This window comes from Akebia trifoliata, chromosome 5, assembly GCF_017979445.1.
Source record: "Akebia trifoliata isolate Shusen 1 chromosome 5, ASM1797944v1, whole genome shotgun sequence".
Taxonomy (NCBI): Eukaryota; Viridiplantae; Streptophyta; class Magnoliopsida; order Ranunculales; family Lardizabalaceae; genus Akebia; species Akebia trifoliata.
In genome coordinates, this window is record NC_141379.1 from 26,346,201 (window position 1) to 26,634,558 (window position 288,358).

The 288,358-nt window shown below is 34.9% G+C and overlaps 15 protein-coding genes across 31 annotated transcripts; 8 read left to right on the forward strand and 7 right to left on the reverse strand.

The window, feature by feature from the left end:
- Nucleotides 1-244: 244 nt before the first annotated feature.
- LOC147401831 (nucleic acid binding/RNA binding protein) lies at nucleotides 245-11,375 on the reverse strand. Its single transcript, XM_086443246.1, has 8 exons — nucleotides 11,140-11,375; nucleotides 9,034-9,102; nucleotides 8,121-8,240; nucleotides 4,918-5,000; nucleotides 4,736-4,811; nucleotides 2,370-2,555; nucleotides 1,737-1,865; nucleotides 245-659 (listed from the first exon to the last, which is right to left on the reverse strand). Exons 1-8 carry the CDS (start codon nucleotides 11,212-11,214, stop codon nucleotides 498-500), a joined length of 900 nt encoding a protein of 299 aa, XP_086299372.1. The 5' UTR covers nucleotides 11,215-11,375; the 3' UTR covers nucleotides 245-497.
- A 6,195-nt stretch (nucleotides 11,376-17,570) lies between these two features.
- LOC147401832 (basic helix-loop-helix (bHLH) DNA-binding superfamily protein) lies at nucleotides 17,571-26,450 on the forward strand. The gene is made up of 2 exons (XM_086443247.1): nucleotides 17,571-19,371; nucleotides 25,928-26,450. Exon 1 carries the CDS (start codon nucleotides 17,867-17,869, stop codon nucleotides 19,343-19,345), a length of 1,479 nt encoding a protein of 492 aa, XP_086299373.1. The 5' UTR covers nucleotides 17,571-17,866; the 3' UTR covers nucleotides 19,346-19,371; nucleotides 25,928-26,450.
- A 27,176-nt stretch (nucleotides 26,451-53,626) lies between these two features.
- On the forward strand, nucleotides 53,627-77,659 carry LOC147401833 (tetratricopeptide repeat (TPR)-containing protein). 2 transcript variants are annotated; one of them, XM_086443248.1, is made up of 18 exons: nucleotides 53,627-54,225; nucleotides 55,531-55,633; nucleotides 56,988-57,095; nucleotides 58,577-58,761; nucleotides 61,471-61,564; nucleotides 63,203-63,460; nucleotides 63,866-64,012; nucleotides 64,972-65,050; nucleotides 66,428-66,541; nucleotides 66,627-66,811; nucleotides 68,494-68,612; nucleotides 69,148-69,271; nucleotides 69,366-69,437; nucleotides 72,243-72,369; nucleotides 74,141-74,255; nucleotides 75,516-75,706; nucleotides 75,789-75,901; nucleotides 77,047-77,659. In XM_086443248.1, exons 1-18 carry the CDS (start codon nucleotides 53,903-53,905, stop codon nucleotides 77,311-77,313), a joined length of 2,724 nt encoding a protein of 907 aa, XP_086299374.1. In that variant the 5' UTR covers nucleotides 53,627-53,902; the 3' UTR covers nucleotides 77,314-77,659. The 2 variants fall into 2 exon arrangements, with proteins under 2 accessions (XP_086299374.1, XP_086299375.1); XM_086443249.1 differs by having other exon boundaries at nucleotides 66,642-66,811.
- A 1,491-nt stretch (nucleotides 77,660-79,150) lies between these two features.
- Nucleotides 79,151-91,942, reverse strand: LOC147401834 (DNA glycosylase superfamily protein). Of its 2 annotated transcripts, none has more exons than XM_086443251.1 (3): nucleotides 90,989-91,942; nucleotides 79,839-80,035; nucleotides 79,151-79,691 (listed from the first exon to the last, which is right to left on the reverse strand). In XM_086443251.1, the coding sequence occupies exons 1-3, from the start codon at nucleotides 91,772-91,774 to the stop codon at nucleotides 79,667-79,669; spliced, it is 1,008 nt and encodes a 335-aa protein (XP_086299377.1). In that variant the 5' UTR covers nucleotides 91,775-91,942; the 3' UTR covers nucleotides 79,151-79,666. The 2 variants fall into 2 exon arrangements, with proteins under 2 accessions (XP_086299377.1, XP_086299376.1); XM_086443250.1 differs by having other exon boundaries at nucleotides 79,151-79,726; nucleotides 90,989-91,938.
- A 4,270-nt stretch (nucleotides 91,943-96,212) lies between these two features.
- On the forward strand, nucleotides 96,213-96,704 carry LOC147401835 (uncharacterized). Its single transcript, XM_086444446.1, has one exon. The coding sequence runs from the start codon at nucleotides 96,213-96,215 to the stop codon at nucleotides 96,702-96,704; it is 492 nt and encodes a 163-aa protein (XP_086300572.1).
- A 5,354-nt stretch (nucleotides 96,705-102,058) lies between these two features.
- On the forward strand, nucleotides 102,059-116,734 carry LOC147401836 (P-loop containing nucleoside triphosphate hydrolases superfamily protein). The gene is made up of 9 exons (XM_086443252.1): nucleotides 102,059-102,408; nucleotides 104,539-104,601; nucleotides 106,139-106,216; nucleotides 106,486-106,706; nucleotides 109,311-109,383; nucleotides 109,549-109,833; nucleotides 111,729-111,872; nucleotides 114,533-114,583; nucleotides 116,356-116,734. The coding sequence occupies exons 1-9, from the start codon at nucleotides 102,166-102,168 to the stop codon at nucleotides 116,425-116,427; spliced, it is 1,230 nt and encodes a 409-aa protein (XP_086299378.1). The 5' UTR covers nucleotides 102,059-102,165; the 3' UTR covers nucleotides 116,428-116,734.
- A 2,596-nt stretch (nucleotides 116,735-119,330) lies between these two features.
- On the forward strand, nucleotides 119,331-126,928 carry LOC147401837 (uncharacterized). The gene is made up of 2 exons (XM_086443253.1): nucleotides 119,331-119,607; nucleotides 126,544-126,928. Exons 1-2 carry the CDS (start codon nucleotides 119,387-119,389, stop codon nucleotides 126,746-126,748), a joined length of 426 nt encoding a protein of 141 aa, XP_086299379.1. The 5' UTR covers nucleotides 119,331-119,386; the 3' UTR covers nucleotides 126,749-126,928.
- Nucleotides 126,929-134,008: 7,080 nt separating this feature from the next.
- Nucleotides 134,009-137,899, forward strand: LOC147401838 (fructokinase-2-like). The gene is made up of 4 exons (XM_086443255.1): nucleotides 134,009-134,279; nucleotides 136,069-136,479; nucleotides 136,573-136,707; nucleotides 137,531-137,899. Exons 1-4 carry the CDS (start codon nucleotides 134,106-134,108, stop codon nucleotides 137,777-137,779), a joined length of 969 nt encoding a protein of 322 aa, XP_086299381.1. The 5' UTR covers nucleotides 134,009-134,105; the 3' UTR covers nucleotides 137,780-137,899.
- Nucleotides 137,900-140,441: 2,542 nt separating this feature from the next.
- On the reverse strand, nucleotides 140,442-153,119 carry LOC147401839 (CLP protease regulatory subunit CLPX1, mitochondrial-like). Its single transcript, XM_086443254.1, has 15 exons — nucleotides 152,095-153,119; nucleotides 151,602-151,660; nucleotides 151,306-151,406; nucleotides 151,066-151,145; nucleotides 150,387-150,437; nucleotides 148,813-148,887; nucleotides 148,650-148,727; nucleotides 148,263-148,319; nucleotides 143,834-143,904; nucleotides 143,626-143,725; nucleotides 143,380-143,484; nucleotides 141,435-141,497; nucleotides 141,199-141,321; nucleotides 140,836-140,991; nucleotides 140,442-140,650 (listed from the first exon to the last, which is right to left on the reverse strand). The coding sequence occupies exons 1-15, from the start codon at nucleotides 152,887-152,889 to the stop codon at nucleotides 140,588-140,590; spliced, it is 1,977 nt and encodes a 658-aa protein (XP_086299380.1). The 5' UTR covers nucleotides 152,890-153,119; the 3' UTR covers nucleotides 140,442-140,587.
- A 9,481-nt stretch (nucleotides 153,120-162,600) lies between these two features.
- Nucleotides 162,601-180,614, forward strand: RUS6 (root UVB sensitive protein (Protein of unknown function, DUF647)). 3 transcript variants are annotated; one of them, XM_086443274.1, is made up of 14 exons: nucleotides 162,605-163,180; nucleotides 164,159-164,218; nucleotides 164,863-164,961; nucleotides 165,115-165,228; nucleotides 168,561-168,632; nucleotides 168,737-168,847; nucleotides 168,926-169,045; nucleotides 170,596-170,697; nucleotides 170,822-170,894; nucleotides 170,997-171,080; nucleotides 171,182-171,246; nucleotides 171,338-171,439; nucleotides 171,529-171,738; nucleotides 180,112-180,614. In XM_086443274.1, the coding sequence occupies exons 1-14, from the start codon at nucleotides 162,812-162,814 to the stop codon at nucleotides 180,163-180,165; spliced, it is 1,635 nt and encodes a 544-aa protein (XP_086299400.1). In that variant the 5' UTR covers nucleotides 162,605-162,811; the 3' UTR covers nucleotides 180,166-180,614. The 3 variants fall into 3 exon arrangements, with proteins under 3 accessions (XP_086299402.1, XP_086299400.1, XP_086299401.1); XM_086443275.1 differs by lacking the exon at nucleotides 164,159-164,218 and having other exon boundaries at nucleotides 162,607-163,180; XM_086443276.1 differs by lacking the exons at nucleotides 168,561-168,632; nucleotides 168,737-168,847; nucleotides 168,926-169,045 and having other exon boundaries at nucleotides 162,601-163,180.
- A 3,206-nt stretch (nucleotides 180,615-183,820) lies between these two features.
- On the reverse strand, nucleotides 183,821-189,310 carry LOC147401841 (G-type lectin S-receptor-like serine/threonine-protein kinase CES101). Of its 4 annotated transcripts, XM_086443269.1 has the most exons (10): nucleotides 188,884-189,024; nucleotides 188,137-188,752; nucleotides 187,331-187,444; nucleotides 187,172-187,243; nucleotides 187,013-187,084; nucleotides 186,742-186,914; nucleotides 185,713-185,923; nucleotides 184,625-184,859; nucleotides 184,352-184,505; nucleotides 183,821-184,247 (listed from the first exon to the last, which is right to left on the reverse strand). In XM_086443269.1, the coding sequence occupies exons 1-10, from the start codon at nucleotides 188,884-188,886 to the stop codon at nucleotides 183,972-183,974; spliced, it is 1,926 nt and encodes a 641-aa protein (XP_086299395.1). In that variant the 5' UTR covers nucleotides 188,887-189,024; the 3' UTR covers nucleotides 183,821-183,971. The 4 variants fall into 4 exon arrangements, with proteins under 4 accessions (XP_086299395.1, XP_086299393.1, XP_086299392.1 ...); XM_086443267.1 differs by having other exon boundaries at nucleotides 187,172-187,204; nucleotides 188,137-189,310; XM_086443266.1 differs by having other exon boundaries at nucleotides 188,137-189,309.
- A 25,185-nt stretch (nucleotides 189,311-214,495) lies between these two features.
- Nucleotides 214,496-221,800, reverse strand: LOC147401842 (putative cysteine-rich receptor-like protein kinase 12). Of its 3 annotated transcripts, none has more exons than XM_086443279.1 (6): nucleotides 218,234-221,800; nucleotides 217,795-218,103; nucleotides 217,503-217,605; nucleotides 217,311-217,397; nucleotides 215,156-215,393; nucleotides 214,496-215,053 (listed from the first exon to the last, which is right to left on the reverse strand). In XM_086443279.1, the coding sequence occupies exons 2-6, from the start codon at nucleotides 218,008-218,010 to the stop codon at nucleotides 214,792-214,794; spliced, it is 906 nt and encodes a 301-aa protein (XP_086299405.1). In that variant the 5' UTR covers nucleotides 218,011-218,103; nucleotides 218,234-221,800; the 3' UTR covers nucleotides 214,496-214,791. The 3 variants fall into 3 exon arrangements, with proteins under 3 accessions (XP_086299405.1, XP_086299406.1, XP_086299404.1); XM_086443280.1 differs by having other exon boundaries at nucleotides 217,503-217,648; XM_086443278.1 differs by lacking the exons at nucleotides 217,311-217,397; nucleotides 217,503-217,605 and adding an exon at nucleotides 215,809-216,019.
- A 16,415-nt stretch (nucleotides 221,801-238,215) lies between these two features.
- Nucleotides 238,216-266,025, reverse strand: LOC147401843 (G-type lectin S-receptor-like serine/threonine-protein kinase CES101). 8 transcript variants are annotated; one of them, XM_086443257.1, is made up of 12 exons: nucleotides 264,624-266,015; nucleotides 263,745-263,852; nucleotides 263,596-263,661; nucleotides 263,437-263,508; nucleotides 263,278-263,349; nucleotides 263,116-263,190; nucleotides 262,863-263,035; nucleotides 261,766-261,976; nucleotides 260,884-261,118; nucleotides 260,611-260,764; nucleotides 260,201-260,506; nucleotides 259,693-259,956 (listed from the first exon to the last, which is right to left on the reverse strand). In XM_086443257.1, the coding sequence occupies exons 1-11, from the start codon at nucleotides 265,966-265,968 to the stop codon at nucleotides 260,231-260,233; spliced, it is 2,787 nt and encodes a 928-aa protein (XP_086299383.1). In that variant the 5' UTR covers nucleotides 265,969-266,015; the 3' UTR covers nucleotides 259,693-259,956; nucleotides 260,201-260,230. The 8 variants fall into 8 exon arrangements, with proteins under 8 accessions (XP_086299384.1, XP_086299389.1, XP_086299383.1 ...); XM_086443258.1 differs by lacking the exons at nucleotides 259,693-259,956; nucleotides 260,201-260,506; nucleotides 260,611-260,764; nucleotides 260,884-261,118; nucleotides 261,766-261,976 and adding exons at nucleotides 238,216-238,723; nucleotides 238,828-238,981; nucleotides 239,101-239,335; nucleotides 239,824-240,034 and having other exon boundaries at nucleotides 264,624-266,025; XM_086443256.1 differs by lacking the exon at nucleotides 259,693-259,956 and having other exon boundaries at nucleotides 260,006-260,506.
- A 5,606-nt stretch (nucleotides 266,026-271,631) lies between these two features.
- Nucleotides 271,632-285,409, reverse strand: LOC147401844 (G-type lectin S-receptor-like serine/threonine-protein kinase CES101). Its single transcript, XM_086443273.1, has 8 exons — nucleotides 284,086-285,409; nucleotides 283,100-283,204; nucleotides 282,945-283,016; nucleotides 282,688-282,860; nucleotides 281,586-281,796; nucleotides 280,320-280,557; nucleotides 280,007-280,154; nucleotides 271,632-272,078 (listed from the first exon to the last, which is right to left on the reverse strand). Exons 1-8 carry the CDS (start codon nucleotides 285,314-285,316, stop codon nucleotides 271,959-271,961), a joined length of 2,298 nt encoding a protein of 765 aa, XP_086299399.1. The 5' UTR covers nucleotides 285,317-285,409; the 3' UTR covers nucleotides 271,632-271,958.
- On the forward strand, nucleotides 272,413-279,754 carry LOC147401845 (protein SUPPRESSOR OF K(+) TRANSPORT GROWTH DEFECT 1-like). Its single transcript, XM_086443301.1, has 7 exons — nucleotides 272,413-272,764; nucleotides 274,532-274,668; nucleotides 274,770-276,012; nucleotides 276,139-277,767; nucleotides 278,011-278,107; nucleotides 278,196-278,294; nucleotides 278,422-279,754. The coding sequence occupies exons 4-7, from the start codon at nucleotides 277,688-277,690 to the stop codon at nucleotides 278,587-278,589; spliced, it is 444 nt and encodes a 147-aa protein (XP_086299427.1). The 5' UTR covers nucleotides 272,413-272,764; nucleotides 274,532-274,668; nucleotides 274,770-276,012; nucleotides 276,139-277,687; the 3' UTR covers nucleotides 278,590-279,754.
- Nucleotides 285,410-288,358: the final 2,949 nt, after the last annotated feature.

Below are 288,358 nucleotides of genomic sequence, written 5' to 3' on the forward strand. Positions count from 1 at the left end.
AATTCATAACAATAGCAAGATAAAAATACAATGAAACTCTGAGCATACAAGAAGTAAAAAATATGGTAGGGCTTATAATCGTCGGGAGTGAACAAAATTTATTTATATTTTAAAATTTTCTAAATTTTTATAACAAATGGTGATCAAATAAGTAAAACAAAAAATGAAGCAGACAACACTTGGTACTACAAACAAATCAACAGTGTATAACAAAGACAAGCCAGAGAAGAATCAAAGCAAACACTGATGCATAAACAATTTCTCCTATTGTAAAAATATCAATTCTTCGGTGGTGGTGGTTTGAACTCCATCTTCAAAAATTACATAAGCCATTGCCATGCAAGACCATAACTATATGTTAAAACTAACCACTGGGCTTCCATCTAATCCAGTTTACTCTGCAAACAGAGTGAGATGATTGATGGATGATACACAGAGAGAGAGAGAGAGAGAGAGAGAGAGAGCAATGGTGAAAAAAAGAAGTCAACAAAAACAAACTATTCTTCTGATTCGCCGGCTCCTCCCTTGAGATGTAAGTGCTTCTCCCTCTTTTGGAAATCTGTCAGACCCTTTCCGCTACCAGTCACACCAACCTTACCCTTTGGATCATCTGGAGACTTGAAGATGCTCTCGCGCTTGCGTCCCGAAAAGAAACCAATCTACAAATGTAGTATAGGAAAGATCAAACATAAATTACAAGCTGGCAAATAAACTTGAAATGTTATAATTACCGTATTGCTTAATGCATGGTCAATCCTCAAACATTAGTCACACCAATGACGCAATAAGTTCCTCACTCTTTTCTTTTTTTTCTTATTCTTCCACTTTTTCTTTTTTTAATTGTTAAGTGCATCCCTCATTGTAAGATAATCTTGAGCTTGTATGATTCAGATCAATCGAAATATGTTAATCAATCCACTGGACAATCCTGATCTCAAGACTAAGACTTGAAACTATGGTGGAATACAAAGCAGTTATACAAACACAAATCCATGTGTATGTAAGGCCAAGAATAAAAATTACAGAACAGGCATATGGTATTATACCCTAAAGAGGATGACACACAGAGATCAGAAAAATGACTAACAGATTAATTCTGTAAACTTGGTAAACTATTATTTCATCAAGGGAAATGCTGAAGTAACATTGAAATTGACATCGTTTCAGACATTGCTGACGGGGATGTGTCTATAGAACCATAGATGTTTTTTCATCGAGATACGAGCGAGAAGCATCTATGGTTCTGTGCACACCAATGTCCCAAACGATGTCAATTTCAATGTTACTCCAGCAACTCTTTAATTAAAAAGGCCATAAGACAATCGACTTTACCAAAAATTCCAACATCTAGAACCCTAGCTTTTCCCATAATTTGAATACTTTGTGGTGGCCATCAAATCCTAGGGCTCATATTAGTCTGACAAGACTCAGCTGAAATGCAAGATCTACACAACACATTTTCTACACAAAGCAGAATCACTTGCACAATCAGTATGCATTGAAAACATTCCCTAAGATATTCACAGATAAGGATATGAAGAATACTAATTTCTATAGTAGAAACCATATATGATCTGCATACCTTTTAAGGGAAACTAGACATGCATATAGAAACAAATGAGACCATCTCTAAGTGTACACTATGTACATACATGTTCAATGTGTATGTGCATGCATGGATTGGTTATGGAGGTCAGCTAGTACTCATGCAAATATAGTTTGTGAACATTAATTACCTTCTTGGCTCGGCCTTTGGTTGTCTGGAATTGCTGCCAAGCATTTTGCCGCTTATTTTGTGTGACTTCAAGTTGCTCAAACCGGATCTTCGACTTGAAAGCATGTATCTTCTTACGCTTAGCAATTTTCTGTAAACATAATGGGTTGGCAAGCATACCAGCTTAGTTTGCTCAATTCACAAAATAAAGAAAATAAAATAAAATAAAACTAAGTCAATTATAGTGATAATACAGTGATACACAAATAGACCTACCAAAATCATATACTAAGCTAACTATTAAGTATTCCTAAGTTGATAAACACCAAAAAAAGAACAAAGGAATGAAAAGCCCCGTGCCCATCATTTTCAAAGAAGATGGAGACATCCAACTGAAGATCTTAGGAACCAATTGTATGTTCATTCTGATATATATTTAAAAGGGCCAGGTTCTGTTGACTCAAGAAATGAAGCAAGATCTTAAAACGGTGTAAACACAAAATCCAACGATTGAGATTTTGTGTTGTCTCAACACACATACCAACAATACTTATCTCGAGGATAATATGGTCAAGATCTTGTGTCATTTCAAGAGTCAACAGAACCTAACCCATATATATATATATAAAAGAGGTCACTTCATATTCATACTCACCACATCTTCAGGGTCATCAGCTTCTATGCGAAGTTTTTCAGGTAAACTTCGTGATTGGAAGTCCACGACAGCTGCTTGTGCAATCTTCCGTTTGATAGCCTGCTTTGTAGCTTCAGCTTCCTTCTCTGCTTCGAGCAAAGCATTGACAGCCTCTTCTTGGATCGGCCTTACGTTGCCAGGATCAACCTGAAAATGAGCAATTGTCAAGCTTATAATGTCCTTTGTGACATTTTAAAAAGAACGAAAACTCCAGTGTCTTTATCACTTCAACAAAGCAGACACCACAGCACTAAAAGGGAGAACATGTGCAGAAAGTGTAAGTCTCAATACAAACCTAATGGAACTGAAGTGAAACTCCGGAAAAAAATGGAGGAAAAACGGAAAAGGTCCCTCTAGGATTTCCAATCTCCAAAACTCACTAAACGACAGCATAAAAATTGCATTCATCCCTCATCATCAGGCTTATCCCAAAAATTTGGGGTCAGCCGAACATACCTGGTTCCACCATTCAATTTTACCTAAAGCCATGTCTTCTGGTAAGTGTATTCAAATCTGCTCTCGCTACCTCAATCAACACCTTTTTTTGGGTCTTCCCATCAAATCTTTTAGAACCTTCAACTTGCACATTCCTTCTAAATGAACTATTATCGATCTTTGTTACACATGACCAAACCATCTCAATCAACTTTCCTCTAGTTACCTACTGGAGTTATTCCTACATTTTCACAAATGTGTTCATTTTTAATTTAATATTTCTTCGTCTTTTCACTCATCCATCTCACCATCCTCCTAACTACCATGTCTTTTTTTCTTCTTGATAAGTATAAGATTTTATTAAATAAGAGATGAGGGGTCAGGCCTAAGCAAGAAGCAAAAAAAATGAAGACGTAGGAGAAGAAAAAACATAAGAAAAACTAAAAACAAGCCAATCCCCAACAGAACTACTCCTGACAAAGCTCATCCCCCACTTAAAAACAAAATCTTCAAAGAAAACCCTATCAAAGTCTCTGCTCTGTCTGCTTCACCAGAATAATAAGCCAAAATCTCCCACGTGACCTCGTGAAGAGTTTTTTCATCTCCCTGGAAAACCCTTTTGTTCCTCTTTTTCCAGATCCCCCAACATATTGCAAAGGGGAGGACGACACCCCACAAGAACCCTATTGGAGAACATGTTGACAGTCCAAGCAAGGAAAAAAGAGAAATTGATGAAGGAGAACACCCAATCCACATGAAAGAGATGCAGAAAATAAGACCAAATGCAAGAAGTAAAAGGATAATAAAGCAAAATGTTATTCCCACTTTCACCACGTCCTTGGCAAAAGAAGCAGTAAGTTGACACAGATTAACTACTATGGTTAATCTGAACATTTTGTTTTTTGATTGCCCTACATTCAGCTCCATAAAGCACACCTGGCCTTATTCTCATTGTGTAATGTTTTAATTTGGCATCATTTATACCAAAAAAAAATTGTAAGGAAACAAAACATAAACAACCCATCATTAATGGAATAAAATGTAAATAGTAATAAATTTAGTTGTGGAGTACCAAATAACAGATGTTAATTTTAACTCAAATTTAGAAAAGAGATTAAAACGAATGAATTAGAACAAAATTAAAACTGCCCTGTGCCATCCTCCTCAGAAGGGAGAGAAATCAAGCTTGTCAAATCAATGAGTATAACAGTGAGTTGAAGCCTTTGCATAATATGCCCTCTCTCACCCATGTGCTCTGAATTAGGTTGATTTTTCATTTTACCAAGAAATATTTTATGTACATATTGCGTCTCCAAGGTCTTCACTGCCACCAACCAAGCAATCTCCTGTCTCTTTTTCAATGGAAATTCCAATTTTTTCGTAATTCCAAGCCTTATAATATTTCTCTATTAAAACCATTTATGCCTAACAAATTGAAGTGTGGACAAATATCTCAAAAGATTGTGTTTGGCGTTGTAGTTCACCAGTTTCAAAATATTGAAAGGATCCATCTTCTTCTATTGTTATATCGTGATGTATCTATAAGAAATCATTTCGCCAAATAAGATCAGCATCCGTTTTTTTTTTTAATGGAAGAACTCTTCTTTTGACACTTTCTCTATTCCTTTATGTAGTTTCTCTTCCATAAAAATTGTAAAAATAATATCTTACAATTCATTATGATAAATCCTAAGATTTTATGACCCAATTCAAATTTGAACCATTCTTTCATGAATGTTGATTCAATTTTGAATCATTCCTCCTACATATTGCCACCACAAGCAAAATTCAATAATTCCATGGTATGATAATGAAATTTCCAATCAAATGGCATTAAGTTGACAAATGGCTTGAACTTCTACGATTCAAGAGTACAGGCAAAAATATCATACCTCTTCCTTGTTTCCCCATCCATCATATGCAACATAGTACCCATTTGGAGTAAGCGCCTCAATTGTGGCATCATACCTGAACATTCAACTAATCAAACACATACAAGGAAAAAAAGGTAAAACAATGGAAGCAAACATGATAAAGTAGCTAACAAATTGCATTTTCTTTATTTTATACATACCACTCCCCATCATCACTCCAAACAGCTTGAACTCTTGTGCCAACAGGAAACTTTTGAAATGATTCATCCATGTTGCTTGATGCCTAAACAAGAACCAGTAGTAAGTCCTAGCAAGAATGATTTAAAATAATGGTCAGATGAATGAAATAAAGACCTACATAAACGAAGTGCCTGGGCCCATCTAGCTCTTTTGATACGTCATGCTATTATTTGGTCACTTTATTTTTTTATAAGTTAAAATTTCATTAGAAAAGGGACAAGAAATCCCAAAATACAAAGCTTATCAAAAAGAGGGTAAAACAACAAAAACACGAAAGCTATCACTAATCTCCCAAGTTACAAACGAGATCCCATCGAACCACAAAATCTTCAAAGAAAATGCCCTTAAACTCTTGTGAAACCTTTCCCCAATGGAAAAGTAACCCCAACACATTAAACTTGAGCTCTTCAAAAGGTGACTCCTTTCCTTAAAAAATATCCTTATTCCTTTTCTTCCATAGACCCCAACAAACGGCAATAGACTCCACAAAATTCGCTTTGAACTACGAAAAGAAAACCCCCAAAACAGCCACAACAAGTCCAAAAGATCCTGAATCATGCGTGGTAAACAACCTTCCACATCAAAAAGGCTAAGGTAATGGGCCCACAATAGATTTGCTATTTCTCAATGCATGAAAATGTGGTCAACCGTTTCAAAGTTTCTCATACACAAAACACAACAATTTGGCATTTGAAAACCTCTTTTAATGAGTTGATCCATAGTAATTAACCTACGCAAAGATTGAAAATTTGAAGGGAAGCTTTGAACCCCAAATCGTGGAAGAGAGGAAAAGGGAAGTCAGATTTGGCATTTCAACAATATACATTAAGCGTACGGTAAAGCCCCCTTCTCTTGTACCATCCCATAACCTATGATCATTTTGCTCACAAAATGTAGTACCCGCATCAACTATCTCCAAGAGGTGCTCCACACTACTCAATTCTCAATCATTGAAGTCCCTCCTAAAAGCAAAGTCTCACGCTCTCTCCAAACCGTCTCCTACCAAAAATGAGTTGATAGTCATCCCCTTTTGCTTGACACCACAAAAACATATGGAAAATTTTCTTTCAAAGGCATGTCTCCACAACACCTATCTTCCCAAAATCGAACTCTATTACCCTTCCCCACCTCAAACCTCACCTTCTTGTGGAAAAGAAAATAAACAACATAAGATGCTCTTCCAAACCCTACACCCATATGCCCATTTAGCCTTTTATTTCCTATCCCAACTCCTTCAACCCAAATTTGTCAACCACTACCTCCCTTCACAAGCTACCTTCCTCTTCACCAAATCTCCATAACCACTTTGATAAAAGAGTAGAGTTCATTGCCGCAAAATTTCTAAGTCCCAAACCCCCTCTATCTTTTGGTAAACAAATCTTTCTCCAACTCACCATGTGGTACTTTCTTTTTTCCTCCTTATCATGCCAAAAGAAATCCCTACAAATCTTATTCATTTTGACTTTCACACTTTGGCCACTTTATCATTCTTAACAATCAATATTCTTGAAAATAACTACTGGTATGATGCGTGAAATGGGTTGTTTAGGTATTCGAGTCTTCAAAATAAAAGGAAATTGAAACTTACACAACGGCATTATTTCAACTTCTTTTTTTTTGTTTCTTTTTTTGAAAAATGAATGTCCTTTATTTCTATTATTCAAGCTCAAATTTCAAATTTTAATTCAAATCCCAAATATGATTTCAAATTCCATTTTGAACCACGCTATTTCACACTTAATATAATTATACACAAATCCCACCACCATTAGATAACACTGGCATGGTTTCCTGACACTAGAAAGAAATGCAGCACAGCAGAAACAAGCAATAGAAGTGGATGAAATATGGACATAAATGACTAGTGTATCCGAGCTAAAATATTTTTGAAAATTGTAACTACCCATTACTCAAGGTGATATGTTAGAGCGACCATATGACAATCAAGAGAAGGAATAAAAATGGGAGATGAAAACCAAACCTCAAAGGACCCAATAGCCAGCACAAGTACACTCAAAAAGTTCTATAAAGCAGGCCCCCTTTTGGCAAACAGCAGATGAAAACAAAAGCAAACTGTGACAAAATAGTGGTGCCTTTTTGTTTTTTTTTCGGGAAAAGTTTTTACGGTTTTCAAGGGGGTTTTCTTTGAGGATTTCATTGTAAGATGAGATAAAGTCTGTAAATTGGTTGGTTTGTAGCCGGTCTTGGCCGAGGCTCTTGAGTCCCTCCTTGTCTCTCTCGGTTGGTCATCTTGACTCCCATGTATTTTCTTTGTTGCTTCAATAAATTCTCTTTGCTTACAAAAAAAAATACAATTTTTGCAACATTGGTGTTATTTCATCGGACAATAAATTATGGTACCCTAGCATCCATTATTGAACAACGTATTAGCATGTACATTTTTTATCTTGGTGAATACTCTTTATCATACTTTCAAAAACTTTCACGTAACCCCAACTCAGCTTTAGTGAATATGATGCAGGATGGTGAGGGAAGAAGAGGAAAATAAGGGGTTTAGGAAAATTCGCTTAGGGATTGGGTTAAGATTTGGGCTAGGATAAGCTAAACCCAAAAGTAAAATATATATTTTTTTGCAATTACACGGGATAGAAGAAAAGGGTTAAAAGGTTGAGGTTTATAAGGTAATGATTAAAGGTTTAAAGAATGAAGAAAGGATTAAGAGTTGAGATTTTTAAGTTTCAAGAATCAAGAAAGGGGTTTCAAGAATCAAAATTCAAGAAGATAGAGGGTCTTGATGGTTTCTTGAAAGGATTAGAGCCCAAAAAATAACTAATTTTCGTAACTTTCTCTCTTAATTTTTCAACCCTAACAAACTTAAATATAAGACAAAGTAAGGTTACTAAACTGTCCCTAAATATTATACTAAGATCATGGGCCAATAAAACATGAGAATAAGCCCAAAAAACATAAAATTAAAGTCCTAAAAAAAAAAAATTAATAAATAATCTAAAATAATCATGAATGATAAAACAATCAATCTACATCCAAATAAGTGAAAACCTAAATAATTACAAATTTTCCATCGGAACTCTTCACGGTTGACTTGATTTGCGTTCCGCATTAGAACATATGAAGCAAATTCCTCAATCCTCACCCTCACACACAAAACAGGATGAAGAGAAGTTTAATAAAAAAGATTCACCTTTGTATACGGAGAGGAGGTCCCATCAGACTGGTGTTGACTAGACGAGACACCGACATTCAATCCAGAAACCTCACTTTGCTTTGCAGTCTCCAAAAGTTCCTCCGTCAACACAATCACCTGCATTTCCACATATTTAACCAAGAAAAGAAAAATCAAATTTGAATCAATACAATCACTTATTAAAAAAAAGGCCCAAACATTGATTTGAATTTCAAACTTAGAATCTCAGCATGAACATCTGAAATCAGGTGAGAGGCATGCCTACAGGCCATCACGACACATAGCACCTGCACAGGAACCAAGATACGAGTGATGGGCATCTCGACAAAGTCGTGCTTTTTATATTTAATTCTCCATAGATCTCCCATTTCCAGAGTGTATTTATGAGCAATCCTTTAATATGAACACCATTCTCACCTTTTCGAGATAAAAACAAAAAACAAAACATCCACGAGAATTCCTCAGCCATTACGCAGCCAAAACCATGCTGCCCTGGTAAAACATAATGATTCCTTGAAAAGAGAGGAAATAAAAGAAAGAGGAAAAAAAATATCCCATGTTCAAAAACGGGTTTTCAAACAATTTTCTTCCTTTTCTTTTCTTGCTGATAAGTAAAATCCTTTTCTTTTCTTTTACTTTATTTTCTCTTTTTTGTTTTGTTTTAGATAGGCAAGGTGAAGGCAGATTTTGAAACCAGGTCCGGTATTACATCTCATAGACTTGATCAACTTACCAAGCAACCTTCAGCTTTTCAAATAATTTTAGTATGTAATGTACTATGTAAGATCAACTCAGAATTCTAGAGATATCCAACCTATCAAGAAAATTCTAGAGATGTCCAATGGTAGAAATGAATGAAAAAATGAAAATTAAAGAGAAAATAAAGAAGACTAAATTTGGATATGGTCACCTCTTCAAGTTCTTTTTCCATGTCTGCATATTCAGAGTTTCCAGGGTCATCCACCAATAGCTTGCGAACCTGTTTCACAGGGAGTAGCAAGGAAAAAAAATTCAAACAGAGATACTAAAGATGTTTAAATGAAAAAACATTAGGAAATAAATGCATAACAATGAAAGCAATAAGTAACTACTGTACTATAATGAGTATGATTATGCATGTTGCCTATGCCCACATTGTAAATGCTCATCCTCCTTCACACCAGACCACACGGCCCCAAATTGCATCCATTTTAGATTGTCAAGGTCAAGGTTTCAGAAAATCCAATTGATTATCATTTATTCTCATGTACAGGAATCCCAGTGTCACCCTAATCTTTCAAACCGGCCTCCCTAGCAATGCCAAATACCTGATACGGCCTGTTAGCAAATCCTTAGTCCTTGGTACCATCAAGGCATGCTAACCTCCAGGATCATTCCACAATCCTTTTTGAGCTACCTGAACTAGATTATTGAACCTGAGAACTCAATAATACATCTAATGACATACAAAATCAATGTAACTGACACTTATTGAACTCATTATAATTAAATGTGTTACCTAATGGCAAGTGTAGATTTGTAAATTATTTTTATAGTTATAAATTTTATAATTAGAGGATAAAACCAAAATAAGGAGGAGATTGAGCAAACCTGCCCATTGTTAGCAATCTCCAATTTAATTCGCGATTTTTTTTAAAAGATAATATTATTCTTCCGGATTATTGAATTATTCTGGAATAAGTCGCGTAATTTAAGTATAAAAAAAAAAAAAAAGAATAAGAATGTTTTTGCCAAATTTTATAAAATTCAGTTGAAAAAGACGCTATTGTAAAGGGTAAACTTGTAAGTTGCAATGTGCAACACAAGTCCAACTTTGAAGCGACCACGCTTCAAAATTTTGGAGGAACCCACCCTTTTGGGTGACACGTGTCTCTTTTATCTTTTCAAAATCAATTGGACTATCATTGACCAAGTGGAAATGGAGGTTAAAGAGACATTTCAGAATCCAATAAATCCATTTGTGTTTGAAGCTCATACAACCCTAACAAGCATCTCAAAAAATTCCAATTGACATGATCATAAGCTTTCAACAACTCAACTTACAAACATCCCATACCCCTGCCCCCCAAAAAAATCAAATTCTCGAGTCCACGTATTCATTGCAATCAACAAACTATCTAGGATTTGGTGACCCTTTATAAAAAAACACCTTGATGAGGATCAATCACGGTGGGAATAACAAGTTTTTGGATTCTTGATGGATTCACAGGTAGACCCCCAACACAATCGGGTTAAACCATTAACTCACCAATGAAGAAACATGACTTCAATTATGCACCAATGCACCAACATAGCAAGCATATGAGACCCACAATGAGAAGGATGGCGTAGTGAAAGAAACTCTGCGAGGTGTCATCATTAAAAAGAGATTCCAAGACGAGACAAGAAACCAAGGTTTAAAACTAAGGTAGGGTTGGAGAATAATTCCAACCAAGAAGGAGAAAATTATTTTCTCGGATAAAAAAAATTTCCGCAAAAATGTGCAAAAAAAACCTGGAAATCTCATTTTCACAACGATTTCCCCCTCAATTATACAAATCCTATATAAAAAATAATATCAGGCTCTGTTTTTCAACAGAACTCAACACAACCTAATTATACTGCATTTCGGTTTCTCGGACGTCCTCAAACTAATCCTCTGCTCTGAATTTTGTTATTCATCTTCACAAAACATCCTTACTCAAGGGGAAAAAAAAGTCAAGAAATCTCAGTGTATGTTAGGGTTTTCGTTTTGTACCTTAAAAGAAATAAATTTAATAAAAAAAAAATAAAAGATATTTTGGGGGGGAGAGAATTAGAGAACGACGAATAACCTAAGGAATCTCAAACTTAAATCAGAAACAATGATAAACCCTAGCTTAGCTCATAACACACAAATTCAAAAAGCAAAAAATTAAGAGAAACACCAAATCTGAATAAAATTAAACACAAATAAGTATTTAAAAAAAAAAATATATATATATATATATATAAAAAAAAATATATATATATATATATATATAGGAATTAAGGATACCTGTTGGAGCTGCTCTTTATAAGTGGAGAGATTCGAAGCGAGTTCTTCGATGCCAAGCTCTTCGCCCCCTTGCATCTCTCACTCTTATCTTTTTTTCTTTTTTTTCTGGTTTGAGAGAATTCTTAGGTTTTCGAATAGATAACAGAAGAGGAAACAACAAAGGAGATACAGACTCAGATAGAAGAAAAGAAACCCTTTTTGATCTCGGACTCGGAGAGAGAGGAGAGAGAATTGTTTCTTGTGTTGGTTGGCTTGGAGTCCATAAGAATGATATTGGCAAAACTTGAATTGTCGGAAAAGCCGCTAATCTTCACTAAATTGACGATTAGCACCCTTCTGGACTCGGTCCCCGTTGAGTGAGTCACATTACCTCGACTCGCACCCTAGGAGAGAGTGATACGGTAGACTAACAAGAAGTCAACAGGCAAGTCGTATCAGTCATCCTCGAAAATACACCCAGTTGACCCGTTTGAGTCAAATCGTTTAACTTGATTTAAATTTATTTATTTATTTATTATTTTTATATTTTTGTTAAATAATTATATTTTTCTTATTATTAAATAAATGGGCAGATACTATGTCACAAATTCATATCTATATAGATATAGATAATTGTTTTGTTTGCATTTTATGATAGAAAAATGTCCCTTTCATGTGCATTATATTTTTTTATTTTTTCTCTTCGCTCCCTCTAATTTCATTATATTTCTTCTTTAATCTATTTTATTATTTTTCAGTTTTACTTTTTTAACCTAAAAATATGTTAATGATATCCCTCCAATTTTTTTTAGAGGGACAATGACTGAGATAGACTATTTATTGAGAATATGTACTAATAGTCCTCTAATAAATAAAATTTCATTTAATAAAATATTAATCTATTAAGAAATTTTGAAGATTTTTTTAAAGAAAATACCTGAAATACCCTTTTAACAATTTTACAAAATAGTTTGATCTAAAAATATACCGAGTCAAATAAAAAAACATGATCAATTTATTTGGTTATTAACATGTATGTGAAAAGAAAAAGAAAATTATTTATTAAAAATTATTCATCAGTTCAATATAATTTTATTTGACTTAACTTGCTAATTTTTAAGTCGAATCACTTCGACAAACATTCAATTTGAGTGTTAAAATTATGTTTAAATTATTTATATATTTCAATAAATCTAATATACGTAGACCAAATCAATTTAGTGATACTCATCTTCTTTATCATCATCATCATCATCATCCATGTAAGTTAAAGATTACTAGTGTTGAAAAGAGAAAACAAGGATTTATTCTTTTTCTTTTGTTGTTTAGATATTTTTTTCATTAGTCTATAAAAGATTATCAAAATCAAGGGGTTGTTATTAATTTTAAAACATAGAAATACCTCAAATATTCTCAAATAAACATGTTTTCCTAAATCACAAAGTCATTGAAAGAGTAATTACGGCATTTTTACTTCAAAAATACTTTTAAACCAATATGTGATAAAAACGAATACTAAAAAGTCTATTTTTTAAAAACATAGGCCTTTTTAGTCATTGTCCCATTTTTCACTCTTAACTCTCAAAGAGGATTTCCGTGCCATAGGTATAGGTGAAGTCTAGTTTTATACAAATAACATATATTTAAATTATTTTATAAGAACAAAATTTTTGTTGTCTCGGATCTTGAACTTCGAATGACTCAGTTTGACGAATTGCTCATATCAACTATCTTGATTGATTGGCTGGCTCCAAGTTCTGATTATTTTACGCACTCAATCAATAAAGATTAGAAAATATAATAAAAATAGAGATAAAGAACTTACTTAAGGCAAATCAGAGTATTGACCTCTTGATTATTACTGGAAAAAAAATTCTATAAATAATTTGACAGATATTCTATTGCCATGACAATTTTTGTTAATGCCACCCCAAATCTTATGTAAATCACCAAAGAATTAGCACACGTCTTGGGGTGGTGGTAGCAAAGGTTGGTGTGGTAATAGGAGCTCTCTAATTTGACTAAGTTCGAAATCAATTTAAGTACAAAGAATCCTAACACTTGTTACTCATAACTTCTTGTAAAATACTGAAAAAACTACCTACCTACACATAAAACTCCCCTATTTTCATGATTTACCCACCACTCTTAACATCATGAACGATTGGTACGTATCAATCTACCACTCTTGAAAATAATTTTGTCCCCAATGTTAAAATTTAAAACATTGTCGTAGAATCTTCAAATGTTTCATTGATCATAGTTAGCTCTTCAAAACATCACGTGCTATGTACCTAATTCGTAAATATCACAAAAATATATATTTTTAAATGAAGAAAAATAAAGTTCTGATTCAATGTAGATTGGACCTCTTAGACCTATGCTAGATAATCAATTTCCCAAATCCAACAATTATTTTAATAATACTTATCTCAATATTTTCATTAAGCTCAAAAGTAATTTAAATATAAATAGTTCTAATAAAAGTTACTCGTAACTTCTCTTAAAATATTGAAAAATTACCCACACACAAGACTCCCCCATTATCACGATTTACCCAAGCATCACTATTCATCTTCTCGTACATTTAATGCATTCTAATCTATGATACTCCCATCACATACGGTAGGTATGTATCAGATGACTCACCTAAGTCATCTCGATTCTGAACGAGTTTTCTAACCATGATAGGATAAACTCCAAAAAGTTGCAAGCATGCAAAACTTCGCGACTCAATGTTTTACAATATCTTTAGATTGGTCAAACTTAGTAATATTTCTAAAACGAAAATGTCAAAGAATACAAAATTATACATAAATTTCTTATCCACCAAAGGAAAATCAAACATCTGCAAAAAAATGGAAACAACTTGTAAGGGGAGGGGACAGCCAAACACTTCTCTTCTTTCATGTCTTTTTACTAAAGTTTATGATGCTTTTAATAAGAGAGTTTGTTTATCATTTTAGAATGTTTATGGTTACATACTTATACTTACATTTAAAAAAAGGGGAATCTTAAAATCTCACAGATTAGTTCAATTTTCTAGGGATACATTTTTCTTTGGGAATCCCAAGCTTTTCAACCGTCCGTTCTATGGAGAGTCTCACAATGTTTTTCTTTTTTAAATGAGAAAACAATTCAAGCACTATTGATACTTAAAAAGAAAAAAAAAATCTAGCAGTAGAGGAGAAAAGTTAGATATACCACTTCCTTGTCGACCCACCCATAGGTGCAGTAACATTGAAATTGACATCATTTCGGACATTGCTGACCTGGATGTGTCTATAGAACCATAGATGCTTTTCATGGAGATATGACTGAAAAGCATCTATGGTTCTGTGTACACCAATGTCCCAAACCATGTCTATTTCAATGTTATTCCAGCACGGCTCGTATTGTTTTTTATTCAACTACTCCTAAAGTGCACATGCGCATGCGTTGTGAAATAGGATACCTTAGTGATTCCATTATAAATTATATTTTGATTGAATTGAGGTTTTGCAGCTGCAGCGGATTTACATATAGCGTAATTTTACTATAAAAAAATACTTATGGGGTATATTTATATAATGGTGTCGTATTGTCATTAATCTATTATAATGACAATATTATATAGTTATTATAATACACCAAGTGAGGGTTTAAACCTCATTCCCACACTTTGAATCGTAGTGTAGATTTCTTTTTCTTTTTCTTTTTCCCCTTTTTTTTAAAGATTATCTAAGTTAAAAACCAACTACAACCTCATGACAGACTCCTCTCTTATCCTGACTTAGTATATTACAAAGATCATTAGGCAGGTTTCCGCTATCAATAGCTGTACTACCAATGGATAATGGATAAATACAAAGAAGCTAGCTCATCGGCTATCTTATTAGCCTCCCTATACACATGGATTACTCTAACCTCCTCCAAGAAGCCTATGAGTCTATTGATGCTTTAGATTTGCTGATCCACTTCGCATGGCCTGTAATTCGTGAAAAAAGACTAACTAATAGGAGATGGTAACAACAGGATCCCTTTCACAATAATGTGCATGAAGGATTGTTCCCACATCCTAAGTTCAAACCCCCTTTGAACACATACTTCTTATGCTAATCATTAACCATATTACTTGTCATAACCAAGCATTTACCTATAAAAAAATAAAATAAAAAGTTCCAAACTCTTATATAATAAATAACTAAAATTTAAAATTAAACACAACTTAACCATGTATGAGAATTTTTGTTTAGTCATGTTGACCAGTTTAGTACTATCTAAATACTTTACATTACATATGTTCAATGTTTTATAATAATAATTATAGAAAATGAGGAAAGAGGAAGTAAATAGGATCATTTTTTAAGAATAAGTCGTGATCCAGTATGGGGTGTCCATATCCTACACATAAGAAGGGTGTCTACATGGCACGCTTGGATTGGTGAAAAATTAAATTGGGCTGCGTGCACAGCTTGGGTAGGAACCTGAGGTGTTTTAAACAACAACTAACAAGTGTCACATAGACACCGTTCTATTTTATAAGAATGGGACACCGTATTGGATCTCGAGTCTTTAAGGATACTATATAGTGAAATAACCAAAACAATGGGTAAAATAGAGGGTATAGTGAATTTGGTATATTTTAGTCACGAATGTCATTTTCAACCATTTAATATACTTAAAATGTCCCAACAACATTTTCTCCACTTATAAACTTTATTGGGATTGTAATAGATGAAAATAATTTATTACGATTAAAAAAAACACGTTTAACATAGAAAATGCATGATGCACCTTTGCTCTCAAGCTACATCTATAAACTTAAATCTCACCTATTCCCAAATACAAATCCATATATGAAAGCATTGAAATTAAAATCATTCTTTTATTGCATTAGCTTGCACGTTTTCTTTAATTTTTAATAATTCTTTAGTCATCGACCTATTATCAACATCAATGACCCAAAAAGTTGATTAGGATTAGTGTCGGGCGGTATTCGGGGAGGGTGAGGATATGCGATAAAACTAAAAAAAAAAACCGGAGATGTGTTTTGATTGACGTAATTAGAGAGGTTGAGATGGAAAGGTAGATCAAAATTAGGATTTGACCTATTTGGCAAGCATCTCACAATAAAAATAGATAAAAATGAGAGAGATGAACTGCAAGAGTGGATAGGCGTTAAGAGAGTAGTAATAAAATTGGGGTGTACTGTGTAATAAGCAAAAGTTTACGAGGAAATAAATTAGGTGAATGTCCATTTTGACATTGTTCATGCATTGAATATGACGTAATTCCAAGTCTGGTACATTATTCTTTTTGATTCCCAAAACATATTTTTTTAGTGAATTCGTCGATAAAGTACCAACGATTTTGTTGATTATTAGGTGGTGAATTCACTAAAAAAAACATGTTTTGGGAATTAAAATGAACAGTATACCAAAATTGGAATTTTGTCATACACTGCTCACGTTTTGAGAAATTCCTCATATAAAATAGTCTCAAGGTAGTGAAAATGATTATAGTTATCCAATGTCTTTTTTACATTTATCACTAGGAGCATTAATGTTCTTGAAGTGAATCTCATGACCCTCTTATGCAGACATTGATGCCATGATCTCCACTCTTTACTTAGCATTTTCTTTAGAGAGTTTCTATTGACATCCCAACTTTTACTTATTAAACCCCAATTAAAAATAAAGAAAATAAACAAATGATTGTGAATAAGTAAAGGTTGGGATGCCTATTGAACCTCTCGAGTGTTTTTTTTTAGGTTAGATTTTATAGCTTGGGTTTAAGATTTTGCATGAGCCTAATCATAATTATAAACAATTATACTAAAATTGAGTGAACGAGTGTTATAATGTTATGTAATATCGAGATAATAATTTCAGGCAATTGGAGGTATAATAAATAATTTAAGAAATTCAGATGTAATAATTAAAAGCGGGGTGCCAATAGCAATTCTCTTTCTTTACCCACCAAGATCAAGAGACAACTAGCCACACTAAATGCACACATGTGAAACCCGGAGAATTACAGGTTCCATTTGCTTGGTTTTTAAAATCTAGTCTCTTGTCTCGTCTCTTCCCACTTTCTTTATTAGGACACCTAAGCTTCTATTGATCTCAACGGTTGTGAAAAAAGATGATCTCACTTATTGTAATTAAGGTCGATTTCAATAATTTAAATCGTAATATTCAATCCTTCCAATTGAAAGGGGTTACTAAATAGAATATCAAGTTATCACGAAAAAATTACTAAATTAGGATTTTTTTTTAAAGAAAGATATCCAGCATCGAGGTTCACTGAATAGTTTCCCCTATCCCTGGATGGCACAACTTTCTCCCTTCGTCAATCAACAAAACCCGGTTTATCCATTCGCCCAAGTCCGGTTTTCGTCAACAAAAACCAACCATTAAAAAAGTCAAATTATATCTGAAATATAATAAATATAAAGCGGAGGTAGGCAAAGAGGTGAGAACGTGAGACGGTGAGAGAGACTGATGGAGTAAAAACCTGTAGGCACGTGAGGGGAAAATATCCCAAAAATAAGGGTTTCGATACTAGTAGGAAAAACCCTAAATCTGCCAGGTTTGCTTGTAATAGCGAAAGATGGGAAAAAGAAAAACAGATCTTTAGGGGTTTGGTTAGCTCGATTGAAGATCGAAACAGCTGAATTGATCTTTAGGGTTTTTGGAATTTGCAGAAACCGTAGTTCTTACGTAATTTCACAGATCTGAAACAGAGTTTGAAATTAAAGAGAGATATGAGGGAGAAGATTTGGTCGAACGAAGAAGATAAGGTCATGGCTGAAGCTGTTTTGGGGGCCGAAGCTTGCGATTTCTTACTCTCAACCACATCGAGTAATGGTTCGAGAGAGGTGGTGACGCCTAGTGTTCAACAGGAGCTCTCGCAGCTCGTCGAAGGCTTGGATTGGAATTACGCCATTTTTTGGCAGATTTCGAGGTCGAAGTATGGCGAGGTTAACTTAATTTGGGGAGATGGTCACTGTAGAGAACCAAAGAAGGAAGTAAATGGAGAATTAGAAGGAAAATCGGGTTCTTTGCAGGAGATGAGGAAACGTGTTCTTCAGAAGCTTCACACGTTCTTCGGTGGATCGGATGAAGAAAACTACGCTGCTCGGTTGAATTCTATATCCGATTTAGATGTGTTTTATCTTACTTCAATGTATTATTCATTTTCACGTGATTCTTCTGCTGGTCCTGCTCGATCTTTTACTTCAAGACGACCAATTTGGGCTTCGGATTCAGAAATTTGTTTAGATCACTATGGTTCGAGGTCATTTCTAGCGAGATCGGTTGGGTTTCGGACTTTGGTTTGTGTTCCGATTGATTCGGGTGTGGTGGAGCTTGGCTCTGTTAGATTATTTCACGAAGATCCAAATGTATTGCAAATGATCAAAACTGTATTTAGCGGTTCGCGATCGGTTGTTCCAACAACTAGCGCGCCGAAGATCTTTGGGCATGATCTCAGTCTTGGTAACAAAAAACCTCAATCCATCACTTTGAATTTCGCTCCAAAGGTAGAAGAAGATATGGGTTTCCCTTCGGAAACAAATACGAGTCGAGGGTTTGGAACGCTTTCTAATGGGCATCGAAGAGAAGATAGCAATGAAGTGAAACTGTTTCAACAGTCGAATCAGATGTTTTTAGGGGGTTTGAATCCTCAATCTAGAGTTTCTAGTTCAGAACAGATTAAGGATGATTCATTACCTAGGTCTGATGAAAGGAAGCCTAGAAAGAGAGGGAGAAAACCTGCTAATGGGAGAGAAGAACCACTTAACCATGTTGAAGCAGAAAGACAAAGACGTGAGAAGCTTAATCAGCGGTTTTACGCGTTGAGAGCCGTTGTCCCGAACATCTCAAAGATGGACAAAGCTTCATTGTTGGGAGATGCCATTACACATATCACCGATCTCCAGATGAAGATCAAGGTCTTGGAAACGGAAAGAGATGTTTCAAATAGTAATCAAAAGCAGTTGCCTGTTCCGGAGATTGATGTTCAGACAAGGCAGGATGACTCAGTTGTGCAGGTTAGCTGCCCATTGGACTCTCATCCAGTCTCTAAAGTAATAAGAGCGTTTAGGGAAACTCAAGTTATCGCACACGAGTCTAAAGTTTCTACTACGGATAATGAGGCCATTCTCCACACGTTCTCAATCCAAACTCAAGTTGGTGAAAGCGAGCATTTGAAGGAGAGGCTGGTTGCAGCACTTTCAAGATAATCTGACTCAAATATCGTACTTTTAAGGTGAATTCCAATGGATCTGTTATTTTTACCCAATATTTTGATTGAACTCCTTGTACTTGATTAACTGACCATTGTTTCTATACTCTGAAACATTTGTTTTAAAGTTTGAGGATTGGATGTAGGCTAAATAATGCAACATATTGGATTGCTTTATATAATTAAATCATATGTTGTAAGTCCAACAAATAATCACCATGCAATTGGCGGGCCACATACTTGATAGTTATAGATTTACAAATCAAACCCTTCTTCAGTTATAACTACATGATTTGGTATTTTACTCAGACATGCTGTCAGTTGAATAGAGAGAACTCTAAAATTCGATTAATTACCAAGTCCTAATTAGTCTTTAAAAGTGATTACATAGTCTAATAAGTGAAAAAGACAAGAGATATAAAAAAATTAATAAAATAGAGTTATTCAACACTCTCTCTCAAGTTGGTGTGTGGATATTGACAACCCCCAATTTGGATAAGACACCTTCAAAGACGTTTTTACTAACACCTTTAGTAAGAATATCAACAAGTTGTTGAGATGTAAGAAAAATGGAGTACAAATCTGCCCATAAACAATTTTCTCTCTAATGAAATGTCGATCAACTTCGATATGCTTCGTTCTATCATGTTGAACTGGATTTGCTGCTATGTTTATAATTGATTTATTATCACAATATAGTGAAAATTGGGCTGTCACGGGAAAACACAAATCAACTAGTAAGGTCTTGAGCCATAACAACTCACATACTCCAAGTGCTATAGCTTTGTACTTTGACTCAACACTGGATCGAGAAATCACATCCTACTTCTTACTGTGCCGGGTTACTAAGTTGCCACCAACTTTAGTACAATACTTAGAAATGGACCGTCTATCAGTCATTGAACCAACATAATCTTTATCGGTCCATGCTTCAACACGAAGATGATCATGATTACTGAATAAAATACCTCGATCAGGATATCCTTTAAGATATTTAAGAATACGATAGACAATAGTAAGATGAGATGTGCGAGAAGAGTGCATAAACTGACTTACAACACTAATATCAATGGCAATGTCGGGACGAGTCATAGACAAGTAGATCAATTATTCCACAAGACGCTGATATTGACAAATATTCGGCAAACACTCCCCCTTAGAATCAGTCAACCTGTGATTCTGTGCAATAGGAGTATTGGCGGGACGAAAACCAAGCTGACCGGAGTCACTGAGTAAATTAAAGACATATTTACGCTAAGAGGTAAAGATACTAGAGTGGGACCGTGCAACTTCAATGCCCAAAAAATAGTGAAGATGCCCAAGGTCCTTAATCTCAAATTGATGTCCTAAGTAAGATTTTACTTCTGTAATGCTGTCACAATCATCTCCAATAAGGACAATATCATCCACATAAACAATCAGAGTGACAGTTTTGCCCTGGGAGTGACGTAGGAAAATGGTATGATCGGCAGAACTCTGATGGAAACTAAACTGATGCATTGCTTTAGTAAAGTGCTTAGACTATGCACAAGGAAACTGTTTCAGTCCATAGAGAGAACGACAAAGACAACAAACATGTCCAGAGGATGTAGATGCAAGAAAATCAGGAGGTTGGACCATATAGATTTCTTCTTGAAGATCACTATTAAGAAATGCATTCTTAACATCTAACTGAAAGAGGGGCCATCCTTTAAAAGTTGCAATAGAAAAGAGAACTCGAATGGTGGTCATTTTGGCAACAAGAGTAAATGTCTCTTGGTAATCATTTTCTTAAGTCTGAGCATAACCTTTATCCACTAGGCGGTCCTTATAATGAGCAATAGAACCATCAAGATTATGCTTAATGGTGAACACCTAGTGACATCTCACAACCTTTCTTTCAAGCATAAGAGGTATTAGTTCCCAAGTTTAAGTTTTTTTTAAGAGCATTCAATTCATCAATCATAATTGTTTGCCACTCGTGATGGAAATAAAAGAAAGAAAACTCCGATAGGAGGGTGAGAGAACGAAATCAGATACATAATTAAAAATGGGTTAAGTACAAGTGTGCTTACCTTTGCGAGCGGCGATAGGACGATCATCACAAAGCACAGTAGGAGGCGGAGCTGGAGGCGAAGAAGTGAGTTGGTCTGGCATAGAAATGATGGTAGTATTGTGTGCCGCCGAGAGTAAACCTGCAATTGAGGAGGTGATGAACTGACATGAGAGGTAGAAGGAGGAATATGTATGGGAAGAGGAAATAACAAGGGAAATGTGTCATCATCAGGTGACTTTAGAGGAAACTACTCATACTGAATATCCCCAATGTAGTATAGGGTATGCTCAAAGAAAAAGACATCTCGAGAAATGAAATGCCTTTGAGAGGGGGGATGATAACAACAGTATCCTTTTTGGGTAGAGGAATAACTTAAAAAAATATATTTTACGACTTTAGAATCAAGTTTAGTGTGAGTTTGGTTTAGAATTTGAACTAAGTAGACATACTCAAAACACACTTGGAGGAAGTGGAAACAAGGGATGATCCAGATAGAGCTGAAGGAAGGGAGTGGAAAACTGAAGAACCTGGGAAGGGGTTCGATTAATAAGGTAAACATCATTAAGAACTACATTGGCCCAATAGGATTGTGGCACATGCATGCCAATAGAGATGACACAAGTTAATTTCAGAATAGGATGATTTTTCCTTTCTGGTTGATCAGTTTGTTGAGGAGTCTTAACATTGGACATTTGATGCTCAATGCTAGACTCTAAGCTTCAATACTTTACTATAGGTGTATTTTGTACCATAATCAGAACGGAAAGTCTTGATGGTACGACCAAACTGGTATGAACCATAACAAGAAATTGCTTGAAGATCCCATATACTTCACTCTTATGTTTCATAAGATATACTTGAGTGATACGACTGTGGTCATCAATGAACATGACAAAATTGTGAAAACCTAAAGTGGATGTGATGGGTGAAGGACCCCACACATCATAATGTATTAGGTCAACAAGAACAGGTGTAGTAGTATTCGTACTAATAGGATAATGAGAATGAACATGTTTAGTTAATTGACAAGTTTCACAAGAAAAATCAAGCAAGTTTGCATTATTAAGTAAAGTAGGGAATATGTGTTTCAAATATTCAAAGGAAATATGGCCTAAACGTAAGTGCCAACGCATTACAAGTGCTTTATTAGACTGATTATTATTAGTAAGTTGAAAAACGAAATGAGTGCTAAGTAAAACAGGTGCGTCCAAGAGATACAAGCCATTCACTTCACGTCCAGTGCCAATCATCCTCTTCGACTCTAGATCTTGAAAGACACAATGTGAGGGATAAAATATTATATTGCAAATCAAATGTTTGGTAATGTTCCTAATAGAGATAAGATTAGTAGTAAGTTGAGGAACATACAGTGTATTAGTTAAGGATAAAGAAGGTAATAGAAAATGATCTTGACAAGCAATAGTAGATGAAAAACCATCAGTTGTGAATTTTGCGATGATTAGGACAAACACTATAGGTTTTGAACAAGGAGGACGTACCGGTCATGTTATTTGAGGCACCAGAATCAATGATCCATGGTGAGGAAGTGGTGGAAACACCGTGTGCAGATGCAAAAGGTACTTGAGTGAGAGAAAGTAGAGACCGGCTGAGATGAAATCTCCATCTGATTGAAGAATTGCTTGAACTTATCAAGCTCAACCTGGGATATAGATATCGAATCCGAGGATAAGGTAGTAGCTGAAGGAAGTGCCTGATCAATAGTCGACTGAGAGACTACATGAGCTAAGAATCGTTGAGATAGTTGACGTTGTTGATTAAGACGACCATGAAACACATAGCAACAGGCCTTCACGTGACCCAATTTTTCACAATGATCACACTTTTGTCGTTGACGTGTATGCAAAGATCTATTGGGAGGCTGTGGAGAAGGTATGCGAGCAAGCATAGCAGAGTAGTCTCTAGAAGAGTGGGGTAGGATAGCTGTACGACGACTCTCATCAGTTAAGACATAAGAATACGCAGTCTGTAGGGACGAAAGAGATCCATACCCAATAAATGAATTCTTGCATACTTAAACTCATCTCGGAGACTGGATAGAAACTAAAAGACTTGATTTTGTTCAGAATCAACGCGTATAATGCCTCATCAAGAGGTTTCTTCCAAGCATAGGACGAGGAATAGAAGGTCAACTTTTCCCATCAAGCACGTAGCTGTGATGTATAGGTAGTGACTGAAGAGTCACTTTATGAAAGGCGGGGAAATCCCATGCTTTAAAATAAAGATCCAGACATTGTTTTGACATTATGAGTAAATACTTTTTAAGAAATCCCATATTTGATTTGCGGTATTGGAGAATATAAAATTAGCCGCAATATGTGGTTGCATAGATGAAACTAGTTAAGAATGGACCATAAAGTCATTAGCAAACCATTGGGGGGTAAGTAGTGTCAGTCGGTGCAAGTTATTTGTCGGCCCCTGTGAGGTAACCAATCTTTCCTCTTCTACCAATAAACATTTCAATCGATTGTGCTCAAAGAAGATAATTAAGACCATCTAGTTTCAAGGTGGTAATTTGGATGTTTGGAAAGTCGATCGAATGAGAGGGAAGACCACCCAATCCATCACTATTACCAGTGATCGAGGAAGAAGACGTCTCGGAGACCATCAAAGAATCAATGTGCTTTGGTTTGAAGGGAGTTCAAATAAGAAACTGATCGCATCACCCTAAAGGTGGCAATACACGATCGTAAGAGGCGTGGAAGGTGATCAAACACTGTTGTAGGTGACCAAAGCAATCGTTAGCTCAATCGTCGGGCACCAAGGGACAGTTATGCTGCTTTCGTAAGCGTCAAACAGCAACTTGCTGTTTTTGTTACCTTCAAACGACCACACTGCTGTGAGCACAGCTCCCAAATAGCACACCTGCTGTGATAGCAGCACCCAAACAGCACTGCTGCTGTGATAGCAGCCCCCAAACAGCACTGTTGCTGTGATCACAACTCCCAAACAGTGATGTTGCTGTGATCACCACTCCCAAACAGCACTGCTGCTGTGATCACAGCCCCCAAACAGCATTGTTGCTTTGATTGCAACTCCCAAACAGCCTGTTGTTGCAACCTCCAAATTTTTTTCGCAAACAGCCAAGGAGCTGTTGTCACAAGTTTCTATGGATGGTCCAAGGGCCATCGTTTGGCCTAAAAAACCTCCTATTGGGGTGATGTTTTTATCTTAAGGCGAGAGGTGTGGAAGACAGATTTAAGAGAGGAGGGGGACGATGGGGTTTGTAGCAAGGAGCGGGGAAGGAGAGTGGGGGCGGGGGGAGGCTTTGATACCAAGTTGAATAGAGAGAACTTTAAAATTCGATTAATTACTAAGCCTTAATTAGGCTTTAGGTGATTACATAGTCTAATAAGTGGAAAAGACAAAAAAGGACAAAAGACATAAAAAATTAATAAAATAGAGTTATTCAACAGTGTCTTACTTCTTTTTTCATGTCAGGCTTACATAGTTCTCCATTTTTCTTGGCGTGATTCCAAGAAACCCTTTGTGTAATTCCAAGGTTCTGTCCTTCTATGCCTTCTCTTTCTCTTTTATTGACTTTCTTTTATTTTCTAATTTTTGATTTTCTTGAATTCAAGAATTCTGGAAACCTTTCTCTTAACCTACAGACCTCGACTCATTACCTTACTTTAATCTATAAATGTAAATCCCTAACCGTAGGTACATAATGTTGTGTTTACCCTAAACTTTTAAGGTAATCTAATCTCAAACCAAATTCCCTATCCCCCCCCTAATTTCATCTTATGCCCTCTCCTTCTTGCGTCAATAGATAATGCATACTTATATTTTTTATTAAATTACCCATCAATTTTTTATATATTAAATTGGACTTTGATCTGGACCCAATCCAAGTGTCATCAGACCAGATTTGCAACCCCCACCCCCCCACCCCACTCCCCACACAAAAAAAAAAAAAAAACCTCTATCCAATAAAAAACTGATAATGACCTGATTCAATAAGCATTGAATGGTTCTAGATCCGATTCAATTCTTATTGGATTGGTCGTAGACCAACCTGGATCATATCTCTACCCGGCCCATTGATACCTCAAGTGTCAAACTATAGATGCAGCATACATAGGTGACAAAGATGTTATTGATCCCAGCAGAAACATTTGTAATGGTGCCAATAACATCGGGTGATGTAGTTGTTCTACAATTTGTCATGTCCTTGTAATTATTGGATATTTAATTGAATTATTTTAAAATTATTTGTAGGTATATAATAGGGAGGAACAAGATTTGTTCAACCCTTGGAAGGGCCAAACAGCAACTCTATGGCTTCTTGCTACTAGAGTTTAGCCAGCTTTGAATAAATATACATATCACACTTACACAACTATTACTGTAAACAAATATTACATATAAAAAATTATGTGTTCTCTAAATCATCTGTGCTGTTTAATTTTTTCGCATAAATAGTACTGTTGTTGACTTTGATTGTGTTATTTTATTCAACTTCTTTGCAATATAAGTACTTTTCGACCCACTCAGTTCTGTGACCATCGTTTAATGCTATTGTAGGGGCGTTCCAGATGACGAGTGTTAGCTGCAATAAGTACAGGCCTCCTTCGTTCATCATACAACTATTCTGATTCTGGTAATGACACCTAATCTTAGTCATTCGAAATCCAAGAATCATGGTAATTGCTGTGGATATGGGTCTCTTGGTTATGGTGTAGGTCAGTGTTTATTCTACCTATAGATAAGATTATTGGTGACTGTTGATCCTTAGTAAGTATGAACACCAGTACATCCACTAGTACTTTACATGACCGAGACCCATTGCTGCAACAACCTTATGCATCAATATTTACGTCCCTCATCTTTCCCCTACCAAGGATCCATGTTGGTATGACTTCAGGTATCTTGTAGTTATGGTTTTGTTAATATTTTTTATTTTTGCTTAGTTGTTGTATCTTGCATTTTATTTACTAAGATTCTATAACTATTGATGTGTTGTAACATTATATGTATGTAACATGGACGCACATAAGTGTCTCAACATCTAAATGCTGTATTTAACTTGTTTTTTTAATTTTCCAAATGTTTTATTGTAGTACAATGAATAGTAAGTGTGATTTGTATTTGCCTTCTCATTTCTTGAACTATTATGCATGTTTTTATAGTGTTGTTAACTTTTGATTTCAAGGTGTATTTGATCAACATGGACATGGAAATAAAGCAATTTTTTTGAAGGGTAGGGAAATATTGTGAATGTTTTTGTTGACACACTAAGAAAATAAAACTATCATGAAACTTACTCGTAAGTCATCAAATTATAATAAACAATCATATAGAATGTAGAAATGAAAATCAATATTGTTTTAGCAACTGTACTTACAATTTCTTATCAATTTTTACAACCACATAGACCTTTGCTCTTTTTTAATTAAGATGAATAATAATACTTAAAATTATCAATTAATTAGAAGATAGGAGACCATACGTACATGCCAACATGATAGGATGTTAGAGCATTTCATAACTGCATGTGTTTGTTTTTTTATATTATTGATAAAGATAATTTTATTAAGAGCAGAAAAACGAGGGGGGTTGAGAGGATCAACCCAAAACAAAGAAAAGGAAACAAGAAAAGGAAAGGCAAACAACAACTAAAAACAAAAACAAAAGACTATCACGACAACGAACAAACCCTCTCCCATCTCACAACAAAATCTTCAAAGAAGACCTCCTTAAACTCCTTATAAAATTTACTCTAAGAGAACATGAGCTCCAAAATAGAAAGAACTAGTCCTTCCTTCGTGGTCTCTTTCCCCTAAAAAATGCCATGGTTGCGATGTTTCCAAATTCCCCAACAAACTGTGAAAGGAACCAAGAACCAAAGAATCCATTTAGAAGACGAGAAAGATCCTCCTCACGATAGTCAGGACTCCAAAATCAATTTAACTGATCTGGGAAAACAACCCGCGATACCAAACAAAGATAAGAAATACGACCAAATGTGATGAGCCACCCGATAGTGAATGAGTAAATGTTCCACCGTTTCTGCCTGAGAACTATACATACAACACTGATTCGACGAAATAAAGCTCCTTTCAATCAACTGATCCATAGTAGCGAGTCTCTCTAAAGCAGTCATCCAAAGAAAAGTCAAGATCATCGGAGGAACCTTACCGCCCCAGACAAAAGAGCTGGGAAAAAACGTTACTATACTAGGAACGATACCCTCATACAAAGACTTCATTGTAAATTTCCCATCCCTAGTACTTTCCCACTCTCTTTGATCTTCTGAGGAACTCACCATGCTACTGTTTTCCAACGGAGAAGTTGGCCTCCCAATGTTATTCACCTCTCAATCATTAAAGTTTTCTAAATCGAAAATCCCAATTAGTCACCCCATTATCAAAATTTCTGAAACACGAGATAGCTTGATTTTTTTTTCAACGACAAAGCGAAATGATCCGGAAAGAGGTCTTTAAGCGGATCATTCCCACCCCACCAATCCTCCCAAAATTTCACCTTACTCTTCCTCCCCACCTTATATTTCACTTTTTTCTTCGAATGCGAAGTCTTCTAAGGATACCTTTCCACACCCCACAACCCGACACCCTTTTAGTCAGATTATTCTCCCAACCATTCTCACTCACCCCAGATTTATCTACAATTACTTTCCTCCAAAGACTCTCTTCTTCCTCTCCAAACCTCCAAAGCCACTTCCCCAATAGAGTCGAATTCATGTAACCAAAATTACGAAAACCCTGACCCTCATTTCTCTTAGGCAAACATAACTTGCTTCAGCTCACCCAATGATGTTTTCTTATGCTCTCTTTACCATGCCACAAGAAGTTCCGGTAGAGTATCTAATTGCACTTCCACATTCTTAGGCAGGGAAAACAACGAAAGGTATAAATGGGGATGCTAGCCAAAACACTTTTGATGAGAGTAATCTTCCCCCCTTTGGATAAAAGCTTGGCTTTCCAAGTGCTCAATTTCTTTATCATATTTTCAAGAATCGACTCTCAAATTTCCTTACTAGTGTAACCCATCCCCAAAGGAAGTCCCGAGTACGTGGATGGCAAAGTTCTCATCTGGAAACCTAGCAAGGCAGTCGCCACCTCCACCCCCTCCTTATCTCCTACTCCAAATAACTTACTCTTGCGAAGGTTAACCGGAATCCCATTATTGGCCTCGAAACACCCTAGCAAACCACTTAAAAAGCTCAATTGTCTTGGCGAATGATCCAAAAAAATTAAGGTACCATCCGCAAAGTGGAGATGAGAAATCACAAGCCCCCTGCCCTGGTGGAAAAACCAGAAAGCTCCTTCTCCACCACCTCCTTGGACAACATCCTTCCCAGCGATTCTATAACTATCACAAAAAAAGGGCGACAATGGATCTCCTTGATGAAGACCCCTGAAACTTCTGAAGAAATCCTTTGGTGATCCATTAACCAAGATCAAAAACGTGGGAGTGGAGATACACTTCATGACCCATCGGACCCACTTTTCACCAAACCCCATTATCCACAACAGATATTTCACCAGATTCCAGTTCACATGATCATAGGCTTTCTCTAGATCCACTTTGCAGATTAACACCGAGACTTTAGCTTTTCTACGCAAGTTAATACATTCATTTGCTATGAGGACCCCATCCATAATTTGTCTCCTTATTACAAATGCTCCTTGAGCCGGACTAATGACATTACTAAGCACTGACTTAAGTCTAGAAGCCAAAACCTTTGAGATAATTTTATAAACTGAGCTCACCAAACTTATCGGTCTAAGATCCGTTATGTCTTCCGTGCTCGACACTTTAGGGATCAAAGCAATGAAAGTGCAATTAGAGCCCAAGTCTAAAAAACCTTCCTATAAAAGTCCTCCATGGTTGCCATCACATCTTCTCAAATCCAAAATGCGTAGGTCGACTCCTTGGCACCCTCGCTACCAGCGAAATATGACTATGATCTGACACAGGGTTCGGCCACTTATCCTGGCTGATTCTTCCAAAATGCTCCTCCCATCCCAACGAAACAAGAAAACGGTCCAATCTTATAAGAATGGGATTTTCCTGATTGTTTGACCACATAAACCTACCCCGACCAAGTGGAAGATCAATCAATTCATTATGATCAACAAATCTCCGAGAATCTGTGCATTTTTGGAGTAAGTCTTGAGCCCCCGTTCTTTTCGAAGCAAAATCGGGCAACGTTAAAATCCCTTCCTAGAATTCACGGTTTATCCCAACGACCTCTGATAGTATCTAATTCCTCCCAAAATTGACTTTGCTCGTTCTATATCATCGGGCCATACACCCCTGAAAAGATCCAAGTAAAGTCTTCTCCAATCCTCCCGCATAAAATTGAAACTGAGAACGCCCCTATGAGATCATCTTCCACCACTACTATCTTCCTATTCCATAATAGAATGATTCCACCCGACGCCCCCTCCCAAGAAGGAAGCTCACACCACCCTATGGATTAGATACCCCAAATCTCCTTAATCACCCTTTCACTTACCTTATCTAGTTTTGATTCTTGCAAAACCACTATATAAGGCTTCTGATGATTTAAGAATGCTTTAATTGTTACTCTTTTTGAGGTTGCATTCAAACCCCTCACGTTCCATAAGAATATTTTAAGTGACATTAAGACCAAGTAAGCGCCTTTCGACTTTCTTCCCTTTTGAGGCCGTGAGCGGAAAATTCCTCCACAGATCTCTTGAGTTGAACAATTTCCTTCTTTAATATTTTGTTTCTCTCCTTCACCATATTGTCACAGGGCAACAAAATTCGCGCAACCTTTAGCCTTGAAAATTCAAAATGAAAACGTTCCTTCGGCGACATCCTCGCAGCCCTCTGTCAAAGGAACACCCCCCCTGATAGAGGTCACTGCCCCACCACCTTCTGCATACAAATAGCCACTCCCTTACTAGTCCTTAGGGCCACATTGAACAGTAGCTGAGACACATTTCCTTCATTTCTGACGGACATGCCCACCTTCAGACCCACTTCCAGGATATTGGCCAAAACCTACTTTGTGAGCTTTTCCCAAGTATTCTGATAATCCGTGCAGTCCTTCCCTAGTTTTCCGATGAATTAGTCTCTAAATATTCCACAGAAGATCTCGCTTGGCTTTGCAGGGCCATTGACACATCCCTCTCCTTCTCGGACTCATGACAAAACACGTGGTCCCATCCTAGTTGATCTCCTCGCCTCATCGTTGGCTGATCAAACCTAACTTGATCCCTATTCCTCAACAACAGACTGCTTAACCTCACTGCCCCCCTGTTACCACCCATACCTGACGTTGAGATAGCTACTGTTGGAGCACACAAACCACCAGTATTCAACAACAAAGAGAAAAGGAAGCCACTCTTTGTCTTGAAACCCTGGTCCCAACTGCCAACTTGAGACTAGACCCTAAAATCCCCATTCGCGTTCCACTCCCCCATCATCGCCACCTTTTGAGAGTAAAGAGAGAGAGAGAGAGGAGCGATCGGCTCTCCGTCTAACATAGGCTCTCCACGTTAGCCTCTAATGAGATGACTGTTATCGCTGCATCCGAAGTCGAACCAGACACATCTTTCCTCTCCAGGCTCATTCCATCAAGTACAATCTTTTCGAACTCACTTATCATTTTCCCAGAGCTTCTCTGAACCACTCCCATTGGACTTTGAGACCTTTCTACTTTAGAATCCTTTCAACCCTCCGGCTCCGTATCGCTATACACAATACCTGTAGTTACCCCTGTAAACATTGCCTGTGGCTTTTTTGACCTCGATTGAGTCGATGACTGATCTTCTTCCCCTTTCGAACAATTACTGGCTCTCTTGCTAACCTCTTTGTAACAATTAAGAATACCCACGACCTTTTTATACTTCAGCCCAACTGCCTTATTCGGCCCACCTGACCCATCTCCAACAGACCCAGGATCCGTCTTGGATGTGCACTCCCTAAACAGACCTGGCTTTGAGTTACTTTGAATTGTGAACCGGCCCAGACTATCCTCGTTACCCAGCCCTATACCCCCAAAATTATGGGCCTCAATTCTGAGCCCATCGACATTGTCTTTGGCCCCTGAGCCCCTAAGCCCAGCATCAATTCTCTTGGGCTCACTATCCTCTGCTGACCCACTAGTTCTCAACCACCTCATATATAATAGATTGTTCGCTGCTCTAGTCAATAGCTCGACCGTTAGAGCCTGTTCTTTCTTCCAACGACATGGTTTCAAAACATTAATGCCCTTACCGCGTGTGCCAATACAATCTTGCCGTTTGAAATTAGAAAACAGTAGCTTGTTACGTACGCCATCTTCTACGGAGGGTGATAACTCCACAACCGAGCCACTAACATCAGGTATCGCCGGCTGTTCTGCCCTTTCCTCCTCTGACCACTCCTCTTCCACCTGCGTGCCTGTCTCGACTGAAGTATAGACCCTCTTCTCTATCTTACCCAACTTCTCAGAGAGATCCAGCTCAGAACCTCTCTGTTCCTTTCCCACTGGGCTTGGTGTCCACACTACTTCAGATCCCTTGCAGTCGCTGTACGCAATACCTTCTGTTTCCTCTTCAAAACCCTTCTCCGCTGATTCTAAACTCAATGGAATCTTCGATTGTCCTTCGCCTCCTTCGCCCACTTTATACTTGTTACTGGACCTCCTTAAAACCTCTTTATAATGTTTCAGAATGGCCCAGGCTGTACGCAATACCTTCTGTTTCCTCTTCAAAACCCTTCTCCGCTGATTCTAAACTCAATGGAATCGTCGATTGTCCTTCGCCCACTTTATACTTGTTACTGGACCTCCTTAAAACCTCTTTATAATGTTTCAGAATGGCCCAGGCTTTTTTACACTTCAGCCCAACCACCTGATTGGGTCCTGCCCAACGCATCCTCACTGCCCAGCCCAGTAGCTCCCAAATAATGGGTTTCAAGAGTCAGCCCGTCATGACTATCTTTGGCCCCTGAAACAAATGGCCCAACTCCTATAGTCTTGGGCTTGCTGGACTCCACTGCCCCACTCACTCGCAGCCACCTCATGTAGTCTAAGTTTTTTGCTGCTTTGGTTAACAGCTCAACTGTACAAAGCTGCTCTTTGTCCCATCAGCGTGTCTTCAAGCCATTAATGCATTTGCCACGTGTGCCAATACTAAATCGACATTTGAAATTCAAATTCAACAGCTTGCTGCATATGCAACCTGTTTCCGGCTTTGATATCTCCCCGACTGGGATTCTAAACCCAGGTACCTCCAACTGTTCGAGCCTCTCCTCCTACAACAGCTCCTCCTCCACCAAAGTGCCTCTCTCGACTGAGGTCATGGCCGCCCCTTTCTCTTGAATACCCAAGTTCTCTGAGGGAACCAGATCTACGCCTTGTGCACCTTCCACCCTTTCTCTTGAACTGCATGTGTTTGTTGCTCTAGGAAGCTCCCACATTTAAAAAAAAAAAAAAAAAAATATGAATAGTAATGATAAATAGAAAGTTAACCCTTTGAATTAATTTTACTAGCCACATTGAATATTACATGTAATTTATGTGCTATCTACGCATTAAATTTTCTTTCCTTTTCTTTTTTTCTTTTTGGTGCTAAGCTACATGTCCTATCTGATCTTACTTTTTATTTATTTTTTGATAGGTATCCTATCTTATCTTATAATGATTATATTTGCTAAGTTTCTGTATTTTTTAAATATTTCGGAATTAAGTCGTAGACCGGGCAAAAAATCCAACCATATACTTGGATCATGCATAACTACTATGGTCCCTTACGGTTAAATTAAAATTATTTGGTGTGGGTGGGTAGGGGGTGTTGTTCCCCCATTTTTGTTGAAATTTCCACTCCCAAATCCCTAGGGTGATTGAACCCCACAATTTGTGCAAAGGGAAGGTACAGATCAACTACATTGCCAAGTGGGTGAATCTGCCTTAAGAGCTTACTACAAATTCTCCTAGTATTTATTCTTATCTCCCTAATCATCTGTTAATTGTCATTAATTGTGGAATCTTTTTGAGATGGGTTTCCTTGTTATGAAGTAGTAAAAATGAGAAAAGTTGGACATCCAATACTGTTTGCTGCACTGATGCATGAATGGATTCCTCCTTTGCGTGTCATTGAGGCTTGTCTCTAGTGAAGTGAGAAATTCACTTAAAAGTGTTTCCATTTGTTCTTTGGGTTACTTGAGATGCTTGTCGTCTAAGTTCTCTTTGTAATCACTAATTTACTAGTAAATTATAACTTAGTTATTTTTTCCATGTATTATAATGTTGAACCTTATTATTTCTCGTGTACACATGATTCACCATCTATTTCTCGTGCATTTTCCTAGGGCTTAAATGGGATGGATTTTATCCGAAATCCGAGTGATCCGAATCTGAGTTTAGCAGGTTTCGTTCCTTCAAGTATATCCAAATTAAAATATGGATTGGATATGGGTTGATGTCCCTTGACCCAAGTTAGATATGGGTCAGATATGGATCCATCCCTATATATGTTAAGATTTAAATGATATATTATTTTGCGAGTTGTATTTTTTATATTTTTCAAGTTATCTTTCATCAATAAACAACGGTTAAGTGTAGTGGTCAATGTTTCTCTTCAAAGATAAGATGTCTTGAGTTCAAGTCATCATTTGACTACACTTTAGCAATTTTATTTGAAATAACCTTGAACGATTTGACATTATTTGACTTGACCAACCCGAATCAATTAATTCGGTTGATTCCGATCTGGATATGGATTTAATGAAAGCATCTGGTTTGGATATGAGAATTTTACTATTTCTTCTCTCCTGATTGAAATTTGGGATTTTGTGAGAGATTTTATTTTGGTTATCAATGAGTAGATGCTATGTTCTCTTGTGCATGTTTGCATTCATTAGCTCCTCTATATACTGATTTTATGTTTTAGATGTGATTCTGATTATGTCATTGGGAGGGCTGTTTAGTGGTGTGTTATGTTGTGGGCGGTGCCATTGGTCTTCCCTATCTGGGGATCTCTCAAGTGTCTATTTTTCAAAGTTCTTGGGTTATTCATGAACTGGAATCTGCATTCAACATCTTAAAAGCCATGAAGTAATCTTGCTCCCCATGATCAACTGTGGTAAGCATTTAGGAAAGCAGCTCAGAAACTTGTACCTTAGGAATAGTGGTTCAATACTGGCATTAAAAACTCAAATTTGTGTTATTCGTCATCTTCACATGTAGTTGGGCTCATTGATAAACCTACAAAGAGTTGCTTAATTGGTGATTTCCACTCATGGATTTGAGTATTTTTAATTGATGATCCTTGAGCCAAGTAAATATCGATATATCTAACACCTCCCTTAAGTTGGAGAATATATATCATGTAATCCTAGTTTTTTACACAGAAAAATAACCCTATCGCTTCAAGTATGAGTACTTCAAATTCCACTTTGCAATTCCCTTTAAAGTTCATTTGAGGTTCAAAAGCTCCTTCAAAAGTTCATTTTTTTTTACTTGGGCTGTTTCACATAACAGACTTCCGATCCTTGACTTCCTTATCATAAGAGGGTTTGTGACCCCTAATTGTTGTTTCCTATGTTATTTAAATGGAGGGTCGGCTGACCTTATGTTAATTCATTATGAATATTCTTATCTCATTTGGTCCCATTTCCTACAATTATTCAAAGTGTGTTGAGTCAATCCAAATTCGATTTTGTAAATGTTCTAGGGTTGGGATTGTACCTTGTTTTCGGGGAGAGAGAAAATCCTTTGGAATCTATTTCCATTTGCAACGACTTGGAGGTTTTGGTTGGAAAGGAACAAGAAGATATTCAAAGGGACTCACTCTTCTTCAAGAGATATAGTATTGAATGTTTTAGGGTTATTTTTTGTGTGTAAACTTTATCCTAATTTTAAAGGGGTATATTTTGAGGAGTTTGTTTTCGCTGGGACTCCTTGTGTGTTTGTTGATCTTTTGTTTCGGTTGGTCACCTCGACCGATCATTGTATTATTTTTCTTTTAATTAATGAATTTATACTTATAAAACAAGTTGATCTTTAGACTTGACATACGTTGTGACAATTTCGCCACTCAGAAGTTTCTCATGAATACAATTTTAGTCCACCTTGATATGCTTCGTCCGCTTGTAAAACACTGGATTGGAAACTATATGCATGGTTGTTTGGTTATCACATAAAAGACTCATAGGTGTCTCTACTGTGAAACCAATATTTCAATTATATAAATTCACAAGAAGTATGAGACATAGCTTTGCACATTCAACTTTTGCACTTGATCTGGTTACTACTATTTGCTTATTGCATTTTCATTATAAAAGGTTATCTTTTAGGAAGGTACAATAACTTATGGTAGACCTCCTGTCTGAGAGAGAATCAGCCCAATCTGCATCTGTATATCTCTCAATTCTAGTATGATCATTAAGCTTGTATAACAAATCACGTCCTAGAGATCTCTTTAGGTACCTCATAATACGTTGAACAGCTATCCAGTGTGACATCCTATCTGCTTCCATCAACTGACTCACAAGCCTAACATGTGAGATGTCTGGTTTGAACCCAAGTAACTTTGTTTCTTCTAATAAATTTAGCACATATTTTCTCTGAGAGAGATTAATATCACGATTTGAACGAGTCATTTCAATCATGGTTTTAAAACTCGTCTGAAATCGAGACGTGTCACTTGAGTTAACTCGGTATCAGAGCTGAACGAGACCAATTTACAAATCACTTTTTTGAACGAGATATAATACCTCATGTTCAATTGTTTGATTTTTTGAACAAGACGTCTCAAACGTAGTGGAAAACTCATCCGAGACGACTCGGTATCGAGCCTGAATGAGACGAGACGCGAAACCGTGTTTTAAAATCATAATTTCAATACCAAGAAAATACTTAAATTTTCCCAAGTCTTTGGTATGAAATTGTTATTAAAGATAAGACTTCAACTTCTATAGCCTATTAGCATCATTACCAGTCAAAATAATGTCATCAACATAGATTATCAGTAATATATACTCTTTTTCAGTTTTTTGATAGGAAATTGAATGTTTTGTTTAACACCGCATCATCTCAAATGCAAGAATCGAATCACTAAATTTATCGAACCATGCTCGTGGAGATTGTACCTAATCATAGAGTGCTTTTTGAAGTTTACACACTTTCACAGTCACCCCTTAAGCAACGAACCCAGGTGGTTGTTCCATATACACTTCCTCATGTAAATCATCATGTACGAAGGCGTTTTAACATCTAAATGATATAAAGGTTAGTCAAACATACTAACTAATACAATCAACTCTTGAACCAAAGTCATTTTCACAATAGGAGAGTCAACTTCATAAGTTTGTGTGTATCCCTTAACGATTAGTCAAGTTTTCAATCTATCAACTGTACCATTATGATGAAATTTAACAACGTAGACCTAGTTACAATCAATAACATGTTTCCTAGGAGGAAGAGAAATTAGAGATCAAGTATCATTATGATGTAGAGCATCCATCTCATCAACCATAATTGTCCTCGATCATGGGTGAGATAAGGCATCCTAGAGATTCTTAGGAAAGAAACAGAAGATACAATGGAGATAAAAGAAGACATTAAAAAAGACAACGAAGCATAAGAAACAAAATTAGAGATAAGATGTCTAGTAACACAAGAACAAGTACTTTTGTTTCACTTGAAAATGAAGTAACATCCATTACCTGAACGGAAGGAGATACTGGTACAGGAGGTGGTGATGGATCTTCAAACGACAAAGAAGTTGGTGTTGGCAGTGCAGTAGTGGTCCTCCTGTGATAAATTCGAAGTTTTGGAACATGACTAGGTTCAAAAATAGAAATATGATGGGAACATGCAAAGAAATACTCTCTTCTAATATAGCATTAACAGATGACCCAATAAAGAAGTTTGGTGTAGATTCGTAAAATGTAACATCAACATAAACAAAGGGTTTGCGTAATGCAGTACTATAACATTGATAATCCTTTTGGGTATGAGAGTACCCAAGAAACACACATGTTAAACTCTTGGGATCTAATTTGTTACGACTAGGGCCCAAATGATGAACAAAACAGACGCACCCAAAAACACGATGAGGAAGATGAAAAATAGGACGATCATGAAATAACATTTGATGTAGAGAAATATCATCAAGGATAGTTGTAAGCATATAGTTAATGAGATGACAAGTAGTAAGCACGGCCTCACTCTAATAATATATGAGAACTTTCATCTGAAACATAAGGCACGAGCAACCTCAAGAAGGTAGCGGTTTTTACGTTCATCTACCCCATTTTGTTGAGAGGTATGAATACTAGATGATTAATAAATGATACGGTGAGATTGCAAATTGGGTTTGAATTTCCATAAGAAATTGTTGAAATATATTAAACAACTTAGAATGATTCTTTATTAAAAATAATCAAACCATCTTTGAATAGTCATTCACAAAAATAATAAAGTATTTAAAACTTAAATAAGAAATAATGGGGAAGGATCCCATACTTCAGAATGCATTAAACGAAAATGACTAGACTATACGACTCACATTAAGTGGAAAAAATACTTGATGAAGATTGTTAAACTGATGCACTTCACAATTAAGTGTGAAGTCTTTATTTAAAGTAGGAACTAGACTCCCTAAAACATGAGGAGAAGGACGACCAAGTCGACAATGCCATTGAAAGGTACTGGAAGATGAATGAAGAGTTGTTGGGACTGGAGCATTGTCGAGAAGATATAGACTATCTACTTCACGCCCGCCACCAATCATCTTCTTCGTCTTTTGATCCTGAAATACATAGTGAGAAAGAAAAAATGTCATTGAATAATCCAATTTTTTTTGTAAGTTGACTCACAAAAAAAAAAAATTAAGTGAAAATTTAGGAATATAAAATATGGAGGACAAAGAGTAAGATTGGATTGTGAAGTTCCTAAGCCAACGACTTTTGAAAATGATCCATAAGTTAATTTAACTTTTTGACAAGAAGATGGAGAAAGAGATGATAACAGGTGAGGATTACCTATCATATGATCTAATGCATCATATTTAATGACCTAAGGGCTCGTAGATGATAATAAACAAATGGATACCTTACCTGTCTGGATTAAAGTAGCAGTGGTTGATGAGTTGGAGACTAGTTTGTCATACTCCTCTCAAGAAAAGACAATGGATTCCTTCTCAATACTTTGATCAGATGAAATAGTAGGTTGCACAACATCTTGAGCTGAAGATAATGATACTTGAAGGAAAACTAGTTTCCCATAAATATCCAAACAAAAGTTAATGGTGTGCCCATCCTTCCCATAACTAGTCTCCCGAATGCATGTGCCTCACTAATTTCCAAATCTCCTTCGTAGTTTCCAAAAGCATAAAGTTAACACTGATCTGCTGCTCTATACTATTTCACAACCAAATAACAATTTGGACATCTTCATGTTCACATACCTCAATGGCTTTTTCATAAAGAGAATTAGACTTCGCTTTAGTTATGTGAGACTTCTTACTCTTGGCCTTCAAAAATATCTCCATGAGCTTCTACCATTGTATTTAGTTACTTCTATTTAAGTGAACAGAAGTCATTTGAGTTCCAATCAAATCAGTGGATATACCAAAAATAGTTTTCTGATTCATGACGAAACAATCAATTGCCCAAGAATTAATAAAATTGCTCTACAAAGATAGTCTTCAGATATTTTCTTAAACGATTTTCTACTATTGAAAAATCTCCTCGACATGAATTCCTTATATCCAAGATCTTCGAAAAGTCAAAAAAACAGAGAGAAATCTATCCCAGTGAAGATGCAAAGTTCTAAAACTCCTCAAGTCAATATTGCAAGGCTCTAAAAGTCTTTTCAGATAAAATCACAGATCTCCAATACCTCTCAAGATGAAGTTATAGGTTATCTTGAAGGCTAGAAAAGTAATCTGAAATTTAACCACCACACTACACCACAACCAACCATTAATAACTGACAAAAAGCCCTTGTATTATGATCACATTAGGGATATTTTTCAACCACAAAGACAAAATCCTCCATTTGGAGGATTTTAACCACCACGAGGATAATAGGTACAAATTAGATCATAAAAATCTAGTTTTATACCAAGAGAGAGAAGAAGATAAAAAAAATGTGGAAAAAGAGGAGAATCAAAATTTGATAACTAGAAAATTTTTGATACCATGTAGAAAATCAGATTAGGGTTTAGAGAAGAAAAGAATGGAGAAAGTGGGGGGAGTCGAACTTGACTCTCATTATGAACCGTGGTATATATATAACTAGACAACAAATGAAATTACACACATGCCCTTATAACACATAAAATACCGATATATCTAACAAGTGAGAAAGCCTTTTTAGGTCTATTTTGATTTTTATTGACATATCAGTAGGTGAGCAACCTGCATACCCAACAGGTTTTCAAGCTATCATCTCATACAAAAATGGTTAATATGTGTCATCATCTTCCCAAGGATTTCTCCCTTAAGTTTCTCTTTAGTGACACCCTTGGATTCTAATGGTGTGTTTGGATTGATAGAAATGGAGAGAAGAAAAAAAAAGAAGAGTTAATGGGCTAATTTTCGTATATTTTTTCCTCTTCAAATCGGAGAGAAATGAAATGCTAATAAGAATACTAAAAATTACATTTCTACTATTTTTCTCTCCAAACTTAAGTATTTCTATTGTTAAATAAAACAAGATGGAAAGAAATTGGATTTATACTCTCTTTCCTTTTCTTTCGTTTTTTTCTTTTAATGAGTTTCTTTTCTCTTCATTTCTCTCAACCCAAACAAAGTGTAAATCAATTGCATGACACATTAAAAAAGAAGTAACTTGACTTGATCACCAATGTCTTTTCATCTTGTTCAAGATGTTCAGGTATTCCATAAGACACTAATTAGAACTATCTAAACACCTTCATCTTCAATCTCTATAACCAAAACCTCAAATTTTCTCCAAAATTCGTCATCTTCCTCCAAAGTAAAAAAAGATTCCATTCCCATCAAACATGGAACCACCCCAGGAGCAAGATAGAATTTTACTATAAAAATCATGTCTTATCTTCAAGATGCTGAAGATGAAGTTGAATAATTTAAACATATTGGAGTTTGCCCAAGCCTAGCGACACATACATCCTTAAGGGGTAGAAGAGGAAAGACAATAAATATATATGTTGTTAATTGAGATTGTTGAGATTAAATCCCAACCTTTTCTTATTTGAGGGATAAATAGAGTGTAGGCCCCATCGTGTTATATTATGTAGATCTATCATAAAAATTGAAGGTTGTAGATAACTGGATTTTTGGAAAAAAAAATTCATGAAGGTTGAAGACCTTGATTGCAAGTGAAAAAAATAAGTTTAATTTTCAACACCAAAAATAACATATCATTACTAAAAATAAAGTCACATTATCAAAATTAATATCAACCAACATAAATTAAGCATTGGAGAACACAAATTGAGTTTCGCCACTAAAAATATATTACAACCAACTAAAGGGATGGGAAAAGAAGAAAAAGAAGAAAAAGAAAATGTGTTCATAGCCTAATTCAAAAATTGGATCTCTCCAACAATGCCTCTGCCCTCCACACGCACGGAAAAAAAAAAACTCAATTCTTTTGAGCTTGATCGAAGGTGTACAAAATTGAGTATTGATAATTTGATGGACTTTTGGTGGACGGACTTGACGCACATTGACGTGGAAGCACATAACTTTATAAATAAATAAAAAAAAAGAGTAAAAGAGAGTTTCTCTCTCATTCCCATAGTGAAAAAAAGAAACTTTCACATCTAATCACCTTGTGACATTCAAAATAATGATCCAATGAAATGGGGTTGTAGAGGATAAAATTATATGAACTTTAAACAAAAAAAATAGTTATTTTTCATCGTTGAATTTTATTTTTAAATGTGGATGGTGGGTAGCCGTCCATTTTAAACACCATGGATCAACCTCGAAAAATAATTGTTTTTATATATTATTATTATGAATATTTTCATGAAATCTAGATGTCTATGTTGTTGGATTGTCAATGTGATAATCAATGTGGGCCCAACGATCTTTTTTAAGATTTGAAATCTAAAATATGTGGGCAGGGCAAGAGAGAGAAACTTTTTTTTACCCATAAGTTATGTGCTTCAACGTCAGTGTGCGACAAGTCTGTCCACCAAAAGTCCATATTATTAGTACTCTTAAAAATTATGATTGCCAAACGTCCAACTTTAAAATTCAAATTCAACTTTTAAAATATAACTATTTTTCTAAAATAAAAACTTCAAAGTTCTAAAAAATTTGTCCACTACATTTCTATGGCATCCAAAAACATGATTTGATGCCACAGTGTAATGTAGGTAGGAAACTATTCTTACTAAATTGAGAAATTGTTTTTTTTTCCCAAATCAAAAGCTTAACCCTTAATTATTTGAAAAATATTTTAAGACATCTTTTATATTTTATAAAATTTGTAGAAAAAAATGCATTATAAATAAAAAGTTTCACAAAATCTTTAAGTCAACCATTGACTTATTTTTTTTATGTTTTATTTGGGAAAAAAAAATATTAATCTGAATTAGGTGTGATGGGTCAATGGGAGAGAACTGACCTCAATTTCTTTTGTTCCCACAAGAGCTTCATTTTCTTGCTCCTAAGAGAATGAGTTCTTTTAATAAATCAATCCTGACGAATGGCAAAACAAAGACAAAATTCATATTTTAGTAGCTTTCAATGAACTAGCTGAAATGGGCATAAAATCTCCCTTGATTGACAAGTTAAGATTATGAGTTGAGTTTAGGAAGTAGCATATAGCATAATTTTAAAAATGGTGTGGAATGGGATCACTTGGGCAAATTATCTCGAAATTTTTTATGAACAAAATTTACTTTTTGAATTGTCCTTCGCATTGACTCTTCTAATATTTGGAAAATATTGCCTGAGTAAATAAAATCATTCTATTTAATTAGGTTTTTTTTGTAATTATTTATAAAAAAAATATTTTTAAATATTTATGTTTTAAATAGAAATATGATCTTGTTATCGGGTATATTCTAATCCACCATCTTTACAAAAAAAAAATTAGTTTTTTTAATATATATTGACATTGCCAAACATGGTCCAAAATATTATAATGTATCGAAATCTACCAAACGATACATACCAATATTGGTTGAGACTAACAAGAAACATTGTACGTTAAGTAATTTATCAATTGATACTGTGGACACATGATTTATTCAAGTTTGAATATATCATCCCCTTTGGGGGATTTTGGAGTCGCCACCATTCATATTTGAAATGGGTGTAATTGGTCACCAGGATTACATTTTTTTGAAAAATATGTCGATTTTGACATTTTAGTGACTCTCGTACGAATATGGTTCATTTGGTCCAACTTTTGATTTTAGGTAAGAGGGTTCATTTTATGGAGTAGGGAAGGTGTTAGGCACCCTACTCCATCCATCGTTGATGGTAACCTCGAACTCGATTCATTTTCGAAAATAAAAATAAAATAAAATAAAATAAAAAATATCCGATGTGTGTCCTTAAGTTTGAGGAACTTTGATATTGGTTCAAGCCATTAAGGGCACCCTTATTGAAAAATGGGTCCTTTAATGACTCAAACCATTGTGATGTATGTGCAAAAGTGTAGAAAAAGGGGTGTAAAAAGAAGAGGGAAGTGGAAGGAGAGAAGGGGGTGATCCTTGTCCAAACCCACCTTGAACTTGATTTGATCTTCTTTATCCTCTCAAAATATGAGTCTTTTTTCTTGATCTTGATTATGATAATGAGTTAGACTTTTGATGGTTGAGAGTTGAGTTAATAATGAGAGAGAGGGATTTTTTTTCTTATGAGATTTTGAGGTTTTTTTCTTAAATTTTCATTAGATAGGGAGAGTTGAGAATGAAAGGGTTTTTATAAAGTTTGAGAGTTATTTTTAGGGGTAAGATGGGGTGAAATGTTGGGAGAGTAGAGAATGATATGAGTTTTGAAGGTGGGGGTATGAAATTAGAAGTTGGGAGAAGGGTAATTATGTAATGGAGGTAAATAAGTTGTGCTTTGATCCAAATGGTTTGGATATTACCCAAACCATTTGGGTGGAGTATTTGGTGATGTGAGATGATGGGTGTTTAAGAGGGTGGTTGTAATTGAGTGGTGTTTGGTTTAAGAGAATGAAGGGTGTAAGAGGGTGTGGTTAGTAGGGTGATGAAGATGGTGACATGTGGCAAGATGTGTGGAGATTAGGGGTTTAAATTTAATTGATGGGAGAATGAGTGTTTGATTTGAGAAGAGGGGTATAGGTTCAGGTTGTAGAGATGTGTTTGTAGGTAATGATAAGGGTAGATTAGGTGAAGGTGATGGTTGGTTAGTAGGGAGTGATGATAGTAGGTTAGGGGGGTGTGGGTTGATGTGATTTTTTTAGAGAAAAAGTAATTGGGTACTTAATTTTTTAGAGAAGGAGATGGGAGTTGGTGGTTTGATGAGGAAGGTGAGATGAGGTGATGACATGTGTCATTTTTTTAATGAAAAAGTGATGATTGGTTTGATGTGGGTAGTGATTTGTGAGTTAGGGTTAATGGGTTGGATATGAATAAGGGCTTAGGGCTATTGGGCTTGAGTTTTAGGAATGGTTTTGGATTTTAGGAATATGTTGGAGTCATTTTGGATTAGGTTTTCAAGGGTGAGTATGTTTTAGGTGATGTGGGATTAAATTTAGGTTAAGGGTTAAGGTGAGAAACGCATTTTATGTGTGTTAAGGGTTCATGGGCTTTTAGATGGGCTTCAGATAATTTGATTCGGGAGCGAAGCGGTGAAGATTATGGAAAGTGGTGAGTATCCTAAGTCTCATTTTGCATTTATTTATCCTTTTAGGGATCATTGGATTGATCAAAACGCTACGTGTTGGCAAATCGGACTTTTTAGGCCCGTTGGTAAATTTATTGAAAAATTGAGTATTTTTGCTTTGGGAGCGGAGCGGTGGAGGTTGGAGAGGTGTAGGGTAGGTCAAGTCCTTTTGGTGGGCCCACTAGACTATTAGGAGGTCTTAGGGGCCTCAGTTCGATCAAAATGCCATATTTGAGTGATTCGGGCTTTTGAGACCCGTTGGTCAATTTTATTGAAAGATTGTTATTTTTGGACCCTTTTGAATGGGGGCCTGTTCAAATTAGGGTGTCTACAGTTACAATGTCGATTTTTTGCCTTCATCAAAACTAAGGGTGGCAATGGGTCGTTTCGTGTTAAGGTAAAGGTATTATGACATTTTACCTAACCTAAACCCGACCCATTTAATCATCGTGCGAAAAACTTAAACCCAAACCCGACACAATTGTCATATAGGTAACCTACCCGACCCATGTTACCTGTTTAGTAAAATTATGATCTTTAAGTAACAAAAAAAAATAAGTTTCTTTTCAACCACCAAAAAGAAAATACCATTATTAAAAATAAAATCATACAACCATAAATTAAGTATCACACAACATAAATTAAACATTTTTCGAAAAATAAATAAATAATTCAAAGTTCTTAGAATTTTGTCATTTCTAATCTTGTCGCATCGGATCATGTTTTTGGATGCCTCAAGGTAAGGCATCAAAAACTTTTCTTTCTCAAACTAAAATCTCAATCCTTTGTTATTTGTAAAATATCTTAAAACACCATCTATATTCTATCAAAGTAAAAAAAAATGTATTATGTAAAAGTCCTACGAAATTCTTTTAAAAAAAGAGTAGTTAAAAAAAGAAATTAAATAATTGTTAATATTTGAGATACCTCCTATATTTACATGATTTAAAATGACATGCCAATCATACAATAATTAAACAGGTTAAGCGGGTGATGTTCATAACCCTTGTTTAATAATCGTGTTAGGCGGGTCAACACTTTATGACCCAAACCTAATTAAGCTTGATCCCCAAAACCATAATTTTGTGTCATTTTTTAGTCGTGTTCACGGGTTGTGTTAAAATTGCCACTCCTAATCAAAACATTCCTTTGATGTGACATTTTAAACTTGGTTGCTAACATTGTAAAATTTTCATATGTTTATCCTCTAAATTATGCATAGAGTTTATTTGTTTTTGGAGATGAGTTGTGATATACATTTATATATTCATTTAATAGTTTTATAAAATGAACTCTCTATAATAAAACATCACAATTGTCTTCCTGATGTTTATCTCTCGTAAAGAGTGGTTGAGTTTAATCTTACTACAAATTTTGAGGATAACTCTTTGCTCTATTATTTTTAAATGATTGAGAATCATCAAGTGCTCTAGGGGTCAACGTTCATAAAGTTTCGAAGTAAAGATTACATTGGACAATTTATCCTCAAATATTGTCTGTATTCCTGAAATACGAAACAAAGGTTTTCAAAATAAGAAAGGATGTCTTCTCTAACTTGTATTTAAAAATTAAGACCTTTATACCTCAAATTGAAATATTAACATCAAATGCTATGGTTTCAACTCTCAAGACCACTTCAGTTCTTTCCAGATATCCATTTGTTGAGTTCATAAGACACTTGGACCATACACGTGGTGACAGTTGTCCTTTAAATTTGCCTATAAATACATGATTCATAAATTAAATGAAAATTCAAAAAATTTCACTCTTTTCAACCACTATTTGTATTCTTCTTCTTCCCACTTCCTTTACCTGTGATCATTGATTTGAGCTTCAAAGTGTATTTTGGCACACATGACACTAATGTCCTACCTTCTCTCTTTCTCATTTTCTTGTTTGCAACCAAAAAATTTGAAGCCTTTAGCTTTTCCTAAAGAAGTTTGATGAAGATGATGATCAAGCGATCATAACCATCAGGTCAAGTGAAGAGCATTCAATCCAACTTATTACTGATTTTGAAGAGTGAAAAAAAATACAACTTATATAAAGGAGTTGCATAAAATTTAGTAAATTTAAATTTTTTTGGAATGTTATAGCTGATTACATCTCTAATGTGAAGTAATATGAAAATTGAAGAATCTAAAAGAGTGAGAAGAAGGCCCAAAACAACATGGATTATGATAGTGAATGGATTATGTGTCAAGAAAAAATGAAAGTGATGAAGAAAGGGAAGAAAAAAAACACAAGATGTAATCATACAAATTTTACAAGGTTCCTCAAGATATAGATACGTTAATAGATCGCACCTATTCCATCTATGAAAAGAAAATTCGCAGTGATAGATTACACCCTTTCATCGAAAATATATCACTAGGAAAATCTAACTAGAATGTTACATAATATCAGTGAAATTATAAAAATACCCCAAAAAATAGCTCCACTGACCTCTCCTCTATGTTAAATGATGAACAATACTTTTCTTGCTGAGTATTATCAAGCTCCACAAACAATAACAATATGGAGATAATTTTAAGGGAGAATTATAAATAATAAAAAAAATCAAATTTAATAATTATTTATTAAAAAAGTACCCATTTTTGTGAATTTACAAAAAAAAAAAAAAAAAAAAGTCAAATCGGCACTTTAAGTGCCATTTTTTTTATTTTAATAAAAATATAAAAAGGGCAAAAGTGCTGGTTTTTTTAAATAAAAAAAGTTGTTGATTTCTATATTTTTTTAAATAAAAGATGCCCGTTTTCTTAATATATCCGTTATGCAGCCGTTGTGACTTCCAACTGTTGGGCTATATATATATTTATACACACTCACGCACACATGCACACACACACATATTGCCATATTCCTCTCACAATTCTCTCATGATTTTCATGCTCTCACGTTCGGCACTTTAAGTGTCGGAAAAATAAAAGAAAATAAAGTTGGGCACTTTAAATGCCAGAATTCATTAAAAAATAAAAAATAATAATAAAATGTGGCACTTGAAGTGCCGATTTTAGTTGCTATTTGTAAAGGTGTAACATTGTGGAGTGACATCTTTGACGTAGAAATGTGTAGGAACCATAGATACATTTCATCAAGATCACTCGTATCTCGGTAAAAAGTAACTATGGTTGCTACACACTTCCACGTCAGAAATATCCCCCATAATGTTACTTTGACATTATCCTTTGTAAAATAACAAAAGTTGGAATCACATTTGTAACTTAACCTTCAGTTGATCTAGGGCTGTCAACGGATGCTTATCAGTTCGGATATATCAATATTTGAATCCGAATCCGAATCCAAAATTTTTATCTGATATCCGAATTCGAATTTGAATTTGAATCCGATGAATGTTCTAAAACTCTATCCGAATTCAAATCCGATTATCCTATCGGATATCGGATAATATCCAATTATCTTATCAGATATCAGATAATATCCAATTAGAATTCAAATAATTTGTATTAAAAAAAAAACATAATTTTTTCCTTATCCAATTAATTTTTTATTATTTAAAACACCTATTATATATTATATTATATACTATACTATGTATATAATAAATAAATCAAATAAAATAATATATATTATATATTAGTTTGAATTAGATATTTATGGGATTCGAAATGTTAATATCCAAATCCATATCCGATAAAGACTCGAATATATAAAACTATCAGAATTCGAATCTGTTATCCAAAAATTTTGGATCCCATCTTGAGACTTCTGAGAAAATACACTCACTTAAGTGCAAGATTTCCAGCAATGTAGAGGCTATGCCCATTGTTTTGAAGAGAATGAATGACTGTTTTTCAAAGATGGAGAAACTTGACAAGTACAATGCAAGTATTCATTCTACTTTTAAAAAGAAAATAAGACATTGATCAAGTTTGTTTCTCCATTTCTTGTGCTTGTAATATTGTTGAGGATGCACGAGTTTATCCCATGATAACCACACATCCGTTTTTTGAAAGTAAATTGATAGATACACCATGCATTTTGTATCCCCATAACTGGATTTTGCGAGTCCTCCATGTAATCTACTAAATTCAAAAGCATTGCTTTCAGTTTGTAGTGGTGTAGCTTGTAACTAATGTTCCAAAACATCAATTTGATGCACTTGCATTATGAAGTGAAGAATGGTAATTGATTTCAGAGTTCTTATTGCTCTATTTGGATTTTCTTTATTTATTTTGCTCGCTTCGATATTCTGTTTAAGTGAAAACTCGTTCTTGAATTTGAGTTCTAGGTATGAGAGAAAACTACGATTGCTGGCTTTTGTAACAGGTAACAGATTCATTGTTCAATGATTGGCATTGGGATGTTTTAATGATCCTAATAGTTTAATTGTTTGAAGGGACACAATGAGTTTTTCTTTTGGCATAAATAGACACATTGGGCTGGACGTTATGTGTGCATCAAGTCTTGTGTTTTTCTTATGTTTTAAGTATCCATGATTTGAATCTTCCACTTTACACTGGTTAAGATTTTTCATTATTGGCCTTAGATTAATGCATCACCTAACATAATTGACTCTCTGAAGATTACTAGCTTTGATGTAGTTATGATTTTGCATTTTCTGCTATAACAGACGTTGCATTGGGCATGGAGATGTATGAAATCGAGAAGTGAAAGTGTGAAATTGAGATGTTAAATAAGACCCATTTTCTCTAAAATGGCAAATTCTGGTCATTGTTGCCCACATAAGTAAACATAAAGCGAGCAAGAATTCAAGTGTTCGAGCAATTGACCTTCTTCTTAGGCTTGTCAGTAACCCTTTTCATAGCTTCTTTCCTAAGGCTGTCATTAGGAAGTATATGACGCCGAACTATTAAGTCCATGGAGGGACCAACTTCTACAAGCTCCATCCTTGGGACAACAGAGCCCGATCTTTTCAGATGCAAGGTACAATGCATAAACAACACTGTATTTGGGGACACAACTATACAGACATACACACGGTCTACCCCAGCAAGATTTAAATTCTTTACAACCTGCATGAGTAAGATAATGTTGTTTTGCTCTCTTCCTGCATAAAAGAAATTGGAAAATTGTTAGAAGTACTTACCTCTCCCCTGAACAAATCCAGCAAAACCTCCTTTAAATGTTTCAGCTCTTCTACGCACTCAAAAGCCTCTCCAATGAAAGCAAAGAAAGGTTTTGACCCCACTCGTGGGGCTAATTTCTTGTCATATGAGAATGATTCCATGCTTTTAAAAATTTCCACCCCAACCTTGACAAGATCATAAACGTGGTGATCATAAGTCCAGCCCAACCAAACTGCAAAAACAAACCATTACACTACCTTTGAATGCCATCACACTAACATAATCAATTGAGTTAAACGGCAATTAGATATCTCTTCCAACGATATACTTTTATAGGTGATAACTACATCTATAAAAATGAAAAACAAGCGGAGAATCCAAGAATATAAGGCCACATTAACTTACTTTTGTTTGCATGTCTGCACAAAGAGGAGTGAAGAAATATGGCAGTAGTAGAAATCACTGTATTCAGTATTTTATTATTATTGATATTTTAGCACAGATTTAATAATCAGAGAGAACAAGAGATATAATATTTTAACAACATAACAGAAAGACGAAACACAAAAGAACTTGTTCCTCTTAGTATTTCGCTTATCACAAAAAGACTGCAATCAGTTTGAGAGAGAAGAACTCTAAGGAAGTTTCACCACCACTTTCAAAGGGCCTGATATTCTCATTCTTCCTCGTATATCTTATGGCATTACCCCTTTTCAGGTGAAAAATCTCAGTCAACACAGTGTTCAACAAGCTGCTTGTCTTGGTACCTTGAAGGATTAGTGTTTTCTTCCCATTCTCAACCTAAACAAAAATATTAAAATGACTTAGAATGGGCAGAATTAGCATGCTTATCAAGCTCTCGTCTAGATTTTGCTGTTTTTGGAGTTTTCACTTTCAACATGATTAGCTGCCACCATAAAGACAAGAGAAAGAGAGTACTAGCACCAAACAAGTTTTAATCTTTCCATAATTATTACTACCACATTATAAATTTCACAAAGATAAAAAAAAGAAAAAGATGTAGAAGCTCCACTGCCTTCATTGGGAACTAACTCGGGTCTTACAATCCTTAATGCATCACAAGGTTGTAACAAGAAAATCATGCATTTGTGATATCAGAGGTGATATGCAAAGTCAGGGGCTTTCACCACAACTACAATGTACAAAAGAAAAAATCCAAAAATAAATACAGAGACATCCACACACCCACGTGAGCACACACTCACACAAAGGAATTACCTTACATTGAAGCTATTTCGATTTCATATTTTCATATGAAATTGTAAATCAATAATTCATGGATAACTACAAAGACACCAAATACGAAGACAAAAATTAAAGTTAATGGAAAACAAAGTCTTTGATCAGGAAAATGTTGCAGAGAAGGTTTTATTGTGGTATCCCAACTCGACTTCGTCAACGGAAGAATGGATCACTGGGTGGATCATGGGAACATCAGGTACATCTGCATGTATTATTGACTCTACTGATATGTAGTATGGTAAGCTAAGGTATGTTAACTTTATTTCAATTATGAAATCGATGAACTTAGAAAATGTATTACACAGATTCTACATTATTACAAAATAAACATATAAATGTGCGTGTGTGGGTAGAATCAAAATATACAAGAATGATACATACAAATAGATAATGCAGCTATTGTCTCATTCACAATGATGTATTTGATTTAAAAGATAATATTTTGAGAGAAAACACGTCACAAAACATCAGATATAAATAGACATTTTATCTCTATTTCTATAACTCCAAATCCACACCACACTGTTTTAAATCAAGCACACAACAGTACAATAATGCCCCATAGAAGTAGGGCATAGAGAATCTACAAATACTACTATTTTTCACGCTTAGCAGACCAACTCAACTTATATATTTGAATCGGGTGTTCATGTCTTATTGAATGTAGCAAACCATCCAAGAGAACCCCGATTTTCTATTGGAATTCAATACACATTTCCTCAACTACCAATGAATAATACCAAGATAACTATTCACGACAACTACAATGTACAAAAGAAAAAATCCAAAAATATATAGAGGCATCCACACACCCATGTGAGCACACACTCACACAAAGGAATTACCTTACATTGAAGCTATTTCGAATTCTATTGTAATGCTTGTGATCCAAATGGTCTAACCCACTCTGCGTCCATGTCATCGATGCATGTAGATGAATACAAAGAGTCCACACAACTAATTCAATAAAATTTTCATTCTCTTTGAAGACACTTTTTTTTATTTTTCAGCTATATTAATTATTTTTAAGAAACAATTTTACCTTTATAGGTTAGAATAAATTATAGAACTGAAAATGAAAGATCAAGACTCAAAACCATAAAAAAGAAAAGACTCAAAAACCAATATGAATGTTATAGCAGAAAAGCTGAGCTTAATGAAACTAGATAACTTTGCAAATTCTGTTCTAAATGAATAATAAATAAATAAACTTTGAGGGGAACCCACTCTTATTTTGAATCCCCTAAAAACTCTCTAACCTACAAAACATGGTCTTAAGCACAAGCAGAGGCCTGAAAGTCTCTGAGAGTAGCAAATACAATTGAATCAGGAGCAATCTTGATAAGGGAAGAAGAATCAACTTAAAATTATGTCTTGTTCTCGAGATTTGAAGGTTGAAAAAGATAGAATTGTAAGGTTGAAAAAAACAGGTTTAAGATACTAACTTTTGTGAAAATATGAGGGATTGTTAACTTAGACGAAGATGAGGGCATTTAGGAAATTTAGCTTAGAGTCAAATAAGAAGACCAAGGTCAAGAGAGACATGCCATCAGTAAGTTTTGGAAACACGAGAAAAGCCAAAAACACCAACAAAAACCCTAGTTGTATCCATGGTTTTAAAACTTGTCCGAGACCGAGATGTATTGCCTGAGTTAACTTGGTATCAGAGCTAAACGAGACTAACTCACAAAGTCATTTTTTGACTGAGTAGGACTCACGTTTAGTTTTTTTGATTTGTCTCACGAGACATCTCAAACGTATCGGAAAACTCGTTCGAGACGACTCGGTATTGAGCTTGACGAGACGAGATGTGAACCAAATTTAAAACCATGGTTGTATCTGCGATTCAAGTTCAAGGTCTGAAAATACTTGTGAATTTCAAATTCCTCCAAATTCGTAAGTTTTGATCTAATTTCGTTAGCTTTCTTTTCCTTTTTTAATTAAGACATGTTTCGTATTTTTCATAGAAATCAACAACACATCAGAATTAGAGAACTAACAACAATACATGTTAATAATGTCTGTGTTGTTGTTCTTCTTCAATGTCAAACCGACATCTCAAACATCTCTCAATCCAAAAACCCTTCCTCAATAACTGTAGATTACCTCATAAACTCGTATGGGTTACCTCCGGAAACAGCTCTATTTGCATCTAAAAAGATCAATTTGTCATCCAAAGAAAAACCAGACATAGTCCTTACTTTCTTCCAAAACCATGGATTCAAATCAGTAATATCAGATGTTTTTGTAAGCTCTAATGGGGGCCCATTCATGACATTGGTTTGAATATTACCACCTTTTGGGGTCAAATGATACTTTTCTGATTTTTTTCGATTTAAAAAAAAAAAAAAAATAGAGGAGAGAGAGAGAGAGGATACCTCAGGTCGTCTCCTACTTGAGTTTGCCTCATTCATTCCATATCTCTAAGTTTCTGAAATAAGATTAAATTCATTTGTTTACTTGTGGTGTAAGTAGCAATAGCTAACCTCCCAATATTACCATCTTTAAAATTTTTAAAAATAATGAAGGACAAAATTGAAGTGTAAATTTTTTTTCTCTTCTCTTCTTTCCTCGTCTTTCAACTTTTGGACATAATCAATTAACCAAAATTTATCCTTTTCTCCCCTTTTTCCTTTCACTTCTCTTCTTTCCGTGCTTAACAATCAAAATAGAAGAAATGGAGAAAAAATTGCATATTTTCTCTTCTCCCAATCCAAATATAATATCTATAGTATGAAAAGAAATGGCGAAATAAATCAATTTCAGGTACCCACGGATACCCATTGGATAGAACCTAACAATTTTCAATCTTATCGGTTCGTTCCATTTTAGATCCGGTTCTAATCAGTTCCAATAAAAAGGGATCTGAAAACGAGTATTTGACTCTGATTCTGATTAAATGAGTTCGCAATTGACACTCTTTATATGAATTTTCTTAGCAAAAGTGGGTAAAAAATGGGATACGGACTACCGGTTATAAGGTTGGATAAGGATACATGTAATCCGACAAACACCCGACCCAATGCGGCCGAAGTATTTCAATCATTCCGACATAGGGTCAATTAAGTAATTTCCGAAGAAAAGTACTATATTAAACCTGCTTTGAACACCGAAGTATTTCAATAATTCCGTCATCTTCAGTCTCCCTAAAACCTGTACGTTGTTCTTGAGATTTGAACGTTGAAGAAGATGAAATCTTGAGGTTGAATTGGTTGAAGAAGGGCTGATGCGAAGAAGCCGAACAAAACAACGATTTTTTTATTATAATAAAATCGGCAAATCGCTGATTTGATCGGCAATTCAAGGCACTGAACAATTAATCGCAAATTAAATTGGGGGCCATTTTGTGACTGATTTATTTTGGTTTCTAGAATCTAGAGTGATCAAACCATACTTCTCAATGATGGAAGAAAACATGGAAACAACTAACAATATCGAAGAAGAGGTTTCGGCCTCTGCTGCAACCACCGAATTAGAAATAGATGATGTCGAAGAAGAACACCAAACCGAAGAAGAAGAAGAAGAAGAAGAGGACGAAGAAGAAGAAGAAGAGGAAATTGAAGATGAAGATGAAGATTACGAGTTGAGATTCGAAGGCGAGATGAATCCGTTGGACTTCATTGAAGACAATGCGTTAGGAGTCCAGCCGTATCAGCAATTCGAGCGGCTCGAGTATGAAGCTCTAGCTGAAAGGAAGCGCAAAGCTCTAAGCGATCGCCAAAGGTGCATTCTTTTTTTTAAAAATGGAAAATTAGGGTAGAATTTGCTTCATTTTTCTTTATTGATTTCATTGAGAATGAGGGATTTCAGAATTAGCATTCGTCTTTTGAACCAAGAATGAATTATTATTGGGATTGTATTTGTATGTTATCCCCCTCCCTTTCTTTTTTGAGAGCTTCTATTATCACACCAACTTTTACTTATAACACAACAATCTACATAAAGACCTCCCTTCAATTTCAAAAGGCTTGGTGTGTTAAATCAATATTCCCCGGGTCATCTTGATATGGTTCACAAACGACACGGATTCTCAATGTATATCTCAGACTCCACAACATCTCATTTGCATGGTTTTAAACCTCGTTCGAGACCGAGACGACTCGTCCTATACGTCTCGGTATCGTCCACCAACGAGATGGATAGACAAGTCAATGTATCGGACGAGATTTAAAACCCACATTCTTTTTTCTCATTGTTGAACAAGACGTATCAAATGTATCGGAAAACTCGTCTAGGACGGCTTTGTCTCATTCACAGATGAGACTGAGACGTCAAAACGAGTTTTAAAACCATGCTTATTTGACAAACAAGATGACTCATGCAATATTTTGAAAATGTCTGGCGAGTCAACAAAACTCAGTCAAGTCAACTGAGATATTGTATTTTTTATTAAAATAATTATTTCTTTATAATTTAAATATTTATTATCTAAACAAAAATATGATATTATGTCTAAAAATCTTCTGATCTACCTTATTTTAGAAGAAAAAATATAATTATTTACATATAAATATATATATTTATAAATATTTGTAATCCGAATTAGAATTAAATATTTTATCTCTTCCGAGACAATTTGGTCTTGTTCATGAAAGGGACGAGATGTCAAACGAGATTTGAAACCATGGAGTCAACTCTAGTTCCATTCATGTCATGACAAGATACTAAATATACTATTGTATCTGCTATTTATATATATTTTTAAATATGTGTTTGGTGAAACTCATAATTCAATGGTTAATGCTAATTCAATATCACACTATTGTTCATGAAGTTTTGGAATCCAACATGTGTAAGATGTGGGTATTTCACCCTTTTAGAAGAGTTCATGTAACACAAGACATAGCTGAGATGATGATCTTATTTTAATACATGGGAAATGACCCCCCCTCTTTGCTTTAAATAATATTTCTCTTTGATAAAAGTGCCACCATATGATTCAAGCAGTTTCATGAAATGAGCATCGTTTAGTGGTAGATATTGACATACTTGTGCAAAGATTCTAACAATATCAAACTGGATTGGTAGTGATGGCTCTGCAAAGAAGTCTCGGAAAGAGGATGCTTTTACTACAAGCTTTGATGAAATAATGGAAGGAATGAGTTTTGGTAAGAGGAGGAAGTCAAGGAAGGTAATACTTCTTTATTTGGGAGTTCTATGACATAGGAATGTGGTATATTTTGTTATATGCAACCACAAAATACTTCAATCTGTTGCACCTTTTTTTTTTATAAGTAAGCTGTTACTCCTTGATCCTGTTGCTTATCATAGAAAGAAGGGTATCTCAAATCTTTTAGGCATAAAATATTTTGGCTTGGATTGCTATAGCTTGGGAGGTGACAAATTGATTGCAAGGAGGATGCATTCTTTGGCTCATAAAAACCCTCTATGGTTTTTCTAATTCTCCTCACCAATTTACATAATACATGCCCTTCTTTTATTATCTTTCTCATTTTTTTTACCTAATAGCTTTATATTTGAAAACTATGTATTGTTTTTGCACATACCTTTTTATTTTATTTTTTATGCCTGAATACATAGAGCTCTTGTTTAAAATAAGTCGTAATATTCACAAACATTTACTGATTGAAAGAATAGTTTGTCATAATTTTGACTTCTCTGAAATTGGTGATTGGGCTTTTCTTCAACCTGGTCAAGTTGTCAAAAAGACTCCCTCCATTTACCTATTTATAGAGGAGTCATTGTAAAATCCCCTTCTATATCTATAGGTACATCCATATTAACCAATTTTATTTAACAAAAAAATGAACAAGATCTCTAGGTACAGGAATTTTAATGCAAGAAAGTTCATAAATGCAAAGAAGTCTAATATGTACCCTATGAATTTCTTCAAAATTAAGATAGTGGGAGCCTTCTTGCTTCCATTCATGGTAACTTTGTGGGTAGTGAATGTCCTTTCATTGTTCTTGGGGTTTATGATTGTACTAGAAGCAGGGAAATGTATAAATTTTGGGAGAAATTGGAATATGTGACGAGCTAGAGGTAATACAACTTTGCTTTGGGTGCTCTACTGGGCTAAGAATCCACTTTGTCATTTGCGTTTCTTTGAATAAATCAAAGGAGGTGCTCATATTCATGATCAGATCCTGGATTTATTGGATGACATGGGATAAAATTTCAAGATTCTTCTCTACTCCTCCAAACCCAAATAATGACATTATTCGAGTCAACTTTGACCTTAATGTAAATTATTTAACCCCTTCACCAATTTAAAATAACTTTGGGGCAATCATACCAACCTTAGTTTCTTCTTTATTGTACCTGTTGTTTTAAACATGTTAGTGAAATTTATGTTCAAGTATTTGGAAAAAATGCAAATTATTGATCTAGAATCTCTAGAAATATGTCTCTCAAATCTCTAGAAACATTTCATGTTTCCTATTTTATCTACAGTTTCAACGATCATGATTAGTGTTTTTTTATTTATTGATGAGTAACTATCACCCTTTGTTTTCTTTATGCAGCTTAAGAAAAGGGGTAGAAAAAAGGGATCAAAAAACAAACTTAGCCCTGGAGTCAGTAGGAAACTTGGGAAAGCTAATATGTTTTATGCTAAAGGCCAATATGAAGAGGTGAGATCTTGAATTATTATTGATTGAGCATGATTTCTAGTTGACGTAGGCTGAGCCAACATTTTATTTTTTGGATTGAATTTTGTTTGTTTAATGTATATAATATTTTTTTCTAGTATAAGTTTTTGATTTTTTGACTAAAGAAGATAGTGGGTTGAGGTGAGCTCATACTGACCATACTTAAATTTATGAAGCCCAATTTTGAGCCATTCTTTTATTATTATAGAAGATGATGTGAAATTCCTTAAGAAAACTTCATTTAATTCCCTTGAGATTTTCAAGATTGGAGAATATGTAGATATTATTTTTCGGATTGTGGTAGATACTATTTTTATCGTCGATCGGCTTGTTCTTTCAACTCCTCCCTTTTTTATTTTCCCTTGCTAGTGACCACCCTCTCTTGTTTATCAAGTTGGTCTTTTCTTTTAAAATTCCTTTCTTTCATGCCTCACATGAGCACAACTAATGAACAAGCCACCGTTGAGAAAACCTTTTGACTTGTGGTAAACATTAGTTGCTATTTACCTTCAATCCTACATAATGGGTTATTAGGGCAATTTTCTGTATGGCGAATGTTGTAGTAGATACATGTGAAATTTTTTGTATGCTATAATGTTAAAATATTATAATGACCAACCATGAACTTGTGGAAATAATCAAAATCCATGCTATGTGAAATGAAGAAATTAACATTACCCATTTGCAATGTGGGTCCAAGGCAGGTATGCTGTGTTTATTGGTATTCCTAAACGAAAGGAAACTAATCTATACTCTATATAAGTGGTCTCTTGCAGTTGATGAACAGTAGCTTTTGTTTTGCAATTTCTTTACCGCCAACTATCAGTCAGAATTTTCTTTTATTATCTTTATCATCCCCTTGATTTATATTTAAATTACAGAAGGATCCTTACAACACCCTGTCGGGCAGGTTTCGACAATGTGCCTTTGCACATTAGTTATCTCAGCTATCTTTATTAAAAGTGCTAAGGGGAAATTCGTTGTCCATGATTTTGCTAATTGAAAGAAAAGGTCAGGTTTTGACTTTTCTGGAGAATGGTGTTACAGTTTCATGTCCAACAGTAAGAAGTTCAAAGTTCATGAACGACAAGTTTCTTCCTAGGTCATTGTTTAGAGGACTTGGAAGAATCATTGATGTTTTGACTATTTGAATTTTATGATTTGAACTTGGTAATGGAAAGAATGAGTATAAACCAATGCCTTGTAGTGCTTTTTTTCAAGAAAATTATATTTCTATTGATGTTCTGCTCTTTCTCAAAGTTTCTTGTCATGAGTGCATTATTTTTTATCCTGGTCATGTAGCTATCCTAATCTTTCACAAATCAACTACTGCAATTTTATTTATTTATTTATTTAAATAATCTATTTGACTCTCTACTCTAGGTAGTTCTATGGCCTGTCACTATCCTAATGGCTATCATGTTTAACTATTGCTAATTGTTGTTGTTTACTTTGAGCAATAGGCCATACGTGTACTAAATGAGGTTGTTATGCTTGCACCAAATTTGTCCGAAACATATCATACACTTGGCCTTGTATATGAAGAAACTGGAGATAAGAAAAAGGCCATGAGTTTCTACATGCTCGCTGCTCATTTGGCACCCAAGGATCATTTTCCTCTCTGGAATCGACTTGCTGATCTGTCCAGGTGAGCTTTCTTAACATGGTTGATATTGAAAAGTTGTTATGATACCCTTGGTTTTATAAATATGATATATTATCTTTTTATTTTTTATTTTTATGGAACTCATTATTTGCTGGCATAGCCCTGTGGTTTATATTTCTGGTCTGTTGTACGTATTGCATTTTCTTTCCACAATCTGTCCCGTCTATATGTTCCAACAATTGGAAAGCACTTGCATTTTCTTTTCAAAATTTTGATTGAAACTAAATTCATTTCACTAAATGTTGAGTTAGGCCCTAGTTGGTATTCCCGGACAGTCTCGTTAATCATTGTAAACAGAAGGATTGGGGATTTTCTTTTTCACCAGTGTTTGGTAGGCTTTTAAAAGAGTGGACCCATCGGTAAAATGCCATAAAAACGGAAAAATGAAGAGATTTTGAGGGTAAACACTTCTCGTAAAACATTGTAGAAACATGGGATTGATATGAGGAAGTCCTCATTTCTCAACACTTGTTTTCTACACCTGGCATGCTCTCTCTCTCCATGTATTCTTCTCTTTCTTCTCAACCATTGAAAATCGGATGACCCTCTAACCCTAGAAAATGACAAAGCGGAAGCGAATAAAATCAATACATTGAAATATAAATCTAATACATTGAAGATGGATACATTTGTAAATCATTAGGTAGTTCCACCGCATATGGTAAGCCCCCTTAAGAAACCTCTCAATCCTCAAATGCACCAAAACTTAATCACCTTCAACAAACTCCTTATGTACCATGTTGGTTGTTGCTTCCTCAAGATGCCAACTCCCATCTTTTCTTGAATCCGCTTAGTGTGGTCAGCATAAGCTTCTGTATCCTCACTCTTGCATCTGGAGACAGTGAATGTTGTGGTTTGTGTTCATAAATTGCTTCAAAAGGAGTCTTCTTTGTGTTGTGGATGACTCAGTTCTTTTAAGAAAATTCAGTATGTGACAGACTGTTCCCTTGGTCTGCTAAGTGTGTTTTCTGGGATTATTCTAATACTTAGAAAGGGTATCGTTGTTATTATCCAACTTCTCATCTTTATTGTGTTGGTGCTGATGTTACTTTTTTAAGTCCACTCCCTTTTTTTCATATTGTTTATAGTCCTATGATTTAGATTTCCGTGATAGGGGAATTGCCGCCTGTTGAACCTCTCTATGTTACTCCTGTCATCATTCTGGATGTGCCTACTAGTGTTTCATTGCTTGTTTATGAGCGTACCAGTTCGGGTGTTGTACTTCCATATGACCATCTCATGCTACATCTGCCCCATCTCAGTCCACAACTTCTATTGGACCATCTCATATGCTCTACGTTTGTGCATTTTAATTTTATCACACGGTCTTCTATTGGTGTTATTGTGTTGATTGTCTATGTGGATGGCTTCATTATTACTAGGAGTGATTCCAATGGTATTTTAGATTTGAAGACTCATTTTTCTCAGCATTTTCACACTAAGGATTTGGGTCTTTTTCGTTACTTTCTTGGCATTGAGATTGCTTGGTCCAAGATTGGTATTAGCCTTTCTCAACGGAAGTATGTTCTTGATCTCTTATCTGAGACAGGCATACTGAGCTCCAAGTCTTTAGATACTACTATGGATCCTACTGTCAAGCTTGATGCTAAGCAGGTGGACGTTTATACTGATGCTGGTTGTTATCATCGATTGGTTGGAAAGCTAATCTACCTTACAATTACTTGTCCAAACATCACCTTTGCAGTTGGTGTAGTTAGTTAGTTTATGAATGGACCGTGATAGCTGCATTGGGGTGTTGTATTTTGCCTTTAACGGTTTATAGGGATCATCACCAGGCAAGGGATTATATTGTATCGTCTAACTAGAACTTTTGCAGTTACAAGTTTTTCTGATGCTGATTGGGCTGGTAGCCGTACAAATCTTCGATCTACTTTAGGATATTGTACCTTTTTTGGTGGCAATTTGGTGAGTTGGCATAGTAAGAAGCAGAATGTTGTTGCACGCTCCAATGCTGAGGCAGAGTACAGGGTTATGGCTCACACAACATCTGAGATGTTATGGGTTCAATCTTTACTTAAGGAGATCGGAGTTAAGGTTCCTTCTCCTATGTCTATGTATAGTATTAGTGATAATCAGGCGGCCAACTATATTGCTAGCAACCCAGTGTTTCATGAGCAGACAAAACATATTGAAGTAGATTGTCATTTTATCCGTGATATGGTGTTGACTAAGCAGATCATTACTTTATACATCAACTCAGAAAATCAGTGTCCTCACAAAGACGTTGCTTGGGAGTTTATTTTCCATAATATCTACCAAGCTGGGCGTGTTTGATTTGTTGCTCCAGCTTGAGGGGGAGCGTTAGATTCTAGATTTATTAGGTTTTTATCTTCTTTATGTGATTTGTTGTATAGGGTCCATAAGCCCATAGCTTATTGATGTTAGTGGGCCCACCTTAATGGTCCACACAAGAGGGAGGAGGTTGACCTACCAAGTTAAACTCTCTCTCTCCCTCCCTCATTTGCATTTGATTGATTGGACATGACACAATTTCCTGGTGAGCTGATCAGCTTAAACTATGGTTTTGAATCTTAGCGGCAAATTTTCCATTGTTGGGGTATGAAGATCTTTTCAAACATAAATAAACATGCATATCTCTATGTTTAAATTACATGTACTATATTGGTAAACGAAAATGTTGTGTTATCTCCAAGCTATGTTCTGATGCAGAGAGGAAGGAAGTATTCGCCAGGCTGCTTACTGTCTTTCTAAAGCAATAAGCGCGGACCCGGAAAATGTTGAAGTACGCAAGAAGACAGCAAAGGTGTACCATCTAGTTCTATCTTTAATTTCCTTCTGATCTTTTTTTGTTTCTTATCAGTCATTCCCTTTTCTGATCTTGCTATCTATTATCAGTCGTTGCCTTTTTCTGCTCTTGCCATGTATTCAAGTTGAGCTTTGTTGTTACTCACCACGTGGATTGGTGATGCAATTGTATTCTGCTTTTCTTTTGACCAGTACTACTTTGAAAGTTGCGTATTCTTTGCATTAAGTTATTTATGATGTTGATTTTATGTTTAATTTACATAGGAATATGCAATTTGGGAAAAGATTGAGATTGGTCTATTGGAATGCAATGCATCATCATCATCAAACATGTATCCCAAAAAAATAGTGACTCGTGTTGTTTTTGAATTTTAAGTGAACCCAAGGTTACGGTTTTGTTTCCCTCACCTTTTATTGAAGCAGGCTTAGAGAGGAGTGTGGTTCTTGCTGCCAAATTTGAGGAGTATAGGGACATTTTCATTACTTTGCCCATATATATATGTTCTCATATTTTGTGCGAATAATGTCGAAATTTAACACCATGGCTGTAGTAAATCGGAACTTATCTGGCATATCTTTATAGTCTCACATATTTTAAGAATAACGACGCATTACCTGGTTGCTGGTTACATATTTTACATCGTAACTCCTGTCTGGAAGCAAGAGCATCGCATGCAAACCTTGTAGTTTGCAGTTTAAAATGCCAAATCTTCTGATGCTATTCATCTGCATGGTTAGTGCTATTGCCAACATCTAAGAGGCTTGATTTTTTTACCTTGATCTTAAAAGAGTGGAAGTTGTTTAGACAGATGGTTTTGTTTCTCATTCATGTTGAATACCAGACATCTTCTTTTGCTCATTGGAATTTCTGATTCTTCAAGTTGAATTATCGGTCATGTCAACTCCTTGTCATCTAAATACTTTTGGACACCCTCTTGTTAATTTCACTAGATGTCCATGTATCTTAATGTCAGTAAATGGTGTTTTTTCTTTCTTTCTTCTCTTGAAAGAATGTTGTTTCTTGGAATAGCAAGACAGATCGCTAAGATGGTATGAGAAGTATTTATATAGTGGTGACCGGTCTGAATCACTTCCTTTTATATTTATATTATATTAGTGGGTAAGTTAGAAATGCCATCCACGTCCTTTTGGTTGTAATTGGATTCAGCAACCAAGTACGTGCTCAAGCTCACTAATGACTAGCAGACATATATTATAGCAACTTGATGATACAAGCTTGTGAATCAGCTGCCCCAAATTTATTTTTCTTATGGGTGATCCATACAAATGGCAGTGAGTAATGTGGATTTCCTCAAAATAAAACATTAATAACATCTTGACATTTTAGTATGCATTGTTAAGGCTATCACTGTGTACAAGTGCTAAACAGTAGATTGTAACTAAAAATATAATAGAAGTTTTGTGACATACTGGGCATTATTTTCCTTCTTTTGTTTTTTCTTTTTTCTGATTGTTTTAGTGGGCATTCTTTGAGAGAAATAATGTAACTTTTTATTTAATATTTCCATTTTCATAATTATCAAGTCAGTACTTCAACAATATGTTTCTAACTTACATCCAAAAACCTTCTCTATTTCACTTTTTGATTTTGTTATTTTTTCTTTGATCATTTCAGATGTACCTAGAGTGTAATCAGGTTGAGCGTTCGATCGGCATTCTGGAGAAATATATTAAAGATTACTCGACAGAAGCAGATTTGAGTGTGGTTGTTCTTCTAGTTGACATACATATGAAACATCATGCTTATATTAAAGCTCTTCAGCAGATTGAGCAAGCACGCTCTGTTCACTGTTCCGGAGAGCATTGGCCTTTTTCTCTAACTGTCATGGAAGGAATTTGTCAAGTTCGGCTTGGAAATATTGAAGAAGCTGAGGTTTGTTGCGACAGGCTTGTAACATGGTTAACTGTTAATCTTTGATGGGTTTGGACATACAATATATTGTTTCTTGTTCCTTGCAGTCATCTCGACCACCATTTATTAGTGGAATTTTTAGCTATATAAAAAAAGTATAATCTATAAAAATAAAAAAAAATACTTTCTTACTTATGATACATATTTTTTTCCCTTTTAAATATTTATGAACAAATTACTAATATATAGAACTAATTAGAGCACGTTTACTTTTATGAATATTTCAGTTGAAGTGTACCATTGTATGTGAGAGCTTCACCTCTGCTGGACACTAACCCCTTGCTTGCCTAGCAAAAAAATACTGGATTTTTTCCTTCTTTAGAAATTACTTTATTCCTCTAATGTTGATGTTCAAATGCTTTGTAGATTCTTTTTAGGGATTTGCAGATGGAGCTTGTTGGTGATCATGCTGAGTTAATTACAGAAGTTGCACACTCATTTATGAAACAAGGGCACTATGAAAAAGCTTTGAAGTATTATTTCATGCTAGAAGGGAATGGTGGACATGGAAATGTGAGAACAACTACAGAGCACTTGCGTTTTTCACATTTTTGTTTCTTTTAACATTTAGCTCTTTTCTTGCTGAGTTTATCTTGGTATTAAAGACTAGTTACACAGTTAATTAATTGCTCCCGCATTGGGTTGCTAATATAAATTGTATGTTGCAATTGTAATGATGAATACTCCGATGATTTTTTCTTAATTAGGCTTTGTTTGCTTGCAGGGGAAGTTCTTCCCGGAAACATATTTTCCCCAAAAAGTGTCAGATATTTGTTTAGGCATTTTGCAGAAATTGATTTTCCGTCTGAACCTGTTTTTTCCATGAGAACTTTATTTCTTTTTGCAATCAAATGTGGGCAGTCTATTTTCTCCACATTGCATTAATATTAACCAAATATTTATTGAATTGAGTCTAATTTTGTCAACTTATGACCCAGCAAAGGAAAATTTATCTTTGGTATTTGACAAATTTTACCGTGCATGACCAACACACTACAGCATATGAGAATTATTTCAAAACGTTTTTATCAAACTCTTCTACAGTTGCTTGCTCTGAATGGTTTGAAGTTTTTCTTTTATAAAAATATCTCTATGTATTCATGTTTCATCATAAATTTGAGCTACATTAGTATTAAAAATATGTAAGTGCAGCAGATTTAAGGACCTATCATACATTTACATGTTTTTGTTATTTCTCTTTTGGACTTTTTGGTTAAGTGAACAAAATATTTTGGGGGTAATCCCAATTTCTTCCCTTCAACACTAAGAATTACATTTAGATTAGTCAAGTAAGCCATATAACATAAATGATGTAATTAAATTTCATTTACCAAAATGACACTACTTTTAGCAACTTTTGCTTCTCAAATTCTTAGTCGTTTACTTGCATCAGTGTTGATTTGTTTTATGCCTGCTATTCTTTGGTTTCTATGCTCCTACCTACTGAAGACGTTGTATTCGAACTCATGCAGGCATTCTTACTTAAAAACATTGCTCAATGTTACTTATCCTTGAAGGACAGAGCACAAGCTATTACATTTTTTTATAAAGGTGTGATTGGCTTCTACTAAGCTTGAATTCTTTTATGACATTGGCCTTCAGAAAATAAAATTAGTCGTTTCCATTATGGTTCAAAATTTCGGTATGTTTCAGGGGGGAATATTCTGGTTTTGGTTATGATTAGAACAAAACATTATAGTTGATCAAAATTTAATTTTGTGCGTATGTTAATTTGCTTCACTTTGGTGATCTTCCGAAGTCCTTGTGGAATAAATTTATGAACATCTTTTGAGTTTTGCATCTTAGTGTGTATTGAACAATATATTTGATCATTTACCTTTTTACCTTTAGTTGCATGGCAGATATTAAATTTTGATTTGGTTGTCTATTTCAGTTGATCTGGAGTGGAATCAATGCAAACATTAATATAATTTATATAGAAATGATGGAAATATTGTGAAAATGACATGTTGCAAAAATTTTCACTGAAACTTATAACAAGGTGGCTTATTGTGGTGCGCCAGGATTCCACGATGATGTAGAAATTTTATAGATGAAGTCATTCTTAGGGTGTCAAGATCAGACCCTTTCCTCTTGAAGGATAATCAGAAAACAGTTGATGTTGGATGATGCATATCTGGGCTGTGAAACCACTTTGCAGCATTTAAGAGGGTAGGGATGGAGAGGAATTCAGATCTAGAAGCTAAACTTACAAAATAACGGAAGTTATAAATTGTCTGTAACAAGGACTTTTGAACAATACATAATATTCAAAGTGGGGGGTGTTCCCTCTATTTCCATGTGCATTATAAATTTTAGACATAAGTCCACTTGCTTGCTTAGCAAAAATAAACAGGTTCATAATATTCATTCATAGGTAAAATAAAGGGTTTGGATCCGTTGACTCCTTAGAATGTCTCATGAAAAAAACACATGATCCCAACCCTTTAAACACAAAATCCAATGGTTGAGATTTATGAGTATCTTGTTAACACAAATCTCAGAGATACTTATCCCGAGGAAAAATCTCAACCATTGGATTTTGCATTTGAAGGGTTGGGATCATGTGTTACACGAGTCATTCTTAGGAGTCGAGGGATCCTGACCCATAAATAAATTATGATTAGTTAGGTATCTAATTTATCTATCTATCATCTTAACTTTATGTATTTTGATAATAGTTTTCACATTCATTGAACCTTCGTTGTAGCTTAATGAACTCATGGTTTCTTACCTTGGATCATGTTTGTTGCTTTGAGCGATACTTGAATTTTTAATTTTTTTTTTCAGAAAATTTATGCACTTTTATTTCATCAGATTTTAAAAGTTAGCAATGTCATGATTTAATCTTATGCTTGGAAGTTTAGTTGTTTCTTTTAAAATAACACCTTAGAGAAATCATTGGTGAACTGACTCATATTTGTTCAGCTTTACATGCGATGGAGGACAATATTGATACCCGCCTAACTTTAGCTCGTCTTCTTCTCGAAGAAGGAAAAGAAAATGAATCCATTGAATTGCTTTCTCCTCCAAAACATTTAGGTAACTTAGGCTTTAAAATGGTAGTCCATTATTATTTATTTTTTGATCTTTAATAAATATACCATTGTATTTGTGATTTTATTAGAAATTTATTTTCCAGAGTCAACAACTAACAGACATTCCATACAATCAAAATCGTGGTGGGCTAGCGGAAGTGTTAAAATGCAGCTTGCTCAAATTTATCATGCTAAAGGTGAGCTTGAGGACTTTGTTGGCACAATCATTTCATCGGTTCGTGAAACGTTGTCCATTGAAAGTTTGAACCAAAAGGTAATTGTGGAACCATTTAATTAAAAATAATATCATGTTGAGTAGTTTTGTAGTATGGTTAAATTTTCATATTAATTCCTTGTGAACTGATAAGGGGGGTTCTCACAAATATCGCCTTATGAGATGGGAGAATGTGATTTGAAGGAAGAGGGGGTTTGGCATTTGAAAGATTAGGTTGATGAGTTGGGCTCTTTTAAAAAAAATGGTTATGGAGATTCTTGAATAGTACTTCAGAGCCCACCAACATGCCTTGTAATCATTGGTGCTTCTATCTTTTTTTGGGAGGTTATACATCGTATGGTAAAAAATTTGTAAATAATTCTTTGATAAGAATTTTCCTCTTCTCTTCTCCCAAGAATTAATTTTTTGTTTATCAACAAGCTTGCTTCGTGCTCCCCACAAGCTGTTGCATGTTTCTTTAAGTGATGGCCGTGATCTTCACTTTTGTTGTTAGGCACGTCTTTGTCATAAAAAATTCTCCCATTGTATTTAACCATTCTATAAACTCTTTGCTTTGCTGCCTTCCTTCAAAATTGATTATTTACCTTCATATTGGCCTCCATGGATTCTCCGCATGTTTACATGCAGCTCTAGTAGTTCTAGGATTAGTTGCCCCTTCATTTTCAACTCCTCCCAGAGAGCACCATCGTGAGAAGGGTTATAACCTTCATTTATACCATCTTTTGAGATGTTAATGCGCTCATCACAATCCTAAAGTTTGTTCTGTAACTTAAGCTACAACCTGCTTGGATCTTCAATTTTCTTACCATGGACATCATGCAAAGAATCAGTATGAGCACCCATACAAACCCCATGCCATTGTGTTCTTCCATCATCCATAGAATCATTGTAATAGTGAAAACTAGGCTGGAAAAAACCGGGCTCTGATTCCACTTCATGTAATCCAAGGATTTAAGATAAATGATAAGTTACAAATGAGGAAAATTTGGAATAAATGTAAACAATAAGAAAGCTTGATTCTAGTGATGGGTGAAGTTGCAGCCAATACTCTAACATCTGGTTCTACTGTTTATTTTCTATGTAAATATATAATATTAGATTGGGCCCACGTGGAGATGAGTTAAGGACTTCCTTTTTAGAGGATGTCCCTCTAACCATGGATGCCAATGTCACCCTAAGTCATTCCCTTCTGAGACTTCTGACCCTATCTAATTTGGTATTCAAGTTGACGGTGAAAATTGAGTCCATATTTATTCAACTTGGTGATCACTTTTTATATGGCTAGAATTGCCATTTTTTAGTATGATCACCTGCCCATAAAACTGATCTCTTGACACATCTCCATGTGGTCCCTATATTTATCACATGCACATATACCCCATTGTATACTCACCAATTAATTATACCTTACTCAACTATTTTGTTTGGGTATTTTCTCTTATGCTAAGCTACCCTCTTTATTATGTGATGGTGCCACCTCTACAAGGTGGTAAATATTGTGAGGGGTGATACGACATACCAAGGATCAAAACCCTGCTTACCTTTCCAGAAAAGGTTGCTGTTTTCTAATTTATTGGAATGAAGTCCACATTCAAATCTACAATCCTATGATACTTGTCTTATTCTAATATGTTTGATATGCTGGCACACATTTCTACTACTTTGTTTCTAAGTGAAAGGTTTATGCTTTTTAAATTAGTCACTTTCTACTCTTGAAATAGGTCAAAACAAGGAAAAAGCTTCCGACAAGCATTCTCAAAGGAAGAGCCAAAATGTTGGATGATCATCATGCTGATGATATATTTTGTGGTTTTAGACCAATAGCCACTCCATCAGATATGTGAGTATTGGTTTCACTTTACATTTGAATCTCACTTTACAGCTTCACCTCATTTAAGATGACAAATCCGTAATTTTTGTAGTTTCCTAGTAGGTCTGATTCTACTTAAAGCAAATGCCTCATCTGAGTTGGTGAGGGCTTGTATTGTTGAATGACAGGCCTTGGATTCAATACCTGTTTGCACTTTTGGGTTACTTATCTCAATTTTCTTACTTGGGTGCAAAAAAATTCTATCCAAAATAAAAATGCTACTAAGAAGTTTTTGTAAAGTAAAAAAATTCTAATCTATTACCGCTGTCTTGCCAGTTGGAAATTGTGCGTAAGAAAAACAATTTCCATATATCCTCGACATTAAATATGTACCTAGTAGGTTATTCAATAAGTCATGTACTTGCAAATAGAAAGTATGCTGATGTTTGTTGATGCATTGGAATGATATACTTCATTTGCAATTGTGAAGTTTATTTTGTTTGCCACTTGCTTCTCTTTTCATCCTGGAAGATATATTTTTTCAAATATATGCTATCCTGTGAAGGTTGAAAGCTACAAGAGCAAAGAAATTGCTTCAAAAGAAGGTAGCTTTGAAGGAGGAAAAAAAGGCTGCAGCACTGGCTGCTGGGCTGGATTGGCATAGTGATGATTCAGATGATGAGCCTCCGGTAAACTGATTATATTTTACTGATCACATTAAAGATTCAAAAGTTTTACCTTTCATATTTGAGATTTTGACGTGCTCCTGTGTATTTGTTTTAGCGGCAAGCACTAAGAGAGCTACCTTTGCCCAAACTCTTGAAGGACGATGAACATTATCGACTAATTTTAAATGTGAGTATGTCTTTTTCCACCTTGAATGGGATTTGTCTGTGTTTTTTAATAAGTAAAGTGCAGTCTTAATCTGCACTGCTCTGTTATGTTTAGTGGATGATAAGATTAAATTTCTAACTCCTATGAGTTCTGTAGCCAAGTCAAAGACTTTTAGAGAACATCTCATGACATAATCAAAATATTTTTTTGATGAATGAAGATATCTTATTAAAAAGGGAATGGTTGAGATGACCAGCCCAAGGGGATGACATAATCAAAATATTTTAAACATGCTCTTATTGGACATTTAAATGGAAATATGCTCTGTTATTTGGACACATGCAAATGATTTTCTTTGATTATATTAGAGATACAGAAATTTATTGGATTTGTAAAATTTTGTTGCAGATGTACAATAACACAAAATGAATAGAAAATCATGTTTCTTTTTTATTGTCGTTTCATTATGCAAGCTTACTCTTTTGTAAAAAGGTAACGTTGGTTGGTGCCGGACACCTATACAACATTGAGACATACAAACTTCATATATTATTTCCTTAATATATTAAAAGAGAGATTTTTTAGCAGCTGGGATATCTACATTCATTTTTTCGTCATGTTGATCATTTCGGGCAACTCAATTGCACAGTGAGTTATCCGTAACCCATCCCGATGGAAATCAGTCCATTCTGACATATTCAACTTCATAGACTTGAAATTGAATATTCTGGTCTCTGGATTGCCCAACTAAATAGATATGTCAGGTAAAATCATCAACGCTAATTAATGTCAGAATGTGCTGGCACCATCGATCAGATGGTACAGACCATGGTTTAATTTTATTTTTTGAGGCAATGATTTGCTCGAGGAAAAAATCGAAACATTCATTTGAATGGAATGAAAACTCGACATTTGTCAAAATAGTCTAGAAACATTCATAAAAATAAGCATTTTAGTGATAAATATTGTTAGAAAACAAAACATGTTTTAGCTTATAGTGACAAAAATTATCCTTTAAGAAAAGTCATGATTATTTCTGATCCTTTTAGTCGATGATTTAGTTCTGATACATTCGCAAAGCTTTGAAAAATACTTTTTTATATTATGTTGAACTCGAAACTTTGTTATTTATGCATAAATTTTTTTGTAAGTTTTTTATTAGAAAGGGACGAGGTGGCCTCAAGAGAAAATACAGACAACAAGATTGACTTCTCCCTTTAAAATTGTACATATTTATTTTGGATGATTTACCTAGGTTGACATAAATGCTCTTATCTTCAACATCAAGCCAAAACCCCTGATTTTTCAACCAGAAAATCTGACATTTCAAGCTTAACACCAAGTAGATAAACTGTTTTTAACTTTTTCAACCTCCTCTTCAATTCATTATCTTGTATAAATTAATGATTTTCTACCAAAAAAATTATTTTTCCCAAAAAATCCTTCCCAAAAGTCCATTGATCTTCTACTTCTCCAAAACCCTATCTTGTTCTTGCAATTTGAAGGTTGAATAAGATGGCTTATGGATAATTTATATTAGTCTGTCAGAGAAGATCTTGGTCAAAGGTGGCATGACATCATTTCAAAACACAGGGGGGTATCTCTAATATTGACAAAACAGTGGGGGTGGGACATGTCTAAATCTCCCTTTTATTTTCTAATTTTTTCCTCAATTTGGCCAACTTCTATTGGCTTTTTTCTGAATGTTTCCTTTGCACTTTTTCACACTGATGCGGATTTATAAATCTATCACTTTACTCCCAAAAATCCGTCATTTTTATCCCAATATCAAATATTGTTCTTAATGTTTTGAAGGTTGAAGGAGATAAAATCTCAAGGTTAGAGATGAGGTTAAAAATGTTTACCCTTGAGGTTGCATGTGACAAGTTTTGGGGAGAAAAATCAATGTTTTTAAGCTAGAGGTCGATGACGAGGACATTTAGGTCATTTTCATTAGTCTCTTCTAGTAGCATGCCATCAGTTTCAAAAACACATGGGGCATCACAAATGTTCATTGAAAGTGATTGTTTATAACTTTTCATCTCTTTGTGATTTCTGATTCGGTTTCATTAATTCCAGTTAGCCTAAAATGCTTCAGCCAAAACATTTTGAGACAAACTGGAACACTAAATCATTTTGAGACATTAAATCAAAACATTCATCGGAATTCTGATTTCATGTTTGTTTCATACCAGAATGTTCAATTAACAGTATCTATCGAACAATGCATCCCAAAGCAGTACGATATTTTAAACCATGGCAGGGACAATGGTTGGATTATCCAGCATAATTTCCATGTATCTCACAGACATGTATTTATATGTTAGCTGAAATGAAACTTTTTATAAAATCAAAGTGTTATTTGAGAAGAGCATCAACATGTGTATGACACAAGTACAATGACTGTACAGCATTGCAAGCACTTGGAAAATCGAGTGGCCTTGTTATATAGCTTTACATGTTGGCAACTTTCCTTCAATGGAATTTTCCTCTTTAGTTTGCTGTCTACTTGACATAATTCTAAGGATGTTTGTTGTCTTTATTATTTATTAATAAGCCTATTATTTCTTATTGTCGAAATTTAAAATGAAGTGTTCTTCTGGAGTTTGCTGTCTACTTTTTTTTAGGTCATAATTCTAAGAATGCACGTTTGTTTTTACTTTTTGTTATTTTTAATAAGCCAATTATTTCTTATGGTTGTGTGCTTGGAACTCAGTATATTTTGTTGGATCTCTTGACCTTCCCTTGAAGTTACAACTAGTAATTCATTTGCTTCATTTGTATCTAACCCTTTTTCGCACTTCATTGTATATTATATTATATTAGCTTTGCAAGGCATTGGCATCGTTGCGACGTTATTGGGAAGCACTAGAGATTATTAAACACACTTTGAGGTTAGCGTGCAACACATTATCCCTTGAGAAGAAAGAGGAACTTCAGTCACTTGAAGCTCGTAAGTCCTGATCTTGAAGGATTTTTAATTTTTGTTTTGTTTGTTTTTTCTGGAAATGAACATTTACTTTTTCAGAATCTCGTATTATAATGAAAACAAGGAAACAACCACCATTCTGAAAAAATAAAAAATGTCAGAAAACTGCACATTCCAAATCCAAACCCAGTATTGAGCCACTACTTGAAGCTTCCAATAATTAAGCCCCCTACATGTATTTGAGAGTAACAAATGGAAGAAGTGTCCATAATGTACACCTTACACCAACTTCGCAAAAGCTCCTTCACATTCCTGGGCATAAATTCCAAAAGAAGTAAGAACTCATGCTACACTTTTGCTTGAAGAAACTGCAGTGAAGAAAGTGGTGATCTGCTACTTTGAAAAAGGGAACCGATATTGTGAATTATCTTAAGGGTATGTTTGATTGCATGGAAAGTCACTTTCCATGGAATTTGAAATCCATGGAAAATTAGTTGTGGAAAATAGGTAGGGTTGGAAAATCAAATTCCATTGTTTGATTTCACTTGGATAAAATCATGGAAAATTATGAGAAAAAAGAAGAAGAGGAGAAGGAGGAAGAAGATGAAAGGAGGGGGAGAGGAAGAAGAAGATGACGAGGAAGAGGGAGGGGGGAGGATGTGGTGACGGTGGTGACGAAGGTGGTGACAGCGACAACGGCGACGGTGGCGGTGGCGACGATGACGGCGACGGTGGCGGCGGCGATGGAGATAAGCGAGGAAGATGGGGGGAGAACGTGGTGGTGGCGGAAGAGGTGAGGGATGAAGAAGAAGGAGAAGAAGAAAAAGAAGAAGAGAGAAAGAGAAGGTGGTCGGAGACGGAGCCGACGGCGACGGCGATGGTAACGACGGCGATGACGACGACGGCGAGGTTAGTGTAATGGTGGTCGTGGTGGTAGTGGTGGTAGTAGGGAAGAATTGATAATGGAAAATATGGGTGTATTTCATTTTCCCATCCATATGGGTGGGAAAGTGAAATTCATGATTTAGTGGACTTTTTGAATGGGGTGGAAAATGAATTTCCATTTCCATGTGCAATCAAACACTTGAAAAATGTCATTTTCCATGGAAATTGATTTTCCACCTTATTTTCCATGTGCAATCAGACATACCCTTAAGCTCTTTCACATTCCTGGGCATAAATTCCAAAAGAAGTAAGAACTCATGCTAGCTTAAAGAAAGTGCAGTGAAGAAAGTGGTGATCTGCTACTTTGAAAAAGGGTACAGATATTGGGAATTATCTTAAGTCTACTTAACAAATGATGCAAAGTTAAAATCTAATCAAAAGGTGCTGTCTGAAGAAAAAAACTTCAATTTAGATCAGACAGGGCTCTTCGTATCAAATTAGCCAAGAAAAGGAAGGCCCAAAATGATCTAACTACAAAAAGAAAACCTAAATTGGGAATGATCCTTTATGGTCTCATCTCAAAAGTCTTCTATTGTTCACATTTGACTTTGTTTGAAAACCATTGAAACAATCCATTGGCTTAGCTAGACATTCTTTTTTTCCAGTTGTTGAGTTCCTTCTAACGCTGTCAGAGACATTTGTAAGGAAATATAGAACAAGATTATTTTTGTGTTTTGTCGTATCTAAGAGTTGGAAGTTTCAGTTTGAAACCAATTTTGTGCATATTCATGAAAATTCTTCAGTCGTAGACAATTCTGAATGCAGGCTTCCAATTTTATTTAAGAGAAAAAAAATGAAGATGATTGCAAGCATATTAAATTGTTAAATCTTTGTTTTTATTATCCTACAGAGATGGCATACAAAACCACGGATCGAACATGTGGGTATGACTGTGCACGAGACACTGTTCAGCAACATCCTGACAGCTTTGCTGCCTGGAATTACTACTACAAAGCTATTTCACGGTACTTTACATAGTTCTTTTTTATATAATGTAAATAAAATGCCCATCTTGAAACAGATGATGTTTCTTCTTAATGCTTCTGGTTTTTATATAACATAAATAAAATCCTTTATACTCTTTTTGTGTATATACTTTATGCTTCATGTTTTCTCCCTTTATTTTCATCTGTATATTTCTATGCTTAATCAAATTTACGAGTATTATGTATGATGATTTTTTTTTTTTTTGTGATCTAGTGGTGCATGTTTTTGCCAAAATAGTAATGTAAGAACGAAAAATTCTTAATTACAGGAATCTTAAAATAAAGTTACTCATGGACATATAAGCTGCAAAATCTTAAAATTCTTTATTCTACAGACAATTAAGTACACCCCCTTCTATTTGATTCTTTCATGTTGGTTTAGACTCAAACAACCTAACTTCACTAATTCTAAATCAATTGAACTTGCATCCTTCATAAGTAGGCTTCCTAAATCTCTGTAAACATGTTCTCTATTTGAAGCTCAATTTACTAAAACACAACCATCACCAAACTTAGCATGCAATTATATACTTCTGACTAGTGTTGATTATTTTTCTTAAACACCCTTGAAATTATTACTTAATTTTTTATTCCATCATTATTAGGGTCATCAAGACTTCGGCATTAATATCCAAATCAGGACTTGTTCATTAATATCCAATAAGAGATCAAACGCAATCACCATTTCGCCATACTCTTCCTCATGTATGCGACTGAGCTAAGTTACATTTTTACATTTAAGACATGGAAAAAAATTGGGTGAAAAATAAGGGATGTCAAAGAATAAGGAGGTGAAACCTAAACTGCAAGAATATGTTGGATTTTGCGAACAAATTGATAAATGAAGAAATGTAAATCTAAGTTTGAGTTTTGATGAATCACACCATATAGTGAAGTAAGGTGTGCTTATGAAGTATTACCACAAACCATTGACTTCTTGATGTCAAATAAGAATAAACAATCTATTTGGCTTATCGGGAAGAAATATCTTCTTGTGTCATGGTGGAAGATTTTCCTGCAATGCAACATCTGACAACATGGACACTTGTGGGGTTAATTTATATTTAGAAATAGAAACACGATCTCCCCAAAAATTTTGTGCATTTTCCAATTCTTTCTTGTCAGTCCCTGCCCAACAGTGTCTTATGAACTATTGAATATGATGGCCATTTTTGCACAATGGTTAATAGTGATTTTAAGTATTTGGTTACTGAAAATTGTGTCGTTTTCATATTGTAGATTGGAGAATAAGTTATCAAAGCATTCTAAATTTTTGCGTAGAATGAGATCTGAACATACAAAATGTGTATCACCAATGATCATTTTTGGGCATCAACTTACCTTGATCAGCCAGCATCAAGCGGCTGCAAGAGAGTATTTGGAAGCTTATAAATTGCAACCTGACAGTCCTTTGATCAATCTTTGTGTCGGTATGAAAATTATTTCATGTGCATTGCTTCATTTTCTTGATTTAGAGAAATCATGACGATTATCTTGTAATTTTTCCTCCAGGGACTGCTTTAATCAACTTAGCCCTTGGATTTAGACTTCAAAACAAGCATCAATGTCTTGTGCAAGGCTTGGCATTCCTCCAAAACAATATGCGCCTTTGCGAAAACAGTCAGGTATGGTTCGTTAGTGACTCTTCAATATGACACATGTTTCCGTTGTTGCAACCTTAGTATTTTTGAGCCCATTGGCTTAATACCCAATCTACTGAAATTCAGTTGACCAAGTCACTTGAATTCTTTTTCTATCACTGTTGGATGGATCATCTCATCAGTATATACAATATTTGTATAAATTTTAGACATTTTGGTATGAGGTGAATGCTTGGCTGGCTAGTGCCTGGACGCATAAGGTGTAAGCCTTGCATGCACATAATTTTTTACATAAATAATGTAACGTATATAAATAGTAATAGTAATATTGAAAATTAGAAAATTTTGGGTAGCCACCACACGTCCTGAAATTTTGAGTTGCAACTTACAAATGCACAATTGAATTCCATGTTTTAATCACATTCTCATACTAAAGAATAAAATATTACTATTTTGTTTTTTAGCAAGAAAAATATTTCATATTTGTGGATTTACATAAAAAATATTCACCCTTCTCTCATTATAGTAGTAAAGATGTGATGGTTTAAGCAACTAATTGTTGACAACCATTTATTCCAAAAGACCGATCTAATGGGGAAAGCACAACTATGAATATAAAGAGGGTCACGGGTCGAAATGGGGCATGATACGTGAGCACGTGACACCCGGGAGTAGAGGTGGATAACACAACACTCAACACTCCCCCTCACCCATAAGGGTGGAAAATTCCCTCGAGGAGACTCAAACCCGTGACTTATACAAATCTAGTGCTTAGAAACCATGTTGACGACCATTTACCCCAAAAGACTGATCTGATGGGGAAGGCACAACTATGAATTTAAGAGGGTCACAGGTCAAACTGGGGTACGATACGTGAGCATGTGACACTTGGGAGCAGAGGCGGATAATATTACACTAATTAGTATGAACAAAGTGTAATAATCTAATTTCCAAGACTATAATGTTCTAAACAGGATAATAACGTTACCTCTTCACTTTTTAAAATTATAAATATACCTCTGTGCATTTCTGAATATTTTCTGATGTTCATTAAGATGCAAAGGCGGGAAAAAAAGGGTGGGGTGTGACTCCTCTTCATCCGATTATATAGAACATAAAAGTGCTTTCATGTAAAATCCGAAATAATAATTGAAATGTATGTTGTGCAGGAAGCGTTATATAACATTGCCCGTGCATATCAGCATGTTGGCCTTGTTACCTTGGCAGCTTCATATTACGAAAAGGTGCTTGCAATCCATGAGAAGGATTACCCCATCCCAAAGCTTCCTAAGGAGGATTCAAGTCTTCCCGATATTCATAAGCCAGGTCATTGTGATCTTCGCAGGGAGGCAGCTTACAATTTGCACTTAATCTACAAAAAGAGTGGTGCTTTAGATCTGGCTAGGCAGGTCCTCAAAGATCATTGCACTCCATGAGGATAGATACCTATTGGTTTTTTTAACAGTAAATGGTATCCTCCAAAGACATACACTTATTTTATTGCGGCAAATTTACGGACTTTAATAATGTCAATGGAAGGACAAAGTTCGAGTAACTTTGGGTAATCAAGCACAATAATGACATCGACAATGAAGGTTTAAAATCTCATTTCTAGGCAATGTTGCAGTCCTGAGAATCCGAGGTTTCATTAGAATCTTAGTTGATGCAACTTTTTCTTGTACATAAGGCTTAAGCCTTTATTTTTGACAATAGTACCTGTTACAATGTTGTGTGATTTATTAGTCGTTTTAAATGTCAAATGATGGTGTTATTATTATTATTTTTTTGTTTGTTGACAATCGCAATTGTAGCAGCTTCATGATATATAATGGTTTTCTATTTAAATATTAAATGCCAATTTGATTTAAAATTTTCAGTAGTTTGGACTGGATTCCATGTTTTTAACGTTGTTACTGATGATCCAAATGTGAATTGGATTTATTAGAGTGGAAGTGGTGAAAGAAAATCACTGCAAATGAAGGGAATTGAAGGGAAGAAATGGTGTTTGTTTGTATTAATGATAGAAATTTTCATAGATTAATGCTGGAGTGACGTCAGTAGGGGTGACACGGGGGACATCTTAATGTGGTGGCGCGTGCATGTCTGTGTATGCATTTTACTTGTGGCACGCGCACACCACCACGTCAAGATGTCCTCCTGTGTGTCCTCTGCTGAGGTGACTCCAGCACGACTCACTTTCAAAAGCTTAACCTGATCTTAACAATCATAATGGGCCTTGATAAGTTCTCAGCTATATGGGATTTGATTTAGATCAATTCGCTTACGTGTATAATTCAAGCATGCTACAACTAAAATGACAATGCTAAAATGCAAAATCCAACCTTCGAAAATTATCCTCGAGATGAGATTGTATGTTTTTTTTCAAGTCATATCTCTTGGGATATCACATGGATGAAGAGCATAAAATTTTATAAAATCTACAAAATTTAATTGCACTTTTTCACTCGTAATTAAATTTTAAAATTTGAATTTGAGAGCTCAATAACCATACATTTGAAAGTCCATATATGTCGTAGAAAGATTTTCTTTAAATATTTTTTTTGTTTTTTTTTCAAACCCAATCTAGAATGAAGTGTCATTTGTATGAATGGCAGTCCACATGGCACAAATGAGGACCTTAATCCATTTTCTTTTACGGGTAAGCTGGACTTGAACCCATGACATCGAAGATGTTTTGCAATGTGTTGAACCAACTGGGCTATGGGTCTAGTAATTCCTATTTATCCGTTTTTGAAAGACAAAAACTATAAGCAAAATTTTCAATCATACATATTGTACATTCACATTTCATTTCATCGAAATCTGAAAGTTACATTAAAAAACTCAACAAAAATCTCATGATTATTATGATCTCCCATTATTGCTGCTGCTTTTGGAAAAAGTTTTTAAGATGTTCAAGAGAGTTTTCTTTGGAAACTCTCTTGTAAGATGGGATAGGATTTGGACTTTGATCGTTTTGTAATCATCCCATGTGTAGTTTGCTGCTTCCTTTCCTTGTATTTTGGGACGGTCATATCGACCTCCATTTTGCCTTTTTTTTTTATAACAAAAACCTTTGCTATTAAAAAAACACATACAAGATACATGAAGAACAAATCCAGTAACTTGGTACATGAAGAACGAATCTGATAACTTGGTTAGTACCAACCCTTGCTAATGATTATATTTTAAAATTTTCCTACAGAGGAAACTAATTTGGATTAAGATCACATCTCAATCAGCTTAAAGAAAACATAGTACAGGATCTTAATAGGTACAAAATGCCCCAAATTTTAAAATAGATGGTACAATTACATAAGCTGAATTTTGTTCAAATATATCTATCATTCCTGCCAATTTTCTTCCTAACCTCCTTTTGCATCCTCTTCTTTTTCTTTCTTTTTTTGGCTTCATGACCATTACAATACCCCCAACACAAAAAAGTACACAAAGACATGTCTGGAAAGAAAATTGTTGTTTCAAGCCAGGAAACCTTCTCAGCATAAGACCACTTTTTCTTTGCTTTTTCTTAACCTCTGAAGCACAGTGTCTCTTTATTAATTACCTTCTTATGGAAATTCCCAAGTTTCTGCAATGGGACCATCACTCAGTACCAATTCAACATGGACATTGGTCCTGCATCTGATGTATGCAAAATACATGGTATTCAAACACATCAATAACTTAACCGTATGGTAGTCAGTATAAGTCCCCCTTCAAGTAAAACCTCATCGGCAATAATCTCTTTTTATGTGGAGATAATCCCAGTATTTATTTAACATGTGATCGTTAGGCCTCACCTGATCCCATTTCCCTGTACAGAATATTGCATATGCATCAGCAGCATACCTGGCCAAAGTTTAAACAGAAAAAGAAAAAGAAAATAATAACGAAGTCAATTAAAGAGATGGGTTTAGGAGAAAAAATATTAAACAGAAGAACAAGTGATGGCATCACTTACTTGCCGACACCGTGCAACTGAGTTACATGGGTCCACCCGTCCTCCAAATATTCTTGTGAGAAGCGCTGAATCATTTTTGCCCTTTTATGGTGAAGGCCTAGTATCTGTATCACCTTTTCTATCTCCTCTGTGGCAACCTCTGTTGCAGTCTTGGCATCAGGGCACAGTTCGAAAAGATTCGCTATAACTCTTCGAGCCTGAGATGCTTTTTCTCATTAGCATATTGGTTAAATTGACACAATGAAAATGAATATCTCACATACATCTCTTGCTACTATTAAAATGCGGTTAAAAACAATGATAAAAATGGCATCTTGAGCTTGATATGAGAATGGAAAAAAATTTACAGGGACATTCAACCATAATTGTGATGCGGACACTCCATCACACACGAAGGGCATGTAGAGATCTTAGTGTTGTAGTTGTTTTAGGGTGTTACTGGTGGAATTGTCAAAGCCAATAATAGTATTCTTAATGTTTTCTTTTCTTCTCAAGATAATAAAAGAAAGCATGTAGAGGTCTGAAGATAATGGTGTTGGCTGAAACTCTAATCCAACTGTAGACTTTAAGATTGAAACTTCCTACACAAATAATTGAAGAATTCAAACAAATGGATATTGTTACATGCCTGCTTAGAACGGATCACAAAAACAATAAAAAGATGAAAAGGATTGAGATTGATCTCGTTCGAGAGAGATTAGACCTCCTAAGCCACCAATTCAAGATGGTGAATTTCCAATCCAATTAAGGACTAAATATATTTTCTCTTGATAATCTCATTAAACATTAAAAAAAAATGTAAATACAAGATATAAAATAACTACCCTAACTACACACTTCTCTAAACTACCCACAATCCTACCCATTCAAGGAACTACCCCATAACCCACGTATCCCAACTTCTCCAACAACAAGGTTATGTTCCCATGCATCCAACCTATTTTATCTATTCTACCCCCATAAGGAATTGATTCCATACATCGTATATATTATAAGCTACCATACTCCCATCCCTATAGATAGCCACATAACATTCCACCCTTCTTGAAAGTGACTTTGTCCTCTAGGTCAGAATATCTTGGATCCCAAATGATGTTGGAATCAATTACATCCATTTTCCAAGTACTCGTCTTTTGAAATTAAAATTTTCATCCTTGCAACCAATTTCTTTGATCTTTGTGTGTTGGTACTTCTCGAAAATAATTGATTTGATAATGGATGCATAGATTTCAACTGGAAATATAATTTCAATTTGTTTTTTTCTCTTCATAATTTTCCTTCACATCAACATTGAACTTCTTCAAGCTACTAAATCTATGGAACATTTCTTCGTTTCTCTGGAGAAGCTTTTCAATTAGATGAAGACACTCCTTCAAACCATCACGCAGAAACTCAAAAAATTCCTTCAACTCCTCATCCATTGGCTTCCTGCACCCATCACACACACGAAGGGCCTTCTATGCTAGCCAACAACCATTATCTATAGACCTCTACGTGCTTCCTTTTATTATCACAAGAAGAAAAGAAAACACTAAGAATACTATTATTGGCTTTGCAATTCCACCAGTAACACCCTAAAACAACTACAAAATCAATGAGTTACATAGGCCAGCTGAAAATCTAATACAGCAGTAGAATTTAAGATTGAAACTTCCTACACAAATAATTGAAGAATTCAAACAAACAGAACTTCATACATTGAAATCTTTTGGGAACCAAAATGATGACTTGTTGGATAATCTACCAAGTTCCATGTCAATTCTACCTCTAATTCCACTTAATAGTTTTTACTTGGTCTAGAAATGATATTAAGTCTACTATTGGCAATGGGCAGTAAGAGTATGATTGGTCGGTAATATTCCTTGCAATAAAACTCTTGTATACACTTCATTTGAAATCTTTCCTTCAAATCAAATGAGAAAAAGACTTGAAGGCGGCACAATTATCAAATCTTTAAAACAGATTATTACTGTTTGCCTAAGGTTACAAAGGAAACTTCCGTGCAAATCCACAACATCTATTGCAAAGGAAACTAAAGTCCATGCTACTGCATTTATTTTATTAATTTTTAGTTAGTGCCTAGTGGTAGTTTTCTTATTTTTCAAAAATATTGTTCTTCACTCCCTCCATACACTATGACCTAAAACCAATGGAGACAGCCCAAAGAACCTTGCTTCTTCACCGATATTATGCAAATGACTATAAAAATAAAAAACCCACATCTATTGCAAGCACAAACTTGAAGCATAAAAGGGAGAAATGCGTCGAATTTTTCTCCAAACATTAATGAGCTAAAAGGTTGTTAATAGATTACGTTCTCTTCTTTACACAAAATAGAACAATTGGAAGTGCGTGAGTCAGAAAGCTTGCTGAAGAACCATCAAGAAAGAAAACTCCTACCTTTGCCTTCAAAAAATTTCATTAATCACTAATGAAGCAAAAAGGAAAATAAGATTCAGTATTCCAAGACTTCACAGATATTCTTTTTTCGCCACAAGAGAAACTCCTACCTATGCTTTTTTCCAATTCCAATTGCTGCCACAAGGAAATGCATGAACGTTAAGGCATGAAGCGAGGTGTTTCACTAGCTGAAGCCTTGAGGCGTACCCCTCAATATATAAGATGTGAGCCTCACGAGCATGCATTTTCAAATGGATAAACATTAAATTATATAAATGAATAAAATTTCTCCTATAAAAGAGAATATCATAGGACAATCTCAATAAGAAGAAAAAATCATGATTCACCTTTCAAAGTTCAATATCTAAATCCAAATTCCAAGCTCATCAAACTAAGACCGAACCACTCCAACCATCCGAGATCATCCATAGTTAAATTATTGATTATTTTCCTAAGCATCATCCATAGTTTATACTTCCAACTGTCCAAGTTTCTATCAAACAAAGATGGAACCATATCCATCATCTATATAATGAAGATGCCAGCTAGCTTTGTTGGTAAAGTATATTGGTGATGATACCATAGACCTGGTTTCATTTCCCGCCATCACCAAGTTACTGATCTCATTAAAAACAGGGTTACCAATAAAAATTCAATTTTAAATTACTCAAACAAAAAAGCAACACTTATATATCCACTCTAGCAAAGTGTGTGTTTGGTAACACTTATGAAGTCTAAATGGAAGTGGTCTACCATTAAAATTCAGACTAAGAACTTTGAATGTTGTTTGTTTAGGTTCAGACTCCAGAACAAGAAGGAAATTTCAGACAAATTTAATAAGCGATGGGAAGTCGTTGGATGAAACTTCTGAAATCTGATAAATAAATAAAAATTATTCCTAAAATACCCTCCTCGAAACCCTGATTTCGATCACTTATCCCTTTTTTATACAAACCCTAAGGGTATGTTTGGTAACACTTCTGAAGTCTGAAGTCTAGTTTCTATTTTCTGGAATTTGGAATCTGAAGTCTTGTTCTGAAAAAGTTGTTTGTATATCATTTTTAAAAGCTTTTGGCTACAAACAAAATTTTAAAACATAATGGTCATTTTGACAATATTACCTTTTTTGTCATTCTAATAAATTGCTAACCGAAAAACATAACACGCTATGCATAATGAAACCATCCACACATTTAATTTCGATTTCTAAGAAATCAAACACCTCAAAAATATTGTTTTTAAATTGAATTCATATTTGAAAAATTATATTGCAATAAGGTAATACTCAAACAATAACCAATCATGCATTTTCTAGTTCAATTGCAATCTGATCACGTAAAATGATCATATCAACTTGTGTTTGCGGTGAGAATATTTCATTATAACATGGTATATCTTCTGACGGTTTGGAGTCTACTAAAGGACAGCTCGCTTCGTCGACATTAACTTCATATTGTCAGAACAACTCATCATATAGAGAAACACGACCTAAGAAGTTGTGTATTGCCATGTATGCAATAACAATGTCCCGTTGGATGTGATAATGATATGAAGGTATTTTGTTCAAAATCAGGAATCTTTATTTCCATACACCAAAGGCCCTCTCATTGACATTACTTAGCTGAGCGTGTGCATGGTTAAATTTCTCTTTTCTACCCATTGCACGTGTTTCTCGATATGTTCTTAGCCAATACCATGTGTTACGATATGGATAAGTAAAACTTTAATGTTAGAAAATGACGTTCTTGGGGGGACAGCTTCAATTGGCCAAGTTGAGGATAAATAAACATGCATTGATAATGGAATCTAAGTTCATCATTCATACAAACTAAAGACAACTCAATAATTTTTTAAGACACTAGTGCACCTAATCAATCTATAAAACATCATGGATACCCATATAATCATTTTACTTTGCTTCCTAAAATGAAGATTCGTTTTCAAAATAAACTTTGGGGCTCCTCACATAGAAATAGTGTAAATATCACAAAAAGAAGGGGGCTTTAATCTGAATGAGTTCAGATGGGATATTATCGAAGAACAAAACAATCTCAGTGTAGAAGGGAGCAGAACACTCTTGATGCTTGGAACTATTGAGGGCTACGAAAGGTTGATCGACAATTGAGGATAAAATTATAAGGAATTAGAATGTGGAAGTCGTTCAAAGCCGAAAAGCTACATAGAAACCGAAAAAGATTGAGAATTATCGAGAAATAATGAACGATGTTTCTTGGGTTTCTATATAACAATAAAATGCACTCAATATTATCTTTTAAATGTTAGTTTTGCAGTTGAATTAAAACAAAAACACTACAAAAGAATTCCATTAGAACAAAGAGAAATACAAGTAAACATCATAGAGGATAGAAATCTGAAACACTAGCAACATAAATAGATTCTAGTTTTAAAAAAAGTACAAATTTAGCAAACAAAATCAAAAGGAAAAGTGGATTGAGATGTGAACTACCTAAGCAAAAGGAAAAGTGGAGAAACCTTGACAGCACAGTTGTAGAGGAAAAAGAGGTAGAAGAGAAAGGAAGGTAAAAAAGTTAAAAATAAGAGTTTTAGGATTTGTATAAAGAAGGGATAAGTGATAGAAATTAGTGTTTTGAGGAGGGTATTTTAGGAAAAAATAATAATTCAGAATTCAGAAGTTTCATCCAGCATCCCCCATCGCTGCTGAACCAAAAGTTTTGAATTTTGGTTTTTAAGAATAAAATCTAAAACGAAACAAATGACAATAAAGCTTCTGAAGTTTGAATTTTAAAGGTGGACGACCTCCATTCAGACTTAAGAAATGTTACCAAACCCACTAAAACCCTTATATTTTTAAGTTTTCTACCTCTCCTTCCACTACAACCCTACTATCAAGATCTACCCAACTATGTGCATCTGCTACTCTTATGTTGGTTTCTTTAATGGTGTATGTATTTTGGCTATTTTGGATGAAGCTCATATTTTCCTGAGTTTTTTATAAGGTTTATTGTGAGTTTTGGATGTAATTTCATTTGGATTTCTTCATTTTATGTTGTTGAATTCTGAAGTTTTCTTGTTTTTTTATTTTGATGGTCTGAGCTTCATGATTCAAATTATTTAACCATTTGACCAATAATTCACATTGGATCATCAACAAAACACACATAACAGAACCCAAATTAGTAGAAAATGAACTATTTTGTTTGTATAAGTACAATTGGGGGTTGGTGAGTGAACGCTGATTTTACATAATGGAAAATAAAATTATTTTCTTGTTGTTCTTATGACTCTAATGGTTGTTTTAAAGCATTGTTCATTTTTTGCTCCGAAAATTTAAATCAAAACCTACAAAAACAAGTAAATGCCTCAATAAAATTTTCCCCATTTTTTTTTTCTACTGATCAAATTAGTAACCTGGGTCAACCCAAAATCAAATTGAGTTGAAATGTCTGAGTTTTGTGTCAACTCCACATGTTTTAAAACCTTGCATTATAACTTATACATGGTTGTAGAACTTCATTAGAGTACTTGAAATACACCTTAATAAAGTTCTTTTACAGAGAACTTAGAAACAAAATAGGTTATAGTGTTAAAATCCAACTATACTATAGAGAAGTGGAAAACAACTAGTACAACTTGTGGGTACAGCTTGACTGTTGCACTTACAATGTCAAGACATGTGTACGCAATGGGTAGTCAGGTTTATGGTCAGCTAGGAAATTCTCAAGCCAATGGTAAGCTTCCCACCCATGTTGAAGGAAAGCTACTAATGAATTTTGTGGAAGAAATAGCTTGTGGTGCTTATCATGTAGTAGTTTTAACTTCAAGAACTGAAGTTTACACTTGGGGGGAAAGGAGCAAATGGACAGTTAGGTCATGGAGACTGATTCTATGTCCCAATTTTCTGTGAATAGAAGAGAAACAATGAATGATTTCAAGGTGTGATTTGGGGCTAGGAAATTTAAAATTTGGATTAACTTTAGAATTGTTAAAAAAGGATTTCTTTTTCTTTTTCTTTTTTTTCTTTTTGTAAGCATGGAAGGTCATGAATAACCCACTTTGAGGCATTAAATTTCTTTGTATGGTCAAGTTTTTCTTCAGCTTCTTTTTTTATTTCATGTAAAATAACACACATTGCTATATAGAAATTGTTTCACAAAGCAATATCTTTAAATCACACACACACACACTGCTATATGCACACATGTACATCTGTGAACATTATTCAAAATGTACCATTCTACATTTGATTGAATAGATAGAGAACCCTACATTATTCAAACTATATCATTGATCCATTAGGGCCCAGGGGGTTTTCCTATATTATTCACTGATCATCCTCCGAAAGATGAATTACATGTATTGGCTCCATCTGATTAATAGTCCCATTTTGTTGTTATTCATAGGTATGGCTTTCAAGAATAAGGGTAAAGAAAAGAGTGTTGATAGAGCAGACTTTTCTACAGACCACTCAAAAAGGAAGCACTTTCTTAAATTATGCTTGAGCGAGGTGAACAATGAAGGGTACAAAGGAGTATCCCTTATCACTGCTTCATGGAAAATACTAGAATCTGAATTCAACAAGGCATGGGAGGGTAAACTTTAGTCATAACGTGTTCAAAAATCAATATGATTACTTGAGAGCTGATTACAACATATGGTGAAAACTTGTTGGATTATCCGGCCATGAACTTAATGCGGATATCAATACTATAAATTGGCCTTCGCAGAAGTGGGATGATGTTTTAGAGGCAAATCTCTACCCTAAAGTACATATTTTTAACTTAATTAACTTGATTTAGTCTAATTATTTTTATATTATTGTTTGAAATAGAGAATCACCGAAGCTTAAGAAATTTAGGAACAAACCTCTTCTAGATGCTGAAATGATGATGGGTATTTTTGAAAGCACTCTTTCAAATGGCGATAAAGCATGGAACCCCTTCTCATTGATCCCGTACCCCACTGTGGATAGAAATGAGGATGGTCCTGAACCTGTGGACTACACAAATTTGGATGATGAAGACACTTACGGTGGCCCATTTTCAGGGGAAGGAGATACATTACTTCCAAAGTATAAGTATGGAAGGCACCCCTAATACCCCAAGAATGAATAGTGACATCGGTGCCATCCCACTTGAAGTAAACACATCACAAGGTCCGATAAAGAAGAGGCGTAGTAATTCGAATTGTGATGACACCATTGAGAAAAACTTAGAGAGGCTTATTAATGTCATTGAATAATAGATTAATGAAAAAAAGGCTAGCAAGGGACCTTGTTTCAAAGTTGTTCATGTTGATATATTGAACTTTGCACAACTACCAAAATTGAAACGCATATTTATGGACTTGAATAATGATGTGGAGATGGTTCAATTTTTGGAGTTTATTGTAAACAATTAGTTGAAGTCAAACATCTTTTTTTTTAATGAAAACCAATGATGTATTGGTTATTTTAATATTTTTGGATAGTTACTATGGATGATTTTTTTGGGTTGTTATCATGGATAATACTATGAAAATTTTGATTGTTTAATTGGAATTATTATCTTATTACATAATCAAAGAGGCATGTTTTAATTTACTAGAGGAATTGCATGTTTGAAATATCCCTTTTTATAGCTTTAATTAGTATAACTTTTATACTTTTTCATTGTGTTTCATCTAAAAGAAGAGTTGTTTAAGGGTGTTGTCGGTGCATTAGATGGCACACTAATTGATGCACACATTTCGCTTCATCAACAAGTCTCATTCAAAGGAAGGGGACAAGAAAAATGATTTCAAAACATCATGACGGTGTGTGATTTCGATATGAAGTTCATATATGTAATGGTTGGATAGGAAAGAATTGCACGTGACTCGAAGGTATTAAATGAGACACTGCGTAATCCGGCTAACAATTTTCCAATGCCTCCTGCAGGTATGCATTTTCAAATTATATTTTTAGAATTAATCTTACAATCAATAGCATAAATTTTACAGATTTTTTATATTTGTTGTAGATATGTATTATTTGTGCGACGTTGCATACACACACACTAGGGGTTTTATAACTCCATATCGCAACACACGGTATTAGCTAAGAAAATATCAAGGAACGCGTGCAATGGATATAAAGAAGAAATTTAATCACGCACACACTCGGTTAAGGAATGTCATTGAGAGGACCTTTGGTGTATGAAAAAAAGATTCTCAATTTTGAACGGAATGCCTTTATCACACCCAACAGGACATTATTATTACATGCATGGCAATACACAACTTACGTCGTATTTCTCTTCATGATGAATTGTTTCAACAATATGAAGTTGATGTCGACGAAGCGAGTAATTCGTTAATAGACTCCAAACTGCCACAAGATCCAACATGTTATAATGAAATATTCTCACCGCAAGCACAAGTTGATATGATCACTTTACGTGATCAGATTGCAATTCAACTAGAAAATGAATGATTGTTTATTGTTTGAGTATTACCTTGTTGGAATATAATTTCTCAAGTATGAATTCAATTTGAAAACAATATTTTTGGGGTGTTTAATTTGTTAGAAATCGAAATTAAATGTGTGGATGATTTTATCATGCATAATATGTTATGTTTTTCAGTTAACAATTTATTAGAATTACAAAAGGGTAATATTGTCAAAATGACCATTATGTTTTAAAATTTTATTTGTAACCAGAAGCTCTTAAAAATGATAAACAAACGACTTTTCCAAAATAAGATTTCAAATTCTGAATTTCAGAAAATAGACTTCAGTCTTCAGACTTCAGACTTCAGAAGTGTTGCCAAACATACCCTAAAAATGCTTAACACGGCCCAAACTGAAAGCAGAGGAGTAGCTCTGGCATAGAGAAAGAAATAGAAATAGGTATGAAAAAGAAAAATGAGTATAATAAGAAGATAACTTTATAATAGTATAATAGTGAACAACATTTATGCTATAATTGGATAACTTTATATTATAAGGGCAATTATGTAATGATATTATAAAAACAGTGACGAAAAGAGAAACAAAACTCAACCTCATAAGGCATGTACCTTAGTCCAAAGGAGTTAAAGGCATAAGCTTTTTCAATGCCTCTTTGAGTAAGGCATAAGCCTTTGAAAGAAAGGCCTTTCCTAAAAGCTCAAGGTTTTCCAGGAGAGATACTCCCTAATGCAAGCCTCAAAGCATAAGCTTTCGACTCATTTGAAAACATTCAGGTCATAATCATTTCTCTTTGCAACTTGGCTCACAATGAAAGAAGCAATAATGTTGTGCCATTGTCATGATTTTTTTCTTAATAAATAGAATGGTCTCTTGGGCTTGCAAACTATATTGCACAACCTTTTCATGACAAAGGCTTCCATTTTCTTCATAAATACCTCCCCAAGACAACATTGCCTTACAATTGTTTTTCTCAAGTATTATATATATAAGAAACTTGATCAAAATGAAATTGTGAACCAACACGACACACATAGATACTAACAAAATTAACACCCACTTTTTTTAGAATAGCCATTCGCAAGCAGCCTCACTATATAGTGATTTAGTCATCCATGCCCTTCAGATTTTATAAACCTACATACTAGAACAACCCTTTGCAACCAGCCTCACTATATAGTGATTTAGTTATCCATGCCCTTCAAATTTTATAAACCTACATACAATCAAATGCCTTTGGCCCCTATAAGAATTTTACAAATCCCATATTTGGTTTATTTTCAAGAGCTTTAATCTCTTCCTCCACGTGCTTCTGAAAAATTGAAGAATTATGACTTAGTCATCTCTATGAATGGAAATTATTCTGTACCTTTGACTATTAAATCCAATAGTGTTCTCACATGCACAAAATCTTTAAAATGGTTGGCAAACAAGCTACTTGTTCCAAATGTCTTAAAATAGGCCGTGTACTGTGTTCAATAGGTTCTTAATTTGTGCAAAATTCATAAACATGTGTTCAGCTTGAGTGGGATCTTCACAACCGAACAGTTGCACCAACCAAATAAATAAATAAATAAGTGTGAAGTGCATTAAAGGCTTTTTTACCTCCATTAGGCAAAGAGTATGCCCTGAGGTAGTACAAGACAGAAACCTCAAATTTTAAAATTAAAATTATTAAATTTTTGTATAAATGTATGACCTATAAAAACACATAAGAAAGAAACTAGAAGCTTTTTTTATATGAGTTGCCATGGAAATCATGCATTTTGAGTTACATATAATGCACAATCTAATCTACCACAAATTTTTTTCCCTATAACATGAATTTCTTACTTTTTTTAACATAGAACAACAAACCATGGAGGTCAAGGGATCTAACCAAGGAAAAAAGAAAAAAGGACATAATGTATCCTGCATTTCTCACTTCCATTCCCTCCAGTGGTTACTCACATCATGCATGAGAACAACAGTAATAAATGTAATTAAAAATAAAAAATAAAAAAATGAAGCAGTCATGGCTTTGTTTTCACACATTTATTCCTCTACACAACAAAAATAACTGACAAGCACACATCTTCACAACAACATCTTAAAAGCTTTATTTATAATCTAAACTAAATTAGGGAAACTTATGTTCACCTTTTAAGTTCAACAATTCATAGAATACTTCAGCAGCAATTTATAAAAAGAGATTGAAATCTTCTAGTCAAGCTAATTAAGACATTCTTACTAAAGACAAACAAAGAAATAAATCACCAATTAATAAGTCTAAAATTATAATTCATTGATAGAAATAGAATTACTGAATGGAATGGGTTGAAGATTTGAAGAAAAGATAACAAACCTGCCTTCCTGCGGTTCGATTAAGGAGCATACAGATCACCAAAACCCTCCAAGGGTCCTTGAAATGTTGTTCTTGAAGAAGCGTAAAATGCGAAGGCGGCGGTTTCCAAGTATTATCTGGTGATTTTCTTCTGTAAGCCTCGTCTAACTTCTGAGAAACATTAAGAGAATGTGAAGCCGACGCTCTCCTCTGAACCTTCTTGGGTTGTTTCTCACACTTGTTGTTTCTCTCCAACAAGTAATTCTCAATGGGTTCCACTCCTTCTTCGAGGGTTTTTTCTCTGAAGTAAGGAGAAACCACCACTGACTTCTTCTTGTTTGGTTTGTCTTCCTCATTTATCTCTACCTCTTCTGCTCTTGTGGTTTGGAAATAAGGGGAGATCACACGACTTTTATCAATTTTCTTCCTTTTTGAGGAATTGGGTATCGATTTTTTCTCAGATTTTTGGGGAAGATTCTCGTCTTCATCTGTAGAACAATTGAAGTTTTCTGCTCTTGATTTCTCTTGTTTCTGTGGTGTGGGTGTCTGGAAATAAGGCGATGATGAAGGTTCTTCGACTGGTTTTGGTTTATGGGTTCTCTTCTTTTTGTTGTTGTTGATGAAGGTCTTGATGGAAACATTAGGTGAAAGAGATTCAGAGGAAGAAGGGATGGGAAAGTAAGGAGAAACAACCACCACTTTTTTCTTCTTCTGAGACTTCTTATCTCCATTTCTCTTCCTCTTCTTATTCTTCTTCTTTGTCGTTGTTGAGGGATTGATCTCTTCTTCTCTTTCGGACTCCTCCATGTTTTTCAGCTAATCTGTTTACTTCGCTACTCGTTCGCCTTCTTCAATCTTCAGTCTCTCTCGCGCGCTCTTCGTATAAGAACGAAGCGAGACCGCATATGCGAACACGTCAGCAGAGTCACAAATTTGCTAGTATTTGCCACCCGTGAACCATTCAATTTGCACTCTATGCACCCACTCAAAGAGACAATTAAAAAATAAAAACAACGGTGAAAAGGATCAAATTGGCTCTTGACTGAGAAAAAAAAAAAAAAATTCTTCACACCCACTATTAAAAGGCTTTAACTTTTTTGCCAAAATTTTGTATTGCAACTCAATAAACTCTACTCAATCTACCTAAAATGACTTGATTGGGTCCATTGAATCTGATATTTTAAATAAAATATCAAATCTTTTTGAACTGATTTGGTAGGCTACCAAATCTCTATTGAGTGAAACTTTATTGGGTTTTTTTTTTTTCTTAATAACTTCCAGATTCCCTAACTAGCCCCCCAAATAGGTGCTAATTGCATTTTCTGTATATGTGAAATTCAGTGGTCTACAATCTTGGAGCGGTTAAGAAACTTGCCAAGTTAACCGTATTGCAGGATCAATAGCTACAGTTCTCAATGGAACTCAAGGTGGAAAGTAAGGTCTTCGAACTCAAAGATATCAGGATTCAGCGTAAGAGAGGGTTAGAGATTAAGGAGAAAGGAAGAAGAATGGAGTCATCACTTCTGTTGTTGGAGGAGGAAGCATTGTGGGTATCCGATCAACTCGACTTAGCGAGAACCTCATCGAAAAACTTCAAGGCGAAGTATTCGAAGGATGGTAGAATATTTCTAATCCAGGAAGAACTTAATTTTTATGGCAAATTCTTGAAACTTCAGCAGTTTTCGGAGAGATTTCGATCACGTGGAATAGTGTTTCCAGCAGGTTTAGGAGGACAAGGCTGGGGTGAGGTTAGTCTTGCTGTCAAAACACAATTTATTCCGGAAGAGAAGATGAAGGCATCGGCGGAAGAGGGGAGGGCTACTTAATCCGTGGAGGAAGGAAAGCAGTAACCCTTCGGTTTCTAAGGTAGAGCTACCTGGTTCGTTAGGAGAAGATATGAGTTCTAGCAGTGCGGATAAACAAGCTTACAATAACGGAACAGTTTTCGGAAAATGGAGATGGTCTTTTATTTGTAGTTCGAATTCTCTGAAGGCAGATTGGGACGAATTTTTACTAGCAGTGAAGCGAGGCCTCTCTCAATTGACGAAGATTAAGTTGTTAACGTGGAAACCAGATAGTCAGATTTTGATGCTGGGTAGCAAAACAGAGTTTATGAAGTTGAACTCGAGGAGAACAATTCTAGTAGGTGACGTGTCCGTCAGTTTTCGCCCATGGTTCGCGGATTGCAACTCACTAAAACCAGCTTGGAGCGAGAAAAGAACATGGGTAAGCATCAAAGGTCTACCCTTCCATTTATGGATAAACCTAGCTTTTCGAAGAATTGGAGCCCAGCTGGGTGGACTGTTAGAAGTGGACTCGAATACCCTTTGTTGTCATAATTTGGATAGCGCGAAGCTTAAGGTCGGCTGTTCCCAATGGAGGATGCCAAGGGGATTGTATCTTTACGTCGATGGTTTTCGGTACAAGTTAGGGGTGGAGGTGACAGGGGTAGAAGATCAAGGGCAGGAGTTTGTAGAGAAGATGGAGGTAGGAGAAGTTGATGGGGTTCAAAACTCAGCAAAGAAAGGTACCCAGTTGGTTGTTGAGCTGAATCAGCAACAGCAAGATGCTGAACAACGAGAGAAGAAGAGCCCTGGAAGTAGCATTTTAGATCGGGCAATATCAGACCCTGCTGGACGTAGCGTGCGTGACAAGCTGAAATTCAAAAATTGCCATCTTTTTCGACCACGTGTCAAGCGTATTAAGGTGTTGAAGCCACATCGAAGGAGTGGGAAGCATGCGCGTACGATGCATTTATTAAGCAAGGCAGCTAGGAACCTAGACTATACTAGGTGGCTGCGTACAAATGGATTGGTGGAGGTTAGTAAGCCCAATGAGAATGGGTTATGGCCCATATGTTTAGAAACCCAAGGTGGAGAGGCTAGGCCCACAGAAGCTAACGGGTGTAAAACAAGTTATGGGCTGGGCTACGTTGGCCTGTTGGAAGAAAGGCATGAATCGTCAATGACGACGACCCGAATGGAAGATAATTTAGGTTCGAAAGTCTCAGGCCCAGGCCTCGTCACAAGTCATGTTAGGAAACCCACGATCCAGAAAGGGTGGGTCAAGCTTCGATCTCGCCCATTAGCTTACAGATCTGGACCGCGAGCGGGGAAAGCCCATGGGGGCTCTACTAAATCCGTGTGGGTTCAGAAGTGGAACATTTGGGAGGAGAACATGAAGGATAGACAGAAACCATGCTCTATTCCCTCGGGTTCAGAAGACAGAAGCTCAATAAGGACGAGGGACCAGGAGATCTGGACGGGTTTCGATATCGATGGTACGCCGACAAAGGCAGGCGAGATAGTTGGGTCTGCTGGGTATGAGCTCAAGTGATGTAGGCAGAAGTCAAGTGACGAAGAAGAACTGGGAAGGAAGAAGCAATTGGAAAGATGGTTTGAGTCAGATTTTGCAGAGACTCCAGTAGATCAGTTTAGTGTTACCTTACGTCAAAGAGAAGCTGATGAAGAAGGATCATTATCTCAAGATCTGTCTAGGCAGGTTAGTAGGGAGACCGAGGAGGCAATAGTGGAGGGGCAACTCAGAGACTGTATGCAGCCTGGGGATGGGGATTCAAATTGCAACAAAACAGAGACTGAAGCATCATGTCCGACCTGTTACGGAAAGTTGAGCAAAAGGGTTATGAGTCAGACGATTGGTAGAGGTTTGGGATTGGAGGCTTACGAGAATGCGATGATATCAGAAAATTTAATAAAGGATATAGGAGGAGAGGAGCAATCAAGACACCATCTTATTGCGATAACTAGAATTTGGGATAGATTTCGAGCGGCTCTCTGGAGACACTCAGTTAGTTTGATAGTTGCAGAACCCCCAAGCAGTAAAGTTGAAGAGTATAGGACCTCCGGAACCTTCATGGTGAAAGTTTTTACTGATCCTTTCTCCATTCCTCAGGTATTTTTCCTGTCTGTTGGTGAGTATTCTCGTAAAATTGGTCTTAATTATTCTGTGTTAGCATCGTGGGTCCTTTCCTTGGATGGTCCTTTGGTAGGTCCTCGTGGTATTTTCTATAAGTGCAGGTCTCGACATTCTTCAGCTCTTACAGATTCCTATCAAGTCTTTAAGCGTCTCCGAGAGGAGGATGGTAGAAAGGAGAACAGAAAAGATGGACGTCAATTAGCTCCAGTATCATTACTCTTGACCCAAAAAAATATGGAGGTGGAAGTTGCTAATCGAACAGAGGTGTATAAGGATGGAAATTGGGCCGATAGAGACATGGGGGAACCGACAATAGAAATTTGTGAGGAAGGGACAATCAAGACCAAGTTGGAAACGGTGGAATGGTTGGTAAGTAATGCTCTGAAGTTGGCAGAAGAGTTTGGATTAGTTCCAGAAACAGAGGATAGAGAGTCCTCACTGATCTTGAGGGTGGCTGTTGGGAAGTTGCGAGAAAATTTCTGTTTGGAAGAAGAACTTAAACGCATTAACAATGCGTATGGAATTGAGGAGAAGATTGAGCAGGTAGACAATGAGAATACTCAAGAAATCCAAAGTTATAGGGACGGTGAGAATAATGAATTGGTGGTGGTCGCCCCCTTGGGGATGACAAGGAGCTTAAGTAGACCAAGAGAAGATAAGGATTTGGGTAGGTTGGAGAAGAGGTAGGTTGTTTTCGGTGCGTTGTGGGTCTTAGTTAGGTGTCCAATGTTGTTAAAGATCTTATCTTGGAATGTCAGAGGGTTGGGTGATAGAAGAAAAAGGGCGGTTGTGAAAGCGTTTATTCGTAGTAAAAATCCTCTCATTGTCACTCTGCAGGAATCGAAATTAGCGAGTTGTGATGATAAGACAATTAAGGAAATTTGGGGGAGAAACATTGATTGGATAGCCCTTCCGGCTTTAGGTTCAACGGGGGGGAATTCTTATGATGTGGAATAAGGACTGGATCCAAGTGATAGACAAATTAATAGGGGCCTTCTCGATTTCTATTCTGTGTAGGAAGAGGGACGAAGACTTTCAATGGGCGTTCTCCGGGATTTATGGACCAACCATCAATAGGGAGAGAGCGCAGTTGTGGGAGGAGTTGGAAGACGTAGCGGGATATTGGGATAATCCTTGGGTCTTGGGTGGGGATTTTAATGTCACTAGATTTACACAAGAAAAGAATATGGGTTCGAACATATCTACGGGGATGAGAAACTTTAATGATTTTATTAATAGACATTCCTTGATGGATTTCCCTCTCCTAGGTAGGTGATTTACGTGGTCTAACAACCAAAGTAATGCCAGGATGTCTAGATTAGACAGGTTTCTGGTGGACAGTGATTGGGAGGATAAGTTTCAAAATGTGATTCAGTCTGCCAGCCCCAGCCCAGTTTCGGACCATATTCCTATCTTTCTAGAAACAGGGCACCATAGACAGTACCCTATCCCCTTCAGATTTGAAAATATGTGGTTGGTTCAACCTAACTTCTTAGAGCTTGTCAGAAATTGGTGGAATGAGTGCCCAGCGATTGGCAACCCTGGCGATGTGTTCAAGAAGAAGCTTAAATTTCTAAAAGAGAAGTTGAAGATATGGAATAAAGAGATTCTGGGGAGAATTGACGTGAAAAAGAAGGAGATTTTGACAGATATTGAATTCTTGGATAAAAGAGAGGAAGAAAGAAATTTGAGCTTGAATGAAAGAAGCAAAAGGATGGAATTGAAATTGGAATTCCAGCAAGTGGCGATGATGGAGGAAATTAGTTGGAAACAGAAGTCGAGGGTCAAGTCAAGTGTTTGAAAGAAGGGGATAATAATACGAAATTTTTTCACAAAGTTGCCAATTTCCACAGAAGAAGCAATCAAATCGATAAACTTTACATTGAGGATATCATGGTGACAGAAGAAAAGGAAATTAGGGATGGGATAGTGAGCTTTACAAAGACTTATATAAGGAAAATGAACCATTAAGACCGCGACCGGATAATCTGGATTTCAAGTGTTTGAGTCAGGAGGAAAGGGTGTGGTTGGAAAGACAAATAAGGGAGGAAAAGGTTAAATCAGTTCTTTTCTCGATGAGTGGGGATAAGGCGCCAGGGCCAGATGGTTTTAACATGGAGTTCTTTAAGCATTGCTGGGAAATAGTCTCAAAAGACTTCATGGAAGTCATTAGAGAATTACAAGATAAGAAGTGCTTAGAGTACAGTCTTAATAGTACCTTTGTGGCATTGATTCCCAAGAAAGCTGGGGCGGATAAGTTAGGCAACTTCAGACCCATTAGTTTGGTTAGCTCGGTTTATAAGATCATATCCAAAGTGCTAGTGTCGCGGTTGAAAATAGTTCTCCCTAATCTTATCGGTGAGGAACAAGGGACTTTCATTAGGGGAAGACAAATTCTTAATGGTGTATTAATGGCCAACGAGTGTCTCGACTCGAGGATTAAGAACAAGAAAGAAGGGATGATAGGGAAAATTGATTTACAAAAAGCTTATGACCATGTGAGCTGGGACTTTTTAGAGTATATGATGGGGAGGATGGGCTTTGATAAGGTGTGGATAAGTTGGATCATGAAATGTGTCACAACAGTGTCCTATTCAATCATAGTCAATGGGATCCCAGCTAGTTTTTTTAGGGGTTCGAGAGGGTTGAGGCAAGGAGATCTATTATCTCCCTTTTTGTTTCTTCTAATAACTGAAGCTCTGGGTAGATTGTTTAGAAGAGCGGTTGAATTGGGAAAGCTTTCGGGTTTTAGGATGAATAACGGGCCCCTGATTTCGCATCTACAATTTGCGGATGATACTCTAGTTTTTTTGGACCATTCGAGGAACCAAGTGAAAGTGCTTAAAGTCTTATTAAGTTGCTTTGAGGCTATATCAGGTTTGCACATTAATCTGCAGAAGAGCAAACTTTTTGGGGTAGGAGAGGTGAACGATATTCATGTGATGGCCACAACTTTAGGGTGTGGGTATGATTCTCTGCCCACGTCCTATTTGGACTTATCGTTGGGAGCTCCCTACAAGAGTATCAAAATCTGGGATAGAGTGATAGAGAGAGTAGAGAAAAGGTTGAGCATGTGGAAGGCCAATTATTTGTCAAAAGGAGGGAAAGTTACGTTGATTAAGAGCACTTTAACAAGTATCCCGGTGTACTTCCTCTCGTTGTTTATACTACCGAGGTCAGTTGAGATGAGATTGGAGAAGCTATTTAGAAACTTCTTGTGGAATGACAAAAGTGGAAGGAGAAAGTATCATTTGGTCAGATGGAAGGTGATTTGTAGGCCTAAGAAGTTCGGGGGGTTAGGCATAAAGGGGTTAAGAATTACTAATAGAGCGCTTCTAGGAAAATGGCTTTGGAGGTTCGGCGAGGAGAGGGGTAGTACGTGGAGGAAGATTATTAAGGCTAAGTATGGGGAGAGGGGGCTAGGCTGGTATAGCAAAGAGTCAAAAGAGTCGTACGGGTGTAGTGTTTGGAAAGGGATTCTTAAAATGAGTGAAGATTTTGAGAAAGGAATTAGGTTCAAAGCAGGGATGGGGAACAAAATTAGATTTTGGGAAGATAGTTGGTGCAGCACATCGCCTCTGGCAACCCAATTCCCGTCTTTGTACTCCTGTTCTAAGAAGAAGAACTGCTCAATCCAGCAGTGTTTGGTTTGTAGCGAGTTCAATCCTACTTGGGATTTGGGGTTCAGGAGAAATTTTAATGATTGTGAGCTAAATGATGTGACATCTTTCCTTGATCTCCTGCATACTATCCATCTTAACGAGAGTGAACAAGATAAGTGGGAATGGATAAGGGCGAAAGATAAGAGATTCTCTGTCAGGTCTTTTCATAAGTGGCTTAATCCTCTAGCTGAGCGATCCCTCTCGAAGCCAATCATTTGGTCCAGGTCAGTCCCCTCTAAATCTCATTTTTTGTTTGGTTGACTTCTCTTGGTAGGATTCTTACATTGGATAATTTGATTGTTCGGGGTTGGATTACACCTAATTGTTGTCCCCTTTGTATGAGGGAAGGGGAATCAGTTGATCATATTTTAATTCATTGTGCCTTCACTTATAATATTTGATCAATTTTTCTTGATATTTTCCGTATTAATTGGGTCTTCCCTCATAAGTTCTCCTCGTTATTAGAAGGGTGGATCAGTAATCATTTCCACACCAGAAAAAGGTTCCTGTGGAATATGCTTCCAGCGGCTATTGCTTGGGGGGTTTGGAATGAGAGAAATAATAGGGTGTTCAACAGCAAGTCCAGAAGTTCTCAAGCAAGTTTTTTGGAGATCCTGGGTCTATTATATCTTTGGTCCAAACAGAATATAGATTTCCGATGGATTACTTATGATGATTTTATTTTTAGATGAAACTCTTTATGTTATCACTGATGTTGTATTTTTCTTTTCTTTGTTGTTATTTGTGAGGCTTTCTCGGTCTCCGTGTTTCTTGTATCCCCCTTCCTTTTCAATATATTATACTTTTTCAAAAAAAACTATTTTGATAAAAAATGAGAGTGAAAGAGAGAGCAAATGAGATTCCCATAGGAATGGTGGGTGCAAGGTGAATCCAACAATAGCATAAATAAATAAAAAAGGCTTGATTGGGGATAGTGGGTGTGTTGAGATTGAAATTTTAGAAAAGTACAAAGAGTAAGTGGGTACGTAAAGCCCAAGCGATTGGTGTAAGTATAATGCCCCTAGTAACTATGGATGGGGGTCTGCAAGCATGTGATAATGTCTGCTTTGAGTGTATACAACAAAACACGTCACATTGGGTGATGGCACACAATCCCATTTGTTCCATGAGCCTGATTTCCACTTGGAAGATGTGAGACTAAAGAGACATCTACATTAGCGCCCCAATCGTACTTCAACAAGTGATCCCTAGCAGAGTCACCAAAATGTAAATGAGACAAATGGTGGATAAGATCTTAGATAGTGATGGTGACTATCCAAGTCAAAGGGGAAAAGACCCAAAGAGCAAGATAGAATTCTATCCAAGTAAAAGAGGAGAAAGAGATCAAATTAAAGTTAGAAAAAGCCCCCCTCTTTCCTTGCTCTAATTTAATATATATAGTCAAAAGGAGGAAGAAATTACTTAAATACACTCTCCTCATTTTGCACCATCTAAAATAATTCAGACAAAATTGAGAAAGGGGCCATCTAGCATCTATCCTTTTGTCTTAGTGAACTAACATACTATATACATCACTCCAAGAATCTCTAAACAATCTAAATAAGAAAAAATTATTTAAATTACTCTCTGCACCTACCTATCATTCTTCATCATAATAATCAAACCTCATTTGATATTCTATTTTTTCCACTCTCATGCTTTTCCTGCTAAACCAAAATCAATTACAGATTAATCATCTTTCTTCTTTTCCTTCTTCTTGAGTCATCATTCTCTTTTTCTTCATTATATTTATAGAAGTTTCAACATGGATTTCAATGGTGATTTCTTATGATATTTTTGTAAGTTCACTTTCTTTAAATTAATATTTAAAATTAGAGAATATTTTAATGAATTTCCATACCTTGATACGATATCCAAACTTAATACAATATAAGATAAATAAATAAGTAAAGTGAAGTCTTCATTCAATAGGTAAGCACTAAATTGCCCAACTTTAATAGGTTTCTACAAAGTCAATTTAGGCAAATTCTATAGGATCCTATTGAGTCATATTGAAAAATTATAGTAACTTCTAATTGGACTGAAGGTTGAATACAAAATAGGTGGTGTGAAGAGTTTTTTCTCTTCAAAATAAAATAACTATTTGACTCTCTTTTTTTGTATTTAATTTGACAATGGGCCGGTTCCTATGAACATTAGAACCATAACAACTATATTTTTTTTGGTTTTGGATCTTGCCCGAGTCCGATTCTAAAATAAGTAGAACCAGAGCCATCAAGAGTCACTGGTACCCTTCGATTCCGTTCTCAAGAATCGAATGAAAAAAAAATTCAAAATCATTATAAAAATATCCCTTCTAAAAAATAACATATTATCTTCAAAGTATCAACTTAATAATAATTTGTTTCACTAAAAATACGATTTAATGATTTTTTTCTCAAATATTAAAATTCATCTTCTTTACATGTAATGAACTTAAGAATTGATGATCCATTGAAGGTCTAATATTTAATTTACATGAATAATTGAAAAACTTTATATAATATATGTTAATTTTAAAATATTGGAAAACCTTAAATCATATATAATGTAAAGATAAATGAAAAAATAAATCAGTTTTAGGTACCCATTGGATAGATCTTAATGATTCTGTTTCCTATCGGTTCAGTTCCATATTATACCTAGTTCTAATTGGTTCTCATAAAAAGAAAATCGGAATCAGGATTTTCGGTTTTGATTCTAATTTTGGTTATAGGTAAATGGGTACCCATTCACACCCCTAAAGTGGTGTAAGAAGACAAAATGTTGGGCGCAATTAGAACATCCCTTGTGAAAATTTTGTAAATAAATCAATAATGAATATACGAATGACATTTTTGGATTTCTGATTAGTATCCATCATCTTCAACCCTCGTAAAATTTGTACTTATTATTGACATTTGAATGTTGAAAAAAAAAAAAAATTTAGGGTTGAATGATAAGAATATTATCATATTTTCCGATTAATTGATAAATTATCAATTAATTTGTTGATTCATCAATTTAATAGATTGATGAATAACCAACAAAGAGCCATATGGTGTTGACCTTATATATATGCATATATCAAGAATTTCATGAAGATTTATCCACTATTAACCTTTCAAAAACTTAAAAAAACAAGAAATTGACATCGTTGAAATCCACAATCCATTTTTATTTTTTCTTATTTGGATCTGGATAGAATTGTTCAAATTATCTAAAATATATATATAATAATAAAATAGATACTTAAATTAAATAAAATAAAATAATAATAATAATTATTATTATAGGCAGATCTCTTGACTCCTAAGAATGACCACTGAAAAAACACATGATCGTAATCCTTTAAATGCGAAATCCAATGATTGAGATTTATCCTTGGAATAAGCATTTTTGAGATTTGTGTATTTAAGATCTTTATAAATGTCAACCATTGAATTTTGTGTTTAAAGGGTCGGATCACGTGTTTTTTTCATAGAGTTACGGATTGCAACCCAATTAATAAACGAACCTTTCCTCCAACGTTCACACCATCACCAACGGATAAACTACGGACACCCCACCAATTTCAGTACTTGGTTACTGTTTATCTTTCAGGAGGTAATAGGAGTGGCCATGACAGCAATGGCAGTGTCTCCCTCTTGTTCTTGTTCTTCTTCTTCAATTTACTTCACCAAATCCTCTTTTCTCTCTCATCATCATCATCATTCGAAGCCCTTCACCTCCAATTTCACTCTTCAAAATCAAAAGAGAGACACTTCTCACTATTTCACTCGTAATCCACGAATTTCAATCTTAAAAGCATCTTTAGATGATGGATTTGTGGTTGTGGAGGACGATCTTCATGCTCTCTTGGAGGTAAATTTCTTATCCCACATACATAAGCTTATATACACAATGGATTTCTTTGATTCTCACTGTTTCATGAGATATTTCTGTTTGTTTTTAGTGATTCTATAATGGGTTTGTTTCTATTATAAACAAAAATTTCTGTTTTTTTCTGTTTGTCCACAACCCTGACCTCTGTCACTTCCCCTAACATTAGTATTGAGAGAGTAGTGTTTGAAGCTAGAGCAAATTTATTATGAATTGTGGAGCTTGGAAAGAACACAATTGCTCGGCGGTGCTCTTTGATGAATATTGATATATAAAATGATCGGCTTCTTAGGAAGAATTTGGTGCGAAGCTGCTCATACTTAGGTTGTAGTCCACTTGTTGATTGATAATCTTGATTGCCTAGACCGGAAGCTCGAAAAGTGGCTCAGTTGCTCCCAACGGCGCCGAAGGCCCCCAAAGTATTATGTAACCAAACTATATCTCCCCCCCACTAGAAGTGAACAATCTCATGGGTTGGCTGATAGGTGTGAGTATTGTTCACAATCATAGAAAATGTCATTGGCCACAAACTGTGGTTCCATAGAGTGTAGAAGCCATCCAAGAAGAATTGAGATTGTTAGCTTCCCAATTCTATGATTTAGGAGACCCATTTGGAAGACTAGGAGTAGTCCCAGTAAAATATTCCCACTTCAATTGACTCCCAAGTCCCAATATAAAGAAAGACAGATTCAGTGAGGCCATGCCAAGAAGTCGTGACTGTTAAAACTTGATGTTAGTGATAGATTGGGCCACATGATCAAGAAAATAGAAGGGGAAAGAGATTTGGAGTCCATGATTTAATCTCAAGGAGAGAATAGATCAATAGAATAAGTACGAGACAATGTCGATCGTAAATAAGGATATCAATCACACAGAGATTTGTGAAACTCTGCAAACAAAAATATGGGAAGATCAACCCAAAAACATTGTTGAATTATAATTAACAATCCCAAGGGTTTCATGGTTTTCCATGAAACCCTTCTTCTATATAAATCATGGTAAATCAAGAAAAACCATGAATCCCTTCTTCTGTATAAATCATGGTAAATCAAGAACCCTTTTTCTGTATCCACGAATACACGACCAACAAATTATTGAAAATAGTGATAAATCATGGTAAATCAAGAGCTCTTAGAAAATGGCTTTCACCCCCTTCAAACAGGTTTTGTTGATGATGATGTCACTTGTTGACATCAGCAAAATGGTTCCCAACAGGTACGAGAAGACATGGTGATGAGGACATCACAGGCATACCCTTCAGAGTGTTCCAAAGGAGAAAAAGACACTTAGGGTAACATTCACGGTCCTGCATCACATGGCTTTTATACAAACTTGATTCTAGGCCTGTTTTGGGGCTTGAAAGTAGAAAGAAGTATATGAAATGAAGAGGAAGGAGAAGAAGAAGAAACAAAAGAAGAAAAGGTGCTCTTTTTAAGAAAATTGTGTTTACCTATCAGAAAAAAGAAGAAGAAGAACGGGCACGGGCAAGTGCGATGGAGTGGATTTGAGCATAGGAGCAGGGAAACATTGGTTCTTAGAAGCTTGGGTAGTGGGAACAACCACGTAACATCTATATTGTTTTGTAGAAAATTTTCGAATATTAATATACATTTTGATATATAACTTGAAATTTTAATTTATTTACTAATTGTGCTTGAATTAACTTAAATATTAGCCAACTAATTGGATAAAAACAGCAAAACAATTATCACTAAAAATAAAACTCATGGCTAAATGGTGTGAAGAAATTCTAGTGATAGGCATGAGGTAAAGGTTCTGTGTCTTGGGGTGCGAGCAGGATTCCAGAGCAGGAGCAGCACATGGAGTTTAACTTGTAAGCTTCCTGCAACAAAGCACTGTATTTGCAAGACTAGTTGTTCTGTTAGGGCTAATCCTATTGTTTATTCTGGTCTTTTGTATTATTGTGATGTGGTGGTGCTTCTTTTCTATGTTTTCTGTGCTCTTGGTTATTATTCCAGTAGGTCCCTCATGGGTTGGATTACCTATCTTTTATACTAGATCACGCCATACTTTACAAAGTTGAAGTATTAGACTATTTATCTTATGATTTAGATAAACTCAGCTACCCATATTCTCTTTTCTTTGTAGCAGATTCTACCTCAAGATTTGCGTGAGAAGCTTTGCAATGAGCCCAAAAGAGCTGAACTTCTGGAGGTGATCAATCGTTCTCAGACCCATCAAATATTTTATCCACCACTCTATATAACGAATTGGCTTTGAGAGGGAAAATCTCAAGTGGTGCATGTTGAAATAAATGAAAATCCTCTTAACTCACTTGTATTGATCAATTTCTTAATCCACGCATGCGTCCACTCCCCTCACGTATATCTAGAAGTCCACATGTTATGGCTTGAGTTTCCTAACTACACAAATTTCTTGCATTTTTGTTACACAATTTTTAGAAACTAATGCTGTTAATAATTTTTTATTTATTTGTAAACATTGATTATATTCAAGAGGTGAATAAAGCCAAATATTACAACAAAGAGGGGAGGTAAAAGAGAATCTCACTTGATTGTCAAAGAATAGGGATTACAGGGCATAGGAACAACTCTACACACAAGAAGTACAAGCAATTTCTTTCCATCGAACAGAATCATCGAAATGATTTTAATTCTCGGATAATGGAGGACCACTTATAAGGGAGGGGCTTGACTTTCAAGATGACTTCCTTGACGCCTTCCTCCTTATTGTTAGAGATTCTGTTGAGATTGCTTGATAGCTTTCTTACAAAATCTTATTCCAACTTATTTGATCATAACAGGCGATTCACTGAATAGAGGAACATGAATCGTTTAGATGACCCCAAACCCTTGGGAAAAGGCTTTGATGATGACCATGAATAGGCAATTTTATTGAACAAAAATAAAACTACACAACAAATAAAAGCCAGTCTAGTGAGAGAAATGCTTGAGAGAAGAGGGAAGGGGACAACTTACAAAGATCTCTGCAAGAAAAAACAATGCCTAACCCCAACAAACTTGCACCCCTGAAAAGATTATTGGTGGACTCACTTACTCCACCAGACCACAAAATCTTTAGAGCCGAGAGTACCTCCGAAATTTTCTATGATAGAGAATCCATACAAACAAGAGCCTTGAAATAGTGAAAATTGATGTGTTTAGGTACAAGCTAAAAAGATTTGAGTACAAAGTGAAGATAAGCATGTTTTAAGTTCTCGGTATGCATTTATCAAGCATACTATATCATATTGAATGTAAAAAAAAAAGTGATAAAGTCCAAATAATGATGATAAATAATGTCATGTCTGGAAAATATCAATTTACTAAATCCCCAAAAGTGGTACACATTGCACTATGCAGTTATTTATTTATTTTTGATTGATAAAGATAAATTTATTAAAAGAAAATGAGGGGGTCGAGGTGACCAACCAAAACAAAGGAAAACGACACAACAAAATAAGGAAAGAAAACAGCACAGTGCGAACAACAAGTTACTCTTGCGGCAACAAACAAACACTAACCGTATAACCCTATATGATTACATATGTATGATGTATTGGTATATAAAATCATGCTATCTACTTAAGCCATGTGGCAGTGCATCACAATTAAATTTGATGTTTTTTAAAAGCCAATACCCCCTCCTCCATGACCAAAGATTATTGGATTTACAAGGATTTTCTTATTTATTTTTCTTATCCTTTCTTAATTTATTGCTGTCTGAATAGGTTATATTGGATTTGGGTCGTCTGCCAGAAGCACGTTTTCTTGGTCAATCTGGAGGGCAATATTTGAGGAGTTCAGAGGTAAATTAATGATCTCAAGTTGCTAGTGCTACTTTCCTATTTCTTTCTCCTAGTTATATTAATATTAATTTTTTTTTTTGACAATTAACATATATTGCAATTTATTTTTGCCTGACATGGTAGTATTCGTTACCTTTTTCTTTTCCCTCAGCCAATAATCGTGCCTTTCTTAGCTCACCACTTATGGATCTGACATTTAACTGTTTTAAGATGAAACACCTTTGTTACGTCTATATTAATTAGCCATTCACAACATGTCTTTTGGCTAGGTATCAGTGAAAGAGTTGGAGGAAGCTCAAAATGCTGTTGGAGAATTTGGAGGGGACAATAGAGCAGGCATTCAGGGTACTTTGCACAGAATATCCGCAATAAGGAGTCGAAAAGGGTTGATTGTTGGTTTAACATGCAGAGTTGGCAGAGCAGTTAGTGGTCACATCGACATGGTTCATGATCTTCTTCAATTTGGAGAAAGTATCTTGTTTCTTGGGAGGTAGGGCCTACTATTTAAATCTTAGACACATTAGACAATTAACCACATTACTAATCAGAAAAAAAGAGAACTTTGTTTGTTTGTTTCCTTAACTCTATATCAATTGTAAGTATATATAGCTATATACTTAGTTGCAGGGAATTTCTACCTTACATGGTGCTGTTTTGGAAGCTTGCTCCTGTTATTGCCATCCATTTTGTATTATATTGTTTTTTGTTTTTTTTTTCTTGTTTTTCAGAATCCAAAACTATTTCGATTTCTAGTATTTAAGAATCATCTTCTTACTCAATCGCTCTCACTACCACTTGACGTGAGTAAGGTTTTACATATTATTTTATTTTATTTTTACATTTCTAGAGGTATTAAAGTACATGTGACAAGTTTCGAATGAAGAATAAAGAGTACTTCAGCAAGATGAAAGTAACAAACCCTTCTTATTTATTCCTCACTTACATCATTACATGGAAAAAATTGTCCTTCCCGGTGGCAGGGAATTTAACTATATAAGAAAAAGATGAACACATTCACACTTGGTGAGAAATGAAACAAATTGGATTTAAATGGTTTTTAGGTGTAAGTTAAAAAAAAGACCTAGTCTTTCAAGAATCGAAGTAAGTTATTGAGTTAGTAAAACCACATTCAAAGATCAAAATATTGCGGAGTTCTTTGAAAATTGCACAGATTGGTTGAGTGTAAATTTTTGAACTGAGTAATTGAGTTAGTAAAACCACATTCAAAGATCAAAATATTGAGGAATTCTTTGAAAATTGCACAGATTGGTTGAGTGGAAATTTATCCCTTTTCCGAAGCCATGAAGACTGATGGTGATCTCTCTCTCTCCTCTCTCTCTCTCTCTTGTTATGGTGGTTCCAATGTAGTGGCGAAGGCAATGGTGAACGGTGGTGCTCAATGGGGGTAGTTATGGCTGTTATGTGGTGGCACTCTCTCTCTCTCTCTCTCTCTCATGATGGTGGTTCCAATGTGGTGGCAAAGGTTATGTGGTGGAAGTGGAAGAAAATAAAGATATTCGGGAGGGGAATGGACAAAGGATGGAGTTTTAGACATCCCCCACACACCCACACACATACACACACACAGATAATAATAAAAAATAAGTAAAGAAGAAGAAAGTAAAAGAACTAGGCCCATTGCCCCTCCACGGTCCATCATCTAATTTTGGTTGGCTGCATTTGGCGTTGATTGTCTAAGATCCAATCACTTCCCACAAAGAAAAATAGGGCCAGCCTAACCCAAGTCGACCACTTCGAAGCACAATGTTTTATACTAGAACAATGAATCTCTTTCCAAAATGCATTTTTTCTATCTTAAGTTTTTTTTCTTTGCTTTTTTGTAATCCTAGTCCAAGAGTTAAGTTGTTTGAGAAGAATGGTGAAATAGAAATCATCAAATCTCAATTAGAGATCTTGGCAGGAATTTATATTAACCAATCAATCAAAAAGACTAAAAAGCCCTAACAATAAGAAATAAGAAAAATAAAGTCTATAACTAAACAGTTAAATCTAAAATAACTATATTATTTCCAATAGTTTGTAGGTGTTTAGTAAATAACTTAGATTCTTGAAATAAGAAATTGCATCAATTAGTAGGTATCAGAACAATAGTAAATTGAAATAAATTAAGCCATAAAGGTAAATGGATAAATATAAATAAACTATGGGTTTCAAGATTTTAAGTTAAATGGGACTTTTTTTTAACTACTAAAATTTGCAATTTATGAAAACTTGATATGGAACATGCATAGGATTTTGGTACAAATTTATTGGGGTTTAATTTATTCGGAAGGATTTTTCTAGAAGGTAAGAGTGTGAAGTTGATATATTCATTACAAAATTGCAAGGGCAGTGTGGAACTTTTCCTTTCTATCTTTTTGTTGTTACTTGGTTTTTTCTAGAGATACTGTGGACATCTTCTCTTCTTGGCCTTGTGATTCCTTTGGTTGTAAGGGGATTAATCTTTGGATGATCTTGCTTTTATGTGTGGGGAGTTTGAAAGAAATTGAAGCTTCCAGATATGTGCATAGCCATAGGAAGATTCCTGACTGGTTGGACATATATTCTTGAGTTGTGATAGGTGAAGTTGTCAGACCTCTTGAACTATAAAGAATGTTATTTTCTTTCCCATCAAAAGAAAAATATGATAGACTTCTTTGTAGTTGTAGGAATCTGAATTATGGTCGAGGGATGAGGCTTTATTTGTAATTGTCATTATCATCTAGGCCTTATCTCAACGATGCTACAAGGCTTTATTTATAAGAGCTTTTTTTTTAATTTTTTTAACTTTTCACTTGTAATCTTGGCAAAGTTTTAGTTTATTATTAAAAGAATAGTGATCAGACTTTTTGAGAATTAGTAAATTAATTTTGATAGATAATTAAATTCTATATGTACTATTTTTTAGAAACCTGAGACAGATGATCTTAAAAGGTAGAAAATCATTTTTTCCAGGTAGCATGTTACTAAGAAATTTGTCATTCGGCTTCCTATTACATATTTGAAATATTGAAGAAGCTCCAACAAAAATAAAAGTAACTTACAATATGAAACCTAATTTCGTGTTAATTTATTTCCTTTTTTATTTTACTAGGCCTGGTGTTGGTAAGACTACTGTCATGCGTGAGATTGCACGTGTCTTGGCAGATGAGCTTCACAAACGAGTGGTGTGTACAGTATTGCATAACTCCCATCTCTCTCTCTCTCTCTCTCTCTCTCTCTCTCTCTATCTCGTGGTGCATAAAGTGTTACATTCTCCAGTTAGTCTTTCTTCCAAATTTCTCACTTTTAGCAGTTTCTGCTTCATCAAAGAGTACTGATGAATGGGATAGGTAATTGTTGACACTAGCAATGAAATAGGAGGTGATGGTGATATTCCCCATGCGGCAATAGGAGGTGCTCGGAGAATGCAGGTTCCAGAACCATCGATGCAACATAAAGTCATGATTGAGGCAGTAGAGAATCACATGCCAGAGGTGATCATTGTAGATGAGATTGGCACAGAAGCAGAGGCCCTTGCTTGTCGTTCAATAGCCGAAAGAGGAGTGATGCTCATTGGCACGGCCCATGGAGAGCGGCTTGAGAATATAATCAAGAACCATACACTTTCAGATCTGGTTGGTTTGTTTTTTTCCCTTACTTTACATGAGACCCTTAAACAGTTATTGGAAAAGTTTATTTTCTTTCCATTATATACCAAGGCCTTTTCTCCTCTTTTTTTGTTTTTTTTGTTTTTTTCCTTTCATTTTTTGACACTCTCCCACATCTTAGTTATGTTATATGATTATCTTGTCATCTCTTCTGAATTTAAGATATTGGATATCAGATTCAATCAACCTGTTAAGATTGGCTTGAATTAATAAGGTAACTCATTTTGTTTTGTTAGGAACTGGTTGAGTTATCAAGATGATTACAATCGCTGTAAAATCTTCAAAGAAATCAAACTCCAGATTAATTTTTTTTTATCTCAAAAGACCTGATTGAGTATCACATTATTTTATGGGTCAACTTGGGTATCAGCTCTGTATAAGAACGATTAAACATTAGTTAGACTTCTGTCACAAGTTCTTGTTATCAGATGTCAGTTTTTTTTTCTTGTTTTGGAAATTATATATATTCTAATGTACTCCTCTTTACCAGAATAAGATATTCTGCATTTCATACCTTTGCAAACTATAATACGACATTGTTCAATGTCCTTGACTATATGAACAGACATCTTATGTTGGGTTCTGGCAAATTCCATAACCATTGTGTTCTTGTGTCCAACACAAACACATGCACCAGTGTCTTGTTTTCTTTTACTGCTAACCTTAACATGTCTGTATATGATAATATGGATTTTGATCCTCTCTTGATTAAATTAAAATTTTATTATAAATGTACATTTATCAGCTTTGCAATTGATTGGGTTGTTTTCTCATGCCATGGATGGTACTGTTTACAAGTGTTGGCTATGATTAAAAAGATCTCGGCAAGAGCTATTTAAAGGTCCATTTTACTGCAAATCAAATTATGGATCAACATTTGTGAGCTTTTAAAAAGATTGAAAGGAAAAAAAAAGGGGGCTAAAAAGATGCTAATTTGGTTTTTAAAAGGCGAGAGTAAAAAATATTAGGCATTGTACTACAAATTGTTTCTCTTTATTCTGCTTAGTGATAATAAAGACTAATATATCCTTCAGATGCATTACAATTGATGCAATTTTTAAAAATTCTAGATTTTTTGGAAGAATCGGTTGAGGTCAGGAACTCAGGATGTGGCCTACAAAATAGCAATCAGCAATTGTCTTCCCCCTATATATTAGTATAGACGGGGAAATCTCTGTTGAGTTTAGTCCCGCATCGGACACAAATAGCCTGGTCTCTCTCCTTATAAGCTCCTGGGCCTCTCCACTCATTGCCAATTGGTTTTGAGTTGGACCCCCAATTTATCATGGTCATTTCTCCACGTGCTTTGGCCAAGTCTGGCCCACACATGCGGGTGCATGTTGAGTTTAGTCCCACACCGGACACAAATTGCCTAGTCTCTCTCCTTATAAGCTCCTGGGCCTCTCCATTCATTGCCAATTGGTTTAGAGCTGGACCCCCAAATTTATCAATCCCTTCCTTGTTTTTGCCTTTTTTTTTTCTGGAAACTCTTGACCTTATTGTGTACTTTTGGTTCCTTCTTGAAAAAAGTTTTGCTTTGTGTTTTCGACATGTAAAACTTATAATTAAATGATATGTCAATGCTCAGGAACTCCTTGATTGGATCAGAACTTGACCAAATCCAATCATTTGGCTGAGTTTTAAGTACCGATACTAATACCCTATTTAATAAAGAATTGTTGATTATTCACTTGATCGACTTCTTCCAACTGAGATGAATATACTTATGAAAAATGGGATGAATTTTCATTGAAAGCTAAACTTGGAAATTCCAAGCTCTTGGTCCAAGTTCTAATTCATCTCAGAACAAAATGCTGCATAACATTTTTTTCATTCTGATTGATTTTTTGTGTAATATCCAGATTGGGGGAGTAGAAACTGTTACACTAGGAGATGATGAAGCTCGAGCTAGACGTTGTCAGAAAAGCATTCTTGAGAGGAAAGCTCCCCCAACATTCCCTTTTCTGATTGAAATGAGGGAAAGGAAGAACTGGGTTACACATCGGGTACGTCAGCTAGCTTTTGTCATTTTAAACTGTTGTGTGAATATCCACCGTGTACTTTCATTACAGGTACTAACTTAACTTAAAAAATAACCAAATCCTGTGGACCATGCCATATATGCGGCACACATCCATGCAATTTGAACCCACCCTTTGATGGTTTCATCAAAGAAATTTCTATGTTCGAAATTGATTCATTTGGATGAACTTAAGCTAACCGATATATGAACTTTTCAACACCATTCTGAGTACATTTGTCTAAAACACCAAGAAGAGGTCAGGATGGTCAGATCGCCCTATGAGGTTAATTTTTGTCCCAATGGTTCAACTTGGTGAGACCACAGATGTGGCTCCTGGTTCCCCTGCTTGTATGCTACTTATAAGGTGTAAAATGGGAGAGAATGACTTCTTCCCATTCCTCCCTAATTGACATGTGGGCTCCTTATTTTCTTTCTAGAATATCTGGGCTTCTCTAATTCAATGATTATTATCACCGTTGCATTCAGTTAGTTTAAATCTTTGCCGGTCTTTCCTTAATTGTCCAATTACTAAAGTCAATTGAATGGTACAGTACAAGCATTGTTACAAGGATATTCCATTTTCTACAAACGGGAAATGATATGCTCGAGTTCATTTTGGCACATGGGTGTAATGCTCAGAAAGGAATCTCAAATATCTATCTTGTACTCAGCACAGGAATTTGGTTAGGGTGGGATACGGTGATAGGGATTGGGTTTAGGAGAATCTATGGTGTGTCAGCTTCTTTTTATGATGCCTTTCTCAGTCCTAATGCTGTTGGATTGTGAGGAGGAAATTTCTTGAAATTCAGGGTTGAGAAGGAACTTGAATGATCAGGTTGGGTTGGGGGGGGACATCATTTCTAGCCTTTCCTACTGGCTTTAATGAGGTAGATACCATTACTGTAGAGGAGGATTAAGAGAGCTTGGTTTGATATCTTAAGGATTCACTTTCAATGAGTTCTATATATTTGGAATTCAAACAGTCTGCTCCCTAAACCTTTCAAGCAAGATATTTGTTTGGGATTCCAAAGTTCTCACAGACGTGGCTTTCTTTGTGTAGACAACAATGTCAGACAAAATTTTAATGGTTGAACCATTTGACTAATCGGTAAAAGATATTGGGAACTACCATGTTTATATGCAAATCTCTTTTATCAATACGTAAACAGTGGATGCATCTTCTTCTCTAAATCTACCAAAACTCTAAAGAAACTATAGGGAAGCCCTCCACTCTCTAGGAAAATGGTTCAACAAAGAAACACATGCATGCATTAGCACTGAGTACAGGGAGCTCACCCACCATATGTGCGAGCCATAAACCCTTGATGGGCCAACACACTCATTGTCAAGTGTCTTCCTCTTCCGTAGAAAACTGCATCACAGCTACCTTGTGAGGAAAGTGAACATAGATGCCAAGATGTAATACCCAACAACCTGCTATGCACATCAAGGGAGCCTAATCCTATTCCTACCATCAACAGTTTTCAGGGTCAAAATTTGATTTTTTTGCATTGTTGGCATACGAACTGTGCAATCCATCTAGTTATCATGAATCATCAAAGCTGTTCAACAGTGACTAACTGTCTTAATTGGTGGACACTCTGTGGGTTCAAGGTTAGTGAGCAGTTGTAATCATCAAAATTCGTATTAGATATTTGGATTCACATATCGGCCTTTAGCATCCAAATATTGAAATTTTGTAGTTAAAGGTAGGCTGGTGTAAGCCACTCAGACAGACACTCATACATGCACCTCCTCACATGATTCTTAGATATCCAAATAGTTAATCTGATGATATTACCTAGCAAAAAAAAAATCTGATGATATTATTTGTCCGCATCATCTCTTTCTTATACTAAATATTGGGTCAGCAACAAGAGTCCAAATTTTCAATTATCTTGAGCTATATCTACCACAGAAATCTGTTCATATAGCTAAATTAAAATTTTATCTATTAATGAATATATGTAGAAGAGTTGGTCTTGACTTACTCCCTTTATGCACTTCTACTTGTTGGACCTTCTTGGCAGTCATATATAGAGCAATCCAACCATACACCAGCTCGTCCATACTCTGGAGCTATCCTAACAAAAGAATCAGGTCTTGCTGACATTCCTAACCCCGTTTAGTTAAGAAGATCCTGATAGTTTAGTTCAACTTTTCATATGGTTTACAATGTTAGAATGGGCTAACTTTTGGAGATAATGATCACCCTGTTGATATTTATTTGGTGATGGTGATCACAATGGATTGTCCATCATGATCTCCGTGTAGCCTCACCTATGGGAGTAATAACAGCATACCACTATATAAATGATACTATAATTATTGGTTGAAAATGGAATAATAGTAAATTACAGATAGTCCCAAAAAAGGTGTTTGCTCATGTTAGAAATATGAATTTCCATCATGATCTCCATGTAGCCTCACCTATGGGAGTAATAACAGCATACCACTATATAAATGATACTATAATTATTGGTTGAAAACTGGAATAATAGTAAATTACAGATAGTCCCAATAAAGGTGTTTGCTCATGTTAGAAATATGAATTTCGAGAAAAAAGAAAATGGAGTATCTTTGTCATGGCTAATAGCTCGATTAAGCTAAGCCTTTTTTCCTTTTTCACTTTTTCTTTTGCAGACAGAAAGGAGCGTGGATATGTTGCTTCATGGTAAAAGGCCATTGGTTGAGGTAATTCTACTGATATTCAAGTCTCTTGATAATAGCTAGAAAACCAAGTGGGTTGAATCTAAGGACTTACCTGAGTTGTGACTCAGGTTGTGAGTCAAGATAGACTCATGTTGGGGTTATGTAAAAAAAGATGACAAGTTTACCGACTCCACGGGCAATTTCACTCATTTTTGCTATCAAAATTAAAAAATTAAAATAAAGTCCCAAAACCAGAAATAAAAGAATTATGTTTTTTTCTTAATTCAAAGGGTTTAATGTAGGACCTTGATTTTATTAGTTACACAAAGGTCACAGGTGCATTTTTGTGTTTGACCTTTTCATGTGAAAAACATGCCCTTCCTACTAGGATGTATTTTTAATTTTTATATTTCTCAGTTTTTTAATATAATTATATTGGAAGAATTTTTGTATTTGAATGATTAACTAGCATTAAAGTCAAAGTGCCTAGTCGAATCAAACCAACACAATGGCTACTCATCGCTGAGTTCAGGCACACCATCACAATGATTTGATTTTCTTTGATGATATTGTTGGAGATTTAACCCATCCATAACCATATTACCGTATATATTCTGATGTTCAAGAATTCATAAATAATTTCCTAATGTCCCATTTCCTTGAGAAAGGATTTTTCTTCTAGAAAAATGAATTTTTATCTTACAAAAAAATAAAAAATAGAACTCTCTTTTCACCCAAGCTGTGAATGAACGTGTGGGGACCATGATTTTATGGATAATGCTCTTATTTCTAGACCAAAAATTTAATGGCTCAGGTGCCAGACCTGTGCAGTGAGAGTATCACTTTTAAAGCATTTTTCAAGCACCTATTTCTCAGGGAAAATGACTGAACCTTGGAACACAGGTTCTTTTGAACCTGAAAGAAAAAACCATTATTTATGAAATACCAATTCATAGATAATTTTTGTATCACAAGTAATTAGTTTTGAAACTTCATTTTTCTGTATAAAGTTGGACTTTCCTAAAAATTTAGAATCACAACATTCAGACTTAAAAGACATATTTTGGGGCATTGATGATGTCTTGCCCAAGAGATAACTGAACAAAAAACACTTAAAAGTTGATACTCATTTGGAAACTATCACATGCACTCACACACACACACATGCACGCTTTCGGGTTAAGAAGATTTGAAAGCACGCTTCTCTCTATAAGAACAGTGCCTTCTGTAGTGTGAAGTGGGTTAGAAGGGATGTCGTAATTTGGGGGCACGCACGCTTTCACGTTAAGAAGATGTGATAGCTCGTTTTTCTCTATAAGAACGGTGCCTTCCAAGGTGTGAAGTGGGAGAGGAGATGTCATAATTTGGGGTTTTGACATATTGAATAAGTACACACACACAAATATAAAGAAATGAATAATGATTTTCTGACACCTTCCTCTGACATGCCCCCTGATGTGGCATGTGCTACAATCATAGATTCTTTTCCTCAGGATACACAACTGCACATATTTATGGGGATGTACAGTTGTGTATCCCGAGGAAAAAAATCTATGGTTCTAGCTCATGCCTCATCAGGGTCATCAGAAAATCATGACTAAAGAAAAAGCTTAAATTCAAAGAACATAACAAAAGAAAGTGAGAACTGATTGAGACAGTCTCTCATTATGGGTGGCGAGTTATGCTTCGTTTTCGATGACTATTGATATCGAAATTCATAAATGTGAATGGAAAGCATTTTTTTTTAATGAATCCACCTTTGGATATAAACCAAACCAGTATTGATAAGACTGAATATAATTTTGGTTTTGCAGATTAGGAAAAGAGACGAGCAATTCAAGGTCGTAATAGAAAGATGGAAGCCATATGATGGGGATGGAATTTAAATTTTCTTTGAAAGAATTTTCGCTGTCGTCAAGTTAAAGCAGGATCTACACACATGTATGTGTCCCGAAGCCTGTGCACCTGTAGCCAAGGGGATCTTTGGTTTGTATCCATTTCTCAGAATTTATTGACTCTATTTCAAATTAGGATGTAAAATTTACTCATTCTGAAAAAAAAAAAAATGTTTGAAAGTGGTCTCAAAGGAAATTTAATTATGCATTCTACCTCGGTTCACTGATATTTTTGTAAATAATTTGTTATACTTTGCCATTTAGTTTACAAAGTTTTCATTGATTATTGCCAACAAAATCCTTGCATTTTGGACTAAAAGATATATAAGCACATTTGTAGGGGTACATTCATGAAGAAACATAGTTGTGGAGGATACTACGTTCAAAGACTCTGTTTTTCCTCTTTTCGGATGGTAAATATTCTTCAGATATTAGTGTGAATCAAACCCATACAAAAATTGAAATTGAGATAGTGATGCAAGTTCTTCTCTTCTGAATCAGATTTATTCATAGCTGGAAGAGGTTGATAGTATATATATATATTTTTAAATGGACTATTTGTCCCATTGTTAGAAGTGTTCAAGAAATGTACTCATTGGATGATATTTTTAAGGCTAAATTGCTTAATAGACTCTTTGGAAGGGATGTATTTCTAAATGCATCCTGAGTTTTGGAGTGTCACCGTGACAACTTAGTAAACTCTTTCTTTCTTAATGTCCCTCACCTAGGGCTGCAACCTGGCCCAAGCCGATCTCAATTTGAACTGAGCTCGGGTTGAGGGATTGAGCAACCCAACTTATCTGAACCGATGCCTATATATTAATATACAAATATTTTTTTAGTAATTATGTTTTTTTTTTTTTTTTAACTTTTTTATTCCATCTTATTATTATGGCTTGTGGACAATTGGATGTTATTAGTGCGGGTTTTGATCAAGTATGATTCGTCTAAGTATTCTCTCAATGATGGATTTGGAGGTTGCATATTACGAGTGTGGGGTTTGATTAAGTATGATTTTATTTACTAGTGATTTATTTTTTATATTGTATTTTTTTTCTTTTTAAGGATATAAAATTTATCGATTAAAATGAAATTAGGGATATTCAACGAGCTAATCCATCCAACCTTCCCAAAATTACCTAATTCGGAGTAACCCGAGCTCAACCCAATTTTAGAAGATCAAACTTGCGTTGAGATCAAACTTGTGTTGAGCTCGAGTTAGTAAGCTCAAGCCTGATGGTCGGGTTGAGTTGAGCTTGGGTTGATGGTTTTACCACTTGGATTGAGCCTGGTTCAGCCTCTAACTTACTCAGGTTGTCGCCCTACCCTCATCCTAATAAAATGATGAACTCAAATGGTTGAGATAACCTATCCAAAGTGTCAATCTTGACAATTTGAATTTATCGATCTCATTGATTCACGATGAAATGCCAAGATCCATGATTGTATCTCAATGATTTATGTTCAAATGTTGAGTTTGTTGATTTACAATCTTTGATCTTGACCATTGTCAAGAGGTCGATCTTGACCATTTGAATCATCAATCTCACCAGTTAAAAAATGTTGAGGGTGCATTAACAAATGAAAAGATGGAACAATCATGGCAAAAACAATGAGGTGGAATGAGAAAGAAGCTACTCTCACAAGGGTGCATTAAATTTTTTTCTTATTTTTAAAATTTGATTGATGTAACTCGGTTTGATGTTTTTCATATTTCATATTAAATTAAATCTTGAATTTGCTATATAATGAACTAGAGTTTACTCGTGCCTGTAGGGGCATCCTCTTTGGGATTGAGAGGGTAAAAATGAAAAAAAAAATTTGAGATTAAAAAGGTAAAAAATTAAAAAATAATGAAATGAATTAAAGAGTAAAAAGAGGGAAATATGGTAAAGTTAGAGAGGGCCTACAAAAATTATAGTTGAATTAGATATTTATCTTAATTGGATGAAAGTTTTTTCTATATAAAAATGGGCCTACAATTGTGTATAATTATATAAATATACTATAGCTCGCTCATGCCTACAATTCAAACATACTCTTTGGGATTAAGAGGATAAAGCATAAAATAAAATTAGGAGGTATTATTAATTTTTTTAGATGAAGAGATAAAAGATGAAAAATAATTTAATGGGTTAAATGAGTAAAAAAATAAAATATAGCAAAATTAAAGGGAGAGGAAGAAAAAAGGCACTAATGTGGATCCTAGAAAATTTTATGAGTGACTAGACATCCCTCTAAACTTTACTGAATATTTGAGCTACCCCCACATTTGTTTTTAAATTGATAGCAAGCCCCCTTTTACCTTGTTGCCCCTTCATCCCTCATTTTTTTTTTTTTTTTCTATACTAACGAAAAATGATTAAAATGCCCTCATTTTTTTTTTCTAGACTAATGAAATTTCTTTTTAATTTTAGTATCTTTAATTATATTACCACTTGACTTAGCTCTCCTCTCATGGATTAATGAGAAATGACTTAAGTACCCCCTTTCTTCAATCTCTACCCAAATATTCTTGAGAAAAAACTCTTCAACTCAAAAAGGTTCTGCCTCTGAATGGAAGTTTGTCCCACCCACATATGTGAGCCCTATGGTTGTATTTCATTATATAGATTTTGTTGATCCGACAAACTCACTAAATCAAATTAAAAGGATTTAAAATGTTATTTTAAATAAAAATATATAATTTTTAATTTGTTTTAAATCGATTTAAAAGTATTTAACTCGTCCAAAAGAAGAAGATGAGAAGATAAACCGAATTAGAAAGAAAATATGATGAACAATGCTCATGTTATCCACGTGAGCATTAGACACGTGTACAGTGTTCCCAAGTGGATAATAAATGAATGGAAGAAATTCAAAGAAAGGAAGTATAACAATAATAATAATAATAATTTAGCTGAGCGTAAGGAGTACGGAACACCCACATATTTCTCTGTGTTTCTTTAGAATGGCGAGCCTGGCCATCTCTCACTCTTTCTTTAAAAACACCAACAGCAGCATCACCAACATCAAGACATCTAAAACCAAATTCTCAAAAGTCTCACGAATGGCGGCAATAAGAGCAGAAACAGGAGGAGGAACAATGGCGATTGAGAAATTGGGGGTAAAAATCGAACGCAACCCTCCTGAATCCAAGTTAACTGAGCTCGGTGTCAAGAAATGGCCCAAGTACGATCTTCTCTACTCTTTCACTTTATTCTAATTTTTCTGTGTGAACTTGTTTTCTTTTTTATTTCCTTTTTTTAATTATGATTTTTTTTTTTTGTGTTATTCGATTGAGATAGTAAGATTGTAAGAAAATATCAAAAGATCTTTGACAAAGATGTAGCTCTAGATAGAATTGGATCTAAATTCGAGTTCTTGTTTTCGATTTCCATATTGGGATTAGACCTAGATGATCCTGATTATGTTTAACTCTAGGTTCAATTCTCAGTTCTAGTTTGGAAGGCTATGATCCTTTTGTATGTTTAAATTTCTTTTTAAAAATGTTAATTTTTTAGGGTATAAGCAGACATGGGCTTAAGAAAAGTGTGGGAACCAGAAGATTGTGTGGTCCCAAAGCAAATGATTAGGATTTTAGGGGAAATATTTAATTTAGTTAATTCTCTTGGTTAGGTCATTACGTTTGGTAATTGGGTTTTAAATGAAGTCGTGTTCTGTTGTAAGAAAAGCTATCAAAGCATCAGAAAAATATTATTATTATTTGTGGGGGTGGGGGGTATTATAAATTTGCTGAAAATGATTGTGTCTTAGTTGAAATTATGTAAGTGTGGGTCTTCTTGATCGATTTGAATTCGATCATCTATATCAGCTTACAACTACTTTTCTCATTGAGGTTCTTGATTTGATCAAGAACCCTGTAATAATTCAGGTATGTTACTCTTCAAACCTCACAATGGTTGCATCATTCATTGAGGATAGGGTCAGACACAATAAGCATGCCAATGTTTTGTTTTTAGAAGCAGATAGAAGACTCAAATATGAAACCTTTTATATTTTTTTCTTTTGTGATGAAAAGGGAAAAAAAGAAGATTATAAAACCTCGATGTGAGAAGTATGTGGCCGATCCACGTGAGGGTGAGTCCAATCCAATCAACTCTTTCAACTCATCTGTGAGAGCTATTGTAATCCTTTTCTCCCAACTGATCTATGTTAGGTCAGTGGTGATTCAATTGGCCTAACTCACCAAATAGCTCAACCAAACCACGTAGGATAAATCTGGTCCAATCGGTGCAACCAAAGTATGTAAGGCAATTCCAATCCTAGTAAAGAAAACAATGAAGAACTCTTCAATGTCCCGATGAATCCAATCAACAAAAAAGATTCCATGTTTGAAAACTCTACCTCTTTTGGTGTTCTTTGTAGTTATAAACTCATAGTGAAAAACCAAAAAAGTTTTGAATGAATTTAGATCCCAAGTGACCCTAAAGATGCTGAATCGAGTGAGGGGAATTTAGAATCAAGCTAACCATGTGATTCCAACTGACTCAAACAACCCACAAATTCAAGCAAAGGTAGGGCCAAATCTGTTATCTGCTTGATCCCAAGTATTTGGACCCAAGTGAAGAACCAATTGAAGAAAATTCTAACCAATTGCAAGAAACAAGTGAGTATGCTCATATTACCAACCCTAAGGAAGATCAATATGATTTGAATGTTGAACCAATAGAAGATCATTATGAGTTTGATCATGTGTCAGTCAAATCAAATGGTATGTCAACAATGTGAGGTTAGGGGATGGTCAGAGTTACTAGTTTATTGTTTTGATTGTGGGGAAGAGATTCAACATCAATATTACATGGATAGATGAAATCCCATATCATAATGAGTTTGTATTTATGAGTATTGCCAAGACTTGAGGAACATGATGGAAGAAGCAATTAACTAACAAAATCGCCAAACTTGAGGAAAATTTGTTTCTTAACCTAGGGGAGTGATGTAATCGAAAATCACCGACATCCTTCACTCGTCAATCAAGCTATGGAAAATGGTTCATCAACTCAAGATCTTGAGAACCAAAGTAAGCCATTTGCTCTCAGAGTGTAGGGCAACCAAGTCAAAAGACCAATTCAAGGTGGACATAGGCTTAGGAAAAGTGAGTAGACAGTCATGGTTCAAGTGGAAACCTACATGGCAGCAACACACAAAGAGGGAGAAGGAGGGAGAAGGAGAGGGGGGAGGGGGTAGCAACCCATATAATAAAGAGGTTTAGGTTCAAAGAACAGCGTTTTAAAAAATCTACGCGTCGAAGCATGAGGCGTATGCCTCAAGGCGAGGCGTAGGCTTCATGCCTTGATGCTTAAGCCTCATCAAACATTAGTAAGGCTTACGCCTTAGAGGAGTAAGGCTTACGCCTCAATAGGTTAGGCAAAACCCAATAGTGTAAGTCAAAAAAAATCAAATTTTATTTTATTCTCTTGCTTTATTTTGCACAAATACCCCCCCCCCCCAATGTCTCTTATTTACATAACCCTATTAAATAGAAGTGTTTTTTGTCTTTTAAAGTTAGATTATCAAGAGATTTTTCAAAATTTCTCTTTGAAACTCTAAAATCTCCCAAGACTATTTCTTTGAGGCTCTAATACTCATCCAAATTCGAATCCACTGGTTCCTACAACTTTCTTATAGAGATTGTGATCAAATAAAACCAAGAAATCAATGATTTTCTAAGGTTTTGAGGTATTTGATTTTTCTATGTACATTCTTGAACTTTTTGCCTCTTTTTTTTTTTATAAAAAAAAAACTCAATACTTCTCTCTTGTTTTTCGTGTTTGATTCTATATTACATTGCTACTTCCTTACATTTTTAATGTTTAATTTTTATTTGATGTTTGAAGGTTGTTTACTTTTTTTTTTATTTTTTTTCTAAATTTATTATATTTTCAAGAACCCAAAATGCCTCAAATTACCTTAGGTACTTCAAAACTTTTGACTCAAAAGTGTTCTTCAAGGGGGGGGGGGCGTCCCGTGTTATGGAGAGGGTGTGAATCTCCTTAAGGCCTAGTCCAAGGCATGGGAATAAGAAGAATATATGGTTCCAAAGCAAGATGCTTGGTGTCACTCTAAAATTCAACTTTTGATCCGACTCATGACCCGGTTCAAGATCCTAATTTAGGTGTATGAAAGGAATTAAGAACCATTGGTTATTATCAACTAAAGTTTTAAAAAAATGAATAAAAAATAATTAAAAGCTAATTCTTATCAATAAAAGGATCATCCTCGAACCCAATCAAAACATCAAGTGTAGTATCACTTACTGGGTACTTATTACATTCAAACCAAAATATAATAAAATAAATAAAACCATGCTGAGTTTGAAATTTAACGAGGCTGAACGACTAAATAATAAATAATTAAAAACTAGGTCCTCTAATGATTCTACATTTCAATCATCCAACTCCGTCCTTAATGCTCGTTTATCTGAAATGTTTTTTCGACAGAGTCGGTAAGCTAAAGTTTGCAGGAAAGTTGACGTTACGCTAACATCTATGCATATATACATACAAATAAAAAAAAGTAAACAATCATGTTATTATGTCAAGTAATCAAGTCATTCCAAAATAATCAATGTATGCAACGATAACCAATTGTCTCACCAATTTAGTTACAACCATCATCACCGATTTTTCCAATAGCTTGATCAAACTCTTTATTTCAAAACACGGACTTTTAGGACTTTCACCGAAAGACCTATGTTCTGACTTACTCAGTTCATTCCAAATAAGTACATGATCATGCAATTTCACGTTCATCTTCTAAAAAATCAGATTAAAATATTTCATGTAGTTTCAACATAAACATTATTATGGCAAACATAAATTTGTAAAAAAAAATTATCAAACCTTTATATTCCACACCATCTGTCGATAGGCACATGTGAAACATATAATCATGCTATATACATAATTTTTATTTAGTATCTATATATAAATAGATGTGTCATGAGAACCTGCCTTAATTAATTTAGGAATCCGCTAATGAAATCCAGTTCATTTTCCATTTTTCTATTCTTTCTCGATTTTCTATGCAAAATAATTACATAAATAAAAATTATACAACTACTAATGGTGACCAAGCTATCCCGATAGAATCTTACTATTTCTCGCATTCCAAGGATTTTTTTTTTTTAAATAAAAAATAACAAAAAAAAAAAAAATTAAAAGAACACAACATTCAAGAAACAAGAAAAACTAACAAGACAACCTTGCATTGCAAGTTGATTTCAAAATATAAGACTTTTAGAGCTTTCTAATGATATAAGGATCGTTGCAAACGGACTAGTAACGAAGTTTTGATGAATTTTACAAGTCAGCACTGTTATGCTGTCTCGAAAAATGAAAACTAGCGAAATAGTCTGTATTGCAAGACTGTTTCACCAAAGAAATATATTTTATTATATTTTTCTGATATTTTCCTATAAAGAAGAATTCCTGGGCTTTCCGACGATATATGGATTGTTGAAAATGAATTAGTAATGAATCTTCAGCAATTTTTAGAAGTTAACCTTACAAATCTATCTTGATTGGCAAGAAATATAGATTCTTCAAAAATGATGGGATTTTCTTAATTCGATGTATACAAAACAAAATCTAATTATTTTGTCATATAAAATAAGGAATTGAAGATACTAAATATTGAAATAGAAATATTAAATTAATTAAAATAAAACTACGATTATAAATACAAAATAGGGGCATCCGAAAAATAATAATCGTAAGATTATAAATCAAAATTGAAACCAACTTGGAGGACAATAATGATTATCTTCATATACTGATCTTTAAATCATGCCAATTAATCGTTATTTGAAGTTGTTCTCAAGTCGGTTTCGATTTTGATTTAGAGTCCTAAAAAATAAATTCAGATGCCTCTATTCCGTATTTAGAATTATAGGTTTATTTTAATTAATTTAATATTTAGTTACTTCAATTCCTTATTTTATATGATAAAATAATTAGGTTTTGTTTTGTATACATCGAATTAGAAAAACCTCATCTTTTTTTAATAATCTATGTTTTTCGTTAGTCGAGGCAAATTTGTAGGGTTAACTTGTAAATTTTGCTGAGAACTCGTTACTTATCTATTTTCAACGATCCATTTATCGTTGGAAAGCCCAAGAAGTCCTCTTTACAATAAAATATCAAAAAATATATTTATGTGGAGAAAACTGTCTTGCAATTCACGATTATTTTGGTAATTTTTCATTTTTTGAAGCAGCATAACAGTGTTGACTTGTAAAATTCGCTGAAGTTTTGCTACTAGTCCGTTTGCAACGATCCTTCGATTGTTAAAAAATCCTAAAAGTCTTATATTTTGGAAACATTTTAAAAAAATAAATTAAATTTTTTATACAGTGAAGTCAGCTTGCAATGCAAGGCTGGCCTATTAGTTTTTCTTGTTTCTTGAATGTTGAATTCTTTTAATTTTTAATTAAATAAAAAAAATCCTTGCGATATGAGAGACTAAGATTCTATTAGGGTAGCTTGGCCACTAGTAGTAATTGTGTAATCTTTATTTATGTAATTATTTTGTGTAGAAAATCAAGAAAGCGCAGAAAACAGAGAAGGAATATGATTTCATCAACGGATTCAAACATTAATTAAGGAAGGTTCTAACAACACATCTATTTATATATACGTAGTAAGTATATAGTATGATTATATGTGCCTATCGACAAATGGTGTGGAATATAAAGATTTAGTAGTTTTTTGTTATAAATTTATGTTTGCCATGATAATATTGAAACTACGTGAAATGTTTAATCTAATATTTTAGAAGATGAATGTGAAATTGCATGATTATGTACTTATTTTGGAATGATGACTTGATCAAGTCAAGACATACGTCCTTGGGTGAAAGGCTCTCAAAGAAGGTTCTGTGTTTTGGAACAGAAAGTTTGACTAAGCTATTGGGAAAATTGGTGATGATGATTGTGGTCAAGCCGGTGGGAAAATTGGTCATCATTACATGGATTGATTATTTTGAAACAACTTGATTACTTGACATAATAGCATGGCCGTATACTTTTTTTATTTGTATTATATATTAATACATTTTACTTTAGCGTTGACTTTCCTAAAAACTTTAGCTTACCAAATTTGTTAAAATAACATTCCTGATAAATATGCATTGAAGACGGTGTTGGACGATGGAAATACAGATTCATTAGAATACCAAGTTTTTATTTATTTAGTTGTTTAGTTTCGTTATGTTTCAAATTCAGAATGGTTTTATTTTGTTATATTTTGGTTTGAATGTAATAAGTACGCAGTAGGTGTTACTACACTTAATGTTTTGATTGGGTTCTAAGATGATACTCCTCTTATTGATCAAAATTAGTTTCTAATTATTTTTTAGCATTTTTCTTAACCTTTAGTTGATGATAACTAATGATTCTTAATTCCTTTCATACCATTAAATTAGAATCTTGAACCGGACTGTGGGTCGAATTAAGGTTCGAATTTTTGGGTGTGACGGTTAAGGTTTTGGGATTTTAGGGGAAAATGTTTAATTTTGTGTAGTTCTCTAGGTTAGGTCATTGAATTGGGGGTTAGTTGTTTTTTTTTTGTAAGGATGGCCATCAAAGCATAAATAGGCCAAGGGGGAAGGATGTCCAAACTAGTGTACTGTAACCCTTTCTCGAGTCTTTACTCATTTTTAGTCAGCATATTCAAATCCCTTTAAGGCTGCGGTCACCTCACCAATAGCTGCGGTTGTCGATTTATCTACTAAACCATTTTCTTTTTCATTGTTTGCTTAAAATTCATTGTCATTATGTGTATTAGATAGTTGAAATTACCTATGATAGTTAAAAATTCCTGATTTTTGTTACTGTCGTTTAAAATAAGTGTCACAAACAGCAGCTGCATATCTTGAAAAACACTGTGACCGATTCTAAGTATGAATGATACTTATGGATGGATGGATGAACGTGATGTTATGTATATGTTTTTGCATGTAATGGCAGATTTATATGACACTTTGATATACATGATGTTATGTATATGTTTTTGCATGTAATGGCAGATTTATATGACACTTTGATATACCATGTTTTGTGTCTGTATCTGTGTAACAATTTCTGTAATGTGGATCATCAATTAGGTGGGGATGCCCTCAGAGCAAATTCCCATGGACATATAGCTCCAAGGAGACATGTTATTTGTTGAAGGGAAAAGTGAAAGTATACCCTGATGGATACGATGAGTTTGTTGAGTTTGGGGCTGGTGACTTGGTCGAGTTCCCTAAAGGAATGAGCTGCACTTGGGATGTCTCCGAAGCCGTGGACAAACACTACAACTTTGAGTAACCACCACCCTCCTCTCTCTTTCTGATAATGCATGCAAACTTAGTGTTGCTGTTAAAACTTGTGATGTGGGTCTCATCCGTTATATCGGTAGCCAATGTATGTCTTCTAGGAACTGCTCTGTATTATGTTATATATATACACACTATCAATGAAGAGATGAAGTTTTAGACTTTTTGTTAACCAATCCTGCCCTTCTATTCCATCTAGAATTGAAAAAGAGAGCTTATCTTGCTAGAGACTTTTTCTTATCACACACCAATTCATGAAATTACGTTGATATAGATTTCCATTTATTTTCACGATTAATGGGAAAAAAAAATGGTTATCCCCACCCATTTGATTTCTCGATTGATGTGTTATGAAAAACAAAGTTGGTGTTGCAATATAATCTCTAAAAAGTGGGGATCGTTCTCAGCATCCTTAATGAAATTCAACAGATACTAGGATTCTGATGCCAATAAAATAGGAAACGAGCCTTCTTTAATCATATCACAGAAAATACGGTCGATCAGTCAGGTTTGGTGTGGATGGAACAATCTAAACCTGACGTATGTAGCAGAAGCATATTTGAATCAATTGATTTGATAAAGAAGAAAATTTAATTGGAATTTAGAAAAGATAAAAGTTGGGGGAAGATAAATTGTATTCATAAAATTTGTCTCTTGCATAGGTTGTGTCCCCTTTATATAAACCCAATTACAGCACAAATCAGAAAATGATAAGGAATAACATTCCTAAAGTAACGATAGAATTGAAATCTTACTAGAATTATGAAATAGAAATCCTACTAGAATTAGAAAAAAAAAAAAAAAATTTACTAGAATTAAGAAATAAAGTAAATCCTATTAAAATTATGAAATTACTTAGCACTATGTAACTAAAACTGAAATATAAAAAATACATAGGACTGAAATAGAAATTGGGTTGAGTAGGGACTCAACCTGGTCGGTCGACCTAAACCAGGTTGATCAAATCAAATGGACTCGGTCAAGCTGAGTCAACTTGACCAGATTTGGGTGGGTAGATTCAGCCATGAAAATTCTCATCTCAAGAGCAATTTGTTCTACATCAAAATTGACTTACATTTTTATTTGAAGAAATCGTTGCAGATGGTTTGAACATGTGTAAAAAAGATAATAGCACCAAATGGGAATGTGGGATTGTGCAGTTAATGCAAATCTGAGGGTTTTAAGATGGTGAGTGGATGATTGACAATTATATAGATGGAGGTAATAAGAGCAGTAACAGAGGATACATGCTTGGCTGAAGAATATGGTTGATGATATAAATAAATTTTTGAACCTAACGATTTAAGATGAGGTGCAGATGTTTTATCCTTCACATAGATTGTCTACTGTTGGCAACAACAAAAAAATTGTATCTAAATGTGGACCAACCAAAGTATGGAAATAAGTAGACCCAACATGGGTGTAATAATGAGCTTGCCCACCCCGACAGCAACAGAGGAACTTGATAAAGATGTCTTTGTCAAAATTTTGGTAAAGACAATCCAAAATACAACTCCTTTGGGTGGTGAATTTACAAATTCTAAATCACTGGGTTGATGATGTCTAGATTTTGAATTGAATACAGTCCAATGGATGCGACTTTTGGTATGTAACTCTATCAAGCGGTAGTCCTAACATTCGAAAGTGCCAGCAAGCGGTAGTCCAATCGTTAGTGAAGTCGCATGGGTGTTAATTCCATAGATATGGGTTCAAAAGCTTCCCTTGTACAAGTTAAAAATCTTAACAGAGATTGTCCTAACCATGGTTTAAAATTTCATTTCATTTCGTAATGTTTTGTACGAGATGTCATGGATATTTAGCTTGCCGAGACGAAACAACTTTCAAATAAAAATATATCAAAGTTTCGATCATTTTCTTTTGTTTTTTCTTGATCTAAAGATCTACAAGAGAGATCTAGAAGAGAAAATCAGAGAGAAGTGTCTGGGTGGCTGATCGTCGGATTTGTGTTGGATCCACAAATCCTCTTGACTTCGCTCTTCTGCTTTTTTTTTTTCTTAAGGTCTCTTGTACGTTTTCATCTTCTCTAAGAAGGTAACATTTTATCTTCAAAGGAATCTTTCAAACAAAGCTTTTAATTTCTAACATGATGCCCTTGACCATGGTCTACTGTGAAAGACATTCTTTATTTTAAGGTTATTAATATTTTGAAAGTTTCGGGAATATTTTGTAATGTTTCGGTTTTTGAAAACATCAAAACACTGGCACGAAACCAAAATTTTAAACCATGGTCCTAACTATCATTGCGAGAAAGAAAAAGCTATCACTATCCTATCATTGTAATGTATGATGCTCTCATACATAGATTATAGCCTCTTAGTATATATCTATACATATATACTTTGATTTATGCTATAATAAATAAAATTAGTAAGGGTATAATAAGAATTTTAAATATTAGTTTCATACTCAATCTAAGTATGTGATAATTAAGATTGTTGGTTTTCTACCATTGTTTATTCTTTTGGGGACATTTCTCCATAAAGCTAAAGACCACATTCAATGAAGGTATCACTAAAAATAGAGTCTACAAACTTGGATTAGGTTTTCTCTTCCTTAATAACAATACTAATCTTTCTAGGTTGTTTGTCTTACAATGCCAATTTCTAAATCACTACTATTGATCCGAAATAGTTTTAAAATGAACGAAGATCACTGTAGATCATAGACGATGAAATTAACACGATCAATCAAAATTTATTGAAGAAATCACATGCACGGATCAATCATTTCTTGCTCATCAAAAAATTGATTTCTCAACTCCTTTTTAGTTGAGAGAGAGAGAGAGAGAGAGAGAGAGATTTGGTGGAATATTGGTGGAAGAGAAGTTGAGAGATTTTTTTTTTTTATGGTTAATGTGGAAGAGTAGTTGGGGAAGGGGGATCCCACCTGTGGAAATCTCTTTCCCACTTTATTGAGGATGGGTCAACCCAAGTTGGGGCACACTTTCCTTTTATTTATTTTAAAACAAGAATTTTGAGGTTTTCAAATCTGTGAAACAAACACAATCTATTTCCAGCTTGGTTACATATTCTTTCATGGTGTAGTAGACTCACTGACTTTCAATTTGTTGAATTTAAAGATAAGCTCTCTTCCTTGAACTAATCTTAAATTATTTTCATTTTCATATTTCAGTCATGAATCTCACACTGTCAATAAATATTGTAGAAAATTACCATGTTATTCTTTCTTTCATTTTCAATCTAGAAAGAAAAGAGCCTTATAATTATATTTTTTTAAATACTTTTGATGTGGGTACTTCTGTTTGTCGTTTAATAATATTGGAAAATGCCCAACACCATTGTTGGTGGGTTTTCTAAGGTGATGGGGTATTCAATTGTAAATGTATTTAATATAAATTTCATTATTATTATTATTATTATTATTATTATCATTTGACGTAGACTCGTGAGTGACATGTGCTAACACACGAGCATTTAAAAATAAGAATTTATATAAAATTAAATTTTGTACAATTATTTAAAAAAAAAAGTTTAGATACATAATTTATTTTATTTCACAGTTTATAATTTTATATATTGTGAAGGGCAACTTTCGAAGTTTCCACCATACCCTTATGTCATTAAAATATTAAAAATCAGTTATTTTTAATTCTAATAAATTAACGGACTACGTGTGTTTCTAACTTTATTTATTTGGACTTAAAAGACCCTAACAATTAGAAAGTCTAAATATGTTATAAGTATATTTTGAAAAATAAAAGGTTTGGTGTGAAGTGTGAGCCTCTCTCTTACTCCACCTTCTCTTATTATGATAGTAAGAGTATGGGTAGTAGTTATGCAATCACTCTTGAGTTAAAAATGAGTAATAATAATAATAATAATAATAAAGAGTATTATAAAAATGTTTTAAAGGTTAAAGGAAGGTGTGATAAAACATTTCTCTAATTCTTTTTAAGTAAGATATCTGCCATTAGAGGTGGAGCTAGTAAGGAGACATTGGGGGCAATTGCCCTCACTCAATTTTTTTGGGCATTTTAGATACCTTTAAATTTATGTTTAAATTCAAGATATCTTTGCTTTTTGAACTACTAACATGTCCTGTTTAACCTTGTTGTCCCCACCCCCTCATCTCCCTCCAATGTTTGCCCCCTCCCCCTCCAATTAACTATAAGTTTGCCCCCACTAAAGAAAATCCTGGCCCCACCTACAGCCATTACAAGCAATGTAATTGGGGCCCTCTATCTCGATAAATATTTGGTGAAGAAAAAGAACTTCAAACTCACTCAAAATCCTCTACATGACCCCTCTTAACATCACCACCGACACCTTCCTAGAAGTTGGTACCAACAGTTGCACCAAGAATCCTAATAAATAAATATAAAATAAAATAAATAATCTACTAAGAATCATCAAAATAAAAAATAAAAAATAAATCTAAGAATTAATGGTGGGTGAAGAAGGTGATTACATATTTTATTTTATGGAACATGATCCTCATAAACTCTCCCTAAGCATTTTTTTAACCATTATATTATTTTAAGATAATTTTTTACTTTTTATTTAGGGTGTTTTAGCAAAATGGCTCAGTATTTCTCTTAAGACTAAACCACATTTTAGGGTCGTATTCCCATTTTTGTATTTATTTATTACCAAATTGGGCATCCACTGTAACAACATTAAACTGAATTTACTTTTTTTTTTCTTTTAATTTATATAAATAAACTGATTTTTTTCAACAACAAAAAATCACTCTATTGAGCTGAATTTACCTTTACACCCTTATTTCAATTAGTATAGACCCCAAATATTGTTCTGATTTTTTCTTTTATTTATTTATTTTTTTTAGACATAATGTTTTATTTGAGATTGATTAAAATTAAAAAGATAAAATTGCAAATGTGACAGCAAACCAAATACCCATTTTGGTAAAACAAAATAAATAGAACCTCTTGTCAGAAGCCCTGCCCAAACCCTACTTAGCCCTGCTTTTCCCAACTAGATCATCCCAACTCCTAGGCCTTACCAGCTTTAAGCAGGATTTCAAAAACTTAGGTTAGAATAATACTTTTACAAAATATTGATTAAAGGGTATTTAATCAATTTTACAGCATACAAATTTCTCATATATTTAGCTAAACTTGTGAGGTGTGTCTAAGATTTGAAAAAAAAAAAAAAAAATAGTAGGTAGCATGTGCAAACACACATGTATGGATCAATTTTAGGATTTTTGCACAATTAAAATTACTTCAAAAAATTTAAATCGGTAATCATACATTTTTCATATTTTATCATTGAATAAATTGTAAAGGTCTTTTTTGTAATTTTAGAATATACTACCGAAGATTATTTTGAATATGACATAATAAAAAGATATGGGATCGACTAGTTGCAAACCACCCACTACTAATGGCTCACTATCACTTAATTTTATTTTTCTTTGCATTCCAATGCTCACATAAATTATTGTTGGTTCAATAATTTTTATAAAAAACATGTAGATAAATAGACTTTGAAATCTTTAGGAGATCATTGAGGATAAACTTGTCTTAAAACCTTGATTACTCAAATATTTTAGAAATTTTTTTCATAAAAAGCATCAATTACAATCATTTTTAGTGGAAAATCTCGTGCATACATGGGTTTTTTAATTGGCTAACTGAATTGAATGTATCTCAAGTATGACCAAAATGAATTATGTCTGACATTACTTGAGGTAAAACCAGTGCAATTTTAAGCCTGCACATTACAAAAGTAAGGTCAACATAAAGAATGACTTAATCATATGTACCAAACGGACAAGCAAAGCTATGCTTGGCCGTTTGGCTCATATAACAATAACAACAACAACAACAAAAATCTTGATTTTTATTATTTTATGTTAGTCCCTTTGATTGGTTTAAATGACTCTTAACTTTTTAATTTAAATTCTCTTGATGTAATTCTTGATGCATGGATTCAAACGAGCACTTGAACTTATTCGATAAAATTGATGTGTCTACAAGGCACTTGGTTGTATAACAAGTATACTTAACATTTTACTCAAGCAAAGATGGTCAAGTCATGATTCCAATAATGAGGTGCAATCAGTAAGTTAAAATAAATGTTATAAAAATATGATTATTTTTTAAGGTTGAAGTGTAATCAACTACTAATCTGTCCTAAAGATATTTATGTTATTTACAAAAACTAAAAACTAATTAACATGGTAATAGAGTCGTGGGATTGTAATTTTATTATTTTTGACAAAAATAATCTTGATAATAATAAGTTAAATGAAAAGATAACGGCATTTTTTGGACTTCCAAATTTTGGTATCAACAAATTAATTTAGTATTTAAAGCTAAATTATTTTCATATTTCTTACATATTAGTTATGTTGACTTACAAATTTACTTACTAGTTGATAATTTATTATTATCTCGATAATTACATTTACATTATTTTTACTATTATGTTACTATGAGGACACCTTAGCAACAATGGCTTCAAAATTGAATTTCGAAAGAGAAACTGAAACTGAATATTTTTGAATTATTCAAAGGGACGGTACCTTAGGCCCCGCCCTAGCGCTTTTAACAACCTTTGAGTAGACTGTAGGGCCACATGCAACTCCTGCTGACAAATATTTTATAAGAGTGGCTGAGTTAGTAATATTCGACTTCATATATGACCAGTTTAGTAATTTCCCCCCAATTTATTCACGCTCGCGTATCCGCACGTGTAGAGCTAATAAACTAAAACCCCACACCAGTTTCGTTAGGAAAGTAATTTCCAATCGTATTTAATGTACACATTTATATGCCACGTGGATAATATAAATAAAAAAGAAAAGGAAATTTCTAGTATCCAACCTACGATAGAGATGAGAAGAAATTTCCTAGCCAACCAATCCCTAAAAAATTCAACACTAATCTCTGGGAAAATATACTTTTCTTTCCATCTCAACCGTTCATTTGTCAGATCGTATAAAAGTCCAAGATATATATAAAATAAAATAAAGTTAAAAAAATAGACGTCACTTCAAGGATTTAACGGAGATTTAGGAACTTTTAAACAAAGTCAAAATATGAAAAGCTACTATTAGATACTCCTAAGGAGCACCAAAACTCGTGAACCTTCACAGTTAAACCTAAGTCAACAAATCCAACGGTTAGCATTGAAACTTATTATGAATCCAACATTTAATTTTGATACATCTTTATCTATCTTAAAGAGATGTAATTAATGAAGGAATTAAATTACCATCAGACTCCAACTCTATCTATAATTGTTTTCTCTTATAAAAATCCCTCTCTCTCTCTCTCTGTTTCTTGTATCTCATTCTCATAATCTCTCAAAGTTTTCTTAGAGAAGAAGAAAGAAAAAAAAATGGCGAAACAATTGATCGTGTCGTTTGGAGAGATGCTTATCGATTTCGTTCCTGATGTCTCTGGTGTTTCCCTGGCAGAATCGCCTGGTTTTATCAAAGCTCCTGGTGGTGCTCCTGCTAATGTTGCTTGCGCCATTACAAAGCTTGGTGGTTCTTCTGCTTTTATTGGCAAGGTTTCGTATTTTTTTTGCCCTTTTTTACTTATTTATTTATATATCTTTTGTTTTAAAAAAAAAAAAAATTTCAGATCGTTTGATCTTTAGTAAATCACACAGAGATGAATGATCTGATCCGTAGGATGGTTTTTAGTATCTGTCTTCTAACAATGGTGGTTTTGAGTTATGGATCTGATCTCCGTCGGCGCATGTTAGCAAAGAATTTGGATGTCACGGTTACAGAGTTTTCTTTGAAAACCAAAACAATGATCGATCCGAAATTTTTTCTAATTGATCGAATCACGGTCTAACTCTGGTTCAATTTGGTTGATCCAATTTATATTTATAGAAAAACTTACAGATTTATATATTTTTCTTAGATTTCCTTATTTATTTTCATAATTAAAAAAAAAAAAAAAAAAAAACTCACGAAGATCCAAACGGTTCATTAGGTGAACCGATTTTATTATTACAAAATAAGGTAGATCCGGTTGGACCATTGGTCCGGTTTTTGAAAAAATTGCTTTCTAAGACCATACAACGACATTTGACATTAGACACCTAACGGTTGAGATTGGAAGAAAAATGTAGATCTCCTAGGGATTGGTGCTGTCTTCTTAGATATCAGTTCCCACATGTTAGGTACATAGCTTTCATACCGTGCACGTGACCTTCGATTTTCTGTTTCTGGATTTACGAAAGAATCTCGTATATCTTATGGCTACGGTTCTCATACGCTGCAGTCTGCACGTGACATTGGAACTATTATTATTGATTCTCTGTTTCTGGAGGATTTACTAAAGAAACAATCAGTAGATCCTACGGCTACGGTATTTAGATCTGTTTGTGAGACATGAAAACTATGTAGATGGGTCCCACTGCTTCACATCATATGCGCGCATGTTAGCATGTAACACGGATTTATTTATGGAAAGTTTGAACACATGTTGGTCAAACATATTAAATCTATGGGTGTTGGTTAAGTTAGCCAACACCCGAGTATGATTATTTGTCAGACAACCTAAAAAGGAATCAAAGTGGGCAAAGAAACGTGACTCGGTCAACACCGGGCTTGTAGGATCCGAATTGATATTAAATTACCTTTTTACCCTAGGTAATATTTGGATTACCCTGTCAACCTCTTTGGTGTATGATGTTTACTGTTTTGGTAAAAATAAACAATTAGAAATTGGGTGTTTGGCCATTATCATAAATATTAAAGAAAACATGTCCGTTTCAATAATATTTGTAAAATACTTGGCCTTTTTCATAAAACTACCTAGAATGAACAGAAAACTTAGGTTGCTGTGGATCATGAGTACTTGGATTATGTTTTAAAAAAAATTAGATTTTCTTAATATAGTTAGTATCAATGAATAGAAATAGAAATTTAAATTTCCTTCTTTACCCATAGTTTGTAGAGTCAACTTGATTGATGTTCAAAAACTCATTTAAGTATATTAAATAATTTTTATATGTTTATTAGGTTTATTATAGATTGATTTGTATTGTCGGAGTCGATCTCAATTGACAATGGATTCAATTTTTCATGTTCTAAATCTATGCTTCACAAATGTTTTATTATTATTTATCAATGACTATATATTATGAACAAAAGTAATTTATAGACATCAAAATCAAAGCCTTTTAGGTATATTCTTTAAATAGGATGAAATTTCTTCATTCAATTCTCTATGCCTTTACCATATTCCCGAAATCACACTAAATTCATTGATCTCAACAATGTAATTATTTCATTAATAGTAAATCTGATAGAGCAGAATGTGTTTAACTCTGATGATTGTAGTTTGGAGACGATGAGTTTGGATACATGTTGGTTGATATACTGAAGAAGAATGGTGTTAATGCCGATGGGGTGTGCTTCGACCCACACGCAAGGACAGCATTAGCATTTGTGACATTGAAGAAGAATGGAGAAAGGGAGTTCATGTTTTATAGGAACCCTAGCGCTGACATGCTCTTGAAGGAGTCAGAACTAAACATGGAGCTGATCAAACAAGCCAAAATCTTCCATTATGGCTCCATAAGCTTGATTGCTGAACCGTGTCGCTCAGCTCACATGGCTGCCATGAAAGCTGCTAAGGCTGAAGGTATATTGCTCTCCTATGATCCCAACGTCCGTTTGCCATTGTGGCCATCCCTTGAGGCAGCTCGAGAAGGCATCAAGAGCATCTGGGAGGAAGCCGATTTTATTAAGGTCTGTTTAGATTCTTATTATTGTTGTGGTCGATGTCTTTCGGTTTTTAGGTTTTTTTTTTTTTTTAATTAAATGAACTTTGTAAAAATTCAGGTTAGCGATGATGAGGTAGCATTCCTTACACAAGGAGATTCTGCAGACGATGACGTTGTTATGTCCCTGTGGTACGAAGGTTTGAAGTTGTTGGTGGTGACTGATGGAGAGAAGGGTTGCAGATACTTCACCAAGGTTTTGATTTTTATGACTTTAAATCTACTCTATTCTAACTTCATTTATGACTATTTGTGGGGTTGCATGGAAATCTTATTTAGATGATTTAAAGGTATGATATTCATAGCACGGGAAAAAAAATATCCTACAAAAAGTCAGTCTATTCTGACATTTCTAGCCTCATTAAGTTGAAAATTTAGATTGTTTAGTTGAATCTTACTTCAGATCAACTTTTAATACTGGTTAGCAAGTCCATGGATTGAATTTTAATAACTTGAGTGCTAGATCCCTTGAGAGTTTCACTATGTTGAGAATGATTATAAGCCTAACTTATATAACTGGAGCTTTCTCAATTCGAATGTAACTCTCCCAAGACAAAAAATATCACATTTGCCCATAAAATCATAAAGAAAATATGACTATCAGAGTTGTGAGACCCAAGTTAGGTATTTGAACACCTTTACTTGTGATAAACCTTTAATATGGTTAGAAAAGTCATGGACTGAATCTTTTAGATAACTTGTGAGGTAGGTCTAGTGATATGTGAGAATTTTCATTATGTTGAGAATGATTATAGTCCTTACTTATATAATTGTAGGTTTCTCAATCCCAAAATATCATATTTACAATTAAATATCCCTATTAGAGTTTCATTATGACTCCTCCGATAGGGTTATTTGAGACATCTTACCAATGATTTTTTCAATGGTGATCATCATCATCATATGAGTGTGCAGTTGGATTATGAAAAATATATGAATTTGCTCATTGTCACTTTAGTATTCTTTTATTTATTTAATAAAAAATGCAAATTTATTAAATCAAAATCTATGTGTTACAGAACTTCAAGGGAAAGGTGCACGGGTACTCTGTGAAGACGGTGGATACAACAGGAGCTGGTGATGCCTTTGTTGGAGCACTCCTTGTCTCAATTGCCAAAGACAATTCCATCTTTGAAAACGAAGCAAAACTGAAGGAATCGCTCTCATTTGCAAATGCATGTGGGGCTATCTGCACAACCCAGAAAGGAGCAATTCCAGCCCTCCCAACCCCCTCTGCCGCTCTCGAACTCATCACTAAATCCAACTGAATTGTTTTAGTTTTCTTTGGTGTATGAGAGAGATGGTGTTATGAAGTTTCTCCTTAAACTTGTTTTTTCCTATAGCTTTGGGTTACGGAAACAGCAATAAAGTTGTTATTGTTTTCTTCATTGTTATCACCTGAAAGATGGAGAAAAAAAAAAGACTGTTCAAAGTTAAATCAAAATTTTGATTTATAATATCTTAGAATGTCTAAACTATTATTATTGCTATTATGAGAATAGCTTTGGTGGGTGTTAACTATTAAGCAATTTAATAGTTGGGTCATTATTAGATTCCCTCAAAATGTTACCATATTTATTTTATTGTTATTTAATGGAAAGACCTTTAGATGAATAAAGTATAGTAGTTATGATAACCAGCTAAGTATTCTTTCTTACCCACCACCGTAACCATAATAATTAGGTCAATTTTTGCCGAAAGTGTTAGACTAATCATTTGATCTGTTTTCCCTTACGAAACAACCCTACTAAAAGTATCGTAATGAAAAATGACCTAAATGTCTTCATTTTCAAGTTTAGCCAAAGAAATAAACCCTTTGATTCTTTCTACCAAAAAGACACATAGAACCTGTTTGGATATACATGTGAAAGTAATTCTTTTACTTTTGAAAGTTAAAAAACGTATAAATTCTGTTGAGATTCATTTTAGAAAATTACTTTTAAATAGTAAAAAGTCCTAATTTTTTAAAAAATCAAAATGAAGCTACTGTTTACTTTTTTTTTTATAAATTACTTCCTCCTATAACTAATTTCTTCCTAATTACTTTCTAATCAAATGGGCTCATAAACCATTAATTTTACCTTTATCATCAACCTTAAAAATTTTGGAGAAAGAAAAAAAAAAACAAGGGTTTTCCAAAAGGGTTATGACAAGGTTGAAAATGATGGGTTGAATACGACCATAGAGATTAAAGAAGTTGAAGATGATGGAGTATTTTAGTTCATTTTATTGGCCATAAGAGGAGCGATAGCGCCGAAAAAGAGCAACAGACAAGAGTGCTTTTTTAGCTTAATCTTCACCCATTATATTCATGATACTTTTTTAATAATATTTCTTTTGGCAAAAGTACCTCTCAAAAGAAAAGTAATGTTGGGCTAGAATCATATAAGTTTGTCAAAAAGCATTTTACAAAACAAATGAGGGTAAGTAACACTCCCATAATCATTATTGTCTTGCTCAATTTCATTCAACCACCCACACCAGCAATGAAGACTCCAACCATCCATCCTCTTATTCTTCTATTTCTCATCCTCGTAATTCACAGTGATTTTGATTTATAAAATTCGTTAGGAGTCAAACCTAACTGTTAAGATTATGAGTACCAGAGATTCACCTCAAAGTAGCACACAAGATAGAATACTCATAAGTCTCTTGCTTCTTCAAGACATGTCGACAAGGAGAAACAAGAGGTCTCATGACATTGAGAAACGAAGCAATGATTTGCTTGACATACTCTTGTATCGAATCAGCTTTCCAACATTCTTCCTTGCCACATACTACTACTCATTCTTAGGCTAGAACCACCTTTAATTAACAATTGATGTCCTCCCATGCCATGCCAATGCCCCTATTGTGCAAAGACCAAGCTCTCTGTTGGTGCTTTTCTAACATCACCAATGGATCACATCTTTCATGAGATACGTAACTGTCACAAGCAGTCTGTGCTCTTCGACTTATGACCGATTGCCTATAAATTCTCAATTTATCATAAGAAGTTCTCCAACTTCCTGGGATTTTGACACAGATTCAACTCTCACCTTGACTACCTCCCTTATTGCCATTATATCGACGACAGTGACCTTAACCAGCATTACATTGGTCTTGACCTCCCCCAATTGAGTTGACAACTCTAATGACTAACCACCTCTCAACGTATCAACTTCCATCTCTCTGATGATAAAAATGCAATATTGTAAACTAACCGTCAACTCCTTGATTTTCTCCTCTTATCAACAAGAACAAATTCCATCTTACCATGCAGTCCGCCATTGCATCTATCCTAGTTTCCAAGGTGGCATCCTTTCATAGGTCCGCCAGATGTGGTCCAAGTCAATCCACAACCAACAAGACGTAACAACTCGCCCCAAACTCTCAAGAAATTCATCCACATAAAAGATTTCTCATAGAATTAATACTCATTAAAAAAAAAAAACAAAAAAAAAACTGAATTAATTACAGTCCTTGATGAGTGATGATTACAAATGAGGACTTCTCCTAGGAAAGCAAAATGGATGGCTTGCATCAAATCACATGACATCAATCCAGTGATCGTTGAACTCACTTAAAATTCCCCTAAAACTAAATACCTCTGGAATCTTCCTGAAAACCCTCTTTAACAATTAAGGTGAAGCAGGATCAGGAACAACGGATCTCTTTATGATAAATAGATCTATTCTGCAAGTTCATTATTATGGATAGTTCCTACAAAGCTGCAAAGTACAGATGTATACACTCTTCTAGACCAAAAGAAGTACCCTATTATATACAGTACATGAGTATGTCCAATTATTATGGTACAACAAATGATCCCTTAGACTTGTACAAATTATACTAGCACACTCTTGAGCTTTCCAATCTCTCCTATATGTCTCTATGACCTAGTGAAAGCAAGAAATGAAAGTTAAGCAACACGTGAACAACATTAAACTATGAAGCTACAATTTTCTTTTTCTTTTTCCCACTAAACAAGAATCCTTGTTATATTTACAAGGGAATAAATTACACCAAATTGCAATGAGACACATTAAAAAAAAGAGATTTTACAGAAGTTAACAATACATGTGGTGATGGAGAAATTACATGCTCATGGCTCTAGATGAGACCTCCAACATATCCCCCTCAGCTACCTCGACATTCCCCTGCAAACATTAACAAGCAGATCATTAGATTCAGTGTCCAAAAACTGGACCGATTAGTTGAACCAAGTCGATAATAGGGTCAGTCAAATAGGATTCATGTAGAAGTATTCAAGTAATGGCCAAATTCTAAACCCAATAACAAGCACTTCACCCTTATTTGCTTTAATCATTTAAAAATTCCATACCACTGGATCCTTCTTGGTTTTAGAAAGGTAGTGCTCCAATGCGCCATCTCCACGAAGAATTTTTGCTCCACATCCAGGAGCATCGACAGAGCCAACGGACTCCTCATCAACCACAACTGCATCTACTCTGTCCTTTCCTGTCTTGACATCTGGAATCTGAGGTTAAATGCACATAAAAGGCTTCCATTAGGGAACGGCACCATAACACAAATACAAGAAAGCCAACATGGCATCTTACTGTGAAACCACATGGACCAAGGCCAAGTACTGAAATAGGGGATGCTGAGGCAACTTCAACAAGAAGGATTGTGATTGAAACAAATTGTTTATATGAAAGTCGAAAAAGCAAGTCATTATAAATACCTCATACATAGCCTCGGTAAGAATGCTTTCCAATATGGCCCTTAAACCTCGTGCACCAGTGTTCTTAGACATTGCTTTCTTCGCAATCTGCCTCAGTGCATTCTCTGAAAAATGTAATTTGACCTGAAATATGTACAACATTAATTACTCACACACTGAAGTTTAGAGCTTCACTCAACTGAACCCTGATGAATATCACCATGAATAGTATAGATCACAGAGGAACCAACACTTACATTATTCATACTTAACATTTTCTTGTACTGTCTACCAAGAGCATTTTTAGGCTCCGTCAGAACCTATTGAAGAAGATAATAACACAAAAATTCTGTTAGTTCCCTGTGAATATGAGAGGAGAAAAAAATGTTTGAAACTTTGGCAATTGGTAGTATGACTTTCAAGTTTGTTAGGTTTGATTTTCATGTTCCATGCTAGTATAAAAATCACCCCCCACCGATCATTATCAACCTTACCAAAATTTTCACAAATTAATATAGGTTGTCAAGAGATCAACCAAGATGGGGGCATTTGAGTCGTGTTTGAAGTCATCCATGGGGACCACAGATCATCTACGATCATAGGCTGATCCTTCTTGATCCAGTCTCCTAAAAAATTGTTCAGACTTGAAAAATATGATCATTCAATATAGTTTAACACAGGGACTCCATTTTTAAAAAATAAAAATAAAATAAGTAAATAAATAAATTTAATGTCAAACACACAACAACCTATTTCAAACAAATCTTAACGTAATCAAGTTTCTGTTTTTGACCTTTCTTATTGTTTATACAATCTTTGCATATAGTTGCAAATCTAATTGCACATTTTTTCTATGTTGCATGATTCACAACAAATTAAAGTGGCGTGTTACTTGGTGTAAAACATTAGTAAATGATTAGTGTTAGTTGATGAAAGGGAAACTAATATCATAAACCAGGGTTTTCAAAATAATTAGGACCAAGGCAAGATATGTATAGTGCAACTTTGATAAGGACATGCATAGGGCTGAGACACTATTTTAGATTTGATAAAGCTAAATAACCCAAAGAGACTATTTTTGTTATTTAGGTTCGATCATCCATATGACTTCCCCTTTATCTGTCAAAAAGAATAAGAAAAAGACTTCCACTTTGTGAACTTTAGGCTTGCATTGTCAGCCCCAAGCTTGAATGAAGAAGGTAGCATCCAGTTGATAGCTGGAGCAAAATTCCATCACATGGGTGTGATGTGAATTCGTTGATTTTTAGATTTTTTTGAAAAAAAATCCCTTCTTTTAATTTAAGTTTAATAATAAGGACCGAGCTGACCTGAAGCATTTATTGTAGTCGGGCTTCAGTTTAGAAATTTTTGTCGGCACAATTTATACTCCTATTCACAAAATTAGAGTTGGATGGTGAAGGTGGAGGTGTACTTCTGGAATGCTATGTGACTAACACATTCCAACTAAACTAAGTGAAAATTTTATGAAGTGCCAATAAAACCGGCAAAGCTGAATGTTGGGCATCCAATGACCAACATGTCCATAGATTGAATGTGGCAGAGATGAGGAAGTAAAACTGGATGAGTGGAAAAACCACAAAAGATAAAATTAGCAATCAAAGCATTCGAGATAATGTAAGAGTACACCCAATAGGTGATAAACTAAGGGAAAGTCAATTGAGATGGATTGGTCAAGAGCAACCAAGGCTGATTACAGGACCAATCAAGAAGGAATGTACAAATTGAAGGTTCTAAAAGAGCAAGAGGAAAAACAAAAAGAACATGGGCTTAGGATTGAGAGTGTGTAACAAACAGTGTGAACAGGTCAATATCTTGGGTTTGAAGGGGTCAATGTGGCTGACAATTCTGATAAATGTCTCAGACCAACATATGTCTGAGACTAACTTAAACAGAATGTAATCAATCTAATGGTCTTGTAGCCTACAGATAAAATCAGATGATGGGAACTCTCTAAACTATATTTGACTTTCCCTAGCATCCCTCCAATGCCTACACCACCACCCCCATCTTTCATCCCGAATGCTCAAACCATCACGACATGGACTCCAAAGCACTCACCAAAGGAAAGAAAGTAAAAGCCAAAAAATATAAAAACATGCAAAGTAGACAAGCATTGCCATGACAAATATGGTACAAAACCTTAAAAAACAACAATATAGCATGAAAAGGAACCGAAGTTACCTGAACAAGTTGATCTTCATTTAGAGCTGACAAGCTAACCAGGATTGGAAAGCGTCCAATAAATTCTGGTATAAGACCATATGCGATAAGATCACCACTTTCAACCTGCAGTTAACAAAATCAACTTTCAACAATTTTATGAACATTCCAGATAAAAGGAAGTTCTCCAACTGTTTTTCTAGCATGTTCTAAAAATAGATGATTAGGATTCCTGTTTTCTTAGCCATGACATGGCATGATTCTCACCGATTCCAATAAGGATGATGTAACAACAGCATTAGTTAGTCCACCACTTCTCATGTTAGCACGAACTGGTGCTCCAAAACCAATAGAAGAATCTTGCCGTCTAGTAAATGGTAATAAAAAGTTTTAGTTTCTCTCAAACTCTGTAGTTAAAAATAAAATATGTGATTCAGGATGAGTGCCAATAAAAAACATCATAAAATGCCAACACCTTTCTGATATAGTCTTTTCCAAATCGATGAATGCTCCACCGCATATAAAAAGGATGTCTTTTGTATCTATCTGTTCATTACAGAAAAAAAGTTTAAAGGATGAAATCACCGAAAGCAAGAGGTAAAAGAAAAAAATTTAACGGTCATTGCAAATCTCAACAAGATTCTAGTAGAACTATTAAAAACTTCTATGCGTTAACTCACAGTCCACTGCTTTACTTTTTTTAATGAAGTCCTCTTCATACTCAAAGAGAAACAAATTAAATCAAAAGTGAGAAAAGGCAGCAAGGTCAAAATGACCTACTGAGGACAAGTGGACACAAGAAAAACTAAGGGGTTCCAAGTGGATTTTGTGCCTTGCTCCCCCCACCCCCTACCTACAAAAAAAAAAAAAGATACCTTACTTTACTTATTTAATACTTTATCTCTCTTGGAGGAGGTGAGATGGAAGCAGAAAGCAAAGGTAAGATGGTTAAAAGAGGGAGACAATAATACATAGTACTTCCACAAAGTTGTGAATGATTGTAAAAAAGTCAATTTAAGAGCGGTAATTAATGGGGTGAGCTTCAACGGGGGGGGATAGGATTAGGGATGGCATAGTGGAATTTTACAAAAATCTTTACAAGGAAGATTTTGCTACTTCGATTGATCAACAAGAATGGTTGTAGAGACCATTTGAGTTGGAAGAAGTAAGAAAAGCGATGGAGGAGATGAATGGAGAAAATTTGCAAAGGCCGGATGGTTTTTGCAAGGCATTTTTAAAAAGTTTCTGGGACACAATTTGGGTCGATCTTCTAAAAGTGGTAACACTAGCAGATGAGGAATTATTTGGATTATGGGCAAAACAATATTTTTGTGGTTCTAATTCCAAAAAAGGAGAGGGTTTAAGGCTTAGCGGATTTCAGGCCTACAAGTTTGGTGAGCTCCACCTATAAAATTATCTCAAAGGTCTTGGCTTTAAGGTTGAAACAAGTGATCAATGGAGTGATAGGGTTGGAGCAAGAAGCATTTGTGAGAGGATGACAAATTCAAGATGGGATCTTGATGGAAAATGAATGCATAGACTCATATGGTTAAAAGAAGGTGTTCTGAGATATGTGATGCTTCGAATGGGATTTGGGACAAAATGGATCGGTTGGGTCCTTAAATGTATTACTTCAACTTCCTTTTCAGTCTTAGTAAAGGGGAGCCCAACGTTTGTGAAAGGAAGACAAATTCAAGATGGGATCTTGGTGGAAAATGAATGCATAAACTCATGGTAAAAAGGTGTTCCGAGGATAGTGTGCAAGATCTATCTCCACAAAGCCTATGATCATGTAAATTGGGTTTTCAAAGATATGTGATGCTTCGAATGGAATTTGGGACAAAATGAATCAGTTGAGTCTCGAAATGTATTACTTCAGTTTCCTTTTCAGTCTTAGTAAATGGGAGCCCAACAGGTCATTTTAGAAGCTCTAGGGGTTACGTCAAGGCATCGTCTCCTCTTTTGTTTGTACTCTTGACTGAAGTTTTGGGAAGATTAGTCAAGAGAGCAATGAACCTTGAGATCTAAAGGGCTTTAGTATGAAGGAAGGGGGACCCCAGGTTTCTCATCCCCGTTTTTCTTTTTCTTTTGTTTAGGGGGGGGGGGGGGGGGTTGGAGGGGGCTTCTATTGACCAATTGAGATTCTTGAGGGGCGTCCTTTGTTGTTTTGAAGTGATGTCGGGCCTCAGAGTCAATTATAGGAAAAGCAAGCTACTTATGGTGGGATCGAAGCCAGAAATTCTAAGTTGGGCTGCAATGTTTGGGTGTCAAGTGGAATCCCTCCCTTCTACATACTTAGGGCTTCCGCTTGGTGCAGGTTACAGAAGTGAGTCAATTTAGGATCTGGTGGTTGAAAATTTGGACAAAAGGCTGAGCTCTTGGAAAGCAAAATACTTGTACAAAGGTGGGAAGTTGACTTTCATTAGGAGTACGTTGGAGAGCATCCTAATGTACCACATGCCCTTGGGGCTTCCGCTTGGTGCAAGTTATAGAAGTGAGTCAAATTAGGATCTGGTGGTTGAAAATTTGGACAAAAAGCTGAGCTCTTGGAAAGCAAAGTACCTGTACAAAGGTGGGAAGTTGACTTTGATTAGGAGTACGTTGGAGAGCATCCCAATGTACCACATGTCCTTATTCTTTATTTCAAGGAGTGTTGAGACTAGACTTGAAAGGATGATTAGGGAGTTTTTGTGGAATGATAGAGAGGGGGTTAGAAAGTATCATCTTGTTAAGTGGAAGGTAGTGTGTGCCCCAAAGAAAAGTAGTGGGTTGGGAATCAAATGATTTAGGTTGTCTAATAACGCCTTGCCAGGTAAATGATTGTGGAGGTTTGGGACAGAAGATAACAACTTGTGGATAAAAGTTATTAAGGCGAAATTTGGCGAAAAAATCTTGAATCGGTTTGACCAACCTGGTTTAGATCACAAGGTTGGGTCCATGCTCAATCCAATTTTGAATTTAGTTATATTTGTTTAGTCTATTTCAGTTTTAAGCAATTTAGAAGTTGTTTGGTTAATTTCTATTTCAACTTTAGAAAGTTTCTATTTTATTTAGTTTTTAATTTGTTTAATCTTTAATTTGTTTTTAGATTTCTATTTTTTCTAAATCCATTTGTATACTTTTAAGTTATAATTAAAAGTGTCCAAATTGAGTTATAATTGGTTTAGAAAGTTGTTATTATGCAATAGATAGATTAAGAGAGTTACTTTTTAGTATTTTAGAAAATTTCTAAGTTTTTATGATGAAGTTATATATAATAAGGAGCTTCAAAAATGAAATTCATAACAATTCATTAATAAATTTCGAATTTGGCTATTTCTCTTGTTTCAATTTATTTTTCCGTCTTTCCATTCTTTTCCAAGCTTGAATCTATTGATTCAAACTGGTTTTGCGTGTTCCATTGACACAACCTCTCAATTCCTTTCGAATCTATTGATTCACACACTTCCTCTATGTCATGTACTAAAATAATAAAACTAGTCTTATTCATAAATATATTCTAAAAGAAGCAAAGCACAAGCGCTTTCCAAAAAGTAACTTTTCTACAATGTTTTTCTGACTTTACCAACTTTTCCTAATTTTTTTCGAAGTTTTTCTTTGCCAAATTATTCCCGAATCACAACTTTGTCACTATGCTAGTGTCATAGGAAACTTGATTTTTTGCAACCCACAAGATGTATATGAAAGTAGTAAAGTATTTACCTACCCTTTACATTTTTAATAAATTTTCTCACTTTTACCCTAACAGTAAAAAAAAACACATTTCTACTGTCTTGAATAGCTTTGTTAATAATTTAAAAAAGGCCCATCTTCAGTCAAGTCATTTTACTTAGTTTTGCAGCAAGTCAATCCTCAGGTTTTTCCAGCTAATCATGTGTGGAGTTCCAAAAATACGCTCCAATTTGGCTTTCTCTGTGAATGGCAAGCTACAAAATATCTTAATTTTGGATCATTTGATCAACTGAAGAATACATATATATAGATAAATTATAGTGCTATGTATAACTTGGGGGAATATTGAAACGCATGTGAATTCATTGTCGAGTGAATAGGGACGTATGGAATACCCTCAATATTTCTTGGCCCTTGCCCAGCCCAATAGTGTTATGGATGTTTTCAAAGCTGATTTATGAGTGCACTTTTCCAGAGGTTATTTAATTTATTGTCAGCATATCTTATTTAAGGATTTGTTTTCTTTTCTTCTTCTTCTTCTTTGTTTTTTTTTTTTTTTTTGTGTGTCAATCTAATTTAAGGATTTGTTTTCAGATGGGGAATGGCCGTTCTTGTCTTTTGGCACTTGCCTGTGAGCGTCTCCACAGCCTATAGATTGCTGTATTTTTTGGCAGGATTAATCCCTTTTAATACAAATGCCTTTACTTATCTGGAAAAAAGACGAAGAAAGGAACAAATGTACTGACTAGAAAAGTAAAATTAAAGGAATCTTCCTTCTAGCTTGGAGTAGAAAAAAAAAAAATAGTGCTGAAAACTTCATCTAGAACTGGGGCTAGAATGTAAGCAATACTATTATGACTTACAAATGACAAAACAGAACAACAAAATATAAACATTAAGAAATATTATAGGACTTATATATGCCTTTACTTATCTGGAAAAAAGACGAAGAAAGGAACAAATGTACTAACTAGAAAAGTCAAATGAAAGGAATCTTCCTGCTAGCTTGAAGTAGAAAATAAAAATAGTGCCGAAAACTTCATTTAGAACTGGGGCTAGAATGGAAGCAATGATATTATGACTTACAAATGACACAAAAGAACAAAATATTATCATTAAGAAATATAACGAACACTACCGAGGATCTAAAGATGCAATTATACGAAAATTCTTACAGAAGATGCATAAACTTTTATACAAAATTTAAGGGAAAAACTGTCAGATCAGTATACCTGAATGTTATCACCCCGAGGATGCTTTCGAGCCCCCTTCTCAGGAACATTCACTATCTGGAATAGAAGAAAATGTTCTACTTTTAGATAATCAAAAGAATAGATAGGGAAGGTTTTAGAACTGAATTCACTTTCAGTTTTAAAAGAGGGATGCATCTTTCACATGAATATGCCCAGTGAAGATACAGATTACACACACACGTACACACAATTCAACATAAATTCAAGATATTCACATTTGATCAAATCATGAGATGAAGAGATTTTTTTGCTTTGATTCGTGTAGAAAGGAATCACAAAATAAAGATCACTAAAAGGAATCAGTTTAGGGACTTTAATAAAAACAAAATTAAACCAACAAAGAGTAGTTACATATTATGTGCTTACAGTTCCTTCCAGCATTTTCAATAATGCCTGCTGAACACCCTCTCCAGATACATCTCTACTAATGTTTAAGCTCTCAGCCTGCAGAACGAATTCATAGGACAATGATACTTGGAGTCGAAACACAACTTACTATTCAAACAATCTGGAAAAAAAATGAAAAGACCTTCTTAGTTATCTTATCAACTTCATCAATGTAGACAATCCCTTGTTGAGCTGCTTGCACATTGAAATCAGCAACCTATATCCAAAGTTTAAGTATGAAATGGTGAACTAAGTACACTGATAGAAGAAAATGCAAACAATATTTTTATGTGTGGAAGTTTGACACACTCATTATTTAACAAGTTACACATGCATCTACATACATATATAGGGGTGTAACATAGTTTTGTACTTTTCGTTTAACAGGTCTGTAAGCCCCATATGGAAATAACTCAAGGGCTGATTTTTTGTGATACCGGATATCATCCTTACTAATATGAGTCAACGGCTGATTCAAGTTTAACAATGAAATGAATGTAATCCACTTTTGATGGGGTAAAAAGTTTCAGAATAGTTTTAGAAAGTAAGTGGGAAGGCTCAAAAGAATACCCTAAATGAAAGTCAATTCACCCCTTTTGTTGAAATGAAAGTCAATTCACCCCTTTTGTTGAGTAACACCTTCTCCGCATTGCAAGCCAAATCCTTCTAACACCAATCTCATATAGTTTTTGAAAAGTGATGAAAATCAAAATGCAAATGGTAGGTCTTAAAAGAGGACCCCAAATTAAAGTCAATTTATATGTTTTCTGCATTGCAAGCCTCTACTCAAATCCTTAAAATATTACTTTTGATCTATATGACACTCTTAAGGCAAGCCAAGATGTGACAGGAAGAAAACCCACCATTTAACTGAAGTAACCAGCCAGCCTCAGTCGACTTCACCAACCCCAAAAATCCCACTCTTTGTTGAGTTATTGCAAAGGCCCGAGATGATTTCAAAATGCCTAACATTTCATCCCACCTATTGAAGTTTTAGATGAGGAATCAAGCACACAAAAAAAGGTGTTGACCACAAATTAAAGGAGGGAAATACTTGGATGGTTGCTTTAATTAAAAACTTTACTTTCAACTACCTTGAGAGTGAGACAACTGAAAGAATCAACCACTACGATGAACAAAAAAGGAGGAAGAGAATCGCCTTAACGTACGCCTCTATAGATTCTTTGAAGAAGAAGAAGAAAAGAGCCCATTCACCAATATAGGACAAAACTTATCAATAAAACTTTAATGCACACTCTCATCCTAGTAGCCTTGAGTCCGCGCAATTATTAGCAGTAGAAACTCCAACCAAAGTCTAATGACCTTTCACGAAATCACCATGGGACAAAAAACAATGAACCTTCCAGTAAATTTATGGGAAGATACTCTTTGGAACTCTTCGCCCCTCCATTTATTGAAACTAGGGTGAGGAATGTGCTATTTAAAATTTGTCACTATAAGAATTGTCATGAAGTTCTTTATATACTCCCATGAAATCATCTTTGATTGTGTTCCAACGCCTTTCAAGAAAATAGGGAAATCCATCAGGTCCAGGAGCACTCAAATGGAAAATAAGTTCTATGTTCCCATTCCCTAGGTCTTATACATGACAACTCGCCTATGAGATAGCATAGAAGATGTTTATAATAAAAATTGTTCATAAGAAGAAAATTAATCACGTATGATACGTTTCCATGCTCTAATCATAAACCATACCGTGAGTAGCTTATACAATATAGACTCAACATCTTCTCCAACGTAACCTGCCTGCACAAGCAGTACAATAACATTTAGTCTTTTATCAATAAAACAACTGAAAAATCTCCAAGAAGTAAATCCATAGAGCGTTTGATTACAATGATGGGGTGGTTGCTAAAACAAATCAATAGAAGTAAATACATAATAATGCAATAAAGAAAAGATTGTTGTAATGATTTTACCCTGCATGCATAACTAACAAGACCTGACCAAGACAAAGTATATGCGGTGCAATTTAGTAAGATTGTACGGAGATGGGAGTACAAATTAAGATTGATGGCTTACTCAAGGCAATTATTCCAGGAAAATTAGTTCAATCATCCGTAAGACAGTAGAAGTTGGAGAAAATGTTTCCCTCAAAACTAGTCTTGTTCCTAGTTTAAAGACTTGCTTCTAGAGTGTTATGTGATTGATGAGTATCAATCAAATCAAAAGGAAATAAGGAATGTTCTAGTTAAGACAACAATAAGACTGTAATGCTTACCTTAGTAACTGGTTTGGAATCAAGAAACCATGTTTCTACAGAGAGTTTGGATGAATTGAAGGAGGGTACCAAAGTAACCCTAATAAGTAATCAAATAAAGGAAGGTTGATCGATAGGGTAGTATAAAATAAATAGATCAAGAGATGAACTCGCCTGTGTCAATGTTGTTGCATCAGCAATGACAAAGGGCACATTCACAAAGCGAGCTAATGTCTTTGCAAGTAATGTCTTTCCTGTCCTCGCAATCAATATTGTAATAAATAAGCCAGACTAACAAAATCCAAATTAGTTCTTTATTGCTCTAAAACCAGTAATATTTATAGATATAATTAAACATTTTCCTCCCATGCTACAATACTAAAGACTGGAATCACAAAGCAAACGAGCTCATACCCGAGCCAGTTGGACCCATTAGGAGTACATTGCTTTTCTCTAGCTCAACTGAATCATTCTCATCATTTTCAGCCTCAAGATTCCCTGATTCTGCTGCAGACCTAGAATTTGAATCAACCAATTCAGTTCTATCAAGCAGCACCACAGGAACAAGTACCTAAATTCTAAAAGAAACAAACAAATACCAACTGCTTACATATATATTTCAACTTGATTAACAAAATTGATCCCTATATCGACATGAAGCAAAAAAATAAAAATAACCATTCAAAATAAATTAATTAATAAAACCTAACCCTTTCTGCGAAGCGTGATATATCCTTTTGTAATGGTTATAAACAGCCACAGAGAGCACCTGCAACATCCAACAAAACCATCAAATATTATATCTATAACTAAATATAAGAAAAAATCTTTAATGCCCGCAAATCAGGAACCCATAAAGAATCATTTGAACTCGTCAAGAAACACATAAAATCTTTCATAAACCATAAATACCTATAACATTAACATCTTCCCCAAATCTAACCTATACTCTATTATCTAACCCCAATCAAATACCCTAAACATTTCCCAAATCTTAGTTGCAAAATGCCATAATTACAAAATTTTGCATTTATTCTTTCCACATATAACCATTTGAGATTGCAAAAATCCTTCCACTTAAAAAACCTTTTTAAAATTTTTCTTCTTCACCACCTAATTAGCCTTTCCACCACCCTTACTAAAGTATAATAACCTTATAATCAAACAAATCTAGATTAAACTGCATCAATTTTGGTTACAAACCTTTTTCGCTCTTTCCTGTCCAATAACAAATTTATCGAGCCCTTTACAAATCTCCTTTGGCGTTGGTAAATCCTTCCCCAAAGTCGACCCACCCCACTCATTCTTCTCTCTAAAAGATCCGCCACCACCACCACTACCGCCGCCACCTGACCCCCCAGGACCTGACGCCCGTATCACATTCACGCCAGGCGCGAATGGTGGGCCGGGCGGCGTATGCACCGCCAACCCATTCCCCGCCGGTGGTGTCGGAGGCCAATTCTCCGGTGGATCACCACCAAACGATCTCAATGTCTCCCAGAACGAATTCCTAAGCCGATTCTCATAATCCTCCTCACCTCCATTACCGCATTCGCTATCACTACTACCTGATTTCTTCTCCAACTGATCCTTCACTTTAAAGCGACCAATTTGGATGAAATTGCCTTGCAAACGAGCAAACTTGTGTGGGTAAAAACGTTTCTCGCTTGGGCGATAATAATACCCAATTTTGCAATTAGGGCAAATATTGACAACTCGACTGGAGAAGAGATACTCCATTTGATTGTTACAGTGAAGGCAATTATCCCTAATTTTAGTGATTTTACCATCAGAGCCTCCATCACATTTGTAGCGCTCTTGGAACCCTAGAAGGGATTCTCGAGGACGATAAGCTTCGATGTGGAGGTAACTGAACCGGGTAGAGATTGGTGATTTCTGAGAGAACCGGTAAGAGGACCGGGTTTCCGATGGTGAGGCGAACCGGGCGGTTCTTGTTGCTGTTTCGCTTAGCTTTCTCCATCTGAAGATTCCAGACATTTTTCTCTTCTTCTACTAACAAATTTCAACTTTATTACATGGAAATGAGAATCAGAATTTAATGGAAGGTTTTTTACTTATTCATAAGAGAAGAGAGAGAAGAAAGGATGGGGAAGAGAGAGGGGCCATTAGTTTAGAATAGAATAATAGATAAAGTTGAGAAGTTTTACAGAGTCTGCGAAAATCTCTCTCCATCTTTCAGCAATTTCAGGTCCTCCTCCACTCTTTGACCATTTGCTAGTGAGTGGTTGCTACTGGATAGGAAAAATTATTTAAAGGACCCTCGTGAAAGGATATTTTTTAAATGATCCCTAAATTTTCAGCGGTTGCTTAATAAGATATTTTCTAGACTTTTTCTTTTTAAATGGTCCCTAAACCTCATCAGCCACATTTCTCACAATTGAATGTTCTAATCGTTCGAACTCATTATTTTCATCTAAAAATTGAATTTTTGACATCTCAATCGAATTTTAGAGATTTCATTTTGTTAGAAAGGATTTAAGAAAGAAGAAATAATCATTTTCAAGAATTTTTAAAAATATTTTTCTTAATTTTTTGATAAAAATCAATCAAGAATGATTCTTTTAGGTTAAAATCATTTAAACAAGTCGTTATCTCAAGTTTTTGGTCGATTTTTCCATGTATTTTAGTCGACAAACTCGAAAATTGAAAATCAATAGATTTTACCAGTGTCGAATTCGACAAAAATTAAAAAGTAGTGAACTCGATAGAAAAAAAAGAAAATTTTTGAACTCGACACTAAATAAAAAAGTGTCAAGTTCGACAGTAAAATTTATGAACTTAATAGTACGAGGGACTATTTAGAAAGAAAAAGTTTACTAAATGTCATGTTAAGCTATCACGTAAAACTTATGACTATTTAAAAAGAAATCCTTCCGCGAGGGTCTTTTAAGTAATTCTCCCTACTTAATATACTATACTCCTTGTTGTGCCTCCGTTTGGTGGATCTATCCAACCCAAAACAATCTAATTTGTAGATCTCAAGATATATATACTTCCAATTAGATGGTGTCAACGGTACTCATTTAACCGGAACTGAACCAAAACCAATTAGACGGTGATAGTTTTCAAGTTAAGGTTTCACTTCGACTAATATATGGAAAGTTGATGGTTAGAAAGTCTACTATTTTAATGAGAGAAGACTGAGTGAAGTGATTCCACACCAAAATTTAGATTCCAAAAATACTACCACTTTAATATAATCAAGGTCTTTTCAATCAAAAATCAAGAAAATTGCAACCCCACCTCTTAAAATCATGTTGATTAGTTTTCAAAATTACAAAAATATTCATTGCACATGAATTACCATCAGACTTAGAAGAATGACGTAATTTTATTTAAGAATTAAAATTATAATAAATTTATAAAATTGCTTTCTCACCACTATTCGATATGCTAGATTTGAATTTGTCTTTAAGATTGATATTTATAAATTATATATTGTTAGTGAATTCAAAATTATCATGTACTTAATAATTTAATCGAATCAGTTAACCATCTTTCTTCAATAAAGACCACAAGGTACAAATGATACGTAAGTTGTTTGTGGTATGTGATAATGCATATTTGTTCTATGATAACATTTTATTGTTTTCAAAATAAGGCAAGTTGTAATCCTCTTGTATTTGAGTGTAAAGGATGTTTTATTCTGTCTCTATTCCAATTATTTAGGAAATTAAGAGACGATAAAAAGTCTAATGTAGTAAATATATGATGCTTTTACAATGTTAAAGCTATATACATAATATCATACAAAAATAATATTGTTTAAGACGTAAATGAACCTATGCTTCATTCTAAAAATAAATTAAAAAATGGGAAAGTCATCTTTGAATCATTCAATTTATTTTATTTTATTTTATTTTGATATATCATGAAGAAAAAATCCATCTAAAAAATAAATAATAAAAGTAAAAGTAATGGCTTACAAGAAAAATGAAAGAGATAGAGAGAAATCATGTATTGAAAGAAAGTTAATAGCTGTGTTTTTTTAGTAGTAATATGAGCTCAAAAATGCAACTATGTGATATGTAAATCTAAAAAATTCAACACAAAAAAATATAATTGAAAATCATAAGAAATTAAATATAAACAAGGTCATTTTATGGAATCGCAAAAAAATAAAATAATCATCTTTTATTGTAGATTAATGTTAAATTATCTAAATGCCTTCATCTTCAATCTTTAGCTATGAGTTGAAAATTGGACATATAAGTGATTTTCCATTATAATAAAGTTGAAATAACTCACAATAATACCTGGGGGGGTTGAATAGGTATTTTGATTAATCAAACTTAATTTTAAAAATTAATCAAATAATAGCAATAGTAGACAATCAGAATTCCACAAACAACATTCAATAGCAAAGTTTAGAGAGATGCAAATCACACAAGAAGCATAGATTTATAGTGGTTCAATGACCTCGGTCCCTACTCCACTCTCAGAAAACTCAAAATCTTGAACTGATGTTTTTTATTTAATGCATTTAGATTACAACTGTTTACGCAAAAAAGCAAGCACACTGCTCAAAAAACTTTGCTAGGGACTTTCACTTAAATCGTTTTAACAATTTTTCAACTAGAAATCTTTAATAGAGAATACCCAATAGAGCAACTTTCTCTAACTTAGAATATTACTAAGAAAATGATCAGAGAATAAGAAGAAGAAAAATAAAATAAAACTCAGAACAATATATCTCAGATCTATAAAAATTTTACTATTTTCTTTTTACTTGATGATAAAAACTCCAAAAGTTCTCTCATATTTATATATGTGAAGAAGAGATAGGGTTAGAAGAGAAACCCTAATTGATTAGAATAAGATATGGAGGGTTTAATAAATTTGACAGAACTAAAAGATCAAAAAAATATCAAAAGATATAGTCGTTTGAAACAGAATTTGAAAAAGTCGTAAAATAGTTTTTAAGTGCTCAGTTTACCGAACGTGAGTGGGTCGACCGAGCTACTAAACTCAAGAGCTATGAGACTTTGGGTTTCGGTTGATTGAGTGAACATAAAATGAGTTTGTCAAGTTTCGGGTTTCGTCGACTGATCATATTTGATCGCCCAAGAGAAGAAAAGAAGAGAAGGACTAAACCACGAGTTCGGTCGACCGACCAAGGACACTCACATACTAACCTGAATTTCTTCTATCTATTTTTGACGAGTATTGAACTTGATCTTGACTTTCATTCTTCTTGAACTTGAGTGTCTTACTTTACTTTTCTTGAAACTTCCTTCGTACTTGATTTTCAAAATGATTTAACTTTTCTTGAAACCTCCTTAGTGCTTGATCTTCAAAAGATTTAACTTTGACGAGCTATCTTCAAATTAAGTACATACGATCTTATACATTGATTGTTTACAGAAACTTACAAGAAAATCAATTTACATTAGAAACACTTGAAAGAGAACAAAACGTGTCTACAAAAGCAAAGGGGAAATTACTTAATGAACAAGGGAATGGAGATTTCTTTCCAAATACCCTTTCCTTTAACTTAGTAGTCCAATTAATAAACTATTTATTTCTTAATGCACTCCTACCTCCTTTCCAATTGGTGAGACCGACGATTCAAATTGTCAAGATTGACAATTCAAATCATTGAGATCAACCTTTGATCCAATCATAGAGATCAACTTTTTACAACCGTCAAGATCAACAAATATAAATCATCGACCTCGATATTCGAACATGAATCATTGAGATCAAGTAATCAAATGTGGTTAATATTGACCTTTTAAAACTGTCGAGATCAATGATTTTAAATTATCGTCGAGGTTTGCATATGAATTTTTGACACAAATGACTCAAATTATTTTTTCCTTTCAAATCACGTGTTTGATGGAATATGAATTTCACGGAAAAATGTTCATGGAAAATGGATTCCACCATTCGATTACAGCTAGGTAAATATCATCATCAAAAGAGTGAAATTTTGGCATAATTGATCAATTAACATGAGCATTGATTGAATTGACTCAATTTAATAGGCTTTTGAGGTGATTTGACCTAAAATATGATGGAACCTACTTGATGAATTGACTTATCAACTCAATTGAGTTAACTTAGATTGGATCGAGTTGAGATAGAAATTCGACCAACTTATTAAAAAATATATAGTATTTTTATAGAAAACAAAAAGGACATATCTTAAAATACAAAAAATTAATTTGTGAATATTGATAAATTTAATATACCTTTATTGACTAGTTTGAGTTGGCTTGTAGACGTTGAACTCATGAAGTTATTTTAGTCAAATTTGGGAGATGAAGGCGTTGGGAGATGATTTTTTTTTTTTTTTTAAGAGGGTGAGATAGGAATCAACTTACCCTTTTAAAAAAATTATATTTTCTAAGAAAACTTACTTTATAGGATTTTGAGAAGAAAGTCGGGGTGCTTTTACCATTTGAAGATGAAAACACTTTCCTTACCATAGCTTAGTAAGATTTTTAACTCTTAATAAGGCCCTGAGCTCCTATGGATTACCACATTAGCATTATAGCACCACAACACTCTAGATTTCATGGAAAAACTAGTATAAAAAAAATAAAAAACAAATTATTTTTTGGGGTGAGGGGCTTGATCCAAGGTTTTGAAAATGAATGACTATCATCTATGCAACTCCAAAATTTGAAATTAAAATTCAGTGGTGATATGTATAGGGGGCAGTTCATGGGACATATATAAAAACATATGTAAAAACAATGGTTTTTTAGAATATGGGTTAGAGATTTTGGATTGAGCTGATTTTTTGCGAGGATAGTCACTATGATGAGAAGATCATCCTCACAAAATCAGCTTAATCTGAAACTTCTAAATCCATCAAAAGTGATTTACAAATTATTGGTAAAAATTGATAAAAAAAATTGACAGTCCACATTCTAAATCACTTTTAATGGGGGTTAGAAGTTTCAGATTGGACTGATTTTTTTTTGGATGATCTTACCATCATAAAGATCATCCTCGCAAAAAATCAACTAAATCCGAAACTTCTAACCCATATTTTGAAAATTTATTAATGTTACATTGTTTTTACATATATATATATATATATATATATATATATAAGAATTTCAAAAAAAAAATTCCCTCTAAAATCATGTGGCATTAGATCAAGTTTTTGGATGGCACAAGGTGAGCTCAACAACCCTCAGTAAGAATTGAAATATTATGAAGTTAGTAAGGCTAGTTGGACTCCATTCCAATTGCTATTAAAATACAAGGACAAGTCAATTATTAAATCTAGCATAATAACAACTTACTAATCAATAAATCGTGTACCTTCGCCCTCTTTTGAGGTCATATTTATAGATTTTGGCTCTCAATCTTGCAAATCCAGAACCCCCATAAGTTAGGAAGGAATTAGTCAAAAATTTCATTTTCAAACCAGGCCTATCCTTGTCCTGCCATGTCTCTTTGTTTGGCTAATCAGCCTTTCCTATTTGGAACGTTATTCTTACCTTCAATTCGCTCACTCGATTAGGGGTATTCCCAGTGAAAGAAGTGTTGGCAAAAACTAAACAAAAAAATTAAAAATCGGTAGCTAAGAGATTCTAAAAGTATGTCTCATGCCAAGAATGGTAAACAAGCAAAATCAATCTTTACATCACCCCATCAATTGTAAAATGTTAAAAGACAAAAAAACTCACAAGCTCATAAAAATCCAATAAGAGAGGGCCATGGAGACAAATATGATTTTTTGAAAAGATGAAGTGATCTACAATAACAATAAAACTCCTTATTACGATAAATCTAAAAATTTGATTGCTTGTAGTTAGGGCGCCCATGAACTATTGAAAACTTAAGCTTTTTACATAATCTTTACAATGATTAGAACATCCCCACCTATGTCAACATATTCAAGTTGTTGATATGCTTCCAAAAGATTTTTTGACTTATTTCGACATGTTCATGTTAACTAAAAAGGAGGGAGGGTTGAAATATATTGGGGTGCTCAAATCATAAAAATAAGTTTGTGGGTGCCCTTACTAAGAATTAAGATGCATTTAACATGAGACATCTGATTACCAAGTACCCCTTACAGAAAAAGAGCAATAAATGATTTTTTTTTCGATAAGACCGATAAATGATTAAAAAGACGTACATTTATGCTTGGAGTGACATCCTCGTCATTTTTCACATTGTCCAACTTCACGTGCAATTCAAAATAGGAATGATCTCCAAAGAGGAAAAAAACCTGAAAAATACTCAACTTTTATACAAATTAAAAGGTGGCATGTGCAAACACACATGTATCAAAAGGGTTTATTTATAATTTTAATTACCATCTATCTTCTTAAAAATAAATAATTTTTGATCCATCAAATGAAAAATAAATCATCGAGAATTAATTGAACTTTCATCAATGATGAGAGCTTTGTTTACTTTATGATTGTGGACCCAATTTCATGATTGTGGTGGATGGTGGATAGGGGATGACAATAATCATGGATTAGTTTGGTTTTGTTAGGTTTGTAATTATACTCTGATATGGTTGTACCGTAGAAGTTGGTGTACTGTTGACCGGCCTTGAGCGATGTTGAGTTGCAAAGCGAGTGGGCCCGTTCTCATCCGGTCCACATCTGTCCTCAGCTGCAAAAACAGCTACTCTCTCAAAATTCGGTTTTTAAATGGTTATTAGCATTATCCACTCTGTCATGGGCGTGTGGGCCAGCATTCTAACTCTTTATTTATGTAACTCGTTTGTAACTCGATCTAGTTTGACTCGTACGAGCTGAGTGTCCTCAGACAGGTGGTTCACTTATGAAGGTTGGATTGCCGCCCTCATTAACTGCCACTTTCAACTTTCAAGCATGAGAGATTTTCTCTTCCAACTTTCTATTTTTAAAAGATTTTTTTTTTAATGCAAGACTCACAACTAATATACCACACTAATTAATTAAGGTGTAAGAAGAAAAAAAAAACTAATAATATAGGTTAATACCAATTGATTTTTGGTGAATATTTGAGATATTCAAAATATCCAAACAACATCCCCTAAATGGGTACTAGTTTAATTATAATCTAACAGACTTGAAACTGAAAACCCTAATTTTGGATCCTTCCCCCTTTTTTTTTATTGGGGTCGATTAGTCTAGTCTAAAAAATTCGAACTGATTAAGAATTGAAGCTAGTAAGAATCGCAAGTCTGAGTGTGGATATTTAGTTCGAATACATTTATTAATTTCAAAAAAATCCCAAATTAAATCAAAACATTTACTTTTGTAACATTCAAGATAAATACTCATTGGAAAATTTTATCGACACGTTAGGAATTTTTTTTGTGGACATTCCATGTCAAAGGGCACTCTTCTCACTCTCCAACGATTCCAATGATCAGCGGAGGAGCCAGGATTTTCTTGTAGTGGGGGCAAACAATGGTTAGTTGTATAGTTGAAAAACTTGAAGATGAATGGTTTTAAGGAGAAATTAGAAGGTTTTTAGTTAGAAATTAAAAAAAAGGGTATTTAGGCCATTTTCAATTAGTATATGAGAAAGTTCAGCAAGAGACAATGTCGTCAATAAAAAATTGAAGGGGGGGTGAAAAAATTGGAGGGAGGTGAGGGTGTGGGGACAAATGGGTTATGTAATTAGTTAAAAATATAGGGGTGTCTCAATGTTCTGAGAGGGCAATTGCCCTTACGACTCTTTACTAGCTCCGCCCCTGCCAATGACTTGGATAAGGAGAGAGAAGGGAGGAGGATCAGAGAAGAAGAAAAAGAAGAAAAACAAATGGAGAGCAATTAGAGGAAGGGGAGGAGGGGAAGAAATTCATAAAGAGAGAAAGATCGGAGGAGGAAGAATATCATAAGAAAGGAAACAAAAAAAAAAAAAGAAAATAGAGAGAGGAAGAGAGATCAAAGGAGAAGAATCAGAGTTTAAGAGGAGGTGGAGGAGGAGGAGAAGAAAAAGAAGAGGAAGAAGAACGAAAGGAGGGAGATCGGAGGAGGAAGAGTGCCCTTAAAATTTATTTATTTATTTTTAACTTTAGCCTGCTCTTAGAATTTCATGTCGTGTTAATATAACTTCCCATACCCATTTCCATTCTTTATATTATTTTTAAAATTTATTTACTATTTATTTCTAGTATTTACTTCTACACTAATTCTTAATTAGATATCTTTTATGATTTTGTGGCATTAGCAATAATTTTTAATGCAAATTATATTTAAAAAAAAAATGTAAGTACCCATTTGAGACTTAGAATCTATTGATATCCATAATTTTCATTGATTTCAACTTTGGTTCTATTGATTTGAGAATTGAAACTATACCTCCATGACTAATTAAAAATGGCCTCTACAATCTCTAGCAATTTTTTATTATTTTTCTCTTCAAAACTTAGTCTTCAAACTCTTCAACCTCTCAAGCCAATTTTTTTACTCAGTAGAATTCGTATTCAATATTGGTAACAAAATATTTGACTATAGTCTTTTGCGAGACAATAAAAGAAAAAACCTAAATGCCATCTTCCTTCAACCTCTTCCATAAGAAATTAATTTTTTTCCCTTCAAAAATCATTTGAATGCAAACTCTTTGATTTCTAAGGTAAATTTTTTAATTCATTCAACCAAGTATTTTACCCTTCATCTACACTTTCTTGTCAAAGACATTTGATTTTCTTTCCAACAATTCGTCTATACATCCTAAGAATCTTATCATGTTTTTGAAAATTAAAGGTTGAAAGAGATAAAATCGTGAGATCGATCCTAAGAGGTTGGAAACCTACATTTATTTTTGAAAAAAAAAAAAAGTTTTCTGACAAGAAGTTGAAAAAAAATGAATTTAACTCTTTTTATTTTTATTTTTTATTTTATCTTGTATAGAATCTCCTATCAAAGGTTGTCTCATCGATTTAAAAATATAGGGATCCAAAATATTAATCAAAATCCAAAGGCTCGAGGGGTATGAACAACTTATCCATTATAACTAATAATAAATGAGAATTTTGAAATTCAATACAAAATAAATTTCTATACAGTCAACATGTAGGGCTTAAAATGGGTTGGGTTCTAGTCGGATCTGAGTATATTCATATCTGGATCGACTAGTTAAAAAAATGTTTGAATCATTTTGCATTCACTAAATTTGGATCCAACCTGTCCGAATTACTTGATTCAGGTTGGTTGGGTTGGATAATTCCGATTCATTCACCATTTTTTTTTTTTTATTGCTATTTTTCTTTTTAATTACTATACTATACAATTTTACAATTACAATTCTTTTATTTTATAAGAATTCATGTTATATTAAGATAATAAAAAAATATTTTGAAAAACATAAAAATATAATTTTCAAAGAAATATATCGATTCAGATCTAGACAGATTTAAGGATGGATCTGTATCCAATGAGTATTTAACTCAGGTTAAGGGACATTAACCCACATCTTTATTTGGATCTACTGCAATGGTCCAAATACACAAAATCAAGTCCATTTTATGCTCCATCAACATCGACCCTTAAGGGGAACCGAGTTCGCTCGAATAAGAAAACGAGTCGAGACTGAGCCGAGTACAACGAGTCCAACCGTCCAAATTCCTTTTTTCTCTTTCTTATCGCCCACAAGCGCACGTGGAAGAGTAGACCTCAGTCTCCCTTGTCTAAATCCACGAAACCATCTCGACTCCACGTGGCTCTCTCTTTCTCTCTCAATTCTCGAAGCTTTTTAAAAAGAGAGAGAAGGAACGTTATTACTGCATCTCTCTCTTTTTTCTCTCTCTACCTCTTTAGCTCCGTTTACATTTCTTGGACACCTCTGCATCCATAAATACAATGTCGCGTCTTCTCCATCGACAAAACCAAAGCTCATTCTCTCCTCTATAAAAAACCCCCAACTTTTACCATCCAAACCTAGAAATCAAACTTGATTTGATTTCGATTCTTCTGGTTTTGTTCTTCTCATGGCGCCGATCCAATTCAAGCAGTCTGCCACCTCTGCTCAAACCCTAACCAGTTCTCAAGAAGCTCGGCTTCTCGTTCGAGAGACAATTCGTATCAGTGCGAACCTCGCCTCTGCTCCATCATCTCCTTCACCATCTCTGATTCCTTCTTCTTCCTTAATTACGACCGAAAGCCATGGTGGGCTAAGGTCCGAGGTGAAATTCGGGCTTGTCGATGACCAATTCGTTGATTCGAGCTTGAGAGTGATTTGTTGTGAGGAGATCGATGGTAGAAGATGGAAGTACGTGGCCGAGAATGACGGTTCCGGCCGATTCAAGAAGGGTTCGATCCGCGCCATTGGTTTGCAGTCTCCACAGACTCCGATGGATGTGAGTTTTTTCGTTTTTCTATAAAATTGATCCAATTTTTTTATTTTAGTTGTTATAATTAGGTTTTATCGGTTACAAATATCTGTTTCTTCCTGAAATTATAACTCAAAATGATAATTTACTTTGGTATTGACAACATTTTTTTACTATTAGGATGTGATACGAATTCATCATTTGCATGGTCAATTGGTTGTTGAAATTTTCATGGAAATTCTCTATAAACATTGTAGTCTGATATTGGCCAACTAACTCAACTAGATGAGTTCAAAGTCAAATAATTTTTTTTGTGGGTTGAATGTGTACCATAAGCAATGTTCTTAAAGGTGTTGGAGGCTGAGGATTTGAGCTTGTCTTGTGCATGAGTGCAAGACTCAAAAAAGCCTTTTTAGACTTCAAAGAAATGCCATTTTCCCACAATGACTTACAACTAATTCAAAGAGGTGCTGGAAAGGCTTATGCATTAGGAGCAGCGCATGCCTTGTCAGTACCTTTTAACTAAGGTGCACACTTCATGGTGACGTGTTGTATTTACATACTATTAATAATAGTCCTTATAATTATAAAATATTATTGACGATGCCACCTTGGTGAGGTGGTGAAATCTGTTTTCAAACTTTAACCTATTAATCTATTTTTTTTTATAAAGCTGTTACTGCTATAACATTTAATTTTTATTTATTATAAAGGTCCTTAATTATGTGTTTGCATATTTTCTTTCATTTTCTTTTGATAGGTAATTAATTTATTGCATATTTCCTTCAAGCTTTAATCTCGACAAACCCTAAACGATTTGCAACTCCTATAGTCTTGGGCTATTTCTTCATCTTTTTTTATTTTTTTATTTCTTCCATATTTATATTTTATCTCAATGCCGAATCTAATCTGCAGAGGTTCAACAACCTCGGTATGCTCCCCAGGTTTGTGAGATTGAGTCTCCCCACCTGCTACTTTACCTGATATGCCTATTTGTGGTGGCAGGGTGTGTCTGCAGTGATTAATCCCACTTCCAAAAAAGAACCCTCTATGGATCATCTTGAGGTATTATCAAGGGATGGGACTCTTGATTTCTCTCATACTTTTAGACATCCAAGCTCTGTTGTGGTTTGCTTTGGGTCTTAGACCCTAGCTCAGTTGGTTTGATACATTGCAAAACAACTTTGAGGTCGTGGGATCTACTCCAGCTTACCTATATAAAAAAATTGTGGACTGCTTTGCTAAAAGGGGTGTAAATAGAACTTTATTATATTATAGTAATATTCTCTCTGAATTTTTTTGTTTTTTGTTTTTTTGTGTGTGTGTGTGTGGGGGGGGGGGGGGGGGGCTCAATGCAATGTTTTGAGTTAACAAACAATAATTCACTGGTAGTAATAAAAAGGGAGGTCTACTAATTCGGAGTTAGTGACTTCATCAGGCTTACTTAGACAAAAGTATGTGCATCATTCATAATTCTTGCGAATGTCAGAAACTTTGATATCACTTCTAGTTGACATTTTTTTCTTGGATCCATTAGGGACTTCTTTTGATTGATTTTCTGTTGGATAATTTTATTCTAGTATTTGTTAAACACTACATTTGATAGAAATGAGAAGATATGGGACTTAGATGCCGCACAAATTTGAAAAAAGAAGGAAGATCCACATCTTTGTCCTCGAAGAGAACTTATGGATGAACTTATGGTGCAGGAAGTTATGTCATTCATAAGATCCTATGTGGTGCCCGAAGGTTTCCCAGATAGCGTTACTGATTCTTATGTGCCCTACATGTCATGGAGAGCTTTGAAGGTATTCTTTTATTTTAAACTAGCTAGAGTAAGAAAACTGGCTTCTAAAATAATAGGCAATCACCCAATTTTAAAGAAGTTTGACACTTCTAATTTGCAGTAGTGGCTTTGGTGCTCTCGGATGCTATATTAATGACCACCATTTTATCTGTAGCACTTCTTTGGTGGAGCAATGGGCGTTTTCACTACACAGACGTTGTTGAATTCAGTTGGAATTTCTAGAGATAGAGCTACTTCAGGGGCTGTCGCTATTAATTGGATTCTTAAGGTAAATGCAATCTCACTCATGTGCAATATTTGGGATCTGGTTTAATTTTTCTAATATTTCTAATGTGTGCTCAAACTCTGCTCTAGTTGGTTGCTGTCTATTAATCTATTTGGATTGTTTTTACAAAATGTCTTCTCTCTCTCTCTCTCTCTCCCCCCACCCCAAAAAAAAAAAAAAAACTATATATATATGCTTCTTTTTTGTTGTGCCAAGAGTTATAAAAAACTGGTCATCTGGGGCCCCAATCTGCATCCATTTTCCTCCATGTCCCCTATAATACCATTGAGTGAATCCCATTTCACTTTGAGAGGGCTGAAAATTGTACCATTGGAAAGTGTCTATTGTCATGGGCTTTGTTTTGGTAACGTATTTTAGGGTAGTAATAATTATTCTTTAGAAACCTAGCCAAAAAAGTAACCTCTGGATTATTCTTCTTACATCAACTTAATAGCTCTAATTCCAAAAACAATAAAAAATGGAGTGGAGAACAACTCTCGTGTGAAACCTATTAGTGTGGTGTGGAGTGCATATTAGATTATTGGCAAGACCACCCTATGCACTAGGTTGCTATTTGTTTTCCTTTCTATGTCCCCTAAGAACAATGAACTTTCCTTAAGGGTTGACTTATTTTAGATGGTATTTTGATTGCAAATGAAAGTATAGACTTTAGCATAAGATCAGGAATGCTGTGAGCATTTTGTAAGATTGACATGGAGCAGGCTTACAATCTTGTAAGCTGCACTTTTTTTTACATTATGTTGGGAGAATATGTTTTGGAGATAATTGGAGTAGCTTGATCATTAAGTGTATTTCCCGTGTATACTTTTTAAGGCTGGTCCATGGCTTTTCGCGGGTTATTTTACGAGATCTATAGGCTTACAATAGGATCTTTTCTTCAATTTCTTATCTAACATTGTGGTGGAAGCTTTGGGAAAGATGATTTTGAATGTTGTAGCTTCTAATTATATGTTCATGACATCCTGCTATTTTGAGTCTTTTTCAACATATGATGTGGCATGATTGTTGTGTTGTTTTGAAGAGAGGAACAATTTTTAATTTTTGAAGTGATGATGTTAGGGACATCCATGTTTTGGCAAAATGTTAGGCTGTGTAGTTGATTGTCTTCCCATTGAATAGCTCGATCTCCATTTGGGTGCTTAGACCAGATCTAAAGTTTTGTGGGACCCAATGATAGATTCCATGGGAAGTGGCTTGTTTCTAAAGAGGGGTATTGCTTTTAATTAAGAGTACTCTTTTGAGTCTTCCAATATTCAGTATGTCCTTACTGTTATTTCTTTTGTGAAAATATTGCTGAAATGTATTAGAAACTTCTAGTGGCATGATCTGGAATTGAATTTTAGGTATCATTTAGTGAATTCGAAGACTATTATTCTCCAAAAGATCAAGGGCTGGGGTAAAATATCGAAATGATGAATTGGGCACTACTTGGCAAGGGCTCTGAAGGTTTGGGTGGAAGTGAGTTCTTTGTGGATAGAGACCTGGGTTCAAATCCCGTCAGCACTGAGTTACTGAACTCATTAGAAACAAGTTTATTGATAAAAAAGAAAAAAATATATAGGAAAGTATGGCTGTAGAAGTTTAGGATGGGTAAGCGCTCTATCTAGATCATTGAATGGGGTGAGGGTTTGGAAAGGTATATGAAAGTTCAATCAAATTTTCTAATGGAATCAATTCTAGGGTGGGAAGGGGAGGCAAACTTTGTTTCTGGGAAGATAAATGGTGTGGAGCCTCCTCAAGGAGAACATTTCAGGGTTATATGCTCTACACACATGAAGGAGCAATCGGTTCCCAGACAACTGTCTTGAATGGTGATTACTTTGCATGGGAACTCAGTCCCAGAAGGACGTTAAATGACTAGGAAATTGAAATGTTATCTATACTTATTGATATCTATAGTTCCTACAACAGTCTACCTTCTTCAGCCAAGAGAATTTGGAGATGGAGTCTTGAAGGAGATGCAATGAGAATTGTCCCTTACTCCTTCTTTCTTGCTTTCTTCATTTGGGATCTAGGATTCCTGGGGATCTAGCGTCTTGTGCTTCTTTCGCACTTGGATGTTGCCTAGACAACTTTAGGGATTGATACCTAGAATGCTTTCTTGCTTTCTTCTTTGGAGAATGATGTTGGAGTTGGTATATTTCCTCCACCTTGAGTGTGCCAATTCTTTGGAGAATGCTTTTGCTATTTGCTGGGAAATATGGTAAGATGAATTGTAGGGTCTTTAACTTGAAGGAAGAAAATTTCCATAATATTTTCATCAATATTAGAGCCTTGCTGCCTGAGTGGTTAGTCAATTCAATGGATTGTAGGGATTTGCTATGTGAACTTACTCTTTAGATGGTTGTTACGTATTGGAACATTCTCTTAATTAGTTTTCTTTGTTTTTGGCCTTTGCTGGTCTCCTCGGCTTTCTATATTTTTTGTACTCTCTCTCACTCAAAATAAAGATCTATACTCATCAACTACAACAAAGCCTTATCCCAAAGATTTGGGGGAAGATCCATCAAAGAACCTAGTGGGCCTTGGAAAAATCCTGAACCTATTTATCAAAAAAATAAATCCTAAACCTTTGAAAAGTGCTCACATCTGCCCAGTAGGGATTGATACCTAGGAAATTGGGCCACTCTCACTACATTTAATCACCACTAAACTTCTAAAGGGCTAGTCTCGTCCGTTCTCTGATTAAACTTCCACTTGACAGTGGTAAGGGGGGTTACTTTACTAATACATTGAATTGAGCTCTTGTCCAATGATCCCTATGCTTTGGCAGGCTTTAGTTCATTTTAAAGATCTTTCTTTTCGTGCACGGTGGCAGGAATATAATTCCAACAGCTGGGGGTGAAACTCAAGAAAAAGGACCATGCCTAGGAGAAGCACCGTAGGCAGGATATTTTGATTTTTGATGGCTGAGAACTAGGGCCACTAGTTTACCAGGCATTGGTGAAGTTTTCTGTAAGGATTGGGGAGATGTCATTAAATCCTTTTCTGGCCCAATTGAGGTGGTAGACCTAAATAAAGCAAAAAAATTAGAGCTATGCTTGAGGGTATTTTTCCCTTTTTTTTTAAATGATAATTTTTATGGCCTTTTGATACGGGTGACTTTCTGTTTTGACTTATCAATCTCTGGTTACTGTAACATTAACCTATTTGAACTTGGGGAAGTAAAGGAGTCTTCTTAGCCACTGTAACTTCTTCTGGTACATGATTTCAAATGGTTGCTTCTGAATGGTGGTGCTTCAATGTCTTGTCTCACGGTGCAGAAAATTTGAAATTGAACTTGTAGTGCTGCTAAGATTATGTCATTTGTCTAGGATGGAGCAGGTCGCGTTGGAAAAATGATTTTTGCACGACAAGGACGGAAATTTGACTATGATCTGAAACAGGTAAAAGTGCACTGACAACATCGTTTTCAGCAATCAATTTTAACTGGACTTGTGTTGACTACTGATTGTACTCTTTTAGTCCTAAAGATTGGAATGTATTGCAGCTACGGTTTGCGGGTGATCTCTTAATGGAGTTAGGTGCTGGGGTAGAGTTAGCAACAGCTGCTGTGCCTCATCTTTTCCTACCATTGGCTTGTGCTGCAAATGTGGCAAAGGTTGTACACTGTTTCTCTACTGTACTTGTTTGATGAAGTAATTCTATCATATCTTATCTGTATCTTTGTCCCTTCTAGAATGTTGGTGCTGTGACATCCACATCAACTCGTACTCCAATTTATAAAGCCTTTGCCAAAGGAGAAAACATTGGGGATGTGACTGCAAAAGGAGAATGTGTTGGCAATATTGCAGATCTTGTATGCCATCTGAACGATTCTTTTCTTCGTTCCAAGTGTTTTTTTTTCCTTTTTTGAGTGATGATCATTGTGCCCTGAGCTCTCTCTCTCTCTCTCTCTCTCTCTTTCTCAATTTTAGACAATTCTAAGTGAAAACTTAGGATTTCTGTTAATAAGGATTAAATTAGTGAAAGCTAAAATTCTCAGCTTCAATCATAAATGTCTCTGCTTCAAATTTTTTGTGATAGGTACAATTGACCATCATCATCGTACCCTCCTAAATTTATCTGGTATTGGGACCGTCGATGTAGTGTAACAGAAACGTGACACTGTTGGAGATTTATTCATTGCGATATGTTTCATAAATATCGTATTTGTATGGTACGATGAACAACAGTAAGTTATGATTATGACAACTATCACCCATATTCTCTATTGGCTTCTGGAAGATTTGCAATTGTATGGAAATTGACAGATTCACCCATGTACAGTATGAGATTTTAAGTTTGCACATTAGAAAGCTCTATTTCGCAATCAATGTGGGCTTATAGACTATTAATAATATCCTCTCCAATGTTTGTGAAGACCATGGGTGTATGGTGTTGATGCTGTCCATTTTTCATACTTTGCTTGACAACATTACCTACAAGATAAAGAAGGGCCCTATGAGAGGCCACCTTGTCCTCTTAGCAATAACATTGCTTTAATTATCAAAAAGAAGATTGAAAAGGGAATTGAAAGATTCACGATCTATCCACTACCACTGAGAGAGATGCTTCAATGGAGAAGGCATGTGCAGTGATATTCAAGTGAAGAATCTGCCATTGAGAGCAGATGTGAATTGTTCTTCCAAAATTTTGGGGCGAATTGTTCTGAACCTGGGGTGTTTATACCCATTGACGTTATTTGAATTTTTTTTTTTGCTTTGATAAATGGTGTAAATAGCTTAGTCAGAAAGCGTAGTATTTAACACACCTTAGTTCTATTGTGGATTAACTTTGAGAAATCTTCAACATCACCATCATTGCCATATATTTCATTCTCAGTATCTCTCATGAGTTATTAGTAATTGATTTGATTTATAAAATTGGGAGTATGGGGTTTGATGTATGAGATAGGCGTTGATAAATTCTGATGGATACGGTATAGTTGTTCTTTTTTCTGGGCACATAGGATCAAATGTAAAACAGCACCTTCTTTGTAGAGTTTTAGGCAACAAGAGACTGAAGAATAGTATGACTGGTAGAGTTTGTAAAAGTGGTGGTGGTTAGGATATATTGTCTTGTTTCTTATGAGAGTTGAATTTGGAGAGAGAAGTTGGAGAACAATTGGCTTAAGAATATTTTCTTAATAGAATCATCTATTCGCGATGTGGTTTTCTTGAGTGCTATTCACAATTTGTGATATTATGCATGGTATTAACTTTTAGCTCTTTAAAATGGAAGGTATTTTGTTTTGTGTCAATAATATTACTGAATTGAGCAATCAAGTAGCTTACTTGCGTGACCTATTTTGTTTCTCTCTCTCTCTCTCTCTCTCTAAGCTGTAATGAAACTTTCTGTTTTGTGAAGTTGGGAACTGGGCTGAGTATCATGATCTCAAAAAGAAATCCATCCTTGGTCACCACTTTCACACTCCTCTCATGTGGATATGTTCTCAGCTCATACCAAGAGGTTTGTTCTTGCATAATTTGCTAAAGTACATTGTTTTGCTTCTTTCTTTTTTATTCTCCTCAACCCAACCTCCCCCAATGGTTGATTAAGATCGTACATGGTATCATGACATGCTTTTGATCAGGTAAAGTCCGTTGTGTTGTGCACTTTGAACCGGGCAAGATTCACAATGGCAGTGGAGTCCTTTCTCAAGACAGGTTAGATTATTATGTATATAGGTAACTTCAAAGTGTATATTTGACTATGGCAAATGTGTTTTCTCCATCTAATGGGTTTCTTATTCCATTTTCACATTATAGGAGATGTTCCATCATTGAAGGAGGGAAATATGAAGGAAAACATCTTCAGTTTGCCGTGGTCAAAGGGTAGGCCCATTGTTTTAGGTACGTATATAAATAATGATTGGTTTCGACTCTTTCTCAATGTTTATATTACTCTTCTGAATTCTGATAGACACCGTATTTTTTCACTTCTGTTTTGGCAGGACCAAGGTTTAAAGATGCATTCCAAGAGCCAAGTTCATTTCTCTCTATAAAGCCTCTATTTGATGTATGATTACAGACCTCTCTATACCCAAAATATATGTTATGGAAGTGTGTCTTCTTTCTTGTATTCACACTTCGTTTTTTTTTAATGGCAGAATGAGAGATACATAGTCACATACAATCCTTCAAAGGGTAACGTGTATGCTTTGCTCAAGGATCAGGCAAAGTCTGACGACATTCTAAAAGCAGCTTTCCATGTGAGAATTTTGGTTCTTTATGTTGGTTTCAATGACCAGGGAGACCTCTCCATCTTACATGGAGTGTCTTGAACTTTCTGGTGTTACAGGCGCACGTGCTTCTGCATTTCATCCGTTCATCAAATGAGAATCAGTCTTCTTCAAGGAAGCGAGAAAGATCTGACAGTTTGGATTTTGTTGGATCCTTATCAGCCCATTATCCCTTGCCTGCAACTACTGATCTTGAGGCACATATTGCAGAGTCTTGCGATATTGTCTCAAATTCGTATGGGCTCTTTAAGAGGAAAGCTGCAGAAAAGGTGAGCAGACAGCAACATCTCTTTTCATCTGGATCATGGATAACACGACTTCTTTTTTCTTCATAACTAGATTCACAACTTCACTTATAGAAGCAAAATGATTTCAACATCTTTGTTTATATTTTTTTTTTCATGACCTTTTCTTACTAAACTAGTCTCGAAATTTGTTACCAATTTGTACCTACATAAAGGTTTGCTGTTCATTGTGATTATTAGTTTAGGTTATTTGGTTTTTATTTGTGTCCTAGTGATCCATTATTTTTAAGCATGTAGTTTTTTTTAAAATACTTTACTAAACTACTATAGTAACTTTTATCAAAATCTAAATTGCAAAATAATGTAAAGAGCTTCAAGGCGTTCCTTTTGTTAATTTAAAAGGCTACAACAATGATGGCCCCATGCTTAAAGTTGAATCTTATAATTATGTTTCTAATTTTACTAACTCTTAGAATGGGGTTTAATTTTTTTGTTTTCTGGAAAGCTCTTGACAAGTCTTTTGTACCATGCCGATTGACTAATACTTTTGAGATGTTTAGAAGACTGAAGTTTTGCAAAATTAAATATCTAAAATATACTTGGAATTTTTTTTTTTTTTTGGTACGTTCGATAAGTAAAAGATTGTATCCACATAAAGGGTAGAAAGAATAAAACAAAAAACCATAATATTATGGAATGACACTATCATATTACAAATACTCCCATTTAAATAAAAAAATCCTCGAAAAAGAAACCCTTTAGCTCAAGGAATAATTTGTAGAAAATACCCCTTAAGATGACATTGACAATTCCTTACCTTAAAAAAGTTGTCCAGTTCTCTCCTTCCAAATGCCACAACAGATAGCAAAAACCGTTGAACTCCACAGGTTTTTCTTCCTACCAACAAAAATCTAGAATTGTCATTTAGAAATACATGAAAAATCCGAAAAATACAATAAATACATACATTTTATTATGGAATTATCAGAGTTAGTAGGGACACTTTGGACTTTTAAATGATAAGAGTTCAAATTAGAGAGAAGAAGATTAACTTGATTAATTAGCCCTAATTAGGCTATATAGGAATTACATAAGATAACTTAAATAAATGAAAAAGACTAAACTATCCCTACTGACTTATTTAACACTCCCCCTCAAGTTAGTGCGTGGATATCAACAATGCCCAACTTGGACAAGACATCTTTAAAGGAGGTTTTACTAACACCTTTAGTAAGAACATCAGCAAGTTGTTGAGAGGTAGGAACAAAGGGAGTACAAATCTGTCCAGAAACTATCTTTTCTCTAATGAAATGACGATCAACTTCTATGTGCTTCGTTCTATCATGCTGAACCGGATTTGCAGCTATGTTAATAGCTGATTTATTATCGCAATATAGTAAGAAGGGGGCTGGCACAGGAAGACATAAATCAGCTAGTAAGATTTTGAGCCACAACAACTCACATACTCCAAGTGCCATAGCTCTGTATTCTGACTCAGCACTTGACCGAGAAACCACATCCTGCTTCTTACTACGCCAAGTTACCAAGTTACCACCAACTTTAGTACAATACCCCGAAGTAGACCTTCTATCAGTCACTGAACCAGCATAATCTGCATCTGTCCATGCCTCAATGCGAAGATGACCATGATTGTTAAACAAGATACCTCGACCAGGATATCCCTTAAGGTATCTAAGAATACGATAAACCGCAGCAAGATGAGATGTTCGAGGCGAGTGCATAAACTGACTTACAACACTAACAGCATAGGCAATGTCAGGGCGAGTCATAGACAAGTAGATCAACTTTCCCACAAGACGCTGATATTGGCCAATATCTGACATACACTCCCCCTCAGAATCAGCCAACCTGTGATTCTGCTCAATAGGAGTATCAGCTGGACGAGATCCAAGCTGACCAGAGGCACTGAGTAAATCAAGAACATACTTACGCTGAGAAATAAATATACCAGACTGGGACCGGACAACCTCAATACCTAGAAAATAACGAAGATGTCCAAGGTCTTTAATCTCAAATTGACGTCCTAAGTAAGTTTTGACCTCGAGAATGCCATCGGCATCATCTCCAGTAATGACAATATCATCCACATACACAATCAAAGCAACAGTCTTGCCGTGGGAGTGACGCAAGAACAAGGTGTGATCAGCAGAACTCTGATGAAATCCAAACTGATGCATGGCCTTAGTGAAGCGCTCAGACCAGGCACGAGGAGACTGCTTCAGTCCATAAAGAGACCGGCGAAGACGACAAACATAGGTAGGCGAAGCAGAAGTAAGAAACCCAGGAGATTGAACCATATAGACTTCTTCCTGAAGATCACCATTGAGAAAAGCATTCTTGACATCTAACTGAAAGAGAGGCCATCCTCTGATAGCGGCAACAGAAAGGAGAACGCGAATGGTGGTCATCTTAGCAACTGGAGCAAAAGTTTCCTGATAATCAAGCCCAAAAGTCTGAGCATAACCCTTGGCTACCAGACGGGCCTTATAACGAGCAATGGAACCATCCGGATTATGCTTAAGCGTGAATACCCAGCGACATCCCACAGCTTTCCTGCCAGGCGGAAGAGGAACTAGTTCCCAAGTTTGAGTCTTTTCAAGAGCAGTCAACTCATCAATCATAGCTGCGCGCCACTCAGGATGGGCAATAGCATCTGCAACAGTAGTAAGAAGAGAAACAGCGGAAACAGAAGCAAGAAAACTCCGATAGGAGGGTGAAAGTGCTGAATCAGATATATAATTAGAAATAGGATAAGTACAAGTGCGCTTACCCTTACGAGTAGCAATAGGACGATCATCACAGGGAACAGACGGAGGCGGAGCTGGAGGCGAGGAGGCGAGCGGGTCGGACATAGGAGTGATGGTAGTATCACGTGGACGTCGAGAGTAAACCTGCAATGGAGGAAGGGAAGAACTGACCGGGAGTGGAGAAGGAGAAAGAGGCATGGGAAGGGGCAATAAAGAAGGAAAGGGATCATCAGGTGAATTTAAAGGAAACCACTCAGATTGAATGCCAACAGACCCACTATAATAAGGAGTATGCTCAAAAAAGGAAACATCTCGAGAAATAAAACGTCGTCGAGAAGGAGGATGGTAACAACGGTATCCTTTCTGGGTAGAGGAATAACCTAGAAAGATACATTTTACGGCCTTAGGGTCAAGTTTAGTTCGATTTCGATCAAGAATTTGAACAAAACAGACACACCCAAAAACACGCGGAGGAAGTGGAAACACGGGACGATCTGGAGAGAGCTTAGAGAGGGGTGCGACAAACTGAAGAACATGGATGGGGTCCGATTAATAAGGTAAACAGCAGTAAGGACTGCATCGGCCCAATAGGATTGGGGCACATTCATGCCAATCGAAATGGCACGGGCTAACTCTAAAATATGGCGATTTTTTCGTTCTGATCGACCATTCTGCTGAGGGGTCTGAACATTAGACATTTGATGCTCAATGCCAGACTCTAAACAAAGTTTCAAGACCTCACTATAAGTGTACTCAGTACCATGATCAGAACGGAAGGTCTTGATGGTACGACCAAATTGGGTATGAACCATAGCAAGAAATTGCTTGAAGATTCCATAAACCTCATTTTTGTGTTTCATAAGATAAACCCAAGTGGTACGACTGTAGTCATCGATGAACAAGACAAAATAACGAAAACCAAGAGTGGATATGACAGGTGAAGGACCCCACACATCAGAATGAATTAAGTCAAACATAGCAGGTGTAATAGGATGCATACTAATAGGATAAGAAGAACGCACATGTTTAGCTAATTGACAAGTTTCACAAGAAAAATCAAGCAAACTGTTATTAAATAAATTAGGGAACATGTGTTTCAAGTATCCAAAAGAAATATGTCATAAGCGTAAATGCCAACGCATTACAAGAGCCTTATTAGACTGACTACTACTACTACTACTAAGCTGAAGAGCAGAATAGGTGCTAGGTGAATCGGGAACGTCCAAGAGATACAATCCATTCACTTCATGTCCACAATGATCACACTTATGTCGCTGACGGGTAGGCAGAGACCCACTGGAGGGTTGTAGAGGTAAAGAAGGTAGGCGAGCAACCATAGCGGAGTGATCTCCTGAAGAAAGAGGTAGGACAGCTGTGCGACGACTCTCATCAGCCAAGACATACGAATACGCAGTCTGTAGGGACGGAAAATGATCCATTCCCAATAAATGAACTCTCGCATACTCAAACTCATCACGGAGACCAGCCAGAAACTGAAAAATCCGATTCTTATCCAAAATTGACGCATACAATGTCTCATCAAGAGGGTCCTTCCAAACATAGGACGAGGAATAGAAGGTCAACTCCTCCCACCGAGCACGCAACTGTGATATATAGGTGGTAACTGAAGAATCACCTTGCGAAAGACGAGAAATCTCACGTTCTAAGTTAAAGATCCGAACGTTATTTTGACGTTGCGAGTAAATGCTCTTAGCCGAATCCCATATCTGTTTTGCTGTAGAGGAGAACATAAAACCAGCTGCAATGTGTGGTTGCATAGATGTAACCAGCCACGATCGGACCATTGAGTCATTAGCAAACCAATGGGAGTAGGATGTATCGGTTGATGTAGGTTGTTTATCAGCTCCCGTGAGGTAGCCGATCTTTCCTTTGCCACCAATGAACATTTCAACCGATCGTGCCCAAAGAAGATAATTAGAACCATTTAATTTCACGGTGGTAATCTGAATGCCTGGAAAGTCGGTCGAGTGAGAAGGAAGACCACTTGAGTCATTATTATTACCAGTAACTGAGGAAGATGACGTCTCAGAGGCCATATTAAATATGTAAAAAAAAAAAAATCTCCGTATTTTTGGTTTGAAAGGAGTTCAAAGAGAACAAGGAAAAGCTCTTAACAACACTTTTGCTGTTAGTACAGGCTCCAAACAGCCTCTATGCTAATTGTAGCCCTCGAACCAGATCCAAACGATGAACCCGACTTTTGTTATGGTCGCAAACAGTCAAACTACGCTCTGTAGTGACTAAAGATCTCTAACTGCACCTCTGCAGTGATCGCATGCCTCAACTCAGCCTTCTGTTATGGTCGCAAGTCGTCAAACTGCCCTCTGCAGTTATCCGAAGTACCAAATAGTTCCTCTGCAGTTATCTGAAGTACCAAATAGCTCCTCTACAGTTATCCGAAGTACCAAATAGCTCCTCTGCAGTTATCCGAAGTACCAAATAGCTCCTCTGCAGTTATCTGAAGTACCAAATAGATTCCTACTATGATCGCAGACACCAGAACAGCAACTTGCTGTATCGCAGAAGCCAGAACAGCCTCTGCCGATGTTAAAAAACACAAAACCAGGTCACCTGCTGTGATCGCACAACTCATACAGCAACTACGATGATCGCACATTACCAAATCACTACCTTGAGTGTCTGTGAGAATAGGTTGATCGCAGGCTTCGGTTAGATGATACAGCCTGATCGCAGGCTTCGATTAGACAAAACAGCCTGATCGCATGATGCGATCAGGGTTTGGAATGAAAGAGAATTTTTTTTTTTTTTTAAAGATTCGATGGAGGCAGAGAACCTGGCTCTGATACCAAGTTCAAATTAGAGAGAAGAAGATTAACTTGATTAATTAGCCCTAATTAGGCTATATAGGAATTACATAAGATAACTTAAATAAATGAAAAAGACAAAACTATCCCTACTGACTTATTTAACAATAAGGAAACAAATGGTAACATAAATCACAACTATGGTTTATGAAGACATAGTTATGATGCATTTGGAAGGGACGAAGACTAATATCCCTATTTATAGGCAAACCAGATATCTTTTAAGCCAAACAACTAGGGTAACAAATTATTTTAATAACTGTTTGATCTCCCAAATTCGTACAATGTTCATCAAATATTAATGAAATGATTGTACTATTCCTTGAAAAGGAAAATCATAAATATTTTAGGAGATGCTAAAGTTTTTACACTGGTTATCAATCTTATGGGGTTGGAATTGGCAATTTAGTAATTTATATATAGTATAAATAAACACTACACCAGTTTGCTAAATATAATCACTGCATAATAAAACTAATGTAATGGCTGAAACTTTTGAAGCAATCAAAAAATAAAAAATTTAAATAAAGAATATGAATTGAACATATAAACTTAAAAGAGATGATGATTATTAAAAGGTTACTGATGTAGGACGATGAGGGGAGATAAGGAAAATATGGGTCTTATTGAATTCTGGTTGGGGATTATTGGGTTAAGGATTTGAGCTAGGATAGGCTAAACTCAAAAGTAAATATTTTTTTTTCGTAATTACGACAGGATAGGTGAAAAGGATTAAAGGTTAAGGTTTATAGGGTTAAAGGTTAAGGTTTATAAGTTTCAAGAATCAAGAATCAAGAATCAAGAAAGGGGTTTTAAGAATCAAGAAACTATAAGAAAATCAAGAAAAATAAAAGAATAAAAAAAAGAAAAATAAAGGTTAGAATAAAAAAAGAGAGAGAAATGGATAGAAAGGTAGAATCTTGAAATCACACCAAGAATGATGAACTTACTTCACTCCATGAAATAAACTTTCTTTATTCATCAAAATCTTCGTTATTATTAATAAAAAAAAAATCCTAATACAATCAATATAAAGAAAATAAATCAAGAATCTCAAGCTAAAATACCAAATAAATAAACCTAATTTTCGTAACTTTCTCTCTCCTAATTTTTTCAACTCTAATAAGTTTAAATAAAAGATAAATTAAACTTATTAAATTGCCCCTAAATATTATACTAAGATCATGGGTCAATAAAACATGAAAATAAGTCCCAAAAACATACAATTAAAGTCTTAAAACAGAAAACTAAATAAATAACTAATCTAAAATAATTTTGAATGATAAAACGATAAATCTAGACCCAAATAAATGAAAACTTAAATAATTACAAATTTTCCAGCAGAACCCTTGACCGTTGGTTTGATTTGCGTTTCGTATTGATTATCAACTTACCTTGCATGCTTTGAAAATGTGTCTGTATTTGTTTGTGCAAAAGACCTCAAGAATCATAAGTGATTAAATGCATTTATAGTTGAGAAGGCTAAACGTATGTTCTAAGTTCCATATACATATATTAATTAGAGTATCATTACTATAGTGTATCAATCTTTGTTGATAGGTAAGAGAATTAAAATTGTTATAAATTAGAAAACATACTCCAAGAATGTCATGAGCATGTCCATTAGAATCATTTAAGAAAATTGATATCTGATAACAAAAACCTAGAATGAACATGATTCTGCTATAAGTTTTTTGTTGGTAAAATTTCTATCAAAACCATGAAAATCTAAACGATAAGGTTATAAAGAAAACATTAATAGTTGATTTCTATTTTTTTAACCCAGAGAAATTGAGAAAGCTTAGAAAAAATAAAATGCAGTTTGAAGTTAAAAAATGATGATGGTTAAGATCTGCCATTTCTATACCGACACCATAAAAAACAAGTGAATAGTTGAAGCTTCTCTAAAATATTGTATGTAGTATGCAAAAGGTACATTGTTGTATTCAGTTGTTAAATTGTTGAAGGTTCAAAATAACAATTGTAATATTTTGATATCTTGTTTGTCGTATGACATTATCATGTGCATTATTGTAATGTTATAAGATATGAGATACTATAAATATAAAATACATAAATGAAAAAAATATACTAGAATGATCTGGATTGATGAACGTGTTGAACCTTTAGTTCCTTTTGACGATCCTATGTGGCTTAAGCTTTAGATCGTGGACTCTTCTCATCTTATTGTTTTTGAAAAAATAAATAACCTTGAGCTATGTATTGTGGGCTTTGAAATGAAAAAGACCATTTTCTAAGCAGTTACTCTTCTGTTTACTTTCTGTTAAATTGGAGGAACCTATGATGCTTTCATAGTGCTATGTACTATGGCTTGCAAAAATAAAAACATTTACTAGGGAGTTACTTTTATGTTTACTTTCTGTTAAATTTTAGAAATCTAAGATGCTATTCTAAAGACCCTAAGAATGTCTACCCTGTTGTTGAGTGTTGTGTTATCCGCCTCCGCTCTCGGGTGTCAAATGCCCACGTATCGTGCCCCATATTCATAGTTAAGCCTTCCCTATTAGATCGATCTTTTGGGGTAAATGGTTTGTCAACATACCAACATCATACCAGTACATGTAGGGTACATGCAGGTGGACGAGTTCCACAACCCAAGGGTCCTACTCAGGAAATTTGAAATCATCCTGAGATGATCATAACTGTATGACATGTGGATCCATTTCTAGACTTTTTTGTTTTAATTCCAGATCACGGAAACAAAGAGTTTTTGAAATAACAGCATTGTTACTCCCCTTACTTTTGAGTTCTTGTTTATGCAGGGGTGGGTGATGTCAGAATCACTGCTCAACCCTGGCCGAGCTCGGATGTATTAACTGCGGCACTAGGGAAGATATACTCGAGACTCTTGATCTTTATGCACAGTTGGCTTGAAAACGCCAGATGCACCGACGATTTCTTATACATGAACAATTTTCAGCGGGAGGCATGATTACACATAATACATTGAAAGGGTTTTACATCATACCAGCGGAACCACCATATTTTCTTATGTAGTTGATCTGTTCATTTTCACTGTCCTATGAGCACACCATACTCCTTGCAGTCCTTGCTCTGTTGTCAATCTGATTAATCCGGTTTAGCCTTACACAGTTTGTAGGAAACTAATTGTTTCCACAGAGATGTGAAGTGTAATAACGTAAACTTCCAAGTCTGTATGTTGTAGTCTAGGGTCACCAATTTTATCAACTTTACAGAATATTGCTTTTGTTATTTAATTTTATAATATATATTTTAGCATCAATACAAATTTTTTCTAGTGGAACTCCTTGAAAGCTTTCTTGATGCCAATGGCCTCTGTACGATTTTCTACACAGGAAACATTTTCAAAGTGATAAATTTGGGAGACCAACTCAAAACCAATTGGCAATGATTGGAGAGGCCTAGGAGCTTATAAGGAGAGAGACAAGGCAATTTGTGTCCAATGTTGGATTAAGCTCAACATGTCCTTGCACGTGTGGGCCGGATTGGACGAAGGCAAATGGAGATATGAATGGGGTGATGTGGAAGACAGAAAGACCTACCCTGATAAATTTGGGGTCCAACTCAAAACTAATTGGCAACGAGTGGAGAGGCATAGGAGCTTATAACGAGAGAGACAAGGCAATATGTGAAATGCGAGACTAAACTCAACCACCAGAAACATCCAAAAACGGTTGGTAGAACCAGCAAGGTAAGACTTGTTCTTTGATAGCATTTTATGGGATACACCATTCCACACTTATAAACCAAACTCTATCAATTAGTTGGTCACGATTTGGTTGTAAACACATTACAGTATAGACCTAAATTCGGTTTTTTGTTTTTTTTCCTAGACACCTAATTTTTGGGAGGTAACTTGACAATCCAGTTACATTTGAACTTTTTTCTAAAAAATGCCCCCTTACTACCGTAAGAAAAGTTTTGAACGATACAAACTATCCTTTTAACAAAACGTCTCTCTCCTACCTCACCTGGGATTTTTGTTTTTAGTTTTTTATCGTTTCTCTCTAACACAGATTTTAATCTGCATGTGAATGTTGGGACAGTAAAAGGTAAATGGGAAACGAGGCCCATTTCTTGTCGGTTTTTTTTTGTTTTTAAACTAAAAAAAAGGATCGAATTCAACATTATCTTTAAACAGAAATCATTTTAGAAATTTTACTCTTAGAAAAGCAGTGAACTCTTTGCTTGATGATGAAAGCAGCGAAATCACTGCTTTATATTTTAGAGAGTTACAAATTTGTGGCTTTGTTAGCAAACAAAATACAGAATTCTTCACTTTTTAAAATAAATAAATAAAGTGGTGATTTCGCTACTTTTTTTTTTTTGTTGTTGTTGAGAAAACAACGAATTTGTTGCTAGTTTGTTCCAAATCAGCGAACTCAGAGGTTTGTTTATTCGGAAAGTGGGGAATTTGTAAAAGAAATGTGACGATTTGCTTAAATTCTCTATTGCTTCTTTGAAATAGACAAGCAATTAGTTTGTCGATTCTCCATATAACAACGGCGCATTTGCTGCTTTCAAAATAAGAATAATTTCATTTCAAACTGGGCCTTTGAAGCATTTTCTTTTGGTCAGGGTTGGGGAAGGGGAAGGGGAAGTTGCTGAAATCCCTCTGTTTACTCGCAAGGAGCTTGTAAGAGAGAAAATGAAAATATCTCATGGCAACAATTATGAATCAAGTACAATCTCCATTTGAGATACTTGGGGAAAATGTTGCATATGTTACCATGGATGATCCTATTGTATAAGGGCTTACATTTTTTTAATGCAATGATGCATATCGCGACTTCAGAATCTGCACCCCCCATCTACGTCGGTTGTTTGGTTCTTCATTAGAAGATACTGAAGCAGATTCTTCCGGGCTCATTAAAAACACTTCTAGATATGTCAACTTTTGTGGAGTTCTTTGATGTCTTAGTACTCTGAAGATATTGTTTCTGCATGAGTTGTGCCAAGGAGACACGGGTGACACAATGACGTGGTGGCACGTACATTATCGTAGATACTTTCCATGAGATATGAGTAAAAAGCATCTACGGTTATGTGTGCACCACCATGTTATTTGTGTCACCATTTGTGTCATTCCAGCATTTTCGTTTCTGTATACTACTAGGTTTTTCAGGCCTAGATTATACTCTCCTTTGAATGATTGAGGAGACAATCTTCTACAAGGAATATCTCAATTCTACTTAAAAAAAAAAAAAAAACTTTTGATCCTTAAGGATCGTCATCTTGGCAGCCTATGAACAAGTATTCGTCAGTTCTAGATTCCAAGTTATCCACACCCAGTTTTCTTACATGACCCCATAACCAAAGTGGTGTTGTAAACTTGGTTTGTGACCCCATAACCAAAGTGGTGTTGTAAACTTGGTTTGTAGCTAAAAAACTAAAACAGGGTAACTCGAATGGACTTAGTTGGACTCATATTGACTACATACACATCCCCCACCATCAGATCAGCATTTCTGGTACATAACAAAGTTAAATATTTCCAATAGATAGTTTCCATGTAAACATTCATACAACTATTGTTAATGTAAATGTTCTTAATACTATAGTTGCTACTCATGTATGTATAGGATCCAATATTCAGGTAAATATCTTCATAATGTAGTTTTCTGATCTCCCAAAGCTCTTATAACACATTGCATATACGGGTAGTGGCACTTGGATACACACATCTCGAGTCTGTTGGTCTATTACCAATATAATATAGTTGTTATTAACATGAAATTTCGTCGTAATGGATATCTTCTCACTGATTTTTCTTCAGTGCAGGTAAGTAGAAGTATTATCGTTAACTAATATATTGGTATATATATGTAATTTGATCAAGGTAATGCAAACCACTACCATGCCTCCATCACAGAAATGGTTAGACCCGCTATTTGGAAGCTTGATCCTATTGATCTGTCCATCGTCTGTAACTTTTTCAAAGACTTGCCCATCCACCAATTGCAAGATAAAAATTGCGCTTTGCAATCTTTCTTTCCATTCTCTTTCAATGAATCTCTTTGAGCCTGGTTGAGGTTTGCTTGATCCACTGGTTCCACGTAGCCTTGTTCAATAACTTCCCAAATCTCCTAAAATTCAAACATGAGTTTCATCTCGATCCTCCAGTGCTCAAAGTTCTCCTCGTCAAACTTTGGAAGTTGTGGCTGAAACGAGCCATTGGCCATAGCCATTGCTCTAATATTAATTGTTGGATCCAGTAACTTGTGACACAATACAAGCAATTTGCAACAGAAGAGAAGAAAGAAAGAGAAAAGTCAAAATAGAAGTAGAGGAAGAAAACTAAATTTTATTATTAAGAAATATCCTCCAAAAATGCTTGATCAGATTCCCTATCTTCTTTTCTCTATATATAGACCAAAAACATATAATCAAACAAAATCACCAAAGACAAATTTGAATAAGACAAAACAACTAAAAAGGATTCTAATTCTAATAGGAAATAAAAACAATTCCTAATAAAAGACAATCTCCTAATTATAAACAAATTCCCATTAAAAAACGAATTAAATTCCTAATAAGACTTGGTTTATGGGTAATGAAAATCTAATACACACAGAACCATTAAATACGAGAAAAATTAAAATTTGATTACAATAACTGAATACCCATTATCATCATGGCATCAACATGTCCGCGCCTCAATCACAGCCATGGCTAGGTCATTTACAGAACAACTTTCTGGCTTGCCCCCGGTAGAAAATGTTGGTCGTTTTCGAAGAGGCGAATCATTAGCAAACATAAAAACAACATCTAACATAGTGGGTCTATCAGTTGCACTCTCTTGTACGCATAGAAGACCTACTTGAATATACCTCAACATTTTATCTTTGGGAAATGAAGTATCCAACATTGGATCCGTTAGCTCAATACATGCGCCTTTTTCGCACAAATCCCATGCCTGAAACAATCAAGCAAGTTCAGCTTTACTTATTAAATGAAGCAAACTCAACCATTGAAAATCGAATTTTCAATAACTACATGGATTTCATATTAGGAACTTACATATCCTATGAGATTGAGATCGTGTCCATTATTACTGAAGTGGGTATTATTCTTCTTTCCACTGACAATCTCTAGCAATAACACTCCAAAGCTAAAGACATCTGACTTCTCAGAGAAAATTCCCTTCATTATATATTCAGGAGACATATAACCACTGGATGCAACCATTAAATAAAACGATTAGTAATGGAAACCAGGAATGTACAAATACAAAAATATGCTTTTGGGGACATATATGTATTCATGTAGATGTATTAATTGTGGTTAGCTTACCGTGTCCCAGCAATCTTTTTTGTTTTTGCTTCAGATTCAGTCAATCCAAAAATCCTTGCTAAGCCGAAATCTGATATCCTTGGGTTCATCTCATTGTCTAGCAAAATGTTACTAGCTTTTAAATCTCTGTGAATCACCCTTAATCTAGAATAGGTGTGTAGATAAAGAAGGCCTTGAGCGATCCCTTCAATGATGTTTACACGTTTCTTCCAATCTAGTACTGTTCTCGTGGGACCTGCCATAAAGAAAAATTTATATATATATATATATATATATATATATATATATATATATATATATAGATACTAAGTTACTTTCCTTGTGTACGCTTTATAAATATCTAAGTTACCTTCCTTGTGTATGCTATAATCACTACAACAAATATGACTTTCTTTGTGCCTCAAAGTGAATTTTCAACTATGAAATAGACAAGATGGGGTTAGGGAAACACCAGGAAACATGAAAGAGGGAAAAAAAACAGCTTCAAAATATCAGTAGCAATGGGACAATGAATAAAGAGATGACAAATTGTCTCCCCACTCTTTCTACAAAGAAAAAAGAAAACCACCGAGGGAATAACCCGAGCCATAACCTGGTCCATTGTTAGGATTTTTTTATGAGATGCGATCCAACAAAGAAAGCGACCTTGGAAGGGATTTTTTTAGCCCCAAACAGAATTCCCGACACTACGTGAAAACTGGAAAATTCGTCAGAAAAAATTGACGGGCCAAGGCCCATAAATTTTAGAAACTGAATTTTGACAGTCTAGGACCGTCGCAATTCTTGATGTTCAGATTTGATGGCTTAGAGCTGTTGAATTTCTCCCATCCTTCATTAATTTGATAGTTTTAGCCCGTCGAAAAAAAAATAAATTTAACAATGAAAAATTCGACGCCAATTCGACTTCTTGGTCTGTCAAATTTTATGAAATTCGACGGCCCAAGGCTGTCAAATTTGGGCTTTTTTCAAATTGTGCAAGACATGCATTAATTTAATCGGCAATATAAAAAAGAATGACCATGATTTACAAATAAATTAGAAAGTAAAGCAAAATCAAATAAATAGATATCATTGAAAGTATCTCAAACCAAAGAGGATGGAGTCCAAGCTTTTGTTGGGCATGTATTCATAGATTAACATCTTTTCGTCTCCTTTAACGCAGCTACCCAAAAGCCTTACAAGATTCCTATGTTGGAGCTTGGCAATTAGTCCAACCTCATTTTTGAACTCCATTAACCCTTGTTTTGAACTTCCTGAAAGTCTCTTCACTGCTATTTCCTCTCCCTCGAGTAATCTTCCCTGAAATAATTAATAATCTCTATGTAAAGGTAAAGAAAAATACCTATTAGACATAAGAGAAAGCTACTACACATCAAAAAAAAAAAAAAAAGGCTCCTAATAATGTTTGATTCAAGAAAGTGTAGTTATTAACAATAGATTACAATTTAAGCAACAATGTTCGTTAATATTCTTCTTAACTCAAGCGAAGCATTGATAATGGTGGGAGCTTCAAAAGGTGGGTTTTTTTGAGGGAGACTTCCATGACGCAGAGGCAATGTCTGAGTGCGACTGATGATGATTCAATATCAGTTTTTTTATATTGATACTATGAGGGGCACATTTGGACAGGGTGATTGATCACATGAAAGTTTAACCCCCCAATTTCAATGGCTCAGGATACCAAAATCCATCATGATGGAGATTTCTAGCTATTGAATTTGATCATTTTCTGTGTGTATGTCATGTCTACCAAGAAAACTTTGTATTTTCAGTCATGGAAAGATATTTGACAACACTTTTTCCATCTATTCATTTTCTATCAGTGGCAATTTACCAAAGAAAAAAAAAGTTGTTTTAAGAGTCTTAAAGCTTACTTTGTCAACACCCAACTGCCAGCTGAGACGGTTGGTGTGTATCCCACCCAAGTGGGAGGTTGGGTTCAATCTCATGATGCAATTTTTTATTTTTATTGGAGTTGAAAGGACCTAATTTCTAAGAGTTAGGTGACATTGTAAGTCTAGTGGTAGATGGACGTTGAGAAATAATTTCATAGCCCCTAATCCAAGGGCAAGATCATATGTGCTCTTACCAACTTAACTATTGGAAACAAAGGTTACCTTGTAAACAGGTCCGAATCCACCCTCTCCAAGCTTATTTTTTGGTGAGAAGTTATCTGTGGCAGCCAATATGGTATCAAACTTGAATAGCACCAACTCATGATCCTTCTTTCCGTGTCTTTCTATAGTTTCTAATTCAAGTAATTCCGTCTTTTCAATTGTGTCTGTTTCGCCTGTTTGGTTACAATAATAAAAGAGAAAAAATGATTTGTAGCTCAATGGTCATTTACTCATAGATTGATTATGAGAGTTGTTGATTATGATGGTTTACCTCTTAGTTCGAGTTTTTTGCGCACCAAGTAGATTAAGGAGGTCAACAGGGACATTACTAAAGCAACGGCCTCTGCAATGATGAGAAAAAATAAATGATTTGTAGCTGAAATGTAGCTTTATAAAGTCATTTACTCATCGATTGATTATGAGAGTTTACCTTTTAGTTTGAGTTTTTTCCATGCTAAGTAGCCTGAGGAGGCCAAAAGGGATATTACTAAAGTAACGGCCTCTGGAATGATGAGAAAAAATAAATGATTTGTAGCTGAAATGTAGCTCTATAAAGTCATTTACTCATCGATTGATTATGAGAGTTTACCTTTTAGTTTGAGTTTTTTCCGTGCCAAGTAGCCTAAGAAGGCCAAAATGGATATTACTAAAGCAATTGCTACCGCAATGATGAGCCATATCCACCAGTTCTTTTTCTTTTTCTCTGCATTGAAGAACGAATGCAAATTATTTAAAATGGTTTGTAACATGCTCACTATTGTATGCCTTATTTACAGTCAATTCATTTTTTATTATTATCTAGTATATAACAAATAATAAAAGTTAAATAAATATTTCATGGAAATTGAAGTCTAGTATAATGTTTCATTTCTATATATTTATTGGAAGTGTGTCCAAATTTAACATTATGGGCACATTACAGGATGTTTTGAAGGAAAGATAATTTAATACTAGGCAAGACCAAATATGTTTGGATAAAACTTTGAAGCGGGCAGGCTGCTTCAAAATTTTGAACAAACTCTCTCCATCGGATTACACATGACATTTCCAAGGAGGTATTCCAAATAAAGGGCGTGAAATAAATTCAAAATGCCATGTGTCTTGTTACAAGGATGGTTCCTTCAAAATTTTGAAGCAGCCTTACTGATTCAAAGTCGGACTCATATGTTTGGGAGTTTAGGGAGGGATTGTGCCCCCATCAAAATTTATGTCTGCCCCCATAGTAATAATGTTCAGGTCCGGCAATTATTTCAAAAGGGGGTAAACTCAATTAATTGAGATAAATCTGGAAAAGTTTTAGAGAAAGAAAAAACCGGGAAGTAACATCCTATCCCTTCTCTGGTCATGGAAGCAAAGAGGCAACACAAGAACAATTGTTCCTGCATTGGGTCTCACCATGGCTTAGACCCATATTTGGATCATTGGTACTTGTAGGAACACCTGACATATCACCACTTCTTCGCTCGAACTCCTTGTCACCACTCTTGCAAACTGACGCCTTGTCACGGACACACCCCTTCATGGAATATGTTTTACACACAAACGAATGATCAACCATATATTTATTGACGCTGTTTATACACACAACCAAGGCATCTTCCATATATGTAGTGACGCTGTCCATCTCTATCTTGACGAGCAACCCGGTCCAATCCATCCACCAAATTAACTTGGAAGAAGAACCCAACATAGCAGAATAACTGAAGTACCTTTCTTCCTTATTCGAAACGAAGCTGAAATTGTATTGGTATACATAGGTAGTAAATGTCTGATTCTGAAAGGGTACATTTTCGAAATTAGTTCCGTTCCAGACACCACTCCTCCAATGAACCTCCCCTTGTCGTGTGATAACCAATTGGTTGGTACCATTTGGATCAATCTCTAGAGTGAAAGCCCCTGAAGCAGGGTTTTTATCGCCGATCCATGAAGTAAGTGACCAATTCTTCCCAGTTTTTAAATTCTGGCCAAGCTTCATTCCGGTAAGAAGAACGTCGGTTGGATAATCGAAGCTCTGCCACAGTATCCGATGTCCAGTTCCATTAGAATATATTTCATTCAACACAAAATTGCCAGAATTTAGTAGAATAGCAGTCACAGTGCTACCCTTTGATGCTTTCTGAGAACTTAAAACGATGGACTTACCATTAATTACATCGTATTCAATTTTCAAAATTCCATCAGCATCAATGGTGAGAACACCAGTGGAATCCGAGATTGGGTTGTCACGATTGGCGATCCACACGTATGTACCATCTCTGTTCCATATCCCTAAGTAAGTCCAAGTAGAAGGTTTGAAGTTAAAGAAGCCTAGTTTGAAGATGGACTCTGGAGAAACTAAGGTCTCAAAGTTGCTTAGTTGTTGGCCTTGTTTGATGAAGTTTGCTACCTCCACATGGGATGATGATTGTCCCTCACAAAAACAAAGGAAAAGCGAAAGGAGTTGGAGGAGAAGAAGTAGTGAAGCACCATAGGTATGGGTATGGGTATGGCTTCTCTTCATCATCACCATTGGAAAACAGAGTAAAGTTGTGAATATGATCATTATTGAGCACCTGTTTTCTTTCTCGGGAAAATTATCTAAAAAAGTCAAAGTCTTAATTAATTATAATTTTTTTTAAATATTTTCAAAAATATCTTAAATCACGAATGTCCAACGTTTTAGGAGTGATTATTTGCCTGTGAGTAAACATGCAATCACTAAACCGCTGCACAGTCCAGAAATTTAAGTTATTTTTTTATAATTTTTTTTAAAAATTGTTATGTTATATATATATAATTAAGTGAGACTTTGACCCTTTTTCGATAATTGTCCGTTATTTCTTTTATATGAAATTTCGTGGAAAAAGTCCTTCGACTCAAAAGAAACCTTCGAGTCAACAATTTGAAACTTTGAATTAATTTAAGAGATATTCAAGTGGCAGACCTAACATTTGCATTTTTATTACAAAAGCACCCTCCAACTTCTGGCAACTTCAAGTGAACCGTACTTTATGAAGTTTAATACCCACCAAACATTCATTTATCAAGTTTGTTACCCAACAAACCTTGAAGTGATATCCACATCATAAATGAGATTAAAAAATAAAAAATAAAAAATAAAAAAAATAAAATCTCCGCTAACCTCAAATCTCCATAGCTAGGTTAAAAAAATATGTTGTGAGTTAAGCTTCTACAACTCTTGCATAGACTCAAACCCTAAGGCCGTGTTTGTTATTCTAGTTAGATTTTCCAAGATATCGTGTAAGATACACTTTCCTCAAAAATCATGTTTGTTTAACAAATAAATTGTTAATAACATTGATTAGCATAACTCACACAAGATTAGCATGAGTTAAAAACTGGGAAAGAGAAATCCCACCAAAAAGATCAAGATTTCTCTTTCCTAGTTTTCATAAACTTCTATTTTAAAGATTAGAGAAAATCTCTCTAACCGATCTTGACTATTCTCTCGTCAAGGTAACAACTATCACGTTTCTCTTTGCTGCTATTTACTCCACCACCACAAGTCTTCTTCAACTCCTTCAGATCAGAATCTCATCTTACACATCTCTCTCTCTGTGATTTAAGTATGCAATAAATCAAAGTGGTAATTTAGAAATACTATTTTTGATTTTAGCGAATATATGAGATACACCATGCAAGGATGATTAGGGCTTCTAAGATCTATAACTTCTAGAAAATTTTGATTGGTCTAGAGTTTTTTATGGGGCTCAATAAACTAATAGATTAAACCAAAAGCACTGGAATAATCTGATCTAAAGTTTCATAAGTGAAGTTATAGGGTGCTACACAAGACTGTAATGACTGGCAACCAATATTTTGAACACTATAATGTCACCTAGAAAATTTCAATTGATCTAGCATAGTTTTAAGTTGGCGTAGTTTTCCTTGAGAATCTATACTCTTTGGAATCGTCCAATGTGGATATTTGTAAAAGAAACTACATAGCCTGGAAGTTGGTAATCACAACACATTATTGTAGCAATGGCAATCGGGATTTCTAAGATGTATCATTCCTTAAGAAAAAACTCCAATTGGTTTGAAATTTTTAGGTGGTACAATAGGCTTCATTGTAAACTTGACCAGTCTTATCATTTTTATGACTTCAAAGTTAAAACTTTTACGATTCTGTATGTTAATAGGCTCTCTGTAATTGAAAGAAAGTAAATATGAAAAACGCTTTTCTTACCTATTTAGTAAGATTCTAAGACTTACTAAGGAATGAATAATTTTAGAAAAGATTGACTATGATGTATTACTTTTCAAGTTTTTATATGTTTGCACATTTAATTGAATGATAATATATTTTTTTTAGAGGACACCATATTCTCTACTGAATCTAATTAGGGTGAGTCATTTTCAACAAATATTTACATTTCTTAATTCAAAATTTTCTTAGGAGTAGAAGATGGTAGTTGGTAGTTTTCTTACACTATCTTGTTGATCTGACTAGACAAACCAATATCATGATGATGTTTAAATTTTATGATTATTGCTAAATTGTTGCAAGTGGTTGATATAATTTTTTTTTATTAATTTAAAAATAGAAAAATAGATAAAGAATCTTCTAATAGACAAATCCCCACTAATAATCAATAAGCAAAGACTAATTGGACACCACTGATGGATCGATGTCTTATAAATCTCATGGTAAGTCAAGTGTATGATGGACAACTACTCGAAGGTCAAATTAGTAAAAGTGCTTGGAAGAAGATGGTAAAACATTTTAATGCAAAATTTGGCCTTATTATAATAGGAAAGTTTTGAAAAACTGTAACAAGACTTTAAAGAAGAATTACAATGTCATAACAAATTACTCAAAGTGGATTTGCGTGGGATGATGCAAAAGAAATGGTGATAGCAGATGATAGAGTTTGAGATGATTATATTAAGGTTCACGTTTTATTTACTCAAAATATATAGAACTTTCATAAAATTTTTTATGTTATGTAAGTAGTTGAACTCTATTATATGCAGACATACCCGGAGATGAGAACTTTGAGGACTAAGAGTATGGCTTACTACAATGAGTTGTGCATAATATTTGCTGATGGTGGTGCTACTAGAAAGTATAATAGAGCACCCCCAAGATATAGATATCAACAACAATGATGTAAGAGTAAATCACGGTGAGGATTTGATATGTGAGCAATATTCAAATCCAATTTATGATAATGAAGATGTGATTAATGATACACAAGATACTATAAATTTGGATGAAGATATTGATCCATCAAGTCAACGTAAAAAGCATCGATCGACAACACCATCAAGTTCATGTGCAACTAAAAAGTCACAAAGAGTACTGGAAAGGGTATGATAGATGTTATTAATGAGATGGCTATTTTTGTTACTTTACTAACGAAAAAGAAAGGCAAAAATCAAAATTCTTTAATAGAAAGACAAGTAATTGATACACTTGAAACTGTGATAGATATTGATCGAGTTACATTCCTAAAAGCTTTTAGAAGGTAAAAAAAGCTAAAAGTCTGTTCATTTGGGCTTCTGTGGGTAGTTTTTTGTGTGTGTGGCTTTTTTCACTTTTAAGCCCCAAAATTCAATGGACTATTGTTCATTGGGGCTTTTATTGCTCATGTAGATATAAAATGAAGTCCAAAACAACTCCTATGTGAAGTCCAAGATGTGCTTTGTGAAATGGCTTTTGCGCAAAGCTAAAGAACATAAAATGACTCAAATGAAGTTATAGAAATACTCTTCATCTTTGATGAATTTTCCAGCCAAATTTAACCTAAAAAGAGGGAAAAATCATTAACAGTAGCTCGACTCCACAGCCGCTGTTAAGAGAAAATCTTGACAATTTTAAGGCATCACGACATCAATGACTTTCTGAGGTATTCTATTTTGATTTATATTTTTTTTACTCAAACACAAACCTCTTTCAACCTTCCTCATCTCCCTTACTAACCAAGCCATCTCCCTCACCACCATCTTCACCTCCACTCACTAACGACCATCACCCTCACCTCCTTCACTTACCAACAACCATCCCCCTCATCATCGTACTCACCTTCACCTCATTCACTTACCAAGAATCATTGTTTTCACGTTCTTCACTCACCAACAACCATCGCCCTTACCTACACCTCTTTCACTCACCAACAATCATGGCCTCACCTCCTTTACTCCCGAATAGTCATTGCCCTCACTTGCTTCACTCACCAATGATATATTACAGACCTTGAAGATGATGGATTTTAGAAATATAAATATAATTTTGGTTTCGAATTAGAAACTTGTTCAAATACTTTTTATTTTATTTTTTAACTTACTAAATAACATTGTTTAAATTAGAGACTCGTTCGATTTTGTTACGAATTAGCTTGTACATAAAACTGTCTATAATTTTCATATTTTTCTTTACTTTGGCTTGTAATCAAACATTATCAAAAACCTCTTGATTTTCCACAAAATATCGACATATCTCCACAAGGTCATCATGCTCGAATCATCGAATGCATTGGCGAAATGGAATCCTTCACTTGATCCACCCATGCTATCCAATTTTACACCGAACCCGACTTTGAATATTGAGTCCAATGTCGATTTCATAACCAAATCCTAATATTGAAAAAAGAAAAATCATAAATTTTATGTTTCATCAGAAGTAAATTTGCGAGAAAGATAAATTACATGACATATTAAATTTAGACTTACTTGAAGATTGAATAATCGATTACGTAATTTTTAGATTTTGCTGCTCTTTTTGATATTTTTAACATCTATATACATATGATTAAAATAAATTAATTTAAGTTTTTCGTTCGGTTTATCTTTAGAATGGAAAAATTTATGCAATTTTTGAGAAACAATGGAATCACTATTTCATTAGATCTCTCGTTAGGTTATTACGGTGTTGTTAGATTAGTTGGATACTTAGATGGATAAAACAAGTTTAATGACTAGATTTTGTTAGATAGCGAGACAAAAAGTAACATAACCGAAAGAAACAGAGTTAAAAATCAATTCCGTAAGATGGACTTTCCATCTTCATAAGATTTGGGTTGATATATGTGTGGAATTGGTTAAGAAGGAAAAACATATAGTACTTCATTTAATGTATTAAGATATTCATATCTAATCAAGCAATTCCAGATAAATACTAGGCTTCGTTACATTAAGAAGCAACATAAGAATCACTGGGATAACCCTAAAGATATTTGGACTAGATGGATTAAACTAAAAATATGTAGTGATGTGCATTATGATGCTGTTAACAATAAGGTATTTGCAAGTGATAACTGGTGGGACTCTTGGTTGGAGGTAATTTTCAATTAGATTACCAAATAGGAATGTCACGTTTACTTATTCAAACTTATAAAACAAGTTTATTTATTTTGTAAAAAATTAAACTGATGCATAATGACGTTATAAGGGACTAGAAGATGTTGAAGAGTTGGACACACTATTTGGAAGGACCTACGTTATTGGAAAGTATATTGCAAACTCTTCTAAGCCCGATGTACATCCATTTACCAGGTTATCTAGAGCAATTGAGTATGAGTTTCAGGATGATGATGATAATGATGATGATCTTGATGATGATGATTATCCTAAGTTTGTTCAAGAAATGCAACTACCAGAGTCCCAATCATTAAGTTCCTAGTCGCCTATTAATATTTCTCCTGATGTTGATGTTGATGGTACCCCTTCATTTATTGCATCATCACGTAGGAGATCTGGAGATACACTAGATTTTCAACTCCATTACAAACGACAAAAAATGACAAATACAATTATGTTGAGACGACAAATTGAATGTTTGGTTGAATCAATTTTGTTGAAAATGAGTGCGAGTAGTGCACCACCTCCTTTAGCATTAGGGAGTGTATTTGTTGGATGCAACAATAGAAATCATCCCTAATAGTGATCATTATTGGTTTGCACTAAAATTATTCAGTATAAAGGAGTACAGACAAATTTAGTGCAAGTTACAAACAGATGAACGCCGTGTTGACTGGTTAGATGACGAGATGGATAATGCTTGAGTTACTCGTTCTAAATAGTATTTGTGTGTGTTTTATCTATGTTTGTTTATTACCATCTTTTATTAATGGTTATAACTATATGCTACCACTATGGTGGTATTGACAATGTCCATTTTTTTTTTTTTTGTACTTTGTATGGATTGGGTAATATTAGGTTATGTGGTGACTGTTAAATATGTTTATTTTGTTATCTATATTATTTGAATGTTATGACTTGGATTTATATAATTTTTAACTATTTACTTATACAGACTTATGGATTTCGATAATGATATTTTCACCCATGACTGTACGTCCACTCATGATAATATGTCCAGTACGATGAAGTTCATGACGTGAATACCATAGATGAAGATTTATTGTTAGATATTTTGGTAACATGTGCCATTGTTGCAATACAGCAATACGTTGACAGCTTTATCTATAGGAAATCACATAGGAATTCTGTTTATACTAGAATAGATTATCCGTATAACATCATTGATGAACAAGGTAACACATGCAATGATTTATTTAGGATGAAACGTCATGTTTTCCTAAATTTGTATGATATATTATAGAGAGGGGTCTAATAAAAGATGAAAAAAAAATCTTGATTAACAAATGAAAGGCATATGATACTAAGGGCCTATTTTAAGTATTCATTGGATACAATTAACAAATATTTTCATATCGTTCTTAGAGGCTTAATTGAAATTTCAAAGTCTTTGATCGTTCCTCTTAATCTCAACGAAGTCTTGATGCATATATGAATCAATGAAAGATATTTACTATATTGAAGGTATTTTCTCAATGATTTGCTTCATTTAGCATTAGTGCTAATAATGCCAAATATAATTATTTTATATTGAAAATATATAAATATAAGGATTGTATTAGGGCAATTGATGGGACATATATTAATGTACATATCCCGTTCATGCATTAGAATAGATTTCGAGGACACAAAGACATAACACAAAATGTTATGACCACTTGTGCTTTTGATATGACATTTACACATGTCATAGCTGGATGGGAAGGATCGACTAATGATTCTCGCGTATTCTTTGACACTATTATGAAGTCATCGATATAATTTTTACATCCTCCTCTAAGTTAATTTTAAAAAAAAAAATTAAGATAAAATACAATATTGAAAATGTCGTTCTTAATAGGTAATTTTTTTAAAGGCAAATATTATTTGGTCGATGTTGGATATTCATTGATGGAAGGCTATCTCGCACCTTATTAGGGTACAAATATCATTTACAAGATTTTAACTATATACATTATTCACTTAGGAACATCATTGACTGATGTTTTGAAGTTTTAAAGGTAAAATGGATAATTTTGAAGTAAATACCTCGTTACAAATTCCAAACGCAATGAAATATTACATTAACTTGCATGACACTCCATAACTTCATAAGAAAATATACAATTATAAATGAAGAATTCTTACGTTTCGAGGAAGAACAAATTGTGGAAGATGAAGGGATTCACTTGAATATGAAATAATGAAAAACCTGTAGATCGTCGATCCCGTGTTACCATAAAGATGACAAGGAGTGGAATAATCAAATACATTATATGTTGTTTATGATAGAACTTGAGAGCTTTGATCTATTTTGGATTTATTCTTAATAATAGGACATCGTAATATTTTAATTTTCATTATAGTTGAAAATTATATTTCTCTTTTTATATGACATTGTAACACTTTTTATTTGATAAAATGTGATGTGTTTATACTATTCATGATACAATATTTTTCTCCCCGTTGTTATTGTGGCTTATTAATGAAATAATTTACTAGTTATAAGAAGGAAAACAATCGTAGAGTGTTTTATGGATGTCCATCATGACAAGTAAATTAGTTAGATCTAATTTAATATAATTTAAACTTCCTTAAAAAAAATTCATAGATATATCGATTATTTATTTTCAGAAACACGATGGTGCATTTTTATGAGCAAATGAGTGTAACTCAGATAATGGGGTGGTTAAAAAACTTATGCTTGACTAGAAGAAAGAGAAGAATATTAGATATTCATTGATAGGTGTAAACACCGCATTTTTGCATCCGCCTAACTTGGTAATTTGTCACCCAGTTACTTTCTTCTGACCACGTGACATAGAATTTCACACGCTTAAGATCACTACATTTTCCACCCGACTTAGAGCACTTCACTTAGGTTCACTACACATTTGGATAACTTAGAGACCTCATCATGCTAGAAAAATATGAAATTGAAACTTAGAAATAATCACATTAGGACCGAAAGAAATTTCACGTCAAAATTCACCAAAATGAACAAAAATTGATAAAATGACAAAAATACCCCTCATAAATTTTTGATCTCTAAAAAGTCTCAAAAGTACTTCCATTGCACTTAGAATGAGATTTTGAGTTTAAAGGGACCAAAATCGATAAAATTGGAGAAATTTATAAAAAAATCGTTAAATGACCAAAATGCCCCTTGATGACTAACTTGAACATAGAGACCTTAATTTTTAGGAAAATCGAAATAAAATAACCAACTTGAAATTTTTTAAAGGGAAATGAAAATTAAAATTTAAATGATCAGCTTGAAAATCTTAAATCAATATTCGATCCAAAATTTAATCAACCCATCAACATTCAAATTAAAATCCAAATCAACCAATCAACATTTAAATTAAAATTCGATCAACCAATCAAATTGATATTAAAATTCAATCAACCAATCAAATTGAAATTAAAATCCAATCGATCAATCAAATTAAATTTAAAACTCAATCGACCAATCAATATTCAAATCAAAACATAATTAATCAATCGAATTGAATTGAAATCTTAATTTAATTAATTAATCAAGATCGAAAAGTGAAACACAATTAACCCATCAAATTAAAATCAAATCAAAATTAAAAAATTAATCAATCAATCAAAATAAAAAAATAAAAAATTAATCAATAATGATCCACCAATGTGCCATGGGTTACGAAGCATGGGATTATTGTCCCTTTCCTTATAAACTAAAATAGAGAGAGATATTCTCTCTTTGGTTTGGTTAAAGAATAAAAAAGAAAAAACAAAACAAAAGAAACAAACAAACAAGAAGAAAGAAGAAATAAATAAAGAAAAGAAGAGAAAGTTGCTAAAAAAAGAAAACCTTAAAAACACCTATAAAAAGCCTATCTCTTTCTCTAGGAAGAGGAGGTAGATATTCTTGAAACAACACAAAAGGAGGTTGACATTCTTGAAAAAGGAAGATAGGTCTGACATTTTTTTGGACAGTCAAGAGCGGTGTCTTCTCCTCAACTTCTCTCTCACTAACAAGAAGAAAATGAGATATATAAGAAACGTAAGAAGAAAGAAAAAGGAAGAAGAGGGAATTCACCCCTCTTTTCAGTTATTACAATAGCCCCAATCATCTTTTTCCTTATCCTTTTGACGTCCCATTACAACAGCCAACCATCTTCTTCCTCCCTTTTTATTAACCATTAGCGTATCAACTATTTTTTCTCCTTTTTAATCTGCAGCAACACCATCTCCACTGACACCATTAAAACTAGCCCCCTACCTTCACATTCTCTTCTTCTTTCTAGCTTTTCTTCAATCCCAAATGTCCTCTAGCAACCCCTATTACAACCTTCATCGCCCTCTCACGTTTTGCCCTACAACGTCCCACCTCACCTCCACTACAACACCTTCAGTCCCAAACGTCCTCTATAGCAGCCTTCATTACTGCACCTTCAACCCACTTTTATCATCTACAGAAATGCAACCCAAACTCACACTCTTATCTCACTCATATTTTCTTCAAGCCAACATAGCACTTATAAAATCCCAAGTTTTTGATTCGTATCTTGAGGAAAAATAAATAAAGAAATTTTGAGAAAATTCTAAAAGTGGGACTTAGGGATAAAATTTTAAGATGTTTCTGATCATTTTTAATAGAATTTGACCTCACCATTGGATTCAAAATGGTCGAAAAACATACTTTAGCCTATAAACACGTTCAAATGTGAGTTCAAATAGAAAAGTTACAAAATCCTCGATTATCGAGTCGGATAGGCTAAAATAATAACTTTTTGTTAGAGAAAGAATTGGTAAGATTCGATTATACCATTGAATTCGTAATAAAAAAATTATTGAACATGAACTATTTACTTGTCGATTTTGGAGTCTAAAAATTTGAATTATTGTAAAAAATGAAAATGATGTTAATTTTAGGGTCACGTCGGGCCAGAAATGTAAATTTTTGTTAGAAATAGAATTTGTAGAAATTGACCACACCATTAGATCTAGAACAAAAAATTAGACAAAATAGAGTATTCCTTTATCACTTTTGGAGTCCGGACGATCAAGTTATCGTCAAACGAAACAATAGATAAAATATCGATTTCGTCCCAAAAATTTATATAAATAGACTAAATTTTTTTTACTATTCATCTTCCAACTCGTCCAAAACTAGCCAACAAAAATTTCATTTTTCTTCAAAACTTCAACCTCAGATTCACTGCGAATGGTCCACCTTCGACGACTAACGTAGAGGGAAAAAAAGTCTGTAGCCTCGACATATACAAAACCAACCTAAGATCTTTTCGTTTCATCTTCTCTTTCATCTCGTATCATAAAAAATTAGCTGTTTATATATATGAAAATTTCAAAATTTTGACCTCAGATTTCATCAATTTCGATGTTAAACCGTCCTCTACCGTAGAAGGGAGAAATGACGACGACGTCGAGATCTTCGAAACCACTAAATCATATTAAAAAATCAACTGTTTCAAAGTTTGATCTGTCTCGATTTTTGCATCCTTCGTCTCAATTTTTGCGCACACGCTTCAATTTTTTCACATAGAGATTGTAAGGAACTCTCAATTTCTATTAGTAATTGTAGATTGTGAATGTATTTAGGTTTTAACAAAAATTTATTATAGATTTCAAAAATATAGAATTTTATTTCTTTATTTCAAATTCATGGTAGAACTTGCATATTTGATATGTTTAATTATATTTTACAACAAATTATATGTGTGTAGGATATTTTACCGGGTTATTTTCGTCAATTGGATCCTGTGTACCGTTCGGACCCTATTTTGATATAAGTTTTGTAAATTTTCAATTTAAATGATAAAAATGAATTTCATAGTTGTAAAAATGATTTAATATTCAATGAACTCATATTGAGTTGATGAATATCAGAAAGCGAATATTTTATTTTTGAAAGATTGAAAACTATGAAAATTAGAAAAAGGAAAAAATAGAATGAAACTGTAAAATGTCAGAATCACACCTGAGGGGTGATGTTTGCATTTTACATCCAAAAAGATGGGATGTCACACATCGTGCATGTACCAAACTAGCCCAATGATCAGCTGGGAAAGCGGAATGGTAACAGTACTACATATGGCAGGCTCCATTAGCTGACACGTGGCTGCGGGTAGGAAATACGACAAATGACTGATGTTTGCATTTTACATTGTAATGATGTGTGTAGGTTGGTGAAGGGATATCTAGGGATAATGATTGGTTGCATGTTTATTTAAATTTTGTTAGTGCAGAGGCTCCAAGTTATGTTATTTATTTTAGGTCGGGTAGCTACAGTTTCATGATAGGAAGTCGGATATTCATTTTTAACTTTGTATTGTTAATTTCTCATTTATTTTCAAATAAAAATTATATATATATATATATAATATATATATATATATATATATATATATATGCGTCATATTATTCAGAGTATTGTACTATCCTAGGATGTATGGTAGGGACAACCAAACTCATACGTGGTATGTGATGTATATGAGAATGGAGTCACAACTGAAATCCGGGTTCATTTCTCTTTATCTTTACCAGTGAACTTATTATGTAAAGGTGATCGTATACGAATGGTTTGTATATTTGGGAATCACATGCATGCCTGACAGGTATAGACGAAGATGATTAGTCAGTGATCACTAACAATCTATAGTAGTCGAACGTTCTGATACATCGAAAAGAGACCTATTGCTTACGATTATGTTAAACAACTAGTCTGAGTAGGATAAATGGTCAACCAAGTGTGGTAAGTGCAGCGATTGACTACAAAATTAGGAATTAAAAATTAGTATGGAATTGTAACATCATATCCAGACTGAGAGCGATCCAGTCGTGAATCCCAACTCTGTAATTCCACTACTCTACCATTTTGTATTATGCATTTGTTGCATTATTTTGATATATAAAATGAAATGCATGTTTAATGTTTCTATTTGGTCAATTAGATTTGTATAAAAAGAAAATGTTATAGTGAGTACTACTGATGGATGTAAAGTGAGTTTTAAAATGTTTAGTTGCTCATCCCTGGCTATATGTACCAGTTAATCGTAGTTTCTGCTATAAAACTTTGCATATGTTAAAATGATTCAATATATTTATTTGATCATGTTAGGAGAGGTTATTAGCAGAAATAGTTTGCTTCATTACTAGGTAACCATTGTTACTCACATTTTTTTTTTTTTCATTTTTTTAAGTTTTAAATTTGAAGCTTGGCGAGACTGTAAACACCTCATTTTTGCATTCGCCTGATTAATCAACTCGTCAACCCGATCGCAACGATTCCCAATGATGGATGTTTATTCCATTGCTTTATTTTATTACCAGATATGTTTTAAAAATCCGGATGAGATATCTCGAATTGACAAAACATTAGAAACCACGTTACGCTAGAAAATAAGATCCCAGAAACATAGAAATCATCATCTTGCAAACAAAAAGAAGCTTCACGATAAAAATCACTAAAAATTGATCAAATTACCAAAATACCCCTAACATCAAAACAATCCTAGAGCCTACATTACGCTTAGGAAAACCCATTCAAATATATAAAACAACAAATTGAAATCAAATAAATCATTTCGCCAATTTTCACAGAATTTGACAAAATTATGAAAATGCCCCTTATCAAGATCACGACCATTTCATACAAAAAACTTCATAAATAACAAAAACCAACACTCCCATTGAATTTCTTACGAAAAACTGATTCCAAAACATCCTGAAACATTGAAAAATGACTTAAAACGTAAAAAATCCTTTTCGAGGGTAAAATGGTAATTTCATAATTTTAATAATTAAAATTTTCGAAATTAATAAATAAATCATTAAATAATGTAAAATGAAACATTAATAAAATTAATTTTAAAATTTGAACAAAAAAATCGATCAATCAGGCTTTCAGGCAAAATTGTTGATGGTTCGCAAGATATTTCTTTAAGGACCCCTCCATTTGGGGGTCCAAAGAATTAAAGATATAATAGAGAGGGGTTCTCCAAAAATTTAAAGTCAATCAAGCAAGACTAAAGTCAAGATATTAAAGTCAATCAAATAAGACTAAAGTTAAGATATTAAAAACCAACCAAGAAAGACTAAAGTCAAAGTATTAAAGTCAATCTCATAAGACTAAGGTCAAAACCTTAAATCAAAACCCTAATCTAAACTAATCAAGTCAATCTCATAAGACTAAAGTCAAAACTCTAAATTAAAACCCTAAAAGCTAAGTCAATCTCATAAGACCAAAGTCAAAACCCTAATTAAAACCCTAAAAGAAACCCTAATCAAACTAATGCTTCTAAAAAACTTTATAAAAAGGAGTCTCCACACCTTATTTTCGTATCAAAGAAAAAACCCTAGAAAAAGTAGGTGAAGAAGCCTCCACAACCTCCCTAAAACCCTAATTTTGGAGTCCCAACTCCTTACTTAACACCCCTACTTCAATTTCAACATGAAAAACACCTAGAAACCTTTCAAAAATACCCCAAAAATTCATAATAAATTCGAAGCATCCAGATCCAAGATGGGGATACCTTGCCTCGGAGATCAGAAATCAGATCCGGAGACAGAACGAAGCAAGGAGTACGGTACAAGGAGCAGTTTCACCAGATCTGAGGGAATAGAACCTTTGCGTATCGAATGTAACATTTATGTTATTTTTTATCTAGGTTTTTTCATTAGCAATGTAGTCTTATTTGGGATAAGTAGAGACTGGCATTGGCCGGGTGGGGTTGGTGCCAACACCTTCCAACTCCGTAATGTGATCCCCGGATTCAATTTTTTTTTGGAGTAGATTAGTTTTTTATCCGTTTTAGAGTCAGTTTGGTTCCTAGACCATAATAACTAGGTGGCGACTCCCAAACTTCAAGGGTCAAAAGTGGATCCACACACCCCGCGGATCAAGGGCTCTTTCAGAGACAAGTGTAGAGCACGAGTGAGGACTAGCTGGTACGTCAGATAGACAACTAGAGTCTATTACCTGGTGAGTATTGGGGTTGTATCCCTAGTAGTGTTAGTTCGTTCAGGTAGTATTATAGATGTTAGGAATTTTGTTATAGTGAGGAATATTTGTATAATCCTGTATTTTATTTATCCTTTTGTACTATGATCTGTCGTACGCTATTAGGTATATATAAGCTTCCACTGGTACTATATTTTTTATGTATATATGAGGGATAATGTATGTCGTTTATCAGGTGTAAGTTGAACGTCTTGGAATGCTAACATAAATAGAGGTAACTATGTCGAAATGTCGAAGTGTTACCTTGTGCCTCGAGATCTGACATAGGATTTTGTATTAGCTTTGACGGGATGCCACAGATGGTGTCAGAGCATAGTATTAGATCTGTATGGGATATAGGTCTACTATGTTTTGGAGAATATGTTGATACCACTGATATTAAAGCGATAATCATAGAGTATTACTAGGAATTCGGTATCCGAGCTCATTAGTAGTTCCGTATTGGAATTACGAGTTCTCCTGTGTCTAGAAGTCTATAGAACTTAGTAAGCCTAGGATAGGATTCTTGATTTGTTCTGTTAGTAATGGAAATGGAGTCCATTACTAAATTCCAAACTACGGTAGTAATTCATAGTTACGTAAGAACGATTTTGGCCTTATTCTGATAAGTGTCTTGTTACGGATAAACACAAGCGAAAGGAGTGGACGAGACAGATGCCGAAACACAACAGAGACGAGACAGGTTCTGAATCAAACCACTGACCCGATATCACAACTAATGTTATTCATCGGACAGATGGCTGGGTCTTACGTTAAGTTCAGAAAGAAAATATGAATAACACAATCACCATTACCTCGAAACTAAATGGAAGGAAGGCAATTAATGTCTAATAATTATGAAACTAGCAAATTCATAGGAAAAATAACCATACGTGAGGTGTGATATTATAGACATACCAACTCAATGGAAGGAAAAATTTTATAAGAAACAACAACATATACTACTAAATCAGTCAAAAGAAAATGTTGTGGTATGTTATGAGTATGGCAAATCGGGACATAAAGAAAGGCAATGTTCGAGTCGACGTCAATCGAGTAAGGATGTGTGACTCTGAAAGATGCTAGACAAACCAATTCAAGAAATAATAATGCTATCAGATTTCAATAAAATTGATAACGTACTCTTGCCATCCCAAACAGACAAGACTAACGATCGAAAGCAAAAAATGATACAAGACTTGCCACAATTGCCAGTGCACCACTAAATCCAAGAAATGAAGAGCGTTGGATCTCTTCGTAATAGAAAAATATTATTCCACCTCCAAGACCACTACCATAGGTCATACTTTTAAGAATGAGAGAATTCCCTAGTCCAAAGAATAGGTAAATCCATGGATGTTGTTGTAGAATTTTCAAAGATTACGTCCATCGAGATTTGGGAGATTTTCAGATCCGGTTGTGTAGACACCCCATTTTTTTGCATTTGCCTGATTAATCAACTCCTCAATCCGATTACAACGGTTCCCAATGATGGATGTTTATTCCAATGCTTTATTTGTTACTAGAGATATTTCAGAAATTCAGATGGCTTATCTCGAACTGATAAAACAAATTTGAACTCAGATCTATTTTTTTTTACGGGGAGGTGTTTGCAAATATGCAAACTTCGTTATTTTACAAACGTTTTTAAAGTTACACACGATCTGGACCGTCAATCTTGCGTGTATCGAACGGCTCTCATCATTTTTCACGATGTGAGTAGCAATGTTTGTCGTCCGAACGCGACCCTATATATATCATGGACCTAAAGGGGAGATGCAAATCATTTTCTCTTATCTCTTCTATTGTTGTACGTAGGGTATTTATTACTTTGAATGAAAAAAGAAGGGAATTTTTCAATAAAAAACCTAGTGGGGCAAAGATTCATTGTTTATTTGCTTGGAATTCCTTCATAGTTCTGATTTTTGCTGAAAGATTAAGCATATTCTCCATTGCTTTGAAAGAGTCTCAATTGAAAACTAGGTGAGACATTTTATTTATTTATTTTTATTATCATTAGTTTTTTTATCACATGATTCCAATTTATTAAGCATTAATTCTGTGGTTACCGTTTAAATTAAAATCGATCCCTCATGGTGTTCGAATCATCATTGTGAAAGTGTGTCGTTAGTTTCACTTGTTTCATTGAGCAGACTGTACTAGGGCTTTAGGTTATGTTGGAATTTAGAGGTTGAATTAGAAAACCCTTTAATATTCAATTAGTATTAACCATATGGTAAATCAATCTATTAACCATAAGGTATTTTAATCCCATGTTTGCTTTATGCTTTATACTTTTTACTTTATTGCTTTTAATTTAGTTGATAGTTTTATTTTTGCGTTGAGTAATTTTAGTCCCACATTGACTAGGAGAAGAATTGATTTGCAATTCTTAAGTAGTTGTGTTTCTAATAGCTTTAAAGTGGATAGAAGTAGGAGGGGGCTCACGCGCGCACACGGGTCCAAGAGGAAAACCTATGGTTCTAATTGGAATTTGGATCCACCGGTTTGAAAACCTTAATGTGTGTGCGCACGTACGACGTGCGCGCAGGAGGGGGTACAAAATCTCGGATTTACACCTCACGTGGATGTGCGTAAATGCCCGTTTTTTACTTTAATTTTCAAGGTCCGTTTAAAAAAAAAAAATCCTAGACGTTTTTTAAATTTAAATTTTGTTTTGAACCAGTGTGTTTATTCTGAACCAGCACAATGTGTCTGTTCGGAACCAGTTTGTGACTGTTCTAAACAGTCACTTCCTCTTTTATTTATATCAATTGTTTAGTCGATTTAAACTACTTGATTTTTTCTGCTATTTTATATTTTCGAATTATCAGTAATTTATTATTCGTTGTGAGAGCACACAACATCGTTGAGTTCGAAATTACGTTCCAATTTAGAGTACCCTTTTGGATACGTGGGTTGTTGAATCCTGAAGAACGAACGCCTACAGACTGTGGTACCGTAACAGGGGCAAATTTCGTTTTAGGACAGTGCTTTGTGCACGCCTCAACCATTTCTTTTTAGGTAATATTTTTCTATTACATTTAATTTCGAAATTAAGATTTGTTCTAACTTTTTCTCTCTTTGTCATAAGAAATCAGTATTCAGAAACAACAATCTAAAACGAAATTATTTTATTACTGATTTCTATAGAGACAGTCTCTAATTCCGTGCATAGTGAAAAACCCGATAAATTTAATGGAAAGAATTTTAAATTCTGGTAATAGAAAATGTTGTTTTATTTAACAATATTACATTTAGCTCATATCATCACTCAAGAACCAGTTTCTTTAAATGATAATGAGGAGGACCAAATCAAAAGAACTGAATATCGGAAATGGGAACATTCCAATTTCATGTGCCAGAATTATATCCTAAATGGATTAAGTACTGTTCTTTATAACGTGTATTCTTCTATTGAGTCTGTCAATACATTGTGGGAAATTCTTGAAAAGAAATATACTTTAGAAGATGTCGGCACAAAGAAATTTGTTGTTGGGCGTTTTTTAGATTTTAAGATGATAGGCTCTAAGTCAGTTGTATCACAATCCGAATAGCTCTAAATTCTTATTCATCAGATTCATGCTGAAGGCATGAGTATAAGTGAAGGATTCCAAGTTGGATCGATAATTGAAAAATTACCACCATCTTAGAAAGACTTCAAAAATAATTTGAAGTATAAAAGAAAGGAAATGAGACCCGAGAATCTAGTGATAAGACTTAGAATTGAAGAGGATAACCGAAAGAAGGAGAAGAAGATTGAAACAAATTCTATGATTTTTAAAGCGAATGTAGTGGAAGAACCATCCAAAATCACTAGAAAGTTCAAACCCGGATTCCAGAAAAAATATGTAAAGAAAAACTTGCATGATCCAAAAGCCAATATCTAGAAGATCAAGGAAAATTGTTATTTTTACAATAAACCTGGACACAGAGCTAAGGACTGTCGCGAAAGGAAAAATCAGCAACACCATCAGAAATATAAACAAGCCAATGTGACTGAAACTCAGAACCTATCAACGGTTTTTTCAGAAGTGAATCTGGTAGGAAATATCAATGATTGGTGGCTGGATACGGGAGCGACCAAACACATATGCTCTGAGATAGGCATGTTTTCCTCTTACAACAATGTTGGAGATGCATGGGAAATTCTTCCACATTCGCTGTGATCGGAAAAGGAAAAGTAAATGTGAATTTCACATCTGGTAAAGTTCTGACTCTGAATAACGTGCTTCATGCTCCAAACATTCGAAGAAATTTGGTTTCAGGTTCTCTTTTAAGTAAGAGAGGCTTCAAAATGGTGTTTGAGTATGATAAATGTATAATTACAAATAATGGAATGTTTATGGGCAAGGACTATCTATGTGATTGATTATTTAAACTCAATGTAATTTTTGATTTTATTAATAATATTAATTCTTTTGCTTATGTTTATGAGTATTCTAATATTTGGCATGCTAGATTAGGCCATGTTAATAATATATCAGTTATCAAATTAATGAATAGTGGTATGATTCCTAAAATGCATAATGATATATCTAAAATATGTGAAATTTGTGTTGAATCAAAATTTGTTAAAAAACCTTTTAAAAATATTGAAAGATGTACAAAACCTTTAGAATTAATACATTTTGATTTGTGTGATCTCAAATACGTTCAATCTAGAGGCGGTAAAAAATATTTCATAAATTTTATTGACGATTTCACTAGATTTTGTATGAAATATCTTTTAAGTAGTAAAGATGAAGCATTGGAAATGTTTAAAATTTATAAATCAGAAGTTGAAAATCAACTTGAAAATAAAATAAAAATTTTAAAATCTGACCGAGGAGGAGAATATGAATTTAATCTTTTAACTATATTTTGTCAAGAAAATGGAATAATACACCAAACTACTGCTCCTTATTTTTCTTAACAAAATTGTGTAGCAGAGAAGAAAAATAGAACTTTAAAAGACATGGGCAGAAGCCCTTTTAACATCTTGTTATATTTTAAATAAAATTCCATTAAAGAATTATGAAAAATCACCTTATGAACTTTGGAAAGGTAGAACACCTACTTTTAAATACATGAATGCGTGGGGGTGTTTAACCAAAGTGACTGTACCTTTACCTAAAAAAACAAAATTAGGTCTTAAAACTATATATTGTATTTTTATTGGATATGCTATTAATATTAGTGTGTACAAATTTCTTGTATATAAATCTGATATAAATGATATTAATCCCAATACTATAATTGAATCTAGGGATGCTGAATTTTTTAAGGATGTGTATCCTTGTAAGGATAAAATTGAAAAATCATTAAAAAGAGCTCATTTTGAATTATCTAATAATGAACCTAGAGAACAAGAGTTTGATATAGAACCTAGGAGAAGCAAGAGAACTAGAACAACATCTTCTTTTGGATATGATTTTATTAGTTTTCTCTTAGAAGGAGATCCTCAAACTTTTAAAGATGCAATTTCAACACCTGAGACTCCATTTGGAAAGAAGCTATAAATAGTGAAATGGATTCAGTTATGAGTAATAATACTTGGGAATTAGTTAATCTGCCTCCTGGTAATAAAACAATTGGTTGTAAATAGATTTTTAAAAGAAAATTAAAATCTGATAGAACTATAGATAAGTATAAAGTCAGATTAGTGGTTAAATGATACAAGTAAAAAGAAGGCATTGACTTTTTTTGACACTTATTCTCTTGTTACTAGGATCACTTCTATTAGAATTCTTATTGCTATAGCGTCCATTTAGAAATTAGAAATTCATCAAATGGATGTAAAAACTACTTTTTTAAATGGAGAACTTGATGAAGAAATATATATGGATCAACCGGAAGGATTTATAATTAAAGGACATGAAAATAAAGTTTGTAGATTAATTAAATTCTTATATGGTTTAAAACAAGCTCCAAAACAGTGGCATGAAAAATTTGATAATATAATGATATCAAATGGATTTAGAATCAATGAAGTTGATAAGTGTGTTTATTATAAAACTATCTTTGATTCTTATGTGATTATTTGCCTATATGTAGATGACATGATAATTTTTGGATCTAATATAAATGTTGTAAATCAAACTAAGAAATTATTGTCTAGAAATTTTGACATGAAAGACTTAGGTCCTGCTGAAGTAATTCTTGGAATAAAATTTTTTAGAAATAATAATGGATTTGGTTTATCACAATCTCACTATATTGAAAATGTTTTGAAATGTTTTAATCAGTTTGATTGTATTCCTGCAAAAACACATTTTGATTCAAATTGTAAGTTGATGAAAAGTATTGGTAAATGTATTTTTCAATTAGAATATTCTCAAGTTATTGGTTGTTTAATGTATATTATGAACTATACTAAGCCTGATATTGCGTATTCAGTAAATAGATTAAGCAGATACACTAGCAACCTAGGACATGATCACTGGGAAGCTTTGGTGAAGATCATGAGATACTTAAAGTATACCATAAGTTACAGGCTGCATTATGATAGGTATCATGCCATATTAGAAGGATGCAGTAATGCCAATTGGATATCAGACTCAGAACAGTCGAAATCCACTAGTGGCTAAATCTTTACACTTGGAGATGCAGCAATCTCATGGAAATTCACCAAGCAAACGTGCATAGTTCGTTCCACCATGGAATCTGAGTTTATTGCCATGGACAAGACTAGAAGAAGCTGAGTGGCTAAGAAATTTTCTTGTTAACATTCCTATTTGGCCTAAACCAGTATCTACAATATCTATTCACTGTGACAACCAAACTGCTATTACAAGAGCAAAAAATAATGTATATAATGGCAAGTCAAGGCATATTAAACGGAGACACAACTCTGTAAAACAACTACTCTCTAATGGAATTATTTCCATTGATTTTGTAAAGTCTAAGGAAAATTTGGCAGATTCTCTAACAAAAGGATTATCTAAAGAGTTAGTTGCATCGACTTTGAGGGGAATGGGCATAAAGCCAATTGATTAAAAATTATTTCAATGGAAACCCAACCTAATTGATTGGAGATCCCAAAAAATAGGTTCAATGGGAAAAATAGTTGAATGTAATTTAAAAAGAAAACATTAATAGAACAGAGTGTTCCAAGTCCATTCCTATGAAGTGTTTAGTGTTGTCTGTAAAACAGAAATGTTGAATTATAATTCTTAATATTGCCTATACTTGTAAAAGTAGAGTATATCAGGGTACTTTTCATAGGCACACCTAAATGAGTCTAGAATTGGGCCGGTTCTATGAGAGTTAAGGCTAAGCTCTCTAAAGCACTCATGATATCAGGATATGTTCAGGACAAAAATGAACACCATCGATAGAACCTGATATTTGATTGAGTAACCTGTGTGTATAGTCTATTGTTTTGGTTTACACTAAAAGTTGACAGTTCAAGGCTTAAAGTCCACTGATCGATTTGTAAATCCGATAGACTTATATTAGGTAAGGGTCAAGTCCAAAAGACACCTATACTGAAACATGGTTGTTCAAAATGCTCTCTCTTTATATAATTTATATATTTTATTTTGAGCTTTCTACATTCATGTGGGGGATTGTTGGAATTTAAAGGGTTGAATTGGAAAACCCTTTAATATTCAATTAGTTTTAACCATATGATAAATCAATCTATTAACAATAAGGTATTTTAATCCCATGTTTACTTTATGCTTTATGCTTTATGTTTTTTACTTTATTGCTTTTAGTTGATAGTTTTGTTTTTGCCTTGAGTAATTTTAGTCCCACATCGACTAGGAGAAGAATTGATTTGCAATTCTTAAGTAGTTGTGCTTCTAATAGCTTTAAAATGGATAGAAGTAGTGGGGGGGCTCACGCGCGCACACGGTAGTCCAAGAGGAAAACCCATGGTTCTAATTGGAATTTAGATCCACCGGTCCGAAAACTTTAATGCGCTCACGTGGGGAGCGCAAAGGTATGTTTTTACTTTAATTTTCAAGGTCCGTTTTGTTTAAAAAAAATTCTAGACGTTTTTTAAATTTAAATTTTGTTTTGAATCAGTGTGTTTATTTTGAACCAGCACAATGTGTCTGTTCGGAACCAGTTTGTGACTGTTCTAAACAGTTACTTTCTCTTTTATTTATATCAATTGTTTAGTCGATTTAAACTACTTGATTTTCTCTGTTCTTTTGTATTTTTGAATTATTAGTAATTTATTATTCGTTGTGAGAGCACACAACATCGTCTTGTTCGAAGTTACGTTTCAATTTAGAGTACCCTTTTGGATACGTGGGTTGTTGAATCCTGCAGAACAAACGCCTACAGATTGTGGTACCGTAGCAGGGGCGAATTTTGTTTTAGGACAGTGCTTTGTGCACGCTTCAACCATTTCTTTTTAGGTAATATTTTTCTAATACATTCAATTTCGAAATTAAGATTTGTTCTAACTTTTTCTCTCTTTACCATAAGAAATCAGTATTCAGAAACAACAAGTTATAATAAGTAGTCGACCATTTAGAGCTAATCTTCACCTCAATTCCTTATCCCTTGGTACTGGAATTGGTTTAAGAGGAAATGGTTACCATCAAGAAAGTCTTTGATACATAAAGACTTAGTTACCATGGTCCCACATATGGTAATGATATATTTTTCTATAATAATGCAAACTTTAATTTCTTTTGTTTTTTCTTTTTCTATAATGCTGCAACTCTAGCTTGTATTAGACTGACTCACCATTTTGGCTTATTAGTGGAAATAATAGGTGGTTACTACTGCTTGAGATTTCAATCATGTCTGTTTCATTTGCTGACAAATAATTTAATGTGTGGCCAATACATATAGGTTAGACGTGGTAGCAAGTAAGGTAAAAATAAGTACAATAATTGATTTCATTCGTTATTTCCTACTATGCTCACTCACTGTTTTGTGCAACATGACATGCATTAAATTTGAAATTGATTTAATGAATTTACGAGTCAACTCACTATTTTATGCAAAGGGCATGTATAAAGTTAGAAATTGATTGATTTATTTCCATTGGAATTAAACCCAATGTTCGAGCAATGCAACATGACATGAAAATTTCTCTTTTGGATTGATATTCCCTGAATCAACTTGTTCTTGTGCTTTGCATGAAAATCAAATGTATGAGCATCAAAATTGTGTGAAGTCTTGATGCAGTTTGTTAGCTCTAAATCTTGCATGCATTTAATTATGATTCACCTTGGTCATTTAATATTCCATGTAATATTGATTTGGTGTGTTGCAACAATTTTATGGATTCAAGATTTTCATAGTGATTGGGTTAAGTGAGTTGGCTCACTAAATGTTCAAAATTATGAATATATCATTTTCCATTTCTCATTTAGGGTAAAAATTATCCTCAGAAATAATTGCAATCCCATTGAAAAATCTAAGTATGTGAAGAAGATGAGAAAAATAAATGCTAGTTTGAGAATTTCAAAAACATTATAACTAGAAATGAGATTGAAGGACCATTAGAAAGAAAAAGTTTACTAAATAGACTATCAAGCAAGCTACTTCCCAATAGTTAAGGACTATCTGTTTCTTCACAACCAAGTAACTAGTCAATAACGCGTCCTATGAGATTCCTAAGGAAATTGTTGGAAGTAGCTGAGAACATACATATTTTTTCTAAGTCAAGGAGTTAATGTAACTAGTCAATAACGCGTCCTATGAACCTTCCTACCCACTCAACGGCTGATGCCATTTTCCTTGACCTAGGTCTTGTATCACGGACAAAATAAATATGACGAAAAAGGCCTTGTCTTCAACCTCAAGCCAAAATCAAAATCTTGTTATTTTTTACCCAGAAAATATGCCATCTTCAAGCTTAACACCAAGAAGGAAGAAAACAGAAGACCTGATCTTCTTGATGTGAAAAGGTAGCTCAGCAGTACTATAGAATGATCAGTTTTTGAGATTGCCTTGTGATGGGTCTGGTCTTTATCCTTTTACTCTTCATGGGTCTGGTAGTGTGTGAACAGGGCCCACTGGACACAAGTTGAAGCCTAAGGCCAAACCTCTAAACGAGGCATTTATTATTATTATTATTTATAATTAGTGTATTAAATACAAATAATAATAAAAAACTATTTAGCTAATAAAAAAATTATTGAAAATTTATTTTTCTAATTTTTGATATAAAATTACAAATTAAGCTTTTATATATTTAAGTATGACTAATTTATCTTTTTTAATATTATTCAACTGGTGTTATTTTTAATTGAGTCATTCTTGGGAGTCAACGAATCCCAACCTTTGCTTTAATATTCAAAAGTAAAGTAATTAATTAAATAAAAAGTCTATGTTCAAAATTCAAAATTAAAAAAAAAAAAAAATGCTTAATTTACAAAAGAGGAGAATTAAAATTTATGTACCAAGATTTAATTCCATAATCATCATAACATCAACTTGATATTAGAAATAGGCCATAAGGTCAAGGTTTGATTATTAGAGCTAGACAGACATCCAAGTATTAGTGTTTGTAATTAATCAATATAATAGAAAGAAAAAAAAATGTTTGTAATCCATTTACAAATGCATGAGTTACTCACTAGTATATAATTGATCAAGAGAACCCATACTACTACCATGCCTCCATTGCCGAAATGGTTAGACTAAGGAAAAATCTGCCTCAACCACACTTATCCCAATAGAAAATCCTGGTTGTTTCGGAGCAGGCAAAAGCATAGCTTTGTTAGAAATCATAGAAACAACATTAAACATGGTGGGTCTGTCTGTTGCACACTCTTTTACACATAGAAGACCCACATGAATGCATCTCAACACTTTGTCTTTAGAACATGAAGTATCCAACAATGGATCCATTAGCTCAACACCTACACCTTTCTCCCACAATTCCCATGCTTGAAGCAATTCCAGTTTTACTAACTATTTCAATCCAACTTGAACTTAGTAAATCATTTTTTTTTTATAACTAATTAACTAGATTTCATATTAACAACTTACATATCCTATGAGATTGAGATGGCATTCAAAATTATTGACGTTTTTTTTCTTTCCACTGACAAGCTAAAGACGTCTAACTTCACAGAGAAAATTCCCTCCATTGCATACTCAGGAGACATATAACCATTGGATCCAACCATTGAACAAAATCATTAGTAATTGAAAGCAATGTGCATATATATATATGTATTTGATAAATAGCATTTCATTCATTAAAATAGAGCCAGGCCAGTCGGGATGACCAAACTAGTGAGGCCTTACAACAAGAAGTTACTCACGAGTAATACAACAAATCCCATCCCAATTGAAAATAAAATCCTCGAAAAAGACTCCCCTAAATTCTTTAAAGACTTTGGCCCAACAAAAAAAAATTCCCAAAATGGATATAATTGTATTTCTACAATCTTTCAACTTCCCCTCAAAGATACGTTTGTTTCTCTCCAACCACACCCCAACATATTGCACATGGTGTAATACTCCACAACAACCTCTTAGCACCGCCAAACAAGTAACCAATTGATGACCAACAAGTAAAGAGTTCTTTTATTGTTTGTGGTAAATAGGTTATAACTTCATATAATTTCAAAAAATGAACCCAAATGCCATATGTGAAGTTACAATGAAGAAGAAGGTGATCCGATGATTCTTCATTATCCATACATAGCACACAACAACTCGCCTTGCACAAACCATGTTGCATAAAAAAATCCACCATTTGAATCCTTTCTAAAGACGCCGTCCATGTGAAGAAGGCAACTTTACTTGGTACCATTGACCCCCAAATCGAAACATGAGGAAAATACATGTCTCCATTATTGCATAAGGAATGATAAAAGGAACGCACCGAAAAATCTCCCATCCTTACTTGCCATCCACACTCTCTCATTTTCCATTCCCGTACGTAGTTCAATGTGCGAAGCTCCATCAAGTAATCTATCAACTTCTTCAAGTTCCAAATTGTCGAGGCGTCTCCGAAAACCAAAGTCCCATGCCCATTCTCCGCCTATGGAATGTCGGAAGGCAACTTCTTCAAGTAATCTACCAACTTTTTCAATGTGCATATTCTTGTTCAAGCTGTGTGAAAAAGTAGTAATATAAAAATATGTCCATGGGGGTTTATATGCATTGACAAGTGTTAGATGTCTTCATATAGATGTATATTTGTGGCCAACTTACTATGTCCCGACAATCCTCTTTGTATTTGCTTCAGATTCTCTCAGTCCAAAGATTCTTGCCATGCCGAAATCTGATATCTTTGGGTTCATCTCTTCGTCTAGTAAAATGTTGCTTGCCTTTAAATCTCTATGAATCACCTTCAATCTAGAATACTTATGGAGATAAAGAAGCCCTTGTGCAATCCCTTCTATGATATTGATATGCTTCTTCCAATCTAGTAGTTCTCTTCCCATGGGATCTGCCACAAAGAATAATTTGTTCATAAAGATACTGCTGCGAAACTGACGAGATATTTAACAACCGTAAATTGCAAAAAAAAAAAATCATAAACGTAGAGATTTAAGATGTTCACCCTTTTTTGGGCTATGTCCTCGGAGGAGATCGATATTTTTCACTATAACAAGCAAAGATTATAAAGGAAAAACCTCCTTCTCTGTCTCCTTTCTCATGTAATCCGTTTAATGCCAACTTCTACACCTTATCCTAGTAACTAGGATCAGCCTATATTTCCATTTAGCTCTATCATGATCATATGTTCACTCAAGATGTGCATTAATGTACTCGGCTATATAAAAGGAATGAGCATGTTTTATAGATAAATTGGAGGGTAAAAGGAAATAAAATAAATAGATATATTTGAGAGTTATTCGAACCGAAAAGGAAGGCATCCAAGCGTTTGTTAAGAATGTATTCGTAGATTAACATCTTTTCTTCTCCTTCAATGCAGCAACCCAAAAGCCTAACAAGATTCGTATGTTGGAGTTTGGCAATTAGTACAATCTCATTTTTTAATTCCTCTAAACCTTGGTTTGAACTTCTGGAAAGTTTCTTCACTTCTACTTCTTGTCCCTTGAGTAATTTTCCCTGAAATAAAAATCTCTATGTAATTTCTCATTTCAAGTAATTACTTTCCAAATTTAAGCAAGAAAAGCTTCATGAAAGAATAAATCAAAGTCATAACAATGTTTGATTGAAGAGAGCAGAGATATCACCAATGGATTACAAGTTAACAATCATTGTCCATTTCACTGTTAACTCCGATGACACATTTGACTAGAGGAGGAGATTCAAAAGAAGGTTTTCTTTTCTTTTTTTTTTTCCTGTGGGGGTGACCTCCATGATGAGGAGGCAATCCTTAAGTCCAATTTTGAGGATGAGTCAAAATTAGTATTTTAATTTGACATCCCAAAGGACTACTTGGGCCACTTATTCAGGGCTATTGAACACATGAATGTTTCACACACCGTTTCAATAGCCCAAAGATACCAAAACCAGCATATATGCCTATATGTGCATTACGACATAGTGCATGATAAGTGATTTTTAGCTGTCTGGTTTGATTTTGGTTTGTAGGTTTACCAAGGATTTTTTTATTTAATAATCATGGAACGGAATTTGAATGCATCTTTTCAACTTCTCCATTTTCCAACAGTGTCAGAAAAATTTCCCAAGTTTATGAGTCTTGAAGCTTACCATGTAAACACCCAACTAATAGCTTAGGTGGTTGGCGTTTATCCACCCAAGTGGAAGACCATGTGTTCAATCCTGATGGGAAGCTTTCCTTATTCGGGTAGAAATATACTAATTCCCACGATAAAAAACTTTCCTCTTTTTCTTGTCTTAGGAACCTTTCCTACATTAAGATCCATTCAGATCTGATAGAAAGTGAACCCAAATGATGGTCCAACTCTTTACTACAATATATGGGTTGTTTATTTTCAAGTTTTCAAACGAGGAAGATAGTGAATGTCTTAAATTTTTTAGTTCGATTGATTGGTGAAGTCTGTCTGTTCCTATCTTGATTTATCTTCCAAGACTCCCTTTGTAATTATAGTCCCCCGAATGCTTGGGAATGATTGGAAGTACAAAAATAGTTCTCCCAATCCTGGCAAGCGAGTTTATGGCCAAAATGTCCAGAGCATCTTTCGTCAGAGTATTTGTTGAAGTGGATTTGGAATGCAAATATATAGTTTTTTTATTGACAGTGTAAATATATAGTTAATATCAAGCTTGAGAGAGATATTGGAGAGTCTTACACACCACATTCATTATGAATGGAAACCAAAATCGTGTTATCACATATAAAGAACCTTGAAGGCTATAGAAAAAGAAAAAAAAAAAAAAAACAATGATTTGGGTATAGTTTTTTTTTTACCATGTCTTTTTTCGAGCAGATTTGCATCGCCAAATTTGTTAGTAGGTAGAGCTCCTAATTCAAGTAATACCTTCTCATCTGTTGCTCCTGTTTGGGTTCATTATTAATGAGTTACTAAAAATACGACTTTTACTTTAGCCCCAATGCAGCTGCATAGAAACATTTATTAATCTCTTGATAATGGGAAATTACCTTTACGCTTGATACGTTTCCATCCAAAGTAACTCATAAAGGCGAAAAGGGACTTTACTAAAGCAATTGTCATTGCAACGATAAGCCATATCCACGACTTCTCCTTAAATCATTTCATTTCGAGAAATTATTTAAAATTAGGTTCACTGTTTGATATCAGATTTAATATTAGTTCATTTTTCTATCAAGTATATTACACAATAAAAATTAAAATAAATAGGAATATGCTAGCAATGCTTCATTTCCATGTATATGCATTAAGGAAATATATTGAAATCTAATACCATGGTACCTTGTTGTTGTGACTGAAGAACATAAATTTCTTGCAGATACTGGTTGTTCTGGGTGAACTTTGATCCTTTACCTCAATAGTAACATCCGAGCCCTTGAGTGGTAACAGAAGCATAAGCAATACAAGAACAATTGTTCCTGCATATAATGCCGCAATAACTGAGACCCATATTGACATTGTTATTGTTTTCATCGAAATAAGCACCAACTGGCACATCACCCCTGCTTAGCTCGAACTGCTCCTCACCAGTCCTTCACACTGACGGCTTGTTACCCACACATCCTCGGCTATGCTACGATCCCTTCCACACTGAACGATTGGATAACCTGATTATTTTTCTTCAGAGACAACTTGACTTGCCCCATTGTACTCAATACCCAAATTAAAATAAAAGAAGAATCAAATGTTGCAGAATAATCGAAGTACTTCTCATCCTTACTTGAAACAAAGTTGTAATTGTGTTGGCTATCACCGGGCATAGATATTGTCTTTCTAGGTGCCAATTTACGTAAGAGGGCGGTGAAATCACTTCATTCCAGACACCACTCTTCCGGTAAGGCTCCCCTAATTGTGAAATGACCAATTGGTTGGTACCATTGCAGTCCATCTCGAGAGTGCAAGTCCCAGAAGCAGGAATTTTGTCGCTTGACCATGAAGTAAGTGACCACCTTTGCCCAGTCTTTAAGTTCGCGCTAAGCTTCATACCGGGCTGAAGTGTTTCAGTAGGATAGTCGAAGCTCTGCCACTAAACCCCAACATCTGTTTCATTAGAATTCAATTCTCTTAACACGAGATTACCAGAATCAAGTAGAGTAGCAGTGACATTACTACCACTTGACGCTTTCTTGGAGCTTAACAGGATGGACTCATTTATGTACGAAATTTTCAATTTGCCATCGGCATCAATAGTCAGAACACCAGTGGAATCGGAGATGACAACCCAAACCTCCTTTGTAATAATGCCATCCACGAACCATATGCCTAAGTAATGCCTCATGGAAGACTCAGGGCTAAAGAAACCGAGTTTGAAGATGTTTCCAGCTGAACTCCCAGTCCCTTACTTGTTGGCCTTGTTTGATGGAGTCTACTGCTGCTACTTGTGATGTTGATGGTCCCATACAGAAGCCATAGAAAATGAAAAGGAGAAGGCAGCATAAAATGGTGATAGATGATCGACGCAAACGTTGTGAATTATGCTATGAGATACCATTGTTTTCTCGATATTAGAACACTAATCTCACCATTTTATGAGGATGACTAATAAGCCCTGTCATATGGGTTGAAAACTACATAATGATTCATCAAATTAGTTATCAGATGTCATCATTTTATTTAATATCCTTTCCTCTTTATTCTATCATCTTTTTTTTTTTTAATTTTTTAAATGAACTGGAAAAAAAAAAAAAAAAAAAAAACTTTTTATAAGTTTCATTTACATTTCACAAAACCTTTCCCAGATTTTCTATGAAGAAATGTGTCTATTGAAAGGGAATGCATGGAAATAACGATGGTGGTCAGACAATCATGATACACGACAAGTCCACATTGAAATCTTTTTGCTCACCGAAATCTAGGATCCCCCCGTCACATGTACCCATGTGACATTTCTAATTTACAAAAGTACCCTTATTAGGTACAAAACTACCCATGTATGCTTGACGTGGTAAGCACTGAGGAGTCTGTGAGCACTGTGTATTAATTATTTTATAGATTTAAATCTCAACATGACTATTATTTTGTTCCAATAGAATTAATTAAACAATTATTAACGAACAAAAATCTAGTTCAAGTTATCGTTACTTACATTATTCCATCGTTAAACATTTAATCTAATACTTTTGAAGATGCTCTTTTTAATCTTCTCTTTTCTCGTACTTTGCGAAACCTCAATCGGATTGGTGTTTTCTGAAGATTGAAAAACATGAGGACAAATCATTATGTAGTTTTCAACCCATATGACATATCTGATAACTAATTTGATGAATCATTATGAAGGTTCAGATTGGGTTGAGTTTTTATAGGGATTATCTCTTCATCATAGAGATCATCCTTACAAAAAATCAGCTCAATTTGAAACTTTTAAGCCATATAGGACAAATCGTTGGCTCCGTGTTGGCTCCCTAACGTCTATTGCTGAACCTGACTTATATATATATACATATGGGTTAGGGGACAATCTTATTTTGATCATCACTTTAACAATCATTTGTCTTATATGAGTTAGAAGTTTCGGAATAGACTAATTTTTTGTGAGGATGATTTCTATGGTGAGTAAATCATCTTCAAAAAATTAAGTCATCCTGAAAATTCTTACCCCATCAAAAGTAGTTCACAAGTTGAAGAATCATGGATTGTCATATTTTATTGTAAACTTGTAATTTAATCTATGGGATCCGAAAAGAAAGATTTTCAAACCCAAAACTCTACAACCATAGTGAGCAGGGGCGGAGCCAGAGCTACGATTTTGCTTTTGAGAGAGCGTGGGCAATCAAGAGAAAAAAAAATTATGGGGGGACAACCAATAGAGGAAAATTTTTTGTGGGGGCAATAGTGACGGATTTTCTTATCGTCCACTATTTATCTGTCGCAATAAACCTTGAATCCTTATAGACTTGGAAAATTCTCATGGGAGCTAGTGTCCTCATTGCCCCTAATGTAGATCCGTCTTTGATCGTGAGTACATATAAAGAAAAACAAGAAGATTTCTAATCAAAGGTGATTTTGAAGAGAAAGATTATTCGATTAATCTAATCTTTCTTAAGAAATGATATAGCTCTGTTTTTTTCCATACTAGAACACCAACAAATTTTCTCATGAGTAGTTCTTGGGGGCTTTATTGCATTGAATTTCATCTTGATCGGTGACTTGTAACCATTTGATACAAGCAATTTTTATATGGTGAAATTTATGAGCAATCATGCTATAATGAATCATATTCAAGTTAGATCAGGGTCGATATGGTTGAGGAGACAATCTTCTAAAAGGAATATCTCAATTCTACTTAAAAAATGAAAAAGAAAAAACCGTCTGATCCATAAGGATTGTCATCTTGGCAGCCTATGAACAAGTATTCGTTAGTTCTAGATTCTAAGTTATCCACACCCAGTTTCCTTACATGTGTAGGGCGACCCCATAACCAAAATGTTGTTGTATACTTGGTTTGTAGCTAAAAAACTAAAACAGGGTAACTCGAACGGACTTAGTTGGCCTCATATTGACTACATACAGATCCCCCACAATCAGACCGGCATTTCTCGTACGTAACAAAGTTAAATATTTCCAATAGATAGTTTCCATGTAAACATTCTTACAACTATTGTTAATGTAAATGTTCCTAATACTATAGTTGCTACTCATTCATGTATAGGATCCAATATTCAGGTAAATATCTTCATAATGTAGTTTTCTGCTCTCCCAAAGCTCTAATAACACATTGCATATACGGGTAGTGGCACTGGGATACACACATCTCGAGTCAGTTGGTCTATTACCAATATAATATGGTTGTTATTAACATGAAATTTCGTGGTAATGGATATCTTCTCACTGATTTTTCTTCAGTGCAGGTAAGTAGAAGTATTAACGTTTACTAATATATTGGTATATATATGTAATTGATCAAGGTAACACATACCACTACCATGCCTCCATCACAGAAATGGTTAGACCTGATTTTCTATTAGAGTGAGGCAGCCGCTATTTGGAAGCTTGATCCTATTGATCTGTCCATCGTCTGTAACTTTTTCAAAGACTTGCCCATCCACCGATTGCAAGATAAAAATTGCACTTTGCAATCTTTCTTTCTATTCTCTTTCAATGCATGTCTTTGTGCCTGGTTGAGGTTTGCTTGATCCACTGGTTCCACGTAGCCTTGTTCAATAACTTCCCAAATCTCCTAAAATTCAAACATGAGTTTCATCTCAATCCTCCAGTGCTCAAAGTTCTCCTCATTGAACTTTGGAAGTTGTGGCTGGAATGAGCCATCGGCCATAACCATTGCTCTAATATCAATCCTACAAACTCGAAATCCGAACCAAACCAACTAACCCTAGAATCCAACCAATCAATGTTAATTCAATTTGCTTTGATTCTCGATTCTAAAAAATAAAATGACTAGGATTTTGCCATTGCGAGTTGGGAAAGAAGTAAAAAAGATTTGAAGAAAAGGAAGATAATTTTAATATATTTATTATATAAATGTAATAATACTAATATATATGTTTAATTATATTGGTTCGTTTCTTGGTTTGGTTCGGTTCTAGAATTCCCTTGAATCGTAAATTAAATCGAATCAATTAATTTTTTAAAATTCTAAATCAAAACTGAATCGGTGAAACAAAAAAATAAATCAAACCAATCCAAAATACATCAATTCGGTTCAATTTGGCCCGATCCAATGTGCACCCTTATTCATAGGTCATTAGTTTGAATTAAATCACAAATGAAATGATCATAATTAGAAAATAGCTAGGGTGATTTGGACATGCGCCCCATGATTTTGTCAATATTATTATGATGCCCCTTGTATTTTCAAATTGAATTGATGACCTGCAAACAGTTTTTTATGTAAATGCCCTTCTCTAAAATTTCAAGCCATAACCCTTAAATTTTCACTTAGAAAATCGGTCATTTTCAAGCTTAACACATAAATGGTGAACTATTTTTAATTTATTCAACCTCTACACTTGTAAATCTTCAATGCATTGAAGAAAATCATTGATTTCTCTATTAAAAAAACTATTCTTCTCCAAAATCCTTCTAAAAAATCTATCGATCTTTGACTCTTCCAAAACCCTATCTTGTTTTTGTAGTTTGAAGGTTGGAGGAGATGGGATCTTAAGCTTCATTCTAAGACTGAAGAAGAGGACAAAAGCTTCACCCTAAAATTCAAGATGAATGATTTTGAGGAGAAACTTCTGGTTGAAGATGACTGATTTATAAAAGGAAAAAAAAAAAAAATCAAGTTGAAGATGCATGATGGCACATAGGTCATTTATATTAGTCTCTTAAAGAATACCTAGGTCAAAGGGTTATGTCACCAATTTCAGAGCACAGGATGTCTCTAGCGTCGACAAAAAAAGTGAAGGTATGTCTAAATCACCCTAATAATAATAAATTTTAATTTACTATTGTTTTTAAGTACAATTATTATGAAGGACACTTTATTGATAATATGTACTAAATACTCCCCCAATAAAGAGTGATGAACATTTAAGTCCCAATTAACAAAAAATTAATCCATGAAGGATCTTTTGGAGATTTTTAAAGAGAAAATACCTGAAATACCGTTTTTAACAACTTTACAAAATGGTTTGATATAAAAATATACCAAGTCAAATAAAAAACTTAATCAATTTATTTGGTTATTAATATTTTTGTGCAAAAATAATAATTTTTCTTATTATTTATTAATAGTTACTCATAAATTCAATATAATTTTATTTGGCTCATTTGAGTCGATTTGCTAATTTTTGACTTGAATCAATTTGATGAACATTAAAATTATTTATAAATTTAATAAATCTAATATACATAGACCAAATCAGTTTGATGATGATGATGATGATGATGACCATCATCATCATCAATGTGAGTTGAAGATTTTACTAATTTTGGGAAGAGAAAATAATTTTTTTTTTCATTTAGATGTTTTTTTCATTCATCTATAAGAAATGACGATAGACAAGGGGCATAATATTAATTTTAAAACATAGGAGTACCTATAATAAATACATTTCGTGAAAACTCAAAAGTCTATGGAAGGGCAATTATAACAATTTTACTTCAAAAATCATTTTTAGAATCATATTTGATAATGTGAGTATTAAAAAGTCCATATTTTTTTAGAAGGGGCTTTTTGGTACATATTTAAAAAAATAAAAAAACAAAAGTTCCTTACACTCATTGTCCCTTATTTTTATGTTTTTGGTAAAGTCAACAAGTCTATCTAATTTCTCCAAATGAGATGTGTCTACAGTAAAATTTTACTCTGGTAAATGATTTTTCAATCATATCTCGATGAAAAACATCTATGATTCTTACTTGTTGTCATGTCAAGAAAGTGAGATATGAGATACAATCTTGAGGTCACTTCAACATTATTCTTAATTTTATTTTAAAAATATAAGTATTAAATAATTTGTTAAGGGTGTCTAGTGTCTCCCTATGAACCCAAATAATTGTTGGATAATGCATTGTTGATGACACATGCCTTCACTTTTACTAAAAGAGAAGGCATGTGTCAATCATTGCCAATATCCACGAAAGTAGAAAATATATCCTTATTACCCTCTAATTTGCTAGAAAAACTTAAAGTAAAAATATAATTATATTCATTTTGGCCTAATACAAGTTGCCATTGTTCCTTTAACCAAAACAGGCCTAAATACATCTACTTTAGCTCATGTTAGAGATAGAAAACACCTTAAATTTTCTGATCAACTAATAGGTATGATCCAAGCCCCTTTGAATGAGGGACCAATTTTCTTTAACTGTTTCCCAAACTTTTCTGTCTCTCTGACAGATCCAACCATAACAAAATCATTAACATTAGGAGTACAAACAAAAGGATTTAATATGCCAAATTCAGAAAATATTTCTATAATCTATAGAATCTACTACAAATCAATGATGTCACTAATACCTAATGTTGCTTATCAAAGCCAAACAAAAGGATTAACAACTTTGTTTCTAACAAATTTTAGAAACACAGTAATAACACCAAAACAAATACAATGGAACAGTATAGATCTAAATAGCTCTTGGAAAATTGAAGAAGCACAAGAGCCAACCCCTAAAGAAGAAGACCAAATAGAAAGTATAACAGAACACCCTGATGGGACTATAGAAATAAATTTTGAAAATATCTGCCAAAAGAATTATATGATTTCTCGACCTTCTACTAGTTCTTCACGAAAATCTTTTGATCAGGTCACTAACAAATCGTATAATACAGTTCCCACTCATATATCATACCCATATATACAAAACAAAATGAACAAACTGAACCCGAATACAATCCAACAGAATCTGACTTTGGAAGTCCTCCCAGACAAATAAACACGATAACTATAGAAAATAATTTTATAATAAATAAAGAATTATTAAAAGAAGAAATAATAAAAAATCCTTTAAACAAGTGATTTTTTAAAAAAATTTCAAAAACAGAACAAAAAATCATTAAAGAAAAATGGTTTGAAGAAATGAATAAAAAACAAACCCATATTCCGTTATTCCTATGGTTAAAAACACAAAATAATAATAATAAGCTTTCTATAAATATGATAAAACAAAAGATACAAATATGGGAAACCTTAAAAAACGAAAAAATAGAATCTATATTTCCTCCATTTAGATCTATAAAAATAATGGGATTTATTGCGACTCCCCTTAAATCGGAAACTCAATTTCAAAAAAAAAACTCAGTGTACCCAAAAGGATTTATCTCACATAATAGAACAAAATAACTATACTAATACATACCTTAATCAGTTAGGCCAGCACTTTGAAAGCATTTCTAATAATAGTAATAAAAAATTAAGACCAACACTTATAGGACAAACATCTAAAATATTAAATAAAGAACCAGAGAAATCTACAAAAATAAAAAATCCTTTTCACCTACAAGAAGGCTTAACACCAATTGACACTTCTACCTCTTTTATTGACGAAATAACTAAGAGAATTCAAGGAAATCTAAAAATAAATGTTCTAACAGAAAACAAAGACAATATTGCAGAAACTCACTCACAAAATAATAATTCTTCAGAATCTGAGCCACAATCATTTAGTGACGATAATGACGATCCCATTCAAATAAATAAATTGAAAAGATATAAAAATCCCAAAACGTCTTACTCCAGACCAAATTATTACAACAAAAACAAGAATTATTATAGGAGACCAACACCTGTTGATATCCAATTTGAAGAAAAAATAAATCCAACCAAACATTATAATGGAAATGAAATATATGAATGGAATATAGATGGTCAAACAGATTATCAGATAATGAACACTATATCCCAAATGATAGTTTTTGGAAATGCCTGTCATCGATACAACCTATCTGTAGAACACATGACTCTTGCTGTTGCAGGAGGTTTTACAGGACAGTTGTACGGATGGTGGCATAATATGTTGAGTCAATCTGAAAGAGATGAAATAATAAAACACGTCAAACTCAATGAAAATGGAGAGCCAGAATTATATGACAAAGGAAAACCACAACCTGATGGATTTCTAACTTTAATATCCACCATCTTTCTACATTTTAATGGTAGAATAGATGAAATGGGTCAAAAGGATAGAGAAATATTAATGAGTCTAAAATGCCCAACATTAACAGACTTTAGATGGTATAAAGATGCTTATTTATCTAAACTATATTCTCTAAACTCTGGTTGTGATGATGTATTTTGGAAAGAAAAATTTATATCAGGCTTACTTAAATTATTTGCGGAAAAAGTTCGAAAAAGTCTAAAAAATAATGATACAGATACTATAGATTATCGATTATATTCATTCGGAATGTTAATTCAAAGAGTCAATATGGTTGGTCTCAAGTTATGCTCAGAACTCAAACTCAAAAAATAAATCGAAAAACAGAAATCTCGTAGAGAATTAGGAGACTTTTGCTATCAATTTGGAAAAGAAATGTTTAGAGCCCCATCACAAAAGATTAGCAGAAAACCCTTAAAATCAACCAGATTTAAGAAAAGCTTAACAAAAAATACCCAAACCTTTTATAAAAGATTCCCAAAAAGAAGTTCACAAAAACAAGAAAAAATAGAGAAAAATGTTGATTATAAACTCATTATCTGCTATAAATGTGGAAAACCTGGTCACAAATCCAATAGATGTCATCTAAAAAACTTTAAGAGAAAAGTTAATGAAATAAAAGTACCCACTTCTTCTTCCTCAGAAAATGATAAAAGCTCATCATCTACAGAAAATGACTGTGAATGCCCATGGCATCTAGATACAGTTTTATCGAGTTCATCTTCAATAAACATGCTTCAAATTAATGTTTTGATAGAGAATGAAAAACTAATGTTAAAAATACTTGATGAAATTCCTAATCAAACACAAAGAACACAACACTTGATTCAAATCATGGAAAATATAAAAAATCAAGATTCAAAAGAAAAAAGCACAAAACAAATGTCCCTACCTCATTTCAAGCATATTCATTAAAATACATCTATTCTAGAGTAAACAAAATTGGATCAAAAGAATCTACTTCAAATATTACGTTATCTAGTTTACAACATCAAATTAATCAACTAAAAAAAGAAATAAGCTTCTTAAAAGAACAAATATCCGAATTACAAATATCTTCAAACATTCAAACAGAGCCTGAAAAATTATCTGACACTAAAATACTAGATACCGAAATACAAACAAATGATTTTCTCAACACAATTACCCATTACAAGTATCAAAAGTGGTATACTACTATAACCATAAAAATAAGAAATTTTCGAAGAAATTCATAGCCTTAATAGACTCAGGTGCAGACCTGAATTGCATACAAGAAGGAATAATCCCTATATCCTTTTGCGAACCCACAAATACTTCGTTAATCACAGCCAATGGAAAACAAATGAATATTAAATATAAAATAACAAATTCTTATATTTGTAAAAATAAAACTTGTATTCCAGTCCCTTTTTTAATAGTTCCAAACCTCCAACAAGAAGCTATACTAGGTAACCCTTTCTTGAATCAAATACAACCATTTATAATGACCCAAGAATGAATCCTTTGCAAAATAGAAGACACAGAATTACTCTTCGATTTCATAACACCCCCTACATACAGACAAGTTGACGTATTAATAAACTTAATTAAATCTAAAGAAAGACAACTTACTCTAATAAATCAAGAAAAGGAATTTGAAAAGATAAAACAAGATATCAATAGCAACAAATTACAAACAAAAATAAAACATTTTGAACAAACTTTAATAAAAATTGTTGCTCTGAAATACCTAATGCCTTTTGGTATAGAAAAACTCACCAAGTAACATTATCTTATATTCCAAATTTCAATGAAAAGGATATTCCCACAAAAGCTAGACCCGTCCAAATGAATTCTCGATTTTTAGAATTATGCAAAAAAGAAATACAAGATCTGCTTAACAAAAAGTTAATAAGAACATCAAAGTCACCATGGAGCTGCGCTGCCTTTTATGTGGAAAATGCAGTAGAATTAGAAAGAGGGGCTCCTAGACTCGTAATAAACTACAAACCCCTTAACAAAGTTTTACAATCTATAAGATATCCAGTACCAAATAAACAAGATCTTATTGATCGCCTAATAGACGCAAATATCTTTTCAAAATTCGACTTAAAATCAGGATTCTGGCAAATACAAATAAAAAGTGAAGATAGATATAAAACAGCGTTCACTGTTCCTTTTGGACATTATGAATGGAACGTCATGCCCTTTGGATTAAAAAACGCTTCCAATGAATTCCAGGAAATGATGAACGATATATTCTCAAAATATTCAAAATTCATATTAGTCTATATAGATGATATATTAATATTTTTCCAAAACATAGACTCTCATTGGAAACATCTTTATATATTTAAAAAGGCAATCAACATTTTACAAAGACTTCAACATTTTTAGAGAGTACAACTTATACAACAAGCTATTGATTTGTAAATCAATCAAAATGTTATTAAAATCTTTCTTTCTAACAAAATTTTCTTGTTTAAATTTTTTGGGAGCTTTTGTGACTTCAAGTTTCTTGAAATTCTAGTTGAATTTTATGAACACGAGTTCTTTTAGGAAAATTCAACTGGACAATGGTCACAATGATAGATCGAGAGGTGATTTGGTTGTTTTAGAAGGTTTGGACTGTTGTGGGAAGACTTCACAATCTAGTAGGATTTTTCTCATTCTTAAATGGGCAAGGATTTTTGGTAGAATCACGGAAGTTTCCAAACAAAAATGAATGTGTTGGGGAAGTGATATCTTCCTATCTTGCTAACAAATCACAATTGGATGTTATGTCATGTGCTCCAATAATATGGATCGAGCAATTCACGATGTCCGAATCTTGTTGAACAACACAACATAAAAAAGCCTAATGCTCATTTCATGCGGATCTCATTTATGATTACTAGAATTTGAATTCGAGAGACTTGCTAGTTTGATAGCTTTTCAGTTAGAAATCGGAATTCTATTTCATGGCTGTCTAAATTGGGATAGTTGAAAGGAAAATTCAACCTTCTTGCAAAGGGTTTTTTAGGCCTTTCACTCCTCAAGATGAAATATGTCTTCAGATTGTAGGCGTGAGCTTGATCCAACAGTCTCCTTTGTTGGCGTTGTCTTGATTAACCTCTGCTAATGGTTAGCTTGACTTTGATCTTTTGACTTCTTCCTCTTCAAGACAGTAGTCTGGCTCTTCCCAACTTCTTTGTGACTTTTAGAATGGTATAAGGCAAAAAGGTGGGAAAGATGAGGTTCCAGTGTGGTGCTTGCCAACTGTCCTCTGAAGATTTCGTTAGTACTTAGATATTATAGAATAAATGGAGAAAAAGATGAATAGTGATATTGCATAATGACTTTTCACTTGTAGAATTCTCACCAGCCAACTAACCAACAACCCCTTTCTACGTTTGATAGTTTGGCTTTTATAAATGAAATCTAGAGCCAAGTGTCACCACGGCTAATTCAGATGTTAGATCTGTTGTTCAGTTTGAGGTGTATTTAAATGTTTTGAGAGATGAATCCATCACTTGTTAGTGAGATTTTCAACATGATATGTAAATGTTACAGGTCATTAATATAAACAAAAAGATCTTTGAAACAAGGTGTCCCATCAGTCTGTTGATATTTTATTGTACTCATTCATGTGAGAGAGCATGCTCAAACTTATATACTTGCTCGGGGTCACTTTATGTTCTATGGGTCTGGTCGAATACGAGTTAGGAGTTGGATTAGGAACAAACTAAGACAAACATGACATCAGTTTAGATCAGGAACGGGTTAGGGATCGAATACGTGTTTGGGCTCAGGTCAAATATTGTTCAAGTGTGGCTTGCTTTGGCATATATTTTAAATGAGTCAAGGAGCTCGGGTCTACACTTTTGTTAAGTTTAATTTTGCGCTTTTGGGGCAGATGTGTCAAGGTTTGTCATACTCTCTTGTTGTGATAAGTTCCGTATCTCTTATTATGAATGAGAGGACTTAGTACATGAAAGATATTTTATCTCTTCTATGTCTGCCTTGGTTGGCTATGAATTTTGAGTCCGAGCAGAAGTCCGACCGATCTGATTGAGCTCCTCTACTGATTTCTGTTGTCTTAGCTGAGCTCCTATACTGATTTCTATTGTCTTGGCCGAGCTCCTTTACTAATCTCTATCGTCTGGTGCTTTTGTATCGGGCGTTTTCCTTATCTATATTTTTTTAGTTTTTTGTATTTTCGAGGTATGCCCTGTGTAATTTGTAATGTAGTATTTTGTTTTATTTCCTTTTTCTGAGCTATCTGAATGTCTTTAATTTTCAAATGCTTTATTTTCGTTGTTTTTTAATTTCTTCGACTTTTTTTCCTTTACTAACAAATGGTAATTAGGCACTGACCTTGTCTTCCGGAGATGTACCCTGTTATTGATTTTGTTTTTTATTTTATTTCTGCCTTAGAACAGATCTGATCTATCGATGACAAATAGATTTTACTAGATATTCTTATTATATTTTAAACTCGGTATATGGAAACACACTTGCCCATTTGGACACAAGTTTCAGAGAAAGACTGATATCTAAATGTTGCTTATATTCGTCTAATAGTACTTAGAACCATTACTCAAACATTACCGAAATTCAACTTAGTTCCTTATATTTTTCATAGTTCAGTTGACAAATGCTTAGTGAATCCTATGAGGTGTGCTTGCTGTACATTTTCTTGACTTTTAGATATATGCAGATATATTCTTTATCGACCTTAGTTTTTTCAAATGACCTTGGTATCATATCCTAACTTGCCTTTCCTACCACACGAATGTGTCTTGGATGACCTCGGTATAAGATGCATTTACAGATGTTCTAGTATTTTTTTCAAGCGACCTTGGAATACTTTCTTACTTCTAGAAATTAATGTGACCGTTTTGAGAGACCTCGGTATATAACTTTCTTATCTTTAACTTTCATATATACGAGTGCTTTACGCGTCTTTGGCACATAATCTTTCTTATTTTAAACTTACATAGATATTCGAGTGCTTTAAGCGGCATCAATTACACATAATACATGGAAAGGATTTCACATAATACCAGATGGACCACCATATTTTCGTATGTAGTTGGTCTGTTCATTTTCACTGTCTTATGAGCAAACCATACTGCTTTCAGTCCTTGCTCTGTTGTCAATCTGATTAATCCGATTTAGCCTCACACAGTTTGTAGGAAACTAATTGCTTCCATAAAGATGTGAAGTGTAATAATGTAAACTTACGCAGTCTATATGATGTAGTCTAGGGTCTCCAATTTTATCAATTTATTTTTATAACATATATTTTAGCATCAATACAAATTTTTTCGAGTGAAACTCCTTGAAAGCTTTCTTGATGCCAATGGACTCTATATGATTTTTTACACAGGAAACATTTTCAAAGCACAGAAACTTGTGGTTGGAGGAATGTAGAAATCCAAAGACAGTTGGAAGAACCAACAAAGGTAAAACTAGTTCTTTGATAGCGTTTTATGGGATACGTCATTCCACACTTAATAAACGAAACTCTTATCAATTAATCAGTCACGATTTTCAGGCCTAAAATCTACTCTCCTTTGAATGATCGAGGAGGCAATCCTCTACAAGGAATATCTCAATTATACTTAAAAAAACAAAAACCTTTTGATCCTCAAGGATCGTCATCTTGGCAGCCTATGAACAAGTATGCCTTAGTTCTAGATTCTAAGTAATCCACACCAATTTTCTTACATGTGCCGGGTGACCCCATAGCCAAAGGGTTGCAAAATTGGCTTGAAGCTTAACAACCAAAACAGGGTAACTTGAACGGACTTAGTTGGACTCATATTGACTACATACACCCCCTCCGGCAGATCGGCTTTTCAGAACATAACAAAGTTAAAAATTTCCAATCGAAAGTTTCCATATAAACATTCATACAACTATTATTAATGTAAAGGTTCTTAATACTATTGTTGCTATTCGTGTATATATCAGATCCAATATTTAGGTAAATATCTTCATCGTGTAGTTTTCTACTCTCCCAAAGCTCTTATATAACACTGTGTATATATGGGTGATGGCACTAGGATACACACATTTCGAGTCAGTTGGTCTATAACCAATATATCCTAGTCATTATTAAGATGAAATTTTGTCATAATGGATATCTTCTCAGTGATTTTTCATCAGTGCAGGTAAGTTGAAGTATTAATGTTTGCAATTCATCAATTTGATAGCAAGAATTAACGTTTACTAATATATTGGTATATATATGAAATTGATCCAAGGTAACGCATACCACTACCATGCCTCTGTTAAAATTCAACACCAACCCAAATTGGAAAAACCCACATTTATTGTCCAAGCCCAATAGTTATTTATAGCCCAATTTCTAGAATCTTCCTAGAGAAAACTCTAGATGTCTTTAGATAAGAGAAAAATAGAAGATTGTAGAATTACAGATATTTTGGTAGAAAACTCTAGACTAATAGATATTTTTAGAAAGTTCTAGATGACAAAATTATAACCACTAGATTAAGAATGTGTTGGCACAATCCTAACCATTAGTTAAGGAGGTGCCACTAGTATAAATAGGGGTGAGTCCTTTCATTTTGTAATAAAACAGTAAGAAATCAAGTAGTAAGAAACAAGTTGAGAAATAAGTTGAGTAAGAGGTCTTGAGAGGTTGTAAAAAGTGTGAGTGTTTGTAAAAGTGTATTTTTCTTAATAGAGTGTTATTTTCTTCTTCAATTTGTGAGTGATATCTTTATTGAGGGTATAATACAAGTAAATTGTTTACTTATTTATATCTAATATTTGTGCATTTAGAGTCAAGTACTCTAGATTTTTTCCTCAACAATTAGTATCAGAGCTAGGTTGCCAATGATCGATTTTGGTGGAGCTATCTTGAGTCGTGAGGAGTTTACTACTCTACAAGATCGTTAGTCAAGTTTGTTCCGTTCAATCGAAGCTCTGTCAGCACGATGGGTGACTTTCAAGTAGTTGGAGGAATCAAGAAGCTCAACAACCAAAACTACAACACGTGGGCAACATGTATGGAGTCTTACCTACAAGGTCAAGACTTTTGGGAAATTGTCGGTGGTAGTGAAGTTACACAACCGACAACAGAAGATGCCAATGGCATCTTGAGAAAATGGAAGATTAAAACAGGCAAGGCGATGTTTGCTTTAAAGACTACAATTGAAGAAGAAATGTTAGAGCACATTCGAGATGCCAAAACACCGAAAGAAACATGGGATACCTTTGCTACACTTTTTTCAAAGAAAAACGATATAAAGTTACAACTTCTCGAGAACGAGCTGCTATCAATGGCGCAACGTGATATGACGATCGCCCAATACTTTCATAAGGTGAAGTCGATATGCTGTGAAATTTCAGAGTTAGATCTGAATGCTGCTATTGGAGAAACCAAGATAAAAAGAACAATTATCCATGGTTTGCGACCCGAATACCGAGGCTTTGTTGCTGCAGTATAAGGATGGCTGACACAACCATCACTTGTTGAGTTAGAAAATTTGCTTGTTGGTCAAGAAGCTTTGGCTAAGCAAATGGGATGAGTCTCGTTGAAGGATAAGGAAGAAGCACTTTACACAAGCAAAAGTAAAGGTAGCTTCAAGCAGTACGTCAGAGGTGGATCTAAAACGAATGGTGACAAGATAAGAGATCATCAAAGAGAGGGAGGCTCTCATCCAGGGGGAGCTTCAAAGAATCACGGTAATAGTAGAAGATTCGAAGGCGATTGCTACAATTGTGGGAAGAAGGGCCACATGGCGAAAGACTGCTGGTCTAAGAAAAAGCATGCTAAAAGTAATGCTGTTACTTCCAGTTCTAAAGAGAAAATCGAAGATGAATGGGATGCTGAAGCATCATTTGTAAAGGAAGAAGAAGAAGTAGCTTTTACAACTACATCTGAACGGATTGACTACGAGAATGACTGGATCGTAGACTCGGGGTGCTCAAATCACATGACAGGTGATAAACAAAAGTTGCAAAACTTGTCTGAGTACAAGGGAAGTCGTGTGGTGGTGATGGCTGACAACTCAAGGTTACCGATAGCTTACATCGGTAAGACGATAGTCACACCTCGTTATAATTCTAACCAAGTGCCACTTCAAGATGTCTACCATGTTCCAGGAATGAAGAAAAATTTGTTATCCGTGGCTCAATCAACATCATCAGGCTACTATGTCTTGTTTGGTCCCCAAGATGTGAAGGTATATCGTGACATCAAAATCTCAGAAAAGCCAACGATGGAGGGACGACGATTGGAGTCAGTTTACGTAATGTCAGCAGAGTCTACATATGTAGACAAGACAAGAAGGAACGAGACAGCAGATTTGTGGCACATGCGGTTGAGTCATGTTAGCTATTCCAAGTTAAGTGTGATGGTAAAGAAGTCGATGCTTAAAGGACTTCCTCAGCTTGACGTGAGAACAAACACAGTCTGTGCGGGATGCCAGTATGGCAAAACACATCAATTTCCATAGAGAAATCGAAGTTTAAAGCAAAGGAACCATTAGAGTTAATTCACTCTGATGTGTTCGGGCCAGTCAAGCAACCATCAATCGGCGGAATGCGGTACATGGTAACATTCATTGATGACTTCTCTAGGTATGTGTGGGTTTTCTTTATGAAAGAAAAATCTGAAACTTTTTCAAAGTTTAAAGAGTTCAAAGAGATAGTTGAAGGAGAAGTAGGAAAGAAGATCCGTTGCTTGCGCACAGACAACGGAGGAGAATATAGCTTGGACGAGTTCTCTCTATACCTACGAGAATGCAAAATACGTCATCAGTATACATGTGCCAATACACCACAACAGAATGATGTAGCAGAAAGAAAGAATCGACATCTTGCAGAAACTTGTCGGAGTATGCTACATGCAAATAATGTACCTGGAAGATTTTGGGCCGAAGCTATGAGAACAGCAGCCCATGTGATCAATAGACTTCCTCAACCAAGGTTAGAGTTTGTTTCACCCTTTGAGAAACTGTGGGACATAAAACCTACAGTTAGCTACTTTCGAGTATTCGGATGTGTATGTTATGTATTTGTTCCTGATCATTTACGTAGCAAGTTCGATAAGAAAGCAGTTAGATGTATCTTTGTTGGATACGATAATCAGAGAAAGGGGTGGAGATGCTGTGATCCTACAACTAGAAGGTGTTATACATCGCGAGATGTGGTATTCGACGAAGCATCTTCTTGGTGGTTCTCAGGAAAAGAGGTGTTGCCAAACTCAAGAGAATTCGAAGACAAACTACAACAAAAGATGGAGGAGCACACTGTCAACATTCAACCAAGTTCAGATGAGGCTGGAGATCTGCATGACAGTGATGGTGATCAAGAGATGGCCCAGAATCCTTGGGAAACTGGTGTGTATCAACAAGAAGATCATCATGGAGAAACGGAAATATCAACTCCACAATCACAACTGAGAAGGTCAAACAGAATTCGCAAACCAAATCCTAAATATGCCAATGCAGCCATAGCTGAAGAAGCAATTGCTAAAGAACCCGAGACATTTGAAGAAGCATCACAAAACTCTGAGTGGATCAAAGCTATGGAAGAAGAAGTCACAGCGTTAAAGCAAAATCAGACCTGGGATCTGGTGCCAAAGCCAAAAGATGTGAAACCCATATCCTGCAAATGGGTTTACAAGATAAAGCATCGTCCAAATGGATCAATTGAGAGGTATAAGGCTAGATTGGTGGCTCGGGGGTTTTCTCAACAATATGGGCTAGACTATGATGAAACATTTAGTCCGGTGGCGAAACTTACAACTGTACGAGTCCTACTAGCACTTGCAGCCACCAAAGATTGGAACCTGTGGCAGATGGATGTGAAGAATGCCTTTCTACACGGGGAGTTAGATCGAGAGATCTATATGATCCAGCCAACAGGTTTTCAGAACCAAGATCATCCTGAGTATGTGTGTAAACTACGAAAGGCACTCTACGGATTAAAACAAGCACCAAGGGCATGGTACGGTAAGATTTCTGAATTTCTTACTCAAGGTGGCTATTCAGTAACACCTGCAGATTCCAGTTTGTTTGTTAAAGCTAATGGAGGAAAGTTAGCTATCGTGCTTGTGTACGTGGATGATTTAATCATAACGGGTGATGATGAGGCAGAAATCCTTCGAACAAAGGAGAATCTATCTGTTCGTTTCCAGATGAAAGAACTTGGACAACTCAAGCACTTCCTTGGTTTAGAAGTTGATCGTACACAAGAAGGAATATTTCTCTGCCAGCAAAAATATTCTAGAGATTTATTGAAGAAGTTCGGAATGCTCGAAAGCAAACCAATCTCAACACCAATGGAACCAAATGCTAAGCTGTGTGCACATGAAGGAAAAGACTTGAAAGATGCAACGATGTATCGACAACCGGTAGGTAGTCTTATCTACTTGACTTTGACTCGACCTGACATTTCTTATGCAGTTGGTGTGATGAGTCGGTACATGCAAAATCCAAAGAAGCCACATTTGGAAGCAGTCCGACGAATACTAAGATACGTGAAGGGTACAATTGACTATGGTCTTTTGTACAAGAAAGGCAAAGACTGCAAGCTAGTTCGCTACTGTGATCCTGACTATGCAGGAGATCACGACACTCGCCGATCAACTACTGGGTATATATTTACTCTTGGATCGGGAGTGATTTCTTGGTGTAGCAAGAGACAACCGACTGTGTCTTTATCAACAACAGAAGCAGAATATCGAGCAGCAGCAACAGCAGCTCAAGAGAGTATGTGGTTGATACAGCTGATGAACGATCTACATCAATCAATAAACTATGCGGTTCCATTATACTGTGATAACCAGTCAGCAATTCGTTTGGTAGAGAATCCAATTTTTCATGTAAGAACTAAACATGTGGAAGTGCATTATCATTTTGTTAGAGAAAAAGTTCTTCAAGAAGATATAGAAATGAGACAAATCAAAACAGATGATCAAGTTGCAGACTTGCTCACAAAAGGATTGAGTACTGGCAAGTTTGAAAACTTTCGTCGTCAACTCAACATGGTGCAAAGAGTTAGAGCTGGTGTTGAGGGGGAGTGTTAAAATTCAACACCAGCCCAAATTGGAAAAACCCACATTTATTGTCCAAGCCCAATAGTTATTTATAACCCAATTTCTAGAATCTTCCTAGAGAAAACTCTAGATGTCTTTAGATAAGAGAAAAATAGAAGATTGTAGAATTACAGATATTTTGGTAGAAAACTCTAGACTAATAGATATTTTTAGAAAGTTCTAGATGACAAAATTGTAACCACTAGATTAAGAATGTGTTGGCACAATCCTAACCATTAGTTAAGGAGGTGCCACTAGTATAAATAAGGGTGAGTCCTCTCATTTTGTAATAAAGCAGTAAGAAATCAAGTAGTAAGAAACAAGTTGAGAAATAAGTTGTGAGTAAGAGGTCTTGAGAGGTTGTAAAAAGTGTGAGTGTTTGTAAAAGTGTGTTTTTCTTAATAGAGTGTTATTTTCTTCTTCAATTTGTGAGTGATATCTTTATTGAGGGTATAATACAAGTAAATTGTTTACTTGTTTATATTCAATATTTGTGCATTTAGAGTCAAGTACTCTAGATTTTTTCCTCATCAGCCTCCATTACAGAAATGGTTAGACCCGATTTTCTATTGGAGTGAGGCTGCCTCTATTTGGAAACTTGATCCTATTGATCTGTCCATCGTCTGTAACTTTTTCATAGACTTGCCCATCCACCGATTGCAAGATAAAAAATTGTGCTTTGCAATCTTTCTTTCTATTCTCTTTCAATGCATCTCTTTGTGGTTGGTTGAGGTTTGCTTGATCCACTGGCTCCACGTACCCTTGTTCAATAACTTCCCAAATCTCCTAAAATTCAAACATGAGTTTCATCTCCATCCTCCATTGCTCAAATTTCTCCTCATCCAACTTTGGAAGTTGTCGCTGAAACGAGCCATTGGCCATAGCCATTTCTCTAATATCAATTGTTGGATCCAATAACTTGTGACACAAGCAATTCGCAACAAAAGAGAAGAAAGAAAGGGAAAAGTCAAAATAGAACTGAAGGAAGAAAACTAAATTTTATTATTAAAAAATATCCTCCAAAATGCTTGATCAGATTCCCATCTTCTTTCTTCTTTTCTCTATGTATAGACCAAAAACATATATATTTCTAATCAAACAAAATCACTAAAGACAAATTTGAATAAGAAAAAACAACTAAAAATGATTCTAATTCAATCAGGAAATAAAAACAATTCCTAATAAAAGACAATCTCCTAATAATAAACAAATTCCCATTGAAAGAGGAATTAAATTCCTAATTGGACTCCTCCCGGTTTATGGGTTATGAAAATCTAATACATGCAGAACCATTAATACGAAAAAAAAAATTTAAAATTTGTTTACCATAACTTAATACCCGTTATCATCATAGCATCAATATGTCCGTGCCTCAATCACAGCCATGGCTAAGTCATTTACGGAACAAATTTCTGGCTTGCCCTCGGTAGAAATTGTTGGTCGTTTTCGAAGAGGCGAATCAGTAGCAAACATAAAAACAACATCCAACATAGTGGGTCTATCAGTTGCACTCTCCTGTACGCATAGAAGACCTACTTGAATATACCTCAACATTTTATCTTTGGGAAATGAAGTATCCAACATCGGATCCATTAGCTCAATACATGCGCCTTTTTCACACAAATCCCATGCCTGAAACAATCAAGCAAGCTCAGTTTTACTTATTAAATGAAGCAAACTCAACCATCGAAAATCGAATTTTCAATAACTAAATGGATTTCATATTAGGAGCTTACATATCCTATGAGATTGAGATTGTGTCCATTATTACTGAAGTGGGTATTATTCTTCTTTCCACTGACAATCTCTAGCAATAACACTCCAAAGCTAAAGACATCCGACTTCTCAGAGAAAATTCCCTTCATTATATATTCAGGAGACATATAACCACTGGATCCAACCATTAAATAAAACCATTGGTAATGGAAAACAGGAATGTACAAATACAAAAATATGCTTTTGGGGAGATATATGTATTCATGTAGATGTATTAATTCTGGTTAGCTTACCGTGTCCCAGCAATCTTTTTTGTTTTTGCTTCAGATTCAGTCAATTCAAAAATCCTTGCTAAGCCGAAATCTGATATCCTTGGGTTCATCTCAGTGTCTAGCAAAATGTTACTAGCTTTTAAATCTCTGTGAATCACCCTTAATCTAGAATAGGTATGTAGATAAAGAAGGCCTTGTGCGATCCCTTCAATGATGTTTACACGTTTCTTCCAATCTAGTACTGTTCTCATGGAACCTGTCACAAAGAAAATTTTATATATATAGATACTAAGTTACCTTCCTTGTGTATGATATAATCACTACAACAAATATGACTTTCTTTGTGCCTCAAGGAAGAGATTTTTCAACTAGGAAAGAGACAAGATGGAGTTACGGAAACACCAGGAAAAATGAAAGAGGGACAAAAAACAGCTTCAAAATATCAGTAGCAATGGGACAAGGAATAAAGAGATGACAAACTGTCTCCCCACTCTTTCTACAAAGAAAAAAGAAAACCACTGAGGGAATAACCCAAGCCATAACCTGGTCCATTGTTAGGATTTTGTTATGAGAGGCGATCCAACAAAGAAAGCGACCTTGGAAGGGATTTTTTTGGCCCCAAACAGAATTCCCGAGATATGCATTAATTTACTCGGCAATATAAAAAATAATGAGCATGATTTACAAATAAATTAGAAAGTAAAGCAAATCAAATAAATAGATATCATTGAAAGTATCTCAAACCAAAGAGGATGGAGTCCAAGCTTTTGTTGGGCATGTATTCATAGATTAACATCTTTTCGTCTCCTTTGATGCAGCTACCTAAAAGCCTTACAAGATTCCTATGTTGGAGCTTGGCAATTAGTCCAACCTCATTTTTGAACTCCATTAACCCTTGTTTTGAACTTCCCGAAAGTCTCTTCACTGCTATTTCCTCTCCCTCGAGTAATCTTCCCTGAAATAATTAATAATCTCTATGTAAAGGTAAAGAAAAATACCTATTAGACATAAGAGAAAGCTCCTACACATCAAAAAAAAAAAAAAAAGGTTCCTAATCATGTTTAATTCAAGAAAGTCTAGATATTAACAATAGATTACAATTTAAGCAACAATGTTTGTTAATTTTCTTCTTAACTCAAGTGAAGCATTGATAATGGTGAGAGCTTCAAAAGGTGGGTTTTTTCGAGGGAGACTTCCATGATGCAGAGGCAATGTCTGTGTGTGACTGATGATGATTCAATATCAGTTTTTTAATATCGATACTATGAGGGGCACATTTGGACAGGGTGATTGATCACATGAAACTTTAACCCCCCAATTTCAATGGCTCAGGATACCAAAATCCATCATGATGGAGATTTCTAGCCATTGAATTTGATCATTTTCTGTGTGTATGTCATGTCTACCAACAAAACGTTGTATTTTCAATCATGGAAAGATATTTGATGACACTTTCTCCATCCATCCATTTTCTACCAGTGACAATTTACCAAAGAAAGAAAAGTTGTTTTAAGAGTCTTAAAGCTTACTTTGTAAACACCCAACTGACAGCTTAGATGGTTGGTGTGTCTCCCACCCAAGTGGGAGGTTGGGTTCAATCTCATGATGCAAATTTTTATTTTTATTGGAGTTGAAAGGACCTAATTTCTAATAGTTAGCAAGGTCCGGCATAGCATATGCTGCCACATACCTATTGGAAATAAAGGTGACATTGTAAGTCTAGTCGTAGATGGACATTGAGAAATAATTTCATAGCCCCTAATCCAAGGGCAAGATCATATGTGCTCTTACCAACTTAACTATTGGAAACAAAGGTTACCTTGTAAACAGGTCCGAATCCACCCTCTCCAAGCTTATTTTTTGGTGAGAAGTTATCTGTGGCAGCCAATATGGTATCAAACTTGAATAGCACCAACTCATGATCCTTCTTTCCTTGTCTTTCTATAGTTTCTAATTCAAGTAATTCCGTCTTTTCAATTGTGTCTGTTTCTCCTGTTTGGGTACAATAATAAAAGAGAAAAAATGATTTGTAGTTCAATAGTCATTTACTCATAGATTGATTATGGGCGTTGTTGATTATGAGGGTTTACCTCTTAGTTTGAGTTTTTTCCGCACCAAGTAGATTAAGGAGGCCAACAGGGATATTACTAAAGCAATTGCTACTGCAATAATGAGCCAAATCCACCAGTTCTTTTTCTTTTCCTTTTCCTTTTCCTTTTTTTTCTCTGCATTGAAGAACGAATGCAAATTATTTAAAATGGTATGTAACAGGCTCACTATTGTATGTCTTATTTACAGTCAATTCATTTTATTTATTTATTTAGTATATAACAAATAATAAAAGTTAAATAAATATGTCATGGAAATTGAAATCCGCTATAATGTTTCATTTCTATACATTTCTTGGAAGTGTATCCAAATTCAACATTATGGGCACATTACAGGATATTTTAAAGGAAAGATAATTTAATACTAGGCAAGACCAAATATGTTTGGAAAAACCTTTGAAGCGGGCAGGCCACTTCAAAATTTTGAAGAAACTCTCTCCATTGGACTACATGTGACATTTCCAAGGAGGTATTCCAAATTAAGGGTGTGAAATAAATTCAAAAAGCCATGTGTCTTGTAACAAGGATGGTTCCTTCAAAGTTTTGAAGGGGCCTCTGCCTACTTCAAGCCGGACTCATATGTTTGGAAGTTTAGGGAGGGATTCACCACGTCACCTGCACTAAAGAGGTGATTGTACCCCATCAAAATTTATGTCTACCCCCATAGTAATAAGGTTTGGGTAAACTCAATTAATTCAGATAAATCTGAAAAAGTTTTGAGAAAGAAAAAACTGGGGATTATACTAATAATGTTTTTGGATTTCTTTCCAAAAACACATCATCTTCAACCTTTCTTAAATCCATATCTTATTCTTGAGATTTGAAGGTTGAAGAAGATGATATATTGAGGTTGGAGGACAATATTTTACCCTGTTTGGTGAATTAAATATTGGTTGGTCCCTTATTTGGTCATTTTTCATAATCTTCAACCTCCCTAAAATCCCTATCTTGATATTGATCTGAATTTGTGACAGTGATCTAACCAAATCTAGGTTATGTGTGGCTTACCTTGTGTTGAGGGAAGAAGATATATTTCTTGTCTAAAGTAGTATGATTCCTCAGTAAACTCTGATCCCTTAGCCCAAAAGTAACATCCTATCCCTTCTTTGGTCATGGAAGCAAAGGCAACACAATAACAATTGTTCCTGCACTGGGTCTCACAATCGCTGAGACCCATATTTGAATCATTGGTACTTGTAGGAACACCTGACATAACAACACTTCTTGGCTCGAACTCCTCGTCACCACTCCTGCAAGCTGACGCCTTGTTACCGACACACCCCTTCGTGGAATTTCTTCCACACACAACCAAATTGAAATCCCCATGTGCAGTGACGCTGTCCATCTCACTCTTGACGAGTTGCCCCGTCGAACTCATCAACCAAATTAACTTGGAAGAAGAACCCATCGTAGGAGAATAACTGAAGTACCTCTCTTCCTTATTCGAAACGAAGCTGAACAGGTATTGGTATTGATAGCAGGTAATATATATCTGATTCCGAATGGGTGCGAATGCCAATTCAGGTACGTTTTCGAAATTAGTTCCGTTCCAAACACCACTCCTCCAATAAACCTCCCCTCGTCGTGTGATAACCAATTGGTTGGTACCATTTGGATCAATCTGTAGAGTGAAAGCCCCTGAAGCAGTGATTTTATCGCTGATCCATGAAGTAAGTGACCAATTCTTCCCAGTTTTTAAATTCTGGCCAAGCTTCATTCCAGTTAGAAGAACGTCGGTTGGATAATCGAAGCTCTGCCACAGTACCTGATCTCCGGTTCCATTAGAGTATATTTCATTCAACACAAAATTACCAGAATTTAGTAGAGTAGCAGTCACAGTGCTACCATTTGATGCTTTCTTGGAACTTAAAACGATGGACTTAGTATTACTTCCATCGTACATAATTTTCAAAATTCCATCAGCATCAATGGTGAGAACACCAGTGGAATCGGAGATTGGGTTGTCACGATTGGCGATCCACACGTATGTACCACGTCTGTTCCATATCCCTAAGTAAGTCCTAGTAGTATAAGGTTTGAAGTTAAAGAAGCCTAGTGTGAACATGGGCTCTCCAGAAACTAAGGTCTCAAAGTAGCTTAGTTCTTGGCCTTGTTTGATGGAGTTTGGTACCTCCACATGGGATGATGATTGTCCCTCACAAAGGAAAAGGGGAAGGAGTTGGAGGAGAAGAAGAAGAAGTGAAGCACCATGGGTATGGGTATGGCTTCTCTTCATCATCACCATTGGAAAACAGAGTAAAGTTGTGAATATGATCATAATCGAACATCTGTTTTATTTCTTGCGAAAATTATCTAAAAAAAGTCAAAGTCTAAATTAATTATAAAAATTAAAAAAAATGTTTGGAAGAAACTTTTGTCCTTCAGGTCAACCATTTGAAACTTTCAATTATAATTTAACAGATTCAAGTGGCAGACTTGGCTGTCACATTTTTATTACAAAAGCTCCCTCAAAGTTTTCGAAATTCTGACATCTTCAAGTCATTGTTACCAACCAAACCTTCCTTTGTCAAGTTTGTTACCTAACAAACGTTGAAGTGGTATCCACATCAAACGTTGAAGTGGTATCTACATCATAAATGAGATTTAAAAAAATAAATAAATAAAATAAAATAAAATAAAAAATAAAATAAAATTTTCACAAATCTTAAATCTTCATAATTAGGATGAAAAGATATATTGTGAGTTAAGCTTCTACGACTCTTGTAGAGATAAAAACCCTAAGACTGTTTGTCCCTCGAGTTAGATTTTCTAACATATCGTGTAAGATACACTTTCCTCAAAAATCATGTTTGTTTAACAAATAAAAATAAAAATAAAAATGATTAGCGTAACTTACACAAGATTAGCGCGAGTTAAAAATTGGAAAAGAAGAATCTCACCAAAAGATCGGGATTCCTCTTTCCCAATTTTCATAAACTTTTATTTTAAAGATTAGAGAAAATCTCTCTAATCAATCTCGACTATTCTCTCATCAAGGTAACAACTACCACAAGTCTCTTTGATGCTCTTTACCAGTCTTATCATTTTTATGGCTTCGAAGAATTTAATACCTTTACGATTCTGTATGTGAATAGGCTCTCTGTAATTGAAAGAAGTAAATATGAAAAACACTTTCCTAACCTATTTAGTAAGATTTTAAGACATACTAATGAATGAATAATTTTAAAAAAGATTGACTATGATGTATTGTTTTCCAATTTTTTTATATGTTTGCACGTTTAATTGAATGGTAGTATTTTTTTTTAGAGGACACTATACTCTCTATTGAATCTAATTAGGGTGAGTCCTTTTCAGCAAATATTTAGATTTCTTAATTCAAAATTTTCTTAGGAGTAAAAGATGGTAGTTGGTAGGATGTCCTACACTATCTTGTTGATCTGGCTAGACAAACCAATATCACGATGATGTTTAAATTTTATGATTATTGTTAAATTGTTTCAAGTGGTTGATATAATTTTTTTTATTAGTTTAAAAAAATAGAAAAATAGATAAAAAAATCTTCTAATAGCAAAATTGCCACTAATAATGAACAAGTAATGACTAAGTGGACATCACCAATGGATCTATATTTTATAAATCTCATGGTAGATCAAGTGCATGATAGACAACTACTCACTGGTCAAATTAATAAAAATGCTTGGAAGAAGATGGTAGAACATTTTAATGCGAAATTTAGACCTTATTATAATGGGGAAGTTTTGAAAAATTGTAACAAGACTTTAAAGAAGAATTACAATATTATAAAGAATTTACTTAATCAAAGTGGATTTGGGTGGGATGATGCAAAAGAAATGGTGACAACAGATGATAGAGTTTGGGATGATTATATTAAGGTGCACATCTTATTTACTCAAAATATATATAACTTTCATAAATTTTTTTACATTATATAAATAGTTAATCTCTATCATATGCAGATACACCCAGAGATGAGAACTTGGAGAACTAAGAGCATGACTTGCTACAATAAGTTGTGCATAATATTTGGTGATGGTTGTGCTACTGGAAAGTATAATAGAGCACCCCCAAGATATAGACATCAACAACGATGATGCAAGAGTAAATAATGGTGAGGATTTGGGATGTGAGCAATATTCAAATCCAATTCATGATAATTAAGATGTGATTGATGATATACAAGATACTACAAATTTAGATAAAAATATTGATCCATCAAATCAACGTAAAAAGTGTTGATCGACAAAACCATCAAGTTCCCGTGCAATTAAGAAGCTACGAAGGAGTACTGGAGAGGGCATGGTAGATGCTATTAATGAGATAGTTGTTTCTATTACTTTATTGGCAAATAAGAAAAGGTGAAAATCAAAATTCTTCAACAAAAAGACAAGTAATTGCTACACTTGAAACTATGTTAGATATTGATTGAGTTACATTCTTAGAAACTTTGGAGCTTTTAAAAGATGATAAAAAAGCTAAGAACCTGTTTGTTTGGGCTTCTATGGGTAGTTTTTTTTTTTTGTTGGCTTTTTTCACTTTTAAACCCAAAAATCCAATGAACTGATGTTCATTTGGGCTTTTATTGCTCCTACAGATTTACAATGAAGCCTAAAATAGCTCCTACCTGAAGTTGTCCAAGAGGTGCTTCATGAAATGGGTTTTATGCAAAGCTAAAGAATGTAAAACGACTCAAGCGAAGTTACGAAAATACCTTTCATCTTTAATGTATTTTCCAGCCAAACTTAACCTAAAAAAAGGGAAAAATCGTTAATGGTAACTTGACTTCACAACTGTTGTGAAGAGAAAATCTCGACAATTTTAGGGCATCAAGACATTAACGACTTTTTGAGGTGTTCTCTTTCGATTTTTATTTTTGTTGCTCAAACACAAACCTCTCTCAACTTTCCTTACCTCCTTCACTGACCAAGCCATCGCCCTCACCATTGTCCTCACCTCCTTTACTCACTAACTGCCATCGCCTTCATCTCCTTCACTGACCAACAATCATCGCATTCACCTTCACTTCTTTCACTCACCAACAATTGTCGTCCTCACCTCATTCACTCACCAACATCCATCGTCCTCACCTTTACATTTTTCACTCACCAACAACCATAGCTTTACCTCCTTCACTCACGAACAACCATTGCCCTCACCTGCCCCACTCACCAATTTTGATTTCAAATTAGAGACTTGTTCAAACACTTTTTATTTTATTTTATTTTTTAACTTACCAAACAATGGTGTTTCAAATTAGAGACTTGTTCGATCTTGTTACGAAGTAGCTTGTACATAAAACTATCTATAATTTTCATATTTTTCTTTAATTTGGCTTGTAATCCAACATTATAAGAAACCTCTTGATTTGTCACAAAATATCGACATATCTCCACAAAGTCATCGTGCTCGAATCATCGAATGCATTGGCGAAACGGGTTCCTTCACTTGATCCACTCATGCTATCCAATTCTACACCGAATCTGACTTTGAATGTTGAGTCCAATGTCGATTTCATAATCATATCGTATCATTGAAAAAATAAAAATCATAAATTTTTTATGTTTCATCACAAATATATTGCGAGAAAGATAAATTACATGACATATTAAATTTAGACTTACTTTAAGATCAAATGATTGATTACATTATTTCTAGATTTTGCTGCTCTTTTTGATATTTTTAACATTTATTTACATATGATTAAAATAAATTAATTTTAGTTCTTCGTTCGGCTTTTCTTTAGAATGGGAAAATTTATGCAATTTTTGAGAGACAATGGAATCTCCATTTCATAACATCCTCTTTTTAGGTTGTTAGGGTGTTGTTAGATTAGTTGGATACTTAGATGGATAAAACAAGTTTGATGACTAGATTTTATTTAAGAATTATTTTTATTAGATAGCGAGACAAAAAGTAACATAACCGAGAGAATCAGAGTCAAAAATTGATTTCGCAAGATAGATATTCCATCTTCATAAGATTTGGGTTGATATATGTGTGGAATTGGTTAAGAAGGAAAACTATCTAGTACTTCATTTAATGTATTGGGATATTCATCTCTAATCAAGCAATTCCAGATAAAGATTGGGCTTTGTTACACTTAGAAGAAATATGGGAATCATTGTGATAAAACTAAAGATATTTGGACTAGATGGATTAAACTAGAAACATGTAGTGGTGTGGGTTACGATGCTGTTAACAATAAGGTATTGGCGAGTGATGACTAGTGGGACTCTTGATTGGATATAATTTTTTATTAAATCACCAAATATGAATGTCATTTTTACTTATTCAACTTATAAAACAAGTTTATTTATTTTGTAAAAAAATAAAACTAATGCACAATGGCATTATAAGGGATTGGAAGATGTTGAAGAGTTAGACACATTATTTGGAGGGACCTACTGTAGACACCCCATTTTTGCATACACCTGATTAATTAACTCGTCAATCCGATTTTGACGGTTTCCAATGATGAATGAATATTCCAATGTTTTTTTTATTTATTATTAGATATGTTTCAGAAATTCGGATGAAGTATTTCAAACAAGTAAGACTTTAGAAATCATGATACGCAAGGAAAATATGACCCAAAACATAAAAATCATCATTTTCAAACAAAAAGAAGCTTTAAGAGAAAAATCACTAAAAATGATCAAATTACCAAAGTACCCCTAATATTAAAACATCCTTAAAACTTACATTACGCTTAGGAAAATCCTTTCAAACAAATAAAATAACAAATTAAAATCAAATAAACTGTTGCGCCAATTTTCACCAAATTCAACAAAATTACGAAAATGCCTTTATGGGGTCCACGACTATTTCACGCCAAATTTAACATTATGGGTACATTATAGGATGTTTTAAAGGAAAGATAATTTAATACTAGGCAAGATCAAATATGTTTGTATAAAACTTTGAAGTGGGGCAAGCTGCTTCAAAATTTTGAAGAAACTCTCTCCGTTGGATTACACATGACATTTCCAAGGAGGTTTTCCAAATTAAGGGCATGAAATAAATTCAAAACGCCATGTGTCTTGTAACAAGGATGGTTCCTTCAAAATTTTGAAGCGGCCTGCCTGATTCAAAGTCGGACTCATATGTTTGGGAGTTTAGGAAGGGATTCACCTCGTCACCTGCACTAAAGAGGTGATTGTGCCCCATCAAAATTTATGTCTACCCCCCATAGTAATAATGTTTGGGTAAACTCAATTAATTCAGATAAATCTGTAAAAGTTTTGAGAAAGAAAAAAAATTGGGGATTATGCAAATAATGTTTTTGGATTTCTTTCCAAAAACGCATAATCTTCAACCTTTCTAAAATCCATATTTTATTCTTGAGATTTGAAGATTGAAGGAGATAATATATTGAGGTTGGAGGACAATATTTTACCCTATTCGGTGAATTAAATATTGGTTGGTCCCTTATTTAGTCATTTTTCATAATCTTCAACCTCCCTAAATTCCCCATCTTGATATTGTGCTGAATTTGTGATAGTGATCTAACCAAATCTAAGTGATGAGTGGCTTACCTTGTTTTGAGGGAAGAAGATATATTTGTTGTCTAAAGTTGTATGGTTCCCCAATATATTTTGATCCCTTAGCTCAAAAGTAACATCCGGTCCCTTCTTTGGTCATGGAAGCAAAGACAACACAAGAACAATTGTTCCTATATCGGGTCTCACAATCGCTGAGACCCATATTTGGATCATTGGTACTTGTAGGAACACCTGACATATCACTCCTTTTCTCAAACTCCTTGTCACCACTCCTGCAAGCTGATGCCTTGTGACCCACACACCCCTTTGTGAAAGTTCTTCCACACACAACCAAATTAGCATCCATATATCTATATGTATCGACGCTGTCCATCTCTATCTTGACAAGTGGCCCCATCGAACTCGTCAACCAAATTAACTTGGAAGAACCCAACATAGCAGAATAACTGAAGTACCTCTCTTCCTTATTCGAAACAAAGCTGAAATTGTATTGGTATAAATAGATATTAAATCTCTGATTCTGAATGGGTGCAATTGTCAATTCAAGTACATTTTCGAAATTATTTCCGTTCCAGACACCACTCCTCCAATAAACCTCCCCTCGTCATGTGATAACCAATTGGTTGGTACCATTTGGATCAATCTCTAGAGTGAAAGCCCCTGAAGCAGGGATTTTATCGCTGATCCATGAAGTAAGTGACCAATTCTTCCCAGTTTTTAAATTCTGGCCAAGCTTCATTCCAGTTAGAAGAAGGTCGGTTGGATATTCGAAGCTCTACTATAGTACCAGACGTCCAGTTCCATTACCATTAGAATATATTTCATTCAACACAAAATTGCCAGAATTTAGTAGAGTAGCAGTCACAGTGCTACCATTTGATGCTTTCTCGAAACCTAAAATGATGGACTTAGTATTACTTCCGTCATACATAATTTTCAAAATTCCATTAGCATCAATGGTGAGAACACCAGTGGAATCGAAGATTGGGTTGTCACGATTGGCGATCCACACGTATGTACCACTGAAATTCCATATCCCTAAGTAAGTCCAAGTAGAACGTTTGAAGTTAAAGAAGCCTAGTGTGAAGATGGACTCTCGAGAAAGGTCTCAAAGTTGCTTAGTTGTTGGCCTTGTTTGATGAAGTTTGCTACCTCCACATGGGATCGTGATTGTCCCTTACAAAAACGAAGGAAAATGAAAAGGAGTTGGAGGAGAAGAAGTGGAGCACAATGGGCATGGTATGGCTTCTCTTCATCATCACCATTGGAGAACAGATGAGCAAGCTGTAACTAATTATCATCGAGGGAGAGAGAGAAAAGGTTACTTTAATGAGCTGTTGATGTTGGCCAGACCTATTTGTCGTAATTTTGTCACAAAAACTACTTTATTTTATCAAATTTGCTACCCACCAAACCTTTACTTTATTAATCAGGTTAGCATGACTAGCTAATTAAGATTTTAAATCTTACTAATAATCGTTGGGCCATATGAATTATCAAATTGACAATCCAACACCACAACTTTTAGATTTCAAGAAAAAATCAAATTAAAAAAAAGAAAAAGAAAAATCCTTTTTAAACTTGATTCAAGGTGTTGAAATTTGATGACTATCGAACTCCCAAATTTAAATCTAAATGAACATTACATTCTTCTTCAATTTCCTGTGATCTATTGCTGGATCAGCCTTATGTTTCATCTTCAACTATAGATGCTATGTGTCGCATTTCTAATAAGATGAAATTATACCTCCCACAACTATCATAACCATTACCCTTGGGTGAACTTAAACCTAAAAGTGGTTCACAATTAAGAGTATACAAAAAAATCATTCAATTAGATTTTTCTTTTTAAATCTAGGGAGTTTCCCTACCTTTGGTAAGACTAATTTCCCTGGGCACACGCAACTTCCCACCTAGTCACATGTTAGGACAAGTAAGTAGTCGCATTTATTGTGAAGGGACATAAAGATTCGAGGGTGCAAACCCAATCTCTCTTTACCATCTCAGCTAACCCCTGTCGAGTCATTCATTCAATTAATTTTGTTTTTAAATAAATAATATTTTTTTAATATGATTTTTTTTTACATAAAATTCTAATAGTCTTTACAAAAAATAATCATGAAATCTTAAAATCCTAAAAATATATGTAGAACGATTAAATTTGAATCTTACGTGAACAAGATATAGCAAACGTGTGTATTGTATGGAATTGGATGCTGGAAATCAGACGTTGACGTTGGAAGGTAGTAAGAAGGTTAAAAGGAAAAGTTGGGGTTGACATTTTCCTTTCCTCACCCTTCTCATCCAATCCCTACTAGTCTCTTTTGGTAACTCAAATATCGCCATCTTAGGTGACTAATCTAACTTTGGGCGATATGCCTATCTGTAACGGCCATGTACTTTGACACCTGGAGTTTAGGTGTAGCTCGCCCCGGAGTCACCCGGGAGCACCCATGTAATATTATGTAAGGCTCGTTATGAAGTCATGTCAGCCCCCGTACCAGGGCATATCTGTTAGCTTAGGGTACATGTCAGTCTCGTGCCAGGGCACACTTGTTAGCTTAGTGGCATTCTCGTAATAAGGGAGTATGACCGACCTCCACTTTTGATATTTCCTTCTGGAAACCTGGGAAAGGAAAGATATCTACCTTGTAGGAAGGGTGTCAGTGCTATCCCTGGCCTACACCCACATTGTTGAAGCCCTTGAAGCCCAGCTCCGTGGAAGTCCCGCGTGTCATAGGATCATCATTTGCTTGTAACGCATCTATTGCTTTTGTAACGCATTGCACCGTGTAATTCAATATTATATCAACAAAGTTACCTCAGGACTTTGCCTCGTTTACTTATTTGCTAGCTACGTGTGTGTGGTGTACGATCATTTTACAGGCTTGCAAGTGGATTTGACCCCCTTGAGCCGCACGACCTCGCTTCGAAAGAATAGGGTCGTGACAGCTGGTATCAGAGCTAAAGTTGTTTGAGCACAGTTGGTATTCCCCCTAGCTATTCTCCCGAGATTCCATTTAGTTCACGCGAACGATGGTAAGAGGAACTACTAGTACTGTGGACCAACCCGCTCCAAACACACCAGCACCACGTACAAACAAGGAACGCATTGAGGTATTGGAGGAAAAGATAGGTATGATATCCGGAATTATTGATGGTATTGCGCGAATAAATGATCGCCAGAACACGCTGGAGAAAGATCCGAGACATTCAGAACCAGAATGACTGACCTCGAGGAGGATACCCGAGGATCCATAACCACGTTACAGGAACAGATTACGGAGCTCACTACTAAGGTAGGCCTCCTAGTAAGAGCCGTTGGTAACGAGCGACCTACCGGTAGTGATGCTTCTCCCTCGCGCTTGCGAGTCCTCGAGCCACGTGCCTTCAGTGGTGCCCGCTATGCGAAAGAGCTCGAGAACTTCCTGTTTGATATGGAACAGTACTTCCGTGCAGCTCGTTCGGATTCAGAAGAGGTAAAAGTAACAACTGCTTCTATGTATCTTGCAGGTGACGCTAAGCTATGGTGGTGAATAAAGTACACCGAGATGGAGAGTGGCCAATGCTCCATCGATACATGGGAAGACCTCAAGAAGGAGCTGAAGAATCAGTTCCTACCCGAGAATGTGGAGTTCATTGCCCGCAGAAAGTTGAGGCAACTCCAACAGACATGTATCGTGCATGACTATATCAAGCAATTTTCTGCATTGATGCTTGATATCCGTGATATATCAGAGAAAGACAAGTTGTTCTCATTTACAGAAGGGCTTAAGCCTTGGGTTCAGACAGAACTACGGAGACAACGTGTGCAAGACCTCACGACTGCTATTGCCGCAGCTAAGCGGTTGACGGACTATTCTCCCGTGGATGGGAATAGAAAGAAGGTATCCAATCAGTCGAAAGGGTACTCTCAGCAGAGTGATCGCACCAATGGGTCTTCCAAAGGTAAAAATGGAGGATTTAGACACAGTCCAAGCAGGAGATCCCAACGGGATTCCTTCCTTTTGAAGAACACTGGTACCCAGTCCAACAATCACCGCAGCAAGATTCAGCGTTACTTGTGTGGTGGTCCTCATAAGACGTTCAATTGCCCGCAAAGAAGCAAGTTGAACGCATTGTTAACTTCCCAGAGTGACCCTAGTCACGAGAGTTCGAGTGAGAAAGATGAGAATGAATCTTCTCACATGGGAGCTATGCATCTTTTGAAAGCAATAAAACAGACCTCTGAGACTAAGACGATCCGTCAGCGTAAGGGTCTCATGTATGTTGATGTGGAGATTGGTGGTAAGACCACCCAGGCAATGGTTGATACGGGAGCTACACATAGCTTCATTGCCCCTACAGAGGCAAAGCGCCTCAATATCCTGCTCGAAAAGGATTCAAGCAGCATGAAAACTGTTAACTCCAAGGCCACTCCTATACAAGGGTTAGCTAAGTCCGTGGCCATCAAGATAGGTCCATGGAAGGGTAAGCTAGATCTTCTCGTAGTTCCACTCGATGAGTTCCGAGTTATCATTGGGATAGATTTTTTGCGACAGAACATGGCCGTTCCGATGCCATTTGCCAACACTTTGGGCTTGTTAGGTGAAAGTTCAAGCTTCATTCCTCTCTCTACAGGTAAAGAAGAGGGAAAGATGATCTCAGCCCTTCAGCTGAAAAAAGGTTGAAGAAAGGTGAGCAAACGTTTCTTGCTACCTTACGAGTTGAACCTGATGATTAGGACCATAGTTCAACTCTCTCATTGGTAAAATAGGTTTTGACTGAATTTGATGATGTTATGTAGGAGAGTTTTGGAAGACCCTACCGCCGCGTAGGCCGATTGATCATCAAATCGAACTAATACCTGGTGCCAAGCCTCCTGCAAAGGGGCCATACAGGATGAGTCCTCCAGAACTAGCTGAGCTACGCAAGCAACTTGATGGACTTCTGAAGTCTGGATTTATCAGACCTTCGAAGGCACCTTATGGGGCACCTGTTTTATTCCAAAAGAAACATGATGGCTCATTGCGACTTTGTGTAGACTACCGAGCGCTGAACAAGGTTACCGTCAAGAATAAGTATCCGATTCCACTGATTGCCGATTTGTTTGATCAACTTGGGGCAGTCAAGTACTTTTCCAAGTTGGATTTGAGATCAGGGTACTATCAAGTACGGGTTGCAGATGGAGATGAGCCGAAAACTACCTGTTCTACCAGGTATGTTGCTTATGAGTTCTTAGTCATGCCCTTCGGCCTTACGAACGCACCTGCGACATTCTGCACCTTGATGAACGACCTCTTCAGACCGTACATCGACAAGTTTGTTGTGGTATATCTTGATGATGTCGTGGTATACAGTTCTATCCTTGAAGAGCACATTCAACATTTGCGCAAGGTATTCCAAGTGCTTCGCGACAATCAGTTGTATGTCAAGCTAGAAAAGTATTCATTCGCTCAAGCGCAGATTATGTTTCTTGGCCATGTAGTAGGTAATGGACAGATCCGGATAGACATGGAGAAAGTGCGAGCTATTGATGAATGGAAAACCCCATCTACCGTCACAAAACTTAGGTCATTCCTTGGTCTTGTGAACTATTATCGACGTTTGATCCAAGGGTATTCCAAACGGGCCGCACCTCTCACAGACCTGTTGAAGAAAGATCACACTTGCTCCTGGTCGGACAAGTGTCATGAGGCGTTTGAAGACCTCAAGTTTGTTGTTATGCAAGACCTAGTCTTAGCTCTACCTAACATCACAAAGCCGTTTGAAGTTCAGACAGATGCATCTGACTTTGCTATTGGAGGAGTGTTGTTACAAGATGGGCATCTGCTTGCTTATGAAAGTCGGAAGCTCAATGATGCTGAGAGACGCTATAATGCACAGGAAAAAGAGTTGTTAGCTGTCGTCCATTGTTTGAGAGTTTGGAGACATTCTTTGTTAGGATCACAAGTTCATGTGAAGACCGATAATGTGGTAGTGAGCCATTTCCTAACTCAGAAGAAGTTGACACAGAAACAGGCTCGTTGGCAAGAATTCCTCGCAAAGTTTGACTTGGCCTTGGATTACAAGTCAAGAAAGAACAACAGCGTGGCCGATGCCTTGAGTCACAAAGCAGAGCTAGCAACACTTTAGTGACAAGTTTCTCAGGTTACCAGCACTTTACAACAGAGAATTCATGATAGTTTGAACAGTGATCCCCAGACAAAGGCCATATTGGATATGGTATAGAAGGGGAAACCACGCCGTTTCTGGTTTCAGGATGGGTTGTTATATACCACCAAGAGCCGCATGTTTGTTCCACGTACGAACGGGCTAAGACGAGAACTGATGATGGAGTGTCACGACACTCCATGGGTTGGCCATCCGGGCTGGCGCCGCACATTAGTCTCTTGGAGCGATGATACTATTGGTCGAACATCCGTGATGATGTATTAGACTATGTGAGGACCTGCCTCATTTGCCAGCAAGACAAGATCGAGCGCGACAAACCAATTGAACTGTTGGAACCTCTTCCAGTCCCCCAAAGGCCTTGGGAAAGTGTTTCTATGGACTTTGTTTCAGGTTTGCCGAAGGTTGCAGAGTATGGGTCCATCCTTGTGGTTGTGAACCGTTTCTCCAAATATGCTACATTTATATCGACCTCGACATATTGCTCAGCAGAAGAAACAACGCACTTATTCCTCAAGCATGTCATCAAGTATTGGGGTGTGCCCAAGAACATTGTCAACGACAGAGATTCAAGATTTACAAGGAAGTTTTGGACCAAACTGTTCAGATTACTTGGGTCTCAGCTTGACTTTTCGACCAGCGGACATCCTCAAATAGATGGGCAAACTGAAAGATTTAATGTCATGTTGGAGGAGTATCTCAGGCATTTTGTCACTGCCAACCAAAAGGATTGGGCGAATCTACTTGATGTCGTACAGTTTTGTTTCAACCTTCAGAAGAGTTCTTCCTCTAACAAGAGTCCTTTTGAACTTATTACTGGCTAACAACTTTTAACTCTTCATACTATTGTTTCAGGATATCAGGGACAGTGTCCAAGGGCGTACAAGTTTGCCAAGTTTTAGCAGGACAACAATGAAATTGCCAGATCTTACCTTGAAAAAGCGTCTAAGCGGATGAAGAAATGGGCTGATGAACATCGTCGACCAGATCGTTTCAAAGTTGGTGACTTAGTTCTACTCAAGAAAGATCAGTTGAGAAGGTTCAACCGAGTACAGCGAGCACACAGGGGCCTACTACAGCGTTATGAAGGTCCAATGCTCATCCTCCCTCAAGTCGGCAAGGTCTCCTACAAGTTGAAGTTACCGCACTGGTTACGCAACATCCACCCTGTCTTCCATGCCAGCTGTCTCAAGTCATTCCATGTAGATCCAGCAGATCCAGTACGCAGCATTCCAACACGTTCACCTTCTCGTTCAACAATCCAGTCGGAACATGTTGTCGATCAAGTTCTCACCGAGCGTCAAGTCAGCAACAATTCAAGCAAACAGCAGCACATGGAGTATTTTGTCACATGGAAAAACTTGCCAGAATGTGAAGCCACCTGGGAGAGAGCAGAGAACCTACAACCATTCAAGCAGAAGATTGAAGAGTTTGTCAGGGACAATGCAACGAGGACGTCTGCAGAATAGGTGGGGGAGACTGTAACGGCCATGTACTCTGACACCTAGAGTTTAGGTGTAGCTCGCCCCGGAGTCACCCAGAAGCACCCATGTAATACTATGTAAGGCTCGTTATGCAGCCATGTCAGCCCCGTACCAGGGCATATTTGTTAGCTTAGGGTACATGTCAGCCCCGTGCCAGGGAACACTTGTTAGCTTAGTGGCATTCTCGTAATAAGGGAGTATGACCGGCCTCCACTTTTGATGTTTCCTTCTAGAAACCTGGAAAAGGAAAAATATCTACCTTGTAGGAAGGGTGTCAGTGCTATCCCAATCCTCGGCCTACACCCACGTTGTTGAAGCCCAGCTCCGTGGAAGTCTCGCGTGTCATAGGATCATCATTTGCTTGTAACGCATCTATTGCTTTTGTAACACGTTGCACCGTGTAATTCAATATTATATCAACAAAGTTGCCTCTGGACTTTGCCTCGTATTGTCTCGTTTACTTGTTTGCTAGCTATGTGTGTGTGTGGTGTACGATCATTTTACAGGCTTGCAAGTGGATTTGACCCCCTTGCACCGCATGACCTCGCTTCAAAATAATAGGGCCGTGACATTATCCCACCTGTCACGTGTTACGATATTTAAGCGTTAGACTTATCTAATCTCCAATCAATTAAAATTGTGCGAACTCTTGACATGCAGGCACAGGAGGGAATTGGAATCAGACTTTGAAAACTCAACTCAAATTGATGCCCCCCCCCCCCCCATTTAAACCATTTGTAAAATTTCCTAGAATTTTCCATATCTAAAATTCCATTGTTTTTCTACTCTTCCCAAAAGAAAAATGAATCTTGCTGTGAGGTTTCAAGATTGAAATAGGGTATGTTTGATTGCAAATAAAAAATAGGATGAAAAATCAATTTTCATAAAAAATGACATTTTTCAAGTGTTTAATTGCACATGGAATTGAAAATTCATTTTTCACCTCAATTAAAAAGTCTACCAAAACATGAATTTCACTTTCTCACCCATATGGGTAGGAAAGTGAAATCCACCCAAAATTTTCATCCTCAATTCTTCTCATATCTTCTTCCCTACCACCACCATCATCACACTAACCTCGTCATCGTCACCATCACTGTTGCCATTACCACTATTGTCGTTGCCGTCATCACCATCTCCGTCCATCTTCTTTGTCCATCCTTCACCTCCGTCACCACCACGACCATGTTCTCCCCTCATCTTCCTCACTTACCTTTGCCGCCATCGTCACAATCGCCACCACCACCACACTCTCTCCTCTTCTTCCTCACTTACCTCTGCCGTCACCACTATTACATCCTCCCCCCTCTTTCTTCCTCCTCATCTTCTTCCTCTCCCCTCCTCTCATTTTCTTTCTTCTCTCCTTCTTCTTCTTCTTTTTCCTCATATAATTTTCCCATGATTTTATCCAAGTACAATCAAACAATAGAATTTGATTTTCCAACCTACCTATTTTCCATCACTATTTTTTCATGGATTTCAAATTCCATGGAAAGTCACTTTCCATGCAATCAAACATACCCTAAATGGAAATCTTGAAGATGAAGATGTGGATAAAATTTTTTTACCAAAAAGGTTGAAGATGACCAATTTTTATGAGAAAAATCAAGGACTAAATTTTTAGAGAAAAATTTAGGATTTTTTTATTATTATTATTATTATTTTTATTATTATTTTTTTAACTAAAAGTTGAAAATAGTAACATTTGAATAATTTTACATTAGTATATTAGAGAAAACCAAACTTACTAAGCAGGGGTGGAGTTAGGATTTTCTTGTAGTAAGGGCAAACTATGGTTAGTTGTATAGTTGAAGAACTTGAAGATGAATGGCTTTAGGGAGAAATTCAGAGGTTATTGGTTAAAAGTTGAAGAAAAGGATATTTAAGTCATTTCCAATTAATATATGAGAAGGATTGTTCAAGAGGCAATGTCATCAACAAAAAATTGAAGGGGGGGGGGGGGGGGGGGGGGAGGGAGGGGAAACAAACAGGGAGAGAGAGGTCAGGGAGGGGATAAATGGGGCATGTAATTAGTTGAAAACATAAGGGTGTCCAAAGTTCTGTGGGGGGAATTGCCCCCACCAACTCCTTTCTAGCTCATCCCCTATTAATAAGGCATGCCATCACTTTGAAAACATAGAACTATCTCAAATATTTACCAAAAAACATGGAAGGATTAGCTTTAATATTTTGAATTAATGTGGAATTTTCCCTTGATTTGAAAAGTGAAATTATTGAAAAGGCATGAGTATAATTATATAACTCATTGTATTTTTCGTTCAACTCAATTCATTTCACTCCAAGGGAGTTTTGGTTCAAATCTCATCTCATGGGGTACTCACAAACAGCCTATTGTCTTTTGCTCAAGTGCCAAAGCATTAACTATCATAGAAGAAAGAGTTTCGTTAGCGTGACTCAATTAATCACGCTCTCACCCAATGTTACTTGGTTCATTGGTTTGCTTAGTTTTGAATTTGGATAGTGAATTGGATTTACAGTTCACAACTCTATAACAAATCCGATTTGTAGAGATAGTTTTGTAGTTGACATTTAGGTCATTTATCTTATTTTTGAATGACCTATGTTAAGGGGCATGTCATCAATTTGAAAACACAAAGTTATCTCTAATATTGGTCAAACTTAAAATTAGGACTAATTTTAATATTAACCGAAACATTACATGAAGTATCTCTAATATTGATAAATTTGGACTCAAAACCAGTTGACAATGAGTGGGAGGCCCAATAGGTTATAAGAAGAGAGACAAGGCAATGAGTATCCAATGTGGGATTAAACTCAACATGCCCCCGCATGTGTGGGCTGGATTGGGTCAAAGTACGTGGAGATATGAATTGGGTGACTTGGGGGAGAGAAAGGCCTCGCTTTGATACCATGATAAATTTGGGGGTCCAAAACCAATTGACAATAAGTGGAGAGGCCCAAGAGTTTATAAGGAGAGAGACAAGGCAATATGTGTCAGATATGAGACTAAACTCAGCAAATATTAACAAAGGTAGCTTTTCCATCATGATTTTTTAGAAACTTGCTATTGGCACTCCAAATTTTATTTGTCACACCCCTATTTCTTAAATTATTTATCACACCCCAATTAAAGATTAAAACACACTCTTCAAAGTTCAAACATTACAAAGGTTTGACTCAAATTATAATCTCAACATTACAATACATTATAACACTTATTCATATAATTTCAATAGTTGTTTACAATTTTGATTAGGTTCATGTAGAATCCTAAACCCAAAAAATAAAAATTTAGAAAAGAAAAAAAAAGAACTTCTATTGGTACCCCAACTTTTATTCATTCTTAACCATTAACTTATTTTTTTTAATTTTAATGATAAATTCTCAAATAATTATTGAAAATTTTAAAAATACTGAAAGTGTTACATGTGTTGATACAATTATTACATAATGTTGACAAAATATTATCAAATCATCAACGAGCCATTGGCCATAGCCATTGCTCTAATATCAATTGTTGGATCTAGTAACTTGTGACACAACACAAGCAATTCGCAACAGAAGAGAAGAAAGGAAGAGAAAAGTCAAAATATAACTAGAGGAAGAAAACTAAATTTTATTATTAAAAAATATCCTCCAAAATGCTTGATCAGATTCCCTATCTTCTTTTCTCTGCATATATAGATCAAAAACATAAAATCAAACAAAATCACTAAAGACAAATTTGAATAGGACAAAACAATTAAAAAAGATTTCAATTCTAATAGGAAATAAAAACAATTCCTGATAAAAGACAATCTCCTAATTATAAACAAATTCCCATTAAACGAGGAATTAAATTCCTAATAGGACTCTCGGTTTATGGGTTGCGAAAATCTAATACACGCAGAACCATTAAATACTAAAATTTGTTTACCATAACTTAATACCCATTATCATCATAGCATCAACATGTCCGTGCCTCAATCACAGCCATGGCTAGGTCATTTACAGAACAACTTTCTGGCTTGCCCCCGGTAGAAAATGTTGGTCGTTTTCGAAGAGGCGAATCAGTAGCAAACATAAAAACAACATCCAACATAGTGGGTCTATCAGTTGCACTCTCTTGTACGCATAGAAGACCTACTTGAATATACCTTAACATTTTATCTTTGGGAAATGAAGTATCCAACATCGGATCCATTAGCTCAATACATGCGCCTTTTTCACACAAATCCCATGCCTGAAACAATCAAGCAAGTTCAGTTTTACTTATTAAATGAAGCAAACTCAACCATCGAAAATCGAATTTTCAATAACTAAATGGATTTCATATTAGGAACTTACATATCCTATGAGATTGAGATTGTGTCCATTATTACTGAAGTGGGTATTATTCTTCTTTCCACTGACAATCTCTAGCAATAACACTCCAAAGCTAAAGACATCTGACTTCTCAGAGAAAATTCCCTTCATTATATATTCAGGGGACATATAACCACTGGATCCAACCATTAAAGAAAACCATTAGTAATGGAAAACAGGAATGTACAAATACAAAAATATGTTTTTGGGGAGATATATGTATTCATGTAGATGTATTAATTGTGGTTAGCTTACCGTGTCCCAGCAATCTTTTTTGTTTTTGCTTCAGATTCAGTCAATCCAAGAATCCTTGCTAAGCCGAAATCTGATATCCTTGGGTTCATCTCATTGTCTAGCAAAATGTTACTAGCTTTTAAATCTCTGTGAATCACCCTTAATCTAGAATAGGTATGTAGATAAAGAAGGCCTTGTGCGATCCCTTCGATGATGTCCACACGTTTCTTCCAATCTAGTACTGTTCTCATGGGACCTGCCACAAAGAAAAAATTGTATATATAGATACTAAGTTATCTTCCGTGTGTTTGCTTTATAAATATCCAAAATAAAGAAAACCAAACAAATGAGTGACAAGAAATGTTTTTGCAGGGTTGTTTTTGTTTATATTGTCAAGTACGTTAAGAATTGAAATAATTCAAGAGATGTTCGCCAATCAAATCACCGCATTTTTCCATTCAACTACTCTATAATCACTACAACAAATATGACTTTCTTTGTGCCTCAAGGAAGTGATTTTTCAACTTTGAAAGAGACAAGATGGAGTTGGGGAAACAACAGGAAACATGAAAGAGGGACAAAAAACAGCTTCAAAATATCAGTAGCAATGGGTCAATGAATAAAGAGATGACAACCTGTCTCCCCACTCTTTCTACAAAGAAAAAAGGAAAACCATGGAGGGAATAACCCGAGCCATAACCTGGTCCATTGTTAGGATTTTGTTATGAGATGCGATCCAAACAAAAAAAGCGACTTTGGAAGGGATTTTTTTGGCCCCAAACAGAATTCCCGAGACATGCATTAATGTACTCGGCAACATAAAAAAGAATGAGCATGATTTACAAATAAATTAGAAAGTAGGAAAATCAAATAAATAGATATATCATTGAAAGTATCTCAAACCAAAGAGGAAGGAGTCCAAGCTTTTGTTGGGCATGTATTCATAGATTAACATCTTTTCGTCTCCTTTAACGCAGCTACCCAAAAGCCTTACAAGATTCCTATGTTGGAGCTTGGCAATTAGTCCAACCTCATTTTTGAACTCCATTAACCCTTGTTTTGAACTTCCCGAAAGTCTCTTCACTGCTATTTCCTCTCCCCCGAGTAATATTCCCTGAAATAATTAATAATCTCTATGTAAAGGAAAAGAAAAATACCTATTAGAAATAAGAGAAAGCTCCTACACATCCAAAAAAAAAAAGCTCCAAATCATGTTAATCATGTTTGATTCAAGAAAGTGTAGATATTAACAATAGATTACAATTTAAGCAACAATGTTTGTTAATTTTGTTGTTAACTCAAGCAAAACATTGATAATGGTGGGAGCTTCAAAAGGTGGGTTTTTTTTAGGGAGGCTTCCATGGCGCAGAGGCAACGTCTGAGTGCGACTGATGATGATTCAATATCAGTTTTTTAATATCAATACTACGAGGAGCACATTTGGACAGGGTGATTGCTCACATGAAAGTTTAACCCCACAATTTCAATGGCTCTGGATACCAAAATCCATCATGATGGAGATTTCTAGCCATTGAATTGGATCATTTTCTGTGTGTATGTCTACCAACAAAACTTTGTTTTTTCAATTTTAGTTCCTTTATCTTTCAATCATGGTAAGATATTTGACAACACTTTTTCCATCTATCCATTTTCTATCAGTGACAAGTTACCTAAGAAAAAAAAAGTTGTTTTAAGAGTCTTAAAGCTTACTTTGTAAACACCCAACTGACAGCTTAGATGGTTGGTGTGTATCCCACCCAAGTGGGAGGTTGGGTTCAATCTCATGATGCAATTTTTTATTTTTATTGGAGTTGAAAGGACCTAATTTCTAAGAGTTAGCAAGGTCAGGCATAGTATATGCTGCCACTTACCTATTGGAAATAAAGGTGACATTATAAGTCTAGTAGTAGATGGACGTTGAGAAATAATTTCATAGCCCCTAATCCAAGGGCAAGATCATATGTGCTCTTACCAACTTAACTATTGGAAACAAAGGTTACCTTGTAAACAGGTCCAAATCCACCCTCTCCAAGCTTGTTTTTTGATGAGAAGTTATCAGTGGCTGCCACTATGGTATCGAACTTGAATGTTACCAATTCATGACCCTTCTTTCCATGTCTTTCTATAGTTTCTAATTCAAGTAATTCCGTCATTTCAATTGTGTCTGTTTCTCCTGTTTGGGTACAATAATAAAAGAGAAAATCATTTGTGGCTCCATAGTTATTTACTCATAGATTGATTATGAGAGTTTACCTCTTAGATTGAGTTTTTTCCGGATCAAATAGATTAAGGAGGAGGCCAATAGGGATATTACTAAATCAACGGCCTCTGCAATGATGAGGAAAAAAAATGATTTGTAGCTGAAAATGTAGCTCTATAAAGTCATTTACTCATTGATTGATTATGAGAGTTTACCTTTTAGTTTGAGTTTTTTCCATGCCAAGTAGCCTAAGGAGGCCAAAAGGGATATTACTAAAGCAACAGCCTCTGCAATGATAAGAAAAATTAAATGATTTGTAGCTGAAATGTAGCTCTATAAAGTCATTTACTCATTGATTGATTATGAGAGTTTACCTTTTAGTTTGAGTTTTTTCCATGCCAAGTAGCCTAAGGAGGCCAAAAGGGATATTAATAAAGCAACGGCCTCTGCAATGATGAGAAAAATTAAATGATTTGTAGCTGAAATGTAACTCTGTAAAGTCATTTACTCATCGATTGATTGTGAGAGTTTACCTTTGAGTTTTTTCCACACCAAGTGGCTTAAGGAGGCCAAAAGGGATATTACTAAAGCAACGGCCTCTGCAATGATGAGAAAAATTAAATGATTTGTAGCTGAAATGTAGCTCTATAAAGTCATTTACTCATTGATTATGAGAGTTTACCTTTTAGTTTGAGTTTTTCCCTCATCAAGTAGCTTAAGAAGGCCAAAAGGGATATTACTAAAGCAATTGCCACTGCAATGATGAGCCATATCCACCAATTTTTTTTTTCTGCATTGAAGTATAAAATCATTTATTTTTCTGCAACTTATTTAAAATAGTATGTAACAGGCTCACTATTGTATGTCTTATTTACAACTAATTCATTTTTTGTTCAATATATAACAAATAATGAAGATTAAATAAATATTTCATTGGAATTGAAAATCGCTAGTAATGTTTCATTTCTGTATATTTCTTGGAAGTGAATCTAAATTTAATACTATGGGTACATTGCAGGATTTTCCAAAGGAAAGATAATTTAATACCTCTGCACAGGCGAAGACTAAATACGATTGCGAGTTTAGGGAGGGATTCACCTCGCCACCTGTACTACAGAGGTGATTGTGCCCCATCAAAATTTATTTTTACCCACAGTAACGAAATTCCAGTATGGCAATTACTTCAAAGGGGATAAACTCATTTAATTCAGATAAATCCGGGGATTATACAAATGATGTTTTTGGGTTTCGTTCCAAAACCCCATCATCTTCAACCTTCTTAAAATCCCTCTCTTATTCTCGAGATTTGCACGTTGCAGAGGATAAAATGTTGAGTTTGAAGGACAAAATTTTACCATGTTTGTTGAATTAATTGGTTGATCCCTTTTTTGGCGATATTTCATAATCTTCAACCTCCCTAAAATCCCTTATCTTGTTCTTGAGAATTGAAGGTTGAAGAAGCTAAAATGATGAGGTTGAAGGTTAATAATTTTAGCCTACTCAGTAAATATTTACAAATTTGTAATAGTGATCTAACCAAGTCTAGGTGTTATGCCAATACCTGTGTGGTAAGGTTGCGGCCAATTTTGTTGCATCCAAATTTTTCGTATCGAAATTGATAGAGTAGAACTGAATCCATACATTAACTTTGATTCGTTAGACCAAAAGTAACATCCTATGCCTTCATAGGTCATGGAAGCATAAGCAACACAAGAACAATTGCTACTGCATTGGCTCTCACAATCGCTGGGACCCATATTTGTATCATTGGTACTTGCAGAAACACCTAATGTTAGAGGATACCAAATTCGTAGGAACTCGTCACCACTCGAGCATTCTGATGGCTTGTTACCGATACACCCCATCATTTTCCCTTCGATTCGACAGTTAAGAGAATGAGAACCAAGATATGTACCGAGGCTATCCATCTCTGTCGTCTTGAGTAGTCCCATTGAATCCAATAACCAAACTAACTTGGAAGAAGAACCCAACATGGCAGAATAAGTGAAGTACCTCTCATCCTTGCTCGAAATGAAGCTGAAATTGTATGGATATTGGTACCCTTGTGTCCATTCAGGTAAGTTTTCGAAATTATTTCCGTTCCAGACACCACTCTTCCAATAAACCTCCCCTCGTCGTGAGATGACTAATTGGTTCGTACCATTGCGATCAACCTCTAGAGTGAAAGACCCTAAAGCAGGGTTTTTGTAGATGATCCATGAAGTAAGTGACCAATTCTTCCCAGTTCTCAAATTCATGCCAAGCTTCATCTCGGGTAGAAGCACGTTTGTAGGATAATCGAAGCTTTGCCACAGAACCCGATTCCCAGCTGTTCCATTACCATTAGAATATATTTCATTCAACACAAAATTACCGGAATCTAGTAGAGTAGCAGTGATTGTGCTACCATTTGATGATGCTTTCTCGGAACTTATAATGATGGATTCGTGACTATTAGTGTTACTTCCATCATCATACATAATTATTAATTTTCCATCAGCATCAATGGTTAGAGCAGCAGTGGAATCGAAGATTGGGTTGTTGGGATTTGCAATCCACACGTATTCGGTTTGCCGTTTGGGTGGCCAGTCTGGCTCGTATGGCGGATGATATGACCATCTCCCCCAGTAAGTCGAAGTGGAAGGTACCAAATGATGATGTGGTGATTCACCGTTGTACCATATCCCCAAGTAAGTCGGAGTGGTAGATTCCAAGTTAAAGAAGCCTAGTGTGAAGAATGAGTCTGGAGAAACTAAGGTAGCATACTTCCTTAGTTTTTGGCCTTGTGTAATGGAGTTTGCTGCCTCCACATAGGAATGGGATGGTGGACCAATACAAAAACAACGGAAAATGAAAAGGAGAAGAACTGAAACACCGTGCCTATAGCTTCTCTTCATCATCACCATTAGGAAACAAAGTCAATCGAGAGAGAGAGAAAATGAGATACCTTAATGGACCAGGACCGTTGAGTGCTGAATGTTAGAATGGATTTTTCTTTCTTTTGACCTTTGAAACATCTAATTTTTATTTATTTATTTGTATGAAAGTTCGTGGAAACTCTTTCGAGTCAAATTCGTGGGAACTAATGCACCATTTTCTTTGTTGGGTTATAACTCGTCTTTCTGAGGTGGGATTCATGAATTTTGACCCTCAAGACTCGTAAGCCAGAGTGCAACTTGGGCGGCTTGACCCGAGCTCAACCCAATTGATGGGCAAGCTTGGACCGAGTTATATAGAAGATGAGTTGAGTCTGAGTTAGAATATCTCAATCCGATTTTAATTTGGGTCGAAGTCAGGTTGAGAGTACGAGTAGTCTGATTCAATTCGAATCCCATGCTAAATACTAATATATAATATTTTTATATTAATTATAGATTTTTTATTCCATTTTATTACCACTTGTGGACAATTAGTTGATATTAATGTGAGCTTTGGTTTAAAATGGTTTGTCTAAATTTTTTCTCAATGATAGATTTGAATATTATATGCAATTTTAATTATTAATACTTCTGTTTTTTATGTTGCATTTTCTTGTTAAAAAAATACAAAATTTATTTATTAATTATGAAGGATGTTTTTCGTTGAATATTAAAGAGTGACACGTGACACCTAGGGATTCGAATTAGACATGGGGATCCAAACCAACTCATTTGAGGGTAAGTTCAGTGGCTCGATCGCAAACCAATAATGGGTTTGGGTCTTAGTTGGTTAGGAAAATATTGGGTTAAATACACATGGGAGAGTCATTCAATCACATGGGAGAGTCATTCAATTAGTTCAAATCCCTAAAATCATAGATTAAATTAAAAGTGATTAAAATATTAGTGAGGGAAAGTCTCAAGGAAAAATGAATGTATGAGGATGTAATATTGATTGGATACATTCCAAAATTACCAATTAAGATCTCTTTCTAAATTGGATAAAAGTAAAATTAATAACAAGATCTAAAAGGATCCTAAGGTTTCATCTCTATAAATAGATGGACAGACATATTAAAAGATATGAGTTCACCCCCTCTGAATGTTACATTATTTGTGTACTAAGATTCTGACTTGGACATTAGAGAGATATTGTTGCAGACACACGCAAGGACACGAGGAGTGGAGATCGTGAGATATAGTCTCAAATCCTAAGGTAGTGCAAGTTTTTTCATTTACACTAATCAAAATTAAATTAGGGTGTTATTCAACGAGCCAAATCCTACCAAATCGTCCAAAATTATTTAAATCGGACTAATCCAAACTCAATCCTATTTTAGAAGATCAAGCTCAAGTTGAACTTGGGTTAGTGAGCTTAGACCCAATGGTCAATTTTAAGTTGAGTTCGGGTTGAGGGTTATTCTACTTGGGTTGAGCTTTGGTTTACCTTCCAACTCGCCCAACCCACCCAGGTTGCAGTCCCAATGAAAATGAAATGATCTTAAATTTCACTTTAAGGCTGAAGAAGTGGACAAAAATCTTCACCCTATAATTGAAGGTGACTAGTTTTAGATAGAAGATCAACTAGGGTTGAAGAAGATAAAATCTAAAGCTTTACGAATTAGGATGAAAATCAGTTTAGGTAGAAAGATAGGCTTTTAAGCTTGAAGAAGAGAGTGAAAAGTTTCAGCAAGATTGAAGATGACTGATTTGAAGGGAGAAAATTTTGGTATTTAAAAAAAATAAAAAAATAATAAATGGTTGAAGATGATGGTGCATAGGTCATTTATGTTAAGTCTCTCAAAGAAGACTTAGGTCAAAAGGGGTACGTCATCAACTTCAAAACACATGATATCTCTAGTGTAGACAAAAAAAAAGTGGAGGCATGTCTAAATTACCCTAATCATAATAAATTTTAATTTACTATTATTTTTACGTGTTTGGTAAAATCAACAAGTCTATTTAATTTCTCAATATTAGATGTGCTCAACAAAATTTTACTCCAATAATAATTTTATTTTGAAAATATGAGTATTAAATAAGTTGTTAAGGGTGTCTACCATATGAACCCAAATAATTGTTGGATAATGCGTTGTTGATGACTTATGCCTTCTCTTTTTCTTTTTTTTTTTTCTTGGAACCTCTCTAATTGTTGAATTTTTTTTACTTTCGAAAATATGATACATATCTGTGGCATGATGGTAAATGACTCAAATTATGCCAAAATTATATTTTGTGTAATCAAATTGCCTAACAATTTTTGAGAGTAGAACTTATACACTGAGATATTAATTGGTAAGCCGTTACAATGTTATTAAAATCTTTCTTTCTAACAAATTGTTCTCGTTTTTAAAATTTTGGAGCTGTCGTGACTTCAAGTTTCTTGAAATTCCGGTTGAATTTTATGAACAAGAGTTCTAGGAAAATTCAAATGGACAACGGTAACAATCTATTAGAAGGTTTGGACCATTATAGGAAGACTTCACAATCTATTAGATTATTCTCATTCTTAAGGGGGCAAGACTTTTCGGTTGAATCATGGAGATTTCCAGACAGAAATAAATGTGTCGGGGAAGTGATATCTTCCTATCTTGCTAACAAATCACAATTGAATTTGATGTCATGAGCTCCAATAATATGGATCGAGCCATTCATGATGTTCAAATCTTGTTGAATTACACAACATAAAAAAGCCTAATGCTCATTTCACGCGGATCTAATTTACGACTTACGGAATTTGAACTCAGGAGACCTGCTAGTTTGGTAGCTTTTGAGCTAGAAATCAGAAATCTATTTCTTGGTTGTCTAAATTGGGCAGTTGAAAGGAAACCCTCCTATGTACAAGGGACCTTTTGACATGAAATACTCTAAACAATGGTCCAAGAAGAAGAAGAATAATAAGAGTATGTATCAAATGCAGATTAGAGATTTGTCAAACTTCTGTTAGTTTCATCAATTACGTCGCTAAAATCTCTTTGTTTGTCTACAAGGATCAAGTAGCCTGTAAATTGATGTGAGAGAAAATGGAAATCCCTCACAACGAGATGAATAACTAAAATCCCTATTTGAAATACTAAGAGATGAAGGCTTACAAATTTTGAATGCAACAATGCTCATCGGGACTTCTGAATCTGTATTCTCAACCTTTCTAGCACAATCACTTGAGATTTCAAATTCGAAATGTGCATTCCTTGATTAAAACCTGCTTCATTCAATGCATCTTTATATTGAATTTCTTGGAGGATTTATTCTTGAGGACACTTCCCAAGATATGGATAAAATCAAGAAAGGCATTAATTCAAATGACTTTTTAAACCCATATATATATATATATATATTCACCGCTTGGAAAATGACGATGTAATGAAATTGCTACTTTAATTCAAATGCCATGTTTGGGTGCGATTATATTTTTCTTATCTGCTTCGTTTTTTCGACAGACACCATTGGAGTACATGAGTCCATTTTGTACCTCCTGGATTCAAGCCAGATTTTAATGTCTACTAATCCGTACTCTCGTCTTGAAAGCTTGTGAACAAGTATTCCATAGTTCTAGATTCTAACTTATCCACACCAAATTTTCTTACATGTGTAGGGAGACCCCATACAACAGTGTTGTAGACTTGGCTTGTAGCTTAACAACTAAAACAGGGTAACTTGAACTGACTTAGTTGGACTCATATTGACTACATTCACGACATTTTCTGAGGTATGTCACAAGAAGGAGATGGGAAGATTCGAAGAACTCATCGCTGAATTTTCTGAAGAGTTATCACCCCCCCGTGGCAGATCAGCCTTTCTGGGACATTTTCTAAGTAAATGTCTCACTACTGTTGTTGCTACTTGCGTATATATTGGATCCAATATTCAGATAAAAATCTTCTTCATGTACTTTTCTGCTCTTCCAAAGCTCTTATAACACATTGCATACATGGGTGGTGGCACTGGGATACACACATCTCGAGTCAGTAGGTTAAGCAATATTAAGATGAAATTTCGTCATAATGGGTATCTTCTCACTTATTTTTCTTTAGTGCAGGTAAGTAGAGGCAACAATTCCTCTTCCAGTGTCTGTGTTTTCCATAATAAAAGAGCCTAATATATGCCAAACCATCAAATATTGAGAATTATATTTACCAAGATCTAATACCATAATCATCATAACATCAACATGATATTTGAAATAGGTCTAACACAAGGTTGAGATGAATAAAGCTAGATGTACAAATATTAATGTTTGCAATCCATCAATATGATAGCAATAATTAATGTTTCCAACTCATTTACGAATTCAGAGGTTACTAATATATTGGTATAGATAATATAAAAGGTAATTGATCAAGGGAACCCATACCGCTACCGTGCCTCCATCACAGAAATGGTTAGACCATTTAGGGAATGATTTTCTTGCATGTCTTTACGTAAATCCGCATCCATTACACTTTTCCCAATAAAAAATGGCGGTTGTTTCAGAGCAGGCAAAATCATAGCTTCATTAGTGAACATAGTAACAACTACAACATCTAACATGGTGGGTCGATCAGTTGCACTCTCTCGTACACATAGAAGACCCACATGAATGTATCTCAACATTCATTTTTTGGCCTTGAGTGATGGAGTTTGCTGCCTCCACATGGGATGGTGATGTTACCATACAAAAACAATGGAGAATGAAGAGGAGTAGAAGAACTGAAGCACCATGTGTATGGCTTCTCTTCAGGCTCTTAAGCTTGAAGAAGAGGGTGAAAACAGTCATTGTAAGGTTGAAGATGATTGATTTTGGGGAGAGAAAATTTAGATTGAAGATGACTACCAAGTTGAAGATATGGCACACAAGTCATTTATGTTAGTCCCTCAGGGAAGACGTAGGTCATGCGGTATGTCATCAATTTCATAATGAAAGGTATCTCTAATGTTAACAAAAAAGTGTGGGCAGGTCTAAATCATCCTCTAATTTTAATTAACAATTATTTTTTTATGTGTTTAGTAAAGTCAACAAGTCTAAGTCTAAATCATCCCAATAATAATAATAATTTTAATCTACAATTATTTTTTATGTGTTTGGTAAAGTCAACAATTCTATTTAATTTCTCCATCTTTGATTCACTTAGTAAAATTTTAAAAATATAATTATTAAATAATTTGCTAATAGTGCCTTCCATAAGAGACCAAGGTCAACGGGTGCATCATCAGTTTGTAGACATAAGTGGGTTTCAAATATAAATCAAATCGTAAATGGTTGTTTAAGAAAACAACCAACCCTTTTAAGAGAGGCTTACACAATAAGCAGAAATTGGAATCTAAAGGAAATATGTTATTTTATCTCAACATCGTATTAGAATGCTGAAAAATCGATACGTAGTGGCCACTACATTTCGATACGATATTTTAAACCTTGGTTGCCTTTTCTAGTGAAGATAAACCTTTAATTTAGCTGTTCCATAACATCCATAGCAAGATGAAATTTCACCATAATGGGTATCTTCTCACTGATTTCTCTTCAGTGCAGGAAAGTAGAGGCGACAATTCCTCTTCTAATGTTTGGGTTTGCCATAATAAAAACACTAATATATGCATAACCATCAAATATTGAGAATTATATGTACCAATATTAAATACCATAATCATCATAGCATCAACATGATATTCAAAATAGGCCATAAGAAAAGGTTCAGGTGGATGGAGCCAAACGTATAAGTATTAATGTTTGCAATTCGATCAATTTGATAACAAGAATTAATGTTTACAAATATATATATATATGTTATTGATAAAAGTAATGCATACCACTACCGTGCCTCCATCATAGAAATGGTTAGACCATTTAGGGAACGCTTTTCTTGCTTGTCTCTAAGTAAATCTGCCTCCAACACACTTTTCCCAAAAGAAAATGCTGGTTGTTTCGGAGCAGGTAAAATCATAGCTTCATTAGTAAACATAATAACAACATCTAACATGGTGGGTCGATCAGCTGCACTCTATTGTACACATAGAAGACCCACATGAATACATCTCAAGATTTTATCTTTGGGACATGAAGTATCCAACATCGGATCCATTAGCTCAACACCTCTGCCCTTTTCCCACAATTCCCATGCCTGAAGCAAGTTCAGTTTTAATTAATACATCAATAACCTTAAACTTGCAAAATCAATTTTTTTTATTTAATTTTTTCCATAACTAAATAGATTTCATATTACCAACTTACACTACGTCATATTGCGATTTTTGCGACGTCAAAACTGCGCTAAAAACGACTGCTAAAGGCAGTCGTTAATTACGACAGTTTTAAGCAGTCGTTGAACCGTCGTTTCAACGCACTAATGGAAATAAGTAAAAGTTGGGGTGCCAATAGCCACTCAAAAAAAAAAAAAAAAAAAAATCAGAACCTTTTGTTTTCAGAACTCGTCTTCGCCACTGTCGAAGTTCTGCTCTCCTCTCATTCACACACTCTCACTCGACTGATCTTCTCTTTCTACACCGTCGCTCTTTTCGCTCTCTCTCGATTCCTTCGTTCTTCTCGCTCTCGCTCTCGCTCTTTTTTTTTTTTTTTTTTTTTTTTTTCTAGAAACAAATCGATCGGAATTTTTTTTTTAGAAACAAATCGATCGGAGTTTGATCGAAAGATCTTCGCTCGATCTCTTCCTCAAAGAATCTGTGATTTTGAAGATGCAATCAGATTCAATTTACAAGTTTTAGGGCAGAATCGATCGGCGTTTGATCGAAAGTTTTAGGGCTTTGTTTGATCTGCCTCCCTTTGCTTCGTTTGTGATCGAATCTTCAGGTATGTTAACGTTTTTTATTGAATCTTAGATTTTCCATAATTAATTTAGGGTTTCAAATGTATAGATAAACATAAATAAAAAAACAACTCAAATGTATAGATCGTGGAATGGAAAAATGTTTTGAAAAGAGAGTAACAAATTTCAGCAGAGGAAAACATCTTTAGCAAACTTGTATTATCAATAGATGCAATGCAATAACAAATTAATGCAATAACTTGTATTGTTTGAGTTGATTTCTTTTTGGATCTCTCTGATTAGTAGTGTTTTTCTATTCTTTGATTTTGATTTCTTTTTGGATCTCTTTGATTAGTAGTGTTTGGACCTTTTTGAGTACTTTTGATTTTGTTAATCTGTGTTCTCTGCTTACAATTTGATGTATATCTTTGTTATAATCATTCTAACTTGTTTTGTTATAATTCTTCTTTGTTTGATTGTTCTTCCAGTACTTTGAGTGTGAAATCTGTGATCCATTGATTTATTTTAATAAGTTTTCTGTTGAGGATTTTAAGTTTTTTGGTGTTTTGATTCATATAGAATAGAATATCTCCATATATTGTTGTAGATGTGATCGTGTTCATTAGGTCTTATATAATGTGTATCCAGATGATGGATCAAGAAATGGTTTGAAAAATTACGGAGCAGGTGACCCTGAACCAAGAAATGATCGTGTTCATTAGATCTATGTTTGTCATCCCATGCCTCGTTAAAAGTTTATTTGGTGCGACACCACCACCTACTATGAGATGAGGAATCATTTTTGGATTTCTCAACAGTTTTATGTGAGCTACCTCATTATGTCATAGTAGGACAAGGTGACCTTTTGCACCAAAGCTTCAAGAGTTAGTTAGCTGGAAGGAAAATCTACTCATTGTTTGACGTGGGATAAGGACTCATTTGAGTCTTTTTTTATGGTGAATCCAAATGGTGTCTTCCTAGTATTGGTTCCCGATCCATTATTGGTCACGTGTAGTGTGAAAAATGTAATCGACATCAGCCATGGGTTGTAGCACTTAGGAGATAGTTAGGCCATTGATATGGAAGTAATTGTTTGTTCACATGGATGTGTATAATGAGGCATATTTCATTAAAATAAGATTCAATGGTGAGATCAGGTTTCCAATCTAACCTATGTGGATGAAGAAAGACATTATTTCATTAATCTATCCCTGCATTCGGAATGGAATTTGATCAAGCAAAAAGGGAATCGTTAGGATCTTGAGGAGGAGGAGCATATCCATAGCCTTCATAACCTTGGCTGTATCCATAGTATCCCCTATTCCACTGGTTTGGCCACCTGTTTGACTAATTTATCCTCTCACACGCTTGTACCATACTTCTCATGCTACTTTACTAATGATAAGATTTAGAAAGTGTTCATTGGTTTAATTGTTTTGAATTAAATTGGATTGTTGTTTTATTCTAATTCCTTCTTCTAGTTGAGCTTTAGGCATTATCCGCAGTCCTTGTTGTCCTACCTTTATTTCTGTCATGTATGAAGAAAGGAGGAAAGAATGCATCAGCTTGACAAGATCAGATTTTTTTTTTCTTGAAAAAATATCGACTATATCAATTATGGGTAATCAACAGGAGATGGATATCAACTTCCATTTCAGTAAGTTTGGGTAATATATTATCTTGTAATAACTCACTTTAGATACAATAGAAAGGAAGAACATGATTTTCTGCCGAGCATGGATACTTGGGATAAGGCTTTGATGATAACGTGGAGGAGGTTAATCTCATCAGCTCACTTTTATTCCTTGCAGGGTGCCGTAGCTGCCCTTCATATGGTGCATTGCTTTCACTTGGCCGGTTTTCCCAAAGGCCTTATCAGCTGTGTTACTGGATAGGGTTCTGAAATTGGAGATTTCCTCACAATGCACCCCGGGGTGAACTGCATAAGGTAATCTCTGACTCGTCTTCATGTCTACAATTCTTCTTAAGCCTCTTTCCCTCTTATCTAAGAACCTTCTGTTGCCTCACAAATTTCCTTTCTTGGTATAGCTTCACTGGTGGAGACACTGGAATTGCAATTTCAAAGAAGGCAGGTATGATCCCTCTTCTATGGTGGGACGTTATTGATCTCCATTTCTACCCTTCATATCGTTGTTAATGAAGTTTGATGACTTATGAGTGTCTTTTCATACTTGTTCTATAATATCTTACAGTTTTAATGAAACTCTTCTCAATATTTTCATCACTTCCATGAAAAGTGTAGTAAGTTCAAACTAATCAAAATATTTCTATTTCTAGGTTGACTGAAGTAGACACCAAAACCAAAATTTAATACCTTAGTTATCCATAAAAGAAAAAAGCTAGCAAGCATGTGCGATGAATAAAGTAAATGATACATCATGCATTTATTGTACTTGAATTTGGATCATAAAATACTTCCTCATCATCGGTTAATGTTTCCCCCTCCTAGTTCTTCTGCTTCCCATGGCATGTGATGGCTCTTATGCATGTGCTTGTGAGTTATGATGTGTGAACTTAAAACCTTGTTAACATTTAAATTTAGAACTCGTGCAAAGATCAAAGATAAGCAGTCTTTTGAAGCCTTGATGGACATGTGGGAAAAGAGGTCCATGTTTTTAAATCCCATTGGGCCTAGATGTCATTAATTTGAACTTAACTTTAGTTTTTTACTCTTGCATCCGATTGGGAAGTCATTAGATGCTTCAGAAAAGCTCATTGGAAATTTTGATGCATTAGATGTGATTTATGTTAATGAATGGTTAGGATTTGTTTCCTAGGACTTAAGTTAGATTTTAGGATTTTATTTTTCCCTATAAACAGTGATAATGAGATCACCTAATATTGACCCATCAACTGGTGAGTCGATCAATCATTTATGTGCTCCACTTACATGGCTGTCACATTTTTAAGTAAGTTTATCTACTATCATTATATGAAAGCTGAAGTTGCATCACCATGCTCAAACTTGACTGATATGGAGCATTTTTTGTTGTAGGCATTGGAAGCTGCAAAGATGGTATTAGATTTCACTAACAATAAAAGAATTGATGCTGATTTGTTGGAAGTGATAATGATAGAGATGGAAACTCGGACTTCAAAGCATAATCTTTCTCCTTCTGTCTCCGGTAGAGATCCTGATTATACAATTCAAACTCATCCCAGAGATTCTTTTGGTGACTCTGTTGATGAATCAAGATACCTAGAACCTGATGTGGCGAGATCACGTGAGACTGATCACTTGGTGGAATTGCTTGGAAATGTTCTACAGAAGGTATGCCAGGAAGCCCTTTTTTCCCTTCTAAATATTGACATTTTTTATGTTTAAAGAACCCAAAGTGATCTATAATTTCTTTTGTTTATTACCCATGGTTTTTTAATACTTCTCTTTTCATTGTAGATTGTTCGCAGTGGTGGGGGAGAAGGCATATGGGGTTTATATGCAAGGTGGCATAAAATCAAAGGGGACCTCGTTATGTGTTCTGAAGCCTTTCTAAAGCAAGTCAGAGCATACCAGGTATAACCATTGATTCATTTCTCTTGGTTTGTTTTCATGGTCATTTTGCTTATAAATCCAAAATGGATATAAACAAGGTCTTTTTTGTTATTGCTAGTTATCCTAGTGTTATTGCCATCACTTCAATGTTGAGTTTCGACACTATGCAATGGAATTGGAAGGGTAGCAGCTAATATCAAAAGAAGGTGACAACAGTTGTTGTGCCAACAAATGGAAAGAATGAAATGACAGAAAGCAAATGGTGGCTGCAGCTTGTGAGAAACAGAGGTGTCAAGAGTTGTTTCTATTAAAGGAATGACAATATGAAGTGGCAAGTGGGTGTTGGTAGCATGAGATGGGTGTCAAGTCATTGGAGAGGTGGCAACTGTGTGCTTGCTTGGCAGTATGAGCTGTTGTGTGGGCTGGAGCTGTGGCTTAAGATGAGAATAACAGCTGGTTATTAAGAACATGGCAGCAAAGGTGGAGGTGGCAAAACAACATCATCCTTAACAAAAATCAGCTCTTTCTAACAACATCAAACAAAGTGATTAGAAGTTTCAAAATAGCTTCTTTTTTTGTTTTGTTACTGGAGATCATCTTCACCAAAACTCAGTCCCAGACTCATCACTGTGTGGGCAAGTGCATCAAATGTAATATCATGATATATTGAGTAGTTATCAAAAAGATATAATGTTACTAAAGCATGTTTTGGTCACAAAGTTTCACCTTTTTTCCATATATTAACCATATGATAATTTATCAAATTACCCACCTTCCCCTGTTGCATATGTATATAACTTTACGACAAGATGATAAGTATTAGCCAAGAGATTCTTTTTTAAGTTAAAAACATTTTGTGATTGATTTGAAAATCAAAATATGATGCAGTGAGTAGTTATCACTGTGTGTTTTATTATATGGCTCTGGAAGAGAAGTTTGGAGTGTCAATAGGAGAAGGTGGAGCGGAGAACATCATAAGTGTTTTCAAGATGCTGCCGATCTGATTGAAAAAGTGAAGGCTGATTCAGCTTAGGCAACAAAACCTCAAGGCCGAATATGAGGGAAAGTCTGTTTTTTGGCAGAATCTAGTCAAGGATCCACCATAAAAATGACTACATCTTTCATTTTATTTGTAGCCATTTTTAAAAAAAAAATTAGCTTGCAATGTTTTCTGGTTTTGGTTTGTTGGAGAAGCTCTCAAGTAATCATAAGTCATGATTACAATGATTCTCTTACGTTCTTATGGCTGTGTAACTGTGTTTCTTCCTTCGAGTGTTTCATAATGCCTTATCCCAACTATTGGGGTCAGCAACATAAACAAATTTCCCCTTTCAAAAGTAAACTGTTACTCTTTGTGTATAGTGTTATATTTTGAATAAATACGAATAATAATTGACAGCTTCGGCTTTGGTGTAGAAGCCGGTCAGAAACTAGGAGTTCGGGTGGTTCAGCTATGGACAGCTTTGGCTTGCAGTTTTATGGCTTATATCCACTTCCGGGAGCTCGTCAAAAGAGGTTTCACAGCACTCAAAGGTATTATTAAGTGTTTTTTTTCTTTTGTTGTTGGTATCATGATTGTGAAACATCTTCAAAACTTCAAATGGCCATAAACTGTTACTCTTGGTAGTCTTGCTTACCACTTATCATTCGTTGACTTGTTTAGGTTCATATTTTTCATTACATTACTGTATTCATGCATAAATACACACATTCATACATATAACTTAAAGGAGAAAACGGCAGACTTAAAGTTTTAAATTCATTTTGTTATTGCAGCTGTGTTGCCAACCTTGTGTTTGTCATTATCAATGTCCAACCGAAAGAGCTGGGAATACCAATAAAAGCTTCTTATGCTGTTGAGGAGGTTAAAGAGGTGAGAAAATCAGTCCATTAAAATATGGGTAATTGTAACATTTATCTTTTTAGTTGCTTCTGTCATTGAACTTGATGGTTATGAGCAGGTTCATCTAGGAGATACCCCTCACAACTTGACTGAAAGTGACTTTGAGACCTTGGCACACAAGATGGAAGGGTTCTTTGGTTCGGATATTTCTGTTTGTGTACGTGAACAGACTTTAATAGATTATTTTCATTCATTCACTTCAATGTTTTGGTGCTGTTGTACATCTTTTCTTGAGTGATGCTGTTGAGATTAGATTGGTATCACACTCCTTGGATCTTTGACAGGTAAAAGACGTTCTCTTCGAACCCGTTCACAAAACTCAAGATGCAATGTTTTTCATTAAGACATCTAATGACACGTGGGTGTCATGTGGACCAAAGCAACCTGGGGCTGTTCAAATTACTATGCAAGATCTTGCAGCCAAAGGCCTTGCCTCAAAGGTAAGAAGTTAGTGGAGATGAGTTTTTCAGCTTTGCCCATATTACATTATCTTTAAGACAGACAGACACACACACACATGATTAGTTGAATGCTTTTTTTTGTACACTATGCCTTTCTTCACCAAACAATCTTCTGCGCCAATTTGAACACTCCTTACACTATTCAAGGAATTTAGAATAAATAGGACCAAGGCAAAGCATATGGAGTGTAGCTTTAGCATTGACATGCATTGAGAGGAAGGTCCAATGAAAATTGATGGGTAGGTAATGTTTTAAAGAGATCATTTCATTTTCTTGGTTCCATTATCCATAAGATGATGTGGTTTACATTGTTGGAACATGTTTCTTGCTAGCTCAACATTCAACTCAATAAAGCATGGGATTTTGGTTTCATAGAGCAAACAATTAGATATTAGAATGGCTATACTTTCAAAGTTATTTATACTATAACTTGTTTGAACAGGGGGACACAATTAATGCCATTTCACAAGCTAAAGCTGCAGCTAGTGAAATTGTTAATGCTCAAAAAGTGGCATATAGTCAGCCCTGTAACCTGGCACATGAATTGGTTTCAACATTCACATTTTGTAGGGCTATACTTTTAACTTTCAAGGCATATGTTGATTTGTTATTTGTTTACTGCCTACCCCAAATCTTTTGGATATGGCTTTGACAGTATGATTTGTTATGTGTTTACTCAATCTCGGTGATGAAACTGAAACACATGAAGAATTTGAGTTTGAGTTTTAGCCAACTGGGGCTCGGTCAATGTCATTTGTTGGGACCCATGAATACTTGGCACCCGAGATAATCAAAGGTGATGGCCATGGGACTTTCGACATCTTTCTATATGAACTTTTGTTTGGTAAAACTCCTTTCAAGGGATCAGGGAATCGGGCAACGTTGTTCAATGTTGTGGGTCAGCCATTATGGAAGTTAGTGGCTGTATGCTGTGGTAGCACCCGCTAGGACATTATATACAAAAGGTTGTGGTTGTTAATTGTTTGATTTTACTTTCTAAAAATAAATAATTTATGGCAGGTGGCTGAAAATAGTTAGATTTATGAAAGTTGAATATGAGGGGCATTTGGGTCTTTTCATGTTATTAGTTGGGGTGTAGGTCATCAATGTCAAAACATAGGGGTATCTCCAACATTTAGCAACATGTGAGGGGGTCAGGTATAAAATAAATTTTTTTTTAAAACAAAATACCCTATAGCGACGGTCGCCGACCGTCGCTATATCTCTATTTTACAGTCGTTTTTTCCGACTGCCCAAGACAGTCGTTTTTTTCCGACTGTCTTGGACAGTCGTTTTTAAAAAACCACTCCTTTTAAAACGACTCGTTTTTCGACTGTAGGGGCAGTCGTATTTTTTAAAAACGACTGTCTTGGACAGTCGTTTTTGGCTCATTATGACGTAGTGTTACATATCCTATGAGACTGAGATGGCGCTCAAAATCATTGAAGCTTTTTTTCTTTCCACTGACAATCTCTAACAATAACACTCCAAAGCTGAAGACATCCGACTTCACAGAGAAAATTCCCTCCATTGCATACTCAGGCGACATATATCCACTGGATCGAATCATTAAACAAATTCATTATAAATGGAAAGCAATGTGCATATGCTTGTGCAAGCTGTGAAAAAAAATGTAATACAAAAATATGCTTGTGAGGTCTTTATATGCATTGACAAGCATCGGATGTGTTCATGTATATGTATATTTGTGGTTAGCTTACAATGTCCCAGCAATCCTATTTGTATTCGCTTTAGATTCTGCCAGTTCAAATATTCTTGCCATGCCGAAATCTGATATCTTTGGGTTCATCTCATCATCTAGTAAAATGTTACTAGGTTTTAAATCTCTGTGAATCACCCTTAATCTAGAATATGTGTGTAGGTAAAGAAGCCCTTGTGCAATCCCTTCAATGATATTGATACGTTTCTTCCAATCTAATAGCTTTCTTCCCATGGGATCTGCACAAAGTGAAAGAAAAAAAATGAATATAGATACAAATTTGTCCTTGTTGTGTAGGCTTTATGAATGTCAAGAAGATAGAAACCAATCAAATGGGTGATGAGAAGTGTTATTGCAACAATTGTTTTTTTATATTGTCAGATACATTAAGAATTGAAAGATCACTTAGGGCATCTCAACCAATCAAATCCCCTGCATTTTCATGTAATGCATTTAATGTCATCTTCATCATCATCAACACCTTATCCTAGTTGCCAAGGTCGGCCTATATTGTCATCTAACTCTATCATGACAACATCGTTTCTATTTTTTTTTTTTTCGACAAGTAAAAAAGAATTTATTTATGGCAAAAAAGGACAACAAAAGGAGGAAGGAAGGCCTACCTTCAAACAACATGAACGAAAAATAACCTCAAGAATTCCAAATAAAATCCCACCTAAAAAGGAAATCCTTGGAAAAAAATAACTTCGAATTTATGATACAGTTTTGCCCAATAGAAAATTAATAACATGACAACAAATATCCTACACAGAATTCACATTCCCATCGAAATATCCCGTGGTCCTTTCTCTCCAGATTCCCCAACAATTGCAAAAGGGGTAATAGACAATAAAATTCTTTATTTGTGCCTCAATGAAGTAATGTTTCAACTATGAAAGAGACAAGATGGACTTGGGAAAACAACAGGAAACATGAAAGAGGGACAAAAAATGAATTCAAGATATCAGTAGCAATGGGGACAATGAATAAAGAAATGGCAAGCTGTCTCCCCACTCTTTCTACAAAGAAAACAGAAATTGACCGAGGGAATAACCCGAGCCATAACCTGATCCATTGGTAGTGTTTTGTTATGAGATGCAATCCAAACAAAGAAAGCGACCTTCGAAGCAAGTTTTTTGGCCCCAAAAAGAATTCCCGAAACATTCATTAATGTACTTGGCAATATAACAAGAATGAGCATGATTTACGAATAAATTAGAGAGTAAGAAAAATCAAATAAATAGATATCATTGAAAGTATCTCGAACCAAAGAGGAAGGAGTCCAAGCTTTTGTTGGGCATGTATTCATAGATTAACATCTTTTCGTCTCCTTTAATGCAGCTACCCAACAGCCTCACAAGATTCCTATGTTGGAGCCTGGCAATTAGTCCAACCTCATTTTTGAACTCCATTAACCCTTGTTTTGAACTTCCCGAAAGTCTCTTCACTGCTATTTCCTCCCCATCGAGTAATCGTCCCTGAAATAATTAATAATCTCTATGAAAAGGAAAAGAAAAATACCTATTAGACATAACAAGAAAGCTCCTATACATAAAAAAAGAAAAAAAAAAGAAGAAGCTCCCACAAATAATTAATCACAATCATGTTAATCATGTTTGATTCAAGAAAGTGTAGTTATTTACAACAGATTACAATTTATGCAACAATGATTGCCCATTTTGTTTTTAACTCAAGAAAAGCATTGATAATGGCAGGAGCTTCGAAAGGTGGGTTTTTGTGAGGGAGACTTCCATGATGCGGAGGCAATGTCTGAGTGCGACTGATGATGATTCAATATCAGTGTTTTAATATCGACTTCCTGAAGTACTACGTGGGGCACATTTGGACAGGGTGATGGATCACATGAAAGTTTAGCCCCCCAATTTCAATGGCTCAGGATACCAAAATCCATCATGATGGAGATTTCTAGCCATTGAATTTGATCATTTTCCGTGTGTATGTCTACCAAGAAACTTTGTTTTTTTCAATTTTAGTTCCTTCTTCTTTCAATCATGGAAAGATATTTGACGACATTTTTTCCATCTATCTATTTTCTATAAGTGACAATTTACCAAAGGAAAAAAAAATTGTTTTAAGAGCCTTAAAGCTTATTTTGTAAACATCCAACTGAAAGCTCAGACGGTTTGTGTGTATCCCACCCAATTGGGAGGTTTGGTTCAATCCCATGATGCAATTTTTTATTTTTATTGGAGTGGAAAGAACCTAATTTGTAAGAGTTAGCAAGGTCAGGCATAGCATATGCTGCCCCATACCTATTGGAAACAATGGTGACCTTGTAAATCAAGTGGTAGATGGACAACAAGATTATCTATGCTCTTACCAACCTACTTATTGGAAACAAAGGTTACCTTGTAAACAGGTCCAAATCCACCCTCTCCAAGCTTATTTTTTGATGAGAAGTTATCTGTGGCAGCCAAAATGGTATCAAACTTGAATGATATCAACTCATGATCTTTCTTTCCATGTCTTTCTATAGTTTCTAGTTCAAGTAATTCCGTCTTTTCTCTTGCGTCTGTTTCCCCTGTTTGGGTACAATAATAAAGGAGAAAAAATGATTTGTAGCTCTATAAAGTCATTTACCCATAGATTGATTATGAAAGTTTACCTCTTAGTTCGAGTTTTTTCCGCACCAAGTAGATTAAGGAGGCCAACAGGGACGTTACTAAAGCAACGGCCTCTGCAATAATGAGAAAAAATGATTTATAGCTGAAATGTAGTTCTATAAAATCATTTACTCATCGATTGATTGTGAGAGTTTACCTTTTATTTTGAGTTTTTTCCACACCAAGTAGCTTAAGGAGGCCAAAAGGAATATTACTAAAGCAATTGCCACTGCAATGACGAGCCATATCCACCACTTTTTCTCTGCATTGAAGAACAAATGCAAATTATTTAAAATGGTATTTAACAGGCTCACTAAATAGATACAGTCAATTCAATTTTTTATTATTATTATTATTTATATTTAGAATATAACAAATAATCGAAGTTAAATAAATATTTCATGGGAATTGAAATCCTCTATAATGTTTCAGTTCTGTATATTTCTTGGAAGTGTATCCAAATTTAATATTATGGGCAGATTACAGGATGTTTTAAAGGAACTATAATTTAATAGTAAGCAAGACCAAATATGTTTGGAAAAAACTTTGAAGCGGGCAGGCCGCTTCAAAATGACATTTCCAAGGAGGTATTACAAATTAGGGGCGTTAAATAAATTCAAAACACCATGTGTCTTGTAACAAGGATGGTTCCTTCAAAAGTTTGAAGCGGCCGGCCTGCTTCAAAGTTGGACTCATATATTTAGGAGTTTAGGGAGGGATTCACCTCGTCACCTGTGCTAAAGATGTGATTGAGCCCCATTAAAATTTATGTCTACCCATAGTAGTAATGTTCAGTCCAGCAATTATTTCAAAAGGGGGGTAGACTCAATTAATTCAGATAAATCTGGAAAAGTTTCGAGAAAGGAAAAAACCGGGGATTATACAAATAATGTTTTTGGATTTCTTCCAAAAACACATCATCTTCCACCTTTCCTATATCCATATCTTATTCTTGATATTTGAAGGTTGAAGAAGATAAAATGTTGAGGTTGAAGGACAAAATTTTACCTGTTTGGTGAATTAATTGGTTGGTCTCTTATTTGGTCATTTTTCATAAACTTCAACCTCCCTAAAATCTCGATCTTGTTTTTGGTCTGACTTTGTGAGAGTGATCTAACCAAATCTAGGTGCTGAGTGGCCTACCTCGTTGTGAGGGAAGAAGATAAATTTTTTCTCCATAGTCCCCAGTAAACTTTGAACCCTTAGCCCAAAAGTAACATCCTGTCCCTTGTTTGGTCATGGAAGCAAAGGCAACACAAGAACAATTGTTCCTGCATTGGGTCTCACAATCGCTGAGACCCATATTTGGATCATTGGTACTTGTAGGAACACCTGACATATCACCACTTCTTTGCTCGAACTCCTCGTCACCACTCCTGCAAGCTGACGCCTTGTTACCAACACACCCCTTCGTGGAAGTTCTTCCACACACAACCAAATAATCATCCATATATGTACTGACGCTGTCCATCTCTATCTTGTCGAGTCCCCCCATTGAACTAATCAACCAAATTAACTTGGAAGAAGAACCCAACAGAGCAGAATAACTGAAGTACCTCTCTTCCTTATTCGAAACAAAGCTGAAATTGTATTGGTATAAATAGGTATTAAATCTCTGATTCTGAATGGGTGTGATTGTCAATTCAGGTACATTTTCGAAATTATTTACGTTCCAGACACCACTCCTCCAATAAACCTCCCCTCGTCGTGTGATAACCAATTGGTTGGTACCATTTGGATCAATCTCTAGAGTGAAAGCCCCTGAAGCAGGGAGTTTATCGCTGATCCATGAAGTAAGTGACCAATTCTTCCCAGTTTTTAAATTCTGGCCAAGCTTCATTCCAGTTAGAAGAACGTCGGTTGGATAATCGAAGCTCTGCCACAGTACCCGATGTCCCGTTCCATTAGAATATATTTCATTCAACACAAAATTGCCAGAATTTAGTAGAGTAGCAGTCACGGTGCTACCATTTGATGCTTTCTCGGAACTTAAAACGATGGACTTAGTATTACTTCCATCGTACATAATTTTCAAAATTCCATCAGCATCAATGGTGAGAACACCAGTGGAATCGGAGATTGGGTTGTCACGATTGGCGATCCACACGTATGTATCATCTCTGTTCCATATCCCTAAGTAAGTCCAAGTAGAAGGTTTGAAGTTAAAGAAGCCTAGTGTGAAGATGGACTCTGGAGAAACTAAGGTCTCAAAGTTGCTTAGTTGTTGACCTTGTTTGATGAAGTTTGCTACCTCCACATGGGATTGTGATTGTCCCTTACAAAAACAAAGGAAAATGAAAAGGAGTTGGAGGAGAAGAAGAAGTGGAGCACAATGGGTATGGGTATGGGTATGGCTTCTCTTCATCATCACCATTGGAGAACAGATTCAAGCGAGCTGTGACTAATGATCATCGAAAGAGAAAGAGAGAAAGAGAAGGATACTTTGAATATTCTATATTTTCTTTTTAGGGATTTACCAGACCTGTTTGGTGTAATTTTATTACAGAACCTACTTTATCAAATTTGATACCCACCCAACGTTACTCAATAAATCGGGTTAGCATGACTAGCTGAGTAAGATTTTAAATCTTACTAATGGTCGTTGGGCCCATATGGATTATCAAATTTCGCAATCCAACACTACATTCTTTTAACTTTTATGAAAAAATCAGATTTAAAAAATAATAAAAAAAATTCCTTTTTAAGCTTTTGACTAAAAGCATTGAAATTTGATAATTATTGAACTCTCAAATTTAAATTTACATGAACATGAGATTCTTCTTCACTTTCTTTTGATCCATTGTTGGATCAGCCTTATATTTCATCTTTAACTATCGATGTCATGTGTCGCATTTCTAATAAGATGAAATTATACCTCTCACAACTATCATAATCTAATCCCTTGGGTGAACTTAAACCTAAAAGTTGTTTACAATTAGGGATATACAAAAAAAATCATTCAGTTAGATTTATTTTTGTAAATTTAGGGAGTATTCTCACTTTCGGTAGGAATAATCTTTTTGGGGTCAAACGCACCTTCCCACCTAATCACATGTTAGGATAAATAAATAGTCATATTTATTGTGAAAAAGCATAAAAATTCGAAGTCATGACCAAAAAAGTAAATTCAATCGCTTCTTATCATCTCAATTAATCCTCGTTGAGTTATTCATTCAATTAATTTTGTTTTTAAATAAATAATAATTTTTTAATATGATTTTTTTTAACATAAAATCTTAATAATTTTTTGAAAAAAATTTATGAAATCCTAAAGTCCTAAAATATATGTAAAACGGCTTAATTTGAATCTTACGTGGACAAGATATATCAAAAATAAAGGAAAAGTGGGTATTGTATGGAATTGGACGGTGGAAATCAGACGTTGAAATTGGAAGGTAGTAAGAAGGTTAAAAGGAAAAGTTGGGGTTACCATTTTCCTTTCCTCACTCTTGTCCCATCTTAGGTGAGACTAATCTACCGTGGGCCACATGCTCTATCCCACTTTGTCACGTGTTACGATATTTAAGGAGTAACCGTTACGCGGAGAGGCATAGAGAGATTGAAAGTCATGACCAAGTCAGCCACTTTCTTACCATCTCAGCTAGCCACCGGTTGAAATCCTTATTATTACTGATTCTTGAGGTGCAATCATTTAAAGTGGACAAGTGGATAAGTAGATTTGTTTTTGTTGACTCAAGAAAGTTGCAATGTTTGACACGCACGTATTTGACGACAACATTGAAACCATAATTGAAAACTACGCAATAGACGAATGCTTCAAGCGTTACATATCTAAAATTCCCAATCAATTAAGGCTGTGGGAATATTTGACACGCCCTTGTGGTAAACCATCTGTAGAATTCCATTGTTTTTCCACTTTCCCCAAGAAGAAAAATGAATCTTGTCGACAGGTTTGAGGATTGAAATAAATGAAATCTTAAAAGACGAAGATGAGGGTAAATTTTTTTTTTTTTTACCATAAAAGTTGAAGATGACTAATTTTTAAGAGAAAAATCAAGGACTAATTTTTTATTGAAAAATTTAGGATTTTATTTATTTTTGTTGAAAATTAAAAATAGTAGCTTTTGAATCATTTGACATTAGTATATTAGAGAAAACAAAGGTTAATAAGGCGTATCATCACTTTGGAACATAGAGCTATCTTAAATATTTATCAAAAAACATAGAAGGATTATCTTTAATATTTCGAATTAATGTGAAATTTTCCCTTGATTTGAAAAGCAAAATTATTGAGAAGGTCTGAGCATAACTGTATAACTCATTGTATTTTTCATTCAACTCAATTCATTTCACTCCAATAGAGTTTTAGTTCAAATCTCATCTCATGGGGTACTCACAAATAGTCTATCGTCTTTCGCTCAAGTGTCGAAGCATGAACTATCATAGAAGAAAGAGTTTGGTTAGCATGATTCAATTAGTCACGCTCTCACCCTATATTACTTGGTTCATGGGTTTGCTTAATTGGAATTTGGGTAGTGAATTGAATTTATAGCTCACCAGTCTATAACAGATTTGATTTGTAGAGATAGTTTTGTAGTTGATATTTAGGTTATTTATCTTATTCTCGAACAACCTCTATCAAGGGGTATGTTATCAATTTGAAAATACAGAGTAATCTTTACTATTGGCCAAACTTAAAAATAGGGGTAACTCTAATATTAATCGAAATATTACATAAATTATTCTTAATATTTGATAAATTTAGGGGTCCAACTCAAAATTAATTGATAATGAGTGGAGAGGCCTAATACTTATTAGGAGAGAGATAAGGTAATGAGTGTCCGATGTGAGGCTAAACTCAACATGCCTCCTGACGTGTGGTCCGAAGCACGTGGAGATATGAATTAGATATCTTAGAGGAGAGAAAGGCCTTGCTTTGATACCATGATAAATTTGGGGGTCCAAAATCAATTGATAATATGTGAAGAGGCTCGAAAGCTTATAAGGAGAGAAACAAGGCAATGCATATCAAATGTGAAACTAAACGCAACAAATATTAACAAAGGTAGTTTTTCCATCATAAATTTTTAAAGAACTGCTATTGGCACTCCAAATTTTACTTGTCACATCCCAATTTCTTAAATTATTTATCACACCCCAATTAAAGCTTAAAACACACTTTTCAAAGTTCAAACATAAAAAGGTTTGGCTGAAATTATAATCTTAACATTACAATACATTATAACACTTATTCAAACAATTTTAGTAGTTGTTTACAATTATGATTAGGCTCAAATAGAATCCTCAACCCAAAAACTAAAAACTTAGAAATGAAAAATAAAAAGAACTTCTATTGACACCCCAACTTTTATTCATTCTCAACCATTAACTTATTTACTTTAATTTTAAGGACAAAGTCTCAAATAATTATCGAAGTTTTAAAAAATGCTGAAAG

Excerpts from the sequence above, each read along its gene's own strand:
- LOC147401831 (XM_086443246.1), bottom strand. The coding sequence starts at position 11,214 with ATGCAAGGGGGCGAAGAGCTTGGCATCGAAGAACTCGCTTCGAATCTC. Across the intron at positions 8,241-9,033 it reads TGGAAAAAGAACTTGAAGAG|GTGATTGTGTTGACGGAGGA; the intron begins GTGACCATATCC and ends GTGGAAATGCAG. Across the intron at positions 5,001-8,120 it reads CCTCCTCTCCGTATACAAAG|GCATCAAGCAACATGGATGA; the intron begins GTGAATCTTTTT and ends GTTCTTGTTTAG.
- LOC147401832 (XM_086443247.1), top strand. The coding sequence starts at position 17,867 with ATGAGGGAGAAGATTTGGTCGAACGAAGAAGATAAGGTCATGGCTGAA.
- LOC147401833 (XM_086443248.1), top strand. The coding sequence starts at position 53,903 with ATGATGGAAGAAAACATGGAAACAACTAACAATATCGAAGAAGAGGTT. Across the intron at positions 64,013-64,971 it reads GGAATGGTGGACATGGAAAT|GCATTCTTACTTAAAAACAT; the intron begins GTGAGAACAACT and ends GAACTCATGCAG. Across the intron at positions 65,051-66,427 it reads TATTACATTTTTTTATAAAG|CTTTACATGCGATGGAGGAC; the intron begins GTGTGATTGGCT and ends ATATTTGTTCAG.
- LOC147401834 (XM_086443250.1), bottom strand. The coding sequence starts at position 91,774 with ATGGAGGAGTCCGAAAGAGAAGAAGAGATCAATCCCTCAACAACGACA. Across the intron at positions 80,036-90,988 it reads ATCGAACCGCAGGAAGGCAG|GCTCGAAGAGTTATAGCGAA; the intron begins GTTTGTTATCTT and ends AAAGCATCTCAG. Across the intron at positions 79,727-79,838 it reads CAGTTGCACGGTGTCGGCAA|GTATGCTGCTGATGCATATG; the intron begins GTAAGTGATGCC and ends AACTTTGGCCAG.
- LOC147401835 (XM_086444446.1), top strand. The coding sequence starts at position 96,213 with ATGTCTAGATTAGACAGGTTTCTGGTGGACAGTGATTGGGAGGATAAG.
- LOC147401836 (XM_086443252.1), top strand. The coding sequence starts at position 102,166 with ATGACAGCAATGGCAGTGTCTCCCTCTTGTTCTTGTTCTTCTTCTTCA. Across the intron at positions 104,602-106,138 it reads AAAGAGCTGAACTTCTGGAG|GTTATATTGGATTTGGGTCG; the intron begins GTGATCAATCGT and ends CTGTCTGAATAG. Across the intron at positions 111,873-114,532 it reads AGAACTGGGTTACACATCGG|ACAGAAAGGAGCGTGGATAT; the intron begins GTACGTCAGCTA and ends TTTCTTTTGCAG.
- LOC147401837 (XM_086443253.1), top strand. The coding sequence starts at position 119,387 with ATGGCGAGCCTGGCCATCTCTCACTCTTTCTTTAAAAACACCAACAGC. Across the intron at positions 119,608-126,543 it reads GGTGTCAAGAAATGGCCCAA|GTGGGGATGCCCTCAGAGCA; the intron begins GTACGATCTTCT and ends ATCATCAATTAG.
- LOC147401838 (XM_086443255.1), top strand. The coding sequence starts at position 134,106 with ATGGCGAAACAATTGATCGTGTCGTTTGGAGAGATGCTTATCGATTTC. Across the intron at positions 134,280-136,068 it reads CTTCTGCTTTTATTGGCAAG|TTTGGAGACGATGAGTTTGG; the intron begins GTTTCGTATTTT and ends TGATGATTGTAG. Across the intron at positions 136,708-137,530 it reads GTTGCAGATACTTCACCAAG|AACTTCAAGGGAAAGGTGCA; the intron begins GTTTTGATTTTT and ends TATGTGTTACAG.
- LOC147401839 (XM_086443254.1), bottom strand. The coding sequence starts at position 152,889 with ATGTCTGGAATCTTCAGATGGAGAAAGCTAAGCGAAACAGCAACAAGA. Across the intron at positions 150,438-151,065 it reads ATGCAACAACATTGACACAG|GCAGGTTACGTTGGAGAAGA; the intron begins GCGAGTTCATCT and ends CTGCTTGTGCAG. Across the intron at positions 143,485-143,625 it reads CATCATCCTTATTGGAATCG|GTTGAAAGTGGTGATCTTAT; the intron begins GTGAGAATCATG and ends TGTTAACTGCAG.
- RUS6 (XM_086443274.1), top strand. The coding sequence starts at position 162,812 with ATGGCGCCGATCCAATTCAAGCAGTCTGCCACCTCTGCTCAAACCCTA. Across the intron at positions 170,895-170,996 it reads GGAGTCCTTTCTCAAGACAG|GAGATGTTCCATCATTGAAG; the intron begins GTTAGATTATTA and ends TTCACATTATAG. Across the intron at positions 171,739-180,111 it reads AGAGGAAAGCTGCAGAAAAG|GGGTGGGTGATGTCAGAATC; the intron begins GTGAGCAGACAG and ends TTGTTTATGCAG.
- LOC147401841 (XM_086443266.1), bottom strand. The coding sequence starts at position 189,283 with ATGATCATATTCACAACTTTACTCTGTTTTCCAATGGTGATGATGAAG. Across the intron at positions 185,924-186,741 it reads GATTCGGACCTGTTTACAAG|GGAAGATTACTCGAGGGAGA; the intron begins GTAACCTTTGTT and ends TAATTATTTCAG. Across the intron at positions 184,506-184,624 it reads AAAAAGATTGCTGGGACACG|TGGTTATATGTCTCCTGAAT; the intron begins GTAAGCTAACCA and ends GGTTGCATCCAG.
- LOC147401842 (XM_086443278.1), bottom strand. The coding sequence starts at position 218,010 with ATGTGCCAGTTGGTGCTTATTTCGATGAAAACAATAACAATGTCAATA. Across the intron at positions 215,394-215,808 it reads CTTGGATGCCTTCCTTTTCG|ATCCCATGGGAAGAGAACTA; the intron begins GTTCGAATAACT and ends TCTTTGTGGCAG. Across the intron at positions 215,054-215,155 it reads AAGAGGATTGTCGGGACATA|CTTGAACAAGAATATGCACA; the intron begins GTAAGTTGGCCA and ends TTTTTCACACAG.
- LOC147401843 (XM_086443258.1), bottom strand. The coding sequence starts at position 265,968 with ATGGTGATGATGAAGAGAAGCTATAGGCACGGTGTTTCAGTTCTTCTC. Across the intron at positions 263,509-263,595 it reads GGTGTGGAAAAAACTCAAAG|AGGCCGTTGCTTTATTAATA; the intron begins GTAAACTCTCAC and ends TCATCATTGCAG. Across the intron at positions 238,982-239,100 it reads AAAAAGATTGCTGGGACACG|TGGTTATATGTCTCCTGAAT; the intron begins GTAAGCTAACCA and ends GGTTGGATCCAG.
- LOC147401845 (XM_086443301.1), top strand. The coding sequence starts at position 277,688 with ATGGACAGCTTTGGCTTGCAGTTTTATGGCTTATATCCACTTCCGGGA. Across the intron at positions 277,768-278,010 it reads AGGTTTCACAGCACTCAAAG|CTGTGTTGCCAACCTTGTGT; the intron begins GTATTATTAAGT and ends TTGTTATTGCAG. Across the intron at positions 278,108-278,195 it reads CTGTTGAGGAGGTTAAAGAG|GTTCATCTAGGAGATACCCC; the intron begins GTGAGAAAATCA and ends GGTTATGAGCAG.
- LOC147401844 (XM_086443273.1), bottom strand. The coding sequence starts at position 285,316 with ATGGTGATGATGAAGAGAAGCCATACCCATACCCATACCCATTGTGCT. Across the intron at positions 283,017-283,099 it reads GAAAAAACTCAAAATAAAAG|AGGCCGTTGCTTTAGTAACG; the intron begins GTAAACTCTCAC and ends TCATTATTGCAG. Across the intron at positions 282,861-282,944 it reads GAAAAAACTCGAACTAAGAG|GGGAAACAGACGCAAGAGAA; the intron begins GTAAACTTTCAT and ends GTACCCAAACAG.